The 288,358-nt window shown below is 40.9% G+C and overlaps 6 protein-coding genes and 2 long non-coding RNA genes across 14 annotated transcripts; 3 read left to right on the top strand and 5 right to left on the bottom strand.

Moving 5' to 3' along the window:
• The first annotated feature begins 20,296 nt into the window (after positions 1-20,296).
• On the top strand, positions 20,297-55,841 carry CD99 (CD99 molecule (Xg blood group)). Its single transcript, XM_020786972.3, has 9 exons — positions 20,297-20,638; positions 36,178-36,213; positions 38,851-38,922; positions 40,036-40,065; positions 43,446-43,517; positions 44,588-44,644; positions 45,848-45,958; positions 46,392-46,445; positions 53,000-55,841. Exons 1-9 carry the CDS (start codon positions 20,578-20,580, stop codon positions 53,026-53,028), a joined length of 522 nt encoding a protein of 173 aa, XP_020642631.3. The 5' UTR covers positions 20,297-20,577; the 3' UTR covers positions 53,029-55,841.
• On the bottom strand, positions 53,987-57,151 carry LOC144588152 (uncharacterized). The gene is made up of 2 exons (XR_013543521.1): positions 56,361-57,151; positions 53,987-56,139 (listed from the first exon to the last, which is right to left on the bottom strand). It is a non-coding gene; the product is annotated as an uncharacterized LOC144588152 (long non-coding RNA).
• A 656-nt stretch (positions 57,152-57,807) lies between these two features.
• On the top strand, positions 57,808-91,994 carry XG (Xg glycoprotein (Xg blood group)). The gene is made up of 9 exons (XM_020786966.3): positions 57,808-59,803; positions 79,231-79,269; positions 82,741-82,788; positions 84,426-84,494; positions 84,601-84,666; positions 86,208-86,258; positions 87,867-87,905; positions 89,355-89,477; positions 91,764-91,994. The coding sequence occupies exons 1-9, from the start codon at positions 59,743-59,745 to the stop codon at positions 91,778-91,780; spliced, it is 513 nt and encodes a 170-aa protein (XP_020642625.3). The 5' UTR covers positions 57,808-59,742; the 3' UTR covers positions 91,781-91,994.
• Positions 65,286-66,990, bottom strand: LOC144588151 (uncharacterized). The gene is made up of 2 exons (XR_013543520.1): positions 66,884-66,990; positions 65,286-65,972 (listed from the first exon to the last, which is right to left on the bottom strand). It is a non-coding gene; the product is annotated as an uncharacterized LOC144588151 (long non-coding RNA).
• A 3,775-nt stretch (positions 91,995-95,769) lies between the features above and the next one.
• GYG2 (glycogenin 2) lies at positions 95,770-115,179 on the top strand. 4 transcript variants are annotated; one of them, XM_078390359.1, is made up of 10 exons: positions 95,770-95,983; positions 97,247-97,392; positions 100,189-100,330; positions 101,349-101,523; positions 102,988-103,150; positions 105,330-105,456; positions 106,976-107,198; positions 108,417-108,554; positions 111,099-111,194; positions 113,039-115,179. In XM_078390359.1, the coding sequence occupies exons 2-10, from the start codon at positions 97,386-97,388 to the stop codon at positions 113,198-113,200; spliced, it is 1,233 nt and encodes a 410-aa protein (XP_078246485.1). In that variant the 5' UTR covers positions 95,770-95,983; positions 97,247-97,385; the 3' UTR covers positions 113,201-115,179. The 4 variants fall into 4 exon arrangements, with proteins under 4 accessions (XP_078246485.1, XP_078246484.1, XP_072850506.2 ...); XM_078390358.1 differs by having other exon boundaries at positions 97,250-97,392; XM_072994405.2 differs by having other exon boundaries at positions 95,770-95,979.
• A 3,068-nt stretch (positions 115,180-118,247) lies between these two features.
• LOC110075593 (arylsulfatase H) lies at positions 118,248-137,106 on the bottom strand. 2 transcript variants are annotated; one of them, XM_020786995.3, is made up of 10 exons: positions 136,971-137,106; positions 135,057-135,197; positions 133,446-133,567; positions 132,170-132,292; positions 128,348-128,771; positions 127,224-127,360; positions 126,645-126,779; positions 122,341-122,503; positions 121,245-121,366; positions 118,248-119,405 (listed from the first exon to the last, which is right to left on the bottom strand). In XM_020786995.3, the coding sequence occupies exons 1-10, from the start codon at positions 137,003-137,005 to the stop codon at positions 119,026-119,028; spliced, it is 1,782 nt and encodes a 593-aa protein (XP_020642654.3). In that variant the 5' UTR covers positions 137,006-137,106; the 3' UTR covers positions 118,248-119,025. The 2 variants fall into 2 exon arrangements, with proteins under 2 accessions (XP_020642654.3, XP_072850503.2); XM_072994402.2 differs by lacking the exons at positions 133,446-133,567; positions 135,057-135,197; positions 136,971-137,106 and adding an exon at positions 132,860-133,436.
• Positions 137,107-144,699: 7,593 nt separating this feature from the next.
• LOC110075589 (arylsulfatase D) lies at positions 144,700-171,303 on the bottom strand. 3 transcript variants are annotated; one of them, XM_072994399.2, is made up of 10 exons: positions 171,141-171,303; positions 167,287-167,436; positions 164,701-164,822; positions 163,543-163,665; positions 159,533-159,956; positions 158,544-158,608; positions 157,871-158,005; positions 156,632-156,794; positions 154,601-154,722; positions 144,700-153,361 (listed from the first exon to the last, which is right to left on the bottom strand). In XM_072994399.2, the coding sequence occupies exons 1-10, from the start codon at positions 171,188-171,190 to the stop codon at positions 153,000-153,002; spliced, it is 1,716 nt and encodes a 571-aa protein (XP_072850500.2). In that variant the 5' UTR covers positions 171,191-171,303; the 3' UTR covers positions 144,700-152,999. The 3 variants fall into 3 exon arrangements, with proteins under 3 accessions (XP_072850500.2, XP_020642644.3, XP_078246483.1); XM_020786985.3 differs by having other exon boundaries at positions 158,544-158,680; positions 171,141-171,299; XM_078390357.1 differs by lacking the exon at positions 171,141-171,303 and having other exon boundaries at positions 158,544-158,680; positions 167,303-167,435.
• Positions 171,304-181,434: 10,131 nt separating this feature from the next.
• Positions 181,435-206,710, bottom strand: LOC110075583 (arylsulfatase D). Its single transcript, XM_020786975.3, has 11 exons — positions 205,480-206,710; positions 201,311-201,423; positions 200,182-200,331; positions 198,270-198,391; positions 197,690-197,812; positions 190,930-191,347; positions 190,022-190,158; positions 188,271-188,405; positions 187,036-187,198; positions 184,714-184,835; positions 181,435-182,709 (listed from the first exon to the last, which is right to left on the bottom strand). The coding sequence occupies exons 2-11, from the start codon at positions 201,331-201,333 to the stop codon at positions 182,339-182,341; spliced, it is 1,764 nt and encodes a 587-aa protein (XP_020642634.3). The 5' UTR covers positions 201,334-201,423; positions 205,480-206,710; the 3' UTR covers positions 181,435-182,338.
• Positions 206,711-288,358: the final 81,648 nt, after the last annotated feature.

A 288,358-nucleotide genomic window follows, 5' to 3' on the forward strand; every position in this document is an offset into this window, starting at 1 on the left:
AATGAGAAACACAAAACCAGTGAAAACTTTGGCCTCATTTGTCTCTCTGATTATGCTCACTCTTGATTCTACCAATACACCTGCAGTAAGTAGGCTTAGAAAACTATGTACATCTGTCAAGAAAAATGAGATTGCTTAGTGACAAACCTACTATTTACATGTGAGCAGGTTTCAGGAATTTGACATTTATAGCTGTAAAACAATTATATCCTGTTTGTTCTACTGCAACACAGTACAGCTGCAGCATGTTAAGATACAATGTGCATAAAGTTTTCTGGTGCCACTAATATTTACATCTAATATTTTGCATTATTATTTACTTCAGTGCCAAAAATGTTACCTGATGCCACCCTGGCAAAATGCAGAATTTTCCTTTAAAAAGGAAAATTCAAAGCAGTGAGTCATGTATGCAAGGACAGTCACCTAAATGACATAATATATTTTAAAGAGTATTGCTTTATATATACATTTAAGAAAAAAAGTGTCCATCTCTCAGTCTTGGCCAAAAGGTGAAAATATTGTTTCAAGAGATAATGGTTGGTTAATCCGAAGGCACTTAATTGTCTGGTAGCTTTCTTTGGGGATAACAAGTCTGAGCAGGACCTGGTGTTGCTGTGTGTGATGCACTGGAACAGCATTGTACTTGTCTTGAAAGTCAAGGGAAAACAAACAGGACTTTTGAGCCATCTCACTAAAGAGTAAAATTAGGAGCAGTTATCTGGAGTTCAGCATCTGGTGCCACTAGTTAACCTGAAGATACCCAGCCATATTTCTGCTTTCCATCTAGATATCAAGAAGCTTTTTGAGTTCTAAACCAGTGCCTGATGTCAGTAACAGTCTGGATGAGAGAGAATAAATGGATGTTTAATCCAGGCCAGATAGAAGTGCTCCTGACCATCTGAAAGACAGACCAAAGAACAGGGACTCAACGTGTGCTAGATGTGGTTACACTCTCCCTGAAAATAAAGATTTTCAGTTTGAGGGTGCTCCTGGATTAAGCCCTGGGTCAGATCATCTGTGCCTGTTAACTGGAGATTTGAGGTCTGGGCAGAGCACAGAGGTTAAAGTACGGTACTTCACTGAACTACAAATCCCAGGATCCCATTGGGTGCAGCCTTGATAAATGCAGTGGTAAAAACAGCTGTAACTGTGTATGGTACACGTGTTTTCTGCTCTTATGTGTCTAGGCAAGGAGTCAGCTGTAGGCTTCAGCTTCCGTTAGACCTTGCTTACAGAGCTGGTTTGAACAAATGAAATGTGGAGGCATTCTCCTTCTCTGGAAACCTCCCCCCCCCCCCGCCGCCCCTTCCCTGTCTCCACATCAGAAAAGTCCCCTTGGCATCTCTTTAAACAAAACTCTTCAATTTGCGAGAGCAGCCATTCTCAACAGGGGCCATATGGGCCCTCAGGCAAATTTGAGAGGGACCACAAGTGGGGAACCATTCTTTATACACCACCTTATAGGTTCATTATGCGACTTATTTATATGATCCTGATTTCTTTCATGTATTTCTTTCATATTGTTTTTATGGCTGTCACAGAAAAAATGTTCAGAATGACTGCACTAGAGCAGTTCCTTGTGAGGGAAAAACAGGTTCTGCTCCAGGCATTGTACTACATTGGAATTAAAGAAGTTGCGTGTTCATAGAGTTTGGATTCTTGCATCATCCTGCAAAGCTGTGAAATTGATTCCATGATCCTCTTTCATCTTTTTTAATTCATGCTATCTACTCAATCCTAAGTAGGACATTGCTGTTACTCTCACACTTTGGATAAGGTGCTTCAGTTGATACATATGTCCAGAAAGCTAGTGTTTGCTTCTCCCAAACCTGTCATCTGTTTCTTTGGAATGTAATCCCCCTTGTCATCAGATCACATTAAGTGGTTTTGCAATAAATTTGACCATTCAGAGAGGCATAATCTCAAGAAATCCTTACCTACAAAGAATGGTAACATGATGAACATAGCAATGGAGACCAACCCAGGGAGTTGCAGAATCATAAAATCCTTTCAGATGATTCTAAACTACTCCATGCAGACTGCTTCAAATATACTTCGCAATGCAGCAACATAGAATAAACAACATACGGCACTTTGTTTCTATAAATACAGGTGTTCTTCCTTCCAGCAGCACGTTATTTTTCCAGTGCTAGTCATTTACTATCTAAAATATTTGATCTGTGAAGCAATGAATCTTGTATGTCCCACCATCACGCACATTATGTAACATATGATGTTATTCACATGCATGTGCATGCTGGCACAAAACATATGTGCATCTAGATTCTACTGTCTTTTTCATCTCAATTAGGGTTGATGAAAGGATCATAGGAATCCCAGGTTGAGAGATATTGCACATATTTAGGAAAGGTGAACCTTCAAGTGATAACGTATTTTTCCCAACCTCTGTATCTTGCATTTAGTGTGCTTCATTTTATGTCTCATCACTGAAAGGTTAACAGAAGTGAATTTATCACTCTGATTGCTGAGGTACATATCTGAGTAAATCCACTGCTGGAAAGAAAATGGGTTAATTAGAAGGAATATACACTCCCTTTACCATCTAGTTTGACCCTTAAACACAGTGGTTGCAATGAAATCTGAAGGTTTGTAATGACAACAATATGAACACATTATAGGAAATCCACACCTTTGAATGAATGAATGAATGAATGAATTTATGCATGTGTGCTACAACACCCAGAATTCCCACCAGAATTGTCATTGGACAAGTAAGTGAGAGTAATTTGCCCACACTCTAAGCAAGTCTCTGAATCTGGGCTTCTCCTTCTCTTTTTCCTGTGTATACTTCTGATGTTCAAAACTTTTAGTCAATCTTAAGTAATTGCAGTTCTGTACTGTATTCATGGCCCCTTCATGGATTGCTGCCTTGTTGTAGCGAAAGGGCTTGAGTAATTCAGAGGAGCTATGGGCTATGCCGTGCAGGGACACCCAAGACAGACAGGTCGTAGTGGAGAGTTCTGACTAAACGCGGTCCACCTGGAGCAGGAACTAGCAAGCCACTCCAGTATCTTTGCCAAGAAAATTCCATGGACATTCAATGTCCTTCAGACAAACAACACTTAAGACAAACAACACTGTTGGATTCCACTCTGAACCAACTAGTCCACAGGGGTTACATTCTCCTGTACTTAATTATTATCCTGACAGTTACTCAGTAATATTTAGCATGAGATTCTACATTGTGTATTTATATATGTAGATACAATATGCAACCACTGGTTGAACACTCATAATGGCAGACATTGCTGGAAAGCTCAAAACAGTGATTAAACTTTTCTGGCTTATATCTAGTTCTTTAAGATCTATGCAGCACCTCGTTGCTTTCCTTGTTGAATTTGCTGAAGGACCAACTGCAGCAGTTGCAGTTCCCTGTTGTTCAGACACTTCATTTTGAATCTTTTCGTCATAAGAACTTAAAGCTATATTGCTTTCCTCAGATATAAGAACTGGGTTGAATTCCCTATCCAAACAATTAAATTCTGAGGAGAACTCCAATGATGATTCCAAAGGTATTTTCTCCTCATCTGCTATTTCAATCACTCTATCCTTAGTTTTCTGCCTAGTCCTATGATTAATAGGCCCTCCTGGATTCTTTACAGCTGGCTCTTCTTCAAATAAATCCACATGGTCTAAAACATATCACTATGCAGAGTTCATATGGGACCTTCACAATTTTCTGCTTGAACTTTAGTTACCGGATGATTTTCATCAATCTGATCTAAAACTATGTGCATAACTGGTTTCCATCTGTCAGAGAATGTCTACATTCGCCAGGGAGCCAAATTACATAATAAGATGTTCACATGATCCTGGTGACTTAATTCATTGTTTCCCCTAGGTTTTATCCTGAAGCACAAATAAATAGGCATCAAATGGAGATTTTCCTGTAGTATCATCCTTGTGCAGTTGCAGGCATGCAAAGAGTGTTGTAATGTATTTTCTCCTGTTAGTCTTCTTATTTGTTTCCAGTGTTCCAAACATGCCTGAGAGAGTATGGCTAAATATTTCAACAGGTTTTCCTCTAAGGTGGTACAGTGTAGTATGTGACTCAGTCCCATTTTGTAGCGAATCTATTGTAACTAACAATTTTTCCCTCATATGAAATTATTCTTGATGTCTGGTAGGATAATCTTGGGCCTATTTACTGAAGCAATGTTTTTAATGCCTGTTACATCAGGTTTAAGAGTAAAAAAGTCTATGCAAATTAGTTTCAAAGGAGTATACACAGTAATATTGATTAATTCAGCTGGTCTTTCCACCTTTGCCTTCTTTCATACACAGCATTGACAATTGTGGCATTTCATGTTGTAAGCCGCCTAGAGTGGTCTATCGACTAGATAGGCGGGATATAAAATAAATAAATAAATAATAAATATTTCTGCTCTACAGCTAGGCCAGAAGAATTTCAATGTCTCTTGAAATTCCAAGGTTTTTTCCACTCCAGAATAATTATTTTCATTATGGATATCTTCTAGAACATTCCTCCTATGGTTACAAGGGATCAACAGTTGTTCCACATCTTCTCTCCTCATTTGTACCTTCTGGTAAAGAGTACCATCTGATTAAAAAAGCCTATCCCACTCTCTTAGATATACATTAGTCAAATCTACCTATTCTTCATGTTTTTCCTCATTTTGGGTATGTTTGTGATTTGCTTCCAAATATTGTATTACTTTGGCTATATACTTGTCTCTCCTTTGTGACCTCTTCTAGTCTGGTGAGATAGTACTGTACTCTGTTCACCATACCTGTCAGCAATGTATCTTTGATTTACAAGTACCTCAGTGATACTCTCCTCTGGCTACTGCTTCTTTCCAGTGAGCTCCTAGATGGATCATCAGAGACTGTATGAAGCTAAACGAAAGCCCTTTCCTAAGATTTTCCCACCAACTGGACTAAACCAATTAGTCTGCAAGGAGTACATAAACACACTAGAAAACAAAGAGGCTCACTTCTGGGTAAACTTGTGCTGGGAGTTTACAAAAGAGGAGGAAATCAAGAATTGAATTGTCCAACCAATTTTGATATTAAAAATGGTTTGAGGGCCAAACTGACATACAACCTGAATAATTTTATAGGTTTTCTTCTCCACAGGACCTCTTTGCCAGTCACAGCACATAAAATATGAACTCAACAAACGTTTGCGTGTTTAAAATTGTTGCTTTGAAATCATGTTCCTATTCTACATTGAAATGAACTCCAGATTCAAATAGACACAAACTGAATTGCTATTATAATGTAGATGGAGGAAGGAAGCAGGAATGTTTGCCACTGACAGACTGAGTCAGTCAAACTAATTAAAACCAAATGGGTATATTTCCTGCAAAATGCTTTCTTGCCATTTTATATATGCAGAACTCTGCTAATTCTTGTAGAGAGAGTCTCTCTCTCACACACCCACACAGTCAAACAGGGGGGGGGGGAGGCTTTTAGACTCATGACAGGCACGCTCTACAAACACTCCATTCCAAAATGCAAACACTGAACGGAGGTGTTTAGAATCAGATGATCTCACATTAATGAGATGGATCAGAAAAGAAAAGAACTATGCAGCTACTGTATATCCCGTATACTACTTTCCCCCCTCCCAATCACAAGACAAAAGGCTCTCAATGCCAGTCTTGGAAGCTATCCCAGAAAACAAAATATTTGTGAGGCGTATGCTAACATTGCAATACTAGTGAGCAGTTCATCAAACAATGGGCGTTTTCTCATTCTATCAAGTTTTGCCAGGAAGGCTCATAGCCTCTCTAGCACTGGTGCATGGCTTTCCACTGACTAATGGGGCTTTATTTTATAATTCTGTTTGCTGCCCTCTTCTGTTTACTTCCCAGTTTGAATGAGATCTTCTACTTGCTCCTAAAAGGTGTATTTTGCTATTTACACCAAAACCTGAAACCAAGAGACAGACTCTTAGATGTCACAAAAGGTGGCTCTTGTGAAGTCACAGCTGTGAGTCCTTGTAATGTCACACAGAAGCAGGGAAGGCAAGGTTTGGGAGCCCAACATCAACTGCAACAAGGGTTAATGGACCCAAAAATTAGGTAATGTGGCAACTTAAGCCAGAGAAAGAAAAAACTCACACCTTTTTCACAGGACAGGCATGCAGGAATATGTGTCCAGCAGACACAGTGGTTGCCACCATTCCTGCTGGAGGTTATATAACACGTGAGGTGGGGATGCTCCACTCCGTGACTTGAATTAAATGAATTAAAATTAAAGGCAGTCACTATTCACTGCTAGGTGCTTGATTTCAATATACAAAGTGGGGTTGAGAAGGACAGAGGATGTTGGGGAAGATGGTCAAAAGATGGAATGTATCCGAGTTCCCTCACAGCAGAAAAAGAGAAGACAAACCTCTCTGGTTTTTAATGCAAAGCAGGTTCTTTGCAAAACATGATCCCCTTTTTTGCCACTGCATGCTGCTGATGCCATATTTTTTTTCCATACCAGAGTTCCAGATAATATTTTAAAAATAACAAAAGATATGTATGAGTCATGAGATAATGACCAGATTAATGTGACTGATCACTGTGGATAGCTAGTCTCCACTCAGAAAAGTTAATGGGTTTAAAATACCACAGACCAGCCTTCCGGAGAATTTAGTATGACGGTTGTTATGCTTGCTATTCAAATTTAGGAGCAGTTTGATGTTTCCGGAATGTACACAACCTGTAATTTTATCAGCTTTTTCTCTGGCTATGGGTAATACTTGTTTGCAAAAAAAAGGGGGGGGGAGACAGAAAAAAGAGTTCTGGGGGTCATTTCAGTAACAATCACTACTGCTTATCATTAGTGCCTAGTATAATGTGTATGGAAAAGGTCACCAGGCATTGTGTTATATTTTTCCTTCAACCCAAATAGCTCGACACTTTTACATACAGCAGGCCTTTTGTGTTCTATTAGATCCATGGGCTTGAGGCAAGAAAAAACATAGGCAACAGTATGAAATGAAGATTTTACAGCCTTCTGAACATTCTGTACCTTTGTTGTGGTTTGTTTACTAAGCAATCCATACACAAAAAGCAACACTTGTGCATTGAAAACCGTCGACTATCTTATTTATGAGAAGACCTATTCTAATTTTTGCTTTAGGAAGGCTGTATAGCTAGGCCATCACCTCTCACTTTCCACTTGCAGCCTAATAACAGATACAACTCTCTTATCTCCAGGGATGTCGGTAAGTCTTTGGGTCTAAGTCTCATGTCTGAGTCTTTGGTACCAAGTCCTAAGTCTGAGTCTGAGTGTTATTGAGTTTCTGAGTCCCAAGCCCCAAGTCCAAGTCGCTATTAAAAATAAGGTTTTTCCCCCAAAAAAAGAAAGGAGGGGAGGGTGGATTCCAAGTTACGAGTCAAGACTGAATCATTGAATATAACAAGAAACATCCATGACAAATAATTGAAATGCACTCTGTCATCCTTTCTCCAGTCAACTTCTACTTGTGACCAAGCATTAGTGATAACATAAGGTATACAATTGAATATACAGTATATTTCTTTATATACCACAACTCCTCTGCTCCAAAACCTATTCTCCCCACCATGGGGGTACCAGACTAGTATTTATCCTTGTAAATATATCTAGAATCATGCCCTCTTTGAGAACGGGAGAAAGCAGCTTGGGAAAAGAGTCACAGATGAAGAGAAAAAAAACAGGAAGAGAATGAAGATAATCTCTCTGCCTACCATTTCCTTACAAAATATTCATTTTTTCTTCTGATGTTTTCCAGCAAAGGAGCAAGCTGCCAATGTTTTCTTACTTGCTTTCATGTGTAACATGTAGTTTAGCCTTTGTATTCGTGTCTCTGTGTGTAATTTTTCCCATATGAGTACTGCAAAAAAAAAAAAAAATGCTTAGTAGCCATACTCATTTCCCCTCTCACACAGTTCTAAGAACATTTCACAACTAGAAACAGGGGTAGTTGTCTGTATGTGTGTACACATCATTTCTTGCATTAAATATAATTGTTCACTGTATGAATTTATTGCTGAATAAGACAAGCCTTTGGTCCAATTCAGCCTGGCTCTTCTTATGTTCTTGTGGTAAATGCGGAGGGTTCTCCAGTATTTGTACAAACAACAGTCTTCCCAAGAAGTAAAAGCCAGAATCAGTTAAAGATCATGACATGTCAGGAATAGGCATCACAAAACTGGAGCTTTCAGGATTCCACCTCACTATTGATCATCAAGACCATCGGGGAGGCCCTTCTCTTGGTCCCACCTTCCTCACAGATGTGTTTGTTGGGGGCATGGAAGAGCGCCTTCTCTGTTGCTGCTCCCTGACTTTGGAACTCCCTCCCACAGCAGACAGCCTGGTCCCATATTTGCTGTCCTTCTGCAAACAGGTGAAGACCTTTCTCTTCAGGCAAGCTTTCCATTAATGACTAGCTACATGAGTAGGGTTTTAAAATGGATAGTTGTACCTTACTTCTTGAAATGTGTTTTTGGTGTAGCTTTTATTTAGTGCCTTTTAGTGTGGTACAGTGGGGCCTTGACTTGAGAACTTAATCCGTATTGGAAGGCGGTTCTCAAGTCAAAAAGTCCTCAGGTCAAATCTGCATTTCCCATAGGAATTCATTGAGAACCATTTAATCCGTATCTGCTCTCTTCCTTCCATAGAAACTAATGGGAAGCTGCTATTCCGCCTTCGACCACTAGAGGGGGATATTTTGTTTCTTTTTTTCTTCGGTCAAGGAAGGTTCAGGGAAGGCAGGGAAAAGACAGTCCAGGCAGTACCAGGCAGTCTGAAGACTGTCTCCCAATCCACTCTCTAAACGCTGGGAGGAGTGAGGAAGCAGACAGGCACCCTTTTCACTGGCCAACAGTTAACTGAAAGTTCACATTTTGCACTTTCCCTGCCTCTCACGTGGTTTTTTTTCAGTTCTTAACTCAAATCTAAGTACTTAAGTCAAATCAATATTTTCCTATGAGAGTGGTTCTTAAGTCAAAATGTTCTTAACTCAAGCCGTTCTTAAGTCAAGACCCCACTGTATTTGTTTGATCCTTTTTGGAATTTAACGATGTAAGCTGCCTTGGGTCCTTTTTAAGGAGAAAAGGAATAAATAAATAAATAAATAAATAAATAAATAAATAAATAAATAAATAAATAAATAAATACATACATACATACATACATACATACATACATACATACATACATACATACATACATACATACATAACCAATAAGCTACATTACTCCAGGAGTTTATTCTGATTTGTGAACAGGTACAGTTAAGTCCTTTTCCTCTCGCAACATTTTTCATGATATTGGCCTATGAAAATTCTCTTCCAGACCGAAATAATGCCATGAAACAACACATTCAGGCACTTGAACTTGAAGTTACACTATTCTGAACTACAATCATGATCAAAATATTCTCCAGAGAATATCACAGTTGCTAGCTATTATGGCCACAGTGTGGGTTACTTTCAAGCAGTACTTGCATTTTCTAGTAACAAAGCTCAGAAGCAGTCCTTGACTGACTCTTTTGTAACTTCAGATATTTGAGAAGAAACATAATACATATCATGCACATATAAACATGTAACACAGACTGAAGAGGTAGTGTGGCATAGTGGACAGAATTTCAGACTAGGACTTGGGAGATCTGAGTTCAAATTCCTGCTTGACCATGGAAACTATAGTGTGTATTTGGGTTTAAATTCCTACACACACACCCTTTCCTCTGTATGTCCTTATTGTATAAGTTGTAAGCTATAGTTTTTCAGTTTTACAGGTTTTTTTAGAACATACAATGTTGAGAAGTATTTTAAGAACCTGTATATTTTCCTATTTCTATACATTTCCTTCATTTAAAAAAGTCTTCATTTTTAATGTAACGACTGATACAGGTGACTCCCCTGCCCCCTTGTCTGGACTCTGTATTTGTGGGAAGGCAGCTTGTGAAGAGCTGATAAAAAGGGAATAGGGAGGGAGAATTCAACAAACAACATCCTGGACCTAGAACACGTTGCAACCAAAACCAGCTGCAAAGGAAGTGCTTGGGAGGGAGTGAACAGGAAGAACAAAAGCAGTGCTCAGCCAGCAGTCAAGCCTTTGGTGTCTTCTACCTCATGGGATGAGAGAGAGAGAGACCACCACAGTGACTGCTTAGGGGGATGTGGTGTAGCCGTTGCTTTGTATACAGTGCCTGTACCTGCTCCACGAATTGCAAGGGTGGTCTTTCAGGACAAATGTTCTCCTGGGTCTTGGACCAGCACAGGTTTGAATGGACCTTGATAAGGGCCACAGGTTTTGTGTGGCCCTTATCAACAGAAACTATACAAGTATGTAGGGAAAGTGCCCCCCTTGGATGGAGGGCGTTGCAGCCCATTGTTGGGATGGACAAGGGTCAAGAGTGCAGAGCAATACACTTCAGATACAAAGGTTAGGGTTGTGGGGTGTGGGAGTTACAGTTTGTAGTATGTGTTGCTCTCTTCCTTGTGAACTTGCTATCTCTGAGAAGGTTTTTCTTCTCTTTCCCAACAGCACACACTGGCAACTAAAGACAAACACACAGAAACATGAAGAGCAACCACAACAACCCCCCACAGCTCCCCCCCCCTTTTTGTGTGTGCGGTGACAAATCATTTCCTGCTGTGCTTCCATTCTAGCTCAGCAGTATTTCAGAACCTACATTATGACCACCCCGCCCTAGAGAGCAGTTGCTAAGTAAAAATACAACAATGCTGGCAACAGTGGCAAATATCAGAGAGCTACAGCTATTAGGCAAGGGGCCCCTTCCCTTGGCAGAAGGAGAATAAAAATTAATGTGTCCCCTACACTAGCACTTTTCTTGCCCACACCAGAGTTGAACCTTCCCTGCCTGCCAAGAAACGCACACTGAGCAAATTAGCAACAAGAATCCAACATCTCTTTTGTTGTTTATCCATCCGTTACACGCTCTTGGAGGGCTGGGGCCGGGTGGTCACCCTTGCCACTGAAACTATTCTCCCCATCTGTGTCATTCTGAACTGGCTTTCAGCAGGTCCTATTAGCTTTCACCAGTTTACAGATCTTTCCCATCCAAAATCCAGAATTGTGTGCATCCTCCAAATATGTTAGAAAAATGGATCTTTTTCATTATACTCGCTTTCCAATTTGATCTCATGCTGTCAAGTTGTACCCGAATGATAGTGACCCTAATAGGGGTTTCAAGGTATTGAGGTATGGAAGGAGTTGTTCTTCCACCACTCAGAGAGTTTCTATGGCTGAGCTGGGATTTGAACCTCAGTATCTTGAATTCTAGTCTGTCACCCTGTCCAATACACCACACTGGCTCATCTTAGTAAGTAAATATATGCCATCAAGTCATTTCAGACTTATGGTGACCCTTTTCAGAGTTTTCTAGGTAGAGGGTACTCAGAAGTGGTTTACTATTCCCTTCTTGTGGGGGCATATTGGATCTGTGCAGCTTGCCCAAGGCCACACAGGCTGGCTCTACTCCCAGGAGGCACAGTGGGGAATCAAACTCCCAGCCTCTGGCTCCACAGTCAGACACCCGAACCACTGAGCTATCCAGCCTAGCCAGCTAGATCTCATCTTAGGGTTTCAAAAATCCAGTGATTCTCAGCTTTGAGTTAACCTCCGGCCACAGAGCATGGTATCTGAGTGGCCACTCTTCTAGCTGTTCCACTTTGATGATATGGGCAAGTAGTACACCTGCCTACTCTTTATGTACTGGCCTGTACTTTGGGAGCATGCCAAGCTCCCAAGAGAGGAAAACAAAGACAAAACAGGTGAAACAGGTATTGGGAGAAATTACAGATTAATTGACTAGATAGGCGGGATATAAATAAAATAAAATAAATAATAATAATAATACATTTCCCAGAGAGACAAGGAGAGAACATGACATGCTATGTCATAAACCCATGCACCCACCCTTTCAAAAATTCTCAGTGCGCAAGAACCAGAGCTGCATGGGGCCACTGTATGTGAAGGGCAGATTTACACTTTTTCTCTCAGCAATTTTCCCCCCTGAGTAAGTTTGCTTTGGATGCTTTAAGAAGGCAAAGAGAAAATAACTCTTCATGGGCACCAGTGGAGATTTTATTCTTGGGAAAGAGAAGAAAAATCCTAGAGTACTGGAGATGGTGGCAGTAACTTTACAAGACAGTAAACAAGCAACCAAAACCCATGGCTGGAAAGGAAGGTTGAATTCTCTCCTACCTGTATAGAGGCAGCACAATCAGGCTCCACACACTTCCTTTCAAGTGTAAAGGCAAAAATTTGTTTAGCTGTACACTCTATATTTAACGTAGGCTATAGTTTAACCCTCAGCAGAAAAAAGGTTAAGAGCAATTTCTGACCAGCAAGTAGCCAAAAGGTAAATGGCTAGTTCCAAGTTAATAGTGCACTCTGTATTTCTCTGACTTAAAGAGGTCTAGAGTAGACAGAAAGGATCACATGCTATGCAGTTCATATTGGTATACAAAGTGATACGAAGTAGCTGGACAAGATCAGGGCTATGATGACATGTGGGCTACCAGACTGCCATGGTCCATGCAACTGAGCCCCAAATAAAAATCTGCATACATGTTATGTACAACTGTGTGCATGTACCTATATAACTTAGTGTGTGTGTGTGTGGGGGGGGGGAATCCATACCATTCAAGAAGCAAAAACCCCCACAAATAAACCCTAAAAGTTGTTTGAGCAGACATCACCCACTTTTCTTTGCCCCACCCCAAGCATATATCTATCAAGTACGGGTTTCTGCATAAGGAAAGCCAACATGTCTATCAGAAATTCAAATATGTAAGACAAAAACAGTTTTTCTAATGAAAGCAGATTATCTATTCAAGGTTTGGATTGCCAATGTTTTCCTGCCTCTGCCCTCCCACCTTGTACAGTGGACTCTTAACTGGAAACTTTTGACCCCCTCCCCCCCCTTTTTTGGTTTTTCACTTGTGGCACACATGGGGAATTAATATGGACAAGAGAAAGCATGCAGTAAAACATGCAAGAAACAAAATACTGTGCTGCAAGAATTGCTGCAGGATGAATATTTTGCAGATGTGTCTAGCATGCAGGTAAGGCCGCCTAGAGTAGTCCACCACGACTAGATAGGCGGGATATAAATTAAATAAATAATAATAATAATAATAATAATAATAATAATAATAATAATAATAATAATAATAATAATAATAATAATAATAATAATAATAATAATAATAATAATAGCGTGCAGACCAGTTAGTCTGTCTTAACTTGATTAGCTGTGGAATACTGTACGTATTTATACAAGTACCTTAGGAGTAGTTGCGGAGCTACATGGATGAGTTGCATCTCTGGTGATCATCACAACATGAACTCTTCTGCTGTGCAGACATTTTGCCAGTATAGAAAGGGATTCTATAATTCCACTGATGCGTGGATTGGGGAGGGCTGACTAGGCCTCCTCTGGATTGGGGAGGGCTGACTAGGCCAAATCCCCCAGGACTTGGGCAAGTACAGTGGTGCCTCGCTTAACGATTACCTCATTAAATGACGAATCTGCTTTACGATGAGGTTTTTGCGATCGCAAAACAATGTTTAGATAGGGAAATTTCACTTGACGATGATCGGTTCCCTGCTTTGGGAACCAATTTTTCACTAGACGATGATTCTAAAACAGCTGATCGGCAGCTCTAAAATGGCCGCCCGCTGTGCAAAATGGCTCCCCGCTGTGCTTTAGGATGGATTCCTCACTTTACAGGCACCGAAAATGGCCGCCCTATGGAGGATCTTCGCTGGACGCTGAGGTACTTAGCCCACTGGAACGCACTGAACCAGTTTTCAATGCATTTCAATGGGCTTTTTCGTTTCACTTGACGAGGATTTCGCTTAACAGCGATTTCAACGGAACGAATTATCCTCGTCAAGCGAGGCACCACTGTACTTTTGTGAATGACATCTTCCAAAATCCTCCAGGGTGGCTAGGGGGTTCTGGGAGTTGTAGTCCCAAACATTCTGGTATTCTTTCATATGCAGTAGCTCTAAGCATGCACATTAATAAACATATATTTTTCTTTCTCATGCTCATTGAAATTAGAGAGTAACAGCGTCAGCAGGATATGACTGGCTGTGGAACAGAACAATGGCTAGCAGTGCATGATGCTGTGATTCCACTCCACTTCTCCCCCCTCATAATTCTTTCAATGCTAGGATGAGCTGCGTAAAACACCCAAAGGTGGCATTTATAAAATACAATATGACTGAGTCAATGAAATGTTTTTAAATCAGTAGCCAGTGAATTCACAGAGACCATTGTCTCTACTGATCATTCCAGGAAGCAGGGGTGGTGAACATTTTTCAGCCTAGTGGCTGAATTCCAGTTTCAGAAGCGTTTTAGGAGAAAGCACATTCCACCAGGAAGCAGGGCCAAGGGAACAGAGCAAGGCCACAGAAAAAGTTGGCACAACTAAAGCAAAATGAACTAGCATGAATTTAGCCATCCCTCTCAAACTCAGCACAGTTCAACCTCACGCATGTCTGCTTAACTCCAGTCCAACGTTTTCCCAGAAAGCATAGCAGAAATCCATGCTCAGCAATATGCAGGTTATGTAAAGTTCAAATGTCATTGCATACCTTCTTTTATCAGTGACTAGAGACAACTGATGCAGCTTGTGGCTGATTGGCAGAAACCTCTCCCTGCTGTAATACATGCAATCATTCAATTTTTTTTTAAAAAAAATCTCAGGTTTATGAATGTAGGATATTGTGCTTCTGTTGCCAGGAGGAAAAAGGATGCCAAGCTTTATATAGCAAATGGTAGTCTGAATGTTGTCAAGATGGTCTACAGGATACCCTCTTCTACTCAGTACCATTCACAAATTAACATTATGCAAAGGAAAATTCCATAAGCAGACTCCTTTTTTAATCAGTTAATGACTTCTCATCCAAACACAAAGCAATTATCAGGGCTGTCTTTCAACAAGTTTGAATGGAAGTGAGCAGAAGTAGGTATCCTGAAGACCATCTTGACTGTTGCCATTAGTATGGATCCATGGTCCACCTTCTAATTTTTTTTTATTCAGGCACCCCCATTTTTAGTTGCCTTATGAAATGCTGATTTGCTCTGTTGCATGCTATCTATTGCTGCATGCATGTGCAGCAATAACATGTATACACATCTCTGAACACCAGGCAACGACAAAAGGCAAAAATATTGTAGCATCTTAAAGACTAATTTAACTAATAGCTGCCCAGAGTGGTAGAATATACCAGATGGGCGGGATATAAAGTAAATAAATAAATCAAATCAATCAATCAACCAACCAATCAATCAATCAATCAATCAATCAATCAATCAATCAATGCTATATTTTAATGTGAGCTTCCCTCAAGCATAAGAGTGAGATCATATGTCAAATTTTGATACATTTATAAATGGCACCAAAATAAAGAACTTCTACAACGTGACAATGTTTGCATCCTTCATGTCATGTGGTACTCCACCTTCCTTCCAGCAAAGACGAAAGACTTCATACAGTTCGGTGGTGATCTCTTTACAGCACTTCAGCAGTTCAACAGGGATGTTATCCTTCCCAGTGGCCTTGCTGGAGGGGAGGGAATCCAAGGTCACTTTTATTTCTGCTAAAGTTGATTTGCTGTCCAACTCTTCCAAGACAGGCAGGCACTCAATTGGCCTTCTGAGCCACACTAGATGCTGTTCCAAGTCCTCCATACAGAGCACATTACCATAGTCTCTCAAGACTGAAGGATGCCTGCGACGGACAGCTGTCAGATCACTCCTGTCAGTCAAGTCAGAGCTCTGATGTGGGAGCCTATGACATGACAGGAGGGGTGGAACCAAGAGAATAAAAGAAGACAAAAAGACAGTTAATGACAGTTTAAGGCAGTTAGGGCCTTGGTTGTGTTAGAGAGAAGAGAAATAGAGATAGAGGGAGAGATTGAAAGAGATAGGAATAGGACAAGTCTTTGAAAGTTTGGGTGGTTAATAGCTGAATGAATTAAAAGTGATAATAATAAAAGAAACTGTTTGAATATAGTAACATCGTGATTAAAGAAAATCTAACTATGCCAGCATATCTCAAATCAAAAGAATATATATTAAATGAATAAAATAAGACCAGCTTTGATTTCCATGTATGATTGAACTGTTATCCTATAAATAAACCTTGTTAATGTTGACAGCTGTGACTCATTATTAAAATGTGGTAGATTGAGGAAAATCCTTGGTGGCAGCGTATAAAAGGTGAAAATTGTAAGTAGCACCCAAAGGCTAATCTGGGAGTGAAAGAAAACAAACAGAGGAGCTGGAGGGCTGCTACGATGCCTAATCAATCATTGTTGTGGCAAATGGGACAAAGAAAGCGACAGTACATGAAGCTCTTGCGAGCAGATCTAAATAAATGATCAATAAGATGGAAGATGAAGAATACTGGTGTAGAGCATCAGGTATAAATTTGGCAGAAAAAGAAATATAGACAAGATGTGCTATAGATCAGTGGTCTCCAAATCTTTTGGGGCCGAGGACAGGTTGGGGGGAGTGGCCTCTATACAGGGGGGCAGGGGCACCCCGTGTGAGCATGGTGGACGTGGCACACTATTGTGGAGCGAGCATTGTGCTCATGGGGGCATGTCGCAGTTGCGGGGGGGTGTGTCATGCTAACATGCATGTGAGCAAGTGTGACACACCCATCACAAGTGTGACATGCCTATCATGCAACTGTGCCACAGCCACTATGCGAGCATGCGGGGGGGGGGGCAGAGATCTGTATCCACAGTGCAGTTCCGGCAAGCCCACAGACCAGCACCGGGCCGTGGACTGGTGGTTGACGACCCCTGCTATAGATGATCAAAAGATGGAAATGTTAAATTTAAGAGGGTATTTTATGGTGAAAGAATATATGATAAAATAGACACAAAGTAATGGTTACAACATTGATTTAGAGCAAAAGATATAAACTTGGCAGATTAATATCAAGCCTATAAAATTAGTAAGTCTAAAGAGAAGGTCCAAGAAAATGGAAGATTAGTAATGACAGATATCTTGGAAAATTGGTATATATTTTTCCCTTTGTATAATTTCCCTCTTTAAATATAATTGTATGCAATTTAATATAATTTTAATATAATTGTATAAATGGGTGTAAGAATACTTTTTGCTCTGTGGAATTTTACCCTTTCCTACTCTCCCCTCCTTTTACCTGCCCCCCCCAATTGTACGATGACCCCTATACCTATGAAAATTATTATTAATAAAATTATTCAATTTTTATTTGAATACATTGAGAATACAAATAAAAATAACATTTATTATTTGATAGCTGTTCCACCGGAAACTGTATTGTGCGTCCTGTAAATTATCAATTGCTATATTAATAAATATTTTGTGCCACTCCTGCTCTTTCACAACATGCTACAGTATGTTAAAAATACTGAAGATTGCATGGGTTGGGGGGGGGGGGGGAACAGAGGAAAAGAACAATGTGATGTTTAGTCAGCCTAAGGATAAAGTGACTCATTGTAGCTTGTCTGGCACTTGTTGGGCTGGTCATTGCTTGCTTTGAACTCAATTGTGATGAGCTTCTGAAACACACTGTTTAAACACCGAGTGAATGAAACCTCTGTCATATCAGATGCGTACTTACTTTCTGGTTTGTGCTCCTGCTGGCCACAGCAACACTAAGCCCGTTAGACAGACAGCTGAATAGAGGTGTGGATGGGACAGGAATGCCTCCCTGGACTAGTGAGGAGACCAGCAGGTGTTGAACCATGTCTTCTATGGTCCCCCAGTAGAGCCATTGAAAGTTCTACTGTTATAGATAGAGTTGGCACATATTTCAGCTCAATGGCTGACACTTTTTCTGGACTAAAAGCCCCTGAATACCTCAGTCAACATAGTCAGTGCTGGTTAGGGGATTTAAGGGGGTGCGAAATAATCCAACAACAAAGTTGGGAAATACCTTTATTAGACCACTAAAATACTGTAACTACAACCTAAGCTAGCTTTTGACTCCACACGAGTTTTAATCAGTTTGGGCCTTAGAGCTGGGCGTGGTGCAGAAGAAATTTCCCAAACTCATGGCTGTTGCTGTGGCCCAGGTTTCCTTGTTTAAACAAAGTTTCAAAGCAGGGGCTGCAGGATCAGTAGAATTAAGGTTAGAATGTATGTGAGCTGGCTCTCCATGATATTGAACATTCAGAGTTTGAAAGGAACTAGTTACAAGAAAATATGTTCCAAGTAATTTACTTTTTTAAGGATAACAGGTAACATCTATATGAGGCCGCTGGGGGGGGTCATCAGGGGGTGTGGAGCACTGTGCCATCAGTATGCGGATGACACGCAGCTCTACATCTCCTTTTTTCCAACCACAGGAGATGCCGTTCTGTCCCTTCAGCGTTGCCTGGAGACCGTACGGGAATGGATGCAGAAGAACGGGCTGAGGCTGAACCCGGACAAGACGGAGGTACTGAGGGTGGGAGCTCCAACAGCTGGATATTTGGGGAACTCCCTCATTTTTGGGGGAGCGACCCTGTCTGCCAGGGGTGGGGTTCGCAGCTTGGGGATCCATCTGGACCTGGCGCTCACTATGGAAACCCAGGTGGCGTCCGTGGTCCGTACCGCATTTTTTCACCTAAGGCGGATAGCCCAGTTGCGACCCTACCTTAATGTTGGGGCTCTCACCACTTTGGTGCATGCGCTTGTAATCTCAAGATTAGACCACTGTAATGCGCTCTACGTGGGGCTACCTTTGAGGCTGCTGCGGAGACTACAGGTGGTGCAGAATGCTGCGGCCAGATTACTTAGTGGAGTGAGAAGATTCCAACATATCTCGCCCACTCTGGCCGCACTGCATTGGCCACTGATGTCATTTTGATTGGAAGCCTTTGGGTTTCATGTAATTTACCTATCAATCCTGTGTGGAAAAGGAAGCATTATTAGAGTTTTTCGTTTGCATTTTCACAAAATATTTGCAAGGTGAAATATCAGAAAGCACTACATACTTGCATTGAGAAATCTGGAAGTGCAGGCACTCATCATGACAACATGGCACAGCCAGCCCTCACCCCACATAAGTGGAGTCCAAAATGGAAGCAACCAGCATCCAGACTGGTCCATATAATCAAAGGTGGAGCAGTTTTTCTTGTTTTGTAAAATCAGTGGCTTTAAGTTGCCATTCTGAACGGATCTGCTCTCAAATACTTCCCATCCCAACTGAGACAGCTGACAGCTGTCTCAGAAAAACTCACTTCTGTCCCAGCTATTGCAAGAACTGCAGGAAGGCTCAGAGGGAACACAACAGTGTGCCGGGTGTGGCAACCCATGTGATCCATTGTCCCTGCTACTCAGAAATTCCCACGGCTTTGACCCTACAAGACCTGGCTCCCAAACACCCCTGGGTCCTTTCCAGGAGAAAAGTGGGGTAAAGATATTTTAAATAAATTTAAATAATAGTCACAGCAAACTGACTTAACAGAAACAATGAGTAACAGGGCAAGTTCTTTTTAAAATGCAACTTTCCAAGTTCTACCTCCAAGATATCCCAAAGCTGATGGGTGATCATGGTACAGTACTTCCGACCACGGATGCAAAAAGAAGGGAACGAAACCTTGGGGTCTTTTTGACTACGACTTCCACAATCCCGTAGCCCTGCAGGGCAAGGTTAACAGGAACTGTATGGCCAATGCCTCTAGCCGGCCAAAGGATCCCCCTGCTCTGTCTTGTCCACCAAAAGCAACAATGATCCACGCACATAATTTTTTTTGAAAAAAAAGCTGCGTAAGCTCTCGTTCCCACTTCGGTGTCCACAGAGGACTGTGCCTTCAGACAGTCGTCCTTCGAGTGCCACAGCACTCCTAGGGTTGTGTTTACCGCAACACAGGACAATACGGCTGCTCTTCTGGAGAGCGACCCAAAGAAGAGCCCAGGGGATCCTCCCGAAGTTTGACTACTCAAAAGAGTTTTTTAATCGTACAAGTACGTCTCCAAACCCGCTGCCGTTCTGGTTCGGCAGCAAACCAGATGTGAACCGGGTAGCCTGGAAAGCTTATCTCTCCGCAGCAAACGCTACGCGCCCGCACCCTTCCTCCCCCCCCCCCCCGGGCTGTGAAAAGCGGATCCTCGCTGGGCCACGCCCGGAGCAGCCCGCGGCTGCCACTAGGGCTTCGCGTGACTTTTAGCAGACGGCTTGTGTCTTCTCCTCGTTGCCACGAGGGCGTGCGTGCGGAGATTTCCCCTTTCCCCCTTCCTGATTGGCTGCGGGGGCCGAACTCCGGCTCGGGATTGGCCGGCGGCCTCCGGGAGAGCCGATCTCAAAGCTTGGAGCGAGTTCAGGTGTCGTCCCTTTTTGGGCTGCGGGGCTCCTGCAACTTTGGGGCGGGGCGGGTTGTGTGAGCGCGCGCCTCTCTGCCTCTCTCTCTCTCTCTCTCTCTGCCGCATTACGTTCAAGGAGAGCGAGGGGAGGGGAGGATTCCGGAGGGGGCCACGGGGAGGAAGAGGACGGAAAGGGGGCGAGGTCTCTCCCTTTGCTGCTAACAAAAAGTTGCCGTCGAGTCTCGGCCGGGGAGGCGCAGCTGTTAAGGGCCAGCGGGACCATGCGGAGACTGGCCGCCTTTGTTGCCTTGGCGCTGGCGCTGCTGGCCACCCATTGCAGAGGTAAGGAGGGAGCTGCTGGGGGGGCAGCCTTTTCCTCGCCCCCCTTTTTGCGCCCCTGACTCGCGGTCCGCGTCCTCCGCCTGGAGCCGTTCCCCCTCCTCGCCCCCTTCCCTTCCTTCGCTCTCAAACAAAGGCGAGCGGGAGGAGAAGAGGTGGGCAAGGCCGGCCCGGAGGGTCTCCTCGGAGAGTTGCCCGCTAGGGCTCGGCTGCTGCCTGGGCGGTCACGCCCTTAACAGCCGGGAGCCTTCCTGCCGCAGTGCCCCGCGAGAGGGTTTTTTTCTTTTGGGGGGGGGGCAGGCCGTCTGCACATGCTTCAGGGAGAGGGCGGCAGCTGGCCCTGTTGGCCCCTTGGCGGCAACCAGCCCGCTCTCTAGCCCGCGCTGCAAAAGGAGAAGAATGGTATGGCCATCCCAAGGAAAACTTATGCTGTCCAAAAAAGGGGGGGGGGGTTAAAAGTATTGCTGTTTGTTATCCTGAACACCCCCGTGTAGATTGATTGCTAGGTTTTGGTTCCCTCAAATATTGATGCCCCGGGGGGCAGAGCCTCACTTGTTCCGCCCCAGTTTACAGCCCTGGCCAAAGACACCCTTTTCAGGCCTTGTCTCTGGGAGGACTAGCCGAAGTTAATCGCCAAAGGCAGAGGGGTGGTTATTTGGGAAAACATCACGACAGCGGGCTGGACTTTGCCTTGAATTGTGTTAGGCCTGCAATCCTATGCATAAGCTCTATTGAACTCAGTGGAACAACAACAACAACAACAATAATAATAATTTTAGGACTACATAGCTCTATGGATCATTGAGTCAGAATCAAATTTCCAGTATCTGGTTCTGCAGCCAGAGATCTAAACCACTGAGTTACAATTGTAAACAAACTCAGTCCAGCTAACAGGATAGATTTGAGGCGGCCCTTTAAAGAAAAATAAGCAAAGATTGTTATCTTCAGAAGACATTTAGGGTTCCGTGTTAAGTAATCTGGAATAAATCTCACATAGGCACTTGCTGATAATTGGTGTGTAGAAGAATCCCACTGCCTCCTTCAGCTTGCATTTGAAATGATGAAGCTAGCGTAACAACAGCACATCCACAGAAACATAGTGTTAACGAAGAATGAACTTTGTAGGTTAACTACAGTATTGCTTTGGGAATATGACCATTCTTACTTGGTTTATTGCCCAGCAACATGACATTCTGGAAATACATCTAAACCTGACATGTCTCTGGCCAATTTCCATGGTATTTCTCAGTTGGCTGCAATATCTTGGGTTGGAATACCTCGCCGGAAATTTAGTTTGCTTTTGTTGATTGGCTACCATAGTTATCTACTAAGATTTTCTTCAAATCTTCCTTAACAAATTCTCATTTGTTACTGGATTAAACAAATTATAGGGCTGCAAATATTGATAGGTTTGTGTAAAATGTATTGCATATTGTTATCTAACAAAAAAAAGGGGTAGGTCCATTATCTTAAGGCTTACTAGGTCAGTGGTGGTGTGTCATTTTCTGCCTCTCCCCTTCAGTCAGTGGCCAAACTTTCTGTGATGCACATGCTGTAGGGTTTGCAAAAGGTAGCTGACCTTCAGCTTTGGGACCCAGGTGGAAATCAGTAAGCGTTGGCTGAAAGAGTAGATGAGGATCAGACTGTGCATAGGAGGAAAACCTCTCACAGCTTGTTGGGATACAGAGGGGCTACAGGAAGAAGTCAGTGAACTTCTAGTACTGTACTGTATCTGGGTTGGAAGTTTCTGTGGACTTGAGGTTCTTCTCCCTTCCTGTAGGTCTGCTCAAGAAAAAAGTTAGGTCTGAAAGTGGGAGGTGGAGGAGAGGTTGATTTGAAGACAGATGATATTGGCCTTTGAGGTAAAATGGTTAGGAAATAGCCCAGATCCCAAGGCTTCAGACCATTCAGGATGGATACTGTTGGGAGAGTCTTCAGGCTCCTGGTGTCACAGGAATGGCCATATTTGCTGCAATGAGGGATCTGCTCTTGCTTCATCCTCACGTTCTCTGCACAGGAGAAAGTCGGAAGGGGACAAACCTGAGCTCAGATCCAAGGGGGTCTGAAGGAGCATTCCTGCATCAGGTGCTTCCCTCAAAGAAGCTTCACCTATCTTTCCCTGGTTAAGGGGAACTGGTAAGAGTAAAGCCATTTCCCAGACTGGAATGCTAGTTATAGAAGTATACCTAAAATCATGTTTTCTCCAATGGGGTGGAGTGAGGGTGTAGTGTGAGTATGATCTCTTATTGCAGATTTCAGCAAATGCTTGCTGACTCCACCTGGGTCCTAAAGCTAGAAATCAGTTAGGTCCTGCAAACTCTTGCTTCTTCTGGCCATTTTTATATAGGAGTCAATAACGTCAAGTTTGAAAATATAAAGAATACAGACATTTACAAAAGACTTCACCAGACCAAGATAGTCTACAGGACAATAGAGTCTTATAGTAGGGTTAAAGTTAGGCAGAGATAATGAAGAATTTAAGAGAGAGAGAAAAAGAATTGTAGAATTACAGTAATTGTCTTAAAAATACAAGCTGTTTGTGTTACTCTTACACTGAATTGTTTGTATACTGTACTGCATATTTGCCCTAAATGGCGGCAGCTATGGTGGTGGGGTGGTGGAGGAGGGGGAAACGGTAAACCTTTCTAAATGATTTAGAAAGCCGGACGCACTGTGTTGGCTGGCTTAGTTGGAAGATATGTGTAACAGGGATAAGAGTTTGTCTTTACATAATATAAGCAGGGGAGTGTACGTGGTGCTTAACTTTCACCCTTTTTGGACATTTGGGAGCTGCTCGAGAGAGAGATGTTTTCCCTATTTCGAATCACATTTCCTGAATAATTAAGTGTGAAGAATGCCCTCATCTTTTGTTCTCGGTCTATATGAGTGTCATATATATGTCATAATTTCAAACTATTCAGTGTCTGAAAGTGATGCTTTTATAGGAAAGGCATTATCTTCTGAAGCCATTCTGCCCTGAAGTACTTGAGGAAAGGTATAATTTCCTCCCCTCTTTCCTTCGTTACTCCCCACCCTTTTTTGTTGTTAACAGGGCCTTCTTTCTTTTCTTGTTTAATCAGGTGAGCCTATGCTCTAAAGCCCGCATTAGTCCTACTTAGAAGAGGCCAGCAGAAGTTAGTGAAACTTCCTAGTTATTCAACTGACTTAAGTACTTTTGATTTTAGTGGGTGTGCTTTAGAAAGGATGAAGGTGGGGTTCAAATAGCTTCACTTCCTCTATATATAAGATCTAGAGCATCCTCTTGTATATACCATCCCTCTAACTGCCTTTTAAAAACATTACCAGATATTACAGTAAACTTTTAGAACTTTCTAGAACTTATGCCATACATGTATATTTTTGCTTTGCAACAATTTTGGTGTGGCATGTTGTAGACTAAGTAATCCCTATGTGGATGTGTGACTGTTATACACATCACAGACATTAATCACTTCCTTAGCAACCACTGAAAACAGAAATCATACAGTGTATGATATATAAATGTATGTAATATGTCTATAGCAGTAGTGAACAAATAGAAATTACACATTTCTCAAGTGGTAATTTACAATTTAGCACATGTTGTCAATTGGTGCATGTGTTTCATGCATAAATGCAGACAAGGGATACTATTTTCTCCAGATATTAAGGATTATGATATCTCTAGTAGAATGTAGTGAATACTGAGCATCAGTTACATGAGTTGTCATAGAGGGAATCCTCTTTGCTGCAGAAAAAAATTCTCATCTGTGGATGATAGTGAGAAGTAAAATACAGTAATTAATGAGGGCAGTATGAATGTGCAAGCTTCTTCTGTTAATATAAATAAAACTATTGATTCACTATTTTCTACCTCTTTATGAGGTCCTGCATTCTTTTTAGGAGCTTGTATGCACAGAGTTATTTCAAACTGAAAGATTAGAGGCGATTGTTTTAGGTTACTCACAAGTGCATGAAATCTTTATGCATATGTCTGTGTTGTATATTTACATATGGATTTTATTGTATGCTGAAAGATGAGGATGATAGAATCAGAGATGATAGTCCAATGAGCAGGATGTGTAAGTATAGTACTAGTATGGCAGTTGGGACAGACATGCACACACACATGTTTAAGGCATAGCAACTGAAGGTACGTACCTGCAGGTAGTATTTTTTTGAAAAGTACAAGTTTGAACATTTGAATACTCATTGGACAACAGGTGTGCAGCTGAATGCAAATTAGACTTGAAGGGCCGATAGAGAAGAGTGGCATTCGTGTTGAAAGACAACTGGGTAGGCCATTCTTTCCAGATGTTCCTTGAACTCTCTTGATGGAAACATGCCAGTTTTAGCTTAACTGCATCCTTCTTTTTCCAGCTGACTCTTGAAAATCATCCTGGACTAGATTTTCCCCATTTGTAAAAGGGTAAAAATGCATTCTGGAATTCATTGGTGAAGGACAGACTCTTTCCACTGAGACTGCAGTTATAATATTTACCTTGGGCAAATCTTCTAAATTTTGTATTTATTTCTGTACTCAGTAACAGGACCTGAGATGAAAAGGGAAAAGACCTTTACTCTTCTGTACAAAATACGTAACTTTTGCCATGACCAGATTTAAGCATCTTAATATTGACATGACAGAGATTTGGTAAATTGACTCAGATTGATGCATGTTCTTAAGAGCACCTAATGCAGCCTCGCTGAAGGTGAGGAATTATGAGTTATGGAGACATCTTATAGATAATGCTCAGGAGATGCCCAGTACATCTCCAATTATTCACCATTTCCTTGAAATTGAACAGCTAGAGGCAAGAAGGAGGGGACTATGAAAGAGCTGCTAACTTATCGTCAAAACAAATAAGTTATTACCTGTTAATAAAATTTATAATGATGGAATGAGTTTCTAGTAGAAGCATTTAGTTGCTAGCAATCTGTGAGGTGCATCCAGCATTTTAAGTCTATTTGAAAAGAATATCCCATTCACCCAATGAGAGTTATATTTTGAAAGAGAACATTCCATTATCATAATCCCCTTCTCTTCTTAATAAGATGTTTGACAAATCTTGTTACATATTACTTTTGTATGAATTGTATCTGAATATTGAAATAGGAAAACTAGGGCTATGCTATTGAACATTTTTCTCCAGCTGAATACTTTTAGTTGTTAATATAGCCTCCAGAAATAGGTATTTCATCCACCCTAGCCTGACAGATGAAAGTCCAAGTCTTGTTTTCAACAATGAGATTTAATCTTTTGAGTGTGTTCTGTCTGGGGTGGTATTCCAAAGGCTCAATAAGGCAAATAAGTCTGGCATTCATTACAGATAGTTCTATTATTTTTTGTGAGAGGTTCAAGTTTTCATCAGGTAACTAGAAATACTGATTGATTACAGGTTTTGTTGAAGGCAAGTGTTAGAAAAACTGTTGTTCTTAAGGCTCATTGTTATTTAGTTAATTCTTATTTAGTCATATTCCAAATAGAATATGGAGCTGTAATCTTGCATCACTTACATCAATCCATTTGGCAATTGATGGTATTTGCGGTGAACAATGATACTCTTTGGCTAATATGGTGAAGTTAAAAGCCAACATGCTCTAATTAACTGCTGAATAAACTGGTTGTTCAGGGTAAATAGTGTTGACACCTCTGACATAAGAAGCTATCTCTTAAAACTTAGAAAATGGAGAGACAGAACATTGTCTACTCTGTTGGATTATTTGCTATTAAGGATTTTTCCAGATAAATGCTGGAAATTGTTGACTCAAAAAGAAAGGACCACCTGAGTATCCACAGTATGTAATGAAGTCAGCAAACAAACAATGTATATTTCATTTCTTCTTTATATATATCTACTGTAAAAATATCAGACTTAAAACCACCCATTTGCTATGCACGGCTTAATAAAAGAAAACTGAGAGCTTGTATGTAAAAAATGTAACATAAACTTTATTAAACATACAAGACAAAAAATACATACCAAAAAGAGGTTGCTGGTAAAATACAACAAAATAACTTAGCTTCAGGAGGAAAAAACATAAAGCAAACTGAATCAAAGAACAAGCCTGCATATCAAGGTAATGGTGAGATAGCAGCAGATACAACATACAGCAACTGGTTTTGCTATCTACTAGCATCTGGTGAAAAGGTAAGTGAGGCTTTCCCTTATATCAAAAGAAAGAAAAAAAAAACAGGACAGGTGTATCTATTACTGTAACAGCCTGAGACATGGTAGAAAAAAGAAGGAGCCACACTATTAAAGAAAAAGATACATGCATGGCTGCATTGCATTGTAAGGAAGAAAAAAACTCCAACATAGTCCACAGTTGATGAAAGCAATAAATATATTTTCTTCAGATGCTATACAACCCTGAACTACTTGTACTGTATAACCTAAGGTCATATCCTGTTAATATTACCCAATTACACATCTTTTTAGCCTCTCTTGCAAATTTCTGCCTTTCAGTATTCCACACACTCAGGTGGGAATGATGTCTATTTCCATTACACATTTCCAACTTTTTCCTCTGTGACCAGTTCCATGTATTTTACTATGCTTATAATGCCTTATATGGTAATTCTTTGTTTTCAGGCCATCTGTGCAAGTTACTGCGTGACAGCTTCCTTTTGTAACAAGAAACAGGCAGAGTTAAGCCTATCCTAGGCCATGCCTGTCATCCATGGCTTTTCTCCAGATGAGACATATTTTGGTATCTGTGGGTGTGGGTCTGTCAGGTAGAATTTCGAAGATTATGGGTTTTGTAAAATCCAAATGGCACACCCCTAGTAGCCAGTCACCAGTATCAGTATTGTCTTTCCAGCATGTGGAATGAATCTAGTAACATAACTTTTTGTGTCCCAGAACATTCATTTTTGAAGTTCAAAAATAAAATCGTATCCAGGAGAGTTTGGTATAATATTTTTGCATCTCTCTCTTTTCACTGTTGATGTCTCCCTTGAAACAAATCTGTCATCACTGATTCTTGAGTTATTTCGAAGTATATGGTCAATTTATAATCTAATCTAATCTTCCATAAAAGCTTCATAATAATCTGTTCTGAGACAGAAACACATATTATTTCAACAGCCAAGGTATGTTCTTTAAGGCTTGTTTGCAGAGATAATATGAATGTATGGTCCAAGGTCTGATGACATGGACTAAAGCAGTGGTTCTTAACCTTTTTGAAAGAAACGCCCCCTTGAGCCATTGAGGAAGTTATCATCGCCCCCCTCCCCGCGGTGATGATATCTTATTTATTTATTTATTTATTTATTTATTTATTTATTTAAGACATTTAAATCCAATGACCCCTGAAAACAAAATTCAATTCCAAGAAAATGAAATGCCCCCCCAAAAGTAACATTTAATGATTTAGTTGCAAGTGAATTTTAAGACGCAAAAAGAAATATAAAAAGGGCATAAAAACAAATGCAGGAACTAAAAATTTCAAGACATAAAGTCTGAAACGAAATTAAAATTGGAGGAAAATATATACATTCATGCACACTGTAAAAAGGCTGCAGCCATCTTCACAGGTTTGGCTTGCTCCAGTGCCCCCCTACCGCCCCCCTTCTGCTCCAGTGCCCCCACGCCACCCCTTTTCGTTCTACCGCCCCCCTGAAAAATGAGATCGCCCCCTGGGGGGCATTATCGCCCACGTTAAGAACCACTGGACTAAAGGCATGTGATGCTGCCCCCTTGCTGAAATGAAAGTGGTGTGAGTCAGCTCAGTGTCTTGATGGAAGAGCCACTAGGAATTACATTGCAAAGATGGGGACCCATCAGCCCACTATCACCTACCCAGTATCAACTCTACTGGCAACTTGATCTTGCCTTTTTGTTGTTATAAATCTCTCTCCAGCATATACTGTATTTGTCTAATAGGAAGGGATTCTAGCTAAGCTTCTAGTCAGTACTGGTTGAGATACAATTCATCCTTCCTTTCTTCTCTTGCAGCATAATGCATGTTGTCTAGACAGTGCAAAGGGAATATGGTCTCTTCGATGCTGAAGGAATCCAGCTGGTTCTTAGACTTCATATTAGTTAATTTTATTAAAGGATATAAAGGAAAACTGTGGAGAAAGGTGATAGGGATGAAAGGTAAAGAAAACAGCTTTACTGGTTTACCTAACCATACCCAGAGCTGGTTGAGGTAGAAAGCAGACTTACATAGAGATGTTAGTGTGGCTGTGCTCCTGTACGAGACCTTTAGAAGTTACTGGGAAGTAACAAAACATAACAAAAGTTACATTTCTCCTTTCTAATTAAGAGGGTTATTAGTGATAGCTGAGGTGATTGACTGGGAAGGTGTGTCTGGTTGTAAGGCAAGTAATTGCAGAGGAAGGAGGAGACCAACTCTGAAAATATCCCCCAAAAGATGAGAAATAGGAAAGATGTGACCAAAATCAATAATTTTTTGCCTTGAGCAAGTAGCACAAAATGTACCCTCAGATGAAACTTAATTTATCACAGTAGAGAGCTGCTGAAGTCTGCAGCAGTGGGGAATTGAGATAAAAAAGGTTTAAATGTAATGAAACTGAATCAACTGAGTTAGTTGTGTGAAATCTCTTATTATTGGCACAATCCTATGCATATCTGCATAGACACATGTACAGAAGTATTTGTTGGAATTTGCCTTGGTAAGGTTGATTGCTATGTTTTATCTCTGCCAGAAGTTACATATATACCATCTGCCCACCACATCTTTTTAGTCAAATATTTAAAGGAGTTAGTATTTACTGTGTGTAATCCATAGAATTAGTGGGAATTGGGTGAGTCAACTCCTTCATAACTTCTGTGGATTCAAATGAGCCTACTCTAGTTACAACTTATTACAAAGTGATGCAGTAAGTCACAACTCGAGTAGGCCCATTTGAATCCATCAAACTTGAATTTGAATCAATGAAGGAGTTGATTCATCAAATTCAATGGGCCTACCTTAGGGCTAAGTAAGCAACAGGATTTCAGCTACTTAAGAAGAAAGAGCCTGTGTGGTGTAGCTCGTAGTGTGCTGGGCTAGGAATCAGGATCCCTGGGTTTTAAATTCCCACTTAGCCACGGAAACTCACTGTGGTGTGGGTGGTGGCAGTGGTAAACCACTCCTTTAATATTTCACCTACCCCAGAAACCTGTTATTGTAATTGTAAGTTGGAAATGACTTGACCACAAAACAACTAATTAAGAGAAAAATGACTTTTTCATTTGAGTGTACTTTACAATCTAAATCACAACCTTAATGGTTCTGTCTGTAATTTTTTATTTATATTATTGAAGTTGGTATGTTTTGTACACAAAGCACACGAGATACTTTTGTATTTGTTCTTATACATTTCAGTATAATTTTACCATTTGCAGTTTTGAATCTATAGAGATACTGTGGAAGGAAGTGAAATACAAAGGCAGGAAAACAATAGCAACATATGCAGGTGTACATAGTACTTGGGGGGGGATAGAGGTTCTGTTAGAACACATCATTTTTTCCTTCTGTGATGTACATTGTTATCCAGGGGAGAGCAACATTTTTACCTGTGGTCTATATATGTGGGGCACCATCCATTTTTGAATATCTTTTGGATTTTTTCCACCCCACATCCTAAAATAGTTGATTAGAAAAGAGAGTACAGTAACTGAAAGTGTCTCTGGAAGCCTTTTTAAAATCAGTTCAGTGGATGCAGAAATCCTTGTTTTAGTAAAAAATGGCATTTTAGGGGGATTTTTTTAAAATTAAATTTTAAAATTTAAAAAAATAATGGAAGTGAATTTCTCTTTCTAAAGAGAAATAGTTAAACACAATTTCCAGAGGATAACCCATAGGAGCAAAATTTGTCCCTGAAGTTGCTGAAGTTGTTCACTGCTATTTTAAATAAGAGAAGCATGCACCATTTAAGAGAGGAAGAGGAAGCACAATAACTCGTTGACCTTGATTCTGTTTGGTTCACTCACACTACTGTATCTCTTCTTCCCACCCTATGAGAACAACCTGGTATAAACCAAATCCCTTCCAACCTGCTCTCCCAAAGATTTTAAGCACTGAAGACAAATATTACAGTTTTCATCCCAGGTGACCACATCTTCTAATTGAAATCTTGCTTAAATATCCCTTACAGCAGAAGTCTCCAAACTTTTTACAGCGAGGGCCACACCAGATACAGTGGTGCCTTAACTTACAAATGTCCCTACTTACGACCATTTCGAGTTACGACCAGCTCCGGGGGCAAAATTTTGCTTCGACTTGCGACTGGAGCTTCCACTTATGAACAGAAAAAGGCGGGAAATTCAACTTTCTAACTGTAGGTGATGACGAGGCTGCTTCTTATAGCTCTTTCGCCCAGACTGTTAGAGTGAGTGTGATCAGAGGAGGGTGGCGACTGGCTTCTGCTTCTAAGTGAGCTGTTTCTGTGCTATGATGGGTCTTGGGGGTGTTTGTAGGGCTTTTTGGATTCCCCATTTCCGGTGGATCTTGGGGGGTTCAGTTGCTTTTTAGTGTTTTTCCCCCATTTCCTATCTTGCACAATTTGCTTGATTGCTTTTTGCTTTGTCTTGTTTGGATTTGCAATAGGTCTTGCACGGTTCATTGGTTTTTATTTCATTGGGCAATGTGTAGCCTGCATAATTAAATTGTAAACCGCCCAGAGAGTGCTTGAAGCGCTATGGGTCAGTATATAAGCAGCACGCTTTGCTTTGCTTTGCTTTGAGTTCGTTTTCCTTCCATTAGGTCTTCCACGCTTGATTGCTTTTTGCTTTGTCTTGTTTGCATTTGCAATGAGTCTTGCATGATTGATTGCTTTTCTTGCCCATCCCCTTCAGCTGGAAGGGATTAATCGCATTTCCGACCGGTCTTGCAGTGGTGTTTTTTTGTGTGTGTGATTTTTTTCTTCGGCCAGAACGGATTAATTGCATTTCAATACATTCCTATGGGAAATGGTGCTTTGACTTACGACCATTTTGAGTTACGACCATCTTCCTGAACCAATTAAGTTCATAATTCGAGGCACCACTGTATTTTAAAAGTTTTTGAGGGCTGAAGGAACAGGAATGTGTATGCACGTGTGTATGCATGGTTGCCCGACCAAAGATCCCCACCCACCTCATGCACACACACAGACACTGGCCCGCATGCACGCATACCCTGCCCCCTGCACAGACGCACAGATGCATGCACACACAGATCTGAATGTCTCCCCACCTGCACACACGCCCACTCACATGCTTGCGCACCCTGTACACCCCCCACATGCACAGACGGATGTGCACAACCGCCCACATGCCCCCCACACGCACACAGGCTGAACGGAATGGGAAGGATAATGCTGTAATTTCACATTGATAGTCTTTGGCTAACAGTTGGGGGGAATCATCAAAACTGTTTCAGAGCGTGGCAGAGAGGAGATGCTGTTTTCTAAAGACAGGCTTACATGGTATGGTTCTTGGATGTCTTTTGCGTAAGCAGCACAGCTCCAAGTCCTATGATTTGGGGATCTCATGAGGATCCCCCCCCCTCTTTTTTTAAGTAGGCTAGTTGTTGTGGGTCTGTTCTGGTTTCTTTAAAATGTAAAAAAAATGCCAGTAATTTCATTATGTGAGAAGCCAAAGTCCCAGATGTACTGCTGCTGCTACCACTACTACACTAGGAAGATTCAGAAGTGGTTTACAAACTTGAGAAAGTGATCTTGAGCAAGTCAGTTAAGGAAAGAGGGCACTTATTCCTTGGCTAGACTGTCAACCTAACATTATTTAACAGTAATGGAAAATGTGAATTTGTGGCCCTTCAAAGCTACTTAAAATTTAAAACAGCAGAAGTATGGTAAAATTGTAGAATATAAAACAAAAGTAGAGAAGCAGAAATAGAAAGGCTTTTAAAAAATCCTGCTTTGTGCTTCCTATTTTTATGATTTTACAAAATACAACTGCATGGAGGGTGGAAACTATTTTCTTGCTCCACACCCAATTGTTATTTATCATGGTGATGTTGTTTCAGAGAGTGAATGGTGAGGAATTTCTCCTAGGAAGGATTCACTCCCTTTGTGCTGTTGTCTTAATCTGGAGTGGAGTCTCTGCTCTTTGTGAAAAAAAAAGTTGAATAGCCAATATTTAATCCCCCCTTCTTTGCGCTTTTAAAAAAAGGGGTCGTTGTTGTGAGGCTATGGATTCCAAGTATGGTGTGTAGAGGATAGAGTGACAGACTAGAACTCTGGAGATCAGGGTTCGAATCCCCACTCAGTCATGGAAATTCACTGGGGGAGTGGAACTCGTAAAACCATTCCTTAAATATCTCACTTAGAAAGCCCTGTTAGGGTCAGTGTAAGTTGGTTCCAATGTGGTGGCACAAAACAACAACAGCAGCAGCAGCAAATGCTATGACTGAAGTACAGTAGCATAGGCATCCTTCAGTCTCGAGAGACAATGGTAACATGCTCTGAATCGAGGAGTGTCCTCTCCAGAGCATGAAGCCTGGGTAAGGTAATATGGAGGATAGGCTGTTACCCAAGCAGCAGATCCCCCCTCTCCATGTTGCTGAAATGGTCCAATGGAAAGGCAAGAGCCAATACAACTGGTTCCAGCAATGTCGCAGGAGTTGGCAGAACGACACAAACTGCCTTCGGGACTCCGGCTCCGGATTTTGCCTCTAGGTTAACTCCTGAAGCCTTTTCCATGAATGGATATAGCCACAAGGCAGTGGAGGTTTGAAATCGGAGTTTTCCTTCTCCTTATGACTGAAGTATTGTTAAAACAAAAGTAGGAGGAAGTGTTGGAGATGCAATTAGATTTATCAGGGACTGTAAAGGAGCTGGCAGCGTGATACCTAACAGAGCTTGTAGAAGTTAGTTTTTGGACTCCAGTTCTGAGGCTTTTAGTCCAAAAACTAACTTTCCAACTTTGCCAGTTTATTAGTGGGTGGAAACGTGGATTAGCAGAGGCTTGTGTGTTGTTGAGTTTTGTAGGAAGATTTAGGAATGCCAAGGGCTTGTAATATCAGGCAGAGTGAAGCCATTTCATCTTTTGAATTTAGGAATCTTGGCCATTGTTTTAAGGCTTTGAATTTTATTTTATTTTTTTAGTGCCATTCATTTTAGAAATTAGTTTGGAGAGGGAAGCACTCACCCACCGTCAGGTGATACAGAATTAAATCTGTACTGTACATATACTGATCTCTAACCTAAACAGGATGCTGGCTGAGGCAGTCTGTTTTGTGCATTCATCCTTTAAACTGCAGTGCAGCATTTAAATCTTCTAACTTCATGGCATGTTGTTGCAGAGCTAATTATAAAGGGCTGCTTGGCAGCATGGGTAAACATCCTGTCAGAGTTCTTGCTTCCTCGGGAAGAAGGGTGCCCACAAATTTCTGAATAGCACGAGATGACTAATGCTGTTGAAAGCTGTCTGTTCTTCCCCTGTGAGTCATATGAGTCATACTGTATTTTAATTGGTGTAAGCTGCCCAGAGACCTTTGGATAGTGTGGGCGGCATACAAGTTAAATAAATAAATAAATAAATAAATAAATAAATAAATAAATAAATAAATAAATATGTATTCCAGTTAAAAACTTGTAACATTTTTACTGAGATGTTTCAAGTGTCAGGTGGCAAAGCAGTGCATTAAAGATGAGACTTTGGAAAAGTTAACTGTTTTTGGACTGTACTTTCTAGAACACCCCGCCCCTCCCAGACTACACTATCAAAAAGTAACGTTCTTCAAATGTTAGAGGCCAGCGGGCCATACTGAATCTCTGTGGATGAATAGATTGCAAAAAAATAGCACATTAATTTCAGAGGGAGGTGGCTACCTCTTTTTTTTTTCCAAATGCAGGAAATACAATTAAGAAGTCTTTTAAAATCAGCATTTTTGGCTTTTGCTGATTCCCATGGAAATAGGAAGTATAAACCATTGGTGTTATTTGTGGCGCTAGCTTGGATCACCCTCTTTTATTTTAAGTTTATGATGAGGCGCACGCCTCCTATGAATGGAAGTGCTTTTCATTTCTAAAGAGGTATGTTAGAAGCCTTGGTGGTATTGTTCTTTTTTTTACCTCCCGATGTAGGCATATTTCAATTTTAATTGTTTTTTTAAAGGCATATCTGTGCTCCAGTTTATATATGACTTACTACATATGTTGATGTACCACTTCTTGTTGCTGCTGCTGCTTACAACACATTCCTCACAGCTTTTATTCTCCCCGTCTCTTCCTTTTCCAGTCTCTGAGGGAGTGAAACACTGGAAGTAGTGGTTGTTGGGTGGGGTACCTCCAGCTGGTCCAGCAAACTGTTTGTGCATTTAATCCATGGATTACTTTGAGGTGGAGGAATGCCAGATAACTTCCTTACCCAGAATCAAATGACTGCACATGTTAGAGCAGTCCCCAGCAACCTAAAAGTTCCTGGAACTTGGTGGCTTCAGGGCAAACTGAACATGCTTTTTCTGAAATGCTAGTGAATGGCACTCTATATTGAACACTGGTGGTCACTAGTCATGCTGACTTCGGGATTCTGGGATTTGTTGTTTGACAAAGTAACTTTTCCAAGCTTTAATTTAGCTGGCGCTAGGTAGTGGAACTTGAACTAAATTCTGTGCCCTGAAATGGTCAAAATCGCTAGTGCTCTGAATTTCTTCACCCTTTCTTCAGATGACAGCTATTGTCTCAGCATACATTTCAGCCACCTTGTCAAGAGATATACATTTCAGATAACCCTGAGATTTAAAGCAGGGGTGAGCTACACGTATCCATAGATGCCTAAATCCCCCAATCTTTGTTGCTCAGAGTGTCCCCATGAAGCCCTATCATCACCATGAAGGGTTAAAATAGAGCCAAATAATATTGGGGGGGGCACTGTACTCATTTAGCTATTTTATTATCATTAATTGGAAATATTGAGCTTACTTAGATCACTTGATTCTGTGTGACATGTTTTCTCTCCTTTTCTATACTACTTGTCACTGTGCAGGAGCATGTGATCTGTTGTCACTAGAGGGCACTAGAGATCATGCTATTCTTCACTAACAAGTATTCATAGCATCATCTCTGCCTCCCTCTAGTGGCTGGTTCTGATGATACATGTGAAAATAGTATTTTCTGGATTTTTTTTCTTTTTTTTCAGTCTGTCGATAAGTGAAATCTGGGATATTGATCCCACAGGTCCTATTGTAGTGGCAAATGCTATATATAGCACACAAGGGGGAGGGACAAAGGTTAAAAGTCTTGCCCCTGCGGATACCAATCCCACAGATACAGGGATCCTACAGTATTAGCTAGTGCCTTTTCACAATTCCGCAGTATTCCTTACATTTTCCAAGATGGGAATTGGGACCAAAAAAAAAAAATCAAAAAGATGTGAATGAAGTGTTCAGTAGCTACAGATGGAATTAATGGATGATGCCAAGATCTTGAGTTCTGACTCTCACATCGTAGCCTAGTGTAGATGAAAAGCTGCCAACCTCTTTTCTGTGGTGCTCAGCCATTTCTCTAGTGTGCTTTAAATGGGACTTTGCCTTGCTTTTGTGGCAACATTTTTGTGCAACTGGTATAAAAACATTCTTAATTGACTTTTTAATTTTTTTAATAGGGCAAGACTTCGACTTGAGTGAGGCACTAGATCCTGGTAAGTAACAAACCTAACACTCTTACTATAGGTTTTGTAGTAATGGGAATGTTGCAGCATTACATATATATTACATATATTTTAAATTTATATCACATCTTCACATTGCCTCTGCTTCACTAGTATGTTGTTGTTTGGTCGTTAAGTCGTGTCCGACTCTTCGTGACCCCATGGACCAGAGCATGCCAGGCCCTCCTGCCTTCCACTGCCTCCCGGAGTGGAGTACCACTAGTATGGTACTGTATTATTTTAGCGTGATCAATCCAGATGAAAGATCTTGCTTATGAACCTTTTTACTCATTTCCTGAATCACAGGTAGTTAGTACAAGATGAGTCTTGTTCAGCTTTTACAGCTTATAGTCATAGAAAGTGATGCAGCGACATGCCATTCAGTCATGCTCTCTCCACTCTGGATCTCCCAATGTTAGTGGGGACGATTGAGGCCCTATCAGAATAATAGGATAAAATATCTCAATAGGGAATGGATAACATTCATGATAACATAACATGAATGGGGGGGGGAGTAAGAAGTGTTGAAATCCTTAATTGAAAAAAAAATACTATTGTAGGAAATAAATATATGGAGTATGACTGGAAGGCTGTATCAGCTTACTGTGATACATGGCCAATATCCAGAGGACTGTGAAATTAGTTGTGTGTGCTGAGGAAAGAGGCTTTTGACATATTTGAGAAGTCAGCAGCCCCTTGGGGTCTCTTAGTCAGTTGTTCTTGGGAATGGTGGGAGATTCAAAAGCTGTTTGCTATTAGATGTCAAGAACAAAGTAACAATTTTGGTTTAACACTCGTGGTGTATGCATGCCATCTTCTGAAAGATCCAGGGAAGCTGTCTGTAGCCAAACTAGGTATATTACGTGAAAAGGTTGAGGGGTGCTATATTTCTGAAGCTTGGAAGAGATACTGGTGACAAGAGTGTGCTAAATGCCCTGCTCGTGGCTTTCATCTCACCATCCTTCCTGAAAAGGCTTTCTCCCAACTGCACACTTCCAGTACTAACTCTCATTAAGGGAGGGAAGGAAACCTAGAGAGATCGGAGTCAGGCTTTATGTCTTCGTCTCACTCAATACTGCCTGCATTTACGGCAGCAGATCTCAAGGATTTCAGGCAGTATCCTTTCCTTGTACTACCTGGAGCGGCTGAGTTTTGAGTTTGCCACTTCCTGTATACAAAACGTCTTCTACCACTTACTGATGCCCTTCCCAGTGTTTGCATTCCTTAATATTTTGCATCCAGTGTGTGTTTCCCACTGTTTCTTTAGTAAACATGGAATGTCTTACATGGTCAATCTTTGTTCAGGCACTGACCAGGAACTAAGCTTTTGCAGCTTTGGCAAAACTGGTTTTTGTTGGGTCCTCGAATCTCGGTCACAAATCCTGTGTTCTGAAATGCTTGCTGGTAGCAAAAGCAACAAGCTACTTGAAACTGGTTTGTTTTTAGGGCTATGTGAAAGCTCTTCCTCTCCCCCCCTCCCATTTGCAAGCTTGTTTAGCTTGTTGCCAGGACATCAGACTGTGAACAGAGAAGCTCTGCTGCAAATCTAGACAACTTTTGCTGTAATTCTGTGCATTGTTACCTGAGAATGAAATGTGTTTATTTGTAAATCAATTTGGAGTAGTACTGTAATCCTATTTTGGCACGGCTTGCTTGCTTGTACGTTAGTATAGTTTTAAATTTATATTTCACAGGTATTGTTGCTTGAAACCTGAAGTCTTGCATAGCTTGCTTCTATTTATGTTATCCATCATGGAGATAAGCTGCAAGCATTGTATCTTATATGACAGTTGACTTTTTTAGTTTGTTTTAATTAGCAAAAAGAACCTCAGCTGTGTACAACTGTTTGTACCTCAAATTCACTTACAGTAACTGATTAGAGATGAGAATAATATAGGCTCTTACTGTTGGAGAGATACTACACCAAAAATTAAAGTAAACTGAATTGAAATAATGACTCCTTTTTTTTTTCCTTCATGGAGCAATATTTCTCCATAGTATATTATTTCCCCAGGAAACAAAGGGAATTTCACAGAAAACATTTAGCTGTTTCATAGTCATTTTTTTTCTGTGAGAAAGGAGCTGGATTATTATAATTTATTTATTTATTTATTTATTTATTTATTTATTGGACTTATATACCGCCCCATAGCGCTACAAGCACTCTCCGGGCGGTTTACAATTTAATTATGCAGGCTACACATTGCCCCCCCAGCAAGCTGGGTACTCATTTTACCGACCTCGGAAGGATGGAAGGCTGAGTCAACCTTGAGCCGGTTACCTGGGATTTGAACCCCAGGTCGTGAGCACAGTTTTAGCTGCAGTACAGCGTTTTAACCACTGCGCCATTTTCTGTACAAAATGACATATTCCCTGTGCAGGAATGACTAGAGAGGCCATTAAGCTGCCCAGAATTGGTCAACTTCCTCTGCAGAACAACCAGCTGAAATTCAGGGTCACATTTTTGCAGGAAGTCAGGAAATCTTGCTGCTGGGGTGTGGTCTTGACGGTGAGACCTGGCATGGTGGAACTCATAAAATAACCAAGAATGAGAAATTTTGCAAATACCCAAAACACTCTTTAGTACAGCTGAGTACTGTGTGTTAAGTACTATGTATGTTTATACAGCATCTCCAACAACAAAGCCTACTACACCTGACAAAAAACAGCCTGCCCCCCCTGCCAGGAATCCAGCAGATGGTAAGTACAAGTATTCTTTTTATAGGACTCAGATCATGGATCTCATATTTATGTACCACTACTTTTCAGTTGTTTAACATTATATATTGAACTAGAGTAGGCCCATTAATAGCGTTCCATGTCTAGTCGCGCTGTCCACATGACCACGGAAACTGTCTACAGAGACACGCTGGCTCTATAACTTGGAAATGGGGATGAGCACCGCCCCCTAGAGTCAGACACTACTGGACAAATTGTCAAGGGGAACCTTTACCTTTAGGCCCATTGAGTCAGTTGAGATTTTGTGAGTCAACTCTTCCATGATCTCTGTTGATTCAAATAAGCTTATTTTAACTGTGATTTGTTTGAGTATAATAAATTGTAGTTAGAGTAGGCCCATTTGGATCAATGAAGTTTATGAAGGAGTTGACTCATTAAATTTCTGTTGGTTCAAGGGGCCTTCTCTAATGCAAGTGACTGTACTGAGCAACAAAACTTTGAACAGTATATATGTGGGGAATAAATGTACTTTTGTGTAGTTTCAACATTTTGATGATTACTAGGTGCCAAAATTTTCCGCTGTACATTTGTTTAGTTTACTAATGAATGTATGTATACCTCCATATTTTCTCTTTAATTGCTGTAATTTATGGAGGGGAGTTTCTTCAGTATTGCAAATCACTTAAGGCCATGTATGGAACAAGATCAAAATCCAAATAAAGTTGCATGTTTCACAGAATCATAGAATAATTGAGTTGGAAGGGGACTATAAAGGCCCTTGAGTGCAACTCCCTGTTCAATGCAGGAATCCAAATCAAAGCAGAACTGACAAACAGTTGTGTAATTTTCTCTTGAATGCCTCTAATTTTGGAGCGCTTACCAGCCTCTGAGTAATTGGCTCCATTTCTCTACTTTTTAAAACTGCTTACTACTATGTGAAGACATTTTTCTTTTGTCCCTTCAGTTTCTGTAATTTATCTGCAACTTTACTTTTGTATATAGGATACTAATATTTTTCATTTTGAAAATAGCGCCTATCCATTCTACTAGAAATGTTTCATTTTGAATCTGGGGTGTAAGAATTGCAAATTCTGTTTTCCTATTAAATAATGGCTTGATGTTTTTCTTGTTCAGATGGCTTTAATTTAGAAGATGCCTTCAATGGTAAGTATTAAAAGTCTCAAAAATACTGTTATCTGGTCTACTCCATATGGTTCCTAGATGTTGCCATTGTACAGCATAAGTAAGTGCCCCTTGGTTGTACAGATGGATCAAATATTCTCTTTAAAAAGAGTTTAAGAATTGCCTTTTCCTCCTTCCGTAACTTTTAATGAAGACTTTGAAAAAGAGGCCCCCAAAAGTTGCAGCACATTAAAAAGAAACAGATGTATTTCTATTTGAGATTTTCTGGATTATAATCCACTTTCTTTGACATGGAAATGTAACAGGTCTTAAGTTCATATGCAGTTGGTAGACGTATAGGAACCAAGAGGGATGTGACAAAGGGGATGACAATTACATTGATAATGGGTTCCAAAATCACAATAGCATTGTTAACAGCAGTAGCAATCAGCCATAGTGCTGATTACACAGACATCTTTTTACCAGTAATCAGTTGTTTTTCAGGAAGTGTGCTGAGGTTAGAATTGTGCCAGACAAAAGAACTTTCTGCTTATAGGTCTATCCTTCACATGAAACAAGAATGTTGATTTATTTGTGTATATAGTGTGCTAAGAATTGCTGGTTCTTATTTAATCTTTCTAATGTAAAGAAGAGTCTTTGAATATACAGTGGGCCCTCGATTTACGAACTTAATCTGTTCTGGGAGGACGTTTGTAGCTCGGAAAGTTCGTAAGTCAACCTACCATTTCCGATTGAAATGCATGGGAACGGAAGTAATCTGTTCCAGCATTTAAAAAAAATAATGATAATACAAAAATAAAAATAAAAAGAGCAAGTCCCACGTTGGGACTGCAAAAAACAACGCACACACACACAAACCACAGAAACATAACCCCCCCCAGTCCAAACCCACCCTCCAGAACCCACACAGAAAAGTTTTTTAAAAAGGACTTACCAGTCTGAAGCCTCCCGGCGTCCGCTGGTTCTGCGCGGCGGGGGCGAGCAGCCTGCTCTATCCGCCCGGCGTTCCGCTGCCTTTGGAGCTTTCAAAGGGCTTCCTCCGATGTCGGGGAAAGCCCTTTGAAACCTCTGAAGTCACCGAGCGCGGCGGCGAGGACCCCCAGGGAGGTCTCCCATGGTGGCGTGCAAGCCCTGGGACACCTCCCTGGGGGTCCCCACCGCCGCGATGGGTGGCTTCAGAGCTCTCTGAAGCCAAAAAGGCAGGGAGAAAACGCGGGAAGTTCAAACTTCCCGCGCTTTCTCCTTGCCTTTTTGGCTTCGGAAGCAAGCTGGCGGGCCACGGAGGAATCGGCTCCCTCCTTCCACCCGACGGTGAGTCCCCTTCGCGCCGGCTGAACTCAGCCCAGCGCGAAGAGGACCTAGCGTCGGGTGAAAGGAGGGAACCGATTTCTCCCTGGCCGGCTGGCTTGCTTTTCCAAACAAGAAGCAAGCAAGCCGGCTAGGGAGGAATCGGCTCCCTCCTTCCACTCAGCCCAACGCGAAGCGGACTCTGCATCGGATACAAGGAGGGAGCCGATTTCCCCTCAGCCCCGCGGCTTCTTGTTGGAAAAGCAAGCCGCGTGGCCAGGGGGAAATCGGTTCCATCCTTGCAACCGATGCAGAGTCTGCTTCGTGTCCAGCCCGGCACCAAGTGGACTCTGCATCGGGTGCAAGGAGGGAGCCGATTTCCCGCTGGCCACGCAGCTTGCTTTTCCAAACAAGAAGCAAGCCGCGCAGCCGGGGGGAAATCGGCTGCCCGGCTTGTTTCCGAAGCCAAAAAGGCAGGGAGAAAGCGCGGAAAGTTCGAACTTCCCGCACTTTCTTCCTGCCTTTTTGGCTTCAGAGGTTTCAGAAGGCTTCCTCCGATGTCGGAGGAAGCCTTTTGAAAGCTCCAAAGGCAGGGAGGAAGGGCAGGAAATTTGAATTTCCCGCCCTTTCTCCCTGCCTTTTGGGTTCGTAACCCGATCCACGTTCGCAAGTAGGGCTTACTACTTGCGATGAGGCCGGGTTCGTAACCTGAAAAGTTCGCATGTAGGGCCGTTCGTAAGTCGAGGGCCCACTGTAGCTGACTAAAGCTAGCTCTTTCGCTCTCTGTCTCCCTCTCTCTCACACACACACACATCTTCATATGTAACTTCTTTGATTCGCAACACAACTTTGAAATCTGTAGCAGAGTATTTGGAAAGGATGCATGAATCTGAAATTGACTTTTATGTGTTGCCATTTCTGATGTCCTGTTTATGTCCTCTATGTTCTCTGCATAGAGGTGGTCCGGTTTGTCCTATGTAGAATGTAGAGAGACACTTGATAAAGGACAGCACAATCCTATTAGCATGCAAACAATGAGCTCATAGTATTGTGGGTGTCATCGTGGGGGCCCACAATGATGATGCCAGAGTAGATGCAGGGACACAGTTTGCAATTTTGTGGCAGTATCTTGTCTTTATCCTTCTATCTGAGTTGCACAGATTGTGATTAATAGTAGTTTAAGATTTTGGGCCAACACTCAAATCTACAATAATACTTTCCCAGGTTCTGGGTGACTGATCAGTACTTGCTATCTATAAGCAAGTACTGATCAGCCACTCAGAACCTGGGAGAGGGAAGTATTATTATAGATTTGAGTGCTGTTATTTGGGAATTGAGGTGATTGTCAGTGCTGGTCTGTCGTTTTCTGTTTGGAGGCTGCCTTGTAGTAGGTTGTTTCTGGGTACTCATCTTGCCCTATAAATTGTAATCTCACATTGAAAATTTGCACTTATTCTTTAAGGTGACACAACACTGTTGTTTTTATTTTAATGAAAGATATTTCTAGATGGTTAGCAATCACATCTGGAATTACTGCTGCTGTTTTGCTAGGTGTCTCATTAAGACCAGTACTGTATCTTTAGAAACAGAAATAATCCATTGATTTTTCATTCCAGAGTACATTGTTCTATATAAACCTGATGCCTCCACACCTCCACTGGTTCATTCCATTTGCCATCTCTATTTAGAAACCAAATTTATTTATTTGCAGACCTTACGGTCACAAAATCTGGCCGCATGTTTGCCTGTTTTACTATACTTGGGTCTTTTCCTGACAGTAATTACTCAACTATTCCTTAAATGTGTATCTGTGTCTATGTCCGTCCGTCCTCCCCTCTCTCTGTACATGACAATAAAAGCTGCTAAACGGGAAACTGACAGACTTATGGGAGTGTGCAGGAAAGTTGTGGAGATGCCTCTCTGTATCAGTGCCATAATTCCTTTGCTGATATTGTAGATAAACTGCCAAGTACAGTGTCGATATAAAAAAATAATACAAATATTGTTTCATAATAAAAATATAATAATGTGATGGCATTCTTATAATGCCAGGCCTTTTAGCTTGTCTTCTGCTTTCTGTATTATGAAGCTTGTTCTTATCTGTCTATCACTAGGTGATGAACCCAAAAAACCAGCACCACCACCAGCACCTCAGCCACAACCTGGCAGTCATGATGACAGTGGTGGTAAGATCTTGTCCCAGTAACAGGATTTCATATCTGCCTCCACAGAGAAAGAGAGAACTATGCCAATGGAGCCGACACGACTAATTTTACAGAGATTCATGAATTTCTTTGATCATGTCCAAATAGACTTCTGTAGCAGAACACATGTAAAAACCTAGCCTAAAAGTCTTAACCCGAAGGTTGCACAACTCCCCTTAGCCTTATTGTCCCACAGGCTATACCAATCAGTGCAACCAATTCCTGTTCACGAATATAAGATTTCGGTTACCAAGCTGTAGGTTTCGGAAACTCCGCCCATTGGCTGTGCCTTCTAGGCTGCGCCTCTTAGTTGTCCAGAAGCATTTGAAGTGCCAGAGTTTTATGAGGGCACGATCAGATGGTGGGACTGCTGCACAGCCGGTTGCACCAGAAAGGGTCATTTTGAGGGGGTTGATATCACTTAAAGTGACCCTTCTGTGTGCTGGGGAATGGTTCCAGCCCAGCCTCAAGAAGTAGTAGCCCTGCAGCTCAACCACAAAAGTCCAGCTTGGGCACAGAACAGGATGGATATGAAATACAATTCCCCATATGTTGTGTGATCACTGGGAAATAGATTGCACTGGACTGCTCCACAAACAGTCCAGACATTTACCCCTGGTCATCATACCCTTAGTTTTAAAAGGGAGGTATATAGCTTTTGAGGAAGGACCAACGTGGACGCACAACTATAGCACAAGTGACTGTTTTAACACATAGAAAATGCATTATTGTTACATTTAAAATGTTTATTATAAAGCAGTAACACTTTCCTCTCCTGTAATGGGAAAAGCAGTGAATTTAACAATACCATGCTAATTCTGGCATGTTATTTCCAAACTCTGTTCTTTCATGCATCCTTGAATGTTAGTGTAGTAAGCCTTGTATGTTATCCAAAACAGGTAACAGTGGAACTTCCTGGTAAAAATGCCAAGCACCGTAAGCAGTGTTAAAGAAGCTTAAGATTTATCAAGAGTTCCAACACCTCACAGACTACTACAGGAAATTATGCAAGTCATTTTGAACCTTGTCTTGACAGTTTTCTATTTTCACAGGATTTAGTGACAAAGATTTATATGAGGGTCAGCTGCCTACACCCAAACCCGAACCAGGTAAGTTTCTGACAGATATGCCATTTAAATGTTTTGACAGAAGTTTGTTTCTTTTTACCTTGTTATTCCAATGATAAAATTAGTGGGGAGAAAAGCAAGGTGTGCCTGGAAAGTCTTCTGCTGTTTTAGACTGATTTGATTGAACTTATCTGTTTGACTGACATTTGACCAGATAGGCAGTATAAACATGAAATAAATAAATAAATAAATAAATAAATAAATAAATAAATAAATAAATAAATAAATAAATAAATAAATAAATAAATAAATAAATAAATAAATAAATAAATAAATAAATAAAATTTGACAAAGAGTGCTAAAAATGTATGCCATTTTAATTGTGTATGTTGTGTTGCATAAAAATACCATTTTAATGAATATTTTTCCAGTAGCTAAAAATCAGTGAACTAAAAATGATGATTTATGCTTTTTTGTTGGTTTCTATTTTTTTAACTGACATTCAGTCACAGACTTTATTTGGAAATCATCTGGATATTTGAAGTATATGGTTCAAGACTTCACACGTAGTAGTTAGTTAACCATAACAGTTGCATTTTAAAGGGACTATTTTTCAGTTTCTCAAAACTCATTGAAATAGTTGCTTTTTAGTTAGCTTTTTTTTCTAATATATTTGAAAGCCAAATGCTTGGAAAATGAAATGTACTGTCCTCCCAGCCACTACAGTGATTTCAGATATGGCTTCAAGGCATGTCATTTGGATCTTCAGATATTTTACTACTATTTCTGGATAAGCGCTTTTCAAGAAGCTCAAGGAAAGAAGTGTCTCTAATTTTGACCACAAATAGATTTTATCTCCAGTTATTTCACAGATAAAAATGCTTCTGGTTCCACATTCCCAGAATCCTCCCTGTTTTATAGACATTCTTACAATTCTACATAACTGAACAGCAACGCTTAGAAGAATGTTGTTTTGACTAGTACATACATTCAAAACATTTGTGAGTAGTAGATCATATAATACTTATTTCAGATATTGCAGGTGGTCTAGGCTCCAGTTATAGGCATACTTACTTGCAAATAGCCCCGGTTGAACACTGATGTGCCTTCTGAGTAAGCTTTGCATTTGTGTGTGTTAATCAGCTGTTTACAAAATAATCCACGGAGCATGTTTTGTGTATGACTATTGAGAAAGAAAAATAGATTTAATGGGTTTTCTAACAAGGGAAAAAACTGTTTCCACAGCTTCCCAAGGAATGCTTGCTGGCATTATAAGCTCAGTAGTTGTGGCAATAGCTGGGGCAGTGTCAAGCTTTATAGCTTACCAGAAGAAAAAGCTTTGCTTCAAAGCAGGAGGTACGTTTTTAATGTTGCTTTCTTTTGTTGTCATTGTTTTGTTTCAGACGGTGACCACAATATTTTCCTATACATTCTCTAAGCAGTGACGTCAGGGAATTTGAGATGGGTGGGAAAAGGGCTCCATCAAATAGCGGCCTTATTACTTAGATGGTGTAGGGAACCTTTAACCTTCCAGATGTCACTGGATTACAGCTTCCATTACTCTCCCTCAGTATGGCCAATGGTAAGGTATTGTTGGACTCATCGTCTAAATCAGCTGCAGGACCGAAGATTCTCCATCCTTGACCAAGGCACTGCACTAATACTGTCTTTCCCAGTGTAACTTTTGGCCTGTACTTGAAATGAGTCCTGCAGCATTAGATAAAAGATGTGATACAAATCTTCTTTGAAACGTGAAGGCTGGGTGCCTAAACTGTGTTTATCTCTGCAGATCAAGAAAATGTTAACATGGAAAGCCAACAAGGAGCACATGCAGAACCTCCTGGTAAGGAATTTATTTTTGAGAAGCCTATGTTTTTATCCTTTCTCACAGATGTATCTACTTTCTTCCAAGGTGCTCAGTGTGGTTTACATCTGGGTATCTCTATGAAGTTATTCACCCAGTCAGGTTATAGGGCTGAACTCCCTAAGCTTCATCAATAGAAGTGCATCACTTGCCTTCAAACAACCATTAGGCACTTTTAGCCTTCACTGAAAACAGTATATTTCTTACTTTTTCAGGGCCTGCTATACAATAATATAAGATTATTGCAGTAACAGGATATATTCCAGATTTAGCCTTACCTAAACACTTTGAAATTAGTGGAACTTAATTTATTCATGAGTCGATGTGAGTGAACATAATTCTAAAATATTCCAAGTTACATCTGGATCTAATCCATTGTTTTAAAAATGCTTCATATTTTTAAGAAAATGATGTACAGTGGTGCCCCGCATAACGAGCGATTCGTTTAACGACGAATCGCGTGTTTTTTTGTAATTGCTAATGTGATTGCATTGCGATGTTTAGATAGGCCAAAAATCGCTTTGCGATGATCAGTAAGCGTTTCGCTTACCGATTTTTGCATTGTGATGTTTTAAAAACAGCTGATTGGCGGTTCCAAAATGGCCGCCGGGTAAATAAAATGGCTGCCCGCAGTGTTTTCACGCCCTTTCCTTGCTTATCGGGCAGCGAAAATGGTGGCCACATGGAGGATTTTCGCAGAACGGTGAGTTTTTTGCCCATAAGAACGCATTAAACGTGTTTTAATGTGTTCCTATGGGCTTTTTTGCCCCGCATAGCGACGAATCCGTATAGCGATGATTTTTTCGGAACGGATTATCGTTGGTATGCGGGGCACCACTGTATTTAATATCAAAGTTCACACCATCTCAGTAGACCATTGAACCAACTTATCATGTTCAATTTCTTGTGTTTCTGCTTGCTTATGTGAGATTATTGCCATCAGTGAAATGTTTCTACAGAGTCAGTAGAAACATAGGAAGCTGCTTGTGGCAAATTCAGTCAGTGGTCCATCTACTTCATACTGGCAAATAGCAGTTCTTCTAAGGCAAATGTCTGTACCAGCCCTACCCAGAGAGGCTGGAATGAATCTGGGAGGGTGGGAATGAATCTGAATGAACCTTTACCCTGCAGAAAGCAGTACAAAAGTTAAGATTTTTCCCAACAGGAAAGGGAAAGCAAATCTAAGAACTCTTTATTAGAGATGAGGATATTCGTATTTGTATACGAATATCCCTGCACAGGTGGCGTTAACGAGGGTCCAGCCCCATGGGGCCAGATGGTCCACTTAACAATCTGCCGCTGACGCAGATGGTGCGATTCTACCATTGGCTCTGCAGCATGTGATCTGCTCGCCACTCTTCGACCTTGCAGTGAGGTTTGTCCTCCCGCCTCCTGCCAGGAGTGATGAGTGGATTGTGCGCTGCGGAACTGTTGGTAGAATCATGTCAGACCACCCTTGTTAGCGCCACCTGTGTGGGGATAGTTGTATACGAATACCCCTATCTCTAATCTTTATCCTAGAGATGGAATTCAGGTTTCCTTCAACCATGCCTCAGGTTCATGCCAGTAAAATCATTAAACTGATAGCAATTTTTGGAAATGACAAACTCCTCTCTCCGTTCACACAAATCCTAGCAGATTTCCCATGATGAAAGGGATCCCACAGAAGCATTGGAACCTTTGGGTGGGTGATGGGGAATCAGAAATCTTGTATTTCCAAGAAGTCACTGGCAAGGATGACATAATCAGGCTTGAGTGGTGTAAGTTCCTGAAAAGGATTTCAGGCATTGTAAGGTAATGGAATGGTTATGGGGTGTGTGTTTAAGTTAAAAATTACAAGCTGAAGCAAGATGCAGCCAGTGCTCTGCTAGTTTTCTCAGAAGTAAGTCTGTGTTGAGTGGAGTTTACTCACTGGTAAGTTTGCAGAACAGGGTTTGAATCCTCACGCAGCCATGGAAATTAATTGGAGGAGTGGAACTGGTAAAATCACTCCTTAAAATATCTTACTTACCTTGAAAACTCTGTTAGGGTCACTATAAGTCATTTACGAGTTGACAGCGCATAACATGAAGAAAGTGGGTTTTGCATTACAGGCCTAATGTGGGGAGAGGAATATAACTAGCTATTGGTCACTGTAGTGGAATGTGCTGGAAGCATGACAGCCATCCCCCTTATTATTAGAACATGGATTAGACCAATAAAGCAAAGTTTAGCAGGAATTGCCATCAGGGAAAATCGTTAACAATTTGGATAGAGTGACGGGAAAGCAAAGCAAGCTGGAAGCAGGAAAGATTAGTTTTGCTTGTCAACTCTTGTGCAGAACAAAGAAGCTTCCTATAAAAGCACAAGGCAGCAACTTTGTCTTTTGTTTGTGTTCATTATGGCGAGAGCCTTTTTTTGGAGTTTGCTTCATCTCCATAGTGCAGGGCTTTTGCAGCCACTGAAAGGGCTTGTGGGGCTTAGGATGACTAAGAATTGATGTCTGTGATTGCTGGAAGCTTTCAGCCTTCGATTGAAGTGGTGACAAAATGCTTTCAGTAGTGGCTTGAAAGCAAACCTTTTGTCCTTGAGTGTTTTCGTTATTAAACTGGGTTAGATTGAGCTGAGGTTTTAGAGGTTGCAGTAAGAAGGAACTCCAGAACACTATGGTCTAAGGTACTACAGGGGCTATGTTGTCCTTTAAGGGCTAGATATAGCCATCCTATGAGCTCATACAAGCCTGTGTATTTAAATGTGGCTTTTGGATATGCGACATCATTTTTTCTTGGCTCTTCATGTACAGTGGAACCTTGACTTACGAACATCCCTACCTACGAACATTCCGACTTGCGAACGGAGCTTCGACTTACGAACACAAAAAAGGCAGGGGGAAAGGGTGGGAAATTTAAATTTACTGTGCTAACTGTTGGTGGCGAAGAGGCTGCTTCTTTGTAGCTCTTTCGCCCCAACAGTTAGGGAAAGGGATGTGGTGGGGGTAGCCCAGAGCCAGGAGGCTTGAGTCTTCTGAATGCTCTGGCGGGGGCAGAGGTGACCAGCCCCGGGAGGCTTGAGCTGGCCGGGTTTCTTCAGCTGCTCGCCTCCTGCTCGCTCCTCGCTGCCCTCCGCCATTTGAACTTCCCGCCATCGGCCCACAGAGGGTGGCGCGAAGCAAGTGGAAGGCGAGCTGGGAGGAGAGGGGCTAGAGAAACCCAGACAGGCTCAAGCCTCCCAGCTGCGGTGATCGCAACAGCGACGGAAGCCCGGGAGGCTGAGGAGGCTTCAGACCGGTAAGGTGCTGCTTTAAAAAAAAGTTTTTTGTTTTATTGTTGGATTGAGGGTCAGCGTTTTTGGTGTGTGTTTTTTTTTTTTTTGGCAGTCCCAGCATGGAACTTGCTATGTTTATTTTTATTTTTGGTATTTTTTTGAAATGCTGGAACCGATTAATCCCCTTCCCATGCATTTCAATGGGAAATTGTACTTCAACTTACGAAAATTTAGACTTACGAATGTTGTTCCAATACGGATTACGTTCGTAAATCGAGGTACCACTGTACTTGTGTGCTTGGTAAGCCACCTTGTGTCCTTTTGTGAAGCAAGGCAGGATGAAAGCAAGTGAACAAACAAATAAAGGTGCAATTTAAAATGATCTGCAGAAAATAGAGGGGGAAAGGTTTGTGTTTTTCATAGAAAAGTAAAGTGGGAAGGGGCCTACAAGGCCATCAAATCTAAACTCTTATATTTGATTATTAAATATAATCAAAGTATATTTGCCAGCTGATAAAGTTTTTCTTGAAAGCCTCTATTGTTGGCGCACTGACCACCTCTTGAGGTATTTGGTTCCACTGTTGTACTGCTCTAACAGTTAAGAGGTTTTTCCTGATACTCAACTGAAATCTGGTTTCCTTTAACTTGAGTCCATTGTTGTGTGTACTCCTCTCTGGGATGACTGAGAACGGATCTTGCCTCTCCTCTGTATGACAGCCTTTCAAATATTTGAAAAGTGCTATCATATCACCCCCTCAGTCTTTTCTCAAATGTAACATTTGAGAATGTAACATGCCCAGTTCTTTCAGCCTTTCCTCATAAGGCTTGGTTTCCAGCCCCCTGATCATCCTTGTTGCCCTCCTCTGAACTTGTTCCAATTTGTTAGCGACCTTCTTGAAGTGTGGTGTCCAGAACTGGACACAATACTCAAGGCGAGGCCTAACCAGTGCTGAATAGAGGGGGACTGGCACCTGACAGGATTTGGAAACTACAGTGGTGCCTCACACAGCGAGGTTAATCCGTCCCGGATTAACCCTCACTGTGTGAAACATCGCTGAGTGGTAAGAAAAAACCAATTGGAACGCATTAAACAGTGTTTAATGCGTTCCAATTGGGCCGAATACTCACCGTTCAGCGATGCTTCCCTATGGCCGGCAGCCATTTTCGCGCCCTCCCCTTGCTGAACGAGGGCGCGAAAATGGCTGCGATCAGCTGTCCGGTGGGTCCAAAATGGCCACCAGAAAAGCCGAAATGGCTGCGCGCAGCGTTTTCACGCCCTTGGTAAGCGAGGGGAGGGCGTGAAAACGCTGTGCGCAGCCATTTCGGCTGTTCCGGCGGCATTTTCGCGCCCTCCCCTCGCTTACCAAGGGCGTGAAAACGCTGCGCCCGGCCATTTCGGCTGTTCCGGCGGCCATTTTGAAGCTGCGGAACAGCTGATCGGCGGGTCGCAAAGCGAAGGTCGGTAAGCGAACCTCTTACCGACCTTCGCTCTGTGATTTTCGCCCATTGGGGGCATTGCTCTGCGATCGCTAATGCGATCTCAAAAGCGTCACCGTAGAGCGAATTTATCGCTCTACGGGGCGCTCGTTCTGCAAGGCACCACTGTACTTCTATTAATGCAGCCTAAAATAGCATTAGCCTTTTTTGTAGCCACATCACACTGTTGGCTCATATTTAGCTTGTGATCTATGACAATTCCAGGATCCTTCTCACTCATAGTTTTCTGAGCCAGGTATCCCCCATCTTGCAACTGTGCAATTGGTTTCCTTTTCTGAGGTGCAGTACTTTGCACTTATCCCTATTGAATTTCATTCTGTTGTTTTCAGCACAGTGCTCCATCCTGTCAAGGTCATTTTGAATTTTGTTTCTGTTTTCTGGGCTATTAGCTATTCCACGCAGTTTGGTATCATCTGCAGATTTGACAAGCATTCCCTGCACTCTCTCATTCAAGTCATTAATAAAAATATTGAAGAGCACCAGGCCCAGGACTGAGCCTTGGTGTACCCCACTTGTGACCTCCTCCCAGTTAGAGAAGGACCCATTAATCATCACCCTCTGAGTACGATTCTGTAGCTTCTGTACCTTCTGTAGTTTTTTTCACCTAATACTATAACAAGAAGTTAATACATCGAAGTTGAATACAGGAGATTCAGGATAACTAACAGGAAGTACTTTTTCATATGGATTTATGTGAAGTCAGTGCCACGAAATTTAGTGAAGACTTCCAGGTTGGCTTTAGAAAAGGATAAATGCATGGAGAGTGTCCATGAATGGCTCTATACTGCCTCCAGGAGAAGTGTCAATGTGTTTCTAAGTTTGAATTTCTAAGGAGCACAATAGGCCAGCTTGTAGTTTTCCATAGGCAAAAAGCGCTGGACCAGATAGGCTTTGATCTGATGCTAGTTTGGCTTTTGTTACAGTTTGTGCAAAAACTGTACCTGCAAAAAACTTTGGTCAGTGGAGCTCCATTCGTGACTGAACCACAAAGTTTACTAGCTGAGAGGACCAGTTAACAAGCCCTGTTTCCCAGCCAAACCTAACATGTAGTGTTGCTCTAATAATGAAAGGCAGGATATGTGTGCATATATCACAGTGATGGTCATAAGTCACCAGATCGCTACCCCCCCTCCCGTGCGCAGAAGCCACTGGTAATGGTGTGGCTAAAAATTACTGTAAATAAATAAAATAAATTAATAAGGCGGCTGCAGCTGCAGTGCTGGCACTTCAGCAGGCAGATCTGGAGTGGAGTCTCGAGGCACCACCGTGCCTGGGATTCCCTGTTCCGCTGCCACTTCCGGTTTCTCCACCACCTGCTAGGTTCCCCCCACCCCTGTTTTGGCACACGAGCCCAAAAAGCTTCGCCACTACTGATATATCACTATGAGATCTGTAGAAGAATTGTGGAATAGAAGTGTTATTGAAATTCTGCACTGAGCTGCATCAGCATTCCCAAAGAACAGTTTGACTTAGGTGTCTTTGGGGTTGAGGAGTGAAGGGTTCAAAGTTCTCTAGCTCTACCAGCTAGAGAAGGAAGGTATTTCAGCCTAAAATGAATCCCCCATGAAAACACTCAAACATAATATTGGGCTAATAATGACCCAAATAGAGTAGGCCATTGAATTCATTTGCTGCAAGGTGAGTTGACATTTAAAGAAAATCCCATTGATTCAGTGGATTTACCAGTTGGATTTAAGCCTATGAGTTAGAGCAGCAACCCGTCTTTTTGACCCTATCTCAGGCATCTCATAACTGAAAAGAATGTAACATCATTCTCTTTTTCTCTCTTTCAGTTCAGCGTACGCTTCTGCAGAAATCATAGTGGAATTTAAGATGAAAAGAAGACCAGAAGGTCGATAGAGAACCTGCATATTTCCCTGAAAAAAAAATACGACACATTTTAAGCAGCAAAGGAAATATTCTTTGAAATGACAAAACAGTGTTAAAGTAGTCCTGTTGGAACACCTTCTGAAGTACTTCTGAAAGTACTTGTATCTGTGGTTTACCCTCTAGAAAGTTGCATATTGGCTAACTATTAGCTTTTAAACATGTATTTTTGGAATTTGTTGCTTTTATCCTGAAGTCTTTGTCTTTTGCCTTGTAGCAAGAATCTTAAAATTTGAAATGATCTTAGAACATATGAGCAACAAGCCTTTAAGAAGGCTAAATAATGAAGAGGGCCCTATATACTGCACGAGCGCCAGAGAATCACAATCCATTTTTGCATTCAGGCATATATGTCCTTTGAAATATCTCCTCTTAGAATTAATTATTGTCAGCAAGTGCTTTAAGCTACAGTGTGCTGGCATTTCTGCTCCTTCCCTTCTTCTTTGGCCCCTGCCCACTGCAGGAATTCCTCCTTTCCAGCTTCACTGAAGTTGAATTCCAACCTTAATTCTGAAATCCCCTTTGGAACAGACTAAACCTATTTGTCCCTATTGACTCCAGCTATTGAGAATCAACCCTCTTTCTATCTGTATCACGACTATGGCAAGTGTGTGGGAAAAACAATTTGGAACATGCTTTTGTCTGCAGCTTTTCCAAGATGCAATTTCTAAAGTCTTTTTTGATTCTGAAGAAACTGGCATTGTACCTTTGTCTTCCTATGCAATATAAAAAGAAGTGAGGGTGCTTTGTGCTTCTTAATATTTCTCACTCAGAAGTGATGTCAAAAAAATCCATAAATATAGAATAATGGAATAAGTGGCCAATAAGGCCATCAAGTCCAGCCCATTGCTCAAGACATGTTATGCTTGCAGCCTTTCATCTACCAAAAAAAGTTACCTTGCATTAAAATATAGACGTAGCAGTGGAAATAGAGTTTCTTTTCTCCTCCCCCACCCAACATGTCTGACAGTAAAGTTCAGTGTATGCAGCACTAGTTGTTTCTCAATTCACCCAACTGTTGTCTCCGAGGCCAAATTGTGTTATGTTAGGGTACCAAGATTAATGCAGCCACCACAATTTGCCACTTAGAACTGTGTTGTGGCACATGCCTCTTTATTAATTACAAAGTGCCCTGCCAGCAGTTGTGTTTACAAAAAATTGGCGTACTGTACTTCTTTTGAACAAAAAGGCAACAAACTTCCAATAATGAGATTTATTTGTTCATTTGCAGATGCCTTAAGTAGTACACCATGAAGTGCCATTAAGATAATCAGTAGGAAGTAATTGCTTAGAACAATGTGAGCTGAATATTCTATGTTGTTTCATTTAATGAGGAGAAAGGCCTTGATGATGGGGCCACTGGGAACATGTAAGTGGATTGATTTCATTATAGGAAATTATTCTTAAAGAATCTCTGAAATCAGTTTCAGTTTCAAGGTTAGCACCAGTTTATGATAAAAAAATTAAACCAGTTACAGTATATCATTAAATGTTTGATTTAAAGTATTGCTTTCTGAAAACTGTCATAGTTTCTAGCTAAGTATTTGTGAATGTAATTGAAACAAACCAGGACACAGAATGTGATTTCTACATGATTGGCCTTCTACAGGACAATAGTGAGTGATGATTTCTTACTTAAACTGGATGGACATTTGTCATCCTTTAATTCTCCTTGTTTCAATTATATAGTGGTAAATTTGAAAGCCCAGGTGCTCATCATGGCAGTTCCCATAGCTACTCTTGCTCCCATAAGGAGAGTCCAGAATTGTAGGAACCTGGATTGACCTGTATCAACAAATCAAGAACAGGTCTTTTGCAAAGTTAATGACCCTTAATTGCCTATTCAAGACCAAATCACCCTCAGCAATTTGCATTTGGACAGCATGAGCTTGCAGTGGTATACCTGAGAAAGTCTATTTCTCTCCCTGCTGCAGTGACTGATTTAGCTAAGCATGAAACCTGAGAGGGGCAGAGGATAATGCCATAGGCCCTGCTACACAAATCCATGGCCTCTATGCTGAGCCCTGGCTCCACCATACTACTGCCCCCCTTGCATTATACTAAATGAAAGATCCATTTCACATCACGGTATATAACTTTATACATATGTTCTGTACCAACCATTTGTCTTAATATATTCAAAAAGAATATATGAGGTGACTGCAAATTGCTTCTACCAAGTGGCAATATTTTTATATGACACTCATTTTGTAAACCAAGGGCAATGCTTTATATTTGATTGCTTCTAATTTCTGAAAATCTTTTGTCATTCCTAAACAGCATGGTTTTGGCCCCAAATAAGCTCGTTCTGTGTAACAAAGTCTTCTAGAGACCATGCTCTGAATTTGGGCGCAATAGCCCATTTTACACATTGTTACCTTGGGAAGAAAGTTCCGCAGGGTTTAGTACAGCTTTATTTCCAAGTAAGTGGGTATAGAGTTGGCTGTTCTCCTGTAAGCCTACTTGGGAAGTAAAGTGTCTTAGGATTCTGTGAGACTTGGCTTCCAAATAAATTTGCATCTGATTAGACTGTTAAGCTTCATAATGACAAACATTGTTATAGCTCATCCCAAGAGTATTTCATGTACATTTTGTGATAAAGCAGCATAAGACTGATCAATAGCTGTTTGAGTTTGTTCAAGTTTCACCTAGAATTCTGCTCCTATAGAGTGTGAGAACCGAGAATCTGGAAATAAAGACCTAATAAGTGTGATACTTCTTTTTTTAAATAAACAAACCTTAAAACTATTTCTTGTTTGTCAGTGTGTTTTTAAGGAAACCATTCAACTCTAGCCCAAAGAACTCTTGGTTGCAAGGAAGATGTTCGTGGTTTCATGCACACAGACCCACAAACACAACATCTTGCCCTTTTGCTAGGGGGAATAACAATTACGTTCCTGCTTTGTTCACCTTATTTTATTATATCGCACAAATCTGACATGTAAGTTCACTATGTGGTTCCCAAGTAATTTCCCAACCAGCCTTGCATATTTTCCAAAGAAGTAGCTGTTGTCTGTTGTTAGTCTGTCTCAGCATGTTGGCAAAACTGAAAGAAGAAAATTAAAAAAGAAAGTATTGTGAAATTTGTTTCATTGTGAGCATTTGTGATCAAAATTAATTTCTTCGGACACATTTTTATCTGAAGAAGTAGTTAGTGTATACAAATTTGTTAGTGTATACAAGTTTGGCCCCTTCTCCCCTTCCATTTTTCCTCTTTAATTTTGTTTCTTATCACACAAGTTTTGACAAGACGTCGTTTTTACATACTTTCAGCTGGGTTGCAGCTCAAGCAGCAGCTGCCTTCTGAACTTTAGTTCTTCCGCTGAAGTCAGAGGTGGAGATGAGCCATGAAAGAAGATGAAGCCAAGTTGTCCATCTCTTGGTGAGCACCTGACAGCCATAATGTGAAGTTAACTCAAAGCCTCATTGGGTGCTTGCACTGCTGTGATTAGCGAAGAGGTTAAGGGAACCTGTGGGCTGGCAGGAGTAAGGTGAAGGAACGGAACCAATATCACTGCCCTGGCTCTTGTCTTCAAAGCATTGCTAAAATAGGGGGGAATGTTTGTTGCCAGCAGTGGAAGAGAACTTCCACTATGGATATCATAAAACTGGTGTGTAGGTGTGTGTGCATTCCTACCCTGTGAATGAAATATATGTGCTGCTGTACTATGATCTCTACTAATTATGGAAAGTACGGTAGTCACATCTGCAAAACAACTGCAACCTTTGACACAGGTTGAACTGGAACCTACTCAGACTGAAATGTCTACTTACGTAACTCCCAGCTGTAGACCATAGCAAAACATTCCCACTGTGGTCCTTGGGGCCTTTCTTTTTCTTATACCTTGTGAATTGGTCACTATTAGCCATCCAAGGGGAAAGAGCTCCGTGCAAATGGCACTGATGGCCAGAGGGCCCCAGACAGACCCAGCACTGTTCTTTCTGTACATTTTCCCTTACCCCTCTACCACAAAGGTGTGCTCCTGCAAAGAAGGGCAAAGGAATATGAATTCTGCTGATCATATGTAGGAGTAAAGACCAACGGGTTGGCTCTGAAGTCCCATACTCCTTTAACTCCTTGAAATCCTGCTCACATCATCCTTGGATAGCTGCCCAGTTCTGTGACTTCACCTGTCAGGCACTTTCCAGCACATCAAGGTGAGAATATGAACTCTTAATAGAGATGGGGGTATTTGTATACAAAAATGAATATTCCCGCACAGGCGGTGTTAACAAGGGTCCAGCCTCATGGGGCTGGACGGTCCACACACCAATGTGGACACGGATGGCGCGATTCCAGGAATGGCTCTGCAGCGTGTGATCCACTCACCACTCACCACTCCTGGCAGGAGGCGGGAGGACAATCCTCACTGCAAGGTTGAAGGGTGATGAGTGGATCGCATGCTGTGGTACCATTTGTAGAATTGCACTGTCCACGTCCGCAGTGGATTGGTGAGTGGAGCATCTGGCCCCGTTGGGCTGGACCCCCATTAACGCCACCTGTGTGGGCATATTCGTATATGGATACCCCCACCTCCAGCTCTTAACCAAATGGTGCACATATACTGTACTTGTGGTGTAAAATGCTTCAGAGAGTACCTGGTGACCTGTTTAAAAGATGATTGCTGATCGTGGAGATTTCCAAGAATGGCAGATCACACTTGCCTCCATATTGCTGATGAAGACATTTTTGTAAAATGGGTATTAAGGACTTTGATGGAGCTGCAAAACTACCTTGGGAGCCATCTGTTTTCCCATCGTTGGCTGTGGAATAAACAGGACAGGTCCAGAGTTGGAGATATGACAAGAATCTTGGAAAAGTCCCACTGACAAAATTCAATAGTCCAGTCCATATATTTGATACATAAGTTTAGGATTTGCATAATGCCACCACTGTACCATGGGCAGACACAGACACATAGAGCTTTGGCATGGACCCTTCTGAAATGCCATACACCTCACTGAAAGTGAAGATTGCTAGTCAAAGCCCAGATTTTATTTTTCCACAGCAGTCTCATGGTTTGAGGGTGGCTTGGAAGAGGCCTGTGAATGAATCTTCTCCTCCAGAAGTGCAAGGCCCATCTAGTTGCAGTGGTCAAGAATTAAAAAGCAAGTTAAGTTTCTCTCTGCTTTTTGAAAAAGAACAGTTATAATTAGCATGGACTTGTGATGCTTAATAGTCCTTTGAATTTCTGTGTCAAATCCTCAAATATTTTAAAGAAATCTATTTGCTTCAGGATTTAAAAGAGCAGTGGGACCCACAAAAGAAGCATTACTGTCAGCGCAGAAGTAGCAGATGAGTGTATTCACAATTGTTTGCTCAAAACTGGAGAGAATCATGTTCATGTTTCCCCATAATCATAAGATGAGAAGCAAACTGATGGAGCTGATAAAAAAAACCTAGCTCTTCTGTTTCTCACAGTGGCTGACACCCATAACTGAGTACGAGAATAAATCACCATCCCCCACTTTTGCTATCTTCTCAGCTGCACAAAGATACTTCACCCTTGTAAGGTAAAGTGGTGATGGAGGAGACTTGAGAGTCCCCTGGACTCCAAAGAGAAGAAACCTATCCATTTTGAAGGAAATCAACCCTGAGTGCTCACATCCTGAAGCTGAGGCTCCAATACTTTGGCCATCTGATGACAAGAGAAGATTCCCTAGAAAAGACCTTGATGCTGGGAAAGTGTGAAGGCAAGAGGAGCAGGGGACGACAGAGGACAAAATGGTTGGGCAGTTTCACTGAAGCTACCAACACAAATCTACAATGACCTCAAGATACATCTCACTTGTAGTACTGCTGATCCAGGCATTTTGTAACTGTGTGTTTGGTTTCTTTTTCCTTGGTGCAGTACTTTGCACTTATCCCTGTTGAATTTCATTCTGTTGTTTTCAGCCCAGTGCTCAAGCCTATCCATTTTGAATTTTGTTTCTACCTTCCACTGTATTAGCTATTCCACTCGATTTTGTCTCATCCACAGATTTTATTAGCATTTCCTGTATCCCCTGATCCAGATTATTAATAATACTGTTGAAGAGCACAGGGTGCAGGACTAGGGTACCTCACTTGTTACCTCCTCTCAGTTTGAAAAGAAGCCATTAATCATCACCCTCTGAATACGGTTCTGTAGCCAACTGTGTATCCACCTGGCAGTTGTTATATCCAGCCCACACCTAGTTAACTTGCTAATCAGAATTTTGTTATGTGTCTGTGTAACTGTGTGATAATTATGTCTAAGGGCTGGGTGTTTTCTCTCTGGGAAAGATGGTATGTTAAGGAAAGTCTTAATCTGTGGCTTTTGATTGGGTGCAAAGAACTTGGCCCTTCCCCTTTCTTAACCTACATGCCTCTTCTTCATAGGTTAGTGAATCCAGGTGTCTCTCTGTGTGCCTGTTTATCTAGGAGTTTCATAACACGGCTGTTTCTCTTGGATTTGTTGGGACTGGATTTGGACTCTTCTCCAACTTTTTCATCTCGTGGGTAATCTGGACCTTTAGAACATCTGCAGGATGGGAAGCCATTCGTGATTAAATTGGAGAGTATACAGTTACCTGCCAAGTGAGTCGAAACAAAGAAGAACAAAGCTTACTAAGGAAGAAAACCTTTTACCTGCATCAAAGACAAAGAGACAAGTTGGAGCACACCACAATGGTGAAGCTGGCAGCAGTCCTTTGCTACGTAGGTGGTTTTCTGCTTACAGCAGCAGCAGGTAAGAAGGCATGTGGCTCTTTTCAGTTTTAACAGTCCAGTTCCATTATCTCAGTAATTTGTTAGTGGTGTTCTGCTTTCATTGTTTAATTTCTGAAATAAGAAGTTCCAGGTATGGGCCAGAAACAAAGCTCTGCTCCCTAATTTTATCAGCCGAAATCCAGTTTCTAGTGCTACTCGAGCAGATCCACTGAACCAGTAGCAGACAATAGAGTCAACCTGTAAATCCCTTCAAACTGAACACGTTTAATTCTACTCAGAACTACAGTTGGATTCAAGCCTGTATTTTGGACGTTACCTTATACTCAGTCAGACCATTGGTCCATCAGTATTGTCACCAAAAATGAGCAGTCGAAACCAGTGCAATAAATAAAGCACTATCATAGGGCAGTTTGAAAAGATGTTGTCTTCACACCCTTCCTAAAAGGAGTGAGCATGGAAATTATTCACAGTGCTGAGGGGGGAGCCACACTTTAGCTAGCCAAGGAATTGTTGTGAAAATAGAGTCGAAGCTCAACAACATCTGTTGGGTTGTCCTTTGGCCACCTTGGCTACAGCCAAATCTGTCTAAAATTGTCTACTGTCTGGTCCTGGAGTTGCAGAATCCTTTTCTGGGGGAAACCTTAGTCTTCTTTAACAGACAGGTGGAAACACTTTATTTCACTGGCCGTTGGGGGGTTACTAGAGGTTTATAATTTAGTTTTCTTTCTTTCTTTCTTTCTTTCTTTCTTTCTTTCTTTCTTTCTTTCTTTCTTTCTTTCTTTCTTTCTTTCTTTCTTTCTTTCTTTCTTTCTTTGAGGCCTTTCTCCTAAAGGATCCAAGGTGGCTTACAGTATTAAAAGAAACAAATTTAAATACTAAAATAATAAGCTATTACAATATTTAAAAAGAAACAAATATCATATTAAAACTTGTAAGTAAGAGCAATATTAAAAGCACAAGAAAAACAACAGCTGCTTTGGGTCCCTTGTTGGGAGAAATGTGGCATATAAATACAACTAATAAATAAATAAATAATCCCTTTAAAAAATCCCCTTGGTCAACCAGTCATTTAAAGGAAAGCCTGTATGAAGAGAAAAGTCATTGTCTGCTAGTGGAAAGAGAGAAAAGATGGGAGAACCAGCATGGCCTCCCATGGAAAGGAGTTTGGGAGCAGCAACAGAAAAGGCTCAACACTTAATTTGTTATGATGCCACAAGGCTCTTTGTTGATTGGGGGGGACACAATTAACACAGCTATCCACCTGGAAATTATGTGTATATGTTGCTTTTATGTGTATTTTTAAACAAATGAAAACAGCCTTCACTTGAAATGTGGCCTCTAATAAACAAAATGTTCTGATACCTTCAGGACTAACAGGTTTTATTCATCCTAAGCTTTCATGGACTGTAGCCAACGTTGTCAGATGCATGAATTAAAGTCTCAGTACACAGATTTATATAAACAAGAGGAAGAAGGGATTGTGAGATGCAACGTAGGTGCAGAAGGTCCAGTATGGTGATAATCTTAACTTGTTGGTAAGGGTCATTAACAATTCTAGGGAGATCATAGGTATAAGTCTTAATGATGATATCTTTCATTGGCCATTGGTGATTGGCAGCTACATCCAAGCAAAGACAAATATATGAGTACATGTAAAATGGAGAGAATATAATAATAAATGAACAAAGCCTGGAAATGAAATTATGTTAGAAGCAAAAGTAACAAGCAGTACAAATCAAGCAAATTAGACAAATAGGCTAGTCTTTAAATTGCTGTTGAGCACTGTCAGACTGCTTCTGACTTATAGGGTTTTTGAAGTACCGCTAAGTGAGATGTTCAAAGAGCAGTTTACTTTGGCAACTCCATCCCACTCCCTAGTAAAATTCCAAGGTTGAGCAGGAATTGGAACCCAGCTCACCTGTGTCCTAATTGGACACTCTACCCACTACAACACACAGCCTCTCAGAGTTTAAGTGAGTCTTTGGTTTAATTTGGCTTTATGCACCAATAAAGCCTTTTGTTTCTGTTCATGGGGTTTTCTTGGCAAAGATACTGGACTGGCATGCTAGTTCCTGCTCCAGGTGGATCATGTTTAGTCAGAACTTTCCACTATGAACTGTTTGTCTTGGGTGTCCCTGCATGGCATAGCCCATAGCTTCTCTGAATTACTCAAGCCCCTTCACCACAACAAGGCAGCAATCAATGAAGAGAATACCTTCATGATGTATGGAAGTGAGAGCTGGACCATAAAGAAGGCTGACTGCCAAAGAATTGATGCTTTTGAATTGTGGTGCTGGAGGAGACTCTTGAGAATCCCCTGGACTCCAAAGAGAACAAACCTATCCATTTCAAAGGAAATCAACCCTGAATGCTCACTGGAAGGACAGATCCAGAAGCTAAGGTTCCAATACTTCGGCCATCTCATGAGAAGAGAAGACTTCCTAGAAAAGACCCTGATGTTGGGGAAGTGTGAGGGCAAGAGAAGAAGGGGAATGACAGAGGATGAGATGGCTGGACAGTGTCACCAAAGCCACCAACATGAATTTGACCAAACTCCGGGAGGCAGTGGAAGACAGGAGGGCCTGGCGTGCTCTGGTCCATGGGGTCACGAAGAGTTGGACATGACTAAACGACTAAACAACAACAAACCAATAAAGCAAAGCAGATGCCGTTTCTAACAGCTGCTTTGTTAGGACACAATGCTAGTCAGTGTTGTTATTGTATTTTCAATATTTTCAAGAATGGTCAACAAGCCTTAGAGTATATAAATGAATATGTTTGTTTAACTGGTTTATTTATATATGATTATTACATCTTTTTAGCTTGCTGTAAACTGCCCAGAATAGTGCACTGCACTAATGAGGTGGTATATAAATACAATAAATAAAATAAATAAAAATTCTGGGCAGTTCATCTGTCTGTCTGTCTGTCTGTCTGTCTGTCTGTCTGTCTGTCTGTCTGTCTGTCTGTCTGTCTGTCTGTCTGTCTCTCTCTCTCTATCTCTCTATCTCTCTATCTCTCTATCTCTCTATCTATCTATCTATCTATCTATCTATCTATCTATCTATCTATCTATCTATCTATCTATCTATCTATCTATCTATCTATCTATCTATCTATCTATCAGGTATAATCTAGTAAATTGATAGGCATATTTTTCCCTTTACTCATTCATTTTGAGCATTTCTTCACAAATAATTTTTCCCAACCACAGGTTTTTAAGCTTATTCAACCAATATAAGTAGAACATAATAGTATATTATTCGGAATCTTAGGCCTGATAAGTGAAATCATCTTTTCTAAGAGGAGTTTCCTAATATTTCAAAGGCTAGCATATTAGTTAGATTTTGTAGTTTATCACAGAACCAGACAATGACTGGCTGCAAGAACAACAACAAAAGACATTTCTTTGAGTTTGGAGGAGCATGATTCACCACCATCTCACAACCCAGATTCTCAGGGCTCTAAACACAACACTCATTAAGTATGGTATGTAGACTTTCAAGTTCTGGAAAATATTGTGGAGGGAGTTGCCTCTTTTAGCATCTCTGTCTGTCTGCTTTCACATGCACAGGGAGCATTATCTGCGAAACAGCACGTTTTAGAGAATACACTCGCTGCTATTGTATAACTGCATATACATAACAACCTTGTGAGGGGTTTTTCTTGCTAGCTCCCATTTTCCCCCATTGTGTTGCAATGAAGGATAACAATGAAAAGTTGAACTATTCTCTTATCACTATCTACATACTTTAGCTGTTATCAGCATGAGCATTTGCTCTTGATAGCATCTTCTGCCTTAAGAAACGTATAGGATGGAAATAGTTCTATGCCATCTCACTGAGCAGGGATAGCCAACTTTGGGTTTACCAAATGGCATTAGACTACAATGCCCAGAATCCTCAGCCACTGGCCATACTGCCTGAGGATTGGGAGTAACATATGGCCTATATTACCCTTTATAGTAATCAGAGAGAGAGAGAGAGAGAGAGAGAGAGAGAGAGAGAGAGAGAGAGAGGTAGTGCTTTGCTTGCCCCTAATGGACAACACTACCCGCCACCCCCCAGATACAAGGGAATATAAAGTTCAGTTCCTTATGCCTTTTAATGATGGAAGTCTTGTTCCTACTTTACGTGAATAGGGAATTTGGCACAAGTAACCAGCTTCAGCCTTGTGAAAACTGGGCATTTTCACACCTAACAGATGAGGTTATTTGTTGCTGGAGATACTGGGATACACAGGCTTGTCCCAGTAATGCCTGCCCATGCTTGTGGTATGTTATACCAGATGGGCGGGATATAAATCAAATAAATAAATAATAAATAAATAAATTGCACTATGACATTTCACTCCCAATGCAGATTCCCCTCTGCTTTTCCACCCTCTCCTTACCTACGTATTTATTTATTTTATTTATTTAAAATATTTTCACCCTGCCTTTCTCCTTAAAAGGATCCAATCAAAGATAATATTTAAAGGCTAAAAACAGTGAAAATACAAATATTTTAAAAGGATTAAACAAGTATTATATTAAAAATGGTCAATACAAACACGTTTAAAAACATCAGAGAACAATAATCCATTCATTAAAAAAAAAACCTCAGGATACCAAGTCACTAGAAATGCCTTTGCATGCTTGCAAAAGCAAGGGCCAGCCTGGCTTCCCATGGGAGGGAGTTCCAGAGTCTGGAAGCAGTGACAGAGAAGGCCCTCTCCTGTGTCCCCACCAGGCATGCTTGTGAGGGTGGTGGGACTGAGGGAAAAGCCTCCCCAATGATCTTAATTACCAGATAGATTCGTAGAGGGAGATGCAGTCTTTTAAATAGCTTGGACCCAAGCCATTTAGGGCTTTAAAGGTTAAAACCAGCACTTTTAATTGTGCCCAGTTAGCAATCTGGCTGCGGCATTTTGGAGCCTCTGAAGTTCCGGACACCTTCCAAAGGCAACTCCATGTAGTAATCCACCCGAGATGTAACTAGGGAATGTGTTACCATGGCCAAATCAGCCCTCTCAAGAAACAGGTGCAACGGGTGCACTAGTTTTGACTGTGCAGATGCACCCCTGGCCACTGCTGAAACCTGGGCACCCAGGCTCAGAGATGAATCCAGGGTCACGCCCAAGCTGCAGATCTGTGTTTTCAGGGGGAGTGTCCATAGGGTGCAGAAAAATGCCCATAAGGAAACACCATCAAATGACACCCACCCACAAAGTGTGAAGACCAGCCTGGCACAAAGAAGTCCAAGAGTCCACATGAGCAGATCCAGCCCCGGAGCAAACTGAAGCAAAGCAGAACAAAAATACAGCAGCAGTGGTTTAAAAACAAAACAAAACAAAACCTCTGAAAAGCAAGTAATTTCCCCCCTTGCTTTGACTCCATTGACAGTATTTTCAGCCCTGCTTCATATGGATACTGAGATGCTCAGTGTGGATGGGATCAGAGTTTCTTTTCCCCTTTTTTATTTAAATGACTCTTGGGATGATTCATAGCTATGTATATGGATTTATGATAAACTACAGAATTTATCATTGTGTATTTAAATAGCAACACATGCCCGTACCTTATAACTACATATTGCTCACCAGGGCATATGGCAATTTAATGCAGTGGTTGTTTTCACCTAGCAAAAGTGTCCCTGATATAAGCTCCCTTATTGATGCTGACTACTTGAGTCTGGCTTGACAAGTTGCATTAGCTCTGCATTACTTGTAAAGCAACAGCTTGGTTTGCATGATGTCGGCATTAGCCACCTACTGGAATAATGTGTACTGTCATCACTACTGATTATTCAAATGTGCAAATGTAAGAGCCCTGATTATAAACATAAGGCCTTCTCATTTGGGTGGAGCAAAAAAGAAAGTTGATTCTTATGCACTGTATTGCTCTATGTGATTATTTAGATAATTTCAGCTGCTAACAAAATAATGATAGGGTACAGAATCATTTATATTTATATTAGAAAACTCCTGTTACTGTAATGAATGGTTCTGTGTGGAAGAACGGACCATGACTATGACCAAGGCATGACCATGCTGGATCGGACAAAAAGCTTACCTGGTTCAATATTCGGTTCACACAATATTCTATTCGCCAAGTCGATATGAGAAACTCTCCAGCAGGGCATCATTCTGCTTATGCTTCCCAGCAAATGATTTCTGATCCCAGAAGTTATCCTGACAAGTAGTCATTCCTCATAGAAACAGAAAGGAATTGTCTATTGCAAACCAAGCCAAATCTTGCATGGCATCAAGAATGTCATTGCACAAAGATGTATGGCATCTTCCAGTGAGATCAGTCTCAGCAAAGGCCAGCTGGCATCAGCATGACCTCACAACTGCAGTGATTTACTTTTCTCCACATAAATGAATGGCAGCCATTTGTTTTAATGGGAAGAAACAAAACAGAGTACCAGGGGACAATATCCATCCATCCATCCATCCATCCATCCATCCATCCATCCATCCATCCATCCATCCATCCATCCATCCATCCATCCATCCATCCATCCATCCATCCATCCATCCATCCATCCATCCATCCATTTGATTTATATCCTGCTCCCATTAGCGCCAAGGCATGGTACCTATCTGCAATCTGTTCTCTGTCCTGTCTACCCTGAAATGCTAGGACCACTTTATGTACATATGGATTATGTCCAAATGCCCATAATTATGACAGGTAGTGTATGTGTTGAGGTAAGATTTGTGTGCTGCAAAAACTCCTGAGCAGCACTGTGGATGCAGGCGTTCATCACACCCCATCCTGAAAAATGCAGACACCTGCATTGATCCATATCAACAAACTTGCTGTAAAGTTGTCATTGTCACCTAAACCAGGTTTTTTTTTTTTGTACAGCTAATGAGTCATAAATGCCCATTCAGGGCGTAGTTACCACATAATATAATGAACAGTTGACAAGATAATGGGCAGCTCACAAAGCTTATTGATGTTGGGAGAACCAGGTTTCCTTCCACTACTGTAAAAATTGTGGTCAAGTAAGAACGGAGATTTCAGGGTGAGTGTGGCCGTGGTGGTGGCAGATGATATCTGACTAGAAAGTCCCCGTGTTTTGATTGTGCAAGCTCTGGTTCTAGCACTTACCTTGGCATCCAGAAGAAATCCTGCACCTTAGGGATAAGAAAACCAGCATCAGAAGCAGGTGGAAAAACTGTCCCCCAGCGCAGCAGCTTTTCCTACCATCACACATTACTTTCTCTTTTATATGGGAACAGTGGCCATTCACTCACACAAGAGGAAATAAAGACGTGGGCTTAGAGCCACAATCATTCCCTTTCATTACAAACTCAGGTTGTGAATGCTGATGGAAACTGAGCTGAAGCAGAACACCAGGAGGAAGGGAGCTTTGCATTTTGAGGAAGCAGAATTCTTTTGAAGAAACAAAGGCCTTCAGGCTCCTCCATACAAGCAATGACCTACTGAGGCCAGCGCATGCCCAGTGGCCTCTGAATGTTGTGTGAATCAGTTCTTGCACACTATTAAGGATGGCAACATTCAACATTCCTTCTGAAAGGACCAGCAGAGTGGCTGTCAATAATAACTGGCATGTGGAACTTATCCTCTCCTCTAAGCTTTAGTGCTTCCATAGCGCAGCTCAACAACTAGTTTTACTAGAAAATTACTCTGAGGAGGTGGCAAATTAACGAGTAGGTTGGCCTGATGGCAAAGTTAACTAATAGTATAGCAATCAGGGATTAGCTCAGGGAATATTGAAGGACCCTCAATATTTCTGGTTACATCAGCAGCTCCTTAAGTTTTAAAACATCCTATATCAAAGATTGACACGGCACCATTTTAATCACTGTTTGTCTGAAGAATGGTCTTTTCCTGACTTCTACCTCTGCTCCTCCAAATTATTTTTTCTTGAGTTAACCCTATATAAGTTTGTGATTTTCCTTTGAGCACACAACAGGCCTACCACATCACACACACACACACACACACACACACACACACACACACACACACACACACACACACACACACACACACACACACACACACACACACACACACACACACACACACACACACACACAGACAGACAGACAGACAGACAGACAGAAAGACAGACAGATCTTTTGGAATAATAAGGGAAACTGCCTATATAACACTAGCTAGCAGGAGATGAATAAAGAAGTGCAGGTGTCATCTGGGAAATCAGTTGTCACATCCCATATCACCCATTTTACAGACACCACAGTGCAAAATTCAGTCGAGGTCCTGAAGAATAGAATAACTTTGTATTCTTCAGTCCTTCAGGCCTGTCTTATTCTTGGTCAGAAAGCAACCCTCCCCACATTGCAAGGTTTTCAGGATTATATATCTTTAGAATTGGAATTAATCTGAATATACAGCTGAGTTTTCAAAATCTTTATAATGTTTTCAAATCAAAGTTGAACCCTACTTGAGCAAACCTATGTCCTGAAATCAAATAAGACTGATGTTTCGGTTTGTACAGGTTTTCCACAGGGATGGCCTATTTTTATTCATTTGTGTTCTTACATTCTGGCACTGGGACAATGTTTACAGAATGTGCTTGGATTCAAGGTGTTTCAAGGCTTGTGGATGGAATTTGGTATGCTTGAAGTCTAACTTTTACTGTGTTTCCCTGAAAATAAGACACTGTCTTATCTTAATTTTTCTCCAAAAAACACACTAGGGCTTATTTTCAGGGGATTTTTTTACAGTTATATCTTCTTCTGGTTGCTGCCCAATGGTGGAGGGTGGGGGTTTCACTTAACTGGGGCTTATTTCTGGGGTAGGGCTTATACAGTATTACGAGCATCCTGAAAAATCGTACTACGCTTATTTTCAGGTTAGGTCTTATTTTCAGGGAAACAGTGTTCTTCAGCTTTTATATTAACTGATTAGGCTGCCCTGGCACTAGAGTGAATTCTGAGGAATAGTGAAAACATTGAGATGATCATTATCCTGAGTGGGGAGTGTTGTGCTGACAAATGAGGTTCTGAGATATCAGAGATTTATCATCAGAGGATGGGAGTGTGGCTCACGCTTCCTGCCTTGACACAAGATGCCATGCATTTTCTGTGAATGTGGCTACTCTCAACATAGCAGAACAAACACCCCCCCACACACACTAAGCAATTACTTGCCATATCAGTATCCCTGCAGTTTTCAGATAGCATATATTTACTAGATATTGGAGCTACCCTGAAATTTAAACATTTGGAGAACATGACAAATTCCACGTTCCCCTTTTTCTGGGGGTGGACATGGAGAGGATAATCTGGAAATTCTGGACATTCTCACTTCTGTCAATTCAGAAGACTTGTATAAATGGCTGAGGTCACCTGTTGAAGGTTTATCAAAAATGAATGTAAGAGTCAGGCCTGAAAAGAGATAAATATTCACATTTCCCTCAGTTTTGGGAAGTTTACAGTGAAGTAGCTAGGAAAAACTGCTGTCAAGACTCTAGACAGAAACACTGCCTACCTTTTCAGTGTAATGGTGTACAGTATTAAAGCATCTGCTTCTTGATTGGTAAGGACTGCATCAGCGAGCTATGCTAAAATATTCCACTTCTTTCACAAGAACACATCAATCAGATATTCTAAAGTACCACTTCATTTGTCACTTAAACAAAATTAATTCACTGCTGAAATCCTACGCTCTTTCCATCGCTTTCATGTTTCTTTTATTTATACCATTTTGTCTTGCCCGTTATCACATTTACTTATCTGGGTTGGCTGTCCTCTTCTACTCAATATGCAGCTTCTGGAGGGGCATGTGACAAACCCAGACCTACTGGGATCTATCACACAGTTACTAAGCTGCCACCAACCATTCCCTATAATAAGTCACACAGACCAGGGATGGATTTTTAAACAACAAAAGAATAAGGTTTATTTTAAATACAAACAGGGTAAATAAAACAATCAGGTGAATAAAATAAAGTAACGTGGCTTATTCTCACACACACAAGCATACAGTTTGGTTCACCTAGAACCTTTAACTTAAAGCACAGACCCTGAACCCATCAGTTCTGGCTAACCCACAGACACCTGAACTTATCAGGTTGGTACTCTGACACACAGTAGTACCCTGTCAGACACCCAGACTCCCACAACAGCTTCTTCTTCCCCAGCTGCTGCTTCGTCCCAACCCAGTGTCTCACAGTCTGTCTCAGCATCTACTCTTCACCACACAGGCATCACATATTTATACAGTACAGCCCCTCCTCCTGATGTCCCGCCTTCCACTCCCCATAGGATGGAACTTTCCCTCCAAACCCATGACAGACAGGTAACATCAGTGCTGTTATGTAACACCTCCCCTCTTTAAAAGTTGTTTTGTAGGGGGAAAGCTAAAAGTGCTTTTCACCAAAAAAACAACCTGCATAAAATACACAACAACATTTATACATACCATATAATACTTACATATACTTACACTCCAAGTTAACCATAGCAAATATGCATTTAAACATTTTACCATATACAGTACATCAATTTACCTTTATTAATACCAACCAAATTCAAAACCAGGTACATTTTAACTTTTTGTTTTCATTATATACATATAGTCCATGTTCTTTCGCCGTCTTCAGTCTTCAGGTCTTCTTGATAAGGCGTCAGCAACACAGTTCACTGACCCTCTGACCACCTTCACTTCAAAGTCATAGTCCTGTAAGTTCAAAGCCCACCTCATAAGTTTGCTATTGTGGGTTTTCATTGTCTTTAACCATTGCAATGGTGAATGGTCAGTACACAGAACAAAATGTCTTCCCCAGATGTAAGGCTTGGCCTTCTGGATCGCGTAGACTATGGCCAAACACTCCTTCTCCACGGTTGCCAAATGTCTCTCACCTTTTTGAAGTTTCCTACTCAGGTAGGACACTGGATGCTGGTCACCATTCTCATCCTCTTGGCACAGAACTGCTCCTACCCCGCTGTTAGACGCATCGGTGTAGATGATAAACTCCCGGTCGAAGTCTGGAGCACGCAGGACAGGATAGTTGATTAACGCCTCCTTCAACCTCTGGAACGCCGCCTCACAGTCGCTGGTCCACGGGATGCGGTCATCAGCCGTCTTCCTCGTCAGATCGGTCAGCGGAGCCGCAATCTCGCTAAACCTCGGGATGAACTTTCTGTAGTAGCCCACCAACCCAAGAAATGATTTGACCTTTTTCTTGGTGTTGGGTCTAGGCCAATCACGAACAGCTTCTATTTTGGCCTCCAGGGGTTTTATCATTCCTCCCCCTACCATGTGACCCAAGTATTTTATTTCTGGGCTACCCAGCTGACACTTGCTGGCCTTTACTGTTAGCCCTGCTGCACTTAACCTCTGCAGCACTAACTCCAGGTGTATCAGGTGATCTTCCCAGGTATTACTGAAGATCCCTATGTCGTCAATGTAGGCCACTGTAAAGTCATTGAGCCCTGCCAAGGTCTGGTCCATCAGCCTTTGGAATGTGGCTGGTGCATTCCTGAGACCAAAGCTCAGGACTCGAAACTCATAGAGACCAAAAGGGCTGCAAAAGGCAGTCTTTTCTTGATCCCTGGGATCAATTCTTAATTGCCAATATCCCTTTACCAGGTCCAATGATGAGATGAACCGACAACCCCCTATGGTTTCAATCAGGTTGTCTAGCCTGGGCATTGGGTAGGCATCAGGAGTGGTTACACGGTTTAACTTCCTGTAATCAACACAAAACCTAATGCTCCCATCAGGCTTGTCCACAAGGACTATTGGAGAGGACCAAGGGCTAGAAGAGGGGACGATTATGTTCTCCCTCAGCATTTCGTCCAGCTCCTTCCGCACCTTGTCCCTATAGGGTCCCGTTACTCGGTATGGGGATACTGCCTGCGGGGGTGCATCCCCTGTGTGGATCCGATGCATCACTCCCTTCACTATCCCCGGCTTGTTGGAAAATACCTGTTGATATTTATTAAGCAGCATTTTTAATTCTTGCTGCTGGTCTTGGGTGAGTGCAGGACTGATCTTTACCTCCTCTGGGTTGTATTTTACTTCCCCTCTACCCTCCCAGAAGGGTAATTCAGCTTCCTCACTCTCAGCTGCTTTTATCGCGAATAAAACCCTCTGTTCCCCTCTGTAGTAGGGTTTTAGGGCATTCACGTGAACCACCCTCCTTGCTTGGTTCTCCTCTTGCTCTATTAGGTAGTTCAGGTCTGACATCTTGGAAATGACCCTATATGGTCCTGCCCATTTGAGCTGCAGCTTATTCTCTCTGCAGGGCCTAAGCCAAAGCACCTCCTCCCCTGGGTCAAAGTGCCTCTCTCTAGCTTTGCGGTCATACCATGTTTTCTGTTTGACCTTCTGCGCTTGCAGGTTTTCTGCTGCCAGCTCTAGATTTCGCTTTAGGTCATTCATCAAGGTGTCTATGTAAGTCACAACGTCTTGTGGGTCATCCTGGGTGATCTGCTCCCAATTTTGTTTTATCAAATCAAGGGGCCCTTTCACCCTTCTCCCAAATAAAAGTTCGAATGGACTGAACCCGGTACTGGCTTGTGGCACTGATCGATAAGCAAACAAAAGGGATTGCAGCTTCTGGTCCCAATTGTTTGGATTCTCTGCCAAGTAAGCCCTAATCATGCGCATTAGAGTCCCATTGAACTTCTCAGTTAACCCATTGCTTTCAGGATGATAAGCAGTGGTTTCCTTGTGCTTAATTCCACAGATCTGCCATAAGCGTTTCATGAGCTTTGATGTGAACGATGCGCCCAAATCTGTGATTATCTCTGAGGCAAATCCCATCCTGGACATATACCCCACCAAAGCATCGGCCACTGTGTTAGTTTCAATGTTAGTCAAGGGTATGGCTTCAGGATACCTTGTGGCATGGTCCACAATTGTTAGAATGAACCTGTTCCCCCTCTTTGTGGCCTTGGGCAAAGGTCCCACAATATCCACCCCTATGCATTTGAACGGAGTGTCAATCACAGGCAAAGGGCACAACTTTGCTTTAGTCCTGTCGCGGTTATTCCCCTGCCTTTGACACACATCACATTGTTTACAGAACTCCCTGATCTGCTTCCCTATGTCAGGCCAGTAGAAATTCTGTGTGATTCTCTGCTGTGTTTTGTTCACTCCTAAGTGTGCAGCAAACATGTCAGAGTGACCTCTCTGTAAGATCATGGGGCGATACTTTTCAGGTACCACCAGCTGACTTCTGATCCCATCTCCCCCTTTTGAGATATTTCTCAGGGTTTCTCTATATAAAATCCCCTTTTTCTCCAGAAATCTCACTGGGGTTTCAGGTGTTAGTTGCGCGTCAGTCACCTGTTCAAAACACTTTTGGAGAGTGGCGTCTGCCTTCTGCTCCTGTCCAAATCTGCTGTCTGTGGTTAAGGTTTCCACCACAGCTTCTGAACTCCCCTCTGCCTCCGTCTCTGGCTCATCATTACCCCCCTGAACTGTCCCTGTGGTGGCTTGTGAGCGTGTAATCACTAGCACCCGTTTCACATGTTCAGCCAGGTCATTTCCCACGAGCACGGCTGCTGGCAGAGTCGATGAAATCGCTATCCGCCAATCTCCCCTCCAGCCTTGAAAGTTGACAGGTACCTCTGCTACTGGCAGAGAGATTACCTGCCCCTCAATACCTGCTACCTTTATGCTCTCATTTGGGATTATAAACTCCCGGGGAATAATATCTGGATGGCACAGGGTTACCTGGGAACAAGTGTCCCGCAGCCCCCTATACTGACGGTCAAGTATTCCTACGTCCACTCCTGCTGTCTCAAACAACTGAGAATCTGTTTTTATCAGCAAGCAGCGCTTCACCTCCATAAGAGGACCATTTTCCTCAGCCTGATCAGCAGAGGTAGCTGTTCCAGACTGAGTAGTCATGGCAACAGGCTCCCTCTGTGACAATGAGCTTTGCTCTTTCTGGACACAGAACACAGCTTTTGGCTTGGTCCCACTAGAATTCTGAGGCACCATTCCTTTTAGCTGCTTTAATTTCTCACACTCTGAGATTAGATGACCCTTTCCCTGACAGAAATAGCATTTTCTAGTGTATTTGGATTCTCTCTCCTCTTGTTTCGGTTTTCCCTCCAAATTCTGAGGGCTTGGTTTCATGCCTGAGGGCTTCCCTTCACCATGGGCCCCTCCCCCTTGCTGGCTTTTCCCTGGTCCCTGAGAGTACTTGCTGTAGGTTTCTTTGGGTTTACCTACAGATTTCCCCTCACCCAAGGGCTTTCTTATTTGGGAGATAAAATCCGCGATTTCTGCGGCTGCTGCCACAGATTTCGGTTTCCTTTCCCTCACCTGGAATTTCAATTCCCCATGCAGAACTGAATAGAACTGTTCCAGGGCTATCAAGTCTTTAAGCTGTTCATAGGTCTCTGTTCCCTCCTGCGACAGCCATTTCTCAAGCAGCCTCACCAATTGGGCCCCCACTTGGGTAAAAGTCTGTTCTGGCTTCTTGGTGAGGGACCTGAACCTTTGTCTCAGCTGCTCTGCATTTATCCCATGTCTTGCAAACACCAGTTTTTTAAACTCTGCAAAATCTTTCATCCGTTCCTCAGGCATCTCGGCATAAACCTCAGCCAGGCTACCACTGATTAAAGATCGCATGATGGTCATCTTCTCAGTTTCCCTCACTGAGAAGTCCACAAACGCTCTTTCCACTAAGGAAAAGAACACCTCAGGACAATCTCCCTTGTGGTACACAGGGAATTTCTTCAGGTCAGCCTTAGACAGTTGGCCTCCCTCAGAATCCCTATTATTATTATTGTTCTGGTTCATCATTTCCAGTTTTCTTAATTCAAACGCCATTCTTTCTTTTTCCAGAGCAATTCTCTCTCTCTCCCTCTCCATTTCCATTCTTTCTCTCTCTCTCTCTAATTCAAATTGCCGCTGTTTCTCTCTTTCCCTTTCCTCCATTTCCCTCACCCTCAGTTCATGCTGTTGGGCTATGAGTATTTTTCTGAGTTCTGGGTCTTGCTCTCCTGTGCTGTCCCCCTGCACTGAGCCAAATTCATCCTCAGAACCTTGGTCAATCTGGGGGTCTTTCACTCCACTCATTTCTGCCATCTGGCTTCGAGTCAAGGGCATACCCCCCCTCAGAACAGGCTGCTTTAAAAAGTCAAGCCTCAAAATAAAACGACCACTTTTTTTCCTTTTTGCCTCAGAACCAGCTCTCCCTAGAGATTGCTGCTGTTCTTCAGCACTAACTTGCAACAGTATCGAGTCAGAGCCTACCCCCCTCTGCTGGGCCTCTCAGCTGGCAAGCTAGCTCACTGTTGCTACGCAGTTTTGCCTCAGCGTTTTCCCGCCAAAATCAGGCTGCCTCAGAGCACCTTAATCTAAGTCTCCCCAGTTGGCACGTTCTTCTACTAGTGCACCTCCCCGTGAGGTACACCTAGAAGATTACCTACGCGCCTCAGACTGTCCCTGACTAGACCCCCCTTGCTCTGGGCACACTTGCCAAGGCTTTGCTGGACCGCTGGACAACTGGACCAGTCGTATCCCACACGCTGGACACCAATCAATGTGACAAACCCAGACCTACTGGGATCTATCACACAGTTACTAAGCTGCCACCAACCATTCCCTATAATAAGTCACACAGACCAGGGATGGATTTTTAAACAACAAAAGAATAAGGTTTATTTTAAATACAAACAGGGTAAATAAAACAATCAGGTGAATAAAATAAAGTAACGTGGCTTATTCTCACACACACAAGCATACAGTTTGGTTCACCTAGAACCTTTAACTTAAAGCACAGACCCTGAACCCATCAGTTCTGGCTAACCCACAGACACCTGAACTTATCAGGTTGGTACTCTGACACACAGTAGTACCCTGTCAGACACCCAGACTCCCACAACAGCTTCTTCTTCCCCAGCTGCTGCTTCGTCCCAACCCAGTGTCTCACAGTCTGTCTCAGCATCTACTCTTCACCACACAGGCATCACATATTTATACAGTACAGCCCCTCCTCCTGATGTCCCGCCTTCCACTCCCCATAGGATGGAACTTTCCCTCCAAACCCATGACAGACAGGTAACATCAGTGCTGTTATGTAACAGGGCACACAAAGAGCAGTGAGGGAGGAAGGGAACAGCCGTCAAGCCAGTGAGATCAGGTGAGACCATCCTGGTGATCAATGAGGTGACAGATGTCACGGCCACATTACCCTCACAATCACATTTGCTTAAATAACATTGTGGTAGGTTGACTACAAATTGGACAGACCACAAACAGGAAGAGGTGTGGATGGAACTATATCACCACAATATTAATTTATATTGTGCTTTTGTTTGTACACAGTTCTTCATATTTTACTTCAGTGGTTCCCACCCTTGGGTCCCCAGATGTTCTTGGGCTAAAACTCCCAGAAGCCTTCACCACTAGCTGTACTGGCCAGGATTTCTGGGAATTGTAGTCCAAGAACATCTGGAGATCCAAGACTGGGAACTACTGTTTCACTTGATTGGTGGCCAAGGATATCATAAGGAATTCCAATTTGTATGGGGAATGTAGTCCCAATTGTATTATCAAATAAGCTTTTAAAAATGTTCACCACAAAGACATTCTGGAATGGAGTACATATGAACTCTGCCATGTCAAAAACACTGTCCAAAATGGCCTCCCCTTGGATTTCTGTCAATGCTGTATGGTATAGCATTACTTACTGAAGGTCCTGATTGCCATTGTTTTGTGAGATTTCATTTCACTGCAGCAACAGAAACACGAAGTGGCCCTTCATGTCACATATTTTCAAAAATGGCATTAGATTCATGTAAGGTAGTCTAACACTTCTGGAGCATGTCAGGTTAAAAAAGTGTGATGAGGGCTGTGGGATAGCACCTTTTCTTTAGAATGGGAAACCTATTCAATGTTCAAAAACAGATTATGAAACTCTTTAGTCTTTTTGGATACAAAAATACAGCTTTTCAGAACTGCACTCCAGTTGGCTTCTTGTTTTAGTGGCCGTATCACATGTTTCATATTCACTCCAATGGAGCATTATTATGTTTTGTTTCTGAGGAAAGGGAACCATATATTGTGATGGGACAATTTGAAATGGAGATTCAAAAGTCGGCATTCTTGCAAATGTCAGCAGAATCTACTGTCAGGTCTGGTGTGTGTACTGAACTCATCATAACAGGAACACCACAAATAGTTTACACGTGAGGGATTCTTACAGTATCTTGAAAGACCTATGCATGCTGTCACATAGAAGAAGACCTCCAGCTCAGTCAAACTCTTATTTCTTAAAAAAAAAATAATCAGAAATTAATCCATGACCCCAGTTCATTAATATTTAACAATTGTAAAATACTGCATGTAAATATGACATATGCATGAAACTGCCAGAATAGTTATCCAGAGTTTAGGAATTCAGTGGCAGTATGCTGATGGCACCAAGCACTCTCCCTCCTTTCCATCTAAATCAGAAGAAGTAATTATAGTTTAAGTCAGTGTCAGATGTTGGTAAGGGACTGACTGAAAAAAAAAGTACAGCTTAATCAAGAGAAGACAAACATGTTCCTTTTCACCCAAAAGGCAAATCAGGGAACAGGGACCGGTCGGTGCAGGTTTGCAGTTTGGGCTTACTTCTGCTTCCAGCTCTGTGCCTTTGCCCCCAGGCTTTGGCCATGATCAAGAGTACATTTACCCAGCTGAAGCTAGTGCGCCAGCTGTGCCCATTCCTACCGAGTCTCATCTGTCTATGGTGACATACTCATTTTTATGTCATCTTTTGATTAATCCAACTTAATACTGTACATACAGGCTCCTTTGGAAAGAGTTTGAAATGTCAGTTGGTAAAAAAAATGCTGCAGCCTGCTGACCATAAACTGGTTACAGGGTAAAGAGAGATGCCTTGTTACAACAGATTTACTAACTACCACACTGAGCACAATCCAAAGTGCTGGTTATGACCTATAAAGCCTAATATGATTTCAGCTCGGCCTATTTGAAGAATATCATCTCCCCCATGTGAGCTTCATTTGGGGAGGAGGTTGTTCCTTGGATTCACTACCCTCATAAGTCCAGCTAGTAAAATGGCTGCTGTCAGGCTATGCAACTCCTCATGCTGTTCTCCTCCCTGCTGTCCTTCTGCTGAAAGTCAGAGTCAGGCTGATGGCACCCATAACTCTTACTGGACTCTAAAGTACAGAGGTGGGAAGTGTTTGGACAAGTGTTTCTGGATCCTTTGTTGACCCCTTACGGACCTAATATTATGATGGTAATCTTTATGTCTGTTGCCAATAGCGTCATTTCCAGGATAAATACAAAGTTAACAAGTCTCCGAGGTATTTTAGATCTCAGACTAGTAAGCAGATCCCCATCTAAAGATCAGTTATTGCAATTATTATTATTATTTTACTGGGGGTTTTTTTGAGAAAACCCTTCTCATCATTTAGTTCTTGCAATAAATAAAAATCAATTCACTAAGCATGTTAAGCCTACTTTGGTTTGTCGGAGGAGAACTGTGTCATCAGCATGACGTAGCACTATTTTTAGGAGCCTTGTGGTGCAGTGGTTGACGGTAATATTGCAGTGAAGATTCTGCTCACGGCCAGAGTCTGATCCCAGGGACAGGTAGCCGGCTCAAGGTTGACTCAGCTTTCCATCCTTCCGAGGTCAGTAAATGGAGGACCCAGCTCATGGGGACAGCAATGTATACCCTGCATAATTAAATTGTAAACAGCCCAGAGAGTGCTTGAAGCGCTATGGGGCAGTATACTATAAGCAGGACACTTTGCCTTTTTTGCTTTGCTTTTTAGTGCAAGCTTGGTATATGAATTCAGAAGAGTGAAGCCTGTCATTTCCAACCTCTTCTCAGTGGTTGGTAAAGGTGATGTGGTATCTCCTTACAAATGACACCCCCCCAACAACAACAATAACAACAATGCTTTCACACATACACCCTTTCCACTATTACTCAGGGTGGCTCTTAGAGATATGTTTCATAGCAAAGCAAAGGAGGCTGAAATTAAGTCATGTGAAAACAAAAACTTTCTCTCGTCTTAACTGCTAAGCAGGATCATGCCTGGTTAGTATTTGGATGTGAAACCACCAGGAAGCATCAAGGTTCTCTAGCAAGGGCTAGGAAAAAAATATATCTTGTGAAGTCACTGGCCATCAGAACAGGCAACCATGCAGGTCTGGCTCGATATAAGACAACCTCCAATGTTACTAATGCTTCCTGAGTTAAGTGAACCTTAAAACAATTGAAACACCATAATAATCAGCCAGTTAAAATCAGCACGGTATAAGAAACATATGCAGCTGCCTGTGTGAATTACACTGGGAGCAGCGCCACCCGGTGGAGTTTGTCATGCGTAAAGCAGTTCAGCAGCCAGAGAAATGAATTCAAAGTGTCCTTAAATCCTTTGTTCAATATTTGCGTGTAAGGCAATTCAGCTACAAGAGAAGTGGATTCCAGATATATATAAGTCCTTTGTTCAATATTTGTGTTCTTTTAATAGGTGATGGTGATTTTGAATTAGCTGACGCTCTTGACCCTGGTAAGTAGACTGGGAAAAGGAACTGAATACTGTTGTACTCATATAAGATGTTGACTGAACCCTAAGCTGACTGTCTGAGCCAATAACTAAGCTGGCATTAATTTACAGAGGCAAACTTGGAGTCTGGACTAGATTTTTAAAACATGTAACTACCCGAAGTGATAAAAATATGGAAAGCAAGCAGCAAAGTTCAAAATTAAGAAGAAAAAGCAACAACCTTCTTCAATAGGAACTGTGAGGGACTCTCCCTACTTGGGTTATGACCCAATTCCCAACCAAAAGCTGGGATTCAAAGCAGTGCAGATACAATCAGCACATGCGATTTTCCCCCACCTAAGCTGCTTATCTAGAAAACATCGTCCCAGACCCCTTTCATCCACCAGCCACTCTCAAGGTATTTAGGTCTACAACTACACATATCCTTTATTATTGCTCATACTGGCTAGGGCTGATGAGAATTGTAGTCTAAAACCCTGGGGGGCATTAGATTGCTTACCCTTGCTTGAACATACTGTTTGACATGCTGTATGCATCTCCCTGTTTTTCCTCTTTTCAACATCACACATGCACATTTAACACTTTTATTTTTAACGGAGAATTCAAAGGATGGTTATTTTAGAAAGGTAAAGGTAAAAGTTCCCCTTGACATTTTGAGTCCAGTCGTGTCCGACTCGAGGGGGCGGTGCTCATCCTGTTTTCAAGCCATAGAGCCAGCGCTTGTCTGAAGACAGTTTCCCTTGTCACGTGGCCAGCGTGACTAAGGAACACCATTTTTACCTTCCCACCGAGGTGGTACCTATTTAGCTACTTGTATTTACATGCTTTCGAACTGCTAGGTTGGCGAGGAGCTGGGACAAAGTGACGGAAGCTCACTCCGTCATGTGGATTCGATCTTATGACTGCTGGTCTTCTGAACCTGCAGCATAGGCTTCTGCAGTTTAGCCCACAGCGCCACCACGTCCACGTATTTTAGAAAAACCTTCCCCAAATTGGAGTCTGTATTCATCTTGTGCCCTATTATGCTTAGCCCATACTGTACTGAAAATAAATCAAATTCATATCAGATAAGAGGCTATACTTTCCCTTTACTTCAATGGATAAGAGTGACTCCAGGCATGGTTAGAATTATGGACAATGAATGAAGCAGGAGGTACAAAATTAAGCCTGTTGTGGGACATGATGAAAGCCATTAAAGAGGAATAGCAGTAAGGGAATCCTGCACACTGAAAAAAATTAAAGAGATAAATGTAAGAAAACTAGAAGAAGAATTGAAAAAATTGGAAAGTAAGTTTTTTTTTTAAAGAAGGAGACAGAAGGATATTGGCAGAAATTCAGGGGAAAAGAAAGGAAATAGAAAATTTAGAGATAGAGAAAGTCCAGAGGGATTTGATGTATATGAAGAGGATTTTTTTTGAATTTATCAATAAAAACTCAAAATTATTAGCTAGAATATGGAAAAAAGATTGTTAAAAAACATGATTGGGGTAATTAAAGATAGAACAAACAAGATGTGTAATAAAATGAAAGATAAATTGAACATTTTTCAAGAATTTTATCAAAAGTTACATAAAGGAAACAATGCACTGAAAGAGGATATAGAAAATTATATAAATGAGCATTTAAAAACTAAATTATTGGAATGTGATAAAAGAATATTAAAAGAGATTAAAGAAGAAGAAATTGCTGAAGTCATTAATAAACTGAGAAATGGTAAGACACAAGGCCTTGATGGATTATGTCCAGAATATCATAAACGTCTTAGTTCCATTTTGATACCTAAGCTAAAAATGATTTATAATGAAATATTGGAAGCAGAGACAATGTCACCTTCTTGGAAACACTCATTAATGATTCTTATTCCAAAACTCAACAAAGATCTAACAGATCCGGGATCTTATAGACCTATATCTCTAATAAATCAAGATGCTAATATTTTTACTGCTATATTAGCAAATAGATTAAACAGATTTATAGCAAATTATATTAAAGAGGATCAATATGGCTTTATAAAGGGAAAGCAAACGGATAATTTAACTAGGCGAGTTTTGAATGTTATATATGAGGTAGAAAAGGGAAAAATAAAGGCAGCCCTTCTATCATTGTTTTGTGAGCCGCCCAGAGTAGACTATGTCTAAATGGGTGACATATAAGTTTAATGAATGAATGAATGAATGAATGAATGAATGAATGAATGAATGAATGAATATCATTAGACATATTTAAGGCCTTTGATTGTGTGGAATGGCTAATATTAAAGTTGCTTTTAAAGGGTTGGGGATTTGGTAGATTTATTGGGGTTATAGATCAGCTATATTTAGATAATACTTCAGAAATAACAGTTAATGGTGGTTTAGCAGAGCGAATTTTTCTAGGCCAAGGTACAAGACAAGGCTGTCCACTTTCACCAATATTGTTTTGTATGATTATAGAACTGTTAGCTAATGCAATAAGAAATTATGAATTAATTAAAGGATTAGGCAAAAATTGTACAAGATTAATTTATTTGCTGATGATTCATTATTAACGATTAAAACCCAATTAGAAAGGATGGATAAAATTAAAAATCATTTAGAAAAATTTGGAGAAATAACAGGATTAACTATTAACTGGCAAAAACACAAATAATGATGTTTAATTACAATAAATATGAATACAAAATGTTTGTAAATAAATATGGTTTTAAAATGTGTAATTATATTAAATATTTAGGTATAAATATAGTTAAAATGACTCAAAAATTAAAGGAGCAAAATTTTAACAAATTAAAAAGTGATATTAAAGGAGTATTCTAAATTGAAACTATTGATTTATTGAATTTGTATTCGTGAAAGAAAAGGGGAAAGCGTCTAAGCAACAATCAATACAATTTTGGAAAAAAGGTTTGTAATAAAAGTATTGCTCCAAAGGGGCCTGTGAGTATGGGGATGCACTGTATTTTAGATTGTATTAGTAAGTATTTTGTATTCTTGTATTTGTTTTGGAAATTTTAAAAAATAACATTAAAAAGAGTGACTCCAGGTGTTTGCTTCAGACCATTTTCCCTTCACAGTTTTGAAAATGGTGGAAAAATAGCAGATCATATGCCGATTTAGCCCTCAGTAGTTTAGCAGAGCTAAGGGGGTGGAATGTAGGAAATGCAGAGGACATACATGTGTGGGCAAGTACATATATGTGGGTCTTAGGATCTTGTCCCCAGAATCATTTATTTTAGAAATAACTTTAAATATCACGAAGATTCTCCTTGAATGAATCCACGGGTGTTCATCACCAATAAATTGTTAATAATGTTCTATACTACAATTGTACACATGCTTACTCCAAGTAAGTCTTTCTTACTTACTAAATGTAAGAAAGTGGAGATATGCCTGTAGTCTCAGTCAGCTCAATAATATTTAGAAACACAGTGTCTAGTCATAATGCTATATGCTTCCTTTTGATAACTTGGACAATGCACTTTTTAAAATGTCTTAGGTTTGCCCACCAGGCAACCGAATCCAGCTACTAAAAAGCCACCTATGGGTGAGTATTAAATTGCATCTGCTGTAGCAAATGATCATGTCATATATATGGGAATGAAGCCACAATATGGAGGTATATGAATGTTGGAGATGACTAGGTGCAACTCATATTACATTGAAGTAGTATATCTTTGTATGGGAAAGCTAGGAAGAAGGAAGGTATTTCTCAGGTTTCCAAGATTGTCCTTTACCAGTTCTGACCCATTTGTACCTTTCTTCCACCTGGACTGATATTCTTAGGGTTTTTAATATCCCTTCCTTCCTTCTCACATTTCTGTCTTGACTGTCTCTGGGGAACATCTTGCCTTGATTCATGAGGAGAGAGAGAGCCACAGTTCCCTGCCTCACCACCTTAATTAGCTACAACCAAGTTTCCTATTATCTTTCCTATCTCAAGGTATTTCTTTAAGAAGCTCTAACTTTCTTATTTTATTAGAATAGCAAGTGTGTTAGAATAAGAACTATGGATAACAATTTACCATTTCCCCCCCATAAAATATCCAGAAATGTAGTCATTTAAGAAGCAAGTTATCTTCACTCAGCACTGTGGAGAGGAATATCCTTGGCTTTACTTTCTGTATCACAATAAAGTGGTGTCTCGCTAGACAGTTACTCCACATGACAGTTTTTTCGCTAGACATTGACTTTTTGTAATCGCTATAGCAATTCGCAAAACAGTGATTCCTATGGGGGAATTTCGCTGGACAATGTTTGGTCACTGCTTCACAAACCAATTTTCACTAGACAACGATTTTGACAGCTTCCTCCGCGCTCGCAAAACGGGTGTTTTCGGGACCTAAGCTTCGCAAGACAGCTATTTAAACTGCTGATTGGCGGTTCGCAAAGCGGCTTTCCTATGGCTGATCTTCACTAGACAACAACGATTCTTCCCCATTGGAACGCAGTAAACAGATTTTAATGCATTCCAATAGGGAAATGCTTTTCGCTAGACAATGATTTCGCTAAACAGCAATTTCAGTGGAACGGATTATCATCGTCTAGCGAGGCACCACTGTAATATGTCAGCGTTATATGGGGACACTTGGTGAGCCCTCAGGTGAGAGAAGTATTGACAACTTGTAGACTGAGAAAAACAGCATCTCACTCCCAGACTTTGTGGTGCGCCATTCATGAGTCACCTGTGGGGAGAAACCCACCAGTGACTGTATTGTATTTTTTTAAAATTCATGTTTTAAAACTGATGGCATAAAGCACAAAATGCTTCAACTCATAAATGGAAACAACATACCTGACATGAACTGGCGGTCCCACCATGTTAATCTCTAGCTTCTGAGTTTTTCTAGGCAACGATTAAAATCAATAATGATGATTTTAATACTGGCAAATGAACGATAACATTTTCTCTTTTTAATCAAAATGGCTTGGATGCGAACTGTTTCTCACACTTCCTTCCACATCAAGACTGATAAAGTATATACTATATGGCTCACAAAGGTCCAAAATTAAAATTGTGGAAATGCTATGTCCTGTCCATGGCAGAACAAACTCCATAGCAATCTTTTGATTTGAAAATTCTGCATGAAAACTAGCCCTGACACTTTTGGTGAAGAAAGAATGTCTATGCTGATTTGATCCATATCTGGATATATATAAATATATTTAAAAAATAATTACTAGGTGGAACGAGACCCCGACCACAACTGTATCCGGATCTTAGACCATATTCAGATGACCATGGAAATGGCGGTAAGAATTATTTCTGTGCTTAAACCTTAAAATAGCAAGGGCTAATTGGGATTTCTATTTTGTGTCTGGTCTTGGATGAAATTTTGGAAATGTTTTTCATTAACAGGTGGCAACCCCAGACCCAATATGTATCCTGACCATAAACCACAGTCAGGTGACCATGGGAAGGATGGTAAGAATTATTTTCAGATTTAGAATCTTTAAAAAGATCTCATTTCTGGTTTACTTCTTTTTGTTGCTATGAGCTGATTAATAAATATTCATGAGCTGTCATGTCAATTCTGACCTAGGGTGATCCTTTTCAAGGTTTTCTAGGTAGGAAATACTCAGAAGTGGTTTACTATTTCTGGGAGTGCCCTTATTTTCCCGATGGTGCAGCCTGCCCAACGCTACGCAGCTGGTTCTACTTGAAGGAGGTACAGCGGGGAATTGAGTTCCCAACTTCCAGCTTTGCAGTCAAATACCTAAACCATTGAGCTATCCAGCCAGCTATCAGCTGATTAAGGGAATAATATTTTATAGATGCTTGTTTTCATTTAACAACTTTGTTAGAATGTTTGTAGGCATGTTTCTCATTTTTTAAGGTTAATTGTTTTTTTGGAAATGCTGTCTTAACATACCTGCCAAGCTCAGGGAAATCCTGAAATACATTGTACAGTTCTTTTGCTGAAATGATGGATTGTGAGTGTGTTAATTTGGCAATAACACGTGCTCCCTGTTAAAATTAGATCTGAATGGCAACTACTTGATTTTTTCCCCTCTTGTAACCATTTGCTGCTGAAAGTATCTATGGATGGAGATGGGGAGGTCATGTTAGAGCTGGCAGGTTTGGATAAGCAGCAGAACAGGCACTAAACGGGTAAACAATGTGATTCTAGACAGAGGAAATGTCATAGGTAAACAATTGAAGCATGAAAAATTCCCATTTAGTACTTTAAGTATAAGGGCAGGGGTTTCCAAAATAATGATTTATGTCACAGTTCATCCCTAAAATGGCCATCCTACACTCCAATCTATTCCTGATGCAGCTCCCATAGCTCATAATCTAGTCAAATACTCTCTCTCTCTCTCTCTCTTGTCCCCTGTATTCTCTTCCCTTACTACATTCATATCGAGTCAGACACGACTTAACGACTAAACAACAACAAACAAGTACATTCAAGCTTGCTTGGGCAGCACCTCCTCACCCCTGCTGGTCACAGAATCCCTGCTTTTCCTTGTACTATTATTAAGCCCAGGAGGGTGGCATCAGACAGGCATTTGCAGGGACTCCCAGGTAAATGCATGCGATTCCTGAAGGTTGTCTAAGCAACATCACAACATCTCTTTCTGCAATTGCCTTCCTGCAGGATTCTTCCCTGCCAACCCTGCATTTCATGATGAAAGAAGCCACTGCATATGCAAAACTCTTCTTTTGTTGCTCTGATCACCTCCATGGTGGCTGCCTGCATTTTACTTTTAATGCTGACAAATTGGATAACATGAACTCTCCCTCTCTCTCTCTCTCTTTTGGTCTTTGAATCACAGCTTTCAAATGGACTTCATCTGCACATTTCAAGGGTATAAGGCAGCTTCTTTTACACATGAAAAGGGGAAAAGTGTGCAAAATATTAGTTCTGGGGCTTTAATAAGAGAGTTTCTGAAAATCTGTAAGAAATAAGAAACATGGGAAAAATGGAAAGAAAGAGTAATACCATAATTTCATCTTTTTAGGTGATTTTACTGACTTGGATCTCAATGATGGGAAACCTCTACCTCCATCAGGTATAATACATCAATGTTCTTTCAGATGGTTCACACACTGTTGTCCTTCATCTCTCTAGACAAAGCAGCATATCTTGGATAATAAAGCCCAGAATCCTATTTTCTTATGCAATCAAATGAAGCCAACTGCAGAACCAATCTCACCTTTTCACCTGGATGGCCACTGCACTCCTATGCAATGGGGAAACAACCTCTCAGTAATCTGGAAGCTGAGTCATGGCAACTGGATTTCTTTCTTATTAGGCTGAAACGTTTCGCTACTCATCCAAGTAGCTTCTTCAGTCTGAGAAGAGCTGGCAGGAGATCCCTAATAGATCCTCCACACTGGTTTCACTTTCGCCTGGTCTGAATAGAAGTGATGTGAAACTAATGTGGAGGATCTATTGGGGATCTTGTACCAACTCTCCTCAGACTGAAGAAGCTACTTGGATGAGTATGTATGTATGTATGTATGTATGTATGTATGTATGTATGTATGTATGTATGTATGTATGTATGTATGTATGTATGTATGTATGTATGTATGTATGTATGTACGTACGTACGTACGTACGTATGTACGTATGTACGTACAGTGGTGCCTCACTTAGCAATTGCTCCGTTGAGCGATAAAATCGCTTTGCGATGGACTTTGGGCCATCGCTGGAGTGATCGCTTAGCAATGTCCTCGATGGTTAAAATTCGCTTTGCGATGATCACGGGGAAGTGATCATGGCAAAGCGAACTTTTTTAAACAGCTGATCGGCGGTTCCAAAATGGCCACCGCTGTTTTGCCTCGCTGTAGAGGCACCCAAAATGGCCACCACTATGGAGGAATTTCGCTTTAAGGTAAGTTTATAGCCCATAGGAACGTACTAAACGCGTTTTAATACGTTCCTATGGGCTTTTTAAAATCGCTTAGCGATTAAATAATTTAGCAATTTTTTTTCCGGAACGGATTAACATCGCTAAGTGTGGCACCACTGTATGTATGTATGTATGTGTGTGTGTGTGTGTGTGTGTGTGTGTGTGTGTGTGTGTGTGTGTGTATCGCCCATCAGGCAGCCAAGGCCACTCTGGGCAGTTTATAACAAAAAACAACAAAGTAACAAAATAGCAAATAGCAACATTAATACATTGGGGTGAAAAAAAAATCATTTTTTAAAAAGTAGTGAAACGTTTCAGCCTAACAAGAAGTCCACTTGTCATGACTCACCTTCCAGACAACATCACCTGGATGACTGAGAATCTTCAAAAATAAGTCCTTGAGTAAACAATTGCACATCTCATTATGCTCCTAGCCATATCATGGATGACTAAAGCCACATGGGAAAACCAAGTGCATGATTTGTCTTTATACGCATGGTTTTATTTCAGTAGGATTTTGGCCAACAAGTTATATCTAGTATTGTTTTCCTGTTCACAGGAGTCTCTTTGACAATGGCTTTAACGAATGGAAGTCAGGGCAAAAAGGAGCCTTAGGGAGCCTGGAAACCTGAAGTGATATTTTGGCATTTATAGCTGTTTTAAAGAAATAATCCAATATATCATTAGATATATTTAGACCTGTCTTGGTAAAATTATTTTAAACATTTCCCTGGAACAATAACATTACAGCTTCTATTTCAGGTGGGAGAGATCACATTGAAAGTCATGGTGGAAATACTGGTAAGGTTGACAGAGCACTTTGTGGTATATGGTGGGCCAAACTATGAATAATGAGACACTTTCTTTTTTTTTTCTCAATACAACACTTGTGTAATTCTTTTTAAAATATTTGTATACTTACTGTTTTAAGTTTTTAAATAGTGCCTTTTTAATGGTGTAAGCCACCTTGAGTCTTTAATTAATTAATAATTAATAATTAATTATTCTCTTAAGCAATGTTTCCTTAAACTGGTCATGTTGCCCCTTCACCAGTTTGGAATGTGATCAAAATGATCTCCCCCCCACCCAATTTTTGCTTTTAAAGTTTCTATATGTCAGTAAATAGCAGGTTGTGGTCCAAATGGTATTTTGGAGGAGAGGTTTTTTTTTGTCTAATATGGACAAGCAGGTCATGTTCTACCTTAGAGCCTATGTAGCCATTTTAGTTCAAAATAAAGGTAGGCAACTTTACCACTGGTTTTCTTTTAGCACGCAGCATGTGTAATGTGAAGCCTTAAGTATTCCTTGAACCACATTTATTCTGACCCTAAGCACCAGATAAAATTAGTCACTAAAGCTCATAATTAATATTTTAGCCACCCCCAACAGCTGAAATCCTATTGGATAAAGACATCATCCTCCCGTCCTGCAAAGCCTGTGCCTTCTTAATGATGAAAGTGATTACCTGGGGAGATCTGGGAGAGAGGTCAGAAATATTTAATTTCTGAAAAATGGCTACTGCTTCTGACATTATCAGCTTTACTCAGTCCAATGTACACCAACAGGATTTCAGCCAATGGGACTTCAGTTTTTCCCTATCTTTTTCACCCTCGTTACACAATGCCCATCTAGTCCTTACACTACTACACAATACTACTCAAAAAGCAACCAAGAATAAAAGGTGTACTGAATCTTATGTTTATAAAGTTTTGAAGTCATGGTTGAGCAAGTTTAAAATACTTCCCCACTCCCCTAGATCACTGCCTTAGATATAAACCATCAGTGGCTGGAATCCAGTTAAAAAACTACACTGATATAGGAGCAGAAATTTCACTTGCGAATTGCTTCAAGTTAAGAAATCAGCTCAGATGTTTGGTGTTGCATGCTGAGCCATGCAACTGGTGTGCTACAGAAAACACCTAATGCTAGTTTTGTAACTTGCAGTCGTTTGCAGCTGAGATTTACAGTGGTGGAATTATGCCAGCGAGTAGAGCTAACAGGATTTTCACCAGTGTCATTGCTTCTTCCTCTGGGAATGAGAGAAATCCTGTAATCATTTCTTTATTCATAGCTAGTGCTTCTATTACAATCTTTCTTAACAAAAAAAAAAACCCTCCTTAGATCAAGCAGGCTGGGAACAATATAAATGCATACACTTTTGACATATGTACCTACTAGGCCACAGTGTTGTTCCTCTTTTTTACATTTCAAAACAGACTAAACTACTGTGTTGTTTTCCTCTCTTTTTAGTGGATTCTAGTTCAACAGCTCAGATTACATCCCCAGTCGTGGCTGTGGTTGTGCTGTTGTGTGCAGGAGCAGTTTTTGGCTATACTGCTTACAAGCAAAAGAGATACTGTTTCAAGTCTAGAGGTGAGAATTATTTTTATAAGCTGGTTACAATTAAAGCAAAAAAGCAAAGCGTGCTGCTTATATACCGCCCCATAGCACTTCAAGCACTCTCTGGGCGGTTTACAATTTAATTATGCAGGCTACACATTGCCCCCCCCCCCAGCGAGCTGGGTACTAATTTTACCGACCTCAGAATGATAGAAGGCTGAGTCAACCTTGAGCCGGCTACCTGGGATTTGAACCCCAGGTCGTGATCACAGTTTTAGCTGCAGTACAGCAGTTTAACCACTGCGCCACGAGGCTCCTCGTGGGTGTGATAAACTCCTATTCTCAATTTTGCATTTCTCCATATCTCAACTGCTTCCCCATCCCAGTCTTTGTTCATATCAGCTTGTGAGACTTTGGGGTTTTCCCCCGACACGGCAATCCATATATGTTTCCTATATGTACCTTTGTAACATCCACATATATTTATATCTTTAAAAAAACACCAAAGTACTGTGACATCTTAAAAACTAACAGATTTTCCCAGGTGTATACATTTTTCTAAACATTTTCCCATAGACTAAAAAAGTGCATATTTAGGTGCACTTTTCAATGTGTACATTTGTAGTTACAGTATTTATATATTTTAAAATGTTTGCAAAATTGCATGTATTATGAATGTATAGCAAAATTTATAAATGTGTGCTTTTGCTTGCAAAAAGATGCCAAATGGGCATATTTTAAAAATGCTGAGTTGTCATGAATTGGATAAGTAATTTACACACCAACCTGATATCCACTTACCAAAACTAAGTGCTATTGATGTCAATAAATACTGTAGTACATACGTCTGGCCAGGCATATACAGAATTGCAGAGCTGGTCAATCTAGTTCATTACTCTTACCCTGATTTACAATTCCTGTCACAATCAGAGAAATGAAGAGCTGATCCAAGAATTGTAGGTATGTGAGACATGTGGTGTTATCAATGATCTCTGACCTTCTTGTGAATACATGGAGATAACTGGGGAAGTCTACAGCTGCTACTAACATTACAACTGAAGGAGCAAAATACAAAATAAACAAATTAATTAATTAAAAAACCAAACAAGCTCACACAGTACAATGCTGTTCAGTATAGTTTATTGTTGCGGTTCTTAGACCAATCACAAGCTCACACAATTTTGTGCAATAATCCACTAAAAGCCAAGAAATGCTAGAATTCCACAGTACAGATAGCTCCTTTTCACAATGTGTTCATCCAGGCAGATGTTAATATTTATAGCTGATGGATATGGATAAAGCACAAAACTCTCTCGCTGTGTCCAGCATGTCTGGCCCTCTCTGTGTTTTCACCCAATACTCCCCCAGTTGGTCTAGGGGGGAGCTAACAAATGATTGTTCAGAAATGCAAAGCATGAAAAGCTAGAGCTGTAAAATTCCCCATATAATTTAAATTTAAAAACCACTTTGGCAATGATTCGATTTATCACCAGTAATCCATAATTGGTGTTGTAAGTAGTCTGCTCTGCAAAGCCAACAATCATCCGATTATAGATAATCTGATCAACATTCTAGACTGATCTCATTCATTTTTTGCAGGCACCAGCTGACAGAATGTCACTCTTTCTCCTCTCTCTTCCGCATGTTGGGAAGGAGGGATGAAGCTGGTCAGTGTTCCAGCTGAAGTGTAGGGCAGAGAAGCTGCACCTGAGACTTTGGCCAGGGACACAGTGATGTCAGTGGGCATGGCCATGCTTTCTGACATCATCCAACCCATGGGGAGCCGCAGAAGGAGCAACAAACTCCCCATCCCAAAGCAGTACTTCACCCTCTCTTCTATATACATCAGTCAGTCCCTTTTTTGATTACTCTAATTTTGACCTATACTGTATATGGAATTCCCCAAGTTGATGGATTCTAGCACAACCCTATGGGGGTTTGTTGTTGTTGTTTTGATTTCTATACCAACCAATAGTGCTAAAGCACTCTCTGGGCTGTTTACAACATAATTTTGCAAGCAACACTTTGCCCCCACCCCACCCCAGTAAGGTGGGTACTTATTTTACTGTCCTAGGAAGGATGGAAGGCTGAGTCAATCTTGGGTTGGCTACCTGAACCTGTTGGTATTAAACTTGGGTCATGAGCACAGGCTTGACTGCAGTACTGCAGTTTAACCACTGCTCCTTAGGGGTCAATTTTCTCCCCCCATCAGTGTGTTTATACTTCAGTTTGGGCTCAAGACTAAAGAATAATATAATGTATTTTTTAAATAATCTGTTCCTTTTTCTCAACAAATCAACATGCTGTTTTTCATTTCAGGTGGGCCGGTAGTCTAAAACTCAGGAGAGTAACTGAGAAACATTGGCTTGTAGAAGATCATCCAAACCTTAATGCACTCTCTTAGCGTTATGTATAAATTCCCTCATTCTGGTTTTGTGCAATATGACATTTTACTTGGGTGAAAACTGAAAAGTGGTCTTTCAAAGCTGAGACTAATTAAAGATATAAGTGCGGAAGTGTTCTGATACTATAAAGTATTTCTAAAAAGCATGTTTCATTTTATTGTCTTTTATCTATAATTTCTATTTATGCTTGGGTAAATGCAACATAGTTAATACAGTGGTGATTGTTTGGGGCAACATTTGCATTTTTGTCATAAATTCATTTGCATTTTTGTCATAAATTTAACATGGGATATGTTAAATGAACTGCAACCAATCCATCAATCTTATTTGCAGATACTCAGCTGAGACTATTTATAAGTAACATTTTGAGTCCTACTTAGAAATGCCTGGAAGGCAGGTGATATAAAAGACTGTCTTCTTAAGTAAAAGCCTGCCTGTTTCCTGAGATAAAAAGCAGAGGCCTGGGCTCCATGTCTATTATCTTCAGAAATGAGGCAGGTGACAGGATCATTTCAGTGTTAGCATCCTGACTGGAGAATTTGCACTCTAAACCTATTTGACCTCAGTATTATTGTTCAGGTACCTAGTGGATGCTGTTTTATTCTCCTCTCCTTTTCATAAATCTTCATATTTACATTTGGTTGGTTGTTAAATGTTATTTTATTGGAGCATCTGATTAAATCAACTGCCACTCGTACTTGTTTTATTCTACTTTAATTGTTTGCTATGGGAGTTTTTAGATCTCTATGAGAAGCTCTCCACTCAGTCCCATCACTCTCACAGGCCCACAGGTGTAGTATAGTAGTAGTAGTAGTAGTAGTAATGATGATGATGATGATGATGTCATTTCATTCATATCCCACTTTTCTTCCAATTTGGAGATTCAGGGCTGCTTTAAAAATTGGCTAGTGTTGGCAAGATACATAAACTATAATATTAAAAATGCAATCAAACTTATAGGAATATTTAAAGTCTACTGATTTAAAACAATTAGAATGATTACAAACAAAAACTACATACACATACTGTATTAAAAGAGTTTTTTGAAGAGGAAAGTGTAGCTTCACTGATTAAAAACTTTCTCTTCAGCCTGTTCAGAAATCCTTGTCTGAAAGGGAAGGTCTTTGCCTGCTGGCAGAAAGCCAGGAGAGAGGCCACCTCAGTCTCCTGTAGATGGAAATTCCATGAATTCCACAGTCTAGGAACAGTCACTGGAAAGGCTGCCTCAGAATTCCTCAGATGGGACTAAGTGGAGGTTATGGTATGGGGGAGATGCAGTCCTTCAGCTGGTCTGTGCTCAAGCTGTATGGGGTTTTATAGATCATCACCAGTATAGTGGTACCTCGACATACGAACGTCCCTACTTACGAACATTTCGAGTTACGAACGGCTCCGTTCGCAAAATTTTGCTTCAACTTGCAAACCGAGCTTCAACTTAAGAACGAAAAAAAAAACTTTCCTGCCCTTTTTTTGACCTAAGTTCATCTTGGGTCAAAAGAAGAAAAAATTAAAAAACATTCTCCCCCTAGTGGTAGAGTATGGATTAACCAGCTTTGCATTAGTTCCTATGGGACCTAATGCCTCTACTTGTGAACAGCGCCTCGACATAAGAACGAAAAACAGCCGGAATGGAGTAAATGGTTTTCATTGCATCCCTATGGGAAATTTTGCCTAGATTTACGAACATTTCGACGTATGATCACCGTTCCAATATGGATTAAGTTTGTAAGTCAAGGTACCACTGTACTTTGAACTGGGTCTGGAAATGGACTGGTAGCTAATAGAGCTGTTGTAGCATAGGAGTAACTTGATTTTTATAACTGGTTCTAGTCAACTGTCTGGCTGCACCATTTGGGGCCATGGGAAGTTTCAGAACAATCTACAAAGGCAGGCCCACCTAGAGCATATTACAATAACCTAGGCGGAATGTAATAAAGGCATGTGTCATTGTAGCAAAGTAAGATTTCTCAAGGCATAGGTACAGCTGGTGTATTAGCTTTAGTGATATAAAATATACAGTAGTACCTTGGTTTGCAGAACGGATCCGTTCTACGCGACATTATGTAGTACGGAAATTTTGCAAACCGAAAAGGCAATTGCGCTACAAAAGGGGAGGCACCATAGGTGCAATGTGCCCTGGGAAAACCCTTTTGTAGTGTGAAAAGAAAACAACATAAACCGGGGCTTTATTTCTTATGGATTTTGGTTCGTAAACCGAAAATTATGTAAAAGGAGGCGTTTGCAAACCAAGGTACTACTGTTTATGGTTCACCCACAGGAAATTGGAATACAGGGCTGAATTTAACAATATGCCACAATCCTGAGTACAAGCCTGCCCAGCACAGGCTAAATCCTTGTTCCCTGCTTTGTCTTTTGGCTGCCCAGGAGTACCTCTGTCTCTTCTGGCTTAAGCTTGAGCCCATTATGAATGGCAGACACTGGTTTAGAACCAAAACAGTGGGCCTCTAACTAGGGAACGGGGACTCTGATCCAGGGCACCAGAAAATTTAGAGAACACCAAGATTTGGAGCTGAATCTATTGGTCAGTGTTACAAAAATTCAGGGCAACATTATTCACCCCCACTTTTTTTCTTTGAATGCATGAGCTTTCATCACATTCTCCTCCTCCTCCTCTTCCATGGGTAGCTTGCATCCATGCCCCACAATAGAGTAAGTGATAAGCAATGCCTTTGCTGAGGCCAATTACGGCTCTGCAAAACAACCTCTTAAAGTTAGATGCAAAAGAGAGATAAAAGGGAAGAAAATTGAAGACGGCCCGCAATTATCCAAAATGGTGGGCTTCAGGGTGGACTTCTTCAGCGAAGTTCCTAAAAGCTTTTTTTAAGCAGAGAAGCATGCACCACTCTTTTTAGGGACTCAGCAAGTTTCCTCACTTGCCCTTCACCGCTTTTATGAGCCACAAATGAAACAGTTGCAGAAGAAACTGACGTTTGAACGGAAGGAATGGGATTCATTTTCATGTGTCATCCCAAGTTATCTACGTGACTCCACATACAAAAACAGAATCACCTGCAATCATTATGTCATGCAGTGTTGTGTGTGTTTTTTTAAAAAATAACTCCTAACATCTGAAGTAGGCCATCGGGGATAGAGGAATATACGTTATTCTCCTCCATTGCCGTGGGATCTCTGAATTGGGCCATTAAAGGAGGAGGGGAGCAAGGGAAGCACTGTGATTTCCAGCTTTTAAATAATTTCCCTTAAAGTGAAGAATTAAGTGAAACCAGAGGTTGGGAGTTCGATTCCCCACTGCACCTTCTTCGCAGGGGTTGGATTAATGGTCCACAGGATCTCTTCCAGTACTTCAATTCTAAGATGATGATGATGATGATGATGATGATGAAGAAACTTGCCGCCTTAATATCCCACTGTCACATGTATTAGTATGCCAGTTACAGTTTTAGTAGAATTTATTCACAAAGCCCTGGTGAACCACATGCACCGCCTCAAGCATACTGAAGAAAACACTCAGGTAAATATAATTAATCGAGTCATCAATCAGAGACAAGACGCCTCTTCCCTTTTGAACTGCGGCATTGCTTGAAGGATGACGGTAGTGCCCGGGTGTGTGTGTGATTGATAGATTACAGAACGTGTGAATGGGGCGAAAGTCTTGCAACACGACGGGGGGGGGAACCGCAAAATTGTAGAGGGGAGAGACAGGATTTCTCGTCGGGACCGAGAGCGCCATACAGAATTTCAACTGCCAGCCGATGAAGCCAAGATGCGCCTTGACGCCTCAACCTCCGCCGCTCCAGAAGCCCGCCCCACCCGTTCCAAAGCGCTGCCTCCAGGACCCCCCGAGAGGCTGCGGATTCCTCGCCGAGCCTGGAACGCGAGGGCCCCGAGAGGGAGGGGGCGGAGGCGGGGGAGGAGCCCCCGAGCTCGGCCAATGGCAAGCCGCCTTGGTCCCCGCTCTCCAGGCCGGCGCGTCAAAGGTAGCCTTGAGCCCCGCTGCGGATGGCTGCGGCGCCGGTTCGGTAGTCCACCCCGCGGTTCGCCACCTCGGCCGCGTATGGCGTCCCAAAGGGCGGCTGGAGGAGAGGACTCGCAGCGGGCGCGGCAGGGCAGGCCCGGAGGCGCCTTCGGGGCTCGTCTCCCCAGGCTCGGTAGGTCGGTACCCGTCGCCTGGAGGGAGCTGGAAAGGAGGCAGGGACGGACGGACGGACGGCGGGGCAACAGCAGCAGCAGCGCCCGGTGCGCCCAGCCCGGTCCTGGCGATGGAGAGCGGGCGGCGCATTGGCAGAAAAGGAGGGCGGGATGTCTCACGGGGTGGACAGAGGAAGGGGCTTCAAAGGCACCGGGGAGCCTCTTTTTTAAAAAAAAAAAAAAAACTCAGATGCCTTTTTTTTTTAATAACACGCTTTCTTTGGGCAATGATAGCCGGCGCTTGACCTCACTGTTGGCAATCGCCCTGGTTAATAAATAAACCCCCCGTGTCGTAGCTGGTTGGGTTGATAAGCCACAAAGACACACAAGCGCACGTGGGACCTGAAAGGCTAAGAGATTAATGGTAGTCTTGTGATTGCCTACTCAGAGGTAAGCCTCCCCGGGTTCAGTGGCACGGATTGCTGTTTAAAGGCGGATCGGATGGGACTTCAAACGTGCAGTGCGAATGCACGCAACAAGCGGAACTTGGGGGAGGCTCGCTTTCGAATAAATCTACACAGTATTTGGTATTGTAAGGTGTGCTGTTGTGGCATCTGCCTTCGGGGACTATTGCCCACTTCATCAGGTGTCTTCATCATCCATTGTTGGTGAGCCGCAGGGGAGTCATTTGTTCACATTCACTTTATTTCTCACCCTTTCCTTTCCAGGGGCAGCCTTCACCCACCCACCCTCTCCTGCAGAGATGCAGGCATGATGTAAAGAGTTACTGCTGTTAAATGGTTAATACTTTGCTAGGGAGTGTGCAGGAGGAGCTATGAAGTTACCTGTGGGGCCTTCTTTTTCCTGGCAGCTTGGAAGGGTGCGGGTGTGTCTTTGCTCAAGCTTTGTTCTTAAAGAATTTATGCTGAATTCTTGGGGGTAGCTTCTTGTATTGACACCCACCCACCCCTGCTCATGGATATTAACAATTAGTAGGAAACAGGTACCTCCCTTTTCTCTCTCTCTTCCAGTCTTTGCTTCCTTTGCATTTCAGTGTCTGTATGGGGAAAGGGGGTGGTGGTCTCTCCCCCTCTATGCTACATTTATTTATTATTATGAAGTGTGAAGACAGACATACTGTATTGTAGTGGCACATGCTATACATGCACATTATGCGGAATGCCATTGTACATCTTCTCCTGTACCCCAAATTAAATTGGAGAATGTTTGGATGTTTAATTAGTGAATAATGCATAAATGTTTAATATATAATCCATTTATGTTCAGTAGGAAAGAAACACGCTAACCCTATCCGGTAGTCAGAAGGGCCTGCTGGAAACAAATAAGGAATAGTGGAGGAATCTCTCCCCCCACCTGCTGCCATAGGCTTACTCTACCAGGCAGCTTAGCCTGATGGTTTTAGAAGATGTCTGGTAGGTAGTTTTTTCCACTTCTCTAATTTTCCTTCTGTAATTTTTCTGCTTTGGAAGGTATACACATTTTCTGTGTACAGGTGTTGTTTATAATACTCGCCAATATGATTAGTTAAGAAGGGAGAAAGAGGTGAAAGATGCACCCATGTTGTGGTTAAATGAGGCAATGCTTTTTTTAAAACTTAAGAACAACAGAGCCCGATGGCACTTTACAGACCAATATATGTATTGTTGTGCCTTTATTGACCATAGCCAACTCATGGTCATCCAGACTTCCAGATAGGAATACAGTACACATGATTGCAAGAGAGTCTGTAATTTGTGAAATCAAGAGGGCAATTAAATACAGAATTTCATTTTCTAATTCCTTCTGGCCTCACTGCCTACAATCCTATGATCTAGACATTTCCCTATTGTGCCTGCAGGTTTATTCCAGTTGTTTTTAGCCCAAGTATAGTTTGAAATTCACAGAATCAAAAATTACCTGTAATGAAGTAATTCCCCTTTTTTACAGGCTAAGTGTTGTTGATGAGCAACACATCTGCTTTCAGAGGTAAACATTCAGTGACAGTAACTGAATCTCTTTGCCAATGCAAAAGGAAAATTACATGATCCTCTTTGGTTCTTGATTTTAAAGTTCAACATCCACCTGTTTCTAAGGAGGAATTCGTTCTAAACAAAACAGATCTCATGGCACAAATGTCATCCTCCCCACCTAAACCTGGCCACATTGCTAATTGCTGTATGGTGTCCCAAGTGCATTGCAATGTAGGGAATATCTCCCTTGTTCCCTGCAGTGGATGATGATTGGCATGAAGGATGTGCAGACTGGCCAGCATGTGAAATTGATTACAAAATTGGTGCTGCGATATTATTGTACTCAAGTCCAGACAAATACAGACAGTGATTTATTTGAGGATGTATCACCTCATGTTTCTGTGATAAAAAGCCATACAGTACTTCCCATCATGCTTGGATCAAGCTCCCTCCTTCCAGCTAGCAATGCTGCTATTAAGGCTGTCAGAAAGAGAAGAAACAGCTACATTGTCCTTGGCTCCATCATCTGTTCATTTTTAATCTCTATATAGTTATGAAAATGAGAGATAAATATAGTCTAAAACAGGACTGGCCATAATGTGGGCTGCATGTGGCCCCCAGGGTCGTTTCAAAGCCTCCCCCAGCAAAGCAAAACAAACAAACAAAACCAAGCTTGGGGGGGGGAGTCCAAAGATCCCCCCCCAAGACATAAGTTGTACGTTACAAAACATCTTTTCAGTACCAACGTATAGCAAGGGTGATAGGGCTTTCAAGGTAAACAAGAAGTTTAAGGAGCGGCTTTACTAGTCCCCCCACCTCCTGCCTGTTTGAGTTTTCATGGATGAGTGTGGATTCAAACTCAGGTGTCCTGAGACTTAGTCCTTTTCTCTGTAGATTACAGCTCATTGGATATCACAAGAAAGAAGTTAGAAGTGCTTATTAGCGCATATCCGGTTTGATTTTTTTTTAAATGGCAGTTTCCCACTATTTCCATTGCAGCCCATAATGAGGGTTGGAAGCTTGAATTTAACCCAAACCCACCCCTCGTCTAAAGCCTAGCAGGCAGGGAGTGTTCTATCACATTCCTGTGGGTTCAGCAGAATTTCCTTAGGAATTATAATTCAGAAATCTGTATGAGCCGTATTTGGTGGACCCAGAGAGAACCCATTTGGGTGGGTGGGTGGAATACTGGCAGTTTTAATCTACCGTTTTTTTTTTTTTACTGGCATTGTTGTCATCCTCAGCAGTTGCTCAGGCAGATTTTTATCTTGATGTTATCTGATTACAAGTTGTTTTTTGAGTGTGAGGGAAAAAAACAGGCAATTAATTGAATGAAAACAAACAATGCTTGCAAATTAAAGTATCAGCCATAAAAATTAGACACAAGCCTACAGCAGAAACCCAAGGGGCAAAGCAGAGTAGAAGATCAGAGCTTCAGAATACTGAAATTTTGTGCTTTCTACAGCAGGGTCTGGCCTCTGCTCATGGTACTTAGCCCAGAGTATCACTCTCAGTCTTGCCTGTTTTTCTGGAGAATGGACAAGTGCAAACGATTGGTCTACAAGCCTCCAGCCTTAACACTTTTGTCTTCATTTCTTTAGTTTTCTGGTGAAGATGGGAAATGTAGCACTCCAGATAGATAAGCTGTTTCTGGAGATCTCTGTGCAGGTCTTTTAGTAGACTTTCTAGTTTAGGTGTGTGTTGGGGTCTAGCCTTTCTGTGGCCTTCACTGTTCATCATTGTAATATGTTTGTCATAGCCTTATGTAGGTTGTTTCTCATACAGTAGAACATTAACAAGAGACCTTTGTGTCAGTCAGCTTTATGGATGGAACTAGAGCAGTTGCTCCCAGCCTTAAGTCCCAACATGTTCTTGGACTACAGCTCTCAGAAATTCTGGCCAGCATAGCTAGTGGTGAAGACTTCTGGGGGTTTTAATCCAAGAACATCCGGAGACCCAAGATTGGGAACCACTGAACTAGATGTTATAGAAGATGTATGATGACCATCAAAAGCAGCAACAGCAGTTCATCTCTGTCCTCTCCATCATGTGATGTCATGCAGTGGCAACAAGCAGAAATCTGCCTAGCATTTGCAGTTCTCTGCCTGATGAGTTCTGGGGAATAAAAAAAAAATTATTGTGGAATCTACATGCCATGAGAGAAATCACAGTTTGTCTCTTCAGTGGGAGAAAATAGGAAACTGCTGAGGCAATTTTCTTATGCTGAATTAAGGAACTATTCTGAATGCTTGTTTACAGTGACAGACCAGGCTTTTGTGACCCTTGCTACTAACGATGTTTACTGTCCCGGAGCTCTTGTTCTTGGGCAATCCTTGAGGAACCACAGAACTTCCAGAAAGCTGGCAGTGCTAATTACACCTCAGGTCTCCTGCACAATGAGGTAAGGACACGTTCCCAGATGCAATTAACATGGTAATTACAAAATGGAAATTCTGTTCCACTACCTAATTATAAAATAACATTAAACAAAGACCAGGTTGAATGTGTGCCTTGATCCCTTAATGGCTAGGGTAATTAAATCAGAAGTGACCAAGCATACAAACAAACTAGAGCTATGTTTTGTCCCATGTTTGTTTCACCTTCAATTAAAAGCCCCTTTTTGCTCATGGCCCTTTGTCTTAACCACTTCTTAGACAGAATTTTAAGCAGATACTGCTATATATTAATAGCAGTATAAAGAATAGGACTTCCTTAATGATTTGGGGACCTTCAGCCATGAAAACTCCACATAGTTATGAGTTGAATTAATTTTCTCAAATATTTTAAATAATCTTTTGTGCTGTTTTCCCTCCACTCTACCTCATTATTTTATCTTGTGCTGTTCTCATCAGCTGCTCCATCTACAAACTGTTTGGTGAGAAATGGCTAAAATTGTTCGATTTGGTTTTCTAAAAAAGAGACTACTAAGAAAAGTCTTTAAGATTATGAATAGCATGGAGAGAATGGATACAAAGCATTCTGTCTCCCTCCTTTCATAATACTTTTCATAATAGGGCCTACTAAATGCTATCAATAAACCCTTGAACCATGAATTAGTAGACACATATTTTTGCAGGAAATAGTGCTAACCTGTAGATAGGTCAGGATACATAGCTTTTATCGGTACTGAAAAGCACATGATTCATAAGAAATACCTTTTGTGTTCATGCAGATTTTTTAATTTCATATTTTTATTGTGATGTTGTTTCTTTGTTAACCTTTCTTCTAGTTGATAATATTTCTGTTCCTGGTACCAGGGTCTGCTCTTACTTCAGTTATGGTAGTGATGGAACCTTTGCACTACTTTTTTATTTTTTATTTTATTTTTATTTTTTTGCTTTTTTTGCTTTTGTTAAAAGAGAGTTCTTAAGGCTTCCAATCTGTTTGTTTTTGTTTTTGTTTTTCACTTGGTTTTTCAGGACTGCCCTTGGCACCATATTCGATGCAGTGGTTGACGTTAATGAAATTGACAGCAATGACTCATTGCACTTAACTCTGCTGAAGAGGCTGGAACTAGGTGTAACCTTTACTAAACTTCATTGCTGGACTCTTATTCAGTATAGCAAATGTGTCTTCATGGATGCAGACACGATGGTAAGAGTGGAGATAATAAATGTTGAGATGGATGGTTTTGTCATAGCGATTGATCATATGTGGGACAAGACCCATATCCTAGTGTAGCTTAGCATTAGTATCTAGAGCAGTGATGGTGAACCTATGGCATGTGTGCCACAGTTGGCACGCGAAGCCCTTTCTACTGGCACACGAGTGAGCTGCCAAGCCACCCGTCCTTGTGGAAACAAACCTTTTGAAGTGGCTACAGCTGGGATTCCCCCTTTCTCTTCCTGTTCTGGGTCCTTCAACTTCCTGTCTGTCCCCATGATTCCCCCTTTAACTTCTTGTCCATGCCCATGATTCCCCCTGAAACTGCCACTTCCTGTTCCGGTTCTGGTCTTCCAGGCGACACGGCAGCCACCGGTTTCTTCCCCACCATTTTGGGCACTCCAGCCGAAAAAGGTTTGCCTCCACTGATCTAGAGCAATGGTTCCCAGTCTTCAGTCCCCAGATGTTCTTGGACTACAACTCCCAGAAATCCTGGCCAACACAGCTACTGGTGAAGGCTTTGGGGAATTTTAGTCTGAGAACATTCAGGGGTGCGAGGTTAGGAACCACTGATCTGGAGCATTGGTACCTCAGCAACCTGTTGGACAGCCAGCATAGGATATATATAATTTTTTGTTCTCTAAAACACGTCCAAAACTTAAGCTATTCGTTATATCCAACCATCAGAGTCAAACTAGCTGATGGTTTTGAGATGCAAATTTAGGGGTGTTATGAAGGTGGGTCCAGATACAAAGTAATTTTCTGATTCACTGGGTGAACCGTTGTTGTTGTTGTTGTTGTTGTTGTTGATGATGATGATGATGATGATGATGTTGTTGTTGTTGATGATGATGATGATGATGATATAGTGTTATTAAAAGGCCATTGGCATCTGAAATGGAGACTATCAGCCTACCAGTTAGAACTCAGATTCCCATAAAAATGGATTTTCTGGGCCTCTATATCTTTCTAATATCATCTGTTGATATAAGGAATATCATCACCTAGAGGCCAAGATGTTCTCTCACAGGCCATCCTCTCTACAATATTTCTGTGTATAGGCTGGAAAACTATTTGACTAGCCAGTTTAATTTTTAAAATTCTGTTTTTATATGAACAATACATATTTTCTGCAAAGATTCTCATCTCGTTTACTGTAGCTGTGAGATGCACAGTCAGTGTAATTAGAAAACAGTAGCTGTAAGAAAATCTTAGGGTGTTGTATGTTCTGTTCTGCACTGGAGATAGAAAGCTATAAACACTTTACGATACTGAAACATGGATAAAAATGGATCCCATAATTTCAGATGTGCTTGGTCAACATATGGTCATATTCCTATTCATGTTGACTACAGGGCCAAAGGATAGCAGTGAATATAGTAAGTGAGGCTGTGGATCCATAGGTTTTCATTATAAAGGATCTGTTGTAATTAGACCTTGATACATCCATCCTAGGTACTATGCAACATTGATGAACTGTTTGATCGGGAAGAATTATCGGCAGCTCCAGATTCTGGCTGGCCAGATTGCTTTAATAGCGGTGTCTTTGTTTTCCAACCTTCCTTAAAAACATTTAACCTCCTCCTGCAGTACGCAAATGAACATGGGAGCTTTGATGGTACGTTTATTGAATGTGGTCCCCTTCCTGACTATTAGACTGTGATTTTCATTGGTATAATTCTTCCGAGGATGTAAATATCTGAAGATATACTCTGATCAGTTTAGGGACATTGTTCTTAGAGCAAAGGTTTCAAGCAGTTGGCATAAAAAAGAACTCCAAATAACATTTGCTGTCAAAAATAACCATACTATGTGGAGACGTACCCATCTAAAATAGGATAAGGGAATTTGTGGCCCTCCAGATGTTTTGGCCAGATGGGCAATCCCCATCCTCCGCACCCATCATGATCAATAATATGAAATTGTGGGGATTATAGCCTGAAATGTTTATCTCTCTTTTATTTTCATTTATATGCTGATCTTCTGTCTGAGGATATCCAGAATAGAGTTCAACATGATTGAAGCAATGAAACATATTAAAACATTTAACAAACTCAACAATCTAAAAAGTAAAAAATCCATTAATACAAAGTGGTGGAAGCACAGATAAAATATGTCACCACAAGGGATCACAGCATCTGAAAAGTCCACCAAGATAGTTACATCTTACGGTCCCCTCTTCAATGCCTGCAAAGATATTCTCTTTCACAGAGGCTTAGGTAGGGAGTTCCAAAGCATGGGAGCCACAACAACAGTTGACATTTCTGAAAAGAGCAATCAACACAGAGACTTATGTGGGTAGAGGGGATCCATATATTTGTGGGTCCAAAACTGTGTTGGGATTGTAAAGGTAATAACCAACATTTTGAACTGAACTTGGAAGATCACTGGCAGCCAGTGGAGCTAGTGTAGAATAGGTGCCATATTGAGCTGGAGAGAACCGTTGGTAGTCTAGCCACTGCATACTGTACCAGATGAAGCCTCCCATGCATCTTCAAGGTTAGCCCCATGTGCAGGAAATTACAGTTGTCTAATCTCAGAATTACAGTAGCATGCTTTGGCTTGCCTGCATCAGTCCTCTTTAGGTAGGGAAAGAGTTTCTGGAGCAATGCAAGACCCATCGGAAATGCAAAGAAAACAAAGGGAACACGTCGGAAATGCACAGAGAACAAAGGAAACAGCAAGGGAAGCATGCAAGACCCATTGGAAATGGGGAACCACCCCAAAAGCAACCAACCCCCCAAGATCCATCAGAAATGGAGTAACCCCCCCCCAAACAACCAAAACCTCCAAGACCCATCGGAAATGGGAAAAAACACTCCAAAAAGTGAGCGATGTAGCAGACAAGCAGTCTCTTCGCAGGCCAATTGTTAACTGAAACTTCAAATTTTCCACCTTCCTCACGGGTTTTTTTCATTTGTAAGTCAAAGTTCCATTCGCAAGTCAAAGCAAAATTCCACGAACGGAGCTGTTCGTAACTTGAAATGTTTGTAGGTTAGGATGTTCGTAAGTCAAGGCACCACAGTAATATGTTGGCTATCTTTTTGCAAAATTGATAAATCATTTATAGCCCTAAGCAAATGGAAACATGTACATTCAAAAGGTATTGTTCAGTTTATGCTTAAAATATAATTTGAATATTTAAGGTTGCATGAAAATATATGTGTCATTTTAGTCCCAGTACAGCTAAGTAACAGACAGAATGTGCAACAGTTTGGCCAAAAAATGCTTAATAGTTCGCTCTGGTTTTCAGGCCACAAACCACTAGCTGAAGCTGCCATCATGTTCTTTTGGCCCAAATCCTAAATGATAAAAGCAACCTATTGTAAATTACATGTTAAACTATTAGGAGACAGCATTGAGCCACCAAAGACCTGCAGTTATCTTGATGTAAATTTGGTTTGTATGCCCAAGTAGAACACCTGAAAAGTCAGCTGACACATATGTAAATCTATTGTTTCAATGGGTCTGTCCACTGGTTCAGGCCACTACTTATATGAACTGAACAGACTGGGTAGACCTACCATGAGCCAAACAGTATAGTTCATGGCAGGATATGTGGAATTTGTAGGTGAAGTGTGCAATAATTTATGTATACATTTTTTGTTGGTGAAAAATGGCAGCTGAGCTAGATAACATCAGTTGGTTTCATTTTTCATCACTTTTTCTCTCTCTGAATGGCAGATTCATAACTTAGAAAGTGTGCGTAAATTTCAGTTTGAGGATTTAAAGAGCTGTTTTTGCTGTAGTTCATGTTAAAATGTGTTCACATTATTCATGTTATTTTTGATCCCTAGGAGGTGATCAGGGATTGTTGAACAGTTTCTTCAGCAACTGGGCAACAAAAGATATCAAGAAACATTTGCCATTTATATATAATCTGACCAGTAATGCCATCTACACCTATGCTCCTGCTTTCCAACGGTAAGTACATTAATGTTTGCTCCATGTTTGACTATACGTAAATGAGTAGTTTCATCTAGACCTGCAACATAAATTTTTTTAAAAAGAGTTTGTTGCGCTTCATTGGGTCATTACGAGGATAAAGTGGGGGAGGAAGAAAGCTATGTTCACTGGAGAAAAGGCAGGTTATAGATACAATTAAATAATAAATGTAAATAAATTATTAATTATTTTGAGACAGCCAGGTTGGCATTACCATTCTCACTGGTCCAGTGGCAGAAATTTCCAAGAGTAATTATTTCCATTGTTTTTCATTACCTAATTGCACCTTCATTACTAGCAGGTCAGAAAATAAAGGCAAATAATACTCTCTAGTTCCCTCCATTGCTCCTGACATTGTATTTTTGTAAAAATACTAAAGGCAATAAACAAAGTTGTTCTTCCCTTGCCGATAAGAGATTTACCATGAAACCTGGCCAATTTCTGTTAATATCTTTTAAGAGTGACTTTTGAAAGCAAGTAGAAAATATTGTTGTGCACAAATCATAACTATTTATTAATTCTGAAATGTAACTTAGTTATACCTTGGTCACCAAAAAAGTAATTGTTTATGTTCAAAGTCTTGGTTGTATCAGTCCAGCGCAGAAATCACAGCTTCCCAGCCTTGAGTGGATAAATAAATCTCCTTCAGTAGCATTAGAAAACACTGCAGAAGTTCATAGATTTCATTTCTGGTAATGGGATCTGTGTGCCTATCATCATAAGCACTAAGCTTCTGTTTTATAACAGTAAGTTGATGCTGGTGCAGAAGCATATCTGGTATAGGATACCAATAGTGAAGTCTAATGAAAGCATTCATCACCTTGTGTCATGTTAATAGTTCATGAATGTGGTCCACTTCTAGTGAATATAGTTACAAAAGAGTAATTGAACCAGAAAAATCTAATATAAAAGCCTAAACCTCTGATTGTACCATGGACCAAAAAAATATTGGTTTAATAATCAAAATTGAAGCAACGTGTCCGTCTGTGCTGCTCTGCACTGAAAATACCAAATGCTTCACTGGGCTTCCACCATCCTGAGCTTTTGAATGCCACTGTATTTTTCTTTTGCTCAAGGAGTATGTAAAACCCATGTAGGTGTGTATATATATTTCCATGAATAAATACAGATTTATTTTCATGAGAACATTTATTTATTTATTTATTTATTTATTTATTTATTTATTTATTTATTTATTTATTTATTTATTTATTTATTTATTTATTTATTTATTTATTTATTTATTTTATACCCCGCCCCTCTAGACCATGTCTACTCGGGGCGGCTTACAACATAAAATAAATCAGTATAAAAATATATATAATCATAAAAATACAATAGCAATATTAATTAAGACAATTAATTTAAGAAAGGAGTACCAAGATGGGATAGAATAAGAAAAGAAGAACATTGTAGAGATGAAACATCTCAAGTCACTGCTTAAAATGGTACTTAAGCGAAACTCATTCTTTAACCGTAACACTGTTGTTTCTTGCAGTTTTGGCAAAGACGCAAAAGTGGTCCATTTCTTGGGACCAGCAAAGCCTTGGGACTACAAATACAACCCTCAGACAAAAACAGCTAGAGAGGATGGTTCAGCCTCAGTACCTCAGAGTCAGCTCTTGTTCCTTGAACTCTGGTGGGAAACGTACACTTCTAGTATTTTACCATTGCTGGGAAAACTACAGGAGTCTTCAGAGTCCAAAATCCAGAGAGAAGAGGTAAAATGATGGTAGAGAAGGAAAACTTTATCGTCATTATTGTCACCTTTCATTCCCTCCCATCTTCATGTGGTATGTCTGGTTTAAACTGTGACCCTATGTACAGTGTGCTTGTATTACAACAAGAGATGGGCTAGCTCTGTTTGATTGAATGTCTGTTACAGCTTTGCGACTACTTTTAATCGGTGGATTTTATTTAATTTTTTTTTAAAAATGGATTTTTATTATTTACATTTAAAATGATTTTTTTTAAAAATTAATCATGATTTAAAACAATTTGATTTTTTTAAAAAAACCATTGATTTTTATCCACCCTGTTTTTAATTATAGTTTCTAATATGGCACAGAGATCTGATATTTGCAAAAGTGGTTTAGGTGTCTGGCTTCAGAGGTTGGGCGTTCAATTCCCCACTGTGCCTTCTTGACAAGGGCTGGACTCAGTGATTCATAGGGTCCCTTCCAACTCTGAAGTTCTAAAATAATGATTATGATGATATCAACAATCCTGCCGGAGAGATCTAAAATGTTTTTTAGCTCATTGTCAATGAGATGTACATTTATATGTGCATCCCCACTCCCCATCCTTTTTTCAGTGCAGGACTACAAGCAAATGTGTAGTCTTTATGTAATATAGGTAACAGTTATAATTGAGTGGTAGTGAAAATAAGTCTTTAAAATCAAAACAGTCTCCTTTATCTTGGAGGTTCAGAAATATCTAAAAGCCTGTCAGGCTCATGGTGATGAGGGAAGTGAGAAAGAAGCAGTATTTCTCCCCTTTCACCCAGCTGTTTAGTATGCTTGCCATCGTGATCATCAAACTTTTTTCTCACATTGAGCCCAGCTAATCAATGACAGCTACAGGGGCTCATATAGATTACGGACTAACTGGAGTCAGGGGTCAGGAGAACTGTGGGTGTTCAGGATTGAATACTTCCCCCTGACAATCCCAGGTGCCTCCACAGTGTTCCCTTTCCCTGATAATGGAGTTGTGGGCCACAAAAAAATTCCGCAGTTGGTACAATGGGGGTGGGGGGAATCTGAGGGTTGATTTCCTTCTCTGAGGATGGACATCTTTATTTTCTCTCTGAGGGGGAGATCCCATCTATGTTGTGATCCCTGAACAATACAATTTTAGCATTAAATGCACACAGTACAAGCAGAGCTTTTCACTGATGGAGAACATTGGTACTATAATTTTTGTTGTTTTGTTTTTATTAGCTTAGTTTGAGTGGAGATAATGGAAAAACATTTGAAACAGGAGATCCCATTGTGAGTAGTTCTTCACCCTTCTCAGCAGGTGTAGAATATATATCAGAAGTGGTTAAAAATTCATCTGACAAGATACTTCTGAGAAATGTAAGTCATTTTGGTGCTGTTTTGCGAATTAGTTACAGTAACCATATCTCAGAAAATATGAATATGTTTTCAAGCATGATGTGTACAGAGATAGCATCTTCTTTGATTTAAATGCTTTGCTATCTTTTCCTCAATACAGAAATCTTGTTTAATTAAGATATCAGGTGTAAAAAAATATAAAATGCATTTCTGCTCAAAATAAGTGGCTTTGGACCATTTGGAAAGCAGAAATACTAATTAATCAGGATTCCTCTCCTCAGTACTCTTGCAACCTAAGAAGAGTAGGTTTAGTGTGGTTCAGCTCTTTCTCTGTATCGAAATCCTCCTTTTGTCTTCAATAGTGTTTCCCCTCTAGAACAGGATTGGGGGTTATCAGTGTATGGGCAGAATCCTGTTGCTTTTTAAAATGTGCGCATATGACAAAATGTGTAAAGAAAAAAGTAACAAACATGATGTCAGTCAGTGCCTGGTTGCATCCTGATTGTGTGACCAGGCATGCAACCAGCACCTCATTGATCAGCTTCAGGTAGCTGCTGTGGGAGCTTCATAAATGTCCAGAAGCCTGTCAAGCTACATTTTCAGTTATATCCATGTAAACAACAACAACAGGATTCTGGCCTGTGTGCATATTTACTCGAGCAAATCTGTTAAAAAATGTGTGGTGCTTAAATCAGCTGTATCCCAGCATTATTGAATTATTGAAAAGCATAGTGATTCACTGTATGAGCAGGGACAACGCTGCATCAAGTAGCCCTCCTTCTGACATAGTGTCACTCTTTCCTCCACCCCTGCATGCATCTATGCTTACAGAGTGAATGGCAGCACTCTGGGTATGTCTGTGCTGAGATATCCTGCTGTTTCCTGTCAAGGCTTCCATTTGATGCAGAATCCCATGTGATCAGGGTTCTGAATAACTCTGTATGGGTGGAATTTTGCACTCTTTGCAGCCCTATAGTGTGGAGCTACAGGTGCCATCACTGCTTGGCACAGCGACAGTTCAGGTAGTGAGTTTCCACACTTTCAGTAAAGCCTGAATTGGACTAAGGTCCATGTTAAATGTGTGCAATTTTTAAGAATGAGATTTTTTTTTTACACAATTATGATGGAATGCCAAAGTGTACTTACCGTATTTGCCGGCCTACAAGGCGACCGGCCGTATAAGATGACCCCCCCCAACAGGAAGAGCCTGGGCGGGCAGGGGCAGGAGGAGGAGGAGGAGGAGGAGGAGGGGAAACGGGGGGTGGTGGGCAAGCGCGCTGGCTCAGCAGTGTGAGGGCGAAGAAGAGGGCAAGAGGCTGAGGGGGGCGGCAGGAGGAGGAGGAAGAAGAAGAGGGGAAACGGGGGGGGTGGCGGGTGAGTGAGCGGGCCGCTGGCTCAGCGCGCACGGGGCGGTGGGCTCTGGGCGAGGAAGAGGGCAAGAGGCTGAGGGGGGAGGCAGGAGGAGGAGGAGGAAGAGGGGAAACGGGGGTGGCGGGTGAGCAAGTGTGCTGCTGGCTCAGCGCGCACGGGGCGGCGGGCAGCCCAGTGGCGGGCTCTGGCCAAGGGCGAGGAAGAGGGCAAGAGGCTGAGGGGGGCGGCAGGAGGAGGAGGAGGAGGAGGAGGAGAAGGGGGAAAAGGGAAACGGGTGGGTTGCGGGCGGGCGAGCCCAAATGGAGTGCACCCAGCGTACAAGACGACCCCCCCCACTTGGAGGCATGTTTTTGGGCCCAAAAAGTCATCTTGTACGCCGGCAAATACGGCATATAGAATGAAGTTCCTTGTAGTTATTATTTTTCTTACCTTGTTTAGAAATATGCAAAGGGAAGAAAGTTACTGTAATTCTATCTGGATTACCATAGTAATTGAATACCCCACCCCCCTGGACAGAATTCAAACTGATGGATCTAACCTATACAGCCCTAAGTGGCCTGGGTCCAAGCTATCTCAAGGACTGCATCTCCCTTGAGGAGACTGCTCAAGTGTTAGGATCATGAGGAGGGACTTTCTTCTCAGTCCGACTACCCTCACAGGTGTGTTTGATGGGGACACAAGAGAGGGCCTTCTCTGTTGATGCTCTCACTCTGGAACTCCCTCCCACAGGAGCAGACATACAGCAAGCAGACATTTCTCTTCAGAGAAGCTTATTCTGAGTCACTGGCTGCCAATTGGGGGTTTTTAATGGATTGTTGTACTTGCTGCATTGAATGTGTTTTGATCTTGCTTATGTCTCATTTGATCCTTTTAGTATTGCATACTCACTGTTAGCTTTGATACTGTCTTTTCATTGTTGTAAGCTACCTTGTTTTTTTAAGGAGAAAAGTAGAATAAAAATAATTTAAATAAATATATAAATGATAAGTAAATAACATTATTTTATTCCTATAGATTATTTCAACTTTGAAGTAAATTGAAGTAAATTGTTTATATGGAAAAATTTGATTATAGTGGATATAATTCTTGCTGGACTAGCTAAATAATCTGATCCATTCCTCTGAACAATGCAGTAGAAAAAAAGTAATGAGGTTTAAAATAAACTCAATAAAACTTCATATTTAATCTATACAGGAAGCTGAATGCAGTCTTGATTTCCACATTTCTGAGCCAAGCAAGTCACCTGCAGAACTCTTGGTTCAGCTTATCCCTCAGCACCCAGTGCAAATGGTAAGGATCTCTTTTATGTTTTATCATTATCACCAACAGTTTGTTAATTTTCATCTGGAAAAAGAGACATACTTTTATAATGGGGCAACATTTACATTCCTGACATCTTGGCCACCAGATCATACATATTATGGATAGTGAGAGGTGTAATCCAGTACATTTGGGTTGTGCCTCACATTGGAGAGATTGATATGAGTTTGTGGAGAGTGATGACATTACCAGCAGGGTAAGATTTTCAGTTATTGAAAACTTCCTCCTTCTATCCCATGGTTTATCTGACTTGAGTAATCTATTGTGTGGGAAGTTTTGTGTGGGGAAAAATACCCACAAGTGGATGACTACTGGCAGGAGAAGATTTTTGGCAATTGAAGAGGTCCTTCTTCTATCCTGCCGCTCCCATGACTTCCTGGCAATGAAATGAATTATTTGCAAGTCAGATGAACCATGGAACAGAAGGAGGAAGTTTTTAATTATAAAAACTGTCTTCTGTAAGTGATGTCATCACCCTTTGACAGGCATAACTTGAAGGAAAAGGATTTTGGTCATAGCTTAGGATACTCTGTGCAAATGGTATATGATCTGTTACTTTTGTCTAAATTTTTTAAATTGTGAAGAGAAATACAGTGGTGCCTCACAAGACGAGTGCTCCGTTTTACGACGAAATCACATAACAACGAAGTTTTTACAATCGCAAAAGCAATCGCAAAACGATGTTTCCTATGAGGGAATTTCGCTTTGCGATGATTGGTTCCCTGCTTCGGGAACCGATTCTCGCAAAATGACGATTTTCCTACAGCTGATTGGCGGTTTCAAAATGGCTGCTGAGTAAAAAAAAAGGCTGCCTGCTGTTTTCTGGGATGGATTCCTCGCTGCATGGGCAGCGAAAATGGCCGCCCTATGGAGGATCTTCGCTGGACAGTGAGTTTCAAGCCCATAGGAACGCATTAATTGGGTTTTAATGCATTTCTATGGGCTTTTTAATTTCGCTTTACGATGTTTTCGTTCTACAGCGATTTCGCTGGAACGAATTAACATTGTAATGCGAGGCACCACAGTAGTTCTTCATGGAGCATGATCTGATCTCATTGATTATTATTAGTTATGTTTCTACCTTGCCTTTTAATCAGAGAACCCGGAGCAACATACATGGTTCTCCCCCCCCATTTCCTCATAACAGTCCTGTGAGGCAGGCCAAGCTAAGAAAGTGTGGTCTAGCTGAATGTCATACAGTTAAGTTTTGTTTCTTAGTGGGGATGGCACTTAGTTATTATAAATGACAATAAACATATTATCTGCAAAGGAATTTACTGCAGAGTATATATTGTAGGAGTGTCTTCTTCTTGGCGGAGTATTTTGCAGACAGGATCCAAAGTTAGAGCATGCTTACTTTTTGTTGGGATGCAAGCAGAGTAAATAATCTGTGCACATCTCACTTTGTGTACTATCATTTGAGTAACCTGAGCTATTTTGTTTTCTATAATAAAATAATGCCCTGCATAATTTGTTCCTGTATAATGCTGATTTGCATGCTGTTCATGCTCAGGTGGGCATTTTGTGGGGCTTGACAGGGACCTGGTCTACCTAAGGAAGACAAAACAGGCCTTGAGAAGAACCGGGGACTGGTCTACCTGCTTTATGCCAAAGGTAGAGTTTTGAGTCCAGGAATCCTGGGACCTAGTCTTAATTGGTCTATCCATTCCATACTGGAGACAGATGAAGTCTAGAGCACTGTAGATGCAACTGTTGGATGTTACTACAATCCTTCAACTACTTAAACCCTTTAAAAATTTTGATATTAGGTTATCAGAAATACAGGCTAAGATTTATTTTCTGTTTTCTCACAGGATGACATCACCAGTCATGTTTCAGAGCTGTCTGTTCAGCTCAAAGCAGAGGAAATGAATACAGAAGATGAACGAAGAAAATGGGAAGAAGGCCACATTGACTATCTGGGGAAAGATGCTTTTGAGAACATTAGAAAGAAGTTAGATTCCTTTTTACTATAGATTTTGTTTTTGTATTCATATGGGAACTGGCCAGTGTTTACATTTGTCTAGAAAATCTCCAGGATAAGACTGGTTGTTATATGGGGGAAATACAACCCAAACTAGCAATTTAAAAATAGCTGTACTTGCTAAATGCCTTGTGCGTGTGTTGTGTCCATGCTTGGTCTAAGAGAATGAAATATGCTGAACTTACAAAACTGCCTTATGCTGAATCAGACTGTTGGTTCATCTTGTGTAGTACGCAATATTCTGCTTGGTAGCAACCTTCAAGCTCTACCCAGCCTGGTTACCTGAGAATGTTTTCATTACAAATGCCAGTTGATTTTCATTCATTTGTTTTCAGTGCATTGGACCAGTGTTGGGTTTTCCCCTGATCAATTTAATTCTGTTTGGATGGCGGGGGAAACCAATTGCTATAGATGATCAATGCTTTGGAATTCATTCATTTGTTTGTGCAGTTGTTTAGTGTATTCTGTGCTACATACTAAGTTCTGTTTCCAGTTCTGTTTAATGTATCCGTTCTCATCCACCCTGTGTGTCAGTTTTAATACGCAAAATCTTGTTGACATAAATATTTAATTTAAACTAATGGAAAACTCAGTATCCCCTCTTTTGGGATGCTGAGGCTTCCTGTGACTCCCTTCTGCCCCGGAGAATGCTTTGGAAGCCTCGGGACAGGCGGGGAAGCCTTTAAAGGAAAAAAATTGCCACCAGGTTGCTGCCACTAGCATTGGGACCTCCCTTGGCAATTGTTTACTATTAAAGGCTTCCCTGCCTATTCCAAAGCTCCCAAAGGCAGCCCTAGGGAACCTCGGAACCTGAAGTGGAGTTGTGGGTAGGGAAGCTTTCAATTCATTTAAATTATGTATTGATCCAGTTTATGTTGGCATAAATTTTTGCAACAGAATTTTTAAAGGCTATTTTCTTGTGCCATAACTTTCATCATGAGAGTGCTTCATTGGTTGATTGGAAGAGAATAGTTCCTCTGTTAAAATGAACTCTAGTTTAGAAACACATGTACCATCATGTACCATAACATCTTTACAAGATTTAAGATACAAGATATAAACAGGCCTAAATCCACTTGTTATTCCCAGCTAGGATAGACTCATTGGTGCTTATGAAACTATTGAGAGTTCTCATTTTAGATTTATGCTATAATCTAGTGGTTCCCAACCTTATGTCCTCCATAAGTTCCTGGACTAAAATTCTCAGAATCCTTTACCACTAGCTGTGTTGGTCAGGATTTCTGAGAGCTGTAGTCCAATAACATCTGGGGACCCAGGGTTGGGGACCAGTGCTACAATTGAATGCTCACTTAACTGGGAATAGGTCTCACAGAACTCATGGAGGCTGAGTTCTGAATACACTTTCATACCATTGCACTACACATAACAAAGCAATAACTTACGTACTGGAAAAGCCTTTTGTTTTCCTTAGTAGCAGATCATTTCAAAATAGAATATAGAGTCCTGGGATAAACCTGGCCCTATTTTGAAAGGAAATTCATGTGTAAATGAGCCACTAGTAACAATTTTAAGTCTGAAACCCTTTTATCAATCAATTCACTTGGATTGTATTAAAACAGCTTTCCAATAATGTGTGCATTCTTTTGTTTGATTTAAGATGAATGTTTTGTATTGTAGACTGCAATCCTTTATATACTTACCTGGAAGCTAAGACCCATGGAATTTACAGGGCAGATGCTGGTTGGAAGGATCATGTCCTGCACTGTCCAGTTGTTTTCTGTCTAGTAGGGTTTCATTTAATAGCTCATGTTAGTTAAGCTTTGCAAGCTGCAGGAAGGAGGTCCTCTTCTCTATCCATAATTGACAGTCCTGTTATTCTGCATGAATATTTCATGGTTTTGTGAATACATGATAAAAGAGAGAAATTCTGTTTTTCTCCTCCAGTTTGTCTCTCCTCATTTATATAACATTGTTCATCATCAAATAAATATTTTATATTCTTGATTTTTACACCTGTCTGTTTCTACTGTACATACATTGATTGAATTTAGCATTTATAGATGGTAGAAGCAGCATGAATTATGGGACAGCAGGTACTGGTTCTTTATTGGAATAGCTTTACAAGACTGACTACATAGTTTTCAAACGAAGACAACAATAATAAAATAATTATTAAGTTTATTTAGTCTGTGGGATTGGCTATTGCCATGGGGAGTTGTGCTGGAAACATGTTTTGCAATTTTTCTTTTATATGTACTTGTTGCAGTAATTCGGATGTAATGTTGATATGCTGTAATTCATTTTTAAATCTGGCATAATGGTGAATGCAGCATTCACAAACTCTCTCTCTCTCTCTCTCTCTCTGTGTGTGTGTGTGTGTGTGTGTGCTGGCGTCTATCTGTTTCAAAATTGCTCTTTTGAGAAAAGTTTGGGGTTCTAACTGTATTTGAAAAGAAAACGGATATTATTAAGAATGAGAGTGAAGGTGTGGCATATATATTGGATGTCTCCTAAGTGAACAAGGAAAAGGTGACTTAGAGTTAGCTGATAGAGTAAAGTAATGAGAGGCTGTCTCTTAACTTAAAAAAAGTTGAACAGGCCATCTAACAAAATACAATTCATTGGACTCACAGAATTTCTTATCTCATGAAACTAATTGTGTTTGCTAAAAAGAGACATGCATAATTGAATGATACTTATGAGACTCTTAAATCAGGCACATTGCAGATCAAATAAGCTTATAAATCAAGTCTTGATTATCTGTTTCAACATTTAGATTGACAGATGTAGAAGAGAAGCAGTTCAGCTTGGTGCAGCGTCCAACGCACAAACTCAAGGGCTTAGCTCTCTGTGGGGTTCTGCTTAATCACTGGGAAGCTGGCCATTTCTTTTAGGTGCCTAGCAACTCCATCTAGATACCAATTAAGCTGACATATGCAGGATGAAGCTCCTTTAGTCCCATCATCCTCAATGGAAATTAATCAGCTTAAATCCAAGTACTTAGGTTTAGCAGTTGAAGACTGAACTGTTTATAAGGTTTGAGCTGATGCTCATTAGCTGCAACCTAGTGTACGGTTATGAGGACTTTAAATCAACTGGGTTCAAGACATATTTCTGTACTAGACTGTTAGCCATGTTTTGAGAGTCATAATCAGGCTTCAGAATATGCTATCGTGGGCAGAATAACTTATTTTTGTTAGATATGCAGCTCATTCAAGAACTCTAGGGGAAGAAAAACAACATCCAGAGCATGTGTATCACATCCAGAACACTAGCATGTTATGTGCATAATTAGCTATATTTGTCCATTTGTTGTGTAGAAATGCCTGCATTCCCCTTGCATTTTGCAAGGTGGAAAACAGACAGTGCTACTAAAAGAGGGGGCACACGTTCCTGTCCATGTGATGTAGCCTGGGACAGTTATTTTCAAACGTTGGCTTACTCAGATGTTTCTCAAAAGAAGCCTCCAACAGTTAAAACCAATGTTCAGAGATTCTAGAAATTGAAGTCCAGAGCATCAGGAGGGCCAAAGGCAGAGAACCACTGGCAATTGAAATAGCTAATTGACTACATGAAGCTAGTGTGTGTAGTGGATAGAGTAGTGGAGTAGAACTCGAGAAACCCAGTTTTCAAACTCTGCATTGCCATGGAAGCTCACAGGTGCTGGTGGCAGCACTGGTAGCTCCAATCTTTAAATATCTCATATCTCTCAAAAACCCTGCTAGGATCGCTACATCATATGTGACTTGACAGCACATAATAAAAATAAAACAATTACTTTGTGACTTAATGAATATAGTTGCACATGGAGAATGAGATATATTCCAAACCAAGGAAGCCTGTCATGTACCTTAGGCATATATATTCCCATTGATGACTTCAGACTAGGACAGTGGTCAGGGAACAGGGGTAAATTATGCCGAATGGGGTAATAATGAAAATCCCGGGGGTAATGAGGACCGTCACGACAGCGCGACCATCCGCACTGCCCCCAGGCATTTTATTTCCGACAATGCTGTGTGCAGGCGGGCATTCTGTCGCGGGAAGAACGAGCCCCAGCAAGGAACTGCACAGGGCACCCGCCTGCCCTCCTTGCCTCCAGAGTGGGGGGGGGGAGGGTGGTGGACCAGGCCAGCCCTGGCTGGGGCTCTCCTTCCTGCCTGTGCCCGCTTGCCCGGTGTGCTGGTGAGGAGACCCCCTTCCTACCCTGCCTCACCTGAGCTCATGGCCGGTGGACCTGCTGGCCCCGTGGTGCCTGTAGCGAGCACACTGAAGCCTCTACCATCTCAGGCCTCCAGGAGTGCTCACTCTTCTCAGGTAGCTGCCACCAGGTATTGCTGTTTCAATACCAATAAATCACTGAATCATGTGTTTCTTCTTAACTTAAACTTGTTTATTGGTTTAACAAAATAAAGTAAGTAAATCACAGGATGTTAATCAAGGTCTCTCACTCACTGACACACACAGACTCTTCCCACACAGACTATTCCCTCACAGGCCCATAGACACACTCATCACCAACTCTCACAAAATCTCTCTCAAAATCCCCTCAAAATCTCCCTTGTCCCTCATCATACACCCCTTTATATATTCCAGCTCCTCCCCCTTCTGCACCACCTTCTGTCCCCTCATTGGCTGATATTCCACTGCCCAGCTGTGACGGACAGGTGAGGGCAGGGCTGAATGCTACAGTGCCCACCTCCCCTCACCAAGGACATGCTTTCCTGGTGGCATGGCAGCTCCAGAGTGACTGCTCAGGTGGCGGAGGCAGGTCCCATGTAAGTGCAGAGGTGGGGGGGGTCGGCGGCAGACAGAGGGGAGGGGTGGTGTTGGGAGGGGGCAGAGTAATGTTGCCATATATTTTTTTTTGGGGGGGAGTATTTGGTAAAAAAGTTCCCTGACCCCTGGACTAGGACAACAACATGGCCTCCACTTGATCCTGTCCCATCAGGAGCAAAGTACAGTGGTGCCCCGCTTTACAATTACCTCATTAAACGATGAAATCGCTTCATGACAATGTTTTTGCAATCGCTATTGCGATTGCAAAACGATGCTTCAAAGGGTGATTTTCGTTTGACGATGATCGGTTCCCTACTTCGGGAATCGATTCTTCGCATTACAAAACAGCGGATTGTCGGGTTTCAAAATGGCTGCCCGCTGTGCAAAATGGCTCCCCGCTGTTTTTAGGACGGATTTTTTGCTTAACAGGGATTGGAAAATGGCCGCCCTATGGAGGATCTTCGCTGAACGCTGAGGTATTTCCCCCATTGAACCAGTTTTCAATGGGTTTTTTTCCTCGCTTGACGACGATTTCGCTCTACAGTGATTTCGCTGGAATGGATTATCCTCGTCAAGCAAGGCACCACTGTAAGTATAACCACTACTGAGATCTAGGATTGGGATTAGCTCCTTCTCCAGGAAATATGTGATATTACATATAGAGGTGAAAGTTATTAAAAGCTATCTGGCGTTCAACCAGGTAATTCTGAGTATCCTGAGAATTTGGCCTATCTCTGATTTGAATCATTAATTAAAAGCTCAAAACCAAATTGCCCAGTTCAGGATACTGATTTGCATTCAGCACGTTTTGTTTTCTCTTTGGTAAATGCAGACTAAATTTTTAAGTCTCAGTATTGAGGTAAGCATTTCTGAATTGGGAAGAGAAAATACTGTAATGTTAATTGAAGTATACAGCTCTCTGATCATCTAAGCCTGATCCTAAGATTATTCCCACAAAATAGCTCTCATTGAGCTTCCTTATTTTATATGCAGCCAGTTCCTTATCAATAAAATGAAAGAAACATATTTGACACATCAGTAGTCTTTATCTTAGGCAAAACAATTTCTCTCACAAAACTATTTACACAGTTCAGTTACGGAATCATTACTACTTTCATCATCACACCAACAGAGAGGGAATGTCCCACAGCATGGCTGCAGCCACGGCTTCCATATAGTATTGTATAGATCAAGTTGGGGTGGGACAGGAGTGAGGGTCTTACGATGCTCTTCCACCGCTCGTTCTATTTGACTGACAATGGTGTTAAAAAGTGGCTCAGATGTTGGAGACAAGGGAGTGGCTTCAGAAGGATCACGTGAGAGGTCAAAAAGCAAGGGAGGGTTGTGGTGAGTTACCCCTTCTCCAGAACAAGGGCACATTCTTTGTCCATAGCAAGCACCAGCACCCTCCGTCGGAAAATCTGGAGTCACATAATGGGCCTTCCAGACAGCACCACCTTAGAAGAAATCAGAAATATAAAACTCACTTTCTAGTAAATGTGACCCATCACATAATAACAGTATTATTCCAAGTCGAAAATGAAAATAGGCTTTGAGCTACTTCTCCATACAGTCTTACAGAGTGCCCTTTAGTAGCTAGCATGGGGGAAGTTTTAGCAGTGGTTCATGCCAGGAAACTTGACACAGTGTGTTGCTAATCAGGAGGGACAATGCCCTTTCCCCAAATCCCATGGACAATACCATACTCGAGGTCTGAGATGAGGTACAGAGGCTGTTGTGTAGTCAGTGGGCTGGGTGGGTGCGTGGGGGAGAGACAGGCTGCCTTACAAGGGAAGCAACATGCCACTGGAGATGTGACCTAACCTGGTTCCAAGGCAGAAGGGTTCCTCTGACTAACAGATGTGGCTCTGAAGTGAAAATGGCTCCTGTGAATTGGTCTTACAAATAAGAACAAGCAACTCTCCTTTGAGCCACGCATTTGGCAGCCTGGCCTGCCAATCCAGTAGTCTCTAGGTTCCTGTCAAGATTGCCTTGTGCTTCAGATTGACAGGAGCAAGCTGTCAGGGGCGAAAAATGGGCAAATGAACCAAACCAAACAAAAATCGCTAAAAAAATTTAATTGATTTCATTCATTTTGGTTGTTGCTTTTGACAAACTGAACCCAACCCAAATGAATCAGCAAACTTTCTAGTTTGTTTTTTTATTCATGCCCATCTCTAATATGAACTGACCAACTTCGAACTGGTTTTCACAGAAAAGAGTGTTGGTGCATGGAAAGCTTGTGTACCTTTGCCCTCTAGTGGAACTGTTGCTGATACTCAGACTGTAGTTGTATAGGCAAAAACCTCAAAAGAATATGAATACCTGGAAAACTGAACAATGTGTAAAATCTTGCTCATTTCATATCAATAAAAAAATGCAAATCTCCTAATTTATCTTGGTTGATTCTTTTTCAGGAGTTGAATTATGATTGGCCCTAATCGATTCCTAGTTCTGATGAATCATAGAGCTGTACCATAGAAAGCACTGCCCCCCTCCAACTTTCTAACCCAACATATGAAGAAAATCTCACTACCCACTACAAATCAAACTTAGATAACACACTTAGAACATCATTAGAAGCACAGCAGATGTCTGACTGTCTTAGCATACCCTGCCTCTGCATTTTACAAATTGTTTTGGTTCCATTTTCTGATTGGTCATTGTGAGATAAACATGGACCTCATCTACAAGTTTGAATGTGCTCTGAAGGTAAGACAATGGTTTTGAGATTCATGCTACTTTCCGAGATTTCACCAAGCTTCTATAGAATAGTTTCAGGCATAGTCTAAGCAAAAAGAAATCTGGTGGTGTTGTTTTTTCAAAACATAGAGGCTGAGAAGTTATTTTCTGCTTTGTAATTCTGCAGTCATTTAATTCAGACAGTTTACAAAAAATACTTTTGACTGAACAGCAGGTATGTTAATATGAAGCAAACCATACTGAATAGTTCAGACTCGAGATGGGCACAAATCAGTACAATGATGGTTCACAATGGCTCATCGGTATCCACAAACCATGATACATGCCAATTTTTTTAAAAAATTTGCAGTTCGTTTGGGCCAATCTCTATGTGAAGGGGGATTTTCTGTGTAGCTCAGCTACAAATCAAAAATGCTAATGATGAAAAAGTTTGATATATCATTTCATTTTGTGAAAACATAGTTCATCAAATGAACCATGAACCGGACTGGTTCGTGGGTGTTTTGGGTTCTTGTTTGGTTTTGTGCCCATCTTTTGTTCAGACCTAAGTAATAATTTTCTGGGAAATTAGGGGATATTGTTTTTGTACTTACTCTCTTTCTGGTACCAGCGCACTGCATGCAAGTATGATCCACAGTAGTGAAACATGAATTTGTGCTCTGAGTGTTGCACTGTTCCTTGCAGTAAAGCTATCTGGTTCTTTCCATCTATTATTCTAAGATTAAGAGATTAAGGCTTTGATTAGAGTAGTATATGCTGATTATAAACAGGTTCTGAACAAAAGCTTGTTTGGAACAACACCTGCTAAGGGAAAAGAGGGAAGAAAGCAGGGGGAGGGTTATCAATTACTAGATTCTGAAAAGTCTTCTTTAGATTACTGTACCTCTTCATTTTAGGGACTAGAACCTTTAGACTGGCAGTATCAATTTCTCAGATTAACTGAACATGTAAGTCTCATGTGTCCATTTGTACGTGTATAGATATTCACTCTGCAGCTGATGTATTCCACAAAAATTGTGTTTTGGAAATGAACATATTGTCATAGAACCCCACTATTAACATAACATAATAAAAGTCAAGCAGCTGGATTTGGTAACTAAAATTGTACACTTCAATTAAGCAATCTTTTCTAGATGCAGGCATTCCAGTACACTTAACAGAGTGCCCACATCTGATATGGTTTTCCTGTTAATGAATGCAATCTCTAAGCACAAAAATTATCAGACATCAATTAAAATCAACACATCTACTGCGTGCACGGCTGCACAAATGGATTTTAGTCCATGCTACACAAAAAGTGAATTGTTAGCCATTTATGGACTCATGATGAATCCCTAACATTTAATGCGTTGATCACAAGTAAGGTTTTTGTGCCCTGCTATTAATGACAAACTCTTTAAGCTTGTATTCTCTTTTAAATCCTTAAAATGAAAATAGGAACTCTTTTTGATTGTCCATTGGAATACAGCTGGATGTTTCTTTTCAGGGTGCAAATATTTTCATCCTTTTTAGGCTACTTATTGCAGAGTGCATAGAGAATTATGTATGGAAAGTAATTATTAAACTGCAAGATGATTATGTGTCAGAAAATGAAAGCAGTGGTTATGAAGTTGCAGGATATATTTTATAATTTTTTGTTTAGCTAAGCTCAAATGTCCCGGCATCTGTTTTGAGAACAGAGTTTCGTACCTGTCCTGTGGCATTGATGCCCCAGCCAAGTGAGCCACTGTGGGATAAATGTCCATAAGACTTGTTGGTTCATCCAGCACAGTGTTGGCAGGGACCATTCCAGGCCATCTGACTATGCCAGGCACACGGATTCCTCCTTCCCAGCCTCCCATGCCCTTTCCACCTGCCATGGAAGAAGCCGTTAAGACAGACTCATTGTTAAAATTTAGAGCAAACATTAAAAGTAAAGCTAAAGGTTCCCCTTGACATTTAGTCCAGTTGCGTCTGACTTTAGGGCGTGGCGCTCATCCCCGTCTCCAAGCCGGAGAGCCAACGTTTGTCCGTAGACTGTTTCTGTGGTCACATGGCCAGCGCGACTAGACACAGAATGCTGTTAGCTTCCCACCATAGTGGTACCTATTTATCTACTTGCATTTTTACATGCTTTTGAACTGCTAGGTTGGCAGAAGCTGGGACAAGTGACGGGAGCAAACATTACAAGTAAATAATTTCAATCCCATACTTCAGTGTTTTTTCATATGTAGATCACCACATTAATGCATTCAAAAGACATGTGACTTCCTTGTTAATTACAGTCCCTTCTTGGTAGAGGAAATCTCCTTTAATAATGGTTTTCTGCAAGTAATTCTAGACTCTGGATAATTATATTATTTCAGTTGATTGCATTCTATATTTTCTTGCTTTAGCATTTTATCCTGTGAATCACTTGCATTTAGCATCATCATCATCACCACCACCACCCTTACCACCACACAGAGTAATAAAGGAATGTCAATGTCTCTACCCTAGTGCCAAGAATTTGAAGCTATGACATGCATGTTAAAGGTACACTAAAGGCGTGTACTGAAGACTAACTTGGGTTTTTAGAAGGCATTGATTTCAGTGAGTTTAAATCTCTCTGTAGATCTTCAGCTAATAAGCAGCATATTTAACTAACATCAGGGAGGAATCTGTATCCAGGTCTCAGATAGGTTTGCCAGATACATGGGTACCAAAAGGAGGGCATAGAAAGCCAAAAAGGAGGACAGAGGAGGATGTATTGGGGGTGGGTGGGCTCCGTGCACACAGTGGTGTGGTGTGTGTGTTGGTTTTGGAATTAGGTATTGGGGAGAATAGCTCTTTGATCATGGGGCAATACCATGACCATTCAACCTACTCTTGAAAGGTCAAGACTGGGAAAGTCACGTTAAAAAACAAAATAATCAGCAACAATCAAACAAAATATAAGAGCTACTAAAACAAAATACACTAAGAAATCACATTAATAAAAGCATAATAAAGTGAAATAAAAGGTTTTAAAAGTTGTGTAACAGATTTAAAACACTTTATAAAACCCAGAAATAAAAGAAATAGAAGGCTTGAGAAATGCAAAGGGTGGAGAAAATGGATTTGGAGAGAGGGAATTTTATACATACACACACAATGCTTACTACACTACATATGGTCTTCTGATGGTGCAAGGGAAGTGCCGGGGTCCCTCCGAGCGGCGCTTGCAGAGGCTTGTCCAGGACCATTTTTGAAGATTGCGCCCTTTCTCCCTGCCTTTGGTAAGACTCTGAATGGAAAAAGGCTTTCTTTTTTTCCCCTTTTTCTGTTTGGAGGCTTGCTGAAGGCAGGGGAAAGGGGCACAATCTTCAAAAATGGTGCTGGGCTAGCCTCTGCAAGTACATTTATCATGCAAAAAAACGCCACAGGAAGAATCATCTTGCGAGGCACCAAAAACCTCTCTGGACCCATTCTTCTAGTGAGTTTTCATCTGTCAAGGCAATCGTCTTGCGAGGCACCACTGTATAGATAGATAGATAGATAGATAGATAGATAGATAGATAGATAGATAGATAGATAGATAGATAGATAGATAGATAGATAGATAGATAGATAGATAGATAGATAGATAGATAGATAGATAGATAGATAGATAGATACACACAGACACACACACACACAGAGCCATTTTCTCCACCCTTTGCAATTTCTCAAGCTTAGAGAAATCTGCTTGTGTGTGTGTGTGTGTGTGTGTGTGTGTGTGAGTGAGTGAGTGAGTGAGTGAGTGAGTGAGTGAGTGAGTGAGAGAGAGAGAGAGAGAGAGAGAGAGAGAGAGAACTCTGCACATGCTTCTGGCTCCTGGACCTGGAAACATACTCTGCACATGCCCCAGAGGCAGGGGTGTGTGGAGTTGGGGCAGAAGGGGGGGGAGAAAGGGGCCTCCTCTTTCCTGGCTTTAGAAGGAAGGAGGGACTGGACCAGCCCCTATTTCCTTGGCTCTGAACTGCCACCCCCCCAGAACTCCAGACCAGCCTTCCCTCCTGCTTGCATCAGTTCCTTTTTTCATGGTTTTGAATCATTCTCTCTCTCTTTCTCATACACCCTCCTCCCTCAATTTTCTACATATAGTTAAACAAGTTTGATGAAACCACCCGGTTCCTCTCTCGCACCTTTCTTCCTGCCTTAATTGGAGCCTTCTCTCTCTCTAATTGCAGCTTTCCCTCCTCTTGCTTGCAGTCACCTCCAGCGGAAGCAGTCATTCACAAGCTGGTTTGACTGCCTGGGGCTTTTCTACAGCTGTAACCTTATGCGGCCTTATCTCTGATCTCTAAAAGAACAGAGGATTTACAAGTGCAGCAACCAAGGAAAGAGGGAGAGGTGGCTTACAGTTTGAGGTTTGGCTGCAGGGGGTGGGGATACAAAAGCCAGACATTTTAAACGTTTTTTTTTTACTTCGTCTTCCGGATGGAGGATATTAGCCTGAAAAGGAGGACATGTCCTCCTTTTGCTGGATGTTTGGCAACCCTACACATAGGTGGACCCAGACTCACCTGTATCCCGCATTGTGGCTGGAGTGGTGACCTGACCTCCCCCATTCTCAGTGGCCACATGGCAGGCTGTGAGGGAGCCTGGGAGAATGACGGCAGCATTAAGGGTCATGTTGGCAGCCAGGGATTGGTTGGCGTGACCAGGGGCTGGGCCAACCACACACACCCGGATAAAAAGGGGTGCTCCTGGGCCAGGGTTGTGGAGGCCTCATCAGCATTAAGTGTTATTAAGAATGGTTTAAATTAGATGAGTGGTTTACTATTGCAACTCAATTTGTATCCATGTGACAGGTTTGCTGGTGGCTTGGGAGCATTGAGGATGGAACTGGGAAATGATAAGAGGGCAGGTGGGGTCCTCCCTGCTGCTTTCACTGAACCCCCTCTCTTGGGGGCGTGGCTAGGGGCAAGGAACAGGGCTGCCCTGGCTTTGGCCTTGCCCTCGCGTGGCAGGAAGCCACGGAGTGGCACATGCCTGCATGGTTTCTAAGGAACTTGTCATCCTGGATCATTTCCCATAGGGCTCTGGGAAATGGCAGCTACATTGGTGACGCACTGTGGCCTTCCAATGGAACTGGATCTGACACCAATGCTTAGCCAGGGGAACTGTGGCTGGAATTTAATTAATACATTTGTGGCGTTCTACTTCCAGTTTAAAGTGTGCAGTGTGTTTATTGTCTGGGGAGGTATCAGCCCGGCTTAGTCATAGCCTCATAAAGTAATTTCTGAAGAGCATCTTTAGGCAATTACATGTGGGCCAGAGGCATGAAAGGGAAAACATTCAAGGTACATCTGCTGCTTTCCTCTGCAAGGCCTCAGACCTCTCTGAAAAAGTGACAGAGAGAAAGACAAAATGCTGTTGCAGGGGAAGTCAGAGTAAGGAGAAGATATGGCTGAACGAACCCTAGGATGGAGGGTGAAAGACCAGTGTAAAAGGAGAAGAACAGGAAGAAAAGGGAGAGAAGATAAAGAGCAGAGGGAAAGATCAAGAGCACTAGAGCGATGACGGAACTTGAGTTGAAAGAAGAGCACTTGAGGACGGGTGTGGGCACTATGCTCTGAGGGACAGAAAGAACACCGAGAAGGGAGAGTGAAGGCAGATGAAAATCATACAGGTCACTGGGCAGTCTGTGGGTGAAGGAAGAGAAAGAACACGAGGAAGAGGCTCAGTGGTTTCTAACCTGTGCAAACCTGGGTACTTCTAGTTTGAATGCACATTTGTACTCATTTTGCAGGGAAAAATACTGTTAAGAAAAGAAGCATACAATGTTGTGTGGAAACCATTGAAGATTACCCCTTTGTGTTAATACAAAAGAAATAGAGAAAAGAAAGAAAAGAAAAAGAAAGAAGAGTCTCTTTTTTGTTTTCTTCTTTCATTGGATCCCAATAAAGAGCCAGCCCAGCTGAGACTAAAACATCTTGTAAACATCTCGCAGTAATCTAAGTCAGAGGTTACCAGTGAAAGGATAATAATTGAACCAAGTCTAATTTTACCTTTGTATATTCCATTCCAGCCACCAAGTTGAGTCTCCCCTGCTCTAGCCTCCAAAAATCCTCCATTGTCAGATGCAAAGTATGTAAAAGTGTTGTTCCTCAGACCTTCCTCATCAATGGCAGCAAGAATTTTTCCTATGCAATTAGAAAATGTACAAGAGTCAAAGACCAAAAGAACTTGCACTTGTGGAATTCATTTGCATTTCTGATTATGCAGAAAGAATGTATCTGCCATTCCCAGATGTTAGAATATCACTGTTAGATCTTGGACACAACTCTTATTTGCCCTGTCTTTACCAGCTTATCAGAATACCCAAATACCTTTGAGTGCCTGACTGAAAAAATAATCTTCTATGCACAAAAACTTGTAGAAGCATTCGAAGAACAGATGTCATGAACTTTCAGATTAGTGAAACTATATTCGTAAATATTTATAAATCAGGCACTAAAGTCAATACTACTTTCAAGTGGAACAAAGTGAAGAAGTTCTACATTTTGAAAGAGACTTAAAAAGGGATCCCAGGGAAAAACACTTTTCTCCTAAGACAAATGTAATAATTTGCCTAATAATTTACTTACCCACCATCCCATCCATCTCCTCTATATTGTCTCCATACAAGCTGTGTTTGCTTTTCCCCTGAAACTCTTTCGTAGTATAACATGGTGTGTGGACATGTAGGAAGGAAACAAAGAGGAGAAATGATCCTTGCTTGTTTCTGGAAATAAATAAACAAATGAAAGCTTTGGCCATTTCTCCCCACATTTCTTTACAGTAAGATTTATAAGTAGCCAGAGATCTGAACCTGGCGATTTTAAGTAGAGACTTTACACTTGAATTTTTTTTCACAGTAATTCTTACTATATTCAGCATGAGAAGCATCACCCTCCCCACTGAAATTCGGCTGGCACCCTCGCTGGGCATTTTCAAAAGCCAGCTGAAAAGTTGGCTATTCAAGCAGGCCTTCCCTTCAGTCAATTGAGTCATTCTTATTTTTCTTCTTTTATTCTTGCCATCTTGGGACTCTTTGCTTTAAATTAACTGTTAAAATCGTAAATTTATATTACATTTTATATCATTTTGTTTTTAATGTAAAACTGTATATTTTAAATTGTTTTTATCTTCTAAATTGTGAGCTGCCCAGAGTAGACTATGTCTAGATGGGCGGCATATAAATAAATAAATAAATAAATAAATAAATAAATAAATAAATAAATAAATAAATAAATAAATAAATAAATAAATAAATAAATAAATAAATAAATCACCCAAAAGGTATAAAATAAGTCCTTTGGTTTCTAAGTTTCTTCCTCTAACGTTTCTCACTGTGCACAACCCTTTGTTGAAGTTAATGGTAACTCTTGCGTTCTACATTAATGCTCCTCATCCTGAATTGCAAGTTCTAGGGATTTTTTTCTTCCACTGTTTCTTCATAGGTTTTTAAATGTCAGTGAATGTGATACTAAGGATCAGATCATGTGCACATACTGTACATACGTGTAATATGCATGCATGTGTTGTAATGGCACATGTTCTGTGTGCACAGGTTGCTCATAAACCACTGTACTAGCTCCCTCCCAAACCTCCCTGCATACATCCTTGAGGGTAAGCTTCAAAATGACCTGAAGGAAGATTCAAAATCAGATAATTCATCTCAAGTCTGAAAAGGCTACACATGACTGAGTATAATAATTCAATTTGTTACCGTTTGATAAATGAGACAGCCTCTTTCACTATCCTGGAGGCAGCATTTTCTAGATTTATTGGTTGTTCGGTAATGGTATGATCTCTCAACACGATACAGTTCCAATAGCGTGAAAATCCATAATCGGCAAACCATGTGATAAAATATAGGATCCCACACAGAGAAACAAAGACTATAGTCTTCCATTTAACAGTGAACAGGCCAGTTGACTTTCCCAGTAGAAGAGTGAACACCAAAAGAACAACCATCTCTGTGTAAAACCAATAGGTAGCTCGCAATTTTACATTTATCTCTGGATCCTTGTCACGCTGACATTCATTCACAAGTGTAAAAGGGGTGCCATAGAAGTAATCAAAGCCATGGTTTAAAGGATGGTGACAGTGATCTTCACGGGTTTCACAGTTCATTCCCAAATGCCATTTTCCTAGAGAGATAAACATTGATTGTTGAAGACATCATTACCAAAGAGCAATTCTGAAAGAGGTAGCTGGTTCGTCAGTTTCATCAGGTAAAATAAAAAAAGCAAAACAAACAAACAAACAAAGAGAACAAAACCTCTTGTGGCAACTTCAAGACTAACAGATTTATCCCACGTGAGTTTCAAGGGATTACAACCCTCTACATCAGAAACAATGAGTACAACAATCAGGGCCACAGGTTTTTTTTTGCACATAGTACATGACTGTCAAGATGAGAACCAAATGAAATAGGATACAGACATAGCGCTATTTCAAAGTGACAATAGCATTCGTAACATGGGCAATGTTTTCAGAAACCAACTTAAGACCTGGTTGTTCAGACAGGTCTTCCCTCCAGGCACTACTTAACTTCTCTTTTCATCCCATCTTGAACTATTGTTGTTTTGTATATTGTTGTAAAACTGTTAATATATATTTTAATTTTTTAAAATCTTATATGCTGTGAGCCGCCCAGAGTAGACTGTGTCTAGATGGGCGGCATATAAATGCAATAAATAAAATAATAAAAATAATGTAATGAACTTCCAAAGTGTTGACTACACAAAGGAGTAGAATACGTAGTGCAAATAATTTTTGAGAGCTGGTGTGAACTAGGAGGTGTCAGTTCATAACAGAACCATGTAATTTGTATATTGGTTAGTACACAATGGTTAGACAGTTGTCTCTGAAGGATTCATTAAGTTACTTTTGCACAGGGGGCATGGGGTAATTCCCCCTCCCGGTCCAAATTCCTCTCAAATATTTTGCTACTAATGCACAAGACTGGACTTTTCAATGTCTTTCAAAAGAGAAGTCTCAGGCTTTGGGGTACAAAAGTGTGTATGGCCCACTACAGAATAGAATTGGGTGGATTTGACCCCCAGATCTCTGAAACCTTTTACCCTGCTCCAGATATATACTGAAATCGATGAATATCAATTCAGCTGTCTTCCTCCCAAATCACCATTTTCTATAATAGCCAAATATGATGTTAGTAATAGTATCCTGAGGCACTGAATGGTCTGACACTGGCTTTTCTGTGTGGCCATTTTGGAAGTCAAAGTTGTATTCATTTATTATCTTGAATAAATATTGTCCTGTGTGTCCTACGGTGAACGCAGAAAATGGTATCAGATGACATCATACCTTAGAAGATGAACAAGTAAATGAAGATGTCATTGTGGACAAAGGGATACTGTTGACATCTAAATTTGTAGCAGAACGTTCTCCCTGTCTCCGCATCCATGTTGTGTGGCTTGTTATGTGTCAGTACAGTAGTTGCTTAAGGCACTGACCAATAAGTTGATGTAGGCCTACCACTGAAAGCCATAATACCTTCATTTTTGTTTATGTTTTCATCACACACCATAAAAAGAGTGTTTTTTCACCTCACAGATCCTGATATCCCATTAGATATGTGTAATAGTTACATGAATATATTTAGATATACAAAAGTCTGAGGTATCTGTGTTTCCTCCCAGTATACATTATAAGTATTATTTATTTAATGGAAACTTGACATGTCTCTGCCCCCTTCCTCTGAGTTACTTTAAACTAACAGAAAGTTTATAGGCTTTTCTGTTTGAAAATTTCCTATTAACATTTTAACTTAATGCAATGGAAAAACTGAAGACTAAATTGCATTTTTACAAAAGCACCTCAGAAATACTTCAGGCCTTTTGACTGGAAAAGTAGAAGCCTGCATTGCTAACTGCTTGCTTTTTTGTTTGTTCCTTTGTTATCAGATTTATTAAATGTTTATATTTATTAAAACTTATTGATTTAACCATGTCCAAACCACTGTCAGAAGATAAACAGAACAGGCAGTTAATACAAAATTTTAAGGAAAACATTGCCTTCTTGTCCTGTTGACTAGAAGCTAGCTGTGAAGGAATAACATGAGCAGCAAAAAGAGACTCACTCTTGCTTTCACTTGCAGTTTTTCTGTTGGTAACCATAAACAGCAACAGCTACGCCTTAAGCTTTTCTGCCCCCTGATGAAGGAAGCAATCTCCCCCCATGGCGATACATCATAATGCAAAGTGTGTGGTTTCTCCTGATTGTCTACCCCAGCTGCCAAAATACAAAAAAGCTGTTTATGGTGTGAAAAGCATCCACTGTTTGCTGCAGCTCTCACAGGACTGCCAAATTAAAAAAAAATGCCTAGCTCGCTGGGGGGGGGGGCTCTAAGCAAGAGCACTTACAAAAGGGTGACCAGCAGAACTGATTTTTCCAGGTCACCCCTTCACACTGTCTGACTCCAAATAGCAAGTGACAAGGGTCTTTTGGGGGGCAGAGAAAGTGATGAACTCAACACTCTTGACAATATATTATTTGAGAAAATTGCCTCAGTCTACCTAATGGTGGCAGAAGAAGCCAGTCCTGAAAAGCAGCCCTTAACAACATAACAGAGAAGAATATTTGTTGCCTTGCCAGGATGGTTTGGAGGTCTTGTAGCACCTCTTCTAGCTTGGGGAAAAAAGTTATTTATTTCTATGTGCATGCATGTGTACAACTGAATCAAATTCATTTCATGTTCTAGTCAACATGAGCTCACCAGTCTGTAGTTGAACATAGAACCCAACTCTGATTGTTACAGCATCACATATTTCTGAGGGTGCGTAGCAACAGAGCTTCAGGAATATTATTATTTTGTGTATCATTGTGGTACTGTCTTATACAACCAGAAATACGGGTGGTTGAGCCTGGAAGCTTAAGGGCTGTAACAGCGGGAACATGAAGCAGAGCCTGAGGTATTTCATGGTACTTGAAAGAGAGATCTTAAACCACTTCCATCTTAGTACAGATGTCCTGCCATCTGCCCCAAATGTTCTCAATAGATTTCTTTGACCTTCATCAATGTCTGAATCTCAGTCACCTTCCTCAATAAAGAAGAAGACAGGCAGACAGCTAAGTACTTTTAGGCAGAGCCTTTATTGGGTCGTTGCCACTGCTCAGTCTGGAATTTTCTGATGGATTCAGACAACAACACCTTCCAGTGGTCATTCTTTGCAGCCCTAATTTCTTTACCTTTTTTCCTTTCCACAGAAAATGCATTAAGATGGAAAAGATAGCCTTAAAAATGTTTTTAATATATATGTACATAAATGAAATCATCTCTCTGCAAGCAGTCTGAGACTGTCTTGGAAAAGAGTGTAGTTTCAGGTGTAGAATCATGAGGAATGAATGGGTCCTATATTTAAAAAAAACCTTGCCCCCTTGATTGTGGCAGCTCACTGTGTCATTCAACTGCTTCGGCTGCAGTCCTTAAGAAGGAGCTGAATTCCTGCAGGTCAAACACTTTTTTTCTACAATATCCAACTTTGAGATTCGTGCGTTATCAACGGAAAAAATAATGTTGTACCTATTAGGCCAGTGATGTAGCCTTGCTTTTGTAAGAGCTTCGCAAATGTTGTCTCATTTGGGGGGAGCCCTCCTGAGGCACCAGTCCGAATGATGACCCGAGGCAGAGTTCTGGATGCCATGCCTGAGATGTCAAAGAGATGAAAAAAATTAGCAATCCCTCTACGTTTCCCATCAGGTGATGGAAAAGGGTAGGTAAAAGCAGCTGTGAATAGAGGAGACCTATCTTGCAGTGACTCATTGTAGCTGATACCATCAGGTCTTTCTGTTTGCCTGAGAACACTGTGGGCTGGGTCTAAACCAGAGTTCACAATCTCCAGAGGTTCAGAGTCACATACACACTTATCCCTGGACCTGCAAAGGCCACATGTTTGCTAGTTCCCACAACCCATGGATTGCTTCTGATATCAAAAAACCCTCTTGAACCTTTCTAATATGTGTTGGATTGTTTAGGCTGGTGTGAAATATTGAAATATTTCATTTGGGCCTACAAGCTATGCATTGCTCCTCTTTGGACTATGGTGATCCCCTCACAGCCTCTAGAATACAAATGGAGCCCATCATGCCGCCCAGTTGCTGTTCAGAGATGGATGCTCCCATTGTTTCCTCAGCATAATCACAGCCTGATTCTTTGTCTAGTCTCCTTACACACTGAAAGATATCCTAGGTGTCAGTGATACTTGATGCTGACCTGGCATGCACAAGATACTTGTCATTTTAGGGCCTGAACACTGGCACAAGTATAGCTCAGAAGAGAAGGTCTTCACGTATGTGCTACTCCAAAGGTCTGCACCAGATGTAGGCAACAAATGCCCTTGTCGGTTATGCGCATCCTCCCAGGTTGTCCTTCCTTCTCACATGCCCACTGACACTGACAACAAAAGATGTAGCCAAAATTCAGTGCAGAGTTCACATAAAAAGCCACCCTCCCACATCTTTTTCTTATCTTTCAGAGTAGAAGATGACATTCTGTTCTGCAAGTCCCTGTGTTGAAGAAGATTACTTTGGCATCCAATTATACCACAGAGAATCACTTCAGTTACATCAAAAATCATTACCAACATCGGCAGCCCATGTTAAGTCATGGCAGCCTCAGCAAGTCAGCCCATGTTTGTGGGGAGAGTGGGGATCAATGCAGCCCCCTGACCCTCCAGAATGTGCCTGTCTTTGGTCTACACCAGTATGGATGATGGCTGTGGCCAGCACTTGTCTCCAGTGCCCTGCTGGTGGAAGAGTCTGTACATGTGTGCTAATCAGCCATTCAAGAGACTGCCAACCTGAGCGGATGGGGTATCGGCCAGTCAGAAAAGCTGCTCTGCTTGGGGTACACAGTGAGGCCGCAGAAATGTGCTGAGTCAGCCTGACACCTTCCTTGGCTAGCTGGTCAATATTAGGGGTCCTAGGATGAAAAAACAACAACAAATCATTCATTAGTATAATTAAATAAGATCTTCAAAAGATAACAAACATCTTCTGTTACCAGCAGATTTAAAGAGAGAGAGAGAGAGCAATTAGATCGAAGTGTGACTTTTCTTTGTTAATTGTTCTGTCTTAGGAATTGTAGAGCTAACAAAGACAAATATTATAAAAGACAAATACAGTATTATATTAATATGTGACAATTAACAATGAAAAAGTCTCACGGTATCTTAAAGACTAATACATTTTACCGAATGTGAGATTTACAGACTTTGATCTACATCTACAGACACATCTGGACAATTATGGTATAAAAATGGACTCCAAGACATTCTTACTAGCCCTCATGAGAAATAGGAGAAGAAACTGAATGGTCCTTAGATGCATCTGAAGAAACAGGCCGATGTTAAGAAAGGTTATTTATTTATTTATTTATTTATTTATTTATTTATTTATTTATTTATTTATTTATTTATTGGACTTATATACCGCCCCATAGCGCTACAAGCACTCTCCGGGCGGTTTACAATTTTTTAATTATACAGGCTACACATTGCCCCCCCCCAGCAAAAGTTGCTAATCTTTCATATACCACAAAACAGTTTGCTGTGTCTTTGCAGATGGCTAATATGGCTAACTCCTGGAATCCAAAGAGGACCATTCTTCAAAAAATGTGATTATTGTCACTAGAAAGGATGCCTTCATCACCAACCAAACAGCTGTGGCAAATGTTAGAACCAATCAAACCACAAGCGAAAACTTGCCCACAACTGAGTTCTGGGGAGATATTTTTTTCCCCTGTGCATGTTGAGTGGCAGGCATCCTCTGACCACTGTAAGGTAAGGAGAATTACAAAGCAAGGGGAGTCGGCAGAAAAGGTTTGGTAGCTTGGCCAGGATCTCTACTTGTAGATGAAAGGTAAAAACGTTTCTCCACCTGGTCCAGTTGTAGGCTCTACTCTCAAAGAACTAATAGAGCCAGACAAGAGGGAAGGGCCTGAGTGACAGCAAAGCTAGATGGTAACCTAGCCAGTCTGCTGCTTGGTTGCACTGCAGAAATCTTTCTGTGCAATGTTCTTAACTCCTCCCTCCAACCCTGCTAAGTATGATCCGATCATGGGCTGCCACAAATATGTATGGTATTTGTATTGCAGACTCCTCAGGGCTTTTTATGAAGCTGAATGAAATTGTTTTACTGGATTTTTGTACCACTTTTTCTTCCCTTCAAAGAGGCCTTTAGTTTCAATTCTTTTCTTCTTCCATTAGACATCTTTGAATATTTCCCACTAGGAAAGGGTGAGAACATAATTTTAGCTGATTTTTATCACATTTTAACCACATTTGAGAAATTTAGATATGAGGGAAAAGTGAAACTCAGAGATTTGACCATTTGTGCTCCCTGTAGGTATGTTTCATTATTCTCTTTTAGAACTGAGGGCAAGCACTGATCTGTTTTAGAGTTATACGTACCTGACCGTGTCATTGCCAAAGCATCCCAGATCACCATATCCAAGATCGTCTGCCATGATTAGCAGAATGTTTGGTCTTGATACATTCCCTCCATTTGTTGGAAGAAATAAGGAGGTAACTAGCAAAACAGCTAAACTGCATCTAGATGAAAAGACCAAAACCATCTGCATTATACCTTTCTCACACTCAGAGTAATTATCTAGCTCAGATTTGAAATGACTGGGCAAAGCATCTTAAAAGCAGCATCCCAAGAGCCATCAGAACTAACATTCCCATTGTAAAGATTTGGGACCTATCAGAAAAAGTGGAAAAGTAGCTTTTGAGCTATTTGAATTCTTCCTTGTTTCCAAGGAAGCCATATTGAACATTATAGAAAAAAGAACTCCCAGAAATCAGTGGGAGATTTTTCTCTGTGGCTGTCTGATATGTTTGTCTATTGAATGGACATGTATAATTTTTTTCCAAAAGTACCAATGGCTGTAAACATGAGCTCCTTTCTGAAGACTTCCAATCTTTCTTTGGAACTCACCAGCACCACCATTTTATGTACTCAGAAAAGAAGATTGGCATTTTCATTTCATTAACCAGTTTCTCTTTCTCAGCTGTAAGTTGATCTTCTGTTTCATGACACTGAGTGGTAAGGAGGTTGATGTGTGGTAAAATGATCCACTTTCTGGCCTCATGATACTCTCAAAGCAACAACTACTTTTCTCATACCTGCTTTTAGTCAGCAGAGAGTGGATGATGTATCATAGAAGCTATCAATCTACATACACACATAGTCTAGAATCACAGAATAATTGAGTTGGAAGGGACCTATAGAATCCGATCCCCCTTCTCAATGCAGGAATCCAAATCAAAGTAGATTTGACAGACAGGTCCAATTTTCTTTTGAATGCCTCCAGTGTTGGCACACTTGCCACCTCCCCCTGAGGTAATCATTCAATTGCCGTACTACTCTAACAGTTAAGAATTTTTTTCCTGATATTCAACTTAAATCTGGCTTCCTGTAGCTTGAGCCCATTGTCCTGCACTCTGGGATGATCAAAAACCCCTCCTCTATATGACTATCTTTCAAGTATTTGAAAAATGCTATCATATCGCTCTTCAGTCTTCTTTTCTCAAGGCTAAACATGCCCAGTTCTTTCAGTGTTTCCTCATAGAGCTTGGATTCCAGCCCCTGATCATCCTTGTTGCCCTCTTCTGAACAGTTTGTTGGCATCCTTCTTAAAGTGTGGTGTCCAGAATAGGACACAGTACTCTAGATGAGACTAACCAATGCTGAATAGAGGAGAACTAATACCTTATGGAATTTGGAGACTGCACTTCTATTAACACATCCTAAAATAGCATTAGCCTTTTTGCAGCTACGTACATTGAACTGTTAGCTCATATTCAGCTTTTGATCTATAACAATTCCAAGATCTGAGCAAAGTAATCTAAGGCCACTGCAACTCGTTCTTTGATTCCTAAGCAGTTTCACCCATAAATTCAGGAGCATTTATGAATGTAGAATCCAAGCTGTATAGCCAGTCTCTCCCTCTTTCTCTCAAAGAAATCTTAAGCAGCTTTTATAGCACTAGTATGTGGAAAAACAGACCACTCAGGCTTGAACAAGCTCACTGCATACTTTATAGTGAACTTTTACCTTTACAAACTGACTTGATGGCACGCAATTGTTATTATTTTACCTTTACCAAAGAAAGACTGGCAATCAGCTGAGACAGATATTATTTTTAATGCTTCTGAGATTTTCCTGTTCTGTCTATACATTCATGAGGTGAATTCTTCTAGAGGGCCACCATTAGCAATTGAGAATGTAACAGAGAAGAGGTTGCTATTTAAAGAATGCCTAATGTTTGTCTTTAAAAATAAATGTCACAAATAAATGCACATTGAAAGCATTCTTTTTACCTGGAAATCCGGTTCTTCAGTTTATTGAGCATCATTGGCCACTTTGGACAACCAGCTGTAAGGAAACAGTACAGCTAGTACAGTTTTTGCTCCGTTGTTAACTGTTCTTTATTTTCTCCACTCCTGCTTCTTTAAATTGACACGTACATGGAGGGCGTGGTGATAGTTTGTCTGTTAAAAATTGTCAGGCGCTCCGAACAGCAGTGTATGAAGTCCTTCCTCAGAAAGAACAATTTTATTTATCATTTGCCTCTTTAACCAATTCTCTTGCCTTTTATGCAGTCACTTGAAGAACTGGTTTGATTCAAGTGATGTGCTACATTAAATGTGTAGAATTTAGTCTCTATTATAGTCTAGAATAAGCAAGCACAGCCATGATCTGAATCAGGCCCAGCATGCAGAGATTTAACCTTTCCCCTAAATCTCGCTTTATTTTATTCCTTTACACATACAGTACATACACTTTGAGAGCCAGTGTGATATAGTGCATGGAGAGCGGTGATCTAGGACTCAGGAGACCTGGATTCTAATTCTTTATCAGGCATGAAAGCTCCCTGAAGTGTGTGTGGGTGTGTGTGTGGCAATGGTAAAACCTTAGATTTAGATTAGGCATCCTTCAGTTTCGAGAGACTATGGTAACGTGCTCTGAATAGAGGAATTGGAACAACGTCTAGTGTGGCTGAAAAGGCCAATTCAAGAGTGACAGTCCCTTCCACACTGAAGACAAATACGATCTGTCCCCTGTCCAGCTCCCTGATTTTGCTGCTTTTGGGACTTCCTCTTTGCCTCAGCCTGCTGGAAAAGTGTCTCTTCAAAATGGGAGAGGCTGTGATGCACTGCCTGCCTCCAGGCTGAACACTCATATGTCAAAGTTTCCCATCTGTCGAGGTGGCAATGGTAAAACCACTCCTTAAATATCTCGAGTATCTTGAAACCCTGTTAGGATTGTTGCATGTCAAGCAGGACTATCCTTTTCAGATTCTATGATTAGATTTTCAAATGCAGTAAGTGGGCAATCTATTTGAACTTTAATGAGGAGGATATCTTATGGAATGAACAGGCTGGTTTTAGGAAGAACCGCTCCACTTTTGACCACTGTAGAGTACTGAATCACCTTGCAGAGAAGTATATGGACTGTCATGGGAATGGCTTGTTTGCAGCTTTTATAGAGTCTGCCTTCGACTCAATACCCAGAGGAAAATTATGGGAAAAACTCTACTCTTCCTTGATTGATAAGAGGCTATTATATCTTAAATCAGAAGCCTCTACCAACAGACCACAATTAGGGTAAGATGTGGAGTCGATGGGAATCTATCAAACCCCATCCAGGTAGAGAGAGGAGTTCGCCAAGGTTTTATACTGGCATCCACATTATTTAATTTGTACCTAAATGACCTCCCTAAAAGCTGCACAGCACCTGAATTTCACCCCTGAAATTAGCTGAAATCAATGTGCCCTTACTACTATACGCAGATGACACAGTTATCATGTCACTATCGGAAGCTGATCTTAAACGAGTTCTACGTGTATTTATGAGTTACTGCAGGAACAACTTATTAACAATTAACTTTGAGAAAACCAAAATAATGGTTTTCTCTAGGCATAGTAAAGTTAAAGAATGGGTTATTGAGAGCCAGCATATAGAGCAAGTTAAATACTTGAGAATTGTCTTCTCACGTACCCTCTCCTGGTCTCACCATAGACAAGCTGCAGTGCAGGTGGCTAATAACACAAGCAAAGTTCTTAGATGATACCACTATGTCCAAGGTGGGCAGTTCATCCCTGCTGCTCTACAAATAGTTAAGTACAAAATTCTTGCACAGCTCCTGTACGGTATTGCAATTTGGATAAATGGCTTCAATCCCTCATTTGAAAGTGTTCTGTCAAACTTGTTGCGACTCCTATTCACCATGCCAAGGTGTGCCTCTTCAGCTGCTTTGCGTTTGGAGGCTGGCCTTCAATTGGTGGAATGTCAAGCTTGGCTGTATGCATTCCGATTCTGGTTGAAGGTGGTATATGCTCCCACAACCAGTGGGTATTTATACTATTTACAAAAAGATGTCTTTGCCAGCTCATGGCATAAGGGATTTACTGACAAATTACATCTTTTAGGCTTCTCTATGGACTTCTTTCTGAGTCAGCCTTATGAAAGTACCAAGTCAATGATTGTACAATGCATTAAAGACATAGATCTCCAATATTCACTAGCTTGTGCAGAGAGGACCTGCTCACCAATGTACTTTGGTTTAAATTTTAACTTTCCCAAGTTAGCAAATTATCTATATCAAATCACAGTACCAAGGTATCGTTTTGTCTTCTCAAGGGCTAGGTTTAACTGCTTTGTTAAAAGGGTGCTTTAATAACATTCCTTATAGAGAAAGGATATGCCCCTGTGGGGAACAAACAGTTGAGTCCTTGGCATACACCATTTTAGAATGTAGCTTATATAGGTCTGAACGTAACCATTACCTCTACCCAATAATGTATAAATGCACTAGTATACCTCCCACAAATTACCTGAAGTTTTTGCTGTCTGGAGAGAACCAATTAATAACACAGTCGGTGGCTAAGTTTTTATTCACAGTTTTAAGAATTCACAAAATGTTATATTAAGACAACTACATGACTCGTGTTTTATACAGCTGATATGTTTTAACAACTTACTTATTCTGTATATCTTATATAATGTGCTTATTTTTTTTACTTTCGGGTCTATGACCGTATAATGATAAACTAACTAAAAATGAGGATGGGCAGCAAAATGAACAACTTGGTGGGTTTGCAACCAGGGGTACAGCTGGCTTTAGCCATGAGCTATGTTTCAAATTCGGGAGAGATTCCTGTGCAGTGGTCTTTAAATTTGTATTCATCTTTCACTTCCAGACATTTAAATGCTAAATCTTTTGTATAATGGAAAGTCAGGAGTTCAGGGGAAAAGAGGTTCTAAATGTAAAATTAATGGGTTGCAGATTTCTCTTGGCAAAAAAAATCCTCTTTTGAAATCAACTGCCTCTAGTTTTCATGAGCACAACATTAAATTGGTGGTGTATCACTAGTTTCTAACCCTGCTTCCAGTGAGGTATGTAACCCAACTTTGAATGCAAAACACTGGAGGAGATGTAAAGACATCAGCCCATCACTCACACGTGGGATGACTTTATCTGGTGGTGGCGCTGTGGGCTAAACCGCAGAAGCCTGTGCTGCAGGGTCAGAAGACCAGCAGTCGTAAGATCGAATCCACGCGACGGAGTGAGCGCCCGTCGCTTGTCCCAGCTCCCGCCAACCTAGCGGTTCGAAAGCGTGCAAATGCGAGTAGATCAATAGGGACCATCTCGGTGGGAAGGTAAACAGCGTTCCGTGTCTAAATCACACTGGCCATGTGACCACGGAAAGATTGTCTTCGGACAAACGCTGGCTCTATGGCTTGAAGAGCGGGATGAGCGCCGCCCCCTAGAGTCGGACACGACTGGACAAAAATTGTCAAGGGGAACCTTTACCTTTACCTATACCTGTTCCAGAGAAAAAACGTTTATTGAAACAGAGAAACCACTGAACAGACAACACTTTTTCTCCTTTTCTTGGGGCTTCTGTCATTCTTTATTGAGAATAACTCTGATGTTCACTATAAGAAGTTAATTATTTTCATGTGTCTGGTTGTGAGATTAGCAATAAAACTGAAGTGTAAAGCAGCAAAAATTTCCTTCAGAGAACTGGAAATCTACACTTTGGAATTCGGCCCTCGTGGAGAAATTATTGTTAAATGCACTGAAGTGTTTGTGCATTCGTTATGTGGAATTCACTTGAGCAGCATTTCAATTCCATTTCCCAGCCTCATGTGCAAAGCAAACAATGTTGCAAACCAAAAAACAAAATAAAAAAATAAAAATAAATCCAGGTGGCCTAGATGTTGTGCAATGTGATGGGATCCAGGATGTGTCCTTACATCTGGCATGGCATGTGGCAGCTGGTCATGTGCAATCAGGAGCTTCCACGTCAAAGTAGGCATTACCTTTTGCACATATTCCGAAAATGTGCTCCTTCAAGTGGCAAAAGACATCTATCTATCATAGCATGTGCTTCTCTTTACCTCAGCAGTTTGCTTGTTAGTGTGCTTTGTTTTGTGAGGCATGTAACTGTGAAGAAACTGCACTTTGGGAGTTAAAAATATGCATGTCTAGTTTGATCCTACAATGTGTTCGAAATAAAAGAAGTTATTCTTGCTTTAGTCATACTCATATTCCAATTCCTGGCCTCAAATGAAGGTAACTTTAGCCTCCGCTGCTTCCTGTGAGCTTTGGGGACTATCAGGATCAATGTAGGTAGAAGCACTACTCAGGCCTGAATTGAGCGGGCTGGGAGTAGGTTCTTAGGCAGAAAATATGTTGATACACTTCAGTACTTCACAGTTTTGGACCTCCACCTGGATAGTTCTGATTACTTTGAGGCTACTGCTTATATCAGAGTTGAATGTAATAAACCACTCAGAACAAAGCTAAAATCTTCAGTTTTTAATTTATTACACATACATTAAGCTCCTACCTGCTTTTCCACTAAGGAGCAGAAGGCAGCATACATACATCTTTCTTTTTTTATCTGTACAACAACCTTATGAGGTAAGTTAGGCTGAAAGATAGTGAATGGCTTGCCAGCTGAGCTTCTTGGCCAAGTGGGGAGTGGGATGTGAGTCTCTCCAAGTCCTAGTCCAACATTAGTCTAACCACAACACCATACTGTGTTGCCCCCTTTAACCTCCATGTTTTTAAAAAGCCATTGAGACAAATTATTATTAATACAAACTGATTTGCATTTAGCGTTCTTCTGTTCTTAATCAAAACACATTTAAACAACCCTGTTCTTTGCAGACACTGGGAAGGAAACAGGTTTCACACAGCAGAAGTGTTTATGGTGGGCTAACTAACCCTTTGCTAATGCAAAGTAGTATTGTATAGATCAAGTTGGGTTGGGACAAGAGTGAGGGTCTGATGATGCTCTTCCACCACTCATTTCATTTGACTGACAACGGTGTTAAAAAGTGGCTCAGAAGTTGGAGACAAGGGAGTGGCTTCAGAAGGATCACGTGAGAGGTCAAAAAGCAAGGGAGGGTTGTGGTGAGTTACCCTCCCCCCCAGAACAAGGGCATGTTCTTCTTCCATAGCACCCTCCGTCAGAAAATCTGGAGTCACATAATGGGCCTTCCAGATTGTCAGGATTTGGCGACAGGAAAATACGCAGAGTTAATTGAAGGCACTTACACGTTCTTCTTCTTTAGCATGACGGGTGTATTTACAATATTTACAAGTATATACAGGGTGGCATCACTTCAGCATGGCAGGAAATCATTAAACAAACCGGCATAGAGGATAGCAGCAAGTGATAGAGAGAGAAATCTATGAACACACTGTTCACTTATATACACATACAAGGCTTCTTCAATCCAATCAGAAGACACATTGCATCATCTTCTGCACCTGGGTGTCATCTCATCTTCAGACATTGCATCATTTCCTCAGCAGTCACAGTGACTCAGCATATACACATCTGTTCACAATGGCAGCTCATTAATAACACATTTATCCAGGTTCAGGCCTATAAAATTTACAATATTCTGACACAGATAGCACCACCTTAGAAGAAAACAAAGAGGACAGACCTAGGGTTTAATAAGAAAACATTTACCCCCTGGCCCAAAAAATCCCACATTGAAAAGAGCTCTAAACTAGGGGTGTGTAGAGCCCCCCCAACTTGCTTTGTACCCCCATACAGAGTATACAGATAGGTGCTGACCCACCTGTTAGAGGACATTTCCTTCTGCTCTGTCACTGGGCCTGTGACAGTCTCTGCAAATTTCTGAATATCAGTGAAAAATATACGTATATGTACTGTGAATAGAGGGGACTGGGGTGGTTCAGTCTCCTGCTACTGTCCTCTTCTCACGTTTCCTTTTCCTCGGTTCAAATAGTCAACCACCTTTGGAACCCCGAGAATGCTGATTGGGATACAAAGGATCCATTGTGGTGCTGCTCTGCCAGGCCAGGGGTGGGTAAAGAGCAGCTCCTTCCTCCTTCCTGTAGTTATTTCAGAACCATATAATCAGCTCTCATTTGCTCTGTTTTTTCACATTTGTCCAAAGATAGTGCACATGCCAACTCTGAACTATTGTTGTTTACTTCTGCAGCCTTTCTCCTCACACAGCTTTGTCAGAGATGATGAATTGCTACGTAGTTTGCCTGGGCTCCATGGGACAGGTCTGGAAATCCATTTCTTCCTTTCACAAGTATCTTGGCTTTTAAAACAGCCCTTCATGAGCAGCTATCAGAAAGGGGGAAGAAACCATTGTCGTTTGTCAGGTGTTCAGTTGTGGCCCCAGGATATTTTCCAGTTGCCTGAGTCTGCAATGCAGAAGTTGTTTCACATCAAAAGTGATATGTAGGGGTGTTGAGGTTTAGGAATGTGAGGTGTTTATCTGCCTACGTATACTGCAGATGGAGAAGGAGAAAATAAAAATATTGGTACCTGGTACATATGTCTATGAAAAATAAGGGTACCACTATATTTTCTTAGGAAAAGGGAAAGACTCTAGAATCTTAGAATAGATATCTCAGTAAACAAATAGCCCCAAAGAACTTCAAAATGTTACACTCACCCACCGTGCAGTCTATTTCTTCAATGATGTCTCCACATAAACCATGCTTGCTTTTTCCCTGAAATAACACCAAGGTATAATATGGTGTATGGACGTGTAAGAAAGAAACAAAGAGGAGGAATGGTCCTTCTTTGCGTCTAAAAAATACATACGTAAATCAAACCCTTCCAATCTTTCTCCCTGCTTCCCTCATATTTGAGAATCATTCATCAACCAAGTGGGATTCAGAGACGAGCAGACTGAGAACTGTTGATTCCACATCTGAACAAATGTATGATAATTTTCACCACAGTGTTACTGTTAGTTCTCTCTCTCTCTCTTCAGTGACAAGGAATCACCCTGAATTGGGGTGATCCATTTAAAAACACCCTGGCCATCGGCCTCATCTTTGCTGTCTTTCTGCAAGCAAACAAAACCTTACTGGCTGAGAAGGGTTTTTAAATGGATTGCTGTGTCTTGTTACTTTGTATGTGGTTTTTGGTGTTGATTTTCTTTATTCTTTTACGACAGTATTTGTTTGATTATTTTGTAATATACTTTTGTATACTTACTGTTTTTGGATTTTAAACATTACCTTTTACTGATGTAAACCATCTCAGGTCCTTTTTAAGGAGAAAGGTGGGGTAAAAATATTTTAAATGAAATAATAAATAAATAAGAATGTATCCTTTTTTTTTGGCACAATAAAGAACAAATCCTTATTAGTCTAGGAAAGCTGATGCTAAATACATCATTTTTAATGTGCCACAAGACTTTTCACAGTTTTTCTTTTCTGCAATAGACTACATGACAATGTGAACTATGGAAAGATAAGCCATCAAAGAAGTCATTACTCTACATGCAACAGTGGCTTGGCAATTTTTCCTGGTCTAAAGCAATATGTCCCATAAATCCATGCATGTGGGCAGAAGCAGTGTTTTGCCATCCCTTCAAAAACAGCCAGGCTCCTCCTTCAGTGGAATGCTAAAGGAAACCTGGAAAAGTTAAGCATTTCAGGCAGTTGAAAAAATATCCCATTGTTGCTTGAAGAACGTCAGTGCATACTACATTCAGTCAACATACAATTTAGCAGAGGAAAACTGGAGATCAGAGGACAAAATGAGATTATTTTAATACTATTGGAATTTACATGGAAAGCACACACATTCATGAGGCAAACATTTTTCTCTGCAGTTCCTAGAAAAGTCAAAAATCACTGAGAATGCATCTAAGTTCTAGCACTAGCTGCTGCTTTAAAAGAAATTACAAATATTTGCCTTTTAAAATAAGTATGAGAATTACTGTTTGAAAGGTCATTCCTTTTTCCTGGGGATCTCACTCTTCAAGTCTACCAGGTGATTGGAAGTAGGTCAGACAGACTATAAGGGAGATGTGTGTGTGTGTGTGTGTGTGTGTGTGTGTGTGTGTGTGTGTGTGAGAGAGAGAGAGAGAGAGAGAGAGAGAGAGTGTGCACGCGCGCGTGCACCACTTATTGACCCCAATGGTTTCCCTCACAGTTTATTTGCTATTGTAAATAAACCTTGAAAGAAATAGTTTACCATGTAGCCATAAAATCAACAGAAACTCCTGCTTTGCTCAACTAACTAGTAACATATTTTGAATTCTTAACCCATAGCTTTTATTATTTAGATACAAAGTACACCTTTTTCTTTTCCTTTTTTCCCCTTAACATTTTCATATTTCAATTGTTAACAAATTGATAGTGCAAGGGAAGAAATGCATTAGTTCTGTATATTCTTTCCTGTTATGCATGTCAAAATGTGACTAAAGTGTCGTTGGCATAACCTAATAATAACAATACCTGTGCAACACTAAATATTGAGAAATGAAATGCTCTATTGAATACTGAGTTTGCCAGACAAATGATTTCCAGCAAGGGAATATAAAGTTGTTAGGTAACTGATTCATAACCGAAAAAGATAAAGTATTGACAGTGTTATTTAAAATTTAAATACTAAATATTGATGAACTGAAAGTTGGTACTTGTTTATAGAACTTTGAGTGTCGTTAGGTAAATGATTTTTAAGGGAAGATAAATTGCTTATCTTAGATTAATGATTAGTACTTGAGAAGAAAGTGTGAATAGTTTTATTATTTTACCATTGCATTAACATAAACAGGGAGATCTCTAGGCAGGAAATAAAGCAATATAAGAATGGCACAAAGATCTAGAACTAAGAAAGTCACTTTGGAAGAAGGAGATGATTTTGAAATAGGTCCATGAGAACTTTGGGGGGGGGAATCAAAATTTGATCAACACAAAAGTAATGCAAATATCAGACCAAATTAAAAAATCTGAGAAAGAAATTAAAACATATATTTCAACTTTTAAACAATAACTAACAACAGGAATTAATTGAAATAAGTAAACAAGTTGAACAGCGGGCAGAGGAAACTGATGCACTAAAAACTGGACAGCAAGAATTAGAATTGGCCCAAGGAGTTCTAAACCAACAGTAACAAGCAGTAAATCAAAAGATTAAAATATTGGAAGTACAGAACAGAAACCATAACCTGAAATTCAGAAACATCCCAGAAGATATTGGAAAAACAAAATTAGAAGAGGAATTATCTACATTACTACAAGAACATTTTGGAATTGAAGGACTACTAGACTATGACCGATCTTCAGAATTAATTCTAAATTTGCAACAAAAATAAAATGCCAAGAGATATTTTAGTTAAGTTTATATATAAGAAAACTAAAGACCTTATATTATTCAGACAAAGAACCAACCCACTCAAAGTGAACAGGAGAAAAAACAAAGATTTTTTTTCCAACCAGACATATTGAGAAAAAGAAAAACCTTTGACTTTCTTGCACAAGAATTTAAAGAACAAAAAATAAAATATCGCTAGAAAATTCCCTTTGCACTGGAAGTGATGTTCAAAAAGAGGAAACATTTTATACGCAACCTAGAGCAAACAATTATTTGAAGAAATTTCAAAGAGAGAAACTCCAAAGACAGCATAAGAATTACAAGAATCAGGAAATGTATTACCCAGGAACCCGTCTAAGATTGATACTTCAAGAGAATTACTAAATCCAGCTGCTGAAAGGAAAAATAAAAGAGGAAAATAATACTAATTAATAATAGAACAAAATAAAATAAAGTGAAAGAAACTCAATCAAGCCATTGCATTTTAGAGAGATGAATGTTTTAAGCATTGTATCAGTTAATATTAATGGTCTGCACTCACTTACAAAATGCTTAAAAACCTTTAATCAACTAAGAGAATTAAAAGCTGATATAATATGTATTCAAGAAACACACATAAAGAAAGAACATGAACACATTTTAAACACTAGAAAATTAGGAAAAGAATAATTGGCATCATCCAAAAAGAAGAAAATATGTGTCACAATATATTGTACAGTAGTTTAAAAACCAAAGTATCAATGCAGTAGAGGAATACAGAGACCCAGAGGGAAGATTTATCATGTTGAAAGTCAGATTTCCAGCTGATAAGATTAATACAATAATATCACTGTATGCTCTGAATAATGCCAAACAAAAGTTTTCTAAAAAGTTCTTTCAGCTGCTCTTAGATTTTCAAGAATGCAAAATTATGATATTCAGAGATATTAATGGAGTAATGAATACCAAAAAAGTCAAGTCAAAGAAAACTAAGGGAGGGAAACTACCTAGGTATGGATTTAAATATATGGGAGTATTATAGATCGAGGGAGAAAAATTAACCCATGTAAAGAGACTATACCTTTTTCTCAGACAGGCATCAAACTTGTTCTAGAATTGATATGTGTTACCAAAAATTAATATTAGAAATGGGAAAAAAGCTGAAATCCTACCAAAAATGACGGGAGATCATAATCCTATAAAGATGATATGGAGGAAGGAAGGAACTACGAGGAGAAGATGGAGACTAAGTGATAACTTACTGATGGAAGAGGATATTCTTTAAAAGTGCAAAAAAGACATGGAAGAATTTTTCAAAATAAATATTTGGGATACAAGCAAAGCATATATAAAAGGAAATCTGATCTCCGTTGTGGTAAAAAAGAAGAGAGAAAAAGCAGAACAAACAAGAAAGTTAATAGATAAAATCGACCTATTAGAAAGACAACACAAAAAAGTACTGACAAACAAATAATGAGAGAACTCAAAAAGCTTAAAGCTCAACTAGATCTTTTACAAACTGAACAGATTTTGAACATGCAAATAAACCAGTTTGATTTTTGGCACAACGTTTAAAAAAGTAAGTGAAAAAAAAACGATAAGAGATGTGAGAACAGCAAAGAGGATCATATGTATAAAGAAATAAATTCAAGAACACTTCATCTCCTATTTTACACCGTTATATAAGAAAGAAAAGCTGTTAGAAGGAAGAATAGAAGAATGTATGAAGAATAAAAACATTCCAAAATTTTCACCTGAAAACACAGACATTTCGAATCAAAAGAAAATAAACCAAGATATATCCCAAGCAATAAGAAATCTGAAAATGGACAAAGCACAGAACCAGATGGATTGACAGCAATCTATAAAAAAGGCTTGAGGAGGAACTTATAATACCCTTAAAAAAGTAATGAACCAAATAAGTGGAACAAAAGAACTTCCACCATCTTGGCAGGAAGCATATATAACATTAATCTACAAAGGAGGCAATGACGTATTACAGCCATGGTCATACAGACCAATTTCCCTACTTAATGTGGATTACAAAATCTTTGCCTCAATAATGGCGAACAGAGTCAAGACATGTATTACTAAAATAATACACTCTGATCAGATGGGATTTGTCCATAAGATAAGATTTGTAAAAAATACAATAGAGTACTCAGAAAAACAACAACAAACAGCATTTATGTTCCTAGATGCAGAGAAAGCATTTTATAATATTTCTTGGAACTTTCTAAGTAAACATTTGGAATGTGGAGCACAGTTTGGAAATTGAATTCAAGGAATTTACGAAAAACAAAATGCAAAAATATTAATAAATGGAGTTTTAACAGAGGGATTTATTATCGAAAAAGGAACTAGACAAGGATGCCCATTATCACCGTTGCTGTTTATCTTAGCAATGGAGTTTCTGGAACTAAAATAAGACAAGACAGTCAAATTGAAGGACTGAAAATAGATGGTGAGGAGTTCAAGCTAAGAAGTTGTGCTGATGATGTGGTTTTCTCTATTTCTAACCCATTAGGGTCAAAGCAATGAGTAATGGAATGAATAGCAAAGTTTGAAGTCTTTAAAATTAATAAAACAAAACCCAAAATAGCAATGTTTTTAACAAAACAAGAAGAAAAGTATCTAAGTACTTATTTAACAGGAAACAACGAAACACTGTTTGCAGATAATTATGGAAGAATATGGGGGAAATACAGAAAGATTTAAAAAGATGGGACAATCTAAAACTCTCTTGGTTGGGAAAAATATCCATTATAACAATGAATCTACTACCAAAAAATTACTTTTTGTTTTAAACGATTCCAGTTATAATTCAAGAAAAGTTCTTAAAAGACTGGTAAAGACAAATAAATACATTTAAATGGAATGGTAAAAAACCAAGGATAAGATTCAAAGTACCATATTTGCCAGCGTATAAGACGACTGGGCGTAAAAGACGACCCCCCAACATTTCCACTCAAAATATAGTTTGTTATATACTCGCCGTATAAGACAACCCCTCTTCCGCACACCTTCCACACACCAAAGAAAAGGTGCTATTCATTGTCACCATTGTACGGCCGCAGCACAACCACAGCGCCTCCTCCCCACCCCTGCATCTCCCTGTGACCGGCACCAGTGTGCAAGTGCGCATGTGTGAGCTCTGCGTAGACAAGGGGCGGGCCGGAGCGCCGCTGCTTAGTGCCGAGCAGAACAGGCTGGTCACGTTGAAAAGGCTGGCACCCCTGTCTCGCTACTGATGCTCGCCGTGGCCACACTGGATACCGCGCGATACTGGACGGTATGTAGAATGAGGTGGGCAGGCATTGGGAGGCTACTATGGGCACCAGGCGAGCATCGGAAGGCCACTATGGGCAGCTATGTCTATCCCAACTGAAGTGCACCCGGTGCACATCTCCACTTGGAGGCATGTTTTTCAGGGCAAAAAAGTAGTAAATATAGCATTATAATATGAAAAGAAAAGAGGGGGCCTGGCAGTGCCTAATATTAAATTATACTACCAAGCAGCAAATTTACTTTCTATTAATTTATTGGCCAATCTTCAGCTTATGTATGTTAGTATAAACACAACTGTTAATCACTGCAACAAATTGCTGCTAAGTAGAGTTGTAGTTGCTTTTGAATTGTGGTGGTGCTGGAGGAGACTCTTGAGAGTCCCCTGGACTGCAAGAACAAACCTATCAATTCTAAAGGAAATCAACTCTGAGTACTCACTGGAAGGACAGATCCTGAAGCTGAAGCTCCAATACTTTGGCCATTTCATGAGAAGACTCCTTGGAAAAGTGCCTGATGTTGGGAAAGTGTGAAGGCAAGAGGAGAAGGGGACGACAGTGGACAAGATGGTTGGACAGATGGATGTGTTCCTCACCACATGACTTAGCACGTGATAAAGAATGTAAGCAGCAGCCTGTTAACTAATGGCAATTCACTGCTGTGATTTATGGCACTGCACTTATGCCAGCAGATGGGAGCAATAAGATTCTGACCATTTTTTTCTTTTTAAAACACCCTAGTTTTTTTCAAATGCTTTTCAAGACACCTGAGAAAACTTTTTTCCTTGGTTTATAACGGGTGCTTTTGCTTAGTGTAGTATGTTACAATTGGAGTAGACCCATTCAATCAGGGAGAATTTGGTGAGTCAAATCCTCAGTTACTTCCACTGAGTGAACATCCCTACTCTACTTCTGACTTACTATGCTAAGCAGCAGGATTTCAGCTACTGTGTTCTGAAGAAGACACAATCTATGAAGAAAAACCAGCAAGCTAAAATTTAAGCATTTTGTGTAATACATTGCACCTTTTGCATCCACACTGCTACAGACTGCTACTTGTCCCACTTGTATGGCCTGATGCATGTGAGCAATGACATGACTGCCTCCCCCCAGGACAAACTGATTATACCTTTCCCCTCACAATTAGAAAAAGAGTTTGCTTCTGACATTTTAAAATGTTTTCATGTGACATCGACAACACCTGTGATAAGCTCCGTTGCCAAATATAGAAAAAACCCCATTGAGCCTATGAAACTTTTACAAGGAAGACAAATGTGCTAAGAAAAATGCTTCATGGTTTGAGCCTTAAAATACGGCCAACCATCAATCTAAATTTAAGAAATTAAAAACCCAAGTCACAAGCTGAGATACTGACTGCTCACCTTGTTAAACAGGTCAGAAAAATAAAGGAGAATAAATTAATCTGTACTTCAGATGTGGACAGAGGTCTTCCAAAACCTCACTCTCCCCTCATGTTATCCTGTTAAAGGAACAGTCCAGCAAGGGTTTCAATTATATAAATGTTATTTGAATCCCTATATAGATCTAGGCCAGTAATTGCAGTGCATAGGAAGTACTCATCATATCATGGTTTTGTTGGAAGGCTGAAGCACTGTCCCCCTTTTCCATTTTTGCAGATCTCCTTTGATCAGCAAATAACCCTTTTTCTTTTGTCCATTGCTGTCTTTCTGCATTTTGCCAACTTGTTACTTTGCTCCCTTGATTATTTTATGTGTACAGTGGACCCTTGACTTAGACATCTCTACTTACAGACTTTTCCAGTTACAGACTTCTCTGACTGCAAAATTTAGGTTCGACTTGCAGCCAGAGAATCGACCTACAGACCGGGGGGGGGGGGGGGGGACAAAATGGAACAAAAACGGCCAGTTACGGATTAATCGGTTTTCAATGCATTGAAGGTCAATGGAGCAGACTTTTTGACCTGCAGCCACCATTCTAATACGGATTAATTCCGTAAATCGAGGGTCCACTGTATGTCTATATTTATTACATTCATGTTGGCATATATTCTCAAAACTCCAGTCCATCCCCTTTTCATCTACAGTGGTGTAAATTGTATTTTAAAAGCTGGACATACCAATTATGACAGTTGTAAGAGATTAAGTATGCTGAGAAGAAAAAAGGGATTTTAAAAACAAACAAGCCCAGCATGTTACATTAGGCAAGGAAATATTGTCCTATAGCGTGAGCTTTTACCAGATATAACAGAAGCAACAGTAGTGACATGGCTTTCATTTCCTCCATTTTTGATATGTTTCTCTCCTCACTCTTCTTGTGAGAAATGTTGAAGAGGAAAGCTAAGTTTACAAAACCCTTATGTCCCTTTTGTTAAAGATATGAATTGTGCATTTGCAAAATTTAAACTAGTGCGCCAGTCACGCCCATTCCTGGAGAGGTCTGATCTGGCCATGATGCCACATGCTTTAGTAACATCTTAGCTGGATTACTGTAACATGCTCTATGTCCAGAAACTGCAGAGGGTCCAACATGCAGCAGCCAGACTGCTAACTGGGGCTGGTCTTAGAGATCACATAACCCCCGATACAGCAGCTCCACTGACTGCTGATCTGTTTTCAGGCACAATTAAAAGTGCTGTTTCTAACCCATGAAGTCCTAAACTGCTCAGGCCCAAGCTATAACAAGGACCACGTCTCCCTTTATGATCCTGCTTGAGTGTTAATACCATCAGGAGAGGCCTTTCCTCAGTCCCACCATCTTCACAGATGCATCTGATGGGGACACAGGAGAGGCCCTTCTCTTTTGCTGCTCCCAGACTTTGGAGCTCCCTCCCACAGGAGGCCAGCCTGGCCCCATTTTTGCTGTCCTTCCACAAGAAGGAAAAGATCTTTCTCTTCAGGCAAGCTTTCCCTCAGTGACTGGCTGCCTGAATGGGGTTTTAAAATGGATTGTTTTACTTTAGTGCTTTGAATGTGTTTTGGTGTTGTTTACGTTTTTTCCTATGTGCAAGACAAATCACAATGCATTTGACTGTTAATATTCCAGCTGCATGTTGGTCATGTGTGTGATTGCACAATTGGCAAGGATCTGGCATGTGTGCAGAATTTTGTCAATACACTTAGCCATGGCAACTGTGACCATTTCTGCTGTATGCGCAGAAGTGTCCAACGAGATTTTGGCCATTGCCTAGATGATTTTACCAAGGCCTGGAAAACAAATCCTCCCTTCTTCAGCTCCCATTCCTCCCCAGGCTTGTTAAACTTCCCTCTGCCCCTTCATGTGTTGCACAAAGTCCAGCTGGAAGGAAGAGAGAACTGGATTGGGAGATGAGAAGGGCAGGAGAGGTTACAGATGCACAGTGTTTCAGGACCATAACCTAAAGCCATGCACTCTTTTGAGAGACAGGACAGGGCACCATTTTAACTCCCTTGGCTCAAAAACAATGTTTCATTTTGACAGGATTCTTAAAGTAATCCACATTAATCTAACTGACATTGGCATCTTCATTGTCACACTGACAGAATGGGAAGGTCCCACAGCAAGGCTGTAACCATGGCTTCCACATAATGTTGAAGAAGGAGAGCTGCTGTGGGACGGGCGTGAGAGTCTTCCGATGCTCCTCCACAGCTTTCTCGATTTTCTCCAGAACCATGTGGAACAGTGGCTCGGTATCTGGTGACAGAGGCACAGCCTCTGAAGGGTCTCTCGAGAGATCAAACAGCAAAGGAGGATTGTGATGTGTTACACCTTTGCCGAAACATGGACAAATTCCTCTCCCATAACAGGCCCCTGAATCCTTGGGTGAGAAGACTGGGGTGACGTAGTGAGCTTTCCATAAAGCACCATCTGACAAGAAAAATGACACAAAATCCATGGTTCAACAATTGTGAAGATGATGGGCTATCATGACATCGCCTAGACATCTACTGCCCTTTAAGCATCCAGACAAAATTCCTGGCCTTTCCCTAAAGCCCTTTACGCTTGGTGCATTACTTTCCCCCTCATACTGCTTCTGGCCATTTCACCTAATTTTACCAAGCAAAAAATGGTAGTGTTTGCCTTAGTAAGTGCTGTCTGTGGCAAATTATTAGCAGCCCTCCCCCACCCCCACCCCTGAAGCAGCAGCAACTGTACTGTTACAAAAACAGAATGTGCACATTTTAGAGTAAAGGTGAAAGGTAGAAACAATGTCTTCAAAATTCTGCTTCCTGCTTGATGGCTCCACTTGTGGTTCATGCAGAAGTGTGTTATAACGTGAGATCCAAGCAGGTTAAGAGTCTCTTGGTCAGAGTTTGAATCACTGTAACACCCACCTGGATGCCTTGGTTTCTTTCCAGCTCAGTATAATTTGGCCTGTTTTGTTATTATTTTTTCTGTGCGCAGGGAAGGCTCTCCATCATCCCTACACAAAATTTCACCAATAATATGCCTCACTCTGGTGCTAAATGTTCCCAGCTTGAGAGGGCAGTGAGCTGTTCAGCCTGCAAACATTTTCCCAAAGAAAACTCTGTTGATGGCTGAGAATGTACTTTGATGGCTTTGAACTCAGCTATTCCACTTTTAGCTAGCAAGCCACGGCATATTGCAGAAAAGCCAGATTCTACCTTCCCCTGGTTTTCTTTTCAGTTTCTAAGCTGACACTTAATGTTTTTGGGGAAGGGCCCTTCTCTCATCTAGACTTGGATTTTGGGGAGTACAAAAACACTTTGTACATGGGGTACAAAGTGTTTTTATTTCCTCTCTGCTGTTTCTCGGTGGCTTCATTTTGGTTATTTGAGATCCCCCACATTGGGTTGCTGCTGGAAGGAGAACTAAAGTATACAATGAAGCCCCTTAAACAGATAAAGAGCATTGATGCAACTGCTTTCACATCAGATGGCAATTCAGGAACTGTGAAAACTTATCATTTTAGCTATTTTTAACCTTCACCAATGTTGGCTGTCAGATGCTCTTGCAGCAAAATGGTACGTTACAACTCTTTTGGGACCTCTGGCCCCAAACAAACCTATATGTCTGTCTACATCTATGCCTGTGTCTATGTTCCTTTATGAAAGAAAGCAATTTAACAGTGCTTTCTATACTCACTGTCTTTCTGATGCCATCGTACGCTGTGCAAGTACGATCCACAGTAATGAAACATGAATTCATGTTCCGAGTGCTTGACTTTCTGTTGTAGCAAAGGCAACAGGTTCCTCCCATCAATTATTCTGTAGTGATACAGAAAACAGAAATCATCAAGCAGGAGGCTGAGGAGAACAGGAGTCAATAAGTAGAGAAACTGACAATTCATGCTTCAGTGATGCTATTTTGTGAATCACAGGTAGCCTGACCAGTGCCTAATTATACATGAAAAAAGGTTATTGCAGAGAATCACTCAGATGCAACAGACAGCTTTCCTTACACGCCTTCAAATGAACGAATCCTAACTGCTCCAGTCAAAAGGCACTGCTCAGCTATTTTGTCTTTCTTTTCCAAAAGAAGGTTAAAAGAGATGATTAAATTGTCTGGACACCTCTCTCCCTGCCAGTAGATTAACCAGAGTGACTGCACAATAAAAACCATGTCTAGAGACATCTTTAATGCTTGCTGTTTCCAGAAATCTTTTAGAAGTGCCATCCAAGTACACTATGACAGAAGAACCATGAAGGAGGAGGAGGAGGAAACATGCTCAAAATTCACAAAAAGGTACAGGCACAGCAGAAGAAGCATTGCAGCATAATCAATAAAATCACAGACACTGAGCAGTAAGTACATATTATTATTATTATTATTATTATTATTATTATTATTATTATTATTATTATTATTATTATTATTATTATTATTATTATTATTATTGTTGTTGTTGTTGTTGTTGTTGTTGTTGTTGTTGTTGTTGTTGTTGTTGTTGTTAGTTAGTTAGTTAGTTAGTTATTAATAATTTTTATTACTTTTATTAATTTTATTTATTTATTTGACACATTTCTCCCAACAATGGACCCAAAGCAGCTTGCAACATTAAAATTCACACAATTAAAAACACAATAAGTTAAATATTAAAAGACAAATTAAGTAATATATGATACATTAAAACATTAAAAAGATTAAAATCATCTGCTAAAATGGGGTTCAGGGATTCAGTTGTAATTGTTAAAAATGTTAAAAGCCTGCCTGAAGAGATGGGAAAAGATAACAGGGAAGGGGCCATCCTGATCTCCTGAGGAAGAGTGTTCCATAGCCTGGGAGCTGCCACAGAGAAGGCCCACATCAGCTGTGCTTGTGCTGGCAATGGGACCAGGAGGAGGGCCTGCTCTGCTGATCTTGATCGCCAAGAAGGCGACGTGGGCAACCATTTTCTGTACACCATAAATAATCACAATGGAAGTGGGCAGACTTTCTCTCTTGTTGATTCTTTATCTAGTTGGGGTTTCTTTTAAGTTTTCATGGTGTAAAGTTGTTTTAAAGTTAGTGCCTTTTAAATTAACAGCCTTTTAAGAGGAAGAGAACAGATAAGAGAACCTGCCGACTTTGCTCTGTCTGATTTGATCATCTCAGCTGAATCCCAAGGACCTGGCAAATTACCTACAATAACAAACCTGTGACTGAAGAGGAAAACAACAAGCATAATTATCAGTTCTGCTGCAAGAGGGAGACAATAACAATGGGAGATGACTCAAAGTAGCTGGAAGCCACATCTACTTAAAGCTTGGCCTTTTTTGTGTGGGAATGTGATAGTCATACACAGAGAGGGAAACAAAGGAAAGAGATCTAACCTCCTGCCAAGGCAGTGAAACAATAGAAGTGTGAGATAGGTTGGTATTTTCCTTCCAAAGATTGCAGTAAATGAGCTAACAAAGCACAGTTTCCCTAAAATCAAAGTGTTACTTCAGGAAAGTTGCTTGGATCTTGAACAAGAGTACTGGTGGATAGTAAAACAAACAGCACACAAAAACATGAAAAGAAATTCCGGAGGAAAGAACATACCGGAACAGAGGAGCAACTCAGACGATACAAGAACACAGCATGCATACTACACGAACACTGTCAAAGAACACTACATGTGTATGGCACGATGAATTCAGTATAGCTGAAGATGCATTCCAGTACGTTCTACAAGCAAGAATTCATGCGCTGTACCTGTCCTGTGGGACAGCTCCTCCAGAGATATGAGCTAGTGTGGGGAAAATATCCATGAGACTAGTTGGTTCATCAACAACAGCGTTGGTAGGGAGCACTCCAGGCCATCTGACTATTCCAGGCACACGGATCCCTCCTTCCCAGCCTCCCATGCCTTTGCCCCCTATATTGGAAAAAGAAGATAACTGTGACATTTTTGGAAACAGACAAGTGGATTCAACTGACTTAAAGGTCTGTGCAGAATTCCAAATGGTCAGAAACATCTCTCCCCACTCCTCTGCTCAAGCCCAGGCTATGTAGACCAAACACTAGAATGATCTCAGCTATGAAGAATATGTGTGTGTATGTGCATGTGTGTAACAGACTTGAGTCTGTTTGTTGTGAGGGGGCTAAAACAGAAGCTTTAGAAGTATCCAACCAGGCAGTGAGGGGATGAAACACACTCTTTACAACTGTCAGCCCTCAACTCCTTTAAAACATAGTCTCTTGGTCCTACTTTTCTTCATATGAATTTCCCAGACGCACAGCTCTTAATTGGAAACATTTGATAGTACATGTATGGTCTTCAGAGGCTCATGCCACTAAAGACTTGCTTTAGAATCAGCTGTTTTATAAAAGTCAGACTTCCTTTCTCTGAAATGGTTGGGTGGTTAGATGGATACACATGCACATGTCCGTACGCACACACATGCATGTGTATTCACCTATCTACACATCCATTTCAGTGAGAGGAAGTGTGACTTTTATATTAAAATTCTGAAGCAGTCTTTAGTAGCATTTGGGGATTTAAACAATAAAAAGGAATATCCAAAACAACATAGGATTCATAGGAATCTATGTTGTTTATATCAGGATGGGCCACCAATGGTTCTTCAGATGTTGCTGAGCTATTCTCAGCAGCTCTGAGCTGATGGAGTATGGGAGCTGTAGTCCAACCTCTGAAACTGCTCACCCTTGTTTTGGAGGCTGGTCTAAATTCTGTTGTGATTTTATGCCAGCATAATGCAAATGGTGTTACCTTTTGGAAGTGAACTGCATCAAGAGGCTCTATCCAAAACTTGGACAACTTTCACATTTTCCTAAAACATTTATGCACTGATGATGGGTTTGTGTGTGAGTGGGAACCAGCATGTGTATTTCCCATTTTATTGGGTGCACAGATGTACTTGTTCCTGAATACAATCCAAAGAATAAGCTCCAAAATTCTATGTAGGCAAACGAGCAGTCCTGCGTACATACCTTTATATATGCCATTCCAGCCGCCAAGTTGGATCTTTCCCTCTTGAGCTTCCAGCTGTCCTCCATGATCTGAAGCAAAATAAGTAAATGTGTTGTTCCTCAAGCCTTCTTGATCAATAGTATCTAGAATTTGTCCTAGAGGTTGAAAAACAAAGTCAAAAGATTTATTACAAATCCAACACATCAAAAGGTCCAGAGCACATTAATAAAGATGGTATTAATTTTTTTATCATAATATTAGTATCCCATTCTTCCTCCAGCCACACATGCATGGATTGAACTGTATCTTAGAAGCAGCTTCTGAAACTCATGACTCCATAGGGAAGAAAATGCATCTATACATGATACAAGTCCAAAATGATAGACTATCCTTGAAATATTCACCAGAAATCTTGGTTTCTTTTCTTTAACGATAAACTGTAGATTGGATTTGGCCAGTGCCAACTCAATGGGCAAAATCCTGTGGGGGCAGTTCCACCAATGTAAATGGAATTTGGGGTGTAAATTAATTAATGTAAATTAATTTAAAGCTTCTAATCCCCTCAGAATTTCAAGTTTCTTTGGGAATGAAGAAGCACAGAGGCAAGTGAGCTGTGAACAGTCAAAAACACCACCAGATTGCTGGTGATTACCAGAGGCGAGGGAACATTTTCTTTATTTCTAGCCAACTTACCCACCAACCAGTCCATTTCTTCCACGTTATCTCCATATAAACCATGTCTGCTCTTCCCAAGAAATCTTTCTGTTGTAAACAGGGGTGTGTGGACGTGCAGGAAAGAAACAAAGAGGAGGAACGGTCTATGCTTATTGCTTAAAAGAAACAAATAGGATGAACACATTTAGTAACTGGCAGTGTTTCTGCAGTCTGATAACTTAGGGAACAGATTATTTAACCGCCTTCATCATCACATGCTCTTAAGTCTGATTTATAGCAGCCTTTTCCAGGGTTTTCTAATGGGACGTGGTGGTTCTGCGGGTTAAACCGCAGAAGCATCTGTGCTGTAAGGCACTGTTTCTTAACCTTGGGTTACTCAGGAGTTTTGGACTGCAACTCCCAGAAGCCTTCACCACAAGCTGTGCTGACTGGGGTTTCTGGGAGTTGCAGTTCAAAAGCATCTGAGTAAGAAAGGTTAAGAACCACTGCTGTAAGGTCAGAAGACCAGCAGTCATAAGATCGAATCCACGTGACAGAGTGAGCTCCTGTCGTTTGTCCCAGCTCCTGCCAACCTAGCAGTTTAGAAAGCAAGTAAATGCGAGTAGATAAATAGGTACCACCAGGGTGGGAAGGTAATGGCGTACTGTTTCTAGTCATGCTGGCCATGTGACCATGGAAACTGGCCATGGAAACTGTCTACGGATGAATGTTGGCTCTACGGTTTGGAAACGGGGATGAGCACCGCCCCCTAGAGTCGGACACGACTGGACTAAATGTCAAGGGGAACCTTTACCTTTCCAGGGTATTTTTTTTAGGTATACAGTATTCACAAGTGGTTGACTATTGCTTTCTTTGAGGGGCACTCTGGGACTATGCAGCTTGCCCAGGACTACACAGGCTGGTAATCTGCCAGAGGGACAGAGGGGAATCAAACTCCTGACTTCTGGCTTTGCAGCCAGGTACCCAGCTCACTGATATTTCCAAACAGCCAACAAAGGATGAATTACCTCTGAATAAACGAGACTGCTTCCTTTAAGATGAGAGCGGCTGTTCTTTCAAGCTTCATCGGTTGTTCAGTAATATTGTAGTTGCGCATCAAAACACAATTCCAGTATTTCACAAAGCCATAGCTTGAGTACCAGGAAGCAAAAAACAAGAATCCAAGCACAGAAAACCACAGGGTTGCTTTCCAAGAAATGGATGCCAATCCAATCATTTTTCCTATGAGAAGTGTGAGGACTGCAACGGCAATGAGCTGAGTGTAAAACCAGAGCTCAGCCTGGAAAGCGGCATCCAGCTCTGGAAGTTTGTTGTCCTGACAGTTGTTGAGAAGAGTGAAAGGCATGCCATAAAAATAATCAAAGCCATGGTTTAAAGGATGGTGGCAAAAGTCTTTGACAGAGTCACAGTTCACACCTTGATGCCACTTCCCTGGAAATCAAAGCAGAAAATTGAGTACTATTACCAAACATGAAACTTTCCCCACAACCGTATACATCTTGCAGAAACTGGGGGCACAATCGTTTGGAAATGTCTTGCTTCTGGTCCCATTGAAATGCATACAGCCAATCTTGTCTGATTTCATAAGTTAAGCAAGCTGATGACTGGTGAGAGTCTGCATGGGGGACCACCAGAGAATACCAAGCGTTTACTGGGGAGTGTCATCCTTCATTGGTAGGGCATGTGCTGTCCAATCAGAAGGTCTCAGTCTTGATCCCCAGCATCTCCAAATACAGCTGGAAAAGAATCCTGAACAGCTGCTACCAGTCAGAGCTTAAAATACTGGGTTATTTATTTATTTATTTATTCCATTTATACCCCGCCTATCTGGTCATTGCGACCACTCTAGGCGGCTTACAACACAAAATATAAAATACAAGAACAATATAAAAAAAGAATTTTTACACAATTAAAGAATTCTATAAGATGGAAAGCAAACAAATTAAATCATAATAGAGAAAGCAAGGGAGAAATTCAGGAATTAACTGGGGGGGAGGGGAAGGCCTGCCTAAACATCCACGTTTTTAGTTGGTTTTTAAAAATACCCAGCGAGGGAGCCGCGTGAATCTCCAGAGGCAGATGGTTCCAAAGGCGAGGAGCCACCGCCAAGAAGGCCCGGTTTCTTGTTGTTTCCTTCCGGGCCTCCCTCGGTGTCAGGCTTCTCAGGTGGTTAGATGAACAAAGTGGATGGCTCAGGAAAAGGCAGATCTCTGTGTTTCTAACTGTATTCCTTCGTAGGGTCTCTTCATTTCAGTTAGGATGGCAAAGGAAATGATCTCAGCACTTATCCTGTAAAGAGGCATTTTCCTGCTGTGTTATCTGATCAAGCTCATGACAAGGTGTTATTTTTCATATTATGTTCTTTAGAGAAAAGGCGGCTGAAGCAAAACACACAGGTGTCTGCACATATGTCAGAAATCATCAGAGACAATGTGGAGTCCTGCAGTTTAATGATTTGCCTGAGTGGAAGCGCCACACACTTAAATAAGACATGTTTGTGTGTGTGTGTGTGTGTGTGTTGAGAGAGAGATGGGAGACTCTCAAGAAAAATACATGATGCCTGTAAAAAAATCTATCCATCAGTCAATTAACCAACCAGCCTTTATCTGCCTAAAGCTGAAGTGTCTCAAAAATGGCAGTGAAAATAAACACCCAAGAAAAAGTTGTTGAACTACCACTTGCTGAATGGAAAGCACTGGCATTCAGGAAGATATACATTTTTAAAAATATTTCTTCTTCTCTTCTAATACATTAATCACTTCTCAAATGGAACACTGTCCAGATGGAAAAGTTCTGTGAACTGTTTGAGTTTGGCTGAACAGCACCACAGCAATATTATTGGGGGTCCTTGGCCTACGATCCTCCACTGGAGATCTGATGCTCTAAATCTTGCACATTTTGTTCTAGAAACTCATTTTTTTCGTCATTTCTTTTATGTTTGCACAGCTCATTTCTCTGAGTGCATCTTTTTTTTCCTCTGCAGAGATGTCTCATGAAAAATGCAGACATGGGGCACTCTCATTCCTTCTACTTTTCTGCGCCAAACACAGTGTTGATCTCATGCTCTATACAAATTAATTGAAAAGGGTTTGGAGGCTCACACTGTTAATAAAGGTGGACAAAATACTGTAATCATAAGATACACTCCAGTATAGTGACTGTCTGATATTTGCAATCAGATCTTGGCATTTCAGGACAGACACACAGGTTTTAACATCAGTAGCCAGCAATTTTTTAAAAACGAATGTCTCTCCTCTCATTTCTCCTCTTACTTCTGCTTCTAAATAGGTATTAAGGTCATTATCATATAACAACACACTTGTTAACATATCCCTTAGGTTCAGCTGGCAAATGTGAGCACTGAATAACCACTAAAACTGCAGCAGTCCATGGATCATGTTCGTTTTCATGCATCATCACAACTGTAAATACATGTATACAACACTGTTATATCAGAATTGCTGCTTCATTGATTAAAAGGACAGTGAGTACAATTCTATAGGAAATATTTTGACTCCAACAACAAGAGCTTACCCAGCCTTTATTCTAATACCCAACTTTTTCTGCACCCAAGCCAGGAACTAAACACTTGTAGATCACCATTCCCAAGCATACCTAGTATTACATGTAAGGGAATCCAAGCTAAAGAGGCAAATTCCACAAATGAATGAATGAATGAATGGATGGATGGATGGATGAATGAATGAATGAATGAATGAATGAATGAATGAATGAAGAGCATGTCAAGTCTCATTCCATTTTCCAGAAATGCAAATACAGTGGTGCCTCACAGAACGATGTTAATTGGTTCCAAAAAAAATCAACGTTGTGTGAAACATCGTTCTGTGAAACACCATTTCCCATAGGAATGCATTGAAAACCGGTTAATCCGTTCCAATTGGAACGGATTGCCGTCGCTGAGTGAAAATCCCCATAGGAAACATCGCTGTGTGAAACAATGTTTCCTCCATTGGAATGTATTGAAGCCGACTCAATACATTTCAATGGCTTTGTGAAGTCCTTTTTCGCTCCTGTAAAAGTGTCTTACAATGTTTGGAAGCCGTTTTAAATGGTTGCAATGGTTAGCCCGCCTCCTGAAACCTATGCAAACTGATTTTGGTGTTGTTCTGACACTTCGTTAATTTATGGTAATTTTTTGTTTTCCCCCCTCATTGAAATGCATGGAGTTCAATGAGGGGGGAAAACAAAAAATTACCATAAATTAACGAAGTGTCAGAACAACACCAAAATCAGTTTGCATAGGTTTCAGGAGGCGGGCTAACCATTGCAACCATTTAAAACGGCTTCCAAACATTGTAAGACACTTTTACAGGAACGAAAAAGAGACATTGTTGTGTGAAAATCCCCCATAGGAAACATCGCTGTGTGAGGCAGCAAATTTAACAGAAAAAGGCATCGTTGTGTGAATTCATCATTGTGTGAGGCACCCGTTGTGCGAGGCACCACTGTACTTTGTGATAAAATATATTTGCACTTTTGTGATTTTAATTTCAGTTAAACCTTAAATAGCTTGGAGCTTACCTGTCTTATTATGAACTTCTTTGGATTTTAAGATCTTTCAGAGAAGCCCTATTAAAAACACCAACAGTTTCAGAAGCCCAACTAACAAGTACACGGGAGAGCGCCTTCTGTATGACTCTCAGGCTATGGGATGCACTCCCTTCCAAATTGCAATGTTTCTACTCTAACTGATTTTAAGAAGGGAGTAAAACCATATATTTTTAGACTGGCACATGATGTCTAACCCTCCCTGTGGTATTGTTTGAACCATACCCTTTGTGCATTTTATTTGTTTTAATGGTTCCACAGTGGGGTTGGTTATGTGATTTTTTTTTAGCTAAATGTGGTTTTATCTGTTTTTATTGTTTTAAGACGTATGCAAGTGCCTTGAATGCTCTATGGTGGAAAAGTGCAATGAATGCTTTAACAAAAATAAGTGTTTGTTTTTTGCACAACAGACCTTCAACCTGGAGGTCGTCATGAGATCCCTACATACCTACAAGTCCTGTGGCATAACCCTGCTGAGACAACACCTTGGCAAAAGTGGTTTCATTGACAGGGAGTCCTCCGGAGCCAGCGTTCCACTGCAGAGCCCGATAGGCATTGCTTGAAGCCATGCCTGCATTGCAGAGGTTAAAAAAAAATCTCAATAAATTCATTATTCAGTTCAGTGTACAGATATCATGGTCACTGCTCCCTTACTCCCACATTGTGCCCAGAGTGCATACAGCTCAGCCGGGGTTTCATTTGCTCACATGTGCTGTTTGATGCACCCATAGACCTGCCATATAATCAAGGATTCCCCTTTTCAGGGTTGGAAAAGTCTATATACAGAATGAGGATGAAAGCACAGATCTATCCTACATGCAAAAGTTAAAAAAAAGAGAGAGGAAATTTTAGCATATGATTAATTTTGTGCTTGCAGTGGACTTTTTGTACATCCTGCTTATTCACCATATATATCAATAACACTCATATGGAGATAAAGGAGTATGTTTTATGGTGCTGACTGATTATTGAGAAAATGTGGAGACATATGAATATCTTCCTCATCTCATTCTCATTCTCTTCTCATTGCTCAAAGAAAGGACCATAGATCTCAGAACTGGCTACCAAAACAGACAGGATCAATTGAGAACAAATCTATTAATACCAACAGGATTTATATTCATCCTGTGTTCAGTGGGTCTCATCTAACTAAATCCGATGACACCAGCCATTAAAATGGGACAGGCACAGAGGTAGCAATGCTGAGAAATGAAGCTTCAGCAAAGACGGCTGAAAAGATTTCGCAAGTGGGGAGGTCTACATAATTATACGTAGTTCATCTCTGCCTCAACACATTTCAAACATTTGGCTCCAGGCAAGGCAGACAGCGAGGAAGCCCGAGAGAAGAGTGAGGATCAAGAGATGGACAGAGGTGAGAATTTAAGGTATGAACAATGAATAATTGAGAGGCTAACCTCGCTGTGAGGGAAAGTGAGGGCATGAACTCACTCAACCACTCAATGTATGTCTTTATGGATACATGAAGTGAGTGAGGAGGAGCAAGGCTCTCCTCTCAAAGTATGTTGAGTGTAGCTACAGAGATACCGACTGACCCCTCCTACCAGCTCAGGTGTGCATACAAAGATACATTCCAAATAAACCGTACCTGATCGGATGGGGTATCTGCCCGTCAGAAAAGCAGCCCTGCTTGGGGTACAAAGTGAGGCTGCAGCAATGTGCTGAGTCAGCCTGACGCCTTCCTTGGCTAGCCGGTCAATGTTAGGTGTCCTAAGTGGGGGGAAGGTTAAACATTGTGAATAGGTGACATATTATCTACAAGAGAATCATGCTGGAACAGTGAATAGTTGAATAATTATAAAGTAACAAAATCTTATGGCCATTTGCTGCATGTAAGTGCTTTCAAATGACATCTCAAGTTTTAGTGCTTCTAGGAGAAAATACACATTTGATAATGAAGAGGTTTTGAAGTCTATGCCCTCACTGACCACACGCACTGAGATGTGTAATTTCAACTATGTACATAGATTTGCTTCAGCTGAAAAGAAGCCATGTCAAGTTGGGAAACTGTTTCTCCCCCCCCCCCCCATGGCTGGTCATTGGAAAACTGGGTCTGTCAAGGAACAATCCAGTGGTGTCTGGAAGGGGCCACAAGATATAATGGAGCCCCTTTCCCTATGGAGAGACAAAAACGTCCACCACTGGAAGCCTCTTCCCGGCGGCTTTGCAAAGGTCTCGCTGCTGCTGCTGCTCTTCCACAGATCTTGAAATAGCCACTTTTCTGCACTGTGATTGAGAATCCCACCAGCCAGCATTTATGGAGTCCTATGAGATGTAGTCTGAAAAAGTAACTGCTTCCGGCTTTTTACTGGTGGAACTCAGCTGGCAGAAAGAGTTAAAAACAAGGTGTTCTAGTGATGGTTTTCGGAATCCCCTTTTCCCAATGCGCATCTAAAATGGCTAAAATTGTTAATATGGCACTATCATTTAAGAGAGAAGGCCGGAATGGATTCTAGCTATGTTTGGCATGTGTGTGGCACAACGTATACAGCTGGTGATAAGAGCTTGATTTCTGAGGGCTGTTCACAAAGGGCCTGACTTGTTTTTAATTATTTAGTTATTCATATTCATTATTCAATATTTGTTTGGTGCTGTTGTTTACTGGTTTTATTTTAATACTGTTCTGCACTTAGTTGTGTTGACTGAATAACACAAGGTTATTCTATCAGTTTCCTTTTGTAATCATTGGCAACCATTTCTTATTTTCTGCTACAGGACTTGATGTTGAGGGACTAGTTAAGTGACAAAGAATCACTAATTGTGATTCTCTCATGCCTACTTACTGAGTCCTGCAACAGAAGTGACCAATGTGCACTGACATAATCCTTCAAATTGAAGTGTTTCTTGTTCAGTTAAGGAAATTAAGGTCCACATCAACTGTTTTAAACGAAACAAGACAAAAATTAAAAGGAGTACAGTGGTGCCCCGCAAGATAATTGCCTCGCCGGATGAAAAACTCTCTAGACAAATGGGTCTGGCGAAGGTTTTGGTGCCTCACAAGACAATTTTTCCTATGGCCCTGTTTCGCAAGACGAAGCCCCGGGAAGCTTCTGAAAGTGGTGCTTTGCTGGGGGGGGGGGACAGGGTGTGTGTGCTCTTCTCTATTCCTACCCCCATCCCCACCTCACAGCTGACCAGTGCAGGGTGTCAGAAGCTTCTCCGGGCTTTCCCAGCAGGTGAACAGGCAGTGGAAATGCACCCAGGGAATCCTCTGAAAGCGGCGCTTTGCCAGGGGTGGGTAGGTGGCAGGGGCAGGCCCCCCCCATGGCATAGTGGTGCTTTCAGAAGGCTCCCGGGGCTTCTTCAGCCGTGGAAAAGCACCCGGGAGGCTTCTGAAAGTGGCACTTTGCCGTGGGGGGATGCAGGGGGGTGGCAGGCCTGCCCCTGCCACCTCCCCCACCCCGGCAAAGCGCTGCTTTCAGAGGCTTCCACAGTGCATTTCCACTGCCTGTTTACCTGCTGGGAAAGCCTGGGGAAACTTCTAAGACCCAGTGCTGATCAGCTGTGAGGCGGGGAGGGGGAGGGGCTGGAGCGGAAAAAAGCAGAAAATGGCTGCCTACACCCTGCTGGGTGCCAGCTCTGAGCTGTCTGGCACTCTTTTTCCTGCTTTTCTGGGGCTACCAAGGCACTGTGAGGAGCCAGGCTCAGTCTATAGTACCTGATAAGTCACTTTATTTTTTAAATTTTTTTTAATTTTTTCCCCATAGGAACGCATTAATTAAATTTCAATGCATTCCTATGGGAAACCATGCCTCGCAAGACGAAATTTTCGCTAGATGGCATTAACTGTGGAACAGATTAATTTTGTCTTGTGAGGCACCACTGTACAACACATTTCATTAGTACACAGTTTAAAGTAACAGCTGCAAACAGCATTTAACAAACTATTTTTTCTTATTTTATACTCCAAAAACAGAGCAATAATAATTATGCACAGTCAAGTCAATACTGTCATGTGGTGACTTTTTCCAGAGTTTTCTAGGTCTCTGAAGTATTATTCCCTTCTTCTAGGAGTACCTTAGGATTGTGCAGCTTGCTCAAGTCTACACAGGCTGCCTCTTCTCTTGAGACACACAGTGGGAAATTGAACTCCAGGTACCTAACTCACTGAGCTATCCAGCCATGCAGAAACATACCACTAATTCTAAAACAGTATAATCTGAAGATGCTTTACTTGATCGTGGTGTTACCGTAGCAGCCTATATCTCCAATCCCAAGATCATCTGCCAGCATCAGAAGAATATTAGGTTTCGAGTCCAAAGCTGTAGTCATTCTGCAGCCATCCAGCAATGTAAATGAAGCCAACAGAATAGCCACAGAGATCCTGAAATCAAAATTAATAGTCAAAAGCTGTCGGATCAGAAATGGATCAACAGTATTAACTACAGTTATATATGAAATTCATCTAAGCAAATAAAATAGCCCCCCAAACACAAAAAACCGTTATATTCTGAAGTGGGCTATTTGAATTGGGTTTAAAACACCTTGCAAATCCAACTTGAGCCACTCTTCTATAGCATAACATGAAATATCTACAGTACTTCCTTTCAGCCTTCTTGCTTGCTCCGTCCTCCTTCTTCGCCTTGTTCCTGTTCAGTCCTTTCCCATCTGGCTTCAGATCTAACTCCAAACAGGCTCTGTCTTATCTGCCTTTACATATCCTAAATCCTTGGTCTCCCCTTTGCCTTTTCCCCTCGGATGCTTGCATTTTGATTTGTGTACAATCCTATGAAGGGGGACAGCACAGCTGTGAACTGCCTAGTGATAGGCAGCTTGTTGCAAGAGTTTAAGTTCCTCCTGAGACTGAGAAAGTTGGCTGCAGGGCCTAAGCCCACCGGGATGCCCCAAGATACACAACAGACTCTGTTCTACAGAGATACCCCATTAACACATGGAGACGGGGAGACCGGCTTATCATCCTATGGCGGGGGAGAGATCGGCATCTCTGCCTCCATGTGCAACTGTGTATTGCACAAGCAAATTCCCAAACAGAGTTCTTACTGAACACAGGTTCAAGCTTGGAGTATCAGCCCATATTGCTCTCTCGCCAGCTGTTTGATCCTTTTTCCTTTTACTAATCCCTATATCCACCCAATTAAGATTGCCGGAAGAAATATAAACAACCTCCGATATGCAGATGATACCACTCTGATGGCAGAAAGTGACGACGAATTAAAGAAACTTGTAATGAGGGTGAAAGAGAAGAGTGCAAAAAATGGCCTGAAACTCAACATCAAAAAAAACTAAGATCATGGCCACTGGTCCCATCACCTCCTGGGAAATTGAAGGGGAAGATATGGAGGCAGTGACAGATTTTACTTTCTTGGGCTCCATGATCACTGCAGATGGAGACAGCAGCCACGAAGTTAGAAGATGCCTGCTTCTTGGGAGGAAAGCGATGACAAACCTCGACAGCATCTTAAAAAGCAGAGACATCACCTTGCCAACAAAAGTCCGAATAGTCAAAGCTATGGTTTTTCCTGTAGTGATGTACGGAAGTGAGAGTTGGACCATAAAGAAAGCAGACTACCAAAGAATTGATGCCTTTGAATTGTGGTGCTGGAGGAGGCTCTTGAGAGTCCCCTGGACTGCAAGGAGAACAATCTTATCCATTCTAAAGGAAATCAACCCTGAGTGCTCACTGGAAGGACAGATCCTGAAGCTGAGGCTCCAGTACTTTGGCCATCTTATGAGAAGAGAAGACTCCTTGGAAAAGACCCTGATGTTAGGAAAGTCTGAGGGCAAGAGGAGAAGGGGACGACAGAGGATGAGATGGCTGGACAGTGTCTCCGAAGCAACCACCATGAAATTGACACAACTACAGGAGGCAGTGGAGGATAGGAGGGCCTGGCCTGCTCTGGTCCATGGGGTCACGAAGAGTCGGACACGACTAAACAACTAAACAACGACGACAATATCCACCCTACCATCTTTGTCTTCCGGTGTACTCATGTCTCCTCTCAGGACAGCCTTGGATGCAACTCAGGAAGTAACACGGGAAGTAGGAAACAAATCTCTTTCTCCACTGCATCTAAAATGCAGCCAGATCTTCTGCAAAATCTTAGCATTACCTTAGGAGACCTTTACTATGTCTGGTTCTTCAGGGGAGAGGTCAGATTCCATTTGCCATCTGGGCAAATTCAACAGGAAATGACTCTCTTGGCATGAGATTGTATCCTCAGATGGAAAGGAGTGCTTGGGAAGTGCCTGTCTTTATTCATATGAAGCAAATGCTAGAGAAAACTGTCAGTTCAGCACTAAACAGCTTCAACTATTGGGAAAGTTTGCCATTCATTAGAATTGAGAAAACCTTTGTCCTCCAGAGGTTTTGAATTTCCATGTCTCAGAAGCCCCAGATGGCTATGGGCGATAGTGAGTTATGGGAGCCTATTGTTCAAGACATCTGAAAAACCTAGGTTCCCTTTCCGTTCAGTTGTTATGTGCCATCAAGTCACCTATGACTCATAGTGACCCTATGAATGAGTAATCTCCAAAATGTCCTGTCCTCAACTGCCTTGTTCAGCTCTTGTAAACTCAAGCCCGTGATATCTTTTAAGAAGTCAGTCCATCTCATATTTGGTCTTCCTCTTTTCCTGCTGCCTTCCACCTTTCCCAACATTATTGTCTTTTCCGGAGAATCTTGGCTTCTCATGATGTACCCAAAGCATGACAGCCTCACTCTCAACATTTTTTGCCTCAGGGTTCATTTGATCTAGACGTTGGAGGACAACTTTGTGGATATCCTAGATTGCCAGAAAGACAAACAAGGGAGTCCTAGATCAAATCAAGCCTTTCTTCAGGCTGAGTGTTGGGTCTTAGCAGCTCCATGTGGTATTGGCCTGCTGGGCATGTGTGTGTCAATGAGGTTTTGTGATCACATTTCAGAGCGTTTCCAGGACTCAACGGTATAGGCCTGTTTATTCCAATGGAATTATCACACTGTTCTCCAAGACCTTTGGGATATGTAGTTTCACCAAATATACTACTGTCCTGAAGAGGAGAAGAATTAAATTAGCTTAACACTGTAGTTTAATCCATTCCCCCATCAGGATGAACTGTATTAGTTGAATGGAGCATCAGATCTGTCTCCCATCATCATAGGGTTGTTGGGAGTAAATAAATTTATTCACTGCCTTTCCAAACAGAAACAATGCCCCTCTTTATAGTCATCTCATCCTATAGCTGTCTCGCAGAAATTATTTAGATGTGACTGTATTAAAAAGGAAGGAAATGTATTTAGCGATAAGGCCAGCATTTCAGACGATAAGGTTTCCATTTAATTGCTGCATTTCAGACTGCTTTCAGTAAGATCCCTGCTTCCACTTTTTGTGTTTTCAAAATGGGCAGATCAGTCATTTATATAACTTCAAAATGACTCATTGTTTTACATAACTTTGCTCCCCTATATACATAAAGCTCCTAGTGACGTTCATCAGAACTTGGGAAGAAGAGAACATATCCTGTACACTGTAAGGGCTTTTTTGTTATTTTAATTTTATTTAAGTAATATAAAAGAATGAAACATATTTTGCTTTCTAAAAAATATTTCTCCTACAGGAGGAAGTTCGGCTGCCATCTCAGAGCCATTTAATGTGGGTCAAGCCCTCCCAACTCCATGGCCCCTATCCTGCCTCAGAAGCAGGGTTGCACCAGCAGCCACGTCGAATGTAGTCGTAATGAAAGAAGAGCGACAGTCTGGGGGTCATGCACAGACTAGGACTTGGAAGACGTGGGTTCAAATCGCTGCTCAGACACAGGGACGTAAGGGTGGGCGGCAATGGCAAACTACATCTTGAAAACCACATTTGGGGAGTCGGGAGCGACTTCAGGGCACAGAACACACCAGCAATAAGCGCATGCAATCCAACCAGCAAGGCTTCAGCCAAACACGGCATCGAAACGATCCGTAACGTTCCCCATAACGAGACGGCCACGACGGCGGGACTGGAAAGGATCGGGCCCCGTGAAGCCACCGGCCACACCATCCAAGGCAACGTGGGGTAAAGACACAGACACACACACACACACCTTTCAAACCGAGGGGAACTCTCCCCCGCGTGCGACTCCGCGTTCTCCATTCCGACGACCGAGAAGCACCCGGAAGCGCGGAGCCCTGGCGGGATCGCCGCGCCAGCCACGACACCGCGCGGGGCCAATCGCAGCCTGCAAAAGAGAACCCCCCCCCCGAGGAAAAATAACCCGCTCTCGTAAGGGAACGAGTTGAAATTCCCATCTGCTGGAAAAGGGCAGAGGAGGCCTTCCTCGCTCCACCGACTGGGAGCGAAAACCCTCCGGCTCCTCCTGGCCCAGGGGCGCGTTTTAACGCGAGGTGTCCCGAGGACATGACCTGCGGAGGGAGGACGGGACGGCGAAGGCTCCTGTCGCGCCCGAGCCTCGACACTCCTGGATTGAACCGGAGCATGGCCGCTGAGTGTTGGGAGAACCCGGGAGGAGACAGACTAGCCCGGGAGCAATGGCTCCCCCGCCGGGAATCGGCACAGCAGCCAGCGCCCCCCCTCTCTGACTTGGAATGGGGTTTTCGAGGCATGTGAGGTGCTCAAGGAGTGGTTTGCTGCTGCTGCCCCCCAGTGAGTTTCCAGGGCCAAATGGGGACTGAACCCGGGTCTCCTGAGTTCTCGTTTAGTAACGCTCTTCCCGCTACTCCACACTGGCTCTGAGAGAAACATACCGCCTTCCCCACTGAGCTGCTCCAGGCGGACAAGTACATATACTGTACCATAGTGTTGCCAAGAGAGGGGAAAACTGGCTTGCTGCTTTGGAAGAAGGCTCCTGGACGGGGCAGATCTGGATTTTAAGTTGGTCCCTTCTCACATGCACGACCTTGAAAAGTAGTCCTTAGCTAAGGGGTGGGGGTGGGGCAAGATCATACTATAGTTGCAAAGAACAAGAGGCTATCTCTGTTTGAGGCAGGGCAGCTGCCGAATATAAACCTCATCCGGAAACACCTAATGTTTGAGTTTCGGAGACTGAAGATTGTTGACATCTTGGAGCCTGGCCTCTCTCTGATGCAAGATCAATGGAAGTGGTTGTGTGCTGGCGTGTTTGAGCTAAACTTACAGGTTACTGTGTGTTTGTAAATAATGACAAATATTACAATACTGTAGGGGGATCAGTATCTGCTGATTCACTTATCTGCGGTCCGAAAAATATTAAAAACATTTAAACAATAATCATAGAAATATATATTTCTGAAGGTGAAGTTGGCAGAATTGGACACTAAAGGGAGCCAGAGACCACACTATGTAAAGTGTTTGCTATTAAAACAGTCTTTTATAATCACTATTGTCATCTGCATTTTTGAGCTTCCAAAACAAACCTGGTTAAGCACTTTGCATCGAGCATCTCAGTATGGTGGGGCCATAATATAGGGCTGGGGTAGCTGCCCCCCCCCCCATGTTGTTGGATTTCCTTTCCTTTGATGGGAATGTGGTAATGGTTCCTCTTAGGAAGAAGGGCAGAGTATAAATAATAAGATAAAATAAAAAAATACCTCATCAATATCTAGAAGGTCACAGGTTCCCCAGGCCTGGTCTGAGAGTCCCTTTAGATCTCACACTATCTACCAAGACTAAGCATGTTTAGAAGGAAGTAAATCTTAATGTGTTTTAGAACAGTGGTGGTGGTGTGTGTGTGTGTCTTTGGACACAGTTCACAAATCACAATTTATCCACGTTACTGTCCTATCTGAACTTACAAGAGACAATGCATGCTACTTTAAATGGACAATGTGGCATAAATTAATATTTCAGCTTTATAATATGGATATCTGACACAGCTGTGAATTCCTTGAAGCCATTACGACTCTTTTGTTCACATGGAAATCAAATCTGCATAGTTTCCTTCTAATACAAGTATAGTACATACTTCAAGCAAATAATGGTATTTCTGAGCTACAAGAGTTGCATTTTAGCCTTAGGCTCCAGTCAGTCTGCTGCTAATCCCACAAGGACTAAGCGGATTACCAAAATGATGCACAAATTCCGGAGCATTAGGAATGGCCACTTTCTCAAATAGCGCTTATTCATCCTGAAGAGAAGTGTGTTCCTGCAGTACTCCCCAAGGCATATGTTGTATTTCACAGAGTAGAGATGTAGCTTGCACTTCATCTTTTCAAGGGACTGAAGCCATCCTGTGATTTTTCCAATGCACGTTTACCCATAAAACACTTTGCAAACACACTTGTGTGTAGCTTTGCCCTCTAGTGGATAATTTGATAACGATTGCCTTGACTCTTCAGCTTCAGAGGCAAAATACGTAGCCAGATAAAGCGGTGTACGGTACCTTTCTCCACTGAAAACTGTGAGAAACATAAAATCGTATACAGACTGATACTAATGAAAACATGTTTACTGTTTCTGCTTCATTCTGTTTTAGGAAGAAAAATGGGGTTGTTTTAGGAAGAGAAATAAACTGTGAGTTTCTTAATGCCATGAACTGCAGGATAGCTCAGTGAATTAGGCATCTGGTTGAGAAGCCAAAGGTTGGGAGTTTGACTCCCCGCTATGCTTCCCTGACAGGTGCTGGACTCAATGATCCAGATCCTTCCAGCTCTGCAGTTCTAAGTTTAGCTGAAATCCTGTTGGTGTAACTACAAGATTTCATAGCCGTGCATTTCACTAATAGAATCACAGACCTATTTCAAGTCTGGATTCAGTCCAAGATTAATACCCATCAGCCTGTGGTACTTATCACTTCCTTCCATTCATACAGGACAGGTCAGGTGGATTAGATCTAATTTTGAGCCCTTTTGGCTGAATACAGTCCATTTCCAAGCACAATGTGAAGTGCTAGCTGTTACAGACAGCTATGACATCACCTGCCTGTCACTGCTGAAGCTGTGTGTCATCTACCAATGGCGTGAGGGAGGGTAGGACCTAAGGGGTGGAGCTGTTGTATATAAGGGGAGTGAATGGTGTGAGAGAGGGAGATAGGGCCATATAGGGCTTTGAGATAGGGTTGAGATAGGGAGATAGGGATTGGAGATTCTGTGAGATTAGAACTGTGCTATATAGTGAGGGTCTGTGAGTGTGTGCGTGTGATTGTTATTTTATTATAGTGATTAGAGTATTATTTATATTCAAGTGATTTACCATTCCTTTTGTTTGTATACAATAAACCTAAGTTTTTATTTTGAAATCATACTTTGGCCTGAAGCTTTATTTGAGGGAATGGTTGGTGGCAGTGGAAACGAAGAGTGATTGAGTGTGACGTAATGGCCCCTTTGTGAGGTATAAGGAGGCTGTTACACTAGCTTTAACTTTTAGAAACCCATATAACCCAGAACCAGAAAACAGCAACACCTTGTTTTGCCCAAGAATTCTCCATCTAGTAGCATGGGTCATGGAGAGTTGTAGCCCAACCAAGTAATATTTTCAATCTCTGATGTAGCTTTGTAGCTGTAGCGCCTTGTTTATTTCTTGATATCCAAAGAGGCTCCTCAGGCACCAAATGGTTTGTAGATACTGGACGATGATGTTTTTTGTTGACCAAGGCTAAAACCTGTCTAGTGGCTCCCAACCTTGAGTCCACAGGGTGGTCTAAAACTCCCAGAAATCTTCACCACTAGCTCTGCTGGCCAGGATTTCTGGGAGTTGTAGTCCAAGAACATCTGGGGACCCAGGGCTGGGAATGACTGCTAGGCTATACTTATAAACACTTGCTGATGAATAAGTCCCCTGTACTCAGTGGAAATCACATTTTGGTAAACACATGGAGGATGAAACTTTGGGGGGGGGGGTTTGGTTCTTTAGAAAGCTGCATGAGCAAAAACTTAATGCCCAGGATTTCAAGCTGTGCGTGCATGCATGTGTGTGGTTGTGTATATGAATTTTGTCAGAACTGAAGTTTCAGTGAAAATTACCCAAAGTTTTGACCTTCATATAATTGCCCTAAGAGACTTTTACACTTTAAAAGGCACAGTGTAAATAGGAAAAAACGGAGGAGGGCAATTGTAGAGTAGGTGTTCCACTTCCACAGACACCTGGCATAGGGAAGCAGTCACGCAATACCTCATAAATAGCTGTCAAGGGAAGCAGAGAATTCTAGATGCTGGTGGTCATCTAACTCCAGGCCCACATGTGCACTATAAATAATCTTTCTTGTTTCTTTTTCTGAATACAGGCCACTGACATCTGAAAAGCTTTCATCAATAGATCAGATATACTGTCTATTTTTTACAGTACTGAGAAGGCCTTGCCGTCTATCCTGTAAACATGTTTGAAATAACAGGAGCAGGAATAACATTAATGGATGAATTACAAAGAGGTAACTTAGGCATCCCACAGTCTCGAGAGACTATGGTAATGTGCTCTGAATAGAGGACTTGGAACAGCATATAGTGTGGCTAAGGCCTGCTGGAAGTGTGGCTAAGGCCTGCTGGACACGTGTCTCTTCAATATGGGAGAGGCCGTGATGCACCGCCTGCCTCCAGGCTGAATGCTCATATGTCAAGGTTTCCCATCTGTTGAGGCATAAACAAAGAGGTATAAACAAAGGTATTGAATGAGAGCCAACAAACTTTTCTAGGTTCTAGTTTCAAACTAAGATAAGGCTTCATATATGTTTCTGAGCATTATGATGTACAGTATATATTTCAAAAATGTATGTGATGTCCTACCAAGTTGGAGTTGACTTATAGCAGGGTCAGGGAACTTTTTTACCCTTTACTACCCCAAAAATTTATATACACCAACATTACCCCCTTGGTTTGAAAGGAAGGAAATCATACATGATTTAAATTCAAAATATTATTGAATCTACACAGGCTGTGTACCAAACTAGCAGAGTATATCATCAGTATCAATGGCTGCCAGGCTATGTACTGAACTAGCAGGATGCACCAAGTTTAATAAAGATGTGCACTATTTTTTCTGGAACACATTGCACTCCAGCCATGGGGTGGTATAGGGAGTAGTAATGTGACCAATGTGCCTAGCAAGTTGCATTAAATTTTTGCTAGCTCGCAGAGGATTTAACCATCATCAGTGGCTGCTAGAGTGGTGCTAGTAATGACGTGCTTGCTAGAGAAAGCCAACACAGAGTTAGCGGGGGGCTTTTCCTACCACTTTAATCATTCTCTGTGTGGTGTGCAAAAAGGAACAAACCAGGCTAAAGGTCATGTCACTAACCCTGGTGTCACAGCCCAATATCAAAGGACCAGTGCGATATTTTTTTATAATCATCATGAATGGAAAACACAACAGTGGCCAGAGGACTGGAAAAGATCAGTCTACATCCCAATCCCAAAGAAGGGCAGTGCCAAAGAATGCTCCAACTACCGCACAATTGCACTCATCTCACACGGCAGCAAGGTTATGCTCAAAATCCTACAAGGTAGGCTTCAGCAGTATGTGGTCCGAGAACTCCCAGTAGTACAAGCTGGATTTCAAAGGGGCAGAGGAACTAGAGACCAAATTGCTAACATGTGCTGGGTTATGGAGAAAGCCAAGAGAGTTCCAGAAAAACATCTACTTCTGCTTCATTGACTACACAAAAGCCTTTGACTGTGTGGACCACAGCAAACTATGGCAAGTTCTTAAAGAAATAGCAGTTCCTGACCACCTTATCTATCTCCTGAGAAACCTATACTTGGGACAGGAAGCAACAGTTAAAACTGGATATGGAACAACTAATTGGTTCAAAATTGGGAAAGGAGTACGACAAGGCTGCATATTGTCCCCCAGCTTATTTAACTTATATGCAAAATACATCATGCGAAAGGCTGGATTGCAGGAATCCCAAATTGGAATTAAGATTGCCGGAAGAAATATCAACAACCTCCGATATGCAGATGATATCACTCTGATGGCAGAAAGTGAGGAGGAGTTAAAGAACCTCGTAATGAGGATGAAAGAGAAGAGTGCCAAAAATGGTCTGAAGCTCAAGATAAAAAAAACTAAGTCCCATCACCTCCTGACAAATTGAAGGGGAAGATATGGAGGCAGTGACAGATTTTACTTTCTTGGGCTCCGTGATCAGTGTAGATGATGACAGCAGCTACGAAATTAAAAGGCATCTGCTTCTTGGGAGGAAGGCAATGACAAACCTATTATGACTTGTCAGAAAGATAAGTAAAGCAAATTACGTGTGAGCTTTCACTAGAAGCTAAAATAACCAAACGAAGGGTACTGTACTACAGTGGCATCATAAGAAGACAAGCTCACTGGAAAAGACAGCAATGCAGGAAAAAGTGCAATGCAGTAGGGAAAGAGGAAGACTGCACATGAGATGGATTGACTCAATAAAGTAACCCACTGTCTTTTGTTTGGTGCTGCAGTCAAAGTACGTTCAGGTGCAGAAAGACTGGGATTCAGATTTTGGGACTAAAGTATGATACTCTTGCCTGCTTTGGGGATGAGAAATAGAGAAATGTGATTGCTACACACTTCAGACTTCTGCTGTTCTTGGTGGAGATTAAATTTTAGAAGGTTCCTTTTTTCATGGTTTTATGAAAGAGTCAGGTCTCTCTGTCTCTCTCTCATGCGCGTGCACACACAAACCCTTCCTCAATTTTCAACAAATTGTTGCTTCAGTTCAGTATGTCAGTTTCCTCTCATTACATTTAAACAAGCTTGATAAAGCCACCCTTTCCGCCCTTAATTCAAGCCTTCCGTCCTTCTTGCCTGTCTTTTTTCAGTTTTGAGTCAGTCTCTCTCTCTCTCTCTCTCTCTCTCTCTGTCCTCTCATACACACACACACACACACACACACACACACATCCACTCTCCCTCAATTTTCTACATACATTTAAACAAGCTGGTGAAGCCACCTGTCACTCTCTCGCACCTTCCTTCCCTCCTTAACTGGAGCTTTCCCTCCTCCTGCTTGCAGTCACCTCTGGCGGAAAGAGTCACATGCTGGATTAACTGCCTGGGGGTGTTCTACAGCTGTAACCAATCAAGCAGACTTATCTCCGATCTCTAAAAGAACAGAGGATTTACAAGTGCCGCAACCAAGGAAGGAGGGAGAGGTGGCTTCCAGTTTGAGGTTTGGGATGGGAGTGGGGGCGGTAGTGCTCTGCTCATTACTCTCAGGATTTTCATTTTTACTCCATTTGGGGTAATTTATCCCTGTTCACCAACCACTGACTTATAGCAACCCTATTGGTGAGATATTTAAGGAGTGGTTTTATTACGTAATCTCCCCCAGCAAGTTTTCATGTCCAAGTGGGGATTCAAACTCTGTTCTCCAGAGTCCTACTCTATCACTCTATCCAGTACACCACACTGGGAAACAAAGATCAGGTTAAATTAATACTGTTTAATAAATTAAGCTTTTCTCTGAACAAAGTTCAGTAGCATACATATTAGTATCACCTTGTATATACCATTCCAACTTCTTAACTGGATTTGGAAGTCTTGGCAACTGGACTTCTTTCTTCTTAGTTTGAAATGTTTCACTACTCATCCAAGTAGCTTCTTCAGTGTTATTCCTCAAGTCTTCTTTTTCAACAGCAGCAATTTTTCCCTACAGAATAAGAAAAAAAATGCAAGAGCATTTTTAGAGCAAAATAGAAACTGTATCTATCAAATTTATATCTGATAGGTTAAAGAGAATATATGAGTTACTAGCAGATGTAGAATTTCTGTGCCATGAAATGGGGTGAGCTGAAGATAAAATGGGATCTATTGGTAGATCTCTCCATCATCTGCAATAGATCTGTCAGACTACCTGATTTCTATTTATTTAGCAGCAACAGCCAGATGGTGAGGGAAGCCCCCAAGATGTATGTGAGCACAACAGTAACTACTTTTCCACTGTTGTAAGGAGAAATAAATGTTAGATTTTCACAGCACATAAATCCATCCTGTATTGCCCAGCAGTGCTGGTTCCACAGGCAATAATCCTGCTATATTTAGTAGATGCCCTTTTTGGAAAATGGCTCCCTTTATTTCTTCCTGTTGAGTGTGGCAGCGGTATTACTGATGCACCATGTAGGACTGGACTTTAATTAATGATTTCTTCCCGACCCCACTTTTCCTTTCTTCTGTATATTAAAAAACCCAATTTGCCATAAAAGAAGGGGAAAGAGAGAGGACAAGTCCTGCGCTACCCACAGCATTAATTTTTAAGTAAAACTTTACTCGTGGAAGCAGCTGTGTCCTCTGGTGACACAGAGGAAATTACATTGCCAACTCCAGCACTAGATTCCATCATTTCCCAACCCCACAGCACCCCTTATGTACTGTCTCTAGTAGTTTTCCATTTCCAACATACAGAAAGAATAAAGAGGCTAACATACATCTATAAAAAACATGTTAGGAAGAGAAACATGATAGAGAAATGCTTCATGGTTTGAGCCTTGAGAATTAAGTTGACCATCAATAAATCTACTAAAGTACACTGTAATACACATATAAAAAGCATAATACGATAAATAAGTTACATGACGCCATTCCTGCCTGTCCATCACAGAAGCTCAAGGGGGGGGACCCAAGGATAGGGCAGGAGGGGCGGAGTTAGACAGACAGTGAGACAGTTAGACAGTTGGACCGTTAGAGAGTCTGTTGGGAGAAGTGGAATGGCAGTTAGGGTTTAGGAGAAAGAAGGAGAGGGTTGGTGAATTGAGCTGAGAATGTTAGGAGAGGGAATTGAGAAGTTTAAACAATATTATACAAGCAAGAATGAAAGTATAAGCACTACAAGAGAAATATTGATTGAAAATATACAACAATTTGGAATAAAAGTGATTGCCTACATGATCCAATATGTGTTAATACAGTGGTGCCTCGCTTAGCGATTGCCTCGTTTAACGATGTATTCACTTAGTGATGAGGTTTCTGGAGCGATTTTGTGCTCCGTTTCACGATGTTCCCTATGGGGAAAATTCGCATAGTGATGTTTGGGACCTTGCCTCGCTTAGCGATGACAGTTTTAGGTCCCCTGTTTCGCTTAGCGATGTTCCGTTTTCGCTATTTTAAAAGTGTCTTAAAAGGTTCAAAAATGATTTTAAATGCTTGGAATCGTTAGTGCACCTTCTAAAATGTGTGCAAACTTAATTTGGCTTTGTTCTGACTCTTCATTAATTTTTGGTTAATTTTTTTCCCCCATTGAAATGCATTGAACCAGATTTTGACAGTTGTCAAAATCGGGTTCAATGCTTTCCAATGGGGGGGGAATTCACCAAAAATTAACGAAGAGTCAGAAACTGTTTTAAATGCTTGGATTCATTAGAGCACCTTCTAAAACGTGTGCAAACTTAATTTGGCTTTGTTCTGACTCTTCGTTAATTTTTGGTGAATTTTTTCCCCCCATTGAAATGCATTGAAACCGATTTTGATGGAAGGCAGCTCTTTACCACTGCCTTTTGCGAAGGCACAGGGGTTAGCAAAAAGGAAAGGGAGGTGTTCTCCCTTCCTTTTTGCAAAGCTCCCTGCCTTCTCAAAAGGCAAGGGGCACACACGTGCAGTGCTTAGCAAAAAGGAAGGGGAGTTGTTGCTCTCTTCCTTTTTGTTGCTAAGCTCCGTGCCTTCTCAAAAGGCACAGAGCTTAGCAAAAAGGGAGCCCTTTGATCCCTGCTTTTTCTAATTTGGGGTTAGAAGAGGGGAATGAGTTGTCTTATACATTGGGTTGTCTTATAAATGGAAAAATACGGCATTTTCTTTTACTTTGGAGCTGAAAGCTATCGAAATTGGTCTCTTCTCTGACTTTTTTTTTTTTAAAAGGACATTCCTGCAGCTGGGGATACATTCCACTGCATATTAACTCACAAATTCTTTGTGTAATGCAGTTTCATTGCTGCAAATTATTATCCAAATGGAAGAGTCAAGAAGAGGTTTTTGAAATGCTGCAAACCCTCTTTATTGCTGCCAGTGCCAGAAGACTAACAGGATAAGCACATGTGCCAAAGCAACGCTCGCAGAACATCAGTCGTGCATCAAGGGTTGAGGCCTAAGTACTGGCGGGTTTGATTGGTCACCTGTCACAGTGGGTTTACCGTCAACCTCTGGCTTTGCTGCCCCTTCACTTGCTTAAAAACCTGCGGTCACATAATGGGGTTTCCATATATTCCCCATATATTCCATATATGGTATTGTGTGGGAAAGCAATACCAAGAATGAGGAGATGGAGTGTTGAGCTTGTCTTGTGCTTTACCTCAGGCAGTTGTTTGGGTGACTGTTCAAAGAGAAGGGGCAAGTGAAAAGACTCTGGTGGATGAATGAGGAAGACCTGAGCTCATACAGAGAGGCACAATGTTCATCAAAACATGTTCATCACCATCATTATCATCATCTTGGAACCATGTAGTTCATCGAGTCCAGCCCATATCAAGGAGGCTCAGTGAGGGACTGAACTCCCAATATTCTTTTTAAAATTGTTTTATTTACCCCACCTTCAAATCTTACATACAAAAGAAAAACAACAAAACAATAGTACGCCCCTCACCAAGGGACGGTCCATTAATACAGTACAGTACACTTTTTTCCTTTTACAACAAAATTCCATTTAACTTTTAATTAACTCCTCATCCATTCCAAAAATATATATATTCCTGCCCTGGCTTTTGCCCTTTCCCTTTATTTGATAAAATATTTATGAAATTATCTCATATCCCAATTAAATCTATCAATCATTATCATTGCTTTTTAAAACTTAATTTCAGATTAATATATAAACGCAGTGTATGAACTCCCAATATTCAGAGGTCTTTTTGCTTGTGAATAATATCAAAAATTTGTTCTGCTTTGCCCTACCTTAGTTTTCTACCCCTGAAGGCAGTGGTCACCACTGCCATATGCATGCAGTAAAAAGAGCAAAAACATTTTTCTGCCTGTGTTGAATCAGTTGTGAACGAGTTCTGTTTTTAACCACTGTATTGGTGAAGGGCATTTATGAAGTGAAATTAGGCAGACTTTTTTCACATTCTCCCCTGCCTTTATTGTGGTTTGCTACAGATCCCAAATCTTGCATAACACTGGCACAGAATTTCTTGGTTTGGCTCTTCGCATCAGTATGTTGAGGATATTCAAACTGAAGGCTTGGTCTCTATGCCACAGGTTAAACTGAGGTTGCTTACAGCTTTACTCTCAGCCCTACTAATCAGTAAAATACACTACAATTTTCTGGCCTTCTGTTTTCTTTTTATTGATCTTTCTATTATCAGTTCCTGCTGCTATTGTTGTCATCTACCAGATGAGGGGACCTTTGGTCCTGAAAAAAAGTGTTTTTGGTCCAAAAGGTATAATTCATCACATAGAACTTTGACTCTATTTTTCATTTTCTATGTTGTCCTTTTCTTTGTCACACTGACAGAATGGGAAGGTCCCACAGCAAGGCTGTAACCATGGCTTCCACATAATATTGAAGACGGAGAGCTGCTGTGGGACGGGCGTGAGAGTCTTCTGGTGCTCCTCCACAGCTTTGTCGATTCTCTCCAGAACCATGTGGAACAGTGGCTCGGTGTCTGGTGACAGGGGCACAGCCTCTGAAGGGTCTCTCGAGAGATCAAACAGCAAAGGAGGATTGTGACGTGTTACACCTTTGCCGAAACATGGGCAAAACCTAGTTTTGTAACAGCCTCCAGAACCTTCTGGTTGAAAAACTGGTGTCACATAATGAGCTTTCCAGGTACTTCCAGCTGATGGGAAAGAGACAACATGGTTAAAATGGGTGAAGACTCTGCATAATGTGATACATTTACAATCAGAAACCCCGCTCTTGCAGATTATAGGTAGCTAAAGTAGTACACAGGTTCATTTTCATTGACATAGCTGGCCTCCCCACACTTGGCAATTGCAGCAAACAGGTTTTAATTATGCTGTCTGTCAACCGCAGTCCTCTGCTATTTTTAAAAAATAATTATATACTAGACACTGCTTCAGTGTCTGTCATAGTTTAGCTGGTATAATGGGAGCAACCACACAGAAGCAACAAAGCTGTCTGAGGTACAATTTCTCCTTGCTTCCTTTTCCTTGAACTTTGCTGAGATTAGTTCATGGTCCCCACAAACTCTTGGTGAAATCATAAAAGAAAAGTCTTCTTGCTCATCTTAGTGAGATACCTCAGTGAAACAGGCCACCCAAGGTGGCCTAATGCAACTGTTCCGGCATTATTATTGTTCCTCCCAGCGTTTTCATATATACTGGGTCAAACAAAACATTAGCAGAAATGCATGTTCCCTGCAAGTACTATACTGTTCTTCCAGCAACAGGCATTCCTGCCCCCCCCCCGAGAATCGGACTTGCAAAGCAAGTTCACATTTACTTTTCAATGGCTAGTGAGAAAACAAAGCATGCCTAAATGTAATATATAGAGGGGAGGAAAAGAAGGCTTTCCTCATTTGAGGGAACACATTGCTTTTAAAAAGTGCTCAGACTATCATCTAGTTTGATCCCTTGGAGCCATTGCCTTATCTTTCAGATTGCATACATGCCAGCTGGGTTTTGTGTGATGTGCTCCAGGTTAGTCCAGAAAGAGTTGGGCCTTTGTGCTGCTAACACCCAGTATTGTCAAGATGAAGGGCTATACTCAGGTTTGATATTAAGGGTACCGATACCTTGCTTGAAAGGTAACAAATCCCCCTGCAATATCAGACATGGTAAGGAATACTGTCTTTTCAAGCTCGATGTTTGAAGCGGTTGGTGTATAGATTTATGTGCAAATGACCAGCTCTTAAATACATGCCACAGAAGACAGGTCAACTGAATGCTTGGGACCCTTGCAGCCTCCTTGAAGACCTCTAAGTTCTTTGTACATTTGTATTGTGGTATAGAAAAATACAATTGACAAGGCATAAATCAAAAGAATACAAGAGAGATAATGTAGTAGATATTGGATATAGCTTAAAGGCAAATAGGTTCACAATAAAAAGAGAAATCACAACTTCAAATCCTGAGGCCTTCTCAAGACTAAGTACTGTGCTGGCCTTTTCATTTTGAAGGAAGGAGGAGCCATGCTAGACGGTTGAAACCAAAACAGCAAAGAATCTTGTGGCACCCTAATGACTGAAAGCCACAGCATGTGTTCAGGAACATCCGTTTCTAGACTGGGTGCTCCCTCAGTTGGCAAAAAAGGCATCATGATGAACATACACTAAAAGGAGAAGCACACCTGTCATCTGGATTATCTCTGGAATGTAAGCAACAGATTCCTTTGCATATCTAATTCTAGAGCCATGCAAAGCAAAATAGATTTTGGTATGGGAAGAAAATGCTGTGAGAGTATTTCTCTGAACATGGCACGAACAGTTCAATTTGCAATGCATGTTTATGGGCTGCAGCCTACTTTACTCTATGCATGCATGCATCAGATGAAGTGGGCTGCAGTTTACAAAATGTTGAATCCAACAATTTGAAGACACAGCATTTTGCTTGTAACAGGCTATAAAATTGTTATTCAAGGTACCAGTATTAAATCGGATGCTAGGCCTGAGGCTACTGGCATTATTCTGATGAGAAAGTGACAACATAAATGACCAATGTTGGGTCACATCCTGGTCATTGTGGCCTGGCTGAACACCATTACTTCTGAAAACAGGGATCCCCCCCCAGGTGAAGACATTATTTCATTAAAGGTCATTTAACAAAAAGCATAGAGTTGTGCCCCCCCCCCCCCGGTGTATAGTGGAAGCCATTATACTTACTCTCCTTCTGGTGCCACCGCACTGCATGTATATTTACTCCACAGTAGTGAAACATGAACTCGTGCTCTGAGTGCTCAACTAGTCCCAGCAGCAAAGGCATCAGATCTTTACCATCAATTACCCTGAAAGGATTAAGAGAGACAGAATCAGATCACTTCCAATGAACTGCATTTGGATTAGTTCCACATTCAGTCTTGAACATCCTGAGTGGGAGGAGGAGGATAGATAACTGCTAGTTCATGTTTGAAAACAACACGATTTGCTCTGGCTTTAATTTTCTAACCCACAATAGAAATTCTTAGGAAATGAGAACTTGTCGGTCCTAAACATATATCCAATTCATCTGCTAAGATTTATCCCAGTACATTTTTTTGATTTTAAATCCTTGTGTGTCTGAAAGCTCTTGTGTGCACACCCATGTCTCCAAGAACAAAAGCTTCTTTGCCCACATTCACATGCATATAAATGCGCACTCCACTGAAGAGAATGGGAAATTTTCTCTTGTGGAGGAACACAGGACATTTCTGACCAGAACCTTTACCTCAAAACCTCAGCTTCACTGGGAACATGAGTGAAGGTTTACGTGTTTCAGAACACAGGTTAAAAGAGCAATACTGTGGGCCAGCACGGCTGTGGCAGGTGTATTACCACTTCCGAAGCCCTGATGTCTTCTATTGTCTAGTACAGGAAGTGGGGGGGGGGGGTGAGTGTATTTCTCCTTACTCTTTCATGTTTAGAAACATTACTGTACCATTGAAACCAACCAGAGAGAAAATCACTTCACCACCTCCAAGTCTTCGGAAGAATATTAGAATACAGGTTTTGAAATGCTCTGGCGTCCAAAGTTTATTTAGGTACTCTTTGATGTAGGACATCAAAGACATCCATTCTAAAGGAAATCAACCCTGAGTGCTCACTGGAAGGACAGATCCTGAAGCTGAGGCTCCAATACTTTGGCCATCTCATGAGAAGAGAAGACTCCCTGGAAAAGACCCTGATGTTGGGAAAGTGTGAAGGCAGGAAGAGAAGGGGACGACAGAGGACGAGATGGTTGGACAGTGTCATCGAAGCTACCAACATGAATTTGACCCAACTCTGGGAGGCTGTGGAAGATAGGAGGGCCTGGCGTGCTTTGGTCCATGGGGTCACAAAGAGTCGGACATGACTAAACGACTAAACAACAACAATGTACTGCTGAGTTCACTTAGGCAGGCTTAGCTACAGGCAACGGAGACAGTAGTTATATTATAAAACAGTAATGGGTAATTTTCTGCCCCCAGGACCCTCTAGGGGCTGCATATACCATGACTACTCCCCTCAAGAAAAAGGAAATTATAAATGGTTGGAAATTCACTGTTGTTGTTAAGGGCCAGCAAGTCACCTCTGACTTATGGTGACCCTTTTCCAGCAAATCTTGCCTTCTGATGATGTGCCCAAAGTAGAACAGCCTCAGTTTAATCATTTTTGCCTCCAGAGATAGTTCAGGTTTGATCTAGGATCCACTTGCTTGTCTTTTTGGCAGTCCAGGGTATCTGGAAACTCTCCTCCAGAATCATATGTTAAACAAATCATTTTCCCTGTCAACTTTCTTTCCTGTCCAGATTTTATAGCTTTACATGATGATCAGGAATACAAGAGTGTGGATTATTTTGGTCTTGGTCTCCAGTGATACATCTGTACATTTGATGGGCTTCTCTAATTCTTTAATTCCTGCTCCTATGAGTCTCATTCTACTGATTTCTTGGCTGCAGTCTCCCTTTGGATTGATGATTGATCCAAAGTATACCTTTCACTATTTCAATTTCCTCATTGCCTCATTAAAATTGTGTAGTTCTTCTCTGTAGTCATGGTTTTTGTCTTAATGTTCAACTGTAACCCTGCTTATGCATTTTCTTTTTTTACTTTCACTAAAAGTCATTTCAAGCTGTCGCTGCTTTCTGCCAGTAAAATGGTGTCATCTGCATATCTTAATTTACAGTATGGCCCCCCTATCTTCCATAGAGTTTGATTCATATTATTCTACTTACCATTTTGAAAAGTTGACATTTCCCAGTGCGAAATGGTATGAGGGGATTCTGTGACATCTAAAAAGGGCAAATCACCATTCTTGGAGCTGCCTAGCAACTGCAATTCAATGATTGCAATAAGAGGGAACTGGAAAAAGGCCTGTGGAGCCCACAGAAATCCTAGGGATACATTTTGCCTATATCTGTTGTAAATCAATATTTGAAGAGATGCATACAGTCCATGTTCAAAATGCTGTGAAACCCCTTCACCCCACCCAAAATTTATGAAATGAGTACAGATCAACACCATCCATACCTGTCCTGTGGTACTGTCCCACCAGCCAGGTGAATAAGTGTAGGGTAAATGTCCATGAGACTTGTGGGTTCAGCAATAACTTTTCTCTCAGGTAGCACTCCTGTCCATCTAAACAAACCAGGGACACGGATTCCGCCTTCCCAGCCTGCCATGGCTTTCCCGCCTAGAATCATCATAAGAGCATAAGTTATGAAACAATAAATATTCTCCACTCAAAGTTTCACATCCAAGTTTAGTTTTCCTCATGATCGTATTAATAAATAAGAACGTACAGAGATCCATTTTATTTAAATTTATTTTCTCTTGGTACAGAAAATAAATTCTGTCAATATAGCGATTGCCACAGTACATAGATACATCCTATGCTAGTTTGTCATCTTAAATGCTTAATGACTAGATGACCCACAAATTTTCCTAAAGCCAATTCCCAGGTGATAGCTCTGTAGTCATGGTTGTTTAACCAGAAAGCAGTATTCTTGAGGACGGCTAGTAGCCAGTCCCGAGATGGTTCACAGCACAATACAGTACCAGCTTCTGCCGGATTGAGGCCTTGCAGCTTTCTTTTCCTCCAAAATTAAAGCAGCAATCCAAACAAGTGTACCTTTTTAAAAAAACATGAGACTAATATACATACTTTGGCCCTAAAGCTGAAGGAGAGGTGGATGTGATCAGTATTTTGGGAGATGACCTTAGTGAGAAGTTTCTTAAATTATGTATTTTTTTCAATAGTATTCAACCACATGATGATATTCAATGGCATCAGGGTGAAGGTGGAACTGTGTGTGACATGATAGCATAGGTGTAAGAGAGTAGTAATTCTCTGGTATTACTTTCTAAGTTCAGACCTTAAGGCAGGGATGAAGCTACAGAAGCAGAAGTTCTCAATCTTCAATCCATGCTGCCTATCCAAAAGGATACCAGGGATGTTGGCAAGTCTTGGGACTCGAGTTTTAAGTCCACGTCTTTGGACCCAAGTCCCAAGCCTCAAGTTCGGGTCTCGAGTTGTTTGTCCTCCCCCCCTGAGGCTTGGGACTTGAGATATGGACCGAAAGACTTGGACTGCACATGTGCCGCCCACTGAAAAGTAGCCCATGCACAGAAACAGTGGGCCTGCCACTCGTCCTTATTTCTTGGTCCTTCAAATATTTAAATGCATGTTTTTATTGGGTGGATTTTTCAATATGTACAATAGAATGTCTTCTACAACACACAGTGGAGACACTCGGGATTCTCACCTTTGTATATGCCATTCCATCCACCTCGCTGTGCATTTCCTTCCTGGGCTTCTAAGTGTCCACCATGGTCAGAGGTGAAGTAGGTCAACGTGCTCTCTTTCAAATTGTAATCATCAAGTACGTTCAAAATTCTTCCTGTAAATAAATAGTGGCATAGCTGAAGTGGTGAAACTCTTGATCCCTGTAACAGTTTCTGGTGATAATCTGAGTAGTTTTATACATTGAGTGAAATCATTAAACCCCACACTTAGCCACATACCCCAAGTATAGATCAATGACCTTCCTTTTAAAAGTTGCAAAGTTTTTCATGAAGTTCCTGGGAACACATTGCTATGTAGTAAAGTGAACTCAGAGACGCTTATTGCAATAGATAGCAACGTCCTTTAAAAGGAGTTAATGTTGCTTTTTATTTCTTGTTGAAAGAGGACCCAGAAAGCATAGTTCAAATGCTACCTCTTGCTTCCCAGCTACAAGTTGTTACTGTGTCGAATTAGTGCTTATGAAGTATGTAGAATCTGATGTTTGAGCAATAACTTCAGATGTCATTCAAGTTACTTTGGAAAAAAAAAGACCTTCTCATAAGTGAGAGATATATGTAAAAGAATAAGAAGCATCCTTTCTTTCTATGTTTATTAAATGGGAAAATATTGAAAGCAGAAGTGCTTAATGCTGAGTGCAGATATGACTTAAAATGTTAAATTTCTAAATTGTAGTAGCTGTAGCTAGTTTTGTTTTTCATAACCAGGTTTTTAACTCGGGGTGATACAGTATTAGAATAATTTTTTGAAAATAGTTGGAAGGCACTATTTATATTGTATAGTAGATTTACGGTATAGAGTCATGAGATTCATAACAAAAACCCTATCCTACCCACTAAGACTTGAGAGTAAATCCTACTGATATTTCCATAGAAGTGTTGGCTATATTGTATTCCTCACATGTTCTGTTGAAATTATTTTAAAAAGCATTGTGGTGTAAGTGAAAAATCTGTCATCTTCATCTTTAAACAAGTAGTGGCCTGGCATTTACCAAATTGCTTGTTAATAGAGCATGAGTGTAGTATAGTAGAAAGAGGCCTGAGTTCACCTGGCCATAAAAACTTAGCAATGATAAACCACTTTTCGAATTGTTCATATACCTTAAAAAACCCATTGATGGTTGCTGTAAACCAGAAGAACGGATGTGCATTTTCACGTTTTGACTGCAATTCCCAGAATTCTCCAAGAATTCTCCAGGCAGAATTTTGGGGGTTTCAACCCACACATACCTACAGCATCTATGTTTTGCTCATCTGCAGCAGGGATAGGAAGCTTCTATGAAGTTTCCTGGCGCTGCTGAAATCCCACAGCCCTATACACTCTATAGAGGGTGCCTCCTAAAGAACTATGGAGAACTTAAGAAGTACCATGGCAGTTTCTTCATTAAAATATTAACAGCAAGAAGCAGAGGAAGCCATGCAAGGGAGGCTCTGCTCCAGTTCAGTGAAATACAGGTATCTGTAGGTGCATCTTTGTAAACTGCAATGCCCAGAATTCTACCTTTTGGCATCCAATCAATCAATCAATCAATCAATCAATCAATCAATCAATCAATCAATCAATCAATCAATCAATCAATCAATCAATCAATCAATCAATCAATCAATCAATCAATCAATCAATCAATGAAATTAAAAAAATAGAAGCCCTGCAATGCCACATAATAGCAATTAAGTCTGTTAATAAACATCCCATTTGTTAAGATCCCCTTACCTATCATCCAGTCCATCTCTTCAACATTGTCACCGTACAATCCATGCTTACTCTTCCCAGTAAAATTTTCCATGGTGACCAAAGGTGTGTGAACGTGCAAAAAAGAAAAGAACAGTAGGAATGGTCCTTGCTTGTTCCTGAAATAAAAACCAAGAGTTGGATAGCTCAGTGGTTTAAGTATCTGGCAGTGAAACCAGAGGTTGGAAGTTTGGTTCCCCTGTGAGTAGAGCCAGCCTGTGTGGCCACGGGCAAGCTACATCATCCCAGAGCCACCCAAAGATGGGACTGGTAAACCACTTCTGAGTATAAAACCATGAAAAGGGTTGTCATGAGTCAGAATTGATTTGATGGCACATCATCATCATCATCATCATCATCATCTTGGCATGTTAAGACTGTAGATTGATGGTAGCCGCCTAGAGTGGTCATAATTGACTAGATAGGCGGGGCATAAATAGAACAAATAAATAAATGGGAAATTATTTATTCATCCTTCCCACCTGCTGGGAAGCTAGGAATGATATAAAATCAAATAGTTAATGATATCAAATTCTAAAGAACTTCCTTGGTAGTATCTGAAGGTACTACACATAAGAGGACAATCAAGATGCATGTTTTTTGATCAAATCTGATGCTGACTAATTATGCAACTGATTGGGCAGCTTCTACCTTTGGAAACATTTTATCTTCTTTATATGAAGAAGAAATGGCCCAAGAATTCCAAAACTGGAGAAAAAACGGAACCATTTTGTGGATGGAAACAAGAAAACAGACAGCTTAGAATGCTTGGCTTTTGCTTCCTGTTTATATTAAAATTCTGTGCATTTTTCAAAAAGTCAGCGTGACTACTTCATTTTATCTCAAACATTTGTGACTTGAAATAATTCATAAAAGAAATCTTATTTTACCTCTCAATAAAGGAAATTGCCTCCTTCAGCATAAGAGGTGCCGCTCTTTCTACCATCATTGGCTGTTCTGTAATTTCATAGTTCCTCATCATAATACAGTCCCAGAGTCTAATGAATCCAAGGCTTGAGAACCAAGAAATGAAGAATATGAAGCCAAACAAAGCCAGGAGAAAAATAAGTTTCCAGCTGACTTGCACCAAGTGAGTAAGTTTTGCTGCTATAAGAGTAAACACAGCCAGAACAATCATCTGAGTATAAAATGCTAGTTTCATTCGCAGTGGCACGTCCATCTCTGGAAGTTGATGGCAATCACCCATGAGGGTAAATGGCATTCCATAAAAATAATCAAATCCATGATTTAAGGGATAATGGCAGTAGTCATTACGGTATTCACAATTCACACCTTGATGCCACTTCCCTGAAAAACAGAATTGGCAAAGAAAGAACGATAATATTTAGAGCCATTAGGTTTGTTGGCAAACTGCTTCTCAAGTTTCCTAGGTTGTTTCAGACATAAAATCTCTCTTCTTAGGGGAAATAGCAAGACATGAATAGATACCCCTATTATATATTCCTAGATGGTATTTTATGAGAAATCAGTCCAGAATCAAGCTAAGTGAAGGAGATCATTCTGTGGGTACACAAATTAGTTAAAATTGCAAAACTCTGCCTGAACAAGGCTGTCTTCACTAATCTGTGAAACCCTGAATGGCATGGGGCTAGAAGTGTCTTCCAAAAAGTAATTCCAACATCTATTTCTTTCTTTCTTTATATATTTATTTAGTTAGTTAGTTATTTGATTTTTACCCCGCCCATCTAGACCATGTCTACTCGGGGCGGCTTACAAAATAAAACAAAACAGTATAAAAATATATAAGATCATAAAAATTACAACTACAATTTCAATTTAAAACAATTAATTTAAAGAGAGGATTACCAAGATGGAATAGCAAAGAAAAAGAAAAAGAGAAAGACTTAATTGACTGGAGGGAAGGCCTGCTTGAATAACCAAGTTTTTAACTGGCTTTTAAAAACACCCAGCGAGGGTGCCAGCCGAATTTCTGTTGGAAGGGCGTTCCACAGCCAAGGAGCCACCGCCGAGAAGGCCCGGTTTCTTGTTTTTTCCTTCCGGGCCTCTCTCGGTGTCAGACCCCTCAACCGCCCCTGCTGGCTATGTCGGGTGATTTGGGTAGATCTGGGTGGGAGAAGACGGTCTGCCAAATATTGAGGTCCCAAACCGTTTAGGGCTTTATAAGTGATCATTAGCACTTTGAAGTCAACGCGGAAACGGATGGGTAACCAGTGCAAAGCAGCCAGGGTGGGGGAGATATGCTGGTGTTTTCTCACCCCACTAAGGAGCCTGGCTGCTGCATTCTGGACCATCTGAAGTTTCCGCGTCAGCCTCAAAGGCAGCCCCACGTAGAGTGCATTACAATGGTCTAATCTCGAGATTACGAGCGCATGGACTAGAGTAGTGAGGGCCCCCTGATCAAGATATGGTCGCAGCTGGGCAATCCGCCATAGATGAAAATAGGCGGAGCGGACCACGGACGCCACCTGGGTTTCCATGGTAAGTGCCGGGTCCAGATGTATTCCCAAGCTGCGGACCTCACTCTTTGCGGCAAGGGTCGTCCCTCCAAAGGAGAGGGAGTCACCTATGCCGCTGACGGAAGGGCCGCCCACCCTCAAGACCTCCGTCTTGTCCGGGTTCAGCCTCAATCCATTTGACTGCATCCATTCCAGTACAGTGTCCAGGACGGCATCCACTGAAGTTGGTGTAAAGGAGATGTAGAGCTGTGTGTCATCAGTGTCATCAGTGTCATCCATTGTATTTAAAAAAGGAGAAAGGTCACGGCGGATGGCCTCCACTTTGGATTTTAAAAACGCTGCAAATTGGTCAGGTGAGATGCTAGTGGGAGGCCCTTCACCCTGACCAATTCCGGATAGATCGCGAACTATACGGAAAAGTTCCGCCTGCTGGTTGGAAGCTTCGCTTATCCGGTCAGCGACATAAGATCTTCTAGCAGCCTTTACCTTGGCTAGGTAACGGTTAGTTGCGATCCTGACAGCTATCTTACTATAGTCCGTTGGTTTCTTTCTCCAAGCGCACTCTAGCCATCTCCTTATTCGCTTCATCACTCGTAGATCCTGACTATACCAGGGTCCTGGCCGAGCTCTGCTCCTGAGAGGGCGTTTGGGTGCGATCGTGTCAACTGCCCTAGTGGCGGCGGAGAACCAACCATCAACCAGGGCTTCGACAGGAGCGCCGGACAGTACCACTGGAATCCCTCTCATGGTATCCTGAAAACCAATTGGATCCAGTAACCTTCGAGGGCGGACCATCAAAATAGATCCATGCTCCCTCCGAGGGGAGAGCGCCATTGCAAGGTTACATTTTATTAGGTGATGGTCTGACCATGACAAGGGGACTGACACAAGGTCAGTCACCATCAGACCACGCTCATTACACTCGGTGGAAAAAACCAAGTCGAGCATATGGCCACCCATGTGCGTGGGGCCGTTGACATGTTGGGATAATGCAGTGTAGCACCAGGGCAGACTGAAGGGGCGGGGGGAGTTGCCATTGTTTATAGAAAATCATTAGATGTTACCAGGTGATCCTCGGTTGTGAGGCCAAGTCTGGAGGCTCTACATGTGTGGATTGGGGCCAGGGATGGTATTGGGATTTTGTTGGGTTACCGCGCTCCCCGCGACCCAGCCACCTCCCTACTGGAGCTGGCAGACTTTGTCTCTGTGGCACTGTTGGAGTCCCCGAGACTTCTGGTCCTGGGTGACTTCAACATCCATGCGGAGGCGGAGGTATCCGGGCCAGCTCTTGAGTTCTTGGAAACCATGGCTTTCTTGAACTTGTCCCAACATGTCAACGGCCCCATGCACATGGGTGGCCATAAGCTTGATCTGGTCTTTTCCACCGAGTGTAGTGAGCGTGGTCTGATGGTGACTGACCTCGTGTCAGTCCCCTTGTCATGGTCAGACCATCACCTGATAAAATGTAACCTCGCAATGGCGCTTCCCCCCTGCAAGGAGCAAGGACCCATTTTGATGGTCCGCCCTCGAAGGTTACTGGATCCAATGAGATTCCAGGACACCATGAGAGGGATTCCAGTGGTACTGTCCGGCGCTCCTGTCGAAGCCCTGGTTGATGGTTGGTTCTCCGCCGCCACTAGGGCAGTTGACACGATCGCACCCAAACGCCCTCTCAGGAGCAGAGCTCGGCCAGGACCCTGGTATAGTCAGGATCTACGAGCGATGAAGCGAATAAGGAGATGGCTAGAGTGCATTTGGAGGAAGGAACCGACGGATTATAATAAGACTGCTGTCAGGATCGCAACTAACCGTTACCTTGCCAAGGTAAAGGCTGCGAGAAGATCTTATGTCGCTGACCGGATAAGCGAGGCTTCCAATCGGCAGGCGGAACTCTTCCGTATAGTTCGCGATCTATCCGGAATTGGCCAGGTTGAAGGGCCTCCTAATAGCATCTCACCTGACCAATTTGCAGCATTTTTTAAATCTAAAGTGGAGGCCATCCGCCGTGACCTCTCTCCTTTTTTAAATACAATGGATCAAGCAGAGATCTCCAGCGCTCCATCCTGCCCAGTAATTCTTGATTCTTTTCAGCCTGTAACATCAGACTTGGTAGACAAGGCGCTTGATCGCTGTCGGGCCACCACCTCTTCTCTCGACCCTTGCCCGGCCTGGCTAATCAAAGCAGCCAGGCCGGTAACAACTGAATGGGCCACTGCAATAATTAATGGGTCTCTCCAGAAGGGCAAGGTTCCCCTTGCCCTCAAGGAGACACTCATTAGGCCCATTAGGAAGAAACCCAATCTGGCGGCGGACAAAATTGGCAATTATAGGCCCGTCGCCAGTGTTTCCTTCCTCAGCAAAGTGGTTGAGAGGGTGGTGGCAGACCAGCTTCAGGCGCTCTTAGACGAAACCAATGCTCTAGACCCATTTCAGTCGGGCTTCAGGCCGCGCTATGGTACAGAGACAGCACTGGTCGCACTGATGGATGACCTGTTGAGGGAGGCCGACAGGGGCAATGTGTCCTTGTTGGTCCTCCTCGACATCTCAGCTGCCTTTGATACCGTCGACCACGGTATCCTCCTGGGGAGGCTCTCCGAGCTGGGAGTCAGCGGCCTGGCACTTGCCTGGCTCCGCTCCTTCCTGGAGGACCGTCCCCAGAGAGTGCAGATTGGGGAGAATGTCTCGGCCCCGTGGAGTCTCAATTGTGGGGTTCCACAGGGGTCGATCATCTCCCCAATGCTGTTTAACATCTTCATGAGGCCGCTGGGCGGGGTCATCAGAGGGTGTGGGGCATCGTGTCACCAGTACACTGATGACACACAGCTCTACATCTCCTTTACTCCAACTTCAGTGGATGCCGTCCAGTCCCTTTAGCGCTGCCTGGAGACTGTACTGGAATGGATGCAGTCAAATGGATTGAGGCTGAACCCGGACAAGACGGACGTCTTGAGGGTGGGTGGCCCTCCCGTCAGCGGCATAGGCGACTCCCTCTCTTTTGGAGGGACGACCCTTGCCGCAAAGAACGAGGTCCGCAGCTTGGGGATACATCTGGACCCGGCACTTACCATGGAAACCCAGGTGGCGTCCGTGGTCCGCTCCGCCTATTTTCATCTATGGCGGATTGCCCAGCTGCATCCATATCTTGATCGGGGGCCCCTTATTACTCTAGTCCATGTGCTCGTAATCTCGAGATTAGACCATTGTAATGCACTCTACGTGGGGCTGCCTTTGAGGCTGACGCGGAAACTTCAGACGGTCCAGAATGCAGCAGCCAGGCTTATTAGTGGGGTGAGAAAATTTCAGCATATCTCCCCCACTCTGGTTGCACTGCACTGGTTACCTATTCGTTTCCGCATTGACTTCAAAGTGCTAATGATCACATATAAAGCCCTTAACGGTTTGGGACCTCAATATTTGGCAGATCGCCTCCTCCAGCCCAGATCTACCCGAATCACCCGATATAGCCAGCGGGGTCAGCTGAGGGGTTTGACGCCGAGGGAGGCCCGGAAGGAGAAAACAAGAAACCGGGCTTTCTCGGCGGTCGCCCCTTGGCTGTGGAACACACTCCCCACTGAAATTCGGCTGGCACCCTCGCTGGGTGTTTTTAAAAGCCAGTTAAAAACTTGGTTATTCAAACAGGCCTTCCCCCCAGTCAACTAAGTTATTTTTTCTTTCCTTTTCTTCTGTTTTTTGAGTTTTAGCCATCTTGAATAATATTGCTTATAATTATTGTATTATATATGTTATTTATATGTCCTTTTAATTTGTTTTAGCCTATGCAAGCCGCCCCGAGTAGACGTTGTCTAGAGGGGCGGGGTAAAAATCAAATAAATAAATAAAACAAATAAATAAATATTAGGAATGCTATAAGTCAGTTCCGACTTGTTGCTGTTGTTTGGAATAGGGTCAGCTTTTAGATGTTGTGAAACCAAACCTTCCATCCTTTTAAAGGTGAAAAATGACACTTTGTATTGGGCTTGGGAACATAAATGGAAACATTTTGGGAGTGAAAACCATGACGGAGCTATTTACTGTGAATAGCAAGACCTCACTTGCAATCTGGCTACAGCCTTCATACAGCTGCAGTTTTATGAAGGCAGCCTTACGTAAACGTCTTAGTCTTCCATGGAGCCTGGAAAGTTTTTTTTTTAAAAACAATGACCAGAATCCCCCTACCAACATGGCTACTCAATTCTGAAAGTTGCCGTCCAAACAATCCATTTTTATCCCTAAGTCTACCGCCATTACTGAAGCTGCTGACACTGCTAGGGGATTCAATACTGGGAGGATTCAGTTTAGGTTTAAAAAGGAACTGGAGTTTCCACTGTGATGGTGAATACCTTTCTTTTCCTAGTAACACAAATCAGGGGTTTCCTTGAATTTCTGACTTCAAGTGAATTCCCAAATGGGACTAACTAGCTGATCCTACTGCTGGAGGCACCACGGCTGTGGAAATTTCCTGGGGAAGTCTGTCAACCCTCTTTCCATCCCCTTTGCATTTTTAAGACCATTTTTGAAAATCTTTTCACTCAGACATACTTTTTATTATTTCTTGTATTCTCTTTATGTTAGCTCTCTGATTAGTTATCTATTACAATGTGCTATTTACAAGGTACTTTTAAATTCTTGTTTTCTCGTTGTTCCACACTCTTCTGTTTTGCTGAACTGTCTTGGAACTTTAATATTAAAAAGGGAGATGAACAATGCATACAGTATTTTTTTCTTTTAAAAATGGTGGCCTGAATTCAGTTTGTTGTTCCTCCCAGAGTAAGGCCTATGTGATTATTGCCAGAGTGATTGTAACACTACCGTCATATTCAAAAGCCTCAATTAGAACCACTTGGTGAGAAGTGCATTTTTGATGAGCCAGTATTTTCTATCCTTATAAAACCAGTGGCTAAAATCCATTTGTTTAGGATAGTAAGTGGCACCAGAGCAGGCCCATTAGATCTGTGGAGATATAATGAATCAACTCCTCTGTCATTTCCATTGGTCCAATTGGGCTTACTTTAGTTGTAACTAAGTAAGATGCAACTAGTGTAGGCCCATCGGAATCAGTGGAACCTACGGAGCAGCTGTCTCACCAAATCTGCACTGATTCAGTGGGCCCACTCTAGTGTACCTTACTATGTTAAGCAAGAAGAGTTGAGTCATTGTTTTCAATAATGAGCATTCTTTATTGCACCCAATTGTTATATATCTGTCCTCTTACCTACTAAGCCAGTGCTGTAACCTTGGTTCTGTAAGATCTTGGCAAAGGTTGTCTCATTTGGAGGAAGGCCACCTGAACCAGCAAGCCAGTGAAAGACCCGATAACGATCTGTTGCATCCATACCTGTGATTTAGGGTATACATATAAGGGGTAATTAGTTCCGTCTATAACTGTGAACTTTAATAGATTAGCTGACTACAGTCCTGAAGCAATACTATGCGTTTCTGTCCCTTCCTTGCTGTGTAGGAATGGAATGAAAATACAGTGTGAGACTCACCCTACTGATCCATTTCTCAGTCTAGTTGTTTTGTACACCAAATAAGCAAAGAATTGTGGTGCTCTTAGTCTCAGGCAGGAACATGGCCTGACGTGCTATGAGATATTTGCATATTGACAGCATGCTCAATGGAAACCATTGAACTATGTGATAACCTCAGTAAAGCAAAATATTTATTTTTCTTCTTCAGTCCAACAAATTTTCAGTCAGCTGGGATTAATGTAAAGGACTTTTCCCCATGTCTGCCTGAGGAAACTGTTCCTTACTGAAAACTAGATTGCACCATCAAACGACATAGCAAACCTGATCGGATTGGATATCTTCCAGTTAAGAAAGCAGCTCTACTTGGAGTACATAAAGGAGATGCAGCAATGTGCTGAGTAAGTTTCACTCCTTCCTCTGCAAGCCGGTCAATATTAGGTGTCCTATAAAAGAACATCCACATAATGAGTGACATTTAGCCAAATATATAAGAACTTACAAAATACTGCAATACTTTATGCAAGATGCTCCATTCATATCTATCTATCGATCTATTAATCTATCTGCCTTTAGCCAGAGGAATTCTGTTTTGCACTGTGTCTCCTGTGTAATCCTAGACAAGCCAGAGCACTCACAGAAGGGAAACGTAAAACACCTCTATATCTAGAAAACTCTGCAAAGACTCACAGTATTTTGGCATGGACTTGATGGCAAATTTTTGTGGTTGTCGATGTTGTTATAATATCAAAGGATCTCGGGACAGATTGCACACAATAAAAGAGGGGTGGACAATGAGTAGCCCATGGGAACCATGTGCCCCTCCAGGGACTCAAATTTTTGCCATATTCTCTCCCACATAGAATATTGCAATCTTTTGCTATATTCTCTGGTAGTCACACGGAACATGTCAGGAACAGCCCAAAATGGCAAAACTGTCCCTACAAAGACCACAGAGGGTTTTTCAGGTTTCTCCTCCTCCTCTTGCTCTTTCACCTTCTTAGAAACTGTTTTTTCAAGGTGGAAAGGTGTGCCAGAGCACCTGCTGCCCTCCAGGTCTGGGGTGGACGTATGTGACCCTTAGACTTCCAGACGTTGACTACTACCGTGATCAAATTATCATTATTATCAGTTAAATAAATAATTTAAAATGACTCCAACCAATTGAAAACTAGGCAAACACTTCTGATATAGGTATGAAAGAAAAGCACCAAAATCCTGACACTCGCCCATGACGGTTAGTTTAAAATTTATTTTTCTTTTGGATTCTTTTGAAACTAAATTCTTTTCTATCAAATTGAATGAGAAAGCTCAACATTTTTGTGGGATAATTTTTCGGCTGAATTCTAGACTGAGTTTCATCTCTGAGGCAATCCAAAAATGCAAACATGAGGACTCTGAGCTATTCAAGTTACAGTGACATTTGTTTCATGTTTTGTTGTGTGAGGCTGAAAGCAAGATTGACAGCCTTTGTTGTGCTGCAACTGGATAATGCACCAAACTGTGTCTCAGTGACATTGGATTCATTGTCCTTGTACCTAACCCTAGTTTTGTGCAACCATATAAGTGGGAGTTGCACTGATAACAGTACATTTTGTGGATGATTTTTGTGGGAAAGGCATCATTCTCCCTCAAGCCAGTGCTGAGAGCTTCTGGAAGTTCCTTGCCATGAGAGCTGTAAATAGCAACTTGGACATCTAGGGCAAGATACATCACCTACAACATAAACATGAATCCCCAAGCATGAAAAAGCAACACAGACATACACACACTCACACATATATGGTGCACATTTATACAGCTTGTTCACACACTTTTAAATATTTAACTTAATAAATTTTTATCCCACTCATCTAGTGGCTGGGCCACTACTCTGGGTGGCTAACACATCATAGCAACATCATAGAGACATTTAATAAAACAGTAATAATAATCTAATAAAACATCACTCAAAAGGGACCAGATCTCTAAATTTATTTATTTATTTATTTATTTATTTATTTATTTATTTATTTATTTATTTATTTATTTATTTATTTATTTATTTATTTATATAAATCAGCTAATACCAAAAAGGGAAAGGAAAAAATATATTGTGCAATGTTCTGCTTCTGCAACCATGTCTCACTTACCCATCTGTGTGTACATGCAAAATCTACCAACCTTCCAGGGTATTTCATTTGAGATATAACATTTGAGATATAACAGAATATAACACCTCTGCTGAAGCATTTACCTGATTGTATTGTTTCCATAGCAACCTACGTCCCCAATGCCAAGGTCATCTGCCAAGAAGATGACAATGTTTGGCTTGTAGCCAACCACAGCTTGCACTTCAAGTGACTTTAGCAATAAGAACATGGCTAGAAAGAAGCCTAGATATCTCCTGGAAAGAAGAAAGATGAATTAATTGTGGAGAAAGTGTTAGTACACCCATACATGGTAACATTTATAGTATTCCATCTATTAAGCAGCATAAAACCACAAAAGTCAACATTTCCCAATATGGCTTTCTGAACTGTTAGGTAACTTTATGGAGGATAGGAGATTAAATAAATCGAAACTCCCTTTGTGTTTCTTCAGACTTACCTCATCTCATCTGTACATTTCCTAAAGGGGGGAAATCCATAAGAATAATAAAAATAAAGGGAAAGCTTTTCATCTCCCGAGATCTGGTGAGTAGCTAAAGCACCAACTTTCACTATACTGGTATAAGATTTCCTTTAAAAAATAAATAAATAGACCTCATATGAATATTACACCCATGAACCGTAATAATTTGTCTGCACCTGCTCACACTGCACACACATGTTGGCTGAGATCCTGTTGGTGTAAATTTATATAGCATGCAGTGACAGAAATCTTTAATTAAATTAAAATATTCCAATCTCTACTCTTCAGGTTCTGAGGCTCCCTAGGGATCCCTTTTGCCCTTGAAGATCCGTTGAGAACCTTGGGATGGGTGCGGAGAGCCTTTAATATTGGAAAACCACTGTCAAATCACCACTAGTGGTCCCAATCTAGTGGCAAATGAAAATTATTATCCTTTAAGGTGCCCCAACACACCTGGTTAATTTTGCTGTACAGGCTAACAGGCTACTCCCCAGAAGACCTTTGGATAGTGTGGTCTGGCATATAAGTTAAATAAAATAAATAAATAAAATAAATGTCAAGGTATATTAACGACAGTGATTCCCGTATTAGTTGATAGATATACCACCATGAACTAAATGAAGTTTGTTGAAGTCATGTATCAAAATACAACTATGCAGAAATACATTCTTCATATTTTCCCATAAGCTTCTGAAACATTATGCCAACATGTTTTTAAAAAACTGCAAGGCTTGTTCAAGTGAATGTCTTACCAGGAATGTGATAGGCACCACATCACTTCCTCTGGAAATCTCCAAGATGTAGATGTGTCCACCAATGAAGAATGTGGTGGTCTGTAGCTTGGTGTTAGAGAAGATCTGGATTACTGCAGATAAGAGTGGCACGTGATAGATATTAAATCTTTTCACATTCACAAAAGGAAGGAAGGAAGGAAGGAAGGACATTGAACGTTGCTCACAAAAGTCTACCCTATTAAATCAGTCTTGAAAGTGAATCTTTCTTATCTTAGTCTTTGTCTTCTATTTCTTCTCCTTCCCCTTTTCAGGGGAATTCTTTTCTTGTCCTGCTACAGCACAGTGTGGGCTTACAACAGCAGAAACAAAACACTCAACTGCTCCACCGCATTTTTGCAGTCACATATTTCTTTCTGAAACAGCCAGAGACAAGTATTTCTCTCTTTTTAGTGTACATTGCTCAATATTGTACTTAAAAGGGAGGTTATCTGCAAGGAGTCTTTTCACTGTCTGTGGTTGAGGCAGCATTGCAGACATACAAATTTTTTCACTTTCCAAAAGCTGCAGGAAAAAAATGTTTTCATACCACAAGAAACCATGTTTTTTAAAAAACAAAATTTTCTAATGACACAAATGTCCTGTCAGACAGGCACTCAAAGAGCCCAGCAGAAAAGCTTGTTTTCCTCCTTGCTATTTTCTTCACTCTGTATCCGTGGCTTTCCCACCCTCTATATCTGGAAGCTGAGTCATGGCAATTGGACTTCTTTCTTGTTAGGTTGAAACATTTTGCTACTCCTCCCAGTAGCTTCTTCAGTCTAAGGAGAGTTGGTAGGAGATCCCTGATAGATCCTCCACATTGGTTTCACTTCCCCCTGGTCTAAATAGGCTTGTTAGATGGACAAAGGATGGAGGGGGGGTGAGTGAAAATCCCACTTCTGCAGTCCTTCTCCACCCATTGCCATGGGTCGTTAACAGTCATTAACAATGGTCTTTCTGGTGTGTGTGTTCCTAATCTTTCTGGGGACAGATGAAAAGGCAGCATGATAAACAGGAGACAGATTATATCGAACGCCTCCACCCCTGTTGAATGAGGGATTTTCTATATGCACATATATGGCCTCCCTGATCCCTCTCTCAAACCACCTATCTCCTTGATCCAAAATGAGTAAATCTTGGTCATCAAATGAGTGTCCTTTGTCCTTCAAGTGAAGGAACAATGCTGATTATGGTCCTGAGCCATTGCCCCTCCTGTGCTGGGCCATTCTCCTGTTTAGTGGCTGTTTGGTTTCTCCAACTTAGAGCTCCAAAGATTCCTCTTTGCATTGGACCGCATATACTACATTGCTCCTGTTGTGTTTTGTGTCTTTTGGGTGGATGAGTCTCTGCCTTAGTGTGCTTGTGGGTTTGAAGTGCACAGGTATTTGGTTTGGGGGGGGGTGTCAGGAAGGCCATACATGTGCATATAGAAAACCCCTCACTCAAAGGGGTAGAGTCCTTAGATACAATCTATCTCTTACTTATCATGCTACCCTCTCATCTATAGTCTGTGTGTTCAGTCGTTTAGTCGTGTCCGACTCTTCGTGACACCATGGACCAGAACACGCCAGGCCCTCCTATCTTCCACCGCCTCCCGGAGTTGTGTCAAATTCATGCTGGTTGCTTCGATGACACTGTCCAACCATCTCATCCTCGGTCGTCCCCTTCTCCTCTTGCCTTCACACTTTCCCAACATCAAAGTCTTTTCCAAGGAGTCTTCTCTTCTCATGAGATGGCCAAAGTACTGGAGCCTCAGTTTCAGGATCTGTCCTTCCAATGAGCACTCGGGGTTGATTTCCTTTAGAATTGATAGGTTTGTTCTCTTTGCAGTCCAGGGAACTCTCAAGAGTCTCCTCCAGCACCACAATTCAAAGGCATCAATTCTTTGGCGGTCAGCTTTCTTTATGGTCCAGCTCTCACTTCCATACAACACTACAGGAAAAACCATAGCTTTGACTATTCGGACTTTTGTTGGCAAGGTGATGTCTCTGCTTTTTAAGATGCTGTCAAGGTTTGTCATTGCTTTCCTCCCAAGAAGCAGGCGTCTTTTAATTTCGGGGCTGCTGTCTCCATCTGCAGTGATCATGGAGCCCAGGAAAGTAAAATCTGTCACTGCCTCCATATCTTCCCCTTCTATTTGCCAGGAGTTGATGGGACCAGTGGCCATGATCTTAGTTTTTTTGATGTTGAGTTTCAGACCGTTTTTTGCACTCTCGTCTTTCACCCTCATTACAAGGTTCTTTAGTTCCTCCTCACTTTCCGCCATCAGAGTAGTATCATCTGCATATCGGAGGTTGTTGATATTTCTTCCTGCAATCTTAATTCCAGCTTGGGATTCCTCCAGTCCAGCCTTCCGCATGATGTATTCTGCATATAAGTTAAATAAGCTGGGGGACAATATGCAGCCTTGTCGTACTCCTTTCCCAATTTTGAACCAATCCGTTGTTCCATATCCAGTTCTAACTGTTGCTTCCTGTCCCACATATAGGTTTCTCAGGAGATGGATAAGGTGGTCAGGCACTCCCATTTCTTTTAGGACTTGCCATAGTTTGCTGTGGTCCACACAGTCAAAGGCTTTTGCATAGTCAATGAAGCAGAAGTAGATGTTTTTCTGGAACTCTCTGGCTTTCTCCATAATCCAGCGCATGTTGGCAATTTGGTCTCGAGTTCCTCTGCCCCTTCGGAATCCTGCTTGTACTTCTGGGAGTCCTCGGTCCACATACTGCTGAAGCCTACCTTGTATGATTTTGAGCATAACCTTGCTGGCGTGTGAGATGAGTGCAATTGTCCGGTAGTTGGAGCATTTTTTGGCACTGCCCTTCTTTGGTATTGGGATGTAGACTGATCTTTTCCAGTCCTCTGGCCACTGTTGTGTTTTCCAAACTTGTTGGCATATTGAATGTAGCACCTTAACAGCATCATCCTTTAAGATTTTAAATAGGATGATGCTGTTAAGGTGCTACATTCAATATGCCAACAAGTTTGGAAAACTCAACATCTATAGTCTATGGTAGCTTTTTCTCTCTTTTATGTACCCTGGCTGAAATCCAGTAGTAAGGTGCAACAAGAGCAGGCCCATTGAATTAATGGATTATATAGAGGAGTTCTCACCTAATCCCACCAATTCAATGGGCATACTCTAGTTGTGACTACTAAATTTCAGCCACTGTATACTAGAGAGAAATTATACGTATCAACTATACAGTGTGGTCATGGCTTGCTGGGGCATTTTGCCCTGGCCCAAAACATTTTTCTTCCAAAGCTGGAGCAGGCAATGCACTTTCTCTACCAATCAAGCGTCTAGCCATACTTACCCAAGGCAAGGCACGCATCTGGTGTAAAAAAATCCCATATGGCCCTCCCTACTCTTTAGGATAAAGATTTACAATACTAGTTAAGTCAAATAACTGTAACTTGCCTGCCTTTCTACAACATCTGAGACCAGCTACCTGAGGTGGCCAAGGCACACTCCCTTATGGCAAAGGTGCTGTTAGAGGTGCTAAGAAGCATAATTGTATTTCAGGATAGCTCAGTGGTTTAGGTATCTGGCTGTTAAACCAGAGGTTGGGAGTTCAATTCCCTACTGTGCCTCCTTGGTGGGGGTTGGACTTGGTCATCTATAGGGTCCTTTCCAGCTCTTTAGTTCTAAAATTATTATATTATTTTGACTCCCTCCCCCCCATCCCCTTCTATCTTAATGGGATTTAACTCCTTCTAAGCAATTGTGGATACAGCCTTAATTTCTTTTTCAAGTTATCACACTCATCAGACAGACTTATTGTAGTTTAAAGCAGATTTTTTTTCCAGTCCATTATGCTTTAGAAATGGGCCTTACGCATATGCACTATTCAGAGAAAAGGAGAAAACTCTCTCAGTTTCAAATATCAGGGCATGAATTAAAAGAGTAAAACAAATAGTCTGTATTACTTTGACACTTCAGCTGGCTTTTATTTTCATGCAGAGTTAAACATTCATACACACTCTTCTGGTAGTTAGAAAGTTGCTCCGCCGAGAGATGTTATCAAAAACAAGTTATTTTTGAACTCAGTGAGCCAGTGTTGTTCTTTCCTTTCCTGGATGCCAGCAGTATAGCTGTGGGTTTTTTTAAAAAGTTTTCTATATTTAGTTGGAACAAATGATTTATACAGTACCTGGCAGTATCCTGAAGGGCTACAGCAGCAGTGGCAGCAGCAAGGGGAAGCATAAGTTCAAGATAGACATCACTCCTAGCTTTTCAACAAAGCTTAACCCCAGCCACAAGTGCAAACATATTTCGTCAGTGTCTGACTGAGGCTAGTGAGGAAGTCATCATATCGCTTGCATCTGCTCATGCGCACTGCAGGGAAGTTCTCAGCGAGAGACACTCGGCTTTACAGTAAGACAGCGAAAGTGGCAACTTTGCAGGCCGCTCTCTTGACTGCTCTCAGTGCTGGATATACTCTGCTGCCGCTTCCCCCCATACTGTACCTCCTTTTGATATCCCCACAGGGTTAACATTCAGCTGCACATGTGGGACTGATCAGAGAACAGTAGGGCTTTTCATTACAGACCTGGCTTCAGTGATTTAATGGGTATTCCCTAGCTTCCAGGGAAGAAGTTGCCAAAACAGGCATTTGCCCAGAAAGTTCCCTTGCAAAGCCAGTTTTCTTTCTATAGGAAATTGAAATAAGCAGTGTGGGAAAAATTACAAAGTTAGCAGTGCTTCTAGATGCCATGTGAGAGAAAGGAGGCTGTGATATGTGTCTAGGATAATGAGTGTTTTGGTTTTTTTTTTAAATCTGTGGATACTGTGTTCTGGTTTCTTTCTCATGTTTTTTAAAGATGGCATAGGAATGAGAACAGTAGCATTAATTTGCCTAGTACCTCTTTCCCTTGGTGACACTGTTTTGTGGGATGAGACATAAGATGGGCAGAGTTAAATCCAGCCATGGGTAGGATCAGAGCTCAAAGCTTACCCAGTCTCTCTCTCTCTTGATATCTCCTCCTTCCGCACAGCAGGCTGGGACCTGGTGTTTCCCCTCCAATGTCATCATGTTACATATTTACGTCCAACCATAAAGGAGTAGAGGAGAAGTAAAATGCATACCTATGGCAGACATTTGGACAGACAGCACAGAGTAGAGCAAAGAACATGTTTTAACATGGTGTGAGTCTCTTCAGCAAAGCCTGTGATTTTGTCAAACATGCACCCCATCCCTCAATTGAATGGTTTAGATCAGGGGTCTCAAACTCAATTTCTCTGGGGGCCGCTGGAGGCAGAGTCTGGGTGAGTCTGGGCCGCATCAGGTTTTCCACCAGAAAAGCTTTGTAAAAAAAATTCCAATCTTCTCAAAGCTCTTTATTTTTTAACACAAAATAAGATGAAAAAAATAAACAAATTAATAATAAGAAAATAAACAAAAAATCAGTTGATGATAATGATAATGATAATGATAATAATAATGATAATAATAATGATAATAATAATAATAATAATAATAATAATAATAATAATAATAATAATAATAATAATAATAATAATAATAATAATAATAATAATAATAATAATAATAATAAATTCTCTAGTGAGCGACTATATGCGGTTTCTTCAATATTCTATATCTGCTGTATTCAGATTCAAATGTCTGCATTAACAGTTCTTTAACCTTTAATCTTCTTCTAAACATGAATTGTCCTGAACATGGAAGAACATGAACTGTTCTTCTGAACATGGCTTCTCTTGCTTGCTCCTTGCTGCTAGAGACCTGGCAGCACTTCCTCTTGCATAGTCGAGCCACATTTGGCTTGAGGGAGGAAGCAGTTGAGACCCTCAGTATAGCTTGAAGATGATCATCAGTCAGTCTGGACCTGTACTTGGACTTCTTGAAGTTCAAGGTGAAGAAGAGTTTTTTGCACTAGTATGTGCTCCCCAAAAGGCACATGGTCCGCTTGAACATTCGGGAAAGCTCAGGGAAACTGGGGGTCAATTCTCTCAAAAACTGCCCAAACATGTCTGCTTTTCCGCTCTCCTCCCTGAACTTCGCTTTGAGTTCAGAGTTGCACTGCAGGTCAATGAGTTCCAATCCTTCTGATTCTGGTACAAACCAGCCATGGCAAGATTGCTCAGAGGCAGGTTTGACTGGTTGTATGCAATACTTTATCATGTACAGCCTGTGAGTTAGATACGCCAGGGCATGTTTATGACCTTCTTTTAGCCCCAGGAACTATTCAGCCTGTGAGACCTTTGATGAGATGCGTCTATGTGATGGGCCAAAATCAGCTTCTGGGTTGTCACACCTGAAAAATAGAGTGTTTTTTTTTAAATGACAATAGCCTAAATTATCCTAAGACCAGACAATTAGTGCTCCACTCTCATCACAGGGTCCAGTCCCTCTGCCGTATGCTCTGGAGCCTGGCATGTGTGAGGAAAAAGATCCCTCCAACCAGTGGAATCTGAGGAGCATAAAATGAATCCCCACCCCCACCCCCGAGAGGCAGTGTGCTGTCTGCTCAGCCGGCCCTCTGGGGACAGAGTGGGTGTTGTCCTGTGCCATGATGAAGACAAGCAATGGAAACTCTATATATTGAGAGGAATGTTAAGATCCTAAATGATCCTGTGAGGGTACAGAAGGAGCTTGCACGAGTGACCTTTTCTGGCATGAAAGTAGCTTTTGAGCCCTGCATACTAGGTGCATAGCTCTTTTCTCCAGTACTGCCTCCCTGTGATATGCTCTTTTTTCCTTCCCCCGCTTTCTGTTTTCCCTCTATTCAGGGATTGTAAGTGGGGAAGAACGTTCAAAATGTTTAAGCATGTCACAGAACTTTTGCAATTCAGGCAGATTTCCTAAGATACGTATCATACATTTTTCCAATTTTTATGATGCTCATGACTGCCTCAAACGTTTTAAAGAAATCAGCAGTCTGCATGGCATTCTTGTCATATTGCCCCACAGATGTGTTAGAACCTGAAGAACCCCCATTTGTTAGCATTGCATATTGTTCTCCCTCATTCATGCTAAGCATATTGTCCTGATGGAGTGTTGGAACCCGAGCAGCCACACCTATTTGCTTCTGCATGTTGTGCTTTCCACGGTCTTTTGAGAGGTATCTTTTCTTCTTCATGGTCTCTGTGTGAGAAAACTGCAGATGAAATGCCATATCCAAGAATGCTCAGCTTTAAAAAAATATAGAACTTCACTCAGCTTTTTTAAAAATATAGCTTCTTTGAGTCAAAATGACTTTGAGGACAAAATTAATTCTCATCTAAGACATCTCCAGATCACTAAGACAGCTGAAGCATGTAATACCTTCCTGTTAGTGATGCAATATGAATTTGCAGATGGAAAAAACAACTGGGGAAGGCTTTTAACAATGCTACTATTTGCAGATTGCAATAAATTGAATTATATATACAGAGCCTCTGTCTTGGTAACTCTGAATTATTTTAAAACAGAACATACTTTCTAATGATATGAATCTACAAAGGAACAAGCCCTGATTCTCTCTCTCTCTTTTATTGCACAAAGATCACTCCTAAGACCATGATTACATTTTCTACCGCTAAGCTACCCCATGATTTGTCTGAACATATCATAGGAAAGCATTTTAAATTGAAATAGAAAAGATGCATATATGCTTGATCAGAATCTACAAGTCTATGGATCTGCGCTTTTATCACTGTTTTCTGTTAAAAAAAGAGGAAGAGATATCATACTTAAAACAGATAATCCAATGCTGCACTAAAATAAAATCTTGTATTTGAAACAGCTAGGAAGGCAAGATACTTACATGAGCCATTTATCTCAGCATCACAGTTGAAAGCAGATGTTTCACACAAGCATCCAGCTTTTATACATTCTGAATCTTTTCATGGTGCATTGAATTAGTATTAAATCTGCTGCCTAAGATTGGCTGTTTTTCTTACCCTGTGAGCAGCTTGGGACAGATAGCAGATCTGTTGTCTAGGCTTATATATAAGGATCACCTGAAACTGGTTAGTCTTCTGTGAAAGAAGTATTGATAGGAAGGCCTTATGACCTCCCCTTGGCTTTAATAGATATCAGGAAAAGGAATGAACAGATAATGAGCCAAGGTCTCTTATAGGAAGCAGCAAGGAGGTAATAATTCACATAGAGCTTTAAGAGCAGGCATTTACTGCCCAGAGCCTGGTTTTTCCCTGCCCATAACATTCGAGCCCCTCCTGAAGCATCTGGGACAATGATAAAGTGAAAACAACTGCTTTAAGAAAAACTTGTATTCATAATTTTATACTGGATGGTAAAAGAAGTGTAGTGTAAGGTCTGTTATTGATTACCTTTGACACATGTTTTAAAAGGGTTCCTGTAAAAGAAGTAGTGATAGGAAGGCTATATGACCTCCCCTTGGCTTTTATGGATATCAGGAAAAAATAATAAACAGATGATGGGCTAAGAAGCAGCGTGGAAAATAATGATACAAAACCAGATAGCTTTGTGAAAAGGGATTTATTGATCAGAGCACATGTTTTTTTTTTAAAAAAAATGTTCATCTGATTTTCTTAGCACTTTTTTTCCAATAGTCTATATGCCCTGTGAGATTTGCCTGTTTTGGCGATTATCATTAAGGTCTGATCAATATCTCTCTGTGTCAGAAAAAGTGTATTACAGCCATAACTTATCAGAATAACAAGGTAAAGCATGTTTTTAAAACAGATTTTTCCACATAATATTTGCAGCATTCATCCCAGGACAAATAGGAATATACTTTTTGGCCTGGTGCTTGCATGTGGCAACCCTCACACTCATCTTTCAGATATTCAGTCAGACAGTGCTTCAGGACTCCATGAATGTTAGCCCTCACAGTCTACCCCATGGCTTTGTGTTTTCGCAGGAGTGTCTCTTCTAGTTGAAGAATATTTCTTAAAGCTCTGTGGGGTGATTCCTGAAAAATCTAAATGGGTTTTAACAAGAATAACAAAAAAACACACAATTAACAAATATAGCAGGCCTCTGGCACTACCCTTCAGCACACAATTACATACCTGTGTTTCAGAATTTCCTGCTGAGACCATCTTCCACATCTGTCTCCTGTAACAGCATAATATATGCCATTTTGCAATCTTTGAAATCATCCCACGCACCAACACAAAACTAACAATATATGGGAAAAGAAACATCAAAGGCTTTTCTTACCGGTGCTACAGGGTTCTCTGTGTAAAAGGGCTCTCTCATATTATGCCACCTTGCAGAGCTTTCAGACTCTTCCAGAAGTGTCAGTGTCAGAATCTGTGCTCATATAACGCTTTCTGGGCTTAGCCTTGGTTTGGGTAGTTACATCTATGGGCCTCTCCAGGCTGAAGGGAACATCCATCTTCTCCCTGGGATTCAGTCATTGTCCTCATTCTTGGTGGGAGGTCTAGTGGGCAAAGGGGGCTCAAAAAATCCACAGGTCCATCACATATTTGGGTTTGCAAGCACCTTTTCGCTTTGAGCTGGGGCCTTTCTATCTTTGGGGGTAAGGTCGGGCTGCCCTTGTTCTGCAGGCTGGAAGGAACATCCATCTTCTCCCCACAGAGCATGTCTCACCCCTGCCAAAGCTTTCCAGCCACCCCACATGCTCCCTAGGACTTGCCCAGAGAGCCCCAATGACCACCTATTTCAGAGCAGGGCGTCCCACCTCTTCCTCTAGTCTCACAAAACATTTCAGCCACACACACTCTCCCAGGGGCTTGCCCAGACAAGCCCCAATGGCCGCCTATGAGCCACAGCCCTCCTCCCTGCCCTGGCAGCTGGGTCTTGGAGCGGGCCTCCCTCCTGGGGTTGGGGTGGGGGATCAGGGGTTGGGGTGGGGTAGGGGTCAAGGTGGTGGGCTGGGGTGAAGTTTGGGGGCTCAAGTTCAAGGGGGGTAATAAATCATTCTATGCCAAGCTTCACATACCAAAGGGCAGCCAGAGTGTTGACAACACAAATGGTGGCAGTCAAGATGGTCTACAGGATGCCCTCTTCTACTCACTGCCATTCGTAAAGTGAGAATACATGAAGGAACATCCCAAAAGATGACTCTTTTTTTGCATCAGTTAACAACTTCTCACCCAAACACAAAAGGAATTGTCTGGTGTTTTTCAACAAGTGTAAACAGCAGTGAGCAGAAGAGAGTATCCTGTAACCATACTGGATGTGGCAGAGGTGAGTTTGAATCTAGCAGCTGTTTGGAATACCAGAGCTTCTGCATCCTTGTACTAAGCACCTTAGATATTTGATTAGTTCTTTCATATGCTACATGCTTTTCAGAACAAATCATACTTCTTGAAGCTGCTATTAGGTGCATGGTGATGGTGGTGAATCTGAGATACTTGCAGTCTGCTCTTCTCTGCAAAATTTGTTTCTTTAAATACATGTACAAGTGCAGGTAGCAAAACAGGAAAAGTGCATGTAACAAAATAGGCTATTTACATTGAAAAGACATGTTTTCTCTGTGTAAGTCTATACAGGTGAACCCCCAGAATTGCCAGACTGCATTTTTCCTTTTTAATAACTCCACCTCTGTCACATTGTCCCATTATCTCTACAGACTGCCACTCACATGATGAATGATAAAAATTGCTAGCCATAAATATGTTTTGTAAAGAGTAGGGATTGAGTTTTCGGATATTCTGGCCTAGAAACATCATAATTCTCCATTCTGGGAGTGTTAACTAAATTATAGGCACATGGGCCTTAGTTAGAAGGCTTTAATGCTTAGTTAGACCCAAGCTCTGTCCAAACTTCCTATTTTTGCTCCACTGCTAGATGGAAGCTTTCCTTCTGAGCAGGAAGCTTGGGCAGAGCTTGGCCTAGCTAAGCTTCAAAGTTCTCTAACTGAGGCATTTCTTACATACAGGTGTTTGAAAAGTTCCTGTAGAATAGGTAAAATTTCCAGAATGGCCAATTATGGTATTGTCTAGTCCAGAAAAACCAAAAATTCAATCGTTTAGGGAGATTAGAACTTCCCCAATTTCATATTAATGGGACCACAACTCAAGGACCACTGCCATGACAGCAAACTTAAGGAAACAGAATTCAGTAGATGTTCTGAAAGTTTCTGACCAGATGGAATTTGGATAATATGCAGTTTCATCCTGTTTCGTTTAGCAAAAGATAGTAAAATAGATAAATTAACAGTATCCATAATATACTTTTCCCTCTACATTTTCTCACCACTAGAGGGTAGAGAAACACCATCCTGTTCAACCTGAGGCTGTGCGATTTTTGAAACCTTGCCTACCTTTAAAAAAATTTAAATACACAATCTATTATGTTAACTTTTACTGATAGAATTCCTTTAGGGAATTTACCTTCTTACTTAAAAATTCATACAATTAAATAATAAATAAATACAAAGAAAACAAAACTAAGCATAGCCTTTTCTTATAATCTGTATCAGATTGCATTTTTGTATCTCACCTAACAACTTTACGTTCCATCATTTAGCCTCTACTCTACCTGACAGGCCCACCAAACTGAGTCCTTTTCAATCCTGACAAGCAAGCTAACTCTCAAGTTGTTGGCTGAGGCTTATACAAAACATTCACTCCATCCTATTAGTAATGTTGCTTGCTCATTCAGTATAATAATGAGACAAGACAGAAATACATTAGGTAAACTAGAGCCACCATTTAACAACTAACTGTTTATTAACACGATTGTCAGACTAACAAATGTAGGGCTGTGGTGTTAACTTGTACATAGCGAAATGATCCAGTCTCTGGACTGGTAGCAGTAATACAGTGTGGGTGATCTTGGAACAAAGGAAGGCTAATTACCTTAGAGAAAGAACAAAGGACTCGACAGCTGATGTCCGAGCCAGGGCACTGAGAGGTCTTTTTATTGACCTAGCATGAGTTACATAGTATGTTGTTAGAATTCAGATAGGATACGAGTTACCTAGTCGTAACTAGGATTGGCTGAAACAACTCTTTGATCTTATGCTCTACCTCTAAGTGAAAGGGCAGAATAAAGGGTTACCCTGCCTGCTGGCAGCTGGCACTTCCTGCCAGGAGTATATGCATGTCACTGGAACAGAATGCAGCTACAATACAGCTGCTGCCTTTGTTAATCTGTCCACTGGTATCAAGCCACCAATGAAGATCTTCCTGAAATACCCTCCTTCCCAGGCTGTACAGTTTCAGATAGATGAGAGAGGTTGATCCAAAAGGGGACCTTAGCCTGCAGGTGAAGCTATCTCAAGTGACAAGTCTGTAGAATTGCCCCTCACCTCAAAGGCACATCTGTCCTTCCTGCTCACATAAACCCACCAATGACTGTTATCCTAAATAGTATTTAAATTGGAACACTGATCCCCATTGCCGATGAAGAAGAAAAAGTGCCATAGCATCAGAGTTCAATGCATTCCAATGGGGGAGAAAAAAATTCACCAAAAATTAACGAAGACTCAGAACAAAGCCAAATTAAGTTTGCAAAGGTTTTACAAGGTGCACTAACAATTCCAAGCATTTTAAACAGTTTTTGAACATTTTAAGACACTTTAAAAATAGCAAAAACGGACCTGTCAAAACCATTGAAATGCATTGAAACCTATTCAATGCATTCCAATGGGGGAAGCGCGTTTCGCTTAGCGATGTTTCCTATGGCGATTTTTGCTTGAGGATGGTAATCTGTTCCCATTGGAACTGATTATCTGGTTTTCAATGCATCTCTATGGGAAAACGTGTTTCGCTTAGCGATGTTTTCCCATAGCGATATTTTTTTGGGAACCAATTAAAATCGTTAAGCAAGGCACCACTGTATATAGGTTCCCTCATATCCCTGGTCTCAGGCATCCACAGTTGATTGCAGAACTGATAACCTGTGGATCAGTACCAATAATTTTACCCCCTGAACCAAGTATATCCCCTTAACTGTACCAGTTCAAGACTAGCATGACTGAGGAGGCTAAACTTTCATCCATTGTAATAAAGGAGCTATGGAACCTTCAGATCCAGGACCACCTCCTTCTTGCCTCCAGTAGTAATGGTGGAACTGCCAGTGATTAATGAATACCTGTGGAACACTCTGTGCATGTAAGTGTAACCTTTAGAACAGTCAAGGCCTAGGGAATTCCTCTAAACTGGCAAAAAGTCACCTCTGTCCTAACTCTAGCTAGACAACCAACCCGGGGGTTAGGATTGCTCTGTTAATTCCTTATCTGCTCTTTAATTTTTTGCTGTTGAGATGCAATCAGTATTTTTTGAAACTAGACTGGATAATCCTTGCCAGAAATGTGAAAGTACTATTATAGGATCAGTTTATCTCATTATTACTGCGATTGGATTTAGAGGGTGTTGTTTTGTTTAAAATATCCGTATTGGGGTGGCAGATGAAAACAAAAGAGGGAGTGAATGTGTACACAGATGTACCAACTACCCAGGAGGAAAAGAAAAGGAAAGAAGCTTAACTTTTGTTCATTTTATTTTTACCAAGGTTTGACATCCAAGCTTTTGGCCTGGAGTGAAACATTATCACCTTCTCTAATGGTTGCAGATCAAAAATACAAGAGCTGGTTCAACATGAAATGGAAAACTTGATCTCAAATTTTGGTGCCCCATGCTATTTTCCTTCCTTTCATCTCTAATGGGTTCCCACAACTGATTTGTTCCATACAGAGCAAAAATTACAGTCCTGGTTATTGGGATTCTGTAATTAATTACTGTGAATGGAAAAGTGTGGATGCAAATGAAGGAAAATATTTAGTAATGCCAAATAATTCCATAGAATGTGGGTTCAGACTCCAGTGTTTCCACTCACCAAAGCCCTGTTTGTGTCTATGTTTATTTGTAAGATGTTACCCATTATTTAAATTACTATACAAGATATGTCACCACTGCATCACTTGAGGGTCTTTTTCATTTTCTTTGGCCAAAATCCTACAGCTGGCATTATCATCTTCTCAACTGGTTACAGATCAAATGTGAAAAGCATAATCTTTTGCAGCTAAATCTTGCAACTTACAAAGTCAATGTATACGTTATCTGTTCTGCCTTGTAACTCCGCGTGCAGCAAATGACAGCTGTACTGACTTTACAATTAGTAGGAGTTTGCTGCCAATTTGAATTATGCCAGCAATAGGATTTTTGCTTTTTTTATTTTATTTTGAACACTGTGGCTGAAATCCTGTTGCAGAGCTCCATGTGTGCAATGATGATGATGTCAGTAGCAAATCATTGCTAGTTAAAGATGAACTGCCAGTGCTTAAAGACAATTTTGGACTGCACATGACTTGTGCTCAATGCAACAAAGTTGTGAGTACACTGAAAATGTCATGGGGACCCATTAATTTGTTGTTGAAAACATCATGGCTTTACACACATGGAGCTACGCAATAGGATTTTGGCTTCTGAGTGGTAAGCTGTGTTTGTATTCAGTGGATCTTACTCCCATCTAAGTGTGTTTGGTATTAAGATCAAAGTTATCTATGGTTGATAGATAATGTTCTAATATTGCTTTGCTATCCATGTAGCCTTGCATTAAAACCTCACCACCTCCCAGAATGGTATTGATGGCTACTTATGCATCCATGGAGGGATAAAGGTGGCAATGACTAATAAAAAGTACCTGTTTAAGACTGAAACATGAAGAGCATCTGCATAATTTTTCCATCAATCACCATATTGACTGCAAGACCGAGAGGTGATATGATAGTCTTCTTCAAATATTTGAAAGGCTGTCTCACAGAAAAACTAAGGAAGACTGTTTTGTTTGGCTCCAGAAGATGGGACCTGAACCTATGGATTCAAATTACAAGAAAGGAGACTTTAACTAAATATTAGAAAGAAATAGTGGTTCCCAGCTTTGGGTCCCCAGATGTTCTTGGACTGCAACTCCCAGAAATCCTGGCCAGCACAGGTAGCGGTGAACACTTCTGCGGTTTATAGCCCCAAAACATATGCAGACCTAAGGTTGGGAGCCACTGCAGCAAGCCCTTTATATCAGGTTGCTCTTAAAGACACAGCTGCAGAAACTGACTTGAAAACTGGTGAGCCTCTTGGTGGATGAACCAGTTTGGGTCTACGATCTTAGGTTTCATTATGTAGACCTTTTGAACAGCTCTAGAGGTCAAACACTGCTTGTCACACAATTATGGCATTGCCCACTACCTCTTCCAGACAGATTTGAGAAGCTGCAAGCAGAAGGGCAGCCACTGCATCCATATTCTTGCCCTATAAATTAGGTCCGGACAATTATTACTATGTTATGGATGACTATTTGAACCAGATACTGTTTGAACCTCGCAGCTATGTGAAGCAGGGACTTTGTGACTTACAGCTCATTACTGTAACCATTGTACTTTACTACAGTGAATGGATAATGCAAACAGACCTAAGATCTTTATGTAATAATCAGTGTTTGAATTATTTTAAATAACCTTGCAACATGAGAACCTTGTAGTCTTTTCTCATTGCCTCCTTCTGTGCCATAGCATCAGAGGGCTTAAATGCTTAAAGCAGTGGTTCCCAACCCTGGATAACCCAGGTGTTCTTGGACTGGCAAGTCCCAGAAGCTTCCACCACTAGCTGTGGTGGCCAGAGTTTCTTGGGGTTACAATCCAATAACACCTGGGCTACCCAAGGTTGGGAACTACTGGCTTAAAGTGAAGCACTTTAAACAGGTTTTGAGGACAGCAGGATAAAAGGCATAGCAAGATCCTATGCCGCTTCTATTAACTGTAATGGGAGGAGCTTCCAACATCAACTAGCTATATACCGTATTTTTCGCACCATAAGACGCACTTTCCCCCCACAAAACAGGGGGGTGGAAAGTCTGTGCATCTTATGGAGCGAAGAAAACAGATTATATTTTCCTGTTTTCTTCTCCTAAAAAATTGGTGCATCTTATGGAAATGTGCGTCTTATGGAGCGAAAAATACGGTATTTCTTTTAAAAAAACCTGGTCACAATGACACTTATGTATCTACATGCAGTTTAAGAAGTAGTTACATTTAAAAATGCTTTGAAGGGGGGGAGAACAACATGGGAGGCATCTGTTAGTAATAAATGTGGGAAAGAAAGATCACCCGTTTAAGTTTATCCCTTTAACAATTACAAGAGAAATCCTATTTAGAGATAAGTTTCTCCCCAGCCAATGTGTCTTTACTGCTTAGAAACACCTCTGTTTTATGCTATGGCAGCGTAGGCGTAGCAGCATATATGATATGGAATGGTCCAACTCGCTGGAAAATGTTTTACTTATAAGTGCAGTTAATAGCATTTTTGTGTTCTCAGGTTCTATGTTTTGTTCCATTTTCCTAACTGAACCATAAAGTACAGTTTTGGGGCCAAAACATACTGATTTCGAATTTTACTTTGGAAAAAATAATTTTAGAAGTCTGGGAGCAAAGCCTCGCCCCCACCTTCCCCTTCTTTCTTTTTTGAAATGTTCTGTCAAATATCTCCCCATTAAACCTTAGAATGGCAATATTTTGTTATCCCCTTCCATTACTTCTAGAGGCTTAGAGGACAAGCTTATCTTCAAGATTGGCCCAACACCTTTTTCTGCATGAGGCAAAGTAGCAAAGAGCACCCCCACCACAACCACCAGGCAAGACCTGGCATACAGACCCAAAGCCAGTTTAATTATTTTAGCATCTTGAGCTCCATACCCACAGGGTCCCCTCATAAGTAGTAAGAATAAAATAATTATTGACAGCTTGCTGCTTTTCCTGACAGACAAAATGTTATTGCTTCATGCAGCCAGACACCCAACTAGCAATTTGGATATCCAGGGCTTTGCTCTTGTGCTGGTTTAACTGGGTCATATGAGATTTCCCCATACATATGATGGAAGAGGCCAGATGACTATGTAGAAGCATTTGAATTTGGTTTTGTTATTCTGTGCTAAGCCTGCCTGGATGGACTTCCTTCTGTCTGGGAGAAGTGGCTTGAGGCCTTATAAGTGCTGGAGACAGGAGATGATTTGCACCTTTCTAGTGGTAAATAGCAACGGGCAGGTTTATGACCCTTCTGAATTTCAGTGTCCTAGTTATGGCTCTGCCGATGGCTATGTCACTTTCCCTTGTGGTAGGGTTGGGCCTGTCAGTGGCTTTGTTGAAAGCCTTGCTATGGCTTACAAATGCACATATTTCACTTCCATGACAATATACATCAGATATATTACTATCGCTCTATGCTGATGTAGCTGTTCTAATGGCAAATGCATGTTGGCAGGATGGCTACAAGTTGGCAAAAGAATAAAACTGCAGGGAATAAGAGGGAGGATTATTATTGTAGCATGGAATGTTTTCTCTCTGTGTGTTGTTCTTATAAATTTGCAGACCATGGTCTCACTCTCATGGATGGGGGAACTTTGCATCAGCCTCAGATTTAGAGGAAGATGTTGATTTCTCATTGATTTTGCAGGAGGTAAAGAGTGTTAAGATAGCATCTTAAAAAGCAGAGACACCACCTTGCCGACAAAGGTCAACATAGTCAACGCTATGCTTTTTCCAGTAGCGATGTATGGAAGTGACAGCTGGACCATAAAGAAGGCCGACTGCCAAAGAATTGATGCTTTTGAATTGTGGTGCTGGGAGGAGACTATTGAGAGTCCCCTGGACTGCAAGGAGAACAAACCTATCAATTCTGAAGGAAATCAACCCTGAGTGCTCACTGGAAGGACAGATCCTGAAGCTGAGGCTCCAATACTTTGACCATCTCATGAGAAGAGACGACTTCCTGGAAAAGACCTTGATGTTAGGAAAGTGTGGATGCAGGAGGAGAAGGACAACAGAGGACGAGATGGCTGGACAGTGTCATTGAAGCTACCAACATGAATCTGACCCAACTCGGGGAGGCAGTGGAAGACAGGAGGGCCTGGCATGCTCTGGTCCATGGGGTCACGAAGAGTCGGACACAACTTAACGGCTAAACAACAACAACAACATCAACAACATCATCATCAACAACAAAGTGTTCTAATGTATCCTGACCTTTTTACAGGAGAGGAGGTTATCCCCACTTGTTAGATCTCTGTTAATTTATCTCTTTGCCCTATGTTGGCTACTTGGTACTTGATCCATCATACGTCTCATTCCAGGTGAGAGACCCACTCCATGACCACTACCAGCGATGCCTGATAGTTTTCCCCTGGCCCACTGTATGGCAGTTATACAAAAGATCCAAAGTGTTTCAAGCACGGAATGAGTAGGACACTGCACCTCCTACTTTCTATCTATAGAGCCACTTTTCAAGGCACAGATGTCTTTGTTGAGAGACCGGTAGGCAACTTCAACTACAAAAGCTTTCCTTTTGGGATCTGCTATGTTTTGGATATTGTTGAATAATGACTATTATATTGTTAGATGTATCATTTTTATACTGCTAGGGAGTTCTAAAGAGGTGTGTCTTTATTATCTGGCTTTATTACCTTAATAGAACTCTCAAGAGAGTGGGTATGTCTCTTCCATTAGGCTTGAAAAACATAAGCTTTATGTCTAAAAAAAAGCTTAAATCAATGTCCTGTTTCCTGTCCTCCTGTCCTAAGCAGGACAGTAGCTGTCTACTGCCATTGTATGTCCACATTTGCCTTGTTGTACGGTCTAGCCCCTTTCCTTGGTTACTTGGTGAGATTCTTTCCTTTCCTTATTGAATCTTGAACCCTTGGCTATGTGAGCTCTACACAGTTGGAGGTACTCAGCTCATGGAACTAGGTAAGTATTGTGCCTTCCGGGTTGTCTTCATATTATTTGTGTATCACATCTGAAAATGGTGGTTGTGAAGAGAATGAGGGGGTTCAAAACCCCTGTCCAATGGAACCGACAATAATGAGCTTATAGCTCTTTGGGCTGACTGAGTGGGGCTATTGTCCTTGTGATGTCAGGAGTGTGCTTGGGGCATGTGTCCCTATCATTCATACAACAGATTCTTCCATGTCTGGATATCTCTTCTGACACACTTCACCCCACCATTTCAGGGGAGTTCCCTCCCTGCTCTGGTCATGAACTAAGACTGGATCCAAACATGTTATGGATGTGTCATTTTAATACAAGTTTTATTTTATTTATTTACTGCATCTGTGGTTTCCCCTTTCTAAATACGTCTAGGTTATACAGGCCCCTTCATTAGTATAGTGGAGGCGTAACTTTCCCCTGACTCTTTGGTGTGATGAGACTCTGCCGGGCCAGCGTCAACAAAATTATACGGTATTAGCACATAACGCCCAGTGTTGCAACTGTCTTTGGCTCAGGCTCTTGTAACCAGTTTGATTCAGATGGAGATGGAATTAATCAGTGACCTTAGCTAATGCACATACCATACTTTGCAACTGTAAGGATGATGGGGCTGTTAGATTCCTTGGTGTATTTTTTTGGTAATGTTAAATGGAAAAGTTCATTAAGGGACACAAAAATTCCCAGCTCAGTGAAGTTCTGTGCCAAATGGCTCTGTTCACTTCCTCCAGAAGGTGGGACGAAACCAAGCTGTCCAGCACTAAGTCACCTTGTCTCAGCCCAAAATATACTAGTCACTTGATAATTCATTCACCATTAATTCTGGGAAAAAAAAAAAGAAATGCAAGTGTTTAAATAGGCAGGAAAACTCTGCTCTTTCAGACTGCTTAATGGGCCTTTTCAGATGATCAACTTTTGTATGCAGGAAATGCCTTGAAGTGCTATTCATTTCTTGTGTGGGATCTGACTGTCTTGGGGAGTAATATAACGGCACCAGACATGACATAAATAAAATTCCGATACCAAAGTATGTAAGTAATTTAATGAAGACCTTGATGTGCAGTGTAACACAACACTATTCTTTATCATATGTATAAACATCCAAAAATCCAACCTAATTTTCTAAATCCATCAAAATCCTTCCTTAATTTGTACATTTGTGGCCATGTACAAAGCAAATAATACAGCAATGCAAATCTGTCTGTCTTTAGTTATAAGATAATAGCATTCTGTATGCTATTATGTGTGTCTCCCAGAGCACAGGGAAGAAAGCTATTGCCACTATTTTCATGGAGTCTAAAAGTTACACATGAGGGAAGAAGGTGAAAATAAGCACACGAGGCCTGTCCCCTCCACCCTTGTTCTGGTCACTTTCTTCATATGCCGTAACATCTGGGCCTCCATGTGTAGTAGAATCTAAGAAAAATTCACTCTACTGTCCAATACCCCCATGCCCTTAATATCAGAAGATGTCTATATTCTTGTGCTTTCGAGGAATGTCTTGTTTATTAGCCTTCTAACATCCAGTGTTGGATATAGATTTTCTCCTTTTGTTTCCAGAAATTTTTGTTTCATGCTACTTTAACCATACCAGTCCTGTTGAACGTCTAATATAATCCATGTTTGCATGTTTCCTCTACTCCTTCTGATGATCCAAGGTCCCTGTCGATGTACTTTTTTATTTCATCATCTATACATGAATTACAAAAAAGCAACAGAAAAGGAACTACAGAATAGTAGATTAGACTATAAATAAACAAAAAAGCAAAGCAATTTGTGCTGCTTATATACCGCCTCATAGCACTTAAAGTACTCTCTTGGTGGTTTACAAGTTAGTTATGCAGGCTACATATTGCCCCTCTCCCCCGTGAGCTGAGTACTCATTTTACTAACCTTGGAAGGATAGACATCTGAGACAACCTTGAGCTGGCTACCTGGGATTGAACCCTGGGTCGTGAGGACAGTTTTGGCTGCAGTACAGCAGTTTATCCACTGCACCATGAGGCTTCTTATACACAGCTTATACAATCAGTTTATGGACATGCAACAGTGGTTGTACAGCTGCATGAAAATACAAGGGGAATACCCATCCTCAAATGCTGTGATAAACAGTTTTGGACTCATCAGTTCTTCTTGTCTCAGTCTGCATTTCATAAGCATTTCAACTTATGAAGCAGCTCTTTCAGGTGTGTTACCTGCTGTGCTACAAAGAGAGCTACATCAACAAGCTGCAAACAAGGCTTTCCTCCTGTCTCCCTGTTTCAACAGTTATTCAGACTGACCCAGGGAAATCTAAGCTCCCAGATGTGACTTCACAGTTCGTAAATATAAGTGAATTCTCATTTCCCTTGCTGTCTAGTTACACGTTAATATCACTGGGAGATGACAGAAGCATCTTAAATATGCCAGTGATACCATAGACACAGCACATAACTTTGATAATTTACAAAGTATACTGGAAAAATTAAGAACTGATTTGGAGGCAGTTGGATTAAAACTAATTAAACAGAAAACAGAAGCACTATCCAATCAAGAGGAAAATGCTTTGACTGATGGCTATCATAATAGAATAAATGCAAGAATATATTTCTTGAACTGTATTAGGCCTTAAATCCAATTGGCTAGCACCCAAGTAGAGTAGACTGAGCCTTTGCAGTGGTGATTTAAATGTTTTACTTACCATTCAGCAATCCAATTGTTAGCCCCTCTGTTTGGGGCTAACAACTGAATTTAGGCCAAAGATTTAAAGTTCAAGTCACACATTCCTCTTCAAAGAGGAAGGAGTGTGCGGGGGCCTGAAATGAAAGTTTTGTCAGCTTAAAAGAATTTATTTCGTGAGGTGTACACTGCATAGAGAGACGGTTACACTAAGGCCTTTTGGGTTCTAAGAGCTTGACCAACAGGCTGTTTTCATTCCTCTTCTTTTTAAGACCTGTGCCACCTTATGAAACCCCAGGTGACACATGTGTGATCTCATGACTCTGTTACTGCAGGGGGGTAGTCTTTTATTTGTTGGTTCACACTTCCACTTAGCTGCTCATGGTTTCTCCTTTCTTCTCTCCCATCCTCCCTATCTCTCACACGCTGGTCCATGAAATACTGAGCTAGACAATAACGAAAATGGAGCTTGATAACCATCTACTAGAACAATTTAATCATAATCTATTGGGGCAATTTAATGATTTCAAGACATCCAGTATGAATTCCTTCACCGCAGTAAAATCGAAAAAGCAAGGTCAAATGCTACTTATGTGCCAGAGGGAATATAAATACATAACACATGTTATCATACTTCAGTGTGTGACTTTTTAAAAGAAGCTTGTTATCCTCCCCGCCACAATCTGAAATTTGGAAAAAGTAGGCCACAAGTCGAAACATTTTTCTAAATACTGTTTTATTCCATTTGATTTCCATGATTTCACTGGAATCTAGATTTTTCAATACATCAGGGAGACTGGTTTTCAGTTTTCATATGCCAGAAGTATATAATGGGGTGTCTTGAGATGCAGAAGCTAGGATTAAACAAACTCTTCAAGATTTGCCAGCCCTTTATGAGAGCATCTTTTGCAACAGTTGAAGTTCTGCATTCTGACATAAATAGCACTAACATGCTAGAAATGTGCCAGTTATGTAACCCGAGGAACAGAGAATTAGTTATTGTGTTTAAAAGATGCATGGATCTGTAGAGACTCAGAAGTCATCTTCATAAATTCAAAGCGTAGTGCCTATGTATACACAGAAAAATAGTTCTAAGCATAAAGAGTTCTGTGCAGGTTTGACTTCTCCAACCACATGAACCAAGAGCAAACCAGTTATATATACATGCAAACATGTAAAAAAAAACACAGCTTTTGATAATGCCTATGCAAACCTCACTCAAGCAGTTTAGTATCAGGATGCTAAAAGTAGATCTTTGCATGCAACAGGTGCCTCAAACACCTTGGTATATTCTGGAAGTCAATGGCTTTTTTAAAAAATGGCACTGTCACAGAACTTTATGATCAACGAATTAGATAAGGTGGTATTACCATATTCAAAACTATAGTAGATGGTTACTGGGGGATTAAATGAAGTTTTTCACATTGGTACACCAGGTATAATATGTCAGCCTGAGCAATCTGGAGCATTGGTGGGACAAAAAAAATCAGAAAGAGAACAGACCTTTAAACTAGGATCCTGGCAGTTCAGATCCACTTTCTATGTCAAAATACAGAGAAAATGGCTTGCTGCTCTACAAATAGAGTTGCTTCTTTACAAGCCAGAGAATGACACTGTGTCTTTTAAGAGGACCATGGTCACAATCACTGATACACTGTATTCCATCTCTTTCTCCACCCTCATCAGTGAGGGGTGATGAGAGGAGGAGATATTGACTAAGACATTACTCTGCACAGAGAGATGGAAACATACCAGTCTCTGCCTGTTTATACTCTCAGAACACCCTTTTTGCTTTCAAAATATGAATAACAATAAACTTAAAAATAAGAAGCTTCTGGGGACATTGAAAGAAAAAAAAAGTGGATATGAGGGTGTCATTAACCACAGCTCCAATTTGCTTGTGCTCTGTTGGAAGGAAGTTGTTTTTTTTAAAATTCCTACTCATTATAAAACTATACTAATCTAGGTGATGGATATACCAGGAAGCAAGGGGGAAAAGGCCCTCAGGATGAAATAACTGGGTAAGCATTTTTAAATTAGTTGGCTGAAATCGGAGACCATCAACACGTAGCAATTCTTTGGAATTAGGAAGTATCTTTAAAAATGGCAGTGCTGTAAGCTAGTCAGAAATAGTTATTAGCACAGGGATCAAGGTGTCAAATGTTACTAGTGTTTCGTAATAAGCAATTATTACGAGCAATTCTAGCAACATGTAGAATTGCCCTAGTCTTATGAGAAAACCACAATTAAATTGCTTCAAGCCTAAAAGCACCATTTCTTTCAATCTAAAATAATACGGCATTAAGTGAACTGAACACAATGGTAGTAACTAGCAGTGTCACATTGCAGTCTCAATCTCTGTTTTTTTTGTTTTCAAATATTTAGAAGTTAATGATTTATAAATTCATTTGAAAACTTCAGCACAGTGTGCTACTCTACCATGCAAATAGGCAATATACAGAATGCATGAAGAAAAAGTTAACATGTTTGGCTACAGTGCAAAATCCTGTTGTGAAATGTGTGTGTGTATTTAAGGGTGCATAAAACACCTTTCTCATGCAACCCACTCTATGATTGGTTGTGCCACCAGCTTCTTGAAACCCCAACTCCATTAGCTTTGGTTTTGTTTCACTTCTGTTCTGTATTGGGAATGAATGGAATACCTTTTCATCCATCAATAAATTACACCATTCAGAATCCTTCAGCTAGAACAGTCACTGACCATTTTGGCTGGGAGATTCTGGGAACTGTAGTCTGAGCAAATAACTCTGCCCAACTCTGCTTCATACTGGCTTAAATTCTGTTGCACAGGTAAAAGTGCATGTGTAAGCAATAGGGAAAAATCACATCAAGTAATCATCTTAGAAGCGCAGAGCTGGAATGAACCCTATGGACCATCACGTCCAGTCCCTGTCAAGGAGGCACAATGGAGAACTGAACTCCTTCTGCAGGTAACATGAACTGCACAATTGATTGTGCAACTGTGAATCACATGATCAGTTGAGCAACTGCAACATGAACCACATGATCAATTGCACAATTCAGGGTATCTGGGTATAATCCCTGGGATACATCCACAGCTATAACTTTACATTACATCAATGTGAAGAGGATGTCATCCAATGAATACAGGTATATAAATTTCCTATGAAGGCTCGTTTATTTTAGTAGGATACATATCTGTGTAAGTTGTTCAAAAAGCTACACCAATGCAAATACACATAGAACGAGGTCCTGCTCAGTGTCTGAAACCTCTTTCTTGAAATTTATAACTCCCAGCAATCCTAAAATCACCACCAGCAACAAACAGAATCTTCTGGTAATTTATATTATTGCTCCTTTCCTCGTATTATTTATTTTCCAAATGTATCTTCCCTCAGAGCAGCAGCTTGCTAAGCTTTCAGCTAAACTCCCAGAAGCCTAGTGGATAGAAACTGGATTGTAACGTACTGTAATAGAGTTAGAAGGAAATAAAAGGACTGTTGAGTTTGACTCCCTGCCAAAGTAGGAAGCGTAGTAAGATCGGCAATGTCAGAACCTTGGATTACAGTTCCCATAATCCCTCAGCCAATATGGGTTGGTTGCTTTCTGTGCAGTGTTTGCACAAAAAGCAGTGCAGGACCTTTATGCAAATACATTTCATTCACTGACTCATCATAAGAAAGGCTTGTTTCTCACTGACAATAGGTCAAAGTACTGACTGCACTTGCTGTCTTGTGTCTCCAAAGAATAGAGACTTGCTTTTCTTTTTTTAAAAATGAAAGCTCAAAATCTGAGCCAAGATGATGCAAACTGGTACCAGGTGTCACCTCTAAAATCTTGGGAAAACTGGGTTAAATGGCCATTATTTATTTATTTATTTATTTATTTATTTATTTATTTATTTATTTATTTATTTATTTATTTATTTATTTAGTTAGTTAGTTAGTTAGTTAGTTAGTTAGTTAGTTAGTTAGTTATTTAGTTATTTAGTTATTTAGTTATTTAAATTTCTACCTCACCTTTCTCTCTGTAGTAGGACTCCAGGTGGCTTATGGCGACCCTATGTGAAAGTCACAGAGTCTCGTCCTAGGCTGTTAACCAATCACATCTAACTTATGGCAACTCTAATACTGTAGGGTTTTCAAGGTTTGTAAAATTGTGAGATATTTTAGAAGTAGTTTTACCAATGCCACCCCCCACCCCTAGGCAGGTGTCCATGGCCAAGCAGGGATTTGAACCTTGACATCCTGGATTTGAGTGTATTATCATGTCCACTGCATCACACTATCCCTCTGTTAAATCTTTATTTGTGGTGTATACTTGATTGCTATCACTGGTACAATTTGTTGGAGAAGTCCTGTAATCACAGATCAGTTTATGGACACCAGCAAGACTCAAGGGATTAGACCAGACAAGGTGAGCATTTGTGGGTGGTGTCAGGAACTAAGACTATAAGCTTCTCCCACTTCCAGACATCATTTTTCCTCAACCAAAACCTGCAGGAAAAAACTGCCTTGGCTTATTTAGGGCTTAAATAAAGATGTTTTGCTATCTAGAAAAGATTCTTCAGGAATGTCCTGAACCCTTGGCCAGTCTAGGATCTCAGTGAGGTTGCACTTCTGGATAAAACATCCAGGGATGTTTAATAGAATGGAGTTCCACAGAACTGGGAACTAATGATTTCATGCAGAGATAGAGGTGCGAGGACTGAGGCTATTCCTAACAACAACTTATTCCACTACAAGTTTGGGAAAGGAGAGGTTAACTCTGTGGGACCTCCATAGTGATTGAGTACTGAACTGGACCTTGTAGTAAGAACTGAATTTAGACATCAGTGTGTGCTGGATTTAACTTGTAATGGGTTTCTAGTTTACTATTCCAAATCCCATAATCCCAGAGCAATTATCAGTTTTGAAAAGCCATGTTGTGTCTGCATTTCATTAAGAAATCCCTCTAAAAGCTTTATGGGACTAATTTTCTCTATATCTATGATATAACCCACAGCTACTATATTCTGTAAGAAATTTGCCATTGGCTTAACTAATATGCACTTTTACACTCTTGAGATGTAATGTGTGATGTAAATTGCAACCACATTGTACACATCACTTACTCTTTGTAGGACTCATTGAAGCCAGTGTATGAGGTTGTTAATTGCAGCTCCAAGACCACTTTAAATCAAAATAAATTGTATGTGCATTAGAAATCTGTTCATTTTTAATAAGAATTTACAAAAAAATTCAAACTTTTTCATATTCAGTGTGGAAGAATACCCTTGCTGTATTGAAGGAATTCATTGACTCTTCAGAGGAACTAAAAAAAAACACATGTAGAGTATATCAATCCTTACTGGAAAGCTCTACATTTGGTATTAACGAAGTGAGAATTCAGTAAAACAAAGTGATTGGCTGCGCTCTGTAAATTAGGTGATGGGAAATTGTCTTATCTTTAATAATTGAAGTATCTAATTACTTTTTTCCCCATTAAAAATAGTTTGGGTGTATTGGACACCTTAGCGTTTATCTTGGAAAAAATTGTCCATTTTATTCAGATGGGTGCACAATGTCACAAAGATTTTTTTTAAAAAATTTGGGTCTGCTCAGTGACTCCTTTACTTTGTTGTTGTTGTTTAGTCGTTAACTCATGTCTGACTCTTCGTGACCCCATGGACCAGAGCACGCCAGGCCCTCCTGTCTTCCACTGCCTCCCGGAGTTTGGTTAAATTCATGTTGGTATCTTCAGTGACACTGTCCAACCATCTCATCCTCTGTCATCCCCTTCTCCTCTTGCCTTCGCACTTTCCCAGCATCGTCTTTTCCAGGGAGTCTTCTCTTCCCATGAAATGGCCAAAGTATTGGAGCCTCAGCTTCAAGATCTGTCCTTCCAGTGAGCACTCAGGGTTGATTTACTTCAGAATTGATAGGTTTGTCCTCCTTGCAGTCCAGGTGACTCTCAAGAGCCTCCTCCAGCACCACAATTCAAAAGCATCCATTCTTCAGTGGTCAGCCTTCTTTATGGTCCAGCTCTCACTTCCATACATCGCTACTGGAAAAACCATAGCTTTGACTTTGCGGACCTTTGTTGGAAAGGTGATGTCTCTGCTTTTTAAGATGCTGTCTAGGTTTGTCATCACTTTCCTCCCAAGGAGCAGGCGTCTTTTAATTTTGTGGCTGCTATCACCATCTGCAGTGATCATGGAGCCCAAGAAAGTAAAATGTGTCACTGCCTCCATATCTTCCCCTTCTATTTGCCAAGAGTTGATGGGACCGGTGGCCATGATCTTAGGTTTTTTGATATTGAGATTCAGGCCATTTTTCTGCTCTTCTCTGTGACCCTCATTAAGAGGTTCTTTAATTCCAGTGGGAAGTTATTATCAAATGTGGTGGTCATGCAGAGTAGCGAAACAATATTGGAAAAGAGTACATGCTATGTTGCAACAAATATTGCTCTGTAAGGTGTCATTAACTCCAGAACTGTTTTTACTGAATATGATACCTGACAATATAGACAAGTCAAAGGAATATATAGTTATATATATTGTTACTGCAACCAGAATTCTATATGCTAAAAATTGGAAAAGTCCGACGGTACCAAATCAAGAAGATCTTATTGAAAAGATACAGGAAATAGCGGAAATGGACATTCTATCAGAAGTGATGAAGGACTGTCCCTTGCAAAAGGCAACAGAAAGATGGGATTTATTCAACAAGTGGACTGTATCAACAGGCAGCGTATGAATAGCATGTATTGAAATGACAACTTAAACCTAGAAGGCAGAAAAGAGTAAATAGAATAATTTGAAATTTTGATATGGCAATAGGTATAGAATGGATGTTAGCATGTTATTGTCTCTCCTCTTCCCCATTAACTCCAATTTCCCTTTTCCTTTCTGTCACCCCTTCTGTTAAAAAATAAAAAATATTTAAAAAATTAAGAGGTTCTTTAATTCCTCTTCACTTTCTGCCATCAGAGTGGTATCGTCTGTATATCTTAGGTTTCTTCTGGTAATATTTAATTCCAGCTTGGGATTCCTCCAGTCCAGCCTTTCACATGTATTCTGCATATACGTTAAATAAGCAAGGAGACAATATACAGCCTTGTCGTATTCCTTTCCCAATTTTCAACCAATCAGTTGTTCCATATCCAGTTCTAACTGTTGCTTCCTGTCCCACATATAGATTTTTCAGGAGATGATAAGATGGTCAGGGTCTCCCATTTCTTTAAGAACTTGCCATAGTTTGTTGTGGTCAACACAGTCAAAGGCTTTTGCATAGTCAATGAAGCAGAAGTAGATTTTTTCTGGAACTCTCTGGCTTTCTCCATAATTCAGCACATGTTAGCAATTTGGTCTCTAGTTCCTCTGCCCCTTCGGAATCTAGCTTGTAGTTCTGGGAGTTCTCGGTGCATATACTGCTGAAGCCTACCTTGTAGGATTTTGAGCATAACCTTGCTAGCGTGTGAAATGAGTGCAATTGTATGGTAGTTGGAGCATTCTTTGGCACTGCCCTTCTTTGCGATTGGGATGTAGACTGATCTTTTCCAATCCCCTGGCCACTGCTGAGTTTTCCAAACTTGCTGGCATATTGAGTGTAGCAGCTTAACAGCGTCATCTTTTAAGATTTAAAATAGTTCAACTGGAACACCATCACCTCCACTGGCCTTGTTGTTAGCAATGCTTTCTAAGGCCCACTTGACTTCACTCTCCAGGATGTCTGGCTCAAGGTCAGCAACCTCACTGTCTGGGTTGTCTGGGACATCCAGATCTTTCTGGTATAATGCCTCTGTGTATTCTTCCCACCTCTTGATGTCTTCTGCTTCTGTGAGGTCCCTACCATTTTTGTCCTTTATCATGTCCAACTTTTTACAAAATGTTCCTTTAATATCTCCAATCTTCTTGAATAGATCTCTGGTTTTTCTCTTTTGATTATTTTCTTCTATTTCTTTGCACTGTCCTTTTAAGAAGGCCCTCTTGTCTCTCCTTGCTACTCTTTGGAAGTCTGCATTCAATTTTCTGTAACTTTCCCTATCTCCCTTGTATTTTGTTTCCCTTCTCTTCTCTGCTATTTGTAAAGCCTTGTTGGACAGCCAATTTGCTTTCTTGCCTTTCCTTTTCTTTGGGATGGTTTTTGTTGCTGCTTCCTCCACCATGTTAAGAGTCTCCAACCATAGTTCTTCAGGCACTCTGTCCACCAAGTCGAGTTCCTTAAATCTGTTCTTCACTTCCACTGTGTATTCATAAGGGATTTGGTTTAGATTATACCTGACTAGCCCAGCTCCAGGTCTTGTTTTGGCTGACTGTATAGAGCTTCTCCATCTTTGGCTGCAGAGAATATAATCAATCTGATTTTGCTATTGTGCATCTGGTGATGTCCATGTGTAGCATCTCCTCTTTTGTTGTTGGAAAAGAGTGTTTGTGATGACCAACTTGTTCTCTTGACAAAACTCTATTAGCCTTTGGCCTGCTTCATTTTGAACTCGAAGGCCAAACTTTCCTGTTGTTCCTTTTATCTCTTGGCTCCCTACTTTAGCATTCCAATCCCCTAGAATGAGAAGAACGTCTTTCTTTGGTGTCAGTTCTAGAAGGTGTTGTAAATCTTCATAGAATTGGTCAATTTCAGCCTCTTCAGCATCGGTGTTTGGTGCATAAACTTGAATTACTTTGATGTTGAAAGGTCTGCCTTGGATTCTCCTTTACTTACTTACTTACTTACTTACTTACTTACTTACTTACTTACTTACTTACTTACTTACTTACTTACTTACTTACTTACTTACTTACTTACTTACTTACTTACTTACTTACTTACTTACTTACTTAAAATATTTCTGTCCTACCTTTCTCTTTAAAAAATTATTTATTTATTCATTTATTTTATATCCCACCTGTCTGGTCGGTTAGGACCCAAGGTGACTTTCTGGCTAGATGCATGGTAGCATATTGAGTTTGAAGTGGAAAAATGTTTGATACTAATAGATTCTGTTGTAACTGCAAACTGTATTTGTGTGACTTGGAACTCAATGGATTCCAGCTGGTTGGCATGACTGGGGCCTATGTGCTGGACCTGAGAAGACAAATACTAGAGATGTGCCTGGTAAAAACCATTGTGTTTGATTCATTTCTTTTAGAGGTACTGTACCTCTTTTGTTTTTTGTATCTTTTGTGTGCTGGTCCTTTTGTTAAACGCAAAAGGGACCATCTGTTTTGGGTTCTTTCATTTCATCCCCCCCCCTTCATCTTTCTGACATTAGTCCAAATTAAGACAATTTTGGGCTTGTTTCCTGCCCATTTTAAATCCTGTCTCTCAGCTAGACCAGCTGCTTACGGGGATGAGCTCACTCTTCACAAAAGTCCTGAGTCCAGACAAGTTGGAATGACAAATGACCCCTGCTGCTAGCTGCCAGGTCTCATCTCCCTTCATTATTCCTATAATTATGAATAATAACAATAAACTTTGAACTGCAGAGCTAGTTCGCTAGTTCCCCTTTAACAGATCTGGGGCAAAAAAAGAGATAAATGCAACAATTTTAGAGTGAAGCAGTGGCAGGTGATGTTCTTTCTTTTTAATTCCTTTTTTTGTGGGACAAAGAACTCCCATCCTTTTGAAAGTACTTGCTCCTGCTTTGGATTAACTTTCGAGGGATTTGTGGGGCACCCCTGGTTTTTCCCTGTCCCTGATGGGGAATGTGATGTCAGGGAACCCTGAGGTCCTCTTGTACTGGTACTGCTGCCAGGAACCACCAGATTCTGCAATGGAGTTTTGGACATCAAGAATCTCAGTTGCCACAAAGTGAACTGTGTTTCAGATTTTATAGATCGGTTTCCGGAAACTGGTTCCCAACGTCACCACAGCCAGTTGGTTTCCCTCCCTCTGTAGCAAACTTCCCCCTTTACCTACACAGGTTAAAGAAAGTTAAAATCAATGAGGAAACATGAATGAATGTGAATTTTTCATCTTCCTCTCATTCATTAAAATGAATGATTCAGAATTCAGAAGCTCTCTTTTGGAACTTAATCAAAGGACACAAAAGGATCTTTGGATCTTTTGGAACTTAATGAAAAGACACAAAAAAGAAAGTAAGAGCCTCTTCCGCAGTGTTTTATATTCATGGCAACATGAAAATCCTATCACTAATAAATACTCATGATTCCTATTTCAGTGATCAGAGGAACTTACTGCTTTAGCTGCGCATAAACATCTACTGTATTTTATCAATGGCACTTCCAAGCATTTTTTTAAAAATTATTCTCTGTTTTTATTAATGTATATGGCTATCTCATGATCATATTCTGTATTTTTTCTCTACTCTTCCTTCCTCCTTCTTTCTCTTCATGCCCTGAAAATATCCACTAGAGCTTTTTTTAAAAAGGATGGAAAATTCTGATTTTATTTTATTTTTTAAAGAAGCTGAATTAGGGAAAACCCAAAATCAAAACCCTTGTCCTGGGTGGGATTTGTTCATCCAGGCCAAGGTCTGGGAACATTTTAAGTCTGATATGTTCAGCTTCAAAAGCCTTTGTACTTACCCATGTTCTTAGTTAAGGTTGCTACCCCCCCTTTTTTTGTGAATTGCTCTTGATATTTACCAAATTTTCCAACATGATCTTGATTCTGGAAGCAGCTGCACCTATTCTGTGTAGTCAGTACATAAGGGAGAATTTTGGTGCAGTTTAGTTTTGAATAGTTTTCTAATACAGTATTTACAAATGTCTTCAAGAACCTGAGGTTTTTGTTTGTTTTGTTTTAAATCTGAACTCAGGACCAAGCAAAGGTGACAGATACCCCATCCATCATGCAGTATGCTATCTGTCCTAGAGAAGAATTAAAAAGAAATCCTGAAGGTGTTGTTTGCTTGAGAATGACTACATGACATTCTGAGGGAAAAATATGACTTAAATGTGGTTCTCATTAGAATGCAACCAGATGGGATCTCTTAAGAATAAAATTAAATGATTTCCAGTGTATAACTTGGTGTAGCACTATCTTACATTTTCCAAATTGTATGGGGTTCTTCGGGGCTTTGGCAGTCATACATACAGAAAATGGCAGCAAGGAAGTCAACTTTGTATTTCCTTGTGCTGCCTTAGGCTGAACCCTATGTGAAATCCAGATGTATTTGCATTACCTTGGAATAAAGTCAGTATTAATGATTCTGCATGTGTTTGGATCATATCCTGACGAAACCTTTGGGAAATCCAAATTCCATTGCCTCAAAATACAGTAAAGATTTAGGGGGATTAAAATCAGTGAGCACACCCAGCATTCATTGCAGAAAAAAAATGTATTTATGCTTGTCACAAGCTGATCATACTGTACTATGGTCCCCCCTCTGCCTTGTGGCTATCTCTGCACCCATCTGAACAACACCCTTAAGAGCAAACAGGCATGACCCTTTTATGTAGAAAAGTGAAACCACTTCTGAGTACTCTTTACCTAGAAACCCTGGAAAGGGTTGCCATAAGTCAGAATCAACTTGACAGCATGTGAGTATTTATTATTAGCCTTGGTTGTACAACTTTAAGTGTTGATTTTGACTTCAGATGCTACAAAGGGAATAGGTATGTCTTTTTGAATCAGTTCAGAATAGATAATATCCTGCTAGACCGAAACTGAAACTTCATATATTTTGGGTCAAGTTGCTGTTGCCAATAATTATTTATTTAAACCATCCTATACTATTCCTCATTCTGTTTAGAATCCTTCATGGCATACTGACCATTAAAACACACTGTTAATATAGAACACAAGAGCTAAAGCCTTTACTTTTAAAGATCCCGTAATTAACCCTAATTATGTACAATTAAGCGGTTCCCAGTCTGATGTACTGGATAGAGTGACAGACTAGACTCTGGAGAAGAGGGTTCAAATCCCCACTCAGCCATAGATATGGACTATTACACATTTCTTCATCACCCTGCAGCTTCCCTGGCTGCCCATATTTCCTAATCTTAAAAAGCCCACTGAAATGAATTGTCTTATGATCATGTCTCTCCCTGAGCTTTAACTGAACTGTGAGAAGCTGAGGGGAGAAGGTGGATTGCCACAGTAATAGTTCTGTGGGCCTACTGCTAAGTGGGCCTGCCCCTTCCCCAAATTAAAACACACCAAACTCATAACTGGAGGAAAAAAGCAACAGCTTTACTGATTCCAGAGTGCAGTTCTCCTGGCTCAAGCACTGAGGTTGGATCTAGTCCCATTGGGAGGCCTGAATGTCACCCGATGTATTCTTTTTTTATCTTCCCAACTCCTTCTGGGTGATAATATAGGGATGGCAGCCATTGGAGACCTCACAGGCATAAACCACTCTGTGTCTCCCTGCCACACAGGGTGAGGGCCTAGCTCCTGGTTCCCTGAGGTGGGGCACTTCCTGACCCTGCACCCTGGTCCCCTTGAAGGGGTTACTTTCCAGTCGTGGCAAGCAGGTCCCCACCTGCCACCCACCGCTCTCTGGGATCCATTCTAATGCTGCCAAACCACAATCAAAGCTGTGACAAGAATGAAAAAGGGGGAAAAAACCAGCTGACAACCATAACCATGCCCCACGACCAACTTCTAGCCAGTATTATGAACCCAAGAATTCTTAGCATGGATGGGGTTGGGAAAACACTGCCTAAAGTCAACTGGGGATGCTGGCAGCTGAAGCCCCTGTTATATGCTGGGTCAGTGGACCAGATCGGAAAACCCTCCTCTCAGGTCTGCCAGCCACTGCTGGTCCCTCATGCTGCCTGAGCTGGCCAATCCAGAAATGCCAACATGATTCCAAACAGTCAGACAGTTCCCACGGGGCTCTATGTTGCTCCCACGTGGTTGCCACCATCTTCTCTCAGCCACGTCAGATTGTGGAGGAGGTCAGGCTGCTGCGCTGGCCACAATGCAGCCCTTCAGTAAGTCTCGGGCCAGTTTATACAGTGAAAGACAAGACAGAGGCACACCCTCCTCACCAACTAATAAGGAAGTTAAGCACAAGAATCCTGAACCTAAATCCTGAAATTTTCTCCTCAGAAGTCTTTTTGAATGCAATTCACTTTCTATCAAATGGAATGAGATTGGTCAAAATGTTTATGAGACTAATTTTGGACACAGCACTATTCTAAATGGCCGGGTGAATAAAGACATTCTCTCCTTACGCCTGATGGGCTGAGAAGTATTGTGACATTGTCCTGGTCACACTATGTCTCCTGTGTGTTTGGAATGACCAATGTAACTAATCGAGGACAATGTAATATCATTAAACTGTTTTTAACATGGCATGGAAACCGCAGCTGAACCAATGAAACTGAAATGGCTGGCAAAGATGACTATTTTTACAAGTGATTTTTTTAAAAAATGGAGAACATTCAATGCTGTTGCACATAAAATGGCGTTGATCCCACAGCCTGCCTTTCCCAAAAGTTTTCACAACATTTTTCAAAGGGATAATACAACTGGAGTAATTTTTGGTTGTAAGACAACGGCATCAATACACCCCTGCTTCTAACACTGGCCTTTTTTTTCCTGAGAAAGTTCTCTGACTTCAGAAAAGCATTTCATTTCCAGACCCCAAATCACAGGGAGGCACATATGGGAACAGATCAGCTCTCAAATACAGGACCCGGTTTAGTGTCCCCCAAACTATGCGTATGTCTGATGTTCCGCATTCATGAATCTTAATTTCCAATCTCATTTTCCCGGCAGATTTTATTTCCACTAAGTAATGGTAGAGACTTTTGAAAACAGATCTTTATAATGGAAAAACCTGATAAAATCATAGCTGAATTGAAGAACTGCCAGTGCAACATTAGACTGCAATTACCAATTGTCAGAACATTCATAATTGGAAAAAGAAATGGAGAATTCAAACTTAATGGTTTAGATGATTCTAAACCATTAATCCCTTTTTGACTAAGTGTATTCAGCGGTGACAAGAGCTACATTTCCCCTCTTTGTTTTTCCACATCTAACAAAGGTAGTACAAATAATCATATCTCACATAGTCATTAGAGCAATGAATCCTTTGGCCACTTTTAAAAATCATACTCAACAGAGATACTACTTGCAATTTCCTATTAAAGGTTTCTCTTCAAACATAAGTTGCCCTGTTAGCAATTATATGAGACACAAAGTCTACTATTAATGTTCCACAAGTGCTCGATACCCCCCCAAAATTTGCCTTCTAAGAATTGGTGGTTGTCTTGTTTGCCTCACAGGAGAGGTAAATGCAAGGGATCCAACAGAGTGTGTGCAGTGGTTAGAGTTCTGTGTTTGAACTTGAGGCTTCCAAGTTCATGTCCCCACTAAGCCTTGAAGCTTAGTGAATTTCCCAAGTTATTCTCTCTAAGCTGGACCTATGTCATAGGCTTTTGTGAGGATAATATGAGGAGGAAGAAAGCCATGTAAGTGGCCTTGAACTAACTGGGGAAAAAAAGGCAGAATGGAAATGTAAGACATCACCATTGTCATCACATGTAACAGATATCGAGATTCAGTTATCTTAATGCTGTTTTTTCCATTTCTAAGTAGCCTGTTCATGTTTTGCAATGAAAAAGGCATGATGGGGGCAGCCCTGGTCATCCTCTTATTTCCTGATCCCATCAAGCTCCAATTGTGGATCCCATTATTTTGGAGGGAGAAATCTCATTTTGACAGAACTTGAGGTGTTTTTTTTTACTCCTTTAGTTGGAATTGAGCCAACTTGCATAGGCTCATGTTCAGGCTCATTTCAGTACATGAGCCCTGGATTTCTAACATTATAAATTAAGATCTAGTGTTCAAGTTCAACATTAAATTGGTGTTCTTGATGAGATGGTCTACTGACTAGCAAATAGTATCACCATGATTATAATTGCAATGTATTAATGGCCAATGTGTAGCTTCTCCTCATATGGAGAGAAAGTCAGCCATGAAAGAGATGCTGGGAAAAGTCTTTTCCTAAGATCTTCATGGTAGATAGCAGTGAAAAACCATTTTTGAGAATTTGCAGCTTTGTAAATATATGTAGTTGGAACTCCCAGGGAGCATTTTGAAAGGTCTTCATTGGTTGCTTGTTTATTTGGAGTCTAAGTTCACGGCTACACCACAAAAGAAGGAGAATTATTCCTTGTTACATTTCAAATGTAATGTAACTGACATGATTGCATTCCAAAAATAATTTTAGTTATTTTTTAATTGTAAAAAGAATTTAATTATGAGGATGTAATTATAATTAGTTCAGTATGTATAAAATTTACTTCAAAGATTCAGTGAAAGCCCTAAGACAACTGAAATCAGATGCACAGTAAAATAGCCTTTTGCTATTGTTTAGGGGCTTTTCTTATTTCTGTGGTTCAGAGTAGAGAGAAAAATGGAATCCTTTGTGGCAGAATCTGGAAGGTCCCTGGTAGATTATACAGTGGAAAATGATTTACTATCCCTTCTTGACTGTGTTAATTGTTATCGTAGTCGCCCAGGAAGGGAATTTTAAACATGCAGAAGCCTTGCAAAAATAAGCTCCCACACATTTATGTCTGTCTCAACAATATCCCGGCTTTCCGGCTAGATGGGTGTTCGCTTCAGAGGAAAGTTGACTTTGCTGTAGCATAGCAAATAGAGAATTCCCACAGATCGCTAAGCTATCCGGGGAGGGGGAGGGGAGCTCTAGAAAAAATATCCAGTTATGAAATTCAAAAGAAGTCGAATAAATACAGAAGGTCAGATTAGAGGCCTTAACTTGCGCTGCTTTAAGAAGACTCTTCAGGTCAGGAATTGTTGGTAGGAAGCAATAGTTGAGTGTTTTATTAAACCGTTAGCAATGATACATTTGACACTGGTATCCAGACAGAATTTCACAAGGTGAGGGAGACACAGAGGAGGGATGTCTCTTTGCTTGTAACTTTCCCTGGACACCATGAGCCTAAACCCATTTTCTTACCGTTAAATACAATGGCTCAAACATATGCACTGAAGATCTCTGCCACCTATTAAGAAAAAGAATGTGTGGATGATGGGATTCAGAAGGGTTTGTGAGTTCATGGACTAAAAGGTGATTTTAACCTCTGGGTGACCTGAGGTACAGAGAGGAAAATGTAGGTTATTGTGCCAGCAACAAATCCATACAAGACTTTGCTACCTTTAAATGAGAAATGGGAATATTTTACCAGGTGTCACTTGATTTAAATGACTGTCTTTGTTGATTTCAATCCATGTTTTGGATCACAAGACTTATAAACACCAAAGAACGGAAGGTTCAATGCCAAATCTACTCTTTACTTCAAGTTTTTCATAAATAACATTAAGGAGGCATTGTTAAAACAGGGTTCACTAAATTTAAGAGCAAATTATAGAAATGACTCACCCACTTGTAAAGCAGTATACTTGCTGGATAGCTCAGTGGTTTAAATATCTAGAGAGTTGGATTCCTCATTGTGCCTCCTGAGAGAATAGCCAGCCTGTGTGCCCTTAGGCAAGCTACACAGTCCCAGGGCAGCCCCAGAAGGAAGGAATAGTAAACTACTTCTGAGTATTTTCTGCCTAGAAAACCTAGGAAAACCTAGCCACCATAAGTCAGAATTATTATTATAATACTAAGATTAGAATCATAATTGTTGAAATGAAATTTATTCCCCAAGGAGAGGGGGGGAAACCATCAACAAATATTTTGTCCTAGGTTGAGCTTGAATATAAGGAAATATTATTGCTACAGTATTAAAATTCTAGGCTTTTAATTTTGCCTGTGAATAAAGATGGTATGAAGAAAATACAAAATTCCTTTGAGAGTTGCTATATTAACCAGTTGGTCTCGTTTTGCTTGGCTTTCAGACATACAACCCAGTGCACATTTATCTGTTGGTACAGATTCTAAGCCTTCCCTGTCTCCCTTCCTTCTCTGATATCCAGTAATGGACCATATGCCAGGTAAGGCCAATGATGTCATCTGCCATGGCTGGTTTTTTTTTTTTAAATAGAAATTTCTGATTCCTTAAGGTCTCAAGCCTGTGTTGGGATTCCTTTAGTCTTGGGGAAGCCACAAGGGGCCATGAGAAAGAGAAGTCTTTAGTTTCTGAAAATTGCCACAACTGATTTTTGTGGGAGAAGTGGTCTTTGAGAAAGCAAATTATGTTGCTTGAATCTGGAGAACTGGGCAACCATTTTGATCTGAAATAGAACCATGGCTAGGCAAAAATAGCATACATAAAATGTGTGTATATGTCTGTATGTCAATATTTGTTTTCAACCCCCCCCCCCCAATGAACTGGAAGCTTTGGCAAGGGTTAAGCAGCACTCCATCTTACCTGCCTGTCCTCCCTTCTACTTAGAGACCAAATGTTTACTATTGTCTAGTTCCACCCTGGGTTTTTGCAATTCAATGAATATTTCATTCCAAACTTGTGAGGTGAGAAATAAGCAAACACACACATACACATGGCCCTCAGTCGACTCACTACCCTGGAGAATATGGTGCTGCTTATGCATAAACAATGCAACTTTTGTAGGCTTTGAATGTTCAGAAGTGTGTGATTTCATTCAGTCCAGCATCTGGTCTCATTTCCTGGGGAACTACTCACAAGCTGTGACTGCTAGCAACTGCAACGTATGTGCAGACTGTAGAAGAGAAATACTTCTATGTATTAAGTGTGCCCCAAAGCATTGTTAAAACACCTATATCTTCCTAGGAAAAAATGTGGGGCCTGGATGCTTCTTTCTCAATGTCTCAGCACCGCATGCTTTCACTTAGCCACACCCCAGTCCCCAAAGTGCCATCATTCGCAGGTGCTGCTTTGCCATGGACTGATCCAAAAGTAAGAAGAGTGCAGGTGAAATATAAAGACCATATCAGAATTATTTGGTAATTACTGGTAGAGTGCAGCAGCCAAATCCTGAGCCTTTGCCTGCTGAGAAGGATGAATAAATCACTCCAGAGATAGGTAATAAGGCAAAAGAAAAGAAAATTACTTTCTACTAACATAGGAAATTCATTTGAGGATAATGCAGGACGAAAGCTCTCTAAACACTGTTATTGAAAGCTTCTGGTGCCGAGTTCCCTACGTGCAGGTCTGTTGTCTGCATGGCTGACATGAAGGAGCAGGAAGAAACAGGAAATGGCCTTACAGAGAGAAGGAAGAAGGAAAAAGTCCAAGAGTCCCACTCAATATGTAGATTTGGAAAGGGTAAGAGGTAAAATATCTAGGTTGTCTATTTGCCTTCCATCTCACCCCCACTTAGGTAGGTTACTTCCTACATCCATTGGAGCTCTTTTCCAACAGGAATAGCTGTGGCGAAAAGCCACAAGGGATGGCCTAAACAGAAGAAAGAGATCTACACAGTGGGATAGGACTAGCAGGAGAGGCTTACTGACTCCTACAGTAAGCTCCAAGCCCTGGAAGATGCTGGGACCTTCCATGAAATAGTGAAGATGAATGGGCAGCTAAGTAGAAGGGGGGCCACCTTTGGTGCTTGCTGTCTAGATGAGAGCAGAACATTGGAGTATATAAAGTACAACTCTGTGACTGACCCAGAATGGCTCTTAAGGACTTGCTGTTGCAGAGTTTTGAATTTCTGGTAAAATTCCTATTTTCCTATCCAGTAGAAGTGCAAAGATCCACAGAGGAGAAGGCAATTTTCCCCAAAGCTTTGCCTTTTTAGAGTCCAACTGACCTAGTCCTCAGAAAACAGTTCTGTAGTGTCTTTGGGAGACCGGTTTATACCAATGAATGTCGGTGATGAATTTCAACTTTGGAGTGACAAATTTGGAATGCAAGGGTCATTGTTTTGTCAAGCAAGGCTAAAAGGGACAATGTTCTGTCACATGGAAGCAACTCAGCAACTATGTCGGAGTGATAGAAAAGAGAGATATTTTACCAATGTTCAGCTTTGCAGGCAATGCTATATGAATTAAAAATGTGTTGCAAAGAAAAATGGCTCTTGGCGAACTGAAAAGGTACACCAGATCTCCGTGTCCTTCCTCGAGAAATGCCGGCATAAAGCGTGTTGAAAGGTTTCATGTGCATCATAAGCCAGTGTGTATTAAAGGAACCACTGGTAAACAGGCATGCTGGCAAAACCAACAGAACAAATCTGACACATTTTCATCTAATCATCAGTACATTTTGGGATCGGGGAAAATAATTTATATACTGTACAAATAATTTATGGGGCTCATAACCATACAGACCTCTTGGATGAGTGTGAATAAGCAGCTGAAATGGCATCCGATAGTTATCTGTCATCTCAAGAAATGAGACTAGTCTAATCTTCCATGGAAAGAGTTGACATAGCTGCATAGGAAGTTGAAAGCTTACAGGAGATAAATTGAGCATGTATAATCATGGAAAAAGAATCAGCCCAAGGACAGAGAAAAAAATATCTGCTGACATAAACTCGTTGCTGAAGAGCCTGCAAATAAGGCATTAGGCTTTAACACTAGCAATAAAACTGCTACTTTTGCATTAAACAGAGGAGTAGCAAACTACTGCATCTAACCTTTTAAAAGTATTTTTTAAAAACAATATTAAATGGTTAACATTTTAACAACACTTTCAAAACATTTCTTTTAGAAGATTAGATGTGACACTTTGCTGGTCTTTCTGACACAACAATAATGGCTCTATCGTTAGTGTGTCAGTGCTAACCTACTATTTCTAACCTCTAGATATGGATAGAAAGCATCTTCTTGAGAAAACTTCAGAAGGGGTGGGAGGAATTTATGTAACAGTTGTATTAGCCATGACACAGTATGAATGTGGGAATTATTTTAAGGATATCCTTGATCAGTCTGGCCCAGGCACTGGTGGGTTTATGCATAGGCTCAATAAACTATAGTTTAGGGCTTTCATCTTAAGAAACAAACCAACAAATGTTATTTTAGAACAGTACTTCCCAAACTTGGGTCCCCAGTTCTTTTTGGACTATACAACTCCTAGAACTGCTGGCCAGCACAGCTAGCAATGAAGGCTTCTAGGAGTTTTCATCCAGGAACATCTGGGGACCCAAGGTTGGAATTACTGTTTTAGAATAATACATATTTATTGACAATTGTAAATGAGAATGCAACATGTACAGTATCTTCCCCAATTGGGTTTCTCCAGAACCACCATGGCGCAGTGGTTTAACTGCTGTACTGCAGCCAAAACTGTGCTCACGACCAGAGGTTCAATCCCAGGTAGCCGGCTCAAGGTTGACTCCGCCTTCTATCCTCCCGAGGTCGGTAAAATGAGTACCCAGCTTGCTGGGGGGGGGCAATGTGTAGCCTGCAGAATTAACTTGTAAACCGCCCAGAGAGTGCTTGAAGCACTATGGGGCGGTATATAAGCAGCACGCTTTGCTTTTTTGCTTTTGTTATTTCTGACTATCCCTAACCACTGGCTACGGGTAGCCCAAAATGTCTGAGAAACCCAGATTAGGGAAGACTGGTGCAAAGCTACTCAGGTCTGCTGCTACGAGCCTGGAAGTTAGCTTTGAAACTTAGGAATGTCAACATGATAAAATGAGAAATGTGACAGCATTCTTCTAAGACCATAACGCTTAATTCTTTTCTGAACAACAACACAATGATAGTCTCTTTTACATAATATAATCCAGAAACACTTTATATACAGTATATATACATGTTGTGTGTGTGCTTTTTTTTTTTTTTTTTTTTTAAATCATGCACACATGACTTTGGAACTACAACACAAGCAGTTAAAAACCACAGTGAATCATTGTCTCATGGAACATTTTTATCTGCATGAGTCTACTCTTGGATCCACACATCATTTTATAGCCAATGTTAATATATAGCTGGATTATTTCAAGAAAACTGCAGAGCTTTAACATACATAATAACCTCATTCATCAGTTAGGAAGTCTATTTTGGTTCAGGTGTCTAAAAATGCAGTAGAGAAAGACGGTTCATAAAGAGTCCGGCACTTGGAAGTCACAACATTTAGTTTATTTAAAGTGACACATGCATCTCAATGTGCACTTATTTGCTTTATTATTATGTTATCTCACTGCAAGAATTTGACCCCTCATCCCTAGGCCATCCTTTGTGCAGCTTTTCAAAGGTACTTCACCAAGTGAAATATAACAAGTTACTTCATTGTCCTGAGGAGCTTATAATAAAATGTAGGGGAGAAAGAAGAAGGGCAGGAAAATGGAGACAGAAGAAACAAAAGAAGATTATGCAATGATTTCTGTTTCATGTACTTCCAGTACTTCCAGACAGGGATTTTATTGTGCAACTGCTCAGTCTTATTCATCAGATTTTTTACTGGGGCAAGGGAGTGTCCAGGCATCATTTTTTCTTTGTGGTGTTTCCATGTTTCCCCATTATATCGCATATATTTTTATTACCATGGAAAGCCTATTAAGGAAGATGAGGTGAAATAGCTCTCAAGGGCTTCTGCTACTAGCACCAGGGGGTTCCACCCAACCTAGATTTGGCTCCAATAGATTGCTAGGATCAGACATCAAATTCTGACATAACTTTAACACATTTTAGGTAGAAACACCTTCTAAAGTATGAAAGATGTGTGTTTGTTATAACTTGTGTTTTTCTGACCTATGTTTGTAGCATTTAGTATGCTTTGTTTCATGATTGGTTGTGAGCTAGTGAACTTAAGCCCATAGGAAGAGTCTGATTCCATATCCCATTGGCCCTCCATGCATCCTTATCAAGGATATATGGCAGATGTGAGGTGGATTCCTTATGCACAATATTCAATTAGAATGGCTTTTCCTCAGGGACCAAGATACAGGATGGACCAGTAGGGGCGAAAAGGAGAAGGTGGCAGGGAAAATGCCACCAGGGAATTATCCCACCATGAGATGGATAAAAAGGAGGCAGGAAAAGAACTTGGGGGAGTTGACAGGGAGGAAGAAGAACAGCCTAAGACAGAATAATGAGCTGAGGTGTACCTCTTCAAATTGATCATTGAAATTTACAAAGGCTTATTTTGCAAGATGGCTTGCTGGAGCATGCACCTTGCACGAAATCCTACTGCAGGATGGAAAAATGAGTTAATCATGTATTACCTTTAACATCTTATTGGACCCTAAGTAACTGTTTCAGAGAATTAAGGGGGAAAAGTGAGCTTTGGAGATTGATTGAAAGAAGTATGGCATCACACAGGTGTTCTTGGAGGAATTTTCTAGCATAAAATGGGAATTTTAAAAAGTGCTGAGATAGTTGAAGGATTCACATTGCTGTGAATTGCTGAGGAGGATGAAGCTGGAGGAGTAGGGTTGTAGGCAAAAGATGTCCCAAGATGTGAGAGTGAAGAGGGTTGCCAACTGGCCAAAGACATGTATGAATGCTAACATTAGCTAACATTACCCTGATTCCCAAAGGTTGTCATTAGATAGAAATACTGACTCATTGCCTCAAATCTGGACGGCGTAGTTAAAAGTGGCATTTTTTTCAAAAATTAAACATTTCTGACTGCTTTCCCAAAGCTCCCCAGTCTCTCTTGTAATTCCTTTCATTACTGAGAAGCTGTGGGAGATGGAAGACAAGATGGAGAAGTTTTTAATTACCAAAAATCGCTACCAACAGGATGACTTTCCTGGTGGTGATGATTTTTTTTTTGTGGTAATGAAAGATATCCACCTCTTCTCCTGTGGCCCCCATGACTTCCCAACAATGAAAGAGAATGGACATGGGACTTGGGAGTTTATGACAGAAGTTGGAAATATTTAATTTTTGAAAACAAAATCACTGCTTCTGCTGATGTCATCTGCATTACGTGTCATCATGGATTTCAGCCATTGTGCACTTGATCAGGTTTCTGTTGCCGAAAGTCTAAAATGTTTAAAATTCGTGAGCAACACAGTTGTGAAGTTGGAAGCTTTATATTTGATCCACATCCTGCCTTTTCCCCAGCATTGTTGGTAGCACTACCAGTGACATTACCTTTCTGCCAGCTTTGAACTCCAGCAGGAATCAATTCCTGTGAGATAAATACAGAGTCAAGGCATAACATCGAATTAAAATTCTCTCTGCAGTTGAATATATGTTGCACATGTCCTGCCACTGATTCAGTTTTACAAGGATTCTATTAGCATAGTTTTCTCCAAGAGTAATTTATTGAAATTTCCATTTTGGCTGAGCTCTGTAGAAATTCAGTTCATCTGTTACAGCAATCTCAGTCTTGGGCCTCAGATGTGGAAGCCACAAATCCCACACAATTCTGCTGATGGTCTTTGAGGGATTTTTTAAATATAACTTGACAAGAACTGGTTTGGATGGAGCCTTCATAAGCAAAGTACAATTGAAATTTACAGTAATTCATCCTTGGATTTCATCCGAAGCCCAGAGAATTTCAAATGCACTGTTTTGGTTGACTGCCCTGGATCTTGGATCATGCCCGTTCCTGATTTAAAAATTTGCTTTCTGAGAGTTACATCACACATGATTTTCATTCATTGCAGTGCTGTTTTACCCGCTCGAGTACAATCTGCTCAAAAGAAGCAGTGATACACCTGCTTCTCTCCATATGAGGCAGGAATATACCAAAGAATAGATGCCCAAATTGATGACACATCTTTTTCTATATCACTGAGCACTTCCTCAGGACAGTATGTTTCTTTCCACAACTTGCAAGTAACTAGTTATAACTAACAGTTGCCTGTAACTAGTTACTTTTAAGTAACATGGGCACAAGTAAGTTAGGTTAAAATAAATGTGAAAAACAGCTATGAAGGGTTTTTTGGGGTGTAGCAACCAATGTTTGCAGTAATTATAGTGTTTGGGGGGTGCCTAGAATGCTCCCTGCTAATATATAATAATATAGTAGGCCTGATGTGCTGTCCTCTGAAGATGCCGGCCACAGAGACTGGCGAAACATTAGGAAGAACAACCTGCAGAACATGGCCAAAGAGCCCAAAAAACCCACAACAACCATTAGGCCTGATGTGTTAACAGCAGATCACTCAGTTAATTAGTTTTATGGGTGGAGCAACAATAAGAACTATGGCAATAGTTGTAGAATTTTTGGACTGTTTGGCTGTGTTCTGGACATGGCCAAACAACCTGAAGAACCTACAACAACCATCAGATCCTGACTGTGAAAGCCTTCTAGAAAACTATGACAATCTTGCTGCTGTGAAAGTAGTGAGTAATGCATTTAGTTCTTTTTAAAAAATTGTATTTCAAGTTCTCTTCCCCACCTCCTTCTTCCAGCAAGAATGCTTTGTTGGGGCTGCTCCATGCAGGAATATCTTAGCACTAGAATTGGAAAAAGCTCCCAAAGCAAAAAGTTTTCAAGGTTCTGTAGGTCTGACAACTTCTTGTTGTCAACTATTTTCTACAAACATTAGCCCACAGGCTACATCAGCCTTTTCCTTTTGTGTCTGCTAATACCAATGAGTAATTATTGGATTCAGATTTCAGTAGCAGCTTATACTTTGGCCCTTAGTTCACCTCTAGATGACCCCACAACGCAGTAACAGAGCAGATGCCATAAGACATATTTTGAATGGGTTCAGACAAGGCTATATAAAAATATTGTTCTAATAGCTACAATTGGGGCTGTTTCATACAAAGAAGGTATATTTAGGTGTCCAAAGACTACTTCTCTTATTATGGAAGCATGGTGTCAGTCTGTTCTGTGCATCACCCCCATTCCAATTTCATGAGTGTTACATAGGTATAGTGTAAATAGATGCAGAAAGGAGGCGAGATCCTGTACACTGTATGCAAATAGTAATCCACATGATCTAGAACCCTGATACTGTAGGGTTCCAAACTGCATATGCCATACCTGGGCAGTGCTGTATAGTATGGTCCTAGATTCCCAGTGGAACTTCCAGAGTGTGGAGTGTTGATGCCTCTTGTAATTTTTCTGCCCACAAAATTCACCCTGGGATAAAAAAATCTGGTAGGCTTGCTGGGTTCTAGATTAGGGTGGAAAAAGGGGCATCCCTTTAGATGCTTTTAGATCACAAAGGCCTGCAGTCTTTACCATTGGTTAGGCTAGCTGGAGCTAATTGGCCTTGTGGTCCAAGGACATGTGCAGGCTGCATTTTGCCCACCCATGGGCTGATTTGTCCTACTAGATTTGGCCATTAGTGACACCTCCCTGCTGTCAATAATAGATGGTCTATTATTTGGTATAAAATATCCTAAGGTAGCTGTTGCTGTAACTACATTGTTCAAAATCAAATTACTCTCTGAATAGTTAGAACACAAAGTTCCTTCTGTTAATTTCCTGCAGTATCTGTAGTTAGTCAATTGGTTCATCTAGGCAAAGTTTTATGGTGAGGCTATATGAGGCAAGGACTACCCTATAGAGATACGGTTTTGTTTAGCTTTAAAATATGAGTGCATTACTAAAAAGTTTCCAAAAGCAGCAAAGTTAAAAGAGCAGAAAGATTTGCAATAGACCCTCATTTTATGCCCCTGAAATGAATGCCGTTGCATCAACCCTGAGCCTCCAGGCACTCCTGAAACTAGAACCATCTGCTCAGATTTTTGTTGAGATGCCAGTCAAGCCATTCTGCAACACTGGGGGGAACTGTTTTAAAAACACAAAGTCTCTGTGAATTAAATCAGTGTTTTGAATTGTAAGGAGGAGAGAAAAGATTATTTGGCTCTCCCGTTTTCCTTCATGCATGTGTCTTGACCTCTTTGGTTCCAGAGCTGGCTGCTTCACCGCCACACTGATCCAGCATCTCAATGCCTCATTTACAATTTACAGAGAGAGCTCTGTTTGTCTATAATTCATATCATCCACATTTTTCTTTTTTCTTTCTTTTTGTTTATTTACTTGCTTGTTGGGAATTGTAAAAAAGTTTGACTTTAAGATGTATTTGCCACATAATGTATTCAAACGCTGAGCCAAGTCCAAAAATCCACCAGGAGGTCTTGAGTTGTGGGTGTGCTCTGTATTTGGGGATGCTTTAAAACAATACTTCTCAACAACCCTCAACAGTCATTGTCACATAGAACATTGTGCTTTGACCATGGCTGTAGCATTTTGCACTTTATCACTGTAGTATGTATCACGTAACTGAGAAGTGCAATGGGTCTATTCTACTTTGGACTAATTTAGCCCGTTTCATCCTGAATTTTTCTAGACATCTGTCATCATCAGTCTTGTGTTGCCTCTGTGCTACAGGGTGATAAATTTAGCAATGAATTTTTAAAAACAACCAGTACTTTTAGCTGGAGGCACTGGAGCCTGAAATTGGTTCCAAGAACTAACTCTGAAAATCTTACAGTCCTTCATCTTCAGATCAGTTGCTGCATTCTAATTTCATTGCATGGAACTTATCTGGATGTGCAAAGTTATTTTCAAAAAGGAATTGCCTACTGTTATAGTTCATTGTCCCTTGAAGTCATTATTAGTTATCATTGTGGCTGTGATTTTTGGAAACTGCTACCTCTTCATTTGTTGCTGAAAGGGTTGCTTTAAGAACACACCTGATTGCCTGTGGTACAAGCCTATGGTACAAAATGCATTCTCCTCCTATCTGCCTTTATGTCTCCTCCATGTCCACAAAAGATCACAGGCAGCAGTGCAAAGCATGGCACAGAAAAAGCCATAGTAGGCATCCTTCAGTCTTGAGAGACTATGGTAACGTGCTCTGTATGGAAGTCTTGGAACAGTGTCTAGTGTGGCTGAGAAGGCCAATTCAAGAGTGACAATCCCTTCCACACTAAAGACAAATACAATCTGTCCCCTGTCCAGCTCCCCAGTTTTGCTGGTTTAGGGACTGCCTCTTTACCTCAGCCTGCTGTACAAGTGTCTCTTCAAAATGGGAGAGGCCATGCTGCACCGCCTGCCTCCAGGCTGAACACGCAGGTGTCAAGGTTTCCCGTCTGTTGAAGTCCATTCCTAAGGCCTTCAGATCCTGCTTACAGATATCCTTGTATCGCAGCTGTGGTCTCCCTCTGGGCTGATTTCCCTGCACTAATTCTCCATACAGGAGATCTTTTGGAATCCGACCATCAGCCATTCTCACGACATGACCAAGCCAATTTAGACATCCCCATCAATATAAAAGTAACTAAAATGTAAGAGTTACTGTGAAAAGAATTACACTTGCCTTAGAATTGCCAGAAATAAATTAATTCTGAGTAACTACTTCTTTGTAACCAGGTACTTCTAAGCTCTGATCCTATACTCCTGGGTGTAGTCAGGTCTATGCACTAAATGGAAAGGCACTTATGATGTTGTTTCAAATATTGTTTAATTAGCAGGGATATTCAGATTAGACAATTATTTTTGCATTAGCAATTTCTGCTGTTCAATCACACCCAAATCTGAATGTGTATGCACATTTCTGCCATTTTGAAAATGGATAGTAGAGGCTTGAGGGGGGGCATGCATTTCGCTCACAACCCAAACTATCTAGATCTATCTTATGAAGATTTCAAGTAGTTTTCCATTCTGTCGCTCCAAGACATTCTCTGAATTAATATAAGCAGGAATCCTGCATTAAATTTCCAACCAAACACCAGACATTTTAAATATAAAATGTAGAGTCTGGACAGGGAGTGACCATGGCTTTTGTAAATGGGATAGGCTGCAGTTGGTTATTCTTGGGTATATGGAACAAGGTGATGCAAGCCAAGGAAAACGTGTAAACTATTTTGAGGATCCAGGTACTCTTAAGACTGTACATGGTTCGGCAATATTTATATATGTCAGTCGTAAAGCCGATTGCTGTTTGCCAAGATCTAAGCATATTACTTTTTGTGTTATCCAAGTGAGACAAAGTCTAGTTGGGATACTGACATATTTCATATGGTCTGCTCTCCCTAGTGCATGAATTGATGGATGTGCTGCAAGCAGGTGGCTGGAAAACCCTTTGTCCTGAGTTCCATAAGTGCACATTCTCCAAAGAAATGACTCTTTCACACCCAGGGGTATGAGCTATTCATGAAGTCATACTCACTAGTTCTTTTCCTATTGGAATTTATTCCTATGAACTCACAAAGCCATGAAAACTAATGAAAGAAATTGATGGCTGAGGAAGAGAATTTGATCTGTGTATTACATGTCACAAGACAAAAGGAGATTGCTCTGAAGTGAAAATTCGTTCAGCACCACCACAATAATGTTTGAATGCATGCAAGGATTCAGACCCAGGCTTCTCAAGAATTAAGTGCTTGAAATCCTAGGCCAAGGTGGATTGTTTGTTTGTTTGTTTCTGCCACCTTAAGATAATTCAGGTGTTATGTACTTTTCATCCCAAATAGGAAGAAACTTGTCAATTTTGGCAATTTTTAAATTAAAAATCAATGGAACTGAAATTCTCACCCACTGCTATCTCTAGATCGCTGAGGACTCATAAGCTACTGCCAACTACTACAGATAATGCCAGGAATGGTTCAGTGTAAAGCATCTTCCTGTGTTTCCAAATATTGATTGCTGGGTACTCTGCAGACCCCAAATCAGACAGAGGAGTCTCTTCTACAAGAAGGAAACACTTCTTCCTAATACATTTTATCTTATGCCATTTATATTCTGAAAACACGGTGGACAATAATGACCAATAGTGCAATCCTTTACAATACGTTCTCTGATGTAAGCCCCAGTGGAATCAATGGAATTCAGAAGTAGGAATTTTGTGCCATATTTAACCTAGAGAAGCTCATTGTCACCCTCTCTCCCCAATAGTCCAGTCAAACAAATGTCATAATGTCCAATCACAAAAGCCACAGTAATGTAAACTTACAGTGGCTGAAATCCTGATGCTTCCTGCAGTAAGCCTTAGTAAAGCCACTCAATCTATGGAGATTTGGTGAGTCAACTCTTCCTTATGTTCCATAGATCCAAATGGACTTACTCTAGATGCAACTTACTACATTAAGACACTATTAAAGTAAGCTCATTTGAATCAATGGAATTTATGGAGGAGTTTGCTTGATAGGCAAAACAGCAGGCCCACATTTTCCATAGAACAGCAACCATAGATAAAGGCAGAGCAGCTGGAGTGAATTCTTGAACAAGCCAGTAGATAGAAGCAGGGGATGAATTTTTTTTTTGCCTAATAGAAAACAGAACCTGAGAAACTGGGCCAGATAAAGCAAAGTGTGGACCAACCCAATGAGACAAATCAAATGTATTGTAATGAGGCTTAGCCATTTCTTTGTAATCACCGTAAGCAATCCTAAGGAAAATGAAGCAGTCAGGAGAATTGTTAAATAAATGTTACATGAAGCGCTTGCCAGTGTCCAAATGCTTAAATACTTCATGCAGGGAGCCAAACTTAAGCCTCACTGAGTTCAACAGAAGAGAGGGTGTGCCTTTCCCTTTCCCATTGGCTTAACTGCACCTGGTTTTCAGTACAGTTGTGCAGTTAAGTACTACATTTTTAAAACATCACAGTGGATTTACAGTGTGTGAGATCCCAATTGTACATAACAGAATTCTACACATCCCCCTCTTGCTATCACCTTTTAATAGGGTACAACATAATCCTGTGCATTTTAACATGTTGATTTTCACAATGTTCAGTGGTGCTTATTCCGTAAAAAGTGTATTTGGGATTGCAGGGTTAATTTCTGTCAGTGGGATATATTAGTCATAGAACTTTGTTTCTGACATATATCCTACCTCTTTTCACCTCATAATGACCTTATGTGGTAGATTTTTCTGACACGCTTACTTGTGACATTTATATCCCACTACTCTACCAACTGGTTCTCAGTTTTAAATAATGTCTTGCAATGTAACAGACACTAAGCAAAAAAGGAGGGAAGGAGGGAGACCATGTGGAGAATGAGTACTCTCACAGCACCATCCTGTTCTCATTTCCGCAAAACAGAATCCCTTTGCTGCATTCAATGAAGATACCCAGTGTGATGTAGTGGACAGAGTGACAGGCTAGGACTCTGGAGACAGGGGTTCAAATTTTGTCTCAGCCATGGAAACTCACTTTGGAACTGGTAAAGCCACTCCTTAAATATCTTGTGTCCCTCAAAAGCCCTATTAGGTTCTGACTTGATGACACAGAACAACCTCAAAACAAAAGAAACGTGGTGAGCTGAAAGCCTAACAATATGACTTCTGGTTTGACGTTGTGACAATACAGTCCCAGGGAGGCAGAGCTCCGCTCCCCGAGACTGCTTTTCAGCTTGCTAGGGAGCCCCAAGGGGCTTAAGTCACCCCAGAGAGGTGACGAGTGAGGGGGAGATACCTATAGATCACGACGACAAATTCTTGTAAGTTTCAACGTTCTGTGGAACTTTCCTCTTTGTATGCATGTTGAGGAGTTCAACCCCTGCTAATGTGGCTGGTCAGTTCTTGGAAAGGAAAAGGAACTGGGTGGCAATTCATCCTGGACAGACACACACATACACCCATGTTACTGTACCATCTGCAGCAGCCAGGTAGAAAAATGTGGTTTGTCCCATGTTTCTAATGAAATCCACAGATGCCAGCATTGTCCTCATCATGCATGGTCATTCCCATCACAACATTTTGTTGCTCTTCTTCAAAGTTCACTAAGATTGTGTGAAAAACTAACATTCCATAGGAGCTTTCGCTTCCATTACATCCCCCTTTTCATCACTAGTTTCCCATTTATAGTTTCTCCTTCTTTATTTTCCATGCATACAGAAATCTGTATAGTAGGGAAGACTTGGGTCATTAGTATCCTAATGATACTAAAAATGCATTATTAGGAAAAATTGCTTGCAAAAGCGTGTGGGCTTAGGCAGAATTGCTTATGAAATGCATGTAGTAGGAGAAAAGCAGACAAAAATTCATACACATTTTCATGAAAACGTTAATACAGAAAATCTCACATTTGGGACTGACTCTGACTGACTGGTTTTTTCCCCTTTTCTTTTCACATTCAGGACATACTGAACTCAACTGGAAAAACGAGAAGCAGACAGAAATTGCAACTGTCAGATTCACTCATCCTTAGCATTTATAGGCTAACTCAGCTAGCGTCTAGGAAGACAAATGACCCACCTAGATATCAAGTTTATTTTTTTAGCTGGTTGGATAGCTCAGTAAGTTAGATGTATGAGATTGGGAGTTTAAATTCTTCACTATCCATCCCAGGGGAAAATCCAGCCCATGTAGCATTGGGAACCTGTACATTCCCAGAATGCTCTCAGAAAAAGGTGACTAGTAAATTACTTCTGAACACTCTCTACCTAGAAAATCATGGAAAGGGGCATCATAAATGAATCAACTTGACTGTTATTATTATTCAAAATACAAGACACAGTCTTTAACTGATATTATAAAACAGATGCAAGTTTTAACCTAAAATTTAAGCATGAGTTAAATGTGTATGCTGTTCCTAATGTTGCTTTTTTTTTGCAGCTCTGATGGTGTTATTTCAGCGATCTACAGCTGATTACAATATTTTATAAAATTCTACAGCATTGTTCCGAATACCACAATGACTATGAGGACCACTGAAGTGTATTTTATCCACAAGCAAATTATTTCTGTATTTTGTTAATTTTTCCAATTTGTTACCTTCAACTCTGGCATCCGCTTCAATTGCAATGTCAGTTTTTTTATTTATAGCTGGAGTTAGGGTATGGGATACAGAAGGTAAGAGGGGGTGTAAGGAAAAAAAAGGGTTGGGGGGGAGGAGAAACAAAAATATACTAACATCCAGTCTATTCATATTGCAATATCAAAATTCAAACTCTCCTTTCCTAATTTTGAACCAATCAGTTGTTCCATACCCAGTTCTAACTGTTGCTTCCTGTCCCACATATAGATTTCTCAGGAGATAGATAAGGTGGTGAGGCACTCCCATTGCTTTAAGAACTTGCCATAGTTTGCTGTGGTCCACACAGTCAAAGGCTTTGCATAGTCAATGAAGCAGAAGTAGATGCTTTTCTGGAACTTTGGCTTTCTCCATAATCGAACCCACATTTGCAATTTGGTCTCTAGTTCCTCTGCCCCTTTGGAATCCAGCTTGTACTTCTGGGAGTTCTCGGTCCACATACCGTAATGCTGAAGCCTGCCTTGTAGGATTTTGAGCATAACCTTGCTAGCGTGTGAAATGAGTGCAATTGTACAGTAGTTGGAGCATTCTTTGGCACTGCCCTTCTTTGGGATTGGGATGTAGACTGATCTTTTTTTTTCCTCTGGCCACTGCTGTGTTTTCCAAACTTGCTGGCATATTGATTGTAGCACCTTAACAGCATCGTCTTTTAAGATTTTAAATAGTTCAACTGGAATGCCATCACATCCACTGGCCTTGTTGTTAGCCATGCTTTTTAATGCCCACTTGATTTCACTCTCAAGGATGTCTACATTATCTGGGTTGTCTGGGATGTCCAGATCTTTCTGGTATAATTCTTCCATGTACTCATGCCACCTCTTCTTGATGTCTTCTGCTTCTGTGAGGTCACTCCCATTTTTTTCCTTTATCATGTCCATCTTTGCACAAAATGTTCCTTTAATATCTCCAATTTTCCTGAAGAGATCTCTGGTTTTTCCTTTTCTATTATTTTCCTCTATTTCTTTGCACTGTTCATTTAAGAAGGCCCTCTTGTCTCTCCTTTCTATTCTTTGGATGTCTGCATTCAACTTTCTGTAACTTTCCCTATCTCCCTTGCATTTTGTTTCCCTTCTCTTATCTGCTATTTGTATGGCCTCCTTGGACAGCCACTTTGCTTTCTTGCATTTCTTTTTCTTTGGGATGGTTTTTGTTGCTGCCTCCTGTACAATGTTACGAGCCTCTATCCAAAGTTCTTCAGGCACTGTGTCCACCAAATCGAGTTCCTTAAATCTGTTCTTCACTTCCACTGTGTATTCATAAGGGATTTGGTTTAGATTATACCTGAGTAGCCCAGAGGTTTTTCCTATTTTCTTCAGTTTAAGCTTGAGTTTTGCTATAAGGAACTGGTGATCAGAGCCACAATGAGCTCCAGGTCTTGCTTTTGCTGACTGTATAGAGCTTGTCTATCTTTGGCTACAGAGAACATAATCAATCTGATTTCAGAATTGCCCATCTGGTGATGTCCATGTATAGAATCATCTCTTTTATTGTTAGAAAAGAGTGTTTGCAATGACAAGCTTGTTCTCTTGACAAAACTCTATTAGCCTTTGCCCTATTTCATTTTGAACTTACCTGTTGTTCCTTTTATCTCTTGACTCCCTACTTTAGCATTCCAGTCTCCCTATGATGAGAAGAACATCTTTCTTTGGTGTCAGTTCTAGAAGGTGTTATAAGTCTTCATAAAATTGGTCAGTTTCAGCCTCTTCAGCATCAGTGGTTGGTGCATAAACTTGGATTACTGTGATGTTGAAAGGTCTGCCTTGGATTCATATTGAAATCATTCTATCATTTTTGAGACTGTATCCCAGTACAGCTTTTCCCACTCTTTTGTTGACTATGAGGGCTACTCCATTTCTTCTACGGGATTCTTGCTCACAATAGTAGATATGATAATCGTCTGAATTGAATTTGCCCATTCCCATCCATTTTAATTCACTGACACCCAGGATGTCAATGTTTATTCTTGCCGTCTCCTGTTCGACCACATCCAACTTACCAAGGTTCATAGATCTTACATTCCAGGTTCGTATGCAGTATTTTTCTTTGCAGCATTAGACTTCCATTTCATTTCCATGCATGTCCGCAGCTGAGTGTCCTTTTGACTTTGGCCCAACCACTTCATTAGCTCTGGAGCTACTCATACTTGTCCTCTGCTCTTCCTCAATGGCATGTTGGAAACCTTCCAACATGAGAGGCTCATCTTCCAGCATCATATCTTTTAGCCTTTTGTTTCTGTCCATGGAGTTTTCTTGGCAAAGATACTGGAGTGGCTTTCCAGTTCCTGCTCCAGGTGGATCGTGTTTAGTCAGAACTCTCCACTATGACCTGTCCATCTTGGGTGTCCCTGCATGGCATAGCCCATAGCTTCTCTGAATTACTCAAGCCCCTTCGCCGCGACAGGGCAGCAATCCATGAAGGGGTGGAATGAAAACACATCTCTTAAATTGCTGGATATGTTGCATGCATCAAAGTGAGTAAGTGACCGAAGTGTGGCTTCCTTCCAATGAACTCATCTTTCTTATACCTAGTTTAAATAATTGCTCATATGCAGTCCATGTACCAAATTCTCAGTTAAGTTCTGAAATTTTGGTTTATGGATGTATGGAAAGTCACAAGCATATTACGTCTGTGGTTTCATCACACATTATTTAGTTTGTATGTTTTCATACATCATGCAGTCATGCATCCAACTAGCAATCAGGAGATAATATGAAAGTTCTCCATCTAGAAAGAGAGGCATTAGCATTGCCTTGAACCATAAACTGAATATGATCTTTAAAGGTGTTATGGTTTTTAATATTAAGCAAACACATTTGTTGCTATGTGCCATCAAGTTGCTTCCAGGTTATGCTGGCCCTAATAGCCACTCCCTAGTGAGTTCCATGGCCTGGGTAGAGTTGAACCCAGATCTCATGTGTCTTAGTCTGGCATTCTAGTCAGTACACCACACTGGCTTTAACCTAACAGTACCAATGAGATGCTACATCTACCACCACCACCACCACTACTACATACTCTCAGCTTGGCTCATATTTGTTCTTTTCTTTTCTTTCAGGGCTGTTGAGACAACATCATTCATTCATGCATTCGTTTACAGATTTTCCCTGCTTTTCAACAGCAAGCGAAAATTCTTGGTGCAGTTAACACAAGTTGGTCAGCAGACTGAAATTACCTAAATCATTTCCATTCTATTAAGTTCCCCCTGCTGTCCATTTTTTACTCTCTTCCATGAACAGGATGTTCTTGACATAGTAGGACTCAAGTGTGGAATAATTGTCTGAGTGTGAATCAGTGCCAGAAAGGAACATGTTTGCTAAGAAAACTAATCAAAGAAGCGCCAGGATTAGTAACAAGGAGAACGTCTGCACCAGTTTTGTCTGTTCACTGTGAGCACAGGAAAATCTCCTCTTTTCATTTCGCTAATAAAACCCAGATGAATGTGTCATACAACCCAGCAAAAGATCCTAATCAGGAACTTCCACTAAATGTTGACCCAGGAATAAGACACCAAGCTTCTTATCTCTTTAGTGTACTACAGGCTGAAAATGTCAACATACTCTACCCAGAAGACTAGACACCCGAGAACGTGTTAAACCACAACAATTCCTAAATAGCATGATTTTCAAAGAGCTCCTTAAAAGAGGAGGAAAGGTTGGCACCAAAGACTTTTCAAATAAAAAAGTGCAACATGTTGCATTGTTAATAGGTATACAGATTCATCATTCACTATAGGATTTGATGGTAAAAGAGGAACATCGTACAATTGTTAATGCTAATATTTCAGAATGGTCCAAAATGTTTTGATTCACTTGTATGCTGCTATGTCTGCTGAAAGATAAATAAGTCCATGCTTGATTCAAAATTGGAATTCTCAGGTGGGAAGGATCTTATTTAAAAAGACCTTGGAGCTTCAGGTTTCAGCTGTACCCTTGAGATCAAATTCCATTACTGCATCCAATTGCAATGTGTTTTGGAAATTTGGGCAACCCAGCCAAGTTTCAGGGTTATTGCAGAAGCATGTAATGAACATTAATGGATATCCACAGCAAGATAATATGTCCTAGACTCATTGGAAAGACATGCATTCATGATGTTCCCACATCATTATATCTATAGAGTCTATCTGTAGAAATCTCTGGAGATTGTGGATTGAGATTTCTGGCCCCATTCAATGTTGTGCTATCAGGGTGGAATTTAGCAGCATCTGCAGAGTATTACCATGATATTTCAGCTCATCACCTAGGATTAATCTTGCTTTTCATACGAACCTGTTTACCATGCAGTAACCTCCATAACAATATCTCTTGCTCCGAGTTAACAAATCTGTGAAAAGGTATAAGCATTGTTCTTTTCTTTTAGTACCGACAATATTATAGGAATGTTGTACAATGATGGACAACCTGCCTTCCAGTCATGTCCTTTTCCCTCCATAAGATTGCAATTTCAATCTTGTGAGGCAGGAGGAACTTCCCATTGTTGCAGGGCCTTTATGGAACTTGGCCAACAAACCATTAGAGGCTATATCACTGCTGTCAAAATTTAGCTGCTACAGCCACTGAGGATAATGCAAACCAAATTCCAACATTCAGAAGCAACCACAGTTGCTTTCTGTGATAATGGAGAGTGTTAGAATCCCTTCCGATACCATAGAGCCCTGCAAACTGGCAAGGCAGAACATCCCTTCCCTTTATGAGAGGAAGACAATGCAGAAATGGTAATGGTGGAAAAAGAAGAGACTGGTCGCATAAAGACAGACATTGTAGTATAGTGGTTAGAGCGCTGGGCTTATGGTACCAGGATTCAAGCCTACTCTTGGCCATGAAACTAATTGGATGGCCTTGGACCAATCATAAACTCTGTCTCAGCTAGTTTGCCTCAGAGAATTGCTGTGGGAATAGGTTGGTAAGGAGAAAGCCATGTTCACTGCTTTGAGCTCACTGGAGAAAAGACAACATATAAATGTAGTAAATAAGCTAACTATGGGCTTTATAGTTCCTAAGATCAGCATCGATCCTCACAAGGTAGTTATTTTTCTTCAGAGTAATCATATACTGCCAGTCAAGTGAGAAATGCTACAGAAACATCATCTTCCTGCAAACACTAAGTACGTAGTTGTGGGAAGCTCAATTTATGAAGGAACAGTTCAAGATATTTAGCAAGTGATACGTTAAGTGAACTTGGCTGAGCACATGGAGTCATGGTTTAATAAAAGGCACAAGAATTTTAGAGGCAGGTTATGGGATACCCTGTTAACATAACATCTACTTCTAGAAGTGATTTGCTATCCACAAGGGACCATTTCAGGTTTTGGGAAGGCAGGAAGAAAATCCTGCTTGGGAGAAGATTAGCATTCAGTTCCAGTGGGCTGATCTTAAATACACTCAAGACTAAACTGTAATAAACTGGTGCATTTTAAGCAGAGCAGTGGTCTCAGTTTCAGGTTTAACAACATTCGTTCAAATGTTTTGTCAAAATGGTTAAGTCAGGACAGAGATGACCCCAGAAAAATAAATTCAGAACATCCATAGTTATTTAGTACAGAATGGAACACTGAATCTGGTGCATATGGGTGCCGATGCTTTGATTGTTTTCTTTTTTTTAAAAAAATGATTCCTATAAATATTGAGCCAGTATAGTTATACTGGCTGGAAAATTCTAGGATTGGAATTGTTAAAAAGTAACATTTCCAAGCTCTCTTTGACACATTTGTGTATGCATGTGCAAGGGTGTGCAGTCACATATGCCTCCTAAGATCATTAATATCACATTCATATAGTGTTGCAGTAACACTGCAGTGAACAGTTTTTGTCAAGATATATCTTGTGTCCACTGTCCACAGCAGCAGCAAAAAAGACAGCGAACACCACCACCAACAACTTTTTTTCTTTATTTGTATCAGAGTATTGCCCAATTCAAAATCACGGATACACACAAAATACAGGCAAAATCAAAGACCAATTAAAATGTCAAGACAATAGACTGCTTTTTGACCAGAAGTGGCCAAAGCTTGAGATGTCTGCAAAACCTTTTTCTTGACTTTAGCCATCATCCAGGGGATCATCGTCCATGAAGCAGGTGAGTTCAGTGCCGTTCCAAGTGCAACGCTTCAGGAAGCAAAGGACTCACCGGCTGCATGCTGAAGAGCCAAAAGGCATTAGGAGTATCCACTGCAACTGAGCCAAGACAATATTTTTGATGAAGAGTCTTGTTTTTTAAAAAAATATTCCTTAGAAACAGACTGGATAACTTTTTCCTGCTGTGTTCCCTAACTGATTACCCTTCCTGAAGTTTTAACCTGTCTTTTTCTCATTACAAACCTCCTGAAATTAAAGGATGTTTATTCAGATATCTGAAATAATAACAACTATGTGCCCTCAAAGAGATTTCAAGTCTCCCAGCTTTTTCCAGATATAAAGCACTCAGAAGTGTTTTAATAGTCCTTCCTTCTGGTGGTTCTCTTGGACCATGCAGATTGTCTAAGGCAGTGGTCCCCCAACCTTGGGCCTCCAGATGTTCTTGGACTTCAACTCCCAGAAATCCTGGCCAGCAGAGGTGGTGGTGAAGGCTTCTGGGAGTTGTAGTCCAAGAACATCTGGAGGCCCAAGGTTGGGGACCACGGGTCTAAGGCACGTAATTTTGGCAGGGCGTGTCACTTCATTAGTCAAACATGTTCTGAGTGACTTCCCGTGGACCCTCTTCCACAAGGGACACTGGAGAGTTTGGGATCGCAGGCCCTGCCTCTCCTTTCTTTAGCAGGTCTTACTTCACAGAGCTCTAGTGCTTGTAATGGCTGCTAGAGATGCAGGTATTCAATAGGTACAGCTTTGCCAAGACAGGATTTTTACAGAGTTTGAATTCTGTTGGAGGTGTCTGATCTTCTCCGTATGCTCAGCTTCATGCCCATGTTCCATCTGTTGTTGTTATGTACCATTGTGTCTCTTCCAACGTACAGTGACTCAAGGCTTTTTGAGATATAGAGGATGTTTAAAGAGTGATTTATCATTGTCACCTCCCAGTTTCATGGCCGGGTAGGGATTTGAAGCCAGGTATCCCAAGCCTGAAATCTGACACTCTGTCCACCACACTATGCTCCATCTACAAGATGCAAAAAATCATCCTGACCTGATTTAGGTTTAGGCTTGCTTTAAGAATTACCAAGCTAGGGCAGAAAGAGTATTTTGCATGCCCAAATACAGGGTGAGTGGAGGTTTCCTTTCTTGCTATAACTCCCAGAAACCTTCAACTGGCAATAATGGCTATCAAAGGCCTAACTAGCTATTTTGAAACCCAGACAAGCAATGCTATGTCCCACCCACTCTGCTATGGGCAAGAGTCTCCCATGAAGGACAAAAATTATGCTTAAAAAAAAGAATAAAGTGAATAGGGCTAGGAGGCATTGTCATTTATTTTCCCAACACTCACCTGCAGACTCATCTCTAGATTTCAGTGTCCTCTAATGTTGGTGCCCTAGGGCAAAGCCCCAGTTGCTCTACCATAGTTACAGTTCTGAAGACCATATCTATGAATATTCTCAGGTGGCTTCTTATTTTCAACATAAAATTACTTCCTTCTGAAAAACTAACATTAACAACATAACTCTAAAGATGTCTTATGAAAAGTAAGAACCGTTGCTTTCAGTGTGGCTTATGGTCAGGCTGCCCTTTGCTATGCAAAAATGTTCCTGCTGGCAACATGGACCTGATATTGTGCAACAGGCCATTTCCTGATGTCTTGAATTATAGATACAGAAGCACAATGTCAATATCACAAGATGTTCTTGAAGAACTGAATTGTATGGGGGAGAAAGGGAAACACAGCAAAATAATTCAGAGACAAATTTAAGAAAAAAACAAGAAGGTACCCTATGAAATATCAAAGATAAATTCTTTTCCTAATACTATGAGCATAGTCTGAGAGCATACATAACATTCTCATAAGAGCAAGCAAAACTCAAAACTCTTGAGGCCCTAAAGTCCCAGGTGATTCCATGCTAATATCCAGTGAGGCCGTGTCTTCCTCAGAAACTTCATGAAGACAAGAGCAGTTTCTCACCCATCACAACTGAGATCAGTTCTCTTCATAACAGTGCCACCAGACTAGGTTAAACAAGCTTCTTCTCATGACATAAGCAGTAAGTGTTTTCATCCTTGTTGGTGGGTGGAATTTGACCGTTGAGGCTAGAAACCCACAGACCTGAGTCTCGGATGCATCCCATCTCACATATTCCTAATTTTTCTCACCTCAGACAACACATTTCATGCTTTATTTATAAAAATATAGGTACAGATTTCTCATTCTGATGGACAGAGGGTGTTGTCAGCTCAGCAACATCCCATTGCCTGATCCTGGTACAGGGTAGATTCTTGTGGTGTTACATTGGCAAGCCCATCTGAAATCACAAGAGTGATCAAGCTTGTAATCTCAAAGAGGGTGGGATGGTCAGAGGTTTGGAGTGGGAGCATAATCGCAATTGCTTCTGGTAAAATGGTTATAGAAATGGACACAAAAGGAATCTGGGTAAATAAGCAAAGCTCGTCTAGCCAATTACTGTGGCAATCTACAGCAGTGGTCAGGGAACAGGGGTAAATTACCCCAAATGGGGTAAAAATGAAAATCCTGGGGATAATGAGGATGAGCAGAGTACCAATATTGATGCTCTCATATCCAAGATGAAGCAACATCATTTCTCCAAAACCTGAAGTTTTCAAGCAAGTAGAAGCTTTCAAAGTAATTTTGAATAGATTCAATAAGATTTCAAATTCAAATAATGTATGATTTCCTTCCTTTCAAATCAAGGGGGTAATGTCGGCATATATAATTTTTTTTGGGGGGGGGTAAAAGGTAAAAAAGTTTCCTGACCCCTGATCTACAGTAAGGGAGGGGGATCTTTATATTTCATCAGGTAACCAAACAACAAAATAGGCCCAAGCAGTTGCAGTGACTGCTGCCATTTGTGCAAGGGCTGAGTTTTTCCAGACTTTTCATAACTACTGAGGCTTGTGAAAGACTCACAGGAAGTCCCCCCCCCCTGTAGAACTGTGCTCTACCGCCATAGCTCATACAACCAGAATACTCACAAGCTGCAGCACTGGTGCTCCCTCCTCATCCTGCTCTACATGACTCTTTATGGGTGTCAGCTATCTCAGCAGCACAGCCCAAGCAGCAGCATTAATTAGCGCTGCCATGAGAGCTGAGAGATTTATTCATTTCTAAGCATATTCCACTCTTCCTCCAAACAGCTTGGAACACTGTCCATCATCTCTTCTCTATCCTCACAAGAACTCCAGGAGCCATATAACTATGTATTAATGGTTCTTTTTAAAAACAAAATCATGTTAAATGCTGCCATTTTTACCTGGAAGGAAATAACAGCCGAGTAGGACCCCCGATAACATGCTCTCCATCTGGCCTGGGGCTTCCTGGGGTAGTTTCCCATTGAAGACCCCCAGCTGTTACTTAGCCCAAAGATGTGAGAGGAAATAGCAGCTGGTGAGGGGATTTTCTCTAGGTAACTGCCACTGAGACTTGATGTAGATTTGAAACCCAGTGCATGGATGGGCCCTGGTCAGGTGGGCAGGATATAAACCAAATAAATAAATAAATAAATTGGCTGCTGCTTTTCCTTCAAAATAAAAGTGACACTGTTAAGTATGCTCCCTAAATGCATGCTTAATGTACAGTTTGGCCTTTGCTCCACACATAGCTATCCAATATCATTCAATGAGTTATGTGCCTGATCAGAGATTTGAACATGGTTTTTCCTTATGTAGAAATCCCATGTTCTCTCCACTATGGTGGGGTTGGGATTTTCTAGCCTAGGGGTTTAATGTTGATTTAAGAAGAAATTTGTAGGGGCTGTTCTAGCAGTGGAAAGTTGATTGGCAAGATGTACTTGCATGGATATTTTCTATCCAGGCATACCAAGCACAGCTGAATTATATGGAAATCTGCACAGGACATGCCTTAATACTGTGGTTCCCAGCCTTGGCTCTCCAGAAGTTCTTGGACTAAAACTCTCAGAAGCCTGCTCCACTAGCTATGCTGGCTAGGATTTCTGGGAGTTGCAGTTCAAGAACATCTGGACACCCATGGTCCGAAATCACTGCTTTAATACAACAGCTTTCATGTCTACAAACTCAGCTAGTTCTGTGAGTTGGCTTTTTAATCTAAAAAGCTGAGCTTAGTTCCATGCAAGATTTTTCCTACCCGCAGAGCTCAGTTCAATTTCTCATTAGGTATTTACACTTTAAATTCCTCTTAATTTTCCTCTCATCCAGATGGAGCAGTTGTTCCTTCCCCTTTATTCCAGTTGGTGCTGCTTGGTACTAAATAAACATAGCTCTTATCTGATTTCCTGTTCACACTTATTCCTAAAACCCCACTTCTCTTCTCCTTAAGCAACCAGCGTATCTCAAAGGAATGGCTCAAAAGTCTTTCAAAAAATTTGAAGAAACAATTTGAAAGTCATCTTCCATGCTGTTTTTTTTAAAAAAATATTAAAGCAGATTATCAGTATAAATGAAAAATTTCCAGTCTGAACCCCTTTCAGTGATGCATGACTCCACCGCTAGTCTGCTTCGGATATCAATTGCCTTTCACAACACTTCTTTCAAAAATTGAGAGGAAACCCTTTACTGTAAATATTATGATATTCTCTGTTGGATATTTGTGTGTGTGTTTGTTAGTGGGTAAGTGCTAATATTAAGTTTCTGACCCAAGAAGCCTGAACTTTACCCAAAGCAAACTAACTAAACAACACCTTAAGTAGAAGGCTTAAAAAGCCCAGGAAGCCAGTTTTTTTGTCACTCTGTATCAGTTTGTACTGATCTAGGACGTATGTCATCTGGACAGCAGGAAAAATGTTGGTATCATCACTGTGTAATGAGGAACATCTATCTGGATGAGCCCATGAGTCATAGCAGCTCAACAAACTGTGGTCCGGATGAGGAAATCCATAAGTTGGAGGTTCCACAACTTTGAACTATATCATCCTGGGTCTTTGCACCAATGCAGTGAAAGAAATCCTTTGAATGGTCAAGGGCATTACAAGGTAGTATAACCAATGATGGCATGCCATGTATAGAAGAAAATAAAACATTACTTGATCAAAGCTTATTTTGTTTTCCTGAAAACCAGAAATAATTTGGTTATGAAAGACCTGGGCAACTTCCAAATGCACATCTCTCCACAGGAACAGCACTTTTCTTTCAATGAGATGGGATTAAATCAATGCAGGCTGAGCTGCCTCATGTACAGTGGTGCAATGCTTAACAATTGCTCTGCATTACAATGAATCCGCTTTACGACGATCTTTTTGCGATCACAATTGCGATTGCGAAACGATGGTCTAAATGGGGGAATTTTGCTTAACAATGATCGGTTCCTTGCTTCGGGAACTGATTTTCTCTTTACGATGATCAAAAACAGCTGATCATCGGGTTTTCAAAATGGCCGCTGGGTGCTTAAAATGGCTCCCCGCTGTGTTTAAGGACAGATTCCTTGCTATACAGGCAGCGAAAATGGCCACCGTATGGAGGATCTTCGCTGGACTTTGAGTTTTTACCCCATTGGAATGCATTGAACAGGTTTCAATGCGTTTCAGTGGGGTTTTAAATTTCGTTTTACGATGTTTTCACTTAACGGTGATTTTCCTAAAACGGATTATCGTCGTTAAGCGAGGCACCACTGTACTCTTGTGCCTGACAAGGATTGCAGGATCTGGGCATTATATAGCACAGTGAATTGTTACTGCTAGTCGTTGCTTACATCAAGGAAGTCACAGCCACTGCTTTTGAATAACTATAGACAAGTGAGACATATAAAATACTGTACATGAGAAGGATAGAATCACCCAGAAATCCAGATACAATTAGTATTCAGGGAGGAGTTACATGTCAAAACTCATCTGGGATGTGAACAATTTACCTGCCTTCATTCCAATGGAAGAGAATTCTTAAGGAAACAACCCAAAACATTTGATCCATCTTGTCCTTAACTGCACTTCTGTTTGATGTGGTTGTAGGATAAAAAAAGAAAGAAAGATAGCAAGAGGTAATTGGATTATGCAAAGGAGTTATTTTACCATGGTATGGGGTCCATAAACGTGCCATGACATCAAAGAACACTGGAAACACCTAACCTATTTCAGTGAGACAGGAGGAGAAAGGGATTTTGAAAAGGCACATGAGTATAATTGTAGAATGCAACCTTGAAATAGGGATGTAGCTCTGGGCATCTAATTAACATTGCACTACCTGCTTAATGTAATTCAGCTTCAAAAGGAAAGAAATTTTTTGAATAACATTAGTTAGTGGTTGTGAGGAAATTTTTAATCAGAGGTTTAGGGACAAACTTGAATTTTTATGAATACACAAGTGAAGTTAGTATCTATGCTTTCAAATCAAAGTTAGTCCTTTGAGATCAAAGTTATTCTGTGCCGATTTTCCATCTCACCTACTAGATTTTTAAAAAGAAATTTTGAGATAAAATATAAAAGTGCAGTGTATTAGAAAGAGTACTAGGTATATATCATTCTGGTTCCACGCCCATCCTATTTCTTCTTTATTGCTTACATGTTGCTGTTACTTGCTGTCATGGTATTTTCAAGCTTATGGCAACCCTATGAATTAATGACCTCCAAAAGTGATTGTTGTGGGTTTTTCAGGCTCTTTGGCCGTGTTCTGTCCTCTGAAGATGCGGGCCACAGAGACTGGCGAAACGTTAGGAAGAACAACCTTCAGAACACGGCCAAAGAGCCCGAAAAACCCACAACAACCATTAGATCCCGGCCGTGAAAGCCTTCGCGAATATATTGACCTCCAAAAGGTTCTATCATTTACAGCCCTGCCTGAGTATTGCAAACTGAAGACGGTGGCTTTCTATATTGAGGCAAACTATCTCATGTTGAACTTTCCTCTTTTCTCACTGCCTTTTAAAGCATGAATTTCTTTTCTAGTGACTCTTGTCTTGTCACGATATGTCCAAAGGACAATAGCCTCAATTTAGTCATTTTAGCTTCTAGAAGGAGTTCAGGCTTGATTTAGGCCGGTGGTTCTTAACCTTGGGTAATCCAGGTGTTCTTCGACTGCAATTCCTAGAAGCCTTCACCAGCAGCTATGCTGGTTGGGGCTTCTGGGACTTGCAGTCCAAGAACACCTGGGTTACCCAAGGTTAAGAACCACTGATTTAGGCTACAATACATTGACTGAAATCCTGTTGAGTAATTCCACTTGCATAAAGGCTGATTATGTCATCAGCCATGGATGTTAATCTTTAATTTAAAGTGTCCTACTCTACCTCTGGGTTCTGAGTCTCTCTAGGGAATCCCTTTTGACCTGGGGAAGACTTTGGGATTCCTATTGAGGAACTCCATCCCCATAAGACTGGGATATTAAAAAAGAAGAAGAAGAGTCACGTCTTGCCATATCTGTCAAGCCCTTGTGCATCTCTGGATTTACTATGTCCACAAACCTCTGGAAAGAACATGGATTAAATCACAGCAGACCCAAAATGCACTGTTGAAACTCCCTTTAAAAATATTTGCATCGTTAGATCCTTGAGTGATATACCACAGATCCTCAGCCAGCCTAAGGGAATATTATAAGCTTTAAGCATCATTCAGGAAGCTGTAACCATTTAAGGCATTTTTTCCAGGAAAAAAGAGGCTGCAAACACAGCAAAGGGCTTCAATGAAAGTATCCAAGGAGGGGGTGTATTGTTCCCTGTGATGCAGCTGGGATTAAAATTTAAACATTCTCCTTCCAAGAAATGGAAATTTACAAGCTATTGCAGCATTTTTTTTATTTCAACCTGCCAACATTTATTCGACAGATTACATTTCTTGTTTATTTATTCTACTGATTTAATAGAGAATGAACATTGTTAGTAGTTTGGATAGGATATAGAATAAGAAAGATTTGAAATAAAAGTGGTTCATAACAGGGCATGCCCCAAATGACCATGCTGATTTTGAAGTTCTTTCACTCACATGAAAACTAGGTAGTTATTTTGATTAATTGGTATTTTGGCAAAATGGTAACATAAATAAAGATTTCTTGCATAAAATAATCAACAGTGCATGAACTGCTGGATAGCTCAGTGATTTCGGTATCTGGCTGCAAAGCCGGAAGTTGGGAATTCGATTCCCCACCGTGTCTTCTTGACAAGAGCTGGACTCAATGATCCACGTCCCTTCCAGCTCTGCAGTTCCAAAATTATCATTATTATTCGCAAACAGCTCCAGATGGATCACTGGGGCTCTGAAAGCTTTGTTTACCTGTTCCCAGCCTGCCAATGATGTGAAATTTTAGACTCGGAACCAGTGAATGAAATCTTTGAGAGGTCCTGGAGCACAGTCAAACTGCCAGAGGACTGGAAAAGAGCAGATGTGGTTCCAATCTTCAAAAAGGGGGGGAAAAGTGGATCCAAGTAACTACAGACTAATCAGCTTGACATCAATACCTGGGAAAATCCTGGAAAAAAATAATCAAGCAGCAGATTTGTGAGCATCTAGAAAATAATAAACTACTATAAGCCAGCATGGGTTTGTTAAGAACAGGTCATGCCAAACAAATCTTACTGCCTTCTTTGATAAAGTGATTAAATGAGCGGGCCAAGAAAACACAGTGGATATAATATACTTAGACTTCAGTAAGGCATTTGATAAGGTAGACCACGTAAGATAGAACAAAGTGAGATAGAGAGTGCAACTACCAGATGGATTTGCAGCTGGCTGACCAGCCACGCTCAATGCATGGTCCTCAATGGAACCACATCTACATGGAGGGAGGTGTGCAGAGGGGTCACTCAAGGTTCTGTCTTGGGCCCAGTGCTCTTCAACATCTTCATAAATGACCTGGATGAGGGGATTGAGGAAGCACTCATTAAATTTGCTGATGACATAAAACTGGAGGGGAATTGCTAATACTTTGGAAGATAGACTCAACATTTAGAAGGATCTAGGCAGACTTGAACATTGGGCCCTATCCAATAAGATATAGTTCAGTGGCGGGAAAAGTAAGGTCCTGCAATTAGGCAGGAGAAACCAGATACACAGGTACAGTGCACTAAACGATGCATTGCTAAATATTTCTATAAGAAATAATAATTTTAAAAAGAGAGGAAAAAACAGCACTGCTGACATTCATCAGGGGGCACAAAGTAAACTGACAGCACCGTCCACAGCCACCAAACTGAATTTAAGTCAATTGATTTAGAAGCATGATATTTTAAAAAGCCCCTGCTGGCCAAGTGAAATTTTTTTGCTCTGCAACCCAAATCAATTTCATCCAGATGTCATGTAAATGAGATTTTATAAATCAATTTAAATAATGTTTACATTGATTTAACTGTAGTTCTTATTGCCAGCGAGACTGCACCATCAATGAAGTCCTGCCTATTTAAATGGAAGGCATTTAACAACTTAATTTTCTTTCTTAAGCTGCTGATTGTGAATACAACTTAAAAGAAACCCTTGATGTTCATATCCCACTTACAAGACTGATCTGTTTAATTCTTTGGCTCCAGTAGCTGAAGTTCATCCCGTTACTGTTAATAAGATCCATGCTGGCATATAAACCCCACTCTGGTTAACAAAAATATATATAAAAAATAAGAAAAACGTCAGCCCAAATTAAATGGATGTTTTGAATACTCACTGGTGTTGAATGATGAATCCTTTAAAAACTTGGCACACGTAACAAACACCTTTCAACAGTTAATGCTGTTGAAGTGCTGTCCTGAACTGCAGCTCCAGGAATCCAGGATATGTCACGATTATCTCTTTCTGAGTGCACTGCATTCTGAATCATGGCAAGACTTATGGTTGTCCTCCCCCAGGACACTTGGCATGCGAGGCCAAGCCACGATTAAGGTGTAGCATTGCAGGTACACATTGAATCAATTTGTATTGATAGAGCTTAGCACATAATGCTAGTAGTCTCTTCCACTACAAACCCTGGTTACTAGAGAACTCATAGCTACTGCTTCATAGCCCTCTTCATACATCCTAAAGCATGAACTCCAATATGCATTGAAGTCAGATCCAACCTGACTGCAGCATGTTCATTACAGAATATGGTCAGACCACATTCACATGCAGCCTATACGAATGAACCCCACCACCACCTTTTGCAAAGTTCTCAAATGTGCAGTACTCTTACCTGTATACAGTTTGAATGAGCAGAAGTCAAGGATAAATGGTGCCTACCACTGCAATTCACTACATCACACATGGATTCCATTTCAAACGTATGAAGAGGACAATATTCAATTCACTTTAGGTGGCTTTGTGCTGATCACACAAATGGGTATGTATCTGAATCTAACCTCTAATTGTTGTCTTCTTCTTTTCTAACCACCATATAATCTTGAGAATCATCCACTCATTTCCTTGTTCGACAAAAACAAGTAATCACTTTGTGTGTATGTGTTTGTGTTCATTTGACATACACATGGAGAGTGTATCAGCAGTGAGAGATAGCTTTATATACTGTATTCTGGAATGGACCAGCATCAATTTATTCATCTGTCAATTTCATGTCCATTAAACAAAGAGTAGTTCTGCTGTATAGGACATGGAAATGGATGGAACTGTTTGGAACACTGGGATGGAATCAATAGAGTTAAAACTAGTGTTGAAGAGCATTAACAGACCAATAATCATCATCTCTGATAAATAAATGCAAACCTACACCTTTTTAAAATACCTTGTACATATTGTTGGTGACCAATGCAGACAGTATTAAAATCTCATCCTTCTTCATTCTTTGGCAATCACAGGAATCATATTTTGTTTCATTTAAATATGGGCTTAATCTCTTTATAATAATATTGGGCAACATTTATCTCCATCAACTTTTATGTATTTGAAAATCCTTAAAGCATGAACTTCTAGACAGTCTCAAGGCCAAGAGGTATATCAGATTTTTACTAAAGCCCTACAAAATGACAGAAAACACTTGTGAAGAAGCATGTAATGTACATGAGTGCATTCCTTTGGGGGTGTTTTGTAGGATATGCACTTCTCATGCTGACAACTGACCATCTGTCATGAGTGTGCAGTTAGAGAAGTTTTGCTTCATAATCACATTGGAAACATTTTCAAGGATAAATCAATCTCTAATGCTCACGTCAGGAGGACATCTCTGTGCTTGATCTCGTTTTTCTTCTTTGCACATACTATCAGATGTATGAAAACAACCCAATAGAATGTTACAAGGAATTGGAGGTAGATGCTACCTCTTCAGTAACCCATCCTACTTTTTCTATGGATGAAGGCAGTTAAACTCAGAGCCTGAATCAATTATACCACACAGATAAATCTCCCTTTTATTTATTGGACTGATTTTTTTTAAACACATAGTAACTGGCAACTTAGGGACGTGGTGGCGCTGTGGGCTAAACTGCAGAAGGCTGTGCTGCAGGGTCAGAAGACAAGCAGTCGTAAGATCGAATCCACGCAACGGAGTGAGCTCCCGTCGCTTTGTCCAGCTCCTCGCCAACCTAGCACTTCGAAAGCATGCAAATGTGAGTAGATAAATAGGTACCACTTCGGTGGGAAGGTAAAACGGCATTCCCTAGTCACGCTGGCCACGTGACAACAGAAAACTGTCTTCGGACAGGTGCTGGCTCTATGGCTTGAAAAGTGGGATGAGCGCTGCCCCCTAAAGTCGGACACAACTGGACTGAAAATGTCAAGGGGAACCTTTACCTTTTAACTGGAACTTGTATAAAATTCCATAGCCCCTTTACCACCCTTACATAATATGCTACCTTGCAGTTATGGAGTATCCAAATATATATTTCCATGCATATTGAAATACATTTTCCTTCCAAATATATCTTTAAATGTGTCTTTTGCTAAGTTCAAAACTGTCAAAAAGTGTGGCCCAACCATGAAAGAAGTCCAGAATCTTGTCGATAGCTAATTTTCTGCCCATACATCAGTTCAAGAGGGGCAGACTGAAATGTTTCTTACTGAGATTTAACAATCAAATTCCACAACTGTCCCTATTAAAGATGAAACAAATACTGATTGGGAATCACAAGGTCTGCAATATGCATTGAAGTCAGAGGTCTGCAAAGTCGATTTTGGGACTAGAAGTTCCAGAACCCTCTGCCTAACATGGTTAGTCTGGGAGCTAAAATCCCCAAAATTAAAATGTTTAATATCTGAGTGAATCAGAGTAGACTGTACTAGAGTCACTACACAGCTTGTATCAAAATAATCTAAGTCTATAGAGAAGATCTATAGAGAAGAAAGTGAGGAGGAATTAAAGAACCTCTTAATAAGGGTGAAAGAGGAGAGTGCAAAAAACGGCTTGAAACTCAACATCAAAAAAACTATGATCATGGCCACTGGTTCCATCACCTCCTGGGAAATGGAAGGGGAAGATATGGAGGCAGTGACAGATTTTACTTTCTTGGGCTCCATGATCACTGCAGGTGGAGACAGCAGCCATGAAATTAAAAGATGCCTGCTTCTTGGGAGGAAAGCGATGACAAACTTTGACAGCATCTTAAAAAGCAGACATCACCTTGCCAACAAAAGTCCAAATAGTCAAAACTATGTTTTTTCCTGTCATGATGTATGGAAATGAGAGCTGGACCATAAAGAAAGCTGACCACCAAAGAATTGAGGCTTTTGAATTGTGGTGCTGGAGGAGGCTCTTGAGAGTCCCCTGGACTGTAAGGAGATCAAACCTATCCATTCTAAAGGAAATCAACCCTGAGTGCTCCCTGGAAGGACAGATCCTGAAGCAGAGGCTCCAGTACTTTGGCCAACTCATGAGAAGAGAAGACTCCTTGGAAAAGACCTTGATGTTGGGAAAGTGTGAGGGCAAGAGGAGAAGGGGGCGACTGAGGATGAGATGGCTAGACAGCGTCTGTGAAGCAACCAACATGAATTTGACACAACTCCGGGAGGCAGTGGAAGATAGGAGGGCCTGGCGTGCTCTGGTCCATGGGGTCACGAAGAGTCGGACATGACTAAATGACTAAATGACGACGATAGAGAAGATCTTGAAGAAGTTAGTTTTTGCAGTTGCAATGTCCAAAATCCCCACACTGGCTAGGGACTCTGAGTGCTGTAGTCCAAAAAGTTACATTTCTAAGCTTTTAAAGGAACAAACAAGAAATAAAGATATACTAAGGACAGTCTAGCAGTGCAATAAGCACTTGTCAGAAAGGGCTAAAAAGAGACTGAGATCCAGTTCAGGGGTGAGGCTGGAAAGCAGATCCTAAACCACAATTTTGGGGACCATTATTCTCATTGGTCAATATGTTCTAGTCAAGTGGTCTGCAATCTTTCCCAAACAGTGGACCGGTTGGGGGGTGGGGTCTGTGTGTGGGGGCGGGGCACCTGTGCGTGCATGCAGGTGGGTGGGGCATGCACATGCATGGGTGTGTGGGAATGGGGGCACCCATGCATATGGGGTGGCTGTGCGTGTATGGGTGTGTGCACAGGGGGGCGTACATGCGGGGGGGGGGGAGGAGATCTGTCTCCACCCCCCAGTCCTGCCAAGGCTACTGGAGGTTGAGGACCCTGGTTCTAGTCAATCTGTTTCTAGCACGTATATAAAACATCGGGGTAGGGTAGGGGTGGATTGGGAACATCTTCTTGGAAACTATCCAGTTCATCACTGACAAATTTACACATATGCTTTTTAGTTGGTCTAGCAGCAACAAAATTTAATTATGATAATCTCTACTAAGAGGGATGTTTGACAAGAAAGCTAAGTTCTTCTCTTATCCCTGGACTATTTTGACATGTTAACATGTATAATTTAGGTCATATTCCAAGAAGAGTGATCCAAATTGCTCTTCAAGATATCTGTCTCAGGAAAGCTGCCAAAAATATAATGTCCTAGTTTTCACACACGTTTTGTTGAACTATACAAAACACACATGCGATTTAATCAGCTTGCTATTATGATCATGCCCTATAGCCCTGCTCAGTTATTGATTTTTAATGGCAGCCATGTGAAACTGAGAGATGATTTTGTTGTTGTTTAGTTGTTGTGTCCGACTCTTCATGACCCCATGGACTAGAGCACGCCAGGCCCTCCTGTCTTCCACTGCCTCCCGGAGTTTGGTCTAATTCATGTTGGTTGAGAGGATAGGAAAGGCATAAAACACTCATGCGATCCTCAGAATCACTTCCTCCTTTTTTCTGAGAAAGAAGTGAAAAAGCTACTTTAACCTGTTCATTCTTTCTGTGAATCCCAGTTTTCTCACTTGGTAGAACTTTTCCATTATGCATCTGAGCCACGTACTCCAAGATACCATGTATGACTTCCAGTTCTCTTTGTTGCTGTGACTTGAACAGCTATAGAACATAGAAAGGGAATCACTGCCCCTCCTTTTTTACTAATATCCTGAGATCTACCATCAGAAGGAATGCAATTACAATTAAAGAACTGAATTTCATGCTGCTGTGAATATGGCAGCCTCATCCAGTATCAAAAGATAAGCAGGATCTGGTAGGGTTTATATTCAGAAGGAACACCACTAGATACTACCAGGGCTCTCTAGGGGAAGGCTTGGAAAGAATCTTGCCTGAAAGCCTGAACACCCTCTCTTAATAAGAACGGGTTATTCTAGTTGAGCAACCTACTAATCGATCCAGATATCCTTCTGCCTACCACTGCTATACTAATTTCAGCACAGGTCTTTTTAAATCTCCTTTTGTGCCTTAGCTATATTTGCCACTCTATGAACTTACACGACTTTGGCAGCAACTGAGCTGTTTTAGGGCACACACTCTTTGGGCTATCAGTATCAATATGACTCTTTGTGGTGGTCAGTCACAATTAGATAGAATACAGAGGGTTAAAGAACATTTGTTTAGGCCTTAACAGAAGCTTGTGCAATGCTAAGGATCATCAAATGTCCCATCCTTCAGGAACAGATGGGAAGCCATATCATAACAGCTTATTCTGTGCTGCAGGAGCCGTGCAGTTCTGTATGTTCAGTTACATGCGAGCCGTTGTCTTTGCAGCAAGAGGTCTTGTTTCGAAACCCTGTTCTCAATCAGTCACTGGTCCATTCAATCAATTAGGCACATTACTCTTACAATATGATGTACATACATCAAACATATGACTTTGGTCCAAATGAAATCTTAGACAGGAAGAAGTCATTCGTGCAAATAAAAGAAATCCGTGCAAGACATTCCATTTATATGAAACAAGATTGTTCCTCTATGATATTTTCTGGAAACGATTATGTCATTTAGCCACTGAAAAGAACACCATCCTCCATGCGCTACTGATTGGTAGTGATCTAATTGGGGAATTATGTTTTTAATCCAGATGTTTTCCCTGATTCAGCCAAACTGTTTAACACAGATCTACAGAAACAAAGGTATCATGTTTTATTTCCCATCAGAGGTACCCTTTTGAAATGAGTTGCCTACTATGGAAGCTTAGTTCAGTAAGACACCATTGGCTTTAGTAAATAGGAACTAAACGTTAGCTGGAATGATATTGCAAGGAGATCTTGGTTTCCCAATCCTGATTACTTTTTGTCTGTGATTAAGTGACTGAGTCAGACTATGTACCTGAGACTCCTATCACAGATAGGTTTACCACTGCAATCCTTTCATAGACAGTTGAACACATACATCTGAAAACACCATCATCTAATCCAGTTGGGTCAGGTTTTGCTATGACAAGCTCGAATAAATGTGTGAATCTATCAGGAATGATCCTAATGCCTAATATTTCATTTCATGAGGGATGTAGGCAGAAAATAATAGTGAGTAAAAAAAAATAAGCAACCCACCTTAAGGGACATGATTTTTAAAACTGCTCCTGAAATGCTCATGTAGACAACAGTAATGGTTCCCTGCATATTGACACAGTTCAGTGGGTCTTACTTCCAAATGAGTACTCATTTTCAAATGCATCTTAATTGTCATACCGCTATGCCAAAATCATCAGATAATAACAGAGCTTAAATTCTAAACTGAAAGGAAAGCACAAGCCAGTATTTATGTAATAATAACCACTGAGTCTCTTCACTGGTTGCAGTTCTAAAGCTATGAGAAAATGATGAAAACATAAGAACATAAGAAGAGCCCTGCTGGATCAGGCCAAGGGTCCATCTGGTCCAGCTTTCAGTACCTTCCTTTCATGCCTGGAGATTACACATCCCCATCATGGCTTGTAACCTGCTATGAATGTCTCCTCCAGAAATCTGTCCAATCCCCTTTTAAAGACATCTAGGTCAGATGCCATCACTACATCCTGTGGCAAGGAGTTCCACAGACTAACAACACACTGGGTCAAGAAATATTGAATTTTGTCTTTTCTCACTCTCTGAATACTCAATTGGAGTGGATGTCCCCTAGTTCTGGTCCTGTGTTCACCCCCTGTATAATTTTATACATCCCAGTCATGTCCCCCCTCAGGCACCTTTTCTCTAGAGTAAAGAGCCCAAAATGCTGTAGCTTTTCCTGATAAGGGAGGTGCCAAGTGCAGCCTTACCAGCGTTTTGTACAATGGCATTAAAATGTTGGCTGTTTTAAAAATCCCCTTTTTGAGGATACCTAGCATGGAATTGGCCTCCTTCACTGCCGCCACACACTGGGTCAACACTTTCACTGAGCTGTCCACCAGCACATCAAGATCTCTTTCCTGATCTGCCACGGACAGCTCAGAACCCATCAGCTGATAAAGTTTTGATTTTTTTTGCCCCAATGTGCATTACTTTACATTTTCTTCTGCACAAATAAAAAGTTCATTTTCTTTTTCTTTTTTTTAAAAAGGCATTTATTTGCACATCCCAGAGTTGCAGTTTCTGTTCATCCCAATCTCTGTTCCAAGGCAGAGCCAAGCTTTGCTACCTGCACAATTAGGGACTGGTGCTGCCTGAGACCTCCAGAAGCAGTAGACATAACATTTATGTAAAAGGTAAAGGTAAAGGTTCCCCTTTGACAATTTTTGTCCAGTCGTGTTCAACTCTAGGGGGCCATAGAGCCAGCGTTTTGTCTGAAAACAATCTTCCGTGGTCACATGGCCAGTGCGACTTAGACACAGAATGCTGTTACCTTCCCACCAAGGTGGTCCCTATTTATCTACTCCCATTTACATGCTTTCGAACCGCTAGGTTGGCAGGAGCTGGGACAAGTGACGGGCGCTCACTCCGTCACGTGGATTCGATCTTACGACTGCTCGGTCTTCTGATCCTGCAGCACAGGCTTCTGTGGTTTAGCCCGCAGCGCCACCACGTCCCTCCCAACATTTATGTAGCTCCCCTTAAAAGTGCCATCCAAAGATGGCACTTTACCGACAACAGATTTGGGATTGTTCTCAAGCACAACAAATGTTACCTTTTGTATGACTCTGAAAGAAATGTATTGTTTTGATCTGAGTCCTGTGATTCAGCTGAATTTAGGAAGATGAATATGGACTCTTTTGTGAAAAGAGGAGAAAAAAGAAGGAGAGGGACAGTGAAGGAGGAAAGAGCAAGAAATCTTGAACGCAGATTCTCATGTTTTAATGTCAAGAAGTCTTAACTGTACTCCAGTGAGCTCAATCATACTTAAAGCTTTATTTGTATAGCCCCCAAAGGGCTGCATATATATCACCATATGTGTGCATTGCAGGGACAGCATAAATATTTATCTTCTTGAGTTCACATGAAAAGCTGTTGCTTTATTGTCTGTTAGCTGAACTCTCCTGTTCTACTGTATTTTTCTTCTCCTTCTGATGAAACACAATTCACTCTTCAAAAGTGAAAACAAAACTTCCAAAAAAGGGCAACCGATGTCTGCCTGTGGCCTCTGAGGAAAGCCCTACAGCTACATCCATCTTTCTTTTGCTTTCTCCCTCTCTCACACTCTTTGATATATATATATACTTTGGAAATTATCACAAATCATAGTAAAGTTAACCGATGTTTAGGTTTTCCTTTATTATAATTGTATATTTTTTGTTGTTAGCCGCTCAGAGTGGTATAAACATACCAGATGGGCAGGGTATAAATAAATAAATAAATAAATAAATAAATAAATAAATAAATAAATAAATAAATAAATAAATAAATAAATAAATAAATAAAGTTTCCTTTTATGAGAGGGATACCTAATCACCTAATCACCACTTGGTGGTTAGCAACAGTGTTGGGGATTTAGTGAGCAGAATAACTCTGTTTTTAGGCACACAGCTTCCTCAGAGGCTGAAATGGCGCACTCCAGAAAAACTAAGTGGAGTTCATAGCAACTCCTGCCACTGTCCGTTACACGGGGCCTACTGCGGTTTTAAAATGGTGCCCAATCTGCACTCTTCACAAATGCAGTAGTGTTTTTGTAGCTTTCTGGTGGCTGCTTAGCAATTTAAGCCTCTGGCCCGTGGAAGTGAGGCGAGAGTATTAATGTGTAGGCATATGGGGGGAAAGGGGGCATGCACTACAACAATAATGTTGCCCCCTTTCTTCCTCTCCTCTGGTAAAGAAGCTTACAATACACCTCCTGCTGCTACTAATACTGCTGCTGCTGCATCAAGGATACTATTGCCTCATTGTGGACTCTTCTTTCCAACCTTTTTTTGGGAGCTTAACCCCCAGAATCTTCCTTTTCTCTGGATAAATGCTCCAACTTGCCAATATCTTTCTTGATTTTGTTACAGAAAAAAGCTTATCTCACAGCCATAAATACTGCACTCCCAAGCCAACTACACCAGAGCACAGAGTGCTACACCTGTCCTCTGAAGATGCCGGCCACAGAGACTGGCAAAACGTTAGGAAGAACAACCTTCAGAACACGGCCAAAGAGCCCGAAAAACCCACAACAACCAAAAAGGATTTGTTTGAAATGTGGTGCTGGAGAAAAGTTTTGCAGATACCCTGGACTGCCAGAAAGATAGACAAGTGGGTTCTAGAGCAAATCAAGTCTGAACTACCTCTGGAGACAAAAATGATGAAACTGAGGTTGTTCTACTCTGGGCATGTCATAAGAAGCAAAAGTACAAAAGGGAGACTGAACCTCAAGATGCATAAAATAATAATAATAATAATAATAATAATAATAATAATAATAATAATAATAATAATAATAATAATAATAATAATAATAATAATAATAATAATAATAATAATAATAATGTATTGTCATTGTAAGTATATACACATACAATGAAATTCACAGACACCCAGAGACCAGACACATGCACACACATAAAATTCCCAAACACTCCCCACCCACTAGAAATCCCCCACTAAAAATACAAACATCTGCACCGCAGGCCAAGTAACACAGTCCAACTAATTATTCACTACTGGTGGTCTTTAAGCTCATTATTAATTGCAATTATAGCTCTGGGATAAAAACTATTGAGAAAACGTGTGGTCCGAGTCTTAATTGTTCTATATCTTCTGCCAGATGGTAACAGTTCAAAAAAGTTATAAGCAGGATGGGAAGAGTCTCTCAGGATGCTATGTGATTTCCTTAGACAGCGGGATGTGAAGATGTCATCCAGGGTTAGTAGCTGGAGCCCGATGATATTCTGGGCAATTTTAATGGTTCTCTGTAGAGCTTTTTTGTCTGCTACAGAGCTACTCCCAAACCATGCCAGAATGCCATAGGTTAGGACACTCTCAATGGTGCTACGATAGTATGACAGAAGTAAATGCTGAGATAAATTTAACTTGCCAAGCATTCTCAGGAAATACAGCCTCTTCTGTGCCTTCTTCATTAGCATGTTGGCATTTATAGTCCATGAGAGGTCCTCTGAGATGTAAGTACCCAGAAATTTAAAACTACCAACTCTCTCCACTTCCTCACCGTTTATGTACAGTGGTAAATGTACATTTCTCTTCCTCCTAAAATCAATTATGAGTTCTTTAGTTTTTTTGATGTTAAGTGTGAGATGATTTTCTTTACACCATAGTATCAATCTTTGTACTTCCTTTCTATAAGCAGACTCATTGTTCTTATTTATGAGACCCACCACTGTCGTATCATCCGCAAATTTAATAATTGCATTGGTGTTATACAGTGGGGTGCAATCATGTGTGTACTGGGAATAGAGGAAGGGACTTAGCACACAGCCCTGGGGAGCTCCTGTACTTAGTACCAGGGTAGAAGAATGGTGAGATCCCATCCTTACTGACTGTGGCCTATCTGTCAGAAAATCCTTTATCCACTTGCAGATCTCCTGAGGTAATCCCAGGTTGATCATTTAAAAAAAAAAGTGGTAGCAATACAAATTTTATTCTTATCTAAAAAGCTCAGGCTTGACACGTTTCGGCGGTAGCCTTCTTCAGGACCTAAGCAAAAATTAAATAAAAATATATTTATTTAGAAACAGTTGGCTTGGGGCAGTTGCAGCTCTTTTTTCTTGTCTATATAGTTAACATACAATATAAAATATAATAGATATGCAATCATAAAGATACATAAAATCCAATACAGCTTAATTACAGCATGTAAGATACATACCAAGCTTTTAGAACATTTGCTTCTCTCCAGTGTTAATCTGAAGTGCAAATGCAAAAGGGATGGTATCTACAGTATTTATTCTTAGCTGGCAGATGAGTCAAGGACAGTGAGATAATCAGCAAGGCAGTTGGAATTAAGTAAGGGTAAGAAATCAATTTCTTCATTTAGGGGGATAGAGTGTTCAACCTAAAAATCCAGTAATTCTCCTCCTTAGTAAGGACCTCTTGTCACACACACCCAGCTCCTCTGTATATTCTCCCTAATAAACAGATTTGCCTTCGGGCATGACAATTTATCTTGTCTCCACTTCCACTGCCACCAGAGGAAATCCTTCCTCAATTACCAATTAGGACCACAGAATCAGTCGTGTCAAATATAATGTTGTTTATTAACAGATTAACATATTTAAGACTCAAGGATATCATAGATGGTATTGTATTTGATATTCATTTAACTTCATTTAACTTGGAAATATGCTGGTTACTTTGTATTTAGTTTCAATCACTTTAAAACAATTTATGTAATTCTTATCGCTTTCATTGCATTCAGTTCTCTTATACGTTTCTTCCCAAGGGTTTCTTTCCAAAACAATTCTTCCAACTACCTAACTCTTTCCCTAACTCCTGACTATCCTATATCATCACTAACTGAAACCCCTAACTCCTGGCTAACCGAAATGCTAACTGATTATAACTGTCCCCCATTCTATTCTTATATTCCTTGGTTCCGCCCTCCTGCACAACCATTGGCTACTGAATCAGTGTTCCATTGTGATGGACAGGTGTGGTTTCTGGCCTGACCATCACACCTCTCATACTTAACAGGAACCATATCCACAACTGAGGGTATTAAATCTCTTATTGTGTAGTTGAATTCTGTGATGTAGCTGACAAGAGGACTACCCAATCTTCTATTTCTTAGACTACTCACATGTTCTCCTATCCTTGCCTTAAGAGGTCTAGAGGTCTTCCCTATAAACAATTTGTTGCAAAGACAACTTATGGCATAGATCACTCCCTTAGTATTGCAGTTGGTGAATTTCTTCAAGATCTATATCTTGCCATTCTGTGGAACTTTAAATTCCATCATGCGAAATGTATTTCTACAATAGACACAATGTCCACAGGGATGGTGTCCTGTGGGAGGGGAAGAACCAGGTAGAACCTTTGGGATTTGTGATTGTACTCTGTCTTTAAATTCACTCTTTACTAACATATCCCCTAGGTTTCTTGTTCTTTTGAATGATACCTGTACTCCCTCCTGAAACCCTTCTATGCTTTCTAAGATGTGCCAATGCCTCTTTATGCATTTCTGTAGTTTCTTAGTGACATGATTCATATGTTAGAACACAGTAAACATGAGTTTTGGGGGCTTTTTTTGTTCTGTTTTGTTTAGAAGATCACTGCGTCTGGTATTACTGGCCTTAGCAAAACTATTATTGATGACCTCATGTGGGTAGCCTCTGTCCCTTGACTGATTTCTCAATATTAGAAATTTATTTATTTATTTATTTATTTATTTATTTATTTATTTATTTATTTATTTATTTATTTATTTATTTAACTTATATGCCACCCACTCTACCCAAAGGTCTTCCTGCTCAAAGTTTGGTGTAGTTCCTTTTCATTCTTAAAAATTGACCATATGGGAGGTTTTGACTTGAGATCATCCCTTTTGCATTTGCACTTTGGATTAACGCTGGAACTAGTACTGTATAGACCAAATGAGAAGCAAAAGTTCTAAAAGCTTGGTATGTATCTTATATGCTGTCATTAAACTGTATTGGAATTTATGTATCTTTATGATTGCATATTTATTATATTTTATATTTTATCGTAATGCTGTACTGTATCTTAATAATTGCATATCTGTTTTATTTTATATTATATATTAACGATATAGATAAGAAAAAAGAGCTGTAACTATCCCAAGCCAGGTGTTTCTAAAATAATACATTTTTATTTAATTTTTGTCAGTGAAATGTGTCAAGACTGAGCATTTTAGATAGGAATAAAATTTGAATTGCTACCACTTTTTGTACATCTTGAGACTCAGTCTCCCTTTTGCACTTTTGCCACCATTGGATGTGCCGCTTCCCTCTGCTTTGTTCCATATCATGAGAAGGCAAGAAAAGACAATAATGCTGAGAAAGGTTGAGGGCAGAAAGAAAAGAAGAAGACCAAATATAAGATTGCCTTTTCAAAGGAACCCACAGGCCTTAGCTTACAAGAACTGAGCAGCGCTGTTGAGGATGGGACATTTTGGAGATCATTCATTAGTAGGGTTACCGTAACCTCAGAGGCAACTTGATGGGAGACAAAAACCAAAGCTGCCATCTGCAACACAGATCTGGAAACAGCCCAAAATGCTCCTCAAATAGAAATGGAAAAAAGCAAAACTGAACTGATTGTAATGCCATTGATTTTGGGAGTGAGGAGGCTTGGTAACCTTGTACACACTTTGGAAGTCCTTCAGGTACAAAAATAGTCATATCCGTTTTTTTCCTCTCTTTTTGTACTGAGAGATGTGAAGAAGCTCTGGGATGGCCTTAGGGACTATGAAAACGCCTGGCAGATTGCATGAAGCCTGTGAGTTAAGGTTTGCCCACCCAGACTTAAGCCTATCCATTACTGGAATGAATTTTCCAAGATACTTTCCAAAATAAAATTTTCCCCTGAGCTAAATACAATTCACTGTTCCTGCCTTAGTATACACAAAAAGGCTGTGTTTTTGAGAAGTCAGTTAAGTGTCTTTAATTGTGCTTTGGTGTCTGTGTTAATTTCCATTAAATACAGTGTAAAAGTACAGCCACGGGCTACAGAGAGAAAAAAAAAAAGTCAGATGAAATTGTTGTTGTTTTATTACAGGGAGACAAGAACATAAATTATCCAGTGACTAAGATATATAAACCCATTGTGCAATAGGATTTGGACATTAGCCAGGGAGGACACTTCTAAGCAATACCTTCCATATTCTCTTCAAAATTTGTCTTAGCCTAGTGGAATATTTATCCTGTCAGGCAATCTTGGCACTGATAAAAGAAGAAAGAAATATCTTAAGTGGGGGGGGGGAGGGAAGAGAGATAAAGAGGAAAATAGCTGAGGTGAAATGAATAAGTTATCATGACAAGATAAATGAAAGCCTAAAAGAGCATAAAATCCAGTGGATTAAACCAAGGCCTACTTTGCAAGAGCCTAAACACCTTCCAAATTTCCAGTCTATCAAAATGAATCTAAAAGGTCCTCAGATGGAGGCGGCACAGACATGTGTGTGTTTGAACCTAGACCAAAATGGGTAAGAATTGTGTGTTATCCATCAGCAAGCTCACTGGAAAGCTTTCTTTTCAACTGTTTTCAGTCTCTGTTATGTTCACTTCTGGGAATATTCCTTAGTGTCCTAATTGTATGAGTTCCAAAAGGCTTTGGAACAGCTAACACTAAAAAAAACTTTTAAAAAATAACAATATATACACCTTTTAAAAATGCCCTCCTCCAGCACCATTGGGATCCAATTGTAGTGTTGCTCCATCACATAGACAGCCAGCAGCAATTTCCTTTGTCCTGCAGTCACTCTAGAAACATACAAATACCCCAATTCAGCTTGTGTGTATGTACGTATGCATGTATATATGTATGTCTTTTGTCAAGTTCCAACCATAATGTGCAGTCCCCTGGACTGCAAAGAGAACAAACCTATCCATTCTGAAGGAAATCAACCCTGAGTGCTCACTGGAAGGACAGATCCTGAAGCTGAGGCTCCAATACTTTGGCCATCTCATGAGAAAAGAAGACTCCCTGGACAAGCCCCTGATGTTGGGAAAGTATAAAGGCAAGAGGAGAAGGGGACGACGAAGGACAAGATGGTTGGACAGTGTCATCGAAGCTACCATCATGAATTTGACCAAACTCTGGGAGGCAGCAGAAGACAGGAGGGCCTGGCGTGCTCTGGACCATGGGGTCACAAAGAGTCGGACATGAGTTAATGACTAAACAACAACAACAATGTATGTATGTATGTATGTATGAATGAATGTATATGTAAAATGTTTTTAGCCACCTTTCTCCTTAAAAGGACCTAATGTGCATGTCTTCAGACAGTCTGCATCAAAGAGGAAGGGTATGATTAAATCCTGCTGCCATTCTGTATACCAAAGCTGACTGGACTGGTAGTCTTCAGCTCTCATGACAATACTTTCCAACACATCTGAGACACAGACTACATTATCATGGTCAGAGGTAGAGCAGGCTGCATGGCAAATGCTGTAGGGTACAACGTTGTCATCACATTGTACCCTACAACATTTATTGCCAGAAATAGCTGCCTTGCTCTATCTAGTATCAGGGCTAGCCTTGCATATTGGCTAACCAGTACTATCTTCCTGAAATCAAAACTTTCCCAAAATGCAGGCAGGAAACCTACCTTATTTCTAAAAGCTGGGGAACAAATTAAACCACCTCCCTGGCAAAATTTTGAGAAACAACCTCAAATTTCATAACACTTCTAAGCAATTTGTTCACTGCCTCCTCAACTGAGATGCCTCTCACAGACCTCCTCTCTCCTCCCAAATATTCAGGCTATAGAACAGGGTTGAGTAATGTGTGTCCCCCTCCCGCACATGCTATTATATGGCAGCTCCTATCACCCTTTACTATGAGATATGTTGGCTAGGCCGATGAATAAGGCCATACAACAACACCTAGAAGGCGCCATTCTTGCTATTGAGAAACATGATTCAACTAACAGACACTATACTGTTTAACAAAGTCCATCTTATTTGTTATCCCCAAATAAAAAGCAGCATCTATGGAGTAATTCATTTCCTGACAAAAACATTACTAATGTTTTGGCTCCCCAGTATAATTAATGGATGGAATTGAATTTATAAAGTTATAAATATCCAGCAACTAGGGTATTTTATTGGAATTGCTTAACAATGACAAATAGTTTCCAGAACTTCCCAATATTAATGAGTTTTGATACACAGCTAAATTAGATCTTCAATTTGGATTGCTCTGTGTCACACAATGACATTTTAAGACAACAGCACCCCATTTGAACAAGCTGTTTTTCATTTCTCCATCTCAGTGAAAGCGTAAAATTTTGCAGAAGTGGTTCAAGAAGAACAGTATTTATTTAATAAAGGAAATAAGAAACTGTTACAAGGCAGCTGCACTTTTGTGAGAATGTTTGTGTGTGAGAGAGCAGTTGTAGGTTTTAGAAAGATAACGGTAAAAGGAAAAAAAAAACATATTTGGTTGTTTACCAGTAAATCTTCAAAGGACAGGCTTGTTGCCAGTGTAGGAAAAGATTTAGGCCCAATAGGATATAGCTTTGTAGTGGATGGAATATTGCTGATACTAAGAACTTGGTATCAAAAGTTTGAAGGGAACATAATATAGATGTTTGTATATTGACTTCATGCTTTGTTATGCTTGTTAGCAGTTTAAAATTACAGCAGATGATTTTCTCCTTACAAAGGTTTGGACCAGAGGTTCCAGAGTAGTAAGGCACACAGGAAGACACCAGGAAAATGTGCAGAGAATATTTACTTATTGCACATATTTACATAGTGCTCACAGGAACATAAGCATTCAGCAGTTAAACAGACAGAACGTAACCATGACAATCAAAATAGAGCTGTGAAAGACACATTAACCAGCCTCTTAATTTATACTACTCGAACCAATCAAATTAGTGGTTCACCTCATGGTAGTTAATTCCACATGGCTGTGTCCTTCTTGTCAGGTAGGCTATGACTAAATAACTCCACCTGCACTAACCAATTGTTAATTATATTTCTTCTTCTTAAAGACCTAGCAATGTTCTGTGCTAATTCCTTTGCATGCTAACAAATGGCCAGAAATGGAAGAGAGATTACAATAATTGTTAGTCTTTAGTGCAAAAACAGTCAGTAATGGAATATATGTGCAGTTAATGGATGCTGAGATAGAATACTTTAGTGAGATTATCTGGCTGCATTGAGCAGTTCAGATACTATGTTTTGCAAACGTTTTTTAATCTAGCACAGTGGTTCTTAACCTTTTTGAAAGTAACGCCCCCTTGAGCCATTGAGGAAGTTATCATTGCCCCCCTCCCCATGGTGATTATTTATTTATTTATTTATTTATTTATTTATTTATTTATTTATTTATTTATTTATTTATTTATTTAAGACACTTAAATCCAATGACCCCTGAAAACAAAATTAAATTCCAAGAAAATGAAATGCCCCCCCCAAAGTAACATTTAATGATTTAGTTGCAAGTGAATTTTAAGACGCAAAAAGAAATATAAAAAGGGCATAAAAACAAATGCCGGAACTAAAAATTTCAAGACAAGAAGTCTGAAACTAAATTAAAATTGGAGGAAAATATATATTCATGCACACTGTAAAAAGGCTGCAGCCATCTTCACAGGTTTGGCTTGCTCCAGCGCCCCCCTACCGCCCCCTTCTGCTCCAGCGCCCCCACGCTGCCCCTTTTCGTTCTACCGCCCCCCTGAAAAATGAAATCGCCCCCTGGGGGGCATTATCGCCCACGTTAAGAACCACTGATCTAGCACATTTTAAAGAGATCTTAAAGAGACAGGCAGCAATCATCATGATGTTCGTCATCAACAACAGCAGCCTGGTCTCTTGCATTATATATAAAAATGTGGTACTTTCTAATCTAATTTCAGTTTTGTGTTGGGGAAAAAAAAGGAAAACCATAAAAATACAAGAAGTTTTGGAAGGTTTATTTGATATGACATATGTTACTTTGCACTGGACACCCGAGGCAGCGTTTGAAACAACAGAAATGAAACATTGGCCACCTAAAGAGATATGAGTTCCAGGGGGGCACTAGAAGAGAAATCCAAACAAATTTTCAAAGTAAAGCCCTGATGAAACTTTCAGTTGAGAATAAATAGCTGATGAGCACAAAGGGACCGGAGTGAGTAAAATAACATTTACTTCAAAACTGCTGACAGCAGGGCTGTTCGTTCAGGATAGTGAGTTCAGAGGAAGCTATGCAATATAAACTTAAAAATAAAATGATTTAAGGACCTCAGTGAGATCTCAGCTTGAGAGTAGCTCATCTTGTTCCAATTTCTCTCTCTCTCTCTCTCTCTCTCTCTCATATGTTGGCAACATAACACAGAGCCCTCTGAAGACTTGCTGGAAGTTAGCAATGATATAAGAAGATGGCCAGCAGAGACATGGGATCGAGCAGGGTTGTGGCCCTATGGCTGCAAGCAACCCCCAACAGTTTTTTTATGGTTTTCCCAGTCTCACTTCCTCCACTAAATTCTGTCCCTGCCAAAAAGAAAGAAAAAGAAAAAGAGAAGTGAATCACTGGTCCTGGAAACCAGCTGTAAGTCACAGGCCCTACTGTGCACAGTTTACTACAGAAAAATGCAGTTTAAAAAAAAAACATGGAAGTGGAAATGCAATCTGGTTTCATTCATTTTGTTTCTCCCAACTCCATTTTTTAGTGTTCTGTGTGGCTCTGGAAGAAACATGAGGCAGACAATTTGCCCCTTTGGCTCCAATGAAGTTGCCCACCTCCTACGACAGAGCTGTACAATAGATAGTTGGCAGTCTTGTATCATCAGCTGTTGTTAACAATTAAACGGTTAGTAGTTAAGTATTGAACAATACTTGGGTCTGCAAAGAGCCTGGAAGAAACTAATTACAAATAGTGACTTACTTTAAATTGATTTTTTTAAAAAAATGATAGAATTTGATCATAATTAATGAAAATAACTTCTCTTGCGTCATTAACTGTAAATTTGACATTTCGTAAGACTTTGGACTAACGATCAGCCTAAAGAAAACACAAGTCATGGGCCAGGGCGTGGACTCACCTCCTTCTATTACCATCTCCACACAAGAAT

Source organism: Pogona vitticeps, chromosome 3, assembly GCF_051106095.1.
Source record: "Pogona vitticeps strain Pit_001003342236 chromosome 3, PviZW2.1, whole genome shotgun sequence".
Lineage (NCBI taxonomy): Eukaryota > Metazoa > Chordata > Lepidosauria > Squamata > Agamidae > Pogona > Pogona vitticeps.

Excerpts from the sequence above, each read along its gene's own strand:
- LOC110075593 (XM_020786995.3), bottom strand. The coding sequence starts at position 137,005 with ATGATGCTCAATAAACTGAAGAACCGGATTTCCAG. Across the intron at positions 135,198-136,970 it reads CTGAAGAACCGGATTTCCAG|ATGCAGTTTAGCTGTTTTGC; the intron begins GTAAAAAGAATG and ends CTTTTCATCTAG. Across the intron at positions 128,772-132,169 it reads CTACATCACTGGCCTAATAG|GAAAATGGCATTTGGGAATG; the intron begins GTACAACATTAT and ends TTATCTCTCTAG.
- CD99 (XM_020786972.3), top strand. The coding sequence starts at position 20,578 with ATGCGGAGACTGGCCGCCTTTGTTGCCTTGGCGCTGGCGCTGCTGGCC. Across the intron at positions 43,518-44,587 it reads CAGTCATGATGACAGTGGTG|GATTTAGTGACAAAGATTTA; the intron begins GTAAGATCTTGT and ends CTATTTTCACAG. Across the intron at positions 45,959-46,391 it reads GCTTTGCTTCAAAGCAGGAG|ATCAAGAAAATGTTAACATG; the intron begins GTACGTTTTTAA and ends TTATCTCTGCAG.
- XG (XM_020786966.3), top strand. The coding sequence starts at position 59,743 with ATGGTGAAGCTGGCAGCAGTCCTTTGCTACGTAGGTGGTTTTCTGCTT. Across the intron at positions 59,804-79,230 it reads TCTGCTTACAGCAGCAGCAG|GTGATGGTGATTTTGAATTA; the intron begins GTAAGAAGGCAT and ends TTCTTTTAATAG. Across the intron at positions 82,789-84,425 it reads TACTAAAAAGCCACCTATGG|GTGGAACGAGACCCCGACCA; the intron begins GTGAGTATTAAA and ends AATAATTACTAG.
- GYG2 (XM_078390359.1), top strand. Across the intron at positions 101,524-102,987 it reads TCATGGATGCAGACACGATG|GTACTATGCAACATTGATGA; the intron begins GTAAGAGTGGAG and ends CATCCATCCTAG. Across the intron at positions 107,199-108,416 it reads CCAAAATCCAGAGAGAAGAG|CTTAGTTTGAGTGGAGATAA; the intron begins GTAAAATGATGG and ends TGTTTTTATTAG.
- LOC110075589 (XM_020786985.3), bottom strand. The coding sequence starts at position 171,190 with ATGGAGAACGCGGAGTCGCACGCGGGGGAGAGTTCCCCTCGGTTTGAA. Across the intron at positions 164,823-167,286 it reads TACGGTAACACCACGATCAA|GACACCTAACATTGACCGGC; the intron begins GTAAAGCATCTT and ends CCCCCCACTTAG. Across the intron at positions 159,957-163,542 it reads TTATGCCACAGGACTTGTAG|GGAAGTGGCATCAAGGTGTG; the intron begins GTATGTAGGGAT and ends TTTGATTTCCAG.
- LOC110075583 (XM_020786975.3), bottom strand. The coding sequence starts at position 201,333 with ATGTGGTGCCTATCACATTCCTG. Across the intron at positions 188,406-190,021 it reads AGAGATGGACTGGATGATAG|GAAGAATTTTGAACGTACTT; the intron begins GTAAGGGGATCT and ends ATTTATTTACAG. Across the intron at positions 182,710-184,713 it reads GCGGTGGCACCAGAAGGAGA|CTGGAAGTACCTGGAAAGCT; the intron begins GTAAGTATAATG and ends CTTTCCCATCAG.